Source organism: Argiope bruennichi, chromosome 7, assembly GCF_947563725.1.
Source record: "Argiope bruennichi chromosome 7, qqArgBrue1.1, whole genome shotgun sequence".
Lineage (NCBI taxonomy): Eukaryota > Metazoa > Arthropoda > Arachnida > Araneae > Araneidae > Argiope > Argiope bruennichi.
Genome location: NC_079157.1, coordinates 83697763 through 83925422, shown reverse-complemented (window position 1 = coordinate 83925422; position 227660 = coordinate 83697763). Strand labels below are relative to the sequence as shown.

General features: G+C 31.5%; 1 protein-coding gene and 14 non-coding genes across 16 annotated transcripts; 4 read left to right on the top strand and 11 right to left on the bottom strand.

The window, feature by feature from the left end:
* Positions 1-10126: 10126 nt before the first annotated feature.
* On the bottom strand, positions 10127-186293 carry LOC129975650 (cubilin-like). Of its 2 annotated transcripts, none has more exons than XM_056088750.1 (70): positions 186160-186293; positions 181021-181138; positions 179851-179880; positions 177065-177166; positions 175609-175677; positions 173382-173420; positions 168966-169067; positions 167637-167740; positions 165711-165840; positions 162320-162488; positions 160423-160554; positions 159441-159536; positions 157350-157480; positions 153899-154088; positions 150147-150259; positions 148419-148656; positions 147818-148002; positions 143573-143735; positions 140686-140876; positions 136985-137141; positions 135344-135525; positions 133647-133812; positions 128662-128875; positions 127629-127759; positions 125459-125645; positions 121935-122095; positions 117447-117628; positions 114568-114727; positions 112942-113123; positions 109163-109331; positions 106374-106558; positions 104025-104193; positions 100958-101139; positions 99474-99630; positions 98773-98886; positions 96747-96971; positions 94050-94182; positions 89043-89242; positions 86966-87153; positions 84307-84508; positions 83979-84185; positions 78995-79150; positions 76579-76775; positions 74295-74435; positions 71312-71514; positions 70704-70894; positions 69524-69742; positions 67227-67370; positions 65369-65556; positions 60984-61167; positions 59242-59442; positions 56792-56947; positions 54736-54857; positions 53452-53671; positions 51787-51971; positions 50168-50327; positions 49800-49949; positions 46005-46193; positions 41740-41866; positions 40450-40661; positions 38588-38793; positions 36264-36426; positions 35386-35597; positions 32163-32207; positions 30776-30920; positions 26287-26471; positions 24065-24224; positions 22543-22787; positions 13861-13972; positions 10127-10423 (listed from the first exon to the last, which is right to left on the bottom strand). In XM_056088750.1, exons 1-70 carry the CDS (start codon positions 186255-186257, stop codon positions 10338-10340), a joined length of 11157 nt encoding a protein of 3718 aa, XP_055944725.1. In that variant the 5' UTR covers positions 186258-186293; the 3' UTR covers positions 10127-10337. The 2 variants fall into 2 exon arrangements, with proteins under 2 accessions (XP_055944725.1, XP_055944726.1); XM_056088751.1 differs by having other exon boundaries at positions 56792-56932.
* On the top strand, positions 14996-15077 carry Trnas-cga (transfer RNA serine (anticodon CGA)). Its single transcript has one exon. It is a non-coding gene; the product is annotated as a tRNA-Ser (tRNA).
* Trnas-uga (transfer RNA serine (anticodon UGA)) lies at positions 15157-15238 on the top strand. Its single transcript has one exon. It is a non-coding gene; the product is annotated as a tRNA-Ser (tRNA).
* On the top strand, positions 15318-15399 carry Trnas-uga (transfer RNA serine (anticodon UGA)). The gene has a single exon. It is a non-coding gene; the product is annotated as a tRNA-Ser (tRNA).
* Positions 16658-16739, top strand: Trnas-uga (transfer RNA serine (anticodon UGA)). The gene has a single exon. It is a non-coding gene; the product is annotated as a tRNA-Ser (tRNA).
* Positions 19897-19978, bottom strand: Trnas-cga (transfer RNA serine (anticodon CGA)). Its single transcript has one exon. It is a non-coding gene; the product is annotated as a tRNA-Ser (tRNA).
* On the bottom strand, positions 20058-20139 carry Trnas-uga (transfer RNA serine (anticodon UGA)). Its single transcript has one exon. It is a non-coding gene; the product is annotated as a tRNA-Ser (tRNA).
* On the bottom strand, positions 20222-20303 carry Trnas-uga (transfer RNA serine (anticodon UGA)). The gene has a single exon. It is a non-coding gene; the product is annotated as a tRNA-Ser (tRNA).
* Positions 20383-20464, bottom strand: Trnas-cga (transfer RNA serine (anticodon CGA)). Its single transcript has one exon. It is a non-coding gene; the product is annotated as a tRNA-Ser (tRNA).
* Trnas-uga (transfer RNA serine (anticodon UGA)) lies at positions 20544-20625 on the bottom strand. The gene has a single exon. It is a non-coding gene; the product is annotated as a tRNA-Ser (tRNA).
* Positions 20705-20786, bottom strand: Trnas-cga (transfer RNA serine (anticodon CGA)). The gene has a single exon. It is a non-coding gene; the product is annotated as a tRNA-Ser (tRNA).
* Positions 20866-20947, bottom strand: Trnas-uga (transfer RNA serine (anticodon UGA)). Its single transcript has one exon. It is a non-coding gene; the product is annotated as a tRNA-Ser (tRNA).
* Positions 183535-183616, bottom strand: Trnas-cga (transfer RNA serine (anticodon CGA)). The gene has a single exon. It is a non-coding gene; the product is annotated as a tRNA-Ser (tRNA).
* A 15284-nt stretch (positions 186294-201577) lies between the features above and the next one.
* Positions 201578-201659, bottom strand: Trnas-cga (transfer RNA serine (anticodon CGA)). The gene has a single exon. It is a non-coding gene; the product is annotated as a tRNA-Ser (tRNA).
* Positions 201660-204740: 3081 nt separating this feature from the next.
* On the bottom strand, positions 204741-204822 carry Trnas-cga (transfer RNA serine (anticodon CGA)). Its single transcript has one exon. It is a non-coding gene; the product is annotated as a tRNA-Ser (tRNA).
* Positions 204823-227660: the final 22838 nt, after the last annotated feature.

The following is a 227660-nucleotide window of genomic DNA, read 5'->3' as shown; positions in this document are numbered from 1 at the left end:
CAGATATCTGATAAAAAATAATTTAGTACACTAACATAAGTTATTTTGTTTATACTCTTATAATTTTCTTTTTTTTATGTTTAATATACTTTATATTTCTTCATTTTAAGTGCAATACAATCATTTTGTCTCGAATGCTTTCTTTAATTTATTATAAAAAAGATCCCTCTTACAGAGAGCTCATAATTCATTAAATTAATAATTATTATAATTAAAATAAATTGATTAACTAATAATGTATAAAATATACACAAACGATACGAGAGGTCACCTCATTTACGAGAAGTTAATTAATATGCAATATACCGACAATTCATTCGCTTTTTAAATAAACGCTGTGTTAAAAATTATTAATTTATATAGTTATATTATCATTATATAGTTATTCACACATATATAATTCGTATAATTATGTCGTCATTACATCTGAAATTAATAGGTTTAAAACGTTATTTTTTTAATCGAATAATTTACAGAATTGATTAATTCTAATTGGTATCTTTCTTTTACTATATCTTAACTATATAGTTTTAAACGTATTAGTTAATACTCTTACTTTGAGATTATGCTATATTCTATTTATTGTATGGTGGACGGCCTGCTGTTCACCTATCATATATATTGAATTCCTTTATTTAATCAACCCTAATGTACTAAATCAGTTCATTTGTTGATATTGGAGGCTCTATCAGTTTTGATATCCTATATCCCTCCAAAACTAAGGGTGCTGGAAGGCCTAGGGAATCGAATATAAGAATCGTGAATTTAAAAAAAAAAAAAAAAAACTGTCAAATTGTGTACAGAGATTATGGCTTGAGATTCTGGCAAGATTTCTCCTCATAGAGAATGTAAGTAAAGTAATCCTTTCGAGTGGAAAGGGGAAAGTATAGACAGCATTTGAACACTAATAACATATTTAGGAGATACGATCCATAACATAAAATTTAAAAAAAAATGGCGAAATCGGAGGAAATGCGTGAGATTGGAATGCGAGGGACAGTTTTTTAATCATTCATTTATATGCAGAGATCTGTTTTATTTAAAATATATTTGGACCTGCTTGTACACATTTTAACTAAATAATGATTGTAAAACCCTCGCAAATGAGAAGATGAATTCAAGTGACAGTTTATTTGATCGAAACGGTTTCTGAAATAAAGTGCTTTGCTAGAGAGTATCACTGGTGTTTTTTTTTTTAATTTTAATTATTTTATAAGAAATAAGAATTTACTATCATTTACCAACCAAATTTACGCGGCTACTAAATTTTGGATGAAATCAACACAGGTTTGACTGTATGCCGGTCTGTGCTTTCAGAAAAATTTAAACGCAATGACTTAAATATATCAAATTTGGTACGTGATTTTTGCGACTTTAAACGTAATTTTATGTCAAATTTTTGTTTCAATCGGTTGCGAAAAACACATCTGAAAACTAAATTCGATTTTTGGATACTTTTGACTGCATGGACTGCCAAATAACTCGGCAATGATGGCACGAAAAATTCAGTAAAAATTCTAAGTCAAGCCAAATATTAATATTTCGTAATTATTGTACACCAAGGCCATGAAAGGTGGTAACTGGAATAACATCTTCATTTAAAAAAGTTACGCCAATGCCACGCGAGAAAGTTTTGGGGGGACCTCTCCTGCGGGTTTAGAACCAAACATGATTGGCGTATAGAAGTGGTAAGTAACACAGTAATAGTAAACACAATGTTGTTCTGTATCAAAAATCGGGGAAGAGAAAAGAAATACTTTGCCACGGGCGCGATTTATTTTTGTTACTTCATTGAAAATTGTATCACAAAGAAAAATGCTTAACATATGTTCTGCTTTATATATATTTTGTCATTTTTTTAGAATATGTAATCAGAATACACAACTATAACTTCCAATTTAATTATAATGTTACACATTCAACAAAATTATAATCTTATGATGTTGAATAAAATTATAGTTCTGAATGAAATTATAGCATTGAAGGAAATTATAGCATTGAATGAAATTATAGCATTATAACGATAGATTATTCTATTATAGAGATATGTAAAAATTAATATTCATTTCACTATAACAATATCTGGGCAAAATTGCAATTACTTCATCTAAATATCGATTACAAACAATTTTAAGTATAAAAAAAATTTTCTCAACATAATTTTTTTCCTAAACTACCATGAGAAATTTTCACTAAAATTCTACTTACTGATTAACGTATGGATCAACAGAATCTGAATCTGACGCAACGCTGCCTAAATAAATGAGAATAAGACACTGTATCCTGTACAACCACTTAGGCATGATTGTCCCATGTGGGCTACGGCAGAGCCCTGTTGATGCTATATCTCGCAGAATGAAACAGTATAGCTAACGCAGCTGCTTTTATTGAAGCGACGCCCCTGTGTCCGGCTTGCCACTCAGCAGAAAGTTCCGGCGGTGTGCGGTGACGCTAAATGACACTGTTTACCTTAAATGAAACCTTCGATTTCATTGCGAAACCCTGATGAATGAGAAGTTGTAAATGTATGGTCTTCATGGGAATGGATCCCTCTTCCCATCTTGTAGTTAATTTTTTTACCTTTCTCGATTACTTGTTTATGAAGTTTAAAAAGATTAAGAATAGTTCAAACTATTCAATTTCGAGAATATGAAAGTCTGAACTTCCTCCAAAAATGTTCAAATTATGGATATTTGAGTTATAATATGTGAACACAAAAACTAAACCAGCTAAAGGGTTCCCAAAACTTTCTCGCATACTCTCTAATAAACTTCTCATGCCAGAGAATTATTTACATGACATTGAGGCATAATAGATATATTAACTTTTGGCGTAAATTTAACATTTTTACTGAATCTATCGTGCTATCCTTGGCGAATTATTTGGCGATAAATCGCTTGCGTGCGTTAATATTATCCAAAAATCGAGTCTGTGTTTTAGACACATTTTTTTCAACCGAATAAAACAAAAGCTGCACTTGTAACAAAATCCCATACCGAATTTGATATATTAAAGTCATTGCGTTTCGAATTATTGCGTTTACATGTTTCTAAAATTACAGAACAGACAGTGAACCCATCATTGAAGTTGGTTCAAAATTTGACAAGTGTCTATACTATAGATGTTAAATCTGTGTTCCGAGTTTTATCCATCAAGCCTTCGTCGTTTTGTCATTATCGTGTCATCTTAAATTTCAACAATCAAGCAGACTTCTTCTGAGCAGAGTTTGCTCAAATTTATTGTAAAAACCAAAATCAAGCTCAAAGCGCTTTTGAGTTATCCTTGACACAAACAGAAGGACATTTTCAAAAAACGTGTTTTTGGAACTCGGGGAGATGTAAAACGCGGAGATTAGTCGAAATCTCTAGTTCGAATTTTTTGACTATACTTTTTCTATACTAAGTATACGAGAAAGTAGAAAAATGAACAGAATAAGTAAGAAGAATGAAAATTTTACGTATTGGTATTCATTCTAAAATATCGCATATATTGGGTTGGCAGCTAAGTAATTGCGGATTTTTTTTAGAAAATAAAAGACAATTTTTTCATGGAACTAAATAACTTTATTCTGTAATGTATTGCCTATTTTGATCAATGACCTTTTGCCATCTTTCAGGCAGCATCATAATCCCACGTTCATAAAACTTCTGGTTTTTATTAGCAAAAAACTGAATCAGGTACGATTTGACAACATCATCGTTAATGAAATTTTTACCATTCAAGGAGTTTCGTAAAGATCGAAACAAAAAGTAATCAGATGGTGCAAGGTCAGGACTATATGGTGGATGTGGCAAAACATCACAACCAAGCTCCAATAATTTTTGCCGAGTGACCAAAGATGTGTGTGGCCTTGCATTGCCATGATGGAATACAACGCCTTTTCGATTTGTCGATTCGGGCTGCTTTACTTCAACTGCATAGTTTAATTTCGTTAGTTGTTCAATGTAGACATCAGAATTGATCGTTCGGTTGGGTGGTAAGAGTTCAAAGTAGACAATTCCTTTGTAATCCCACCAAAATGATAACAAAACCTTCTTTTGATGAATATCAGCTTTTGATGTTGTTTGAGTTGGTTCACCTGGCCTGCTCCACGATCTTTTCCGCTTGATATTGTTGTAAACAACCCATTTTTCATCGCCAGTTATCAGTCGTTTTAAAAACGGATCATTTTCATTACGTTTCTTTAGCAAATCGCAGCTGTTAATGTGTTGCGTTAAATGCGTTTCTTTCAGTTCGTGAGGAACCCATGTATCGAGTTTTTGAACATAGCCAAGTTGTTTTAAGTGATTTTCAATGCATGTATGTGATACAAGAAGCTTCTCTGCAATCTCACGTGTTGTACTGTGACGATCCGAATCGATTATTGCTTTGATTCGGTCTTCATCAACTTCAACTGGACGACAAGAGCGTTTTTCATCTTTGAGTGAAAAATCACCAGAACGAAATTTGGCAAACCAATCTTGACACTGCCGTTCTTTTAAGGCTTCGTCACCATAAACAGCACATAACTTTTTATAAGCTTGCGATGCGTTTTTCCCTTTGCGGAAATAAAAAAGCAAAATATGACGAAAATGTTCCATTTGATTTTCCATTTTTCAACGAACGCCAAACGAAAACTACGCAACCGATGAAAAAACTTTTTTTACTGATTGACAGCTGAATTGCCAACTATCAAATAACAAAATGTGTTTTACATTTGTACTACGTCTGCAAACCTAAAAATTCAACTGAAGCCATTAATGAGTGAAATCCGAAATTACTTAGTTGCCAAAAGTTTGCAAGAATTCCGTCAGAAGGAAGTTCATCTGTCCATCTTGGTGTATATAAAAATAATACTTTAAAATCTCACCAAGCTATTAGATGATATTTGCAACATATTAGAATTGTAGGTTCGTTTCATATTTTAATCAATACCCATAAAAAAACCGATATACTATCCGTCCGCTCGTGTGTCATTGCTTGAGCTAAAAGACGTAAGCTAAGTGATCCATTTGAATGCGTCTTTACAGACAAAATATCGATTGGTCTCACATTTCAGCTTTATTCTTTTTTATTCATTAAAATATGAATCTAAACAAGCATAAATGACCAAATATACTCATAAATGTATGAATTTTAAGTTATATGAAAAATCTATTAATTGACAATAAAATTACAAAATTTACTTTTTAGATCCTGAAATTAATTAATTTTAGAATCTGCTGAATTTAATTACACTGACCTCTATGCAAATTACCTTCGATTGGATAGTAAGAAAATTTCTTGTTAACTTGATATATTTTTTATTTGGTAAATTTATTCATCTATCATGAAGTCAGTTGGCATTCAATATTGATTAAATAAAATTGTAAATATTTTTCATAATTTAAAATATTGTCACGTAGATACTATAGTATAGAACTGAATGACACATACAGAAGAAGTAGAGCTAAATCAATTTATTAACTATTCAGAACTCAGAACACAGTAACCGACGAATCTTCTGCTTTTATACAAGCAGAGAAAGTTCCAGAATACTCTTATGGAGACAGTAAGAAAAGTCCAGAACACTTGTCTGGTAAACTAAAGAAATGTCCAGTATCTTCTGGAACATGAAATAAAGGAAAACATAAAGTCAAGGAATTAAGTATTTACATATACTATTAATCGCATTGCCTCTAGCTGGATTCGAACCCAGGTCTCTTGATCATGAGACCAGTGCCATGGCCGACGGCCATGGAGATTCGACTGTCTCTTTTTCAATGCGACAATATTTAAAAATATATGACAATAAGTACTGGAACGTTTAATGAAAATGATACATATTATGAATGAATGAAATTCAATTTATTATTGCATTTTATGTATTCTGTATTGAGGTTAGAATTTTAACACATTCATCACTATGGATAAATTAGGCTGTTAAAACGTAGATGTACGAAATATGTGGACATTTTCTGAATATAAGAAAAACATTTTGCAAGCATCTATACAAGCATAATTTATTTAAATTGATATACAAGTCAAATTCTAGTGCATAGTGAACATTCCTAGTAGAGAAGATGTCTTGTTTCTTGTGATGAATGTGTTAAATTCTGAGTGAGAATTGAATGTTCTTACTTGTTTAGTTCCATTTTAAATGGGTACAATTTAGCATATTAAAATAATTTAAAATGAGAAATCATGAAAAGTGAAAGCAAGGAAAAAATGAGATTACTATTATCTCTTAGTTTCTCAGATGACATATGTATTGAAATAAATACATAAGGAAGCTTTCGCGATTCTTCAGAAGTTGGCTAGTTGCTGGTGTTAGGACCGATTCAATCAAAAATTTGATTTGACGCAGATCTGAAGGAGGCTAAAATCTATGGATGTTACACATCACACCAGCAGAAGAATTCTTTAAGTTTAAAAAAAATGCTTTGGTCGAGATACCGTCCATAATATCTCTTAACTTTATAAAGATCTGGTCAAATTAAGAACCTTCACAAAATGAGATATTAATCAAATTCAGCTTTTGTAAGGTGAATTGAATTTTATAAGAGATTAATAGTCACTATGTGTATTAGGCATACTAATGAGATATACTAATTCAATAACCCAATTTATAACTGAAGAGTGAACATTTTTTTTTTTTTTCATTTACCCTTGTCTTCTATACGTCCAAGTATCGTTTCGTAATAGATTATTTTTAAAGCTGAAAATTAACTTTCATTTTACAGAGTTTTAAGATTTATATTCTTGTATGACTTTGTACCATTTGACTTTAAATATTTCTCCATCTCTTTATATATATGCATGTAATACGATTATAAATATTAAAGTATCTTTGAAAAAAAAAATTTTATACCCTTCCATATTTTAATATAATCAAAACTATTCATATAATAGTAGTGTGTCAAAATATAGTTTAATATCTTTTTTTGCCGGCTAATTCTTTTATATAATACTAGCCGCCTTTGGCGACCAGCCGGTTCGCCAATCTTAATGTTCGTTAAAATTTTAATAATTAAATATTTTATGCAATTTCTACTTTAATAGCTTCTTCATCAAAATATTTTAAAACTTCAAATTTTGATAGTCATATAATTCACTCATAATATTATAAAGGCCTTCAGTCATAACGTAATATGTATGTCTCTCATTTTCTGTTAGCAGACGTAGAATTTATGTTTTAAATTAAAGTGGAAAGAATTAATCTGCAATTAATATAATAATATTTTTTACTGAAACAAAGCATTTTTTTATAATCTGATTACTGAAAATAGAGTCACTCAGCGTTTAAACTTTATGGGCACTAAAGAATATCTTTTTAAATTTATGTAATATCTCAAGAGTTGGTCAACAAAATTTTCTTAGATTCATTATGAGCAGATCGATTAATTAACAATGTTTAAATTTAAATGCATCAAACACTAAGAAAATAAAACGAATCGTTTAAAATAAACGGTTGAAAACAGGTTTTAAAAAACTACTTAAAAAACGATGTACTTAAAACTATAAGCATATACAAAAAATATATAACTAACATAAATACAATTTACTTACAAAAGCATGCAACTCACCCAAAAATAATTTAAATCATCCATTGATAACGTTGCCATGGCAACAATCAGAACAGAATGCGCATGCGTGAATTTTCTTCGCCGGTTACGTAACGCAAATACGTGATTTTTTTCTACGCCAGTTGGGGTAACGCTATGCGGATTAGAAATTTTTAATTTCCTTTATTCTGTTTTATTTTAATTCAAAAGAACTTCAGAATGAATCTGAAAGATTGATTCATTAACAATGTTTAATTTTAAATGCATCAAACATTAAGAAAATAAACAGAACCGATTGAAATAATCCACCGAAAAATTTTAACCCTAGCCTCATTACTGTTGGGAGAAAAAAAAACTGAAGCCTTATTCATTTGGCGGTGGGGAAAATGGAAGATCTTTTGGCGGGAAAGTTAGTTTTTAATTAATAATTAAAATTATAATTAAAAATTCAAAAAAAGGGACCCCAGCTGCACATTCCCGACCTCTAAGGTATACGTGTACCAAATTTGGTAGCTGTATGTCAAACGGTCTGGCCTGTAGAGCGCCAACACACACACACACACATTGAGCTTTATTATAAGTATAGATTTAACGCAAGACATCTTTATTATGTCTTATTTAATTTTAAATTTGCTGATTTGTTTCTTTTGTTTTTCATTTATTAGCATTGTTATTCCTCTAACCTAAATTTTAACAAAGTTCACAGTGAAATTTTATGTCGAGGAGGCATAAAATTGAAAGCAGTTTCCTTAAAATAACTTTTTTGATTATAAAGTATAGAGTCAATGTGCTCGTTACTGCAGCAATCAAAATAATAAGTTAAATGTTAAGATCAAAGTTAAAATTAACATTACCCGACCTTAATCAACAGATTCAAACCATACATCCTTTGTATCTAACATTTAAACGAACTGAAAGAAACTATCTTAAAATAGGGAAGCAACAAACCCGTTGCAACTTCTCTTCAGCCTCGATCGAAGAGCTTAAACTGCTCCTTATATTCCGTCTAATAAAAAATACTTGCACCAGGCGAGTTTAAATAGTAGCCAAATTTACATTGCAGTTGCTGCCAACCACAAATCACGAAACTTGCAAAAAGGTCGGGTTCGAATCGGTTTGTTTACTTGAGTTCATGGCGCGGAATTGGAAAAACACAAGGACACCATAAAAATTCGGATCCGAAATAAATTTCTGTGTGGATTTTTTTCCAAATGTCCAACAAGTATAAAATATTTTGAAGGGTATTTTTTACAAAATATCTGCATTTAATTTTAAATGAATTTTATTTAATCCAATAGATGATAAATTTTTTTGCATTGTCATCATTTCGTCAATATTTAGTAATTTCCACACATCAACTGTACTTATTTTATATCGATATTTACAAAAAAAAAAAAAAAAAAAAAAAAAATCCTTAACAAATATAAAGAGGATATATAAAAGCACATTAGCAAATTTCAGATGTTGATGTCTCAAAGTGTAAAGTTATTCCTTTATTCTATATGCAGCAATGAAGTGTTTTTGATACTTGAAGCTGCATAAAGTTGTTTTTTAATCATTATATGTTTGTAATTAGGTTATAGGTGTTCAGTGTATTGGTGTTCATTTATTTAAGAATTATTTTGTTTAATTGTTAAACATTATTTATCATTATTAACATGTACTGTTTTATTGTTTTACATGTGCGTCCTTCATTTGTTTTTTATGGTTATTTTGTAATACCTTGTTTATAGAACTAACATTTGTTATTGTTGTGTGTAATAAAAAATTCTTACCCAATTTTTCTCATAAATATTTATTATGTTATATGCTTTTCTTTTATACGGGTATTACTTTTGAATAAAATATATGAAAATACACAGTAGATTAAAAACTTTTTTTCTTTTCAATTTTGACACCATTATCAATATTTATTGCATTAGTTGATGTGATCCCATAAAATTAATGATGATATCGTGTCCGCGTTACTACGGAAAGGGGGTGCAGTAGCTTCTGAGGGTAAAGACCCCTGAGCACCCGAAGGCAGAAGTCTGACTTCTAGCTCATATGAAGATGAAACTCTCATTTTCGCTTGCACAACCCCTTTTTACAGGGGGCACATTCACACACCTCACAGATAGAACACAGAAGAACAAGCATGCCAGAACTGGGATTCGAACCCGGGACGCCCAGATCATGGGGAAGATGCGCTACCCCTATGCAAGGACGCCGGCCATAAAAATAATATATATAAAATAACACCATTTTTAGAAAAATGTATGAATTAACATTTCATATATATTTTTTATTCAGTTAAGTTGAAACTTTTTGTTCATTAGAATATTTCAGTATCAAAGTATTATGAAATTCACTTTCTTGAAAAGTTTGTGTATGTGACATATTCTATGTTGGTTTCCTTTTCGTCGTTCAAATGTCATAATCTGATTCACATTCGTTGCTAGATCCTTTATAAAATAGTCTCTTGCATTTCAAAAATGCTTATCCAATGGGAATTATATTTCTGTAATTTACAGAATACTTTCATGGAATGACAGAAACACAATAACGAGATAAAGTACAAATACCGAGTGAAATCTTTATTTAAAATTATTTACAGCTATTCAGATTAGCCTAGTACATAAATAAAAATGTACAGTATTGGATTTCGTAGACTAGAAAAATTAGCAACAAAATTCAGTTACTTTTTTTTTTAATGAAAGAAAAAAAAAATAATTGAATTTCATGACGAACAAAATTCTTCAAGGTGATTGGCCTTTATTAGAGTTCTTTATTGCATTTATATACTATAGCACTATATATACATTGAGAAGATCTTCAGTTTAAGTATATGATGGTATTCATGGGAGTTCTAGCCTCTTCTGTAGGATGCCTCTGAATCAAAGGCAATGAAGAATCTGGCACTGAAAAAAAAATATGTTATCTTTATAGTGTAGTCTTAGGACTTTCAAGATATTTGGGAATACTCTAGTGAGAAAATACCAAATAATAATTCGGCATTTTTTTTAAAAATGAGTGATATTTTGAGACAGTCGTTGTCATAAAATATGATAGAAGATTATAATGCTGCATTTAACAGAAATTGATTAATATATTTATTTTTTGTGTAACGGATTATTCAATTTTTGATAACCAGTTATATACAGGGGTTATGTTCATGATTATAGGAGTGCTTCATTTATCAAAGAAATTCAATCGTCTAAATACGGATAATTAGTTTTAAAGGATTTAATCCTTTAAAATCATTTATCAGTATTTAAATCACTGATCTTCGCCGATGATCTTACGATTGCCGGATATAGACGGCATCTATTTTTATTTAACAATGTGTATGAACATCAAATACATATGGCGTCCCATTCGATGAACAATGAATACGAGCGCCGTCTATAGCCAGTGTCAGCGCGATGCCGTTTTATCGCCGATCCCGAGGTATAGCTTCTTTTCTTTCTTTCTTTTCTTTTTTTTTTTTTTTTGCATATCTTACATACTTGATGGTGGTCGTCATAGTTTGTTTCGCACCAGTGTTTATTTTATTCTATACTAGCCGCATTTGGCGACTATCCGGTTAACTAATCTTAAGGTTCGTTAAAATTTTAATAATTAAATATTTTATGCAATTCGTACTTTAATAGCTTCTTCATCAAAATATTTTCAAACTTCAAATTTTGATAGTCACATGTTTAACGTGATAACAAATTGTCGTCGTAATTCGTAATTGAGAAATTGGAACTGTAGTGAATTATCAAACTTATCGTCAGGTAAGTTTTTATAAAGAGAAAATATAGATAATCCACAACGTTTTTTTTCTTGCATAGGAAATTTAGATGCGAATCGTCTATACACTAATAAAAGAGAATGTACGTCCATTGACTCGTTACAGGCCAGACCGTTTGCTCTGGAGCTACCAAATTTGATACATATTGTTACGAATCTGCGATGCGGCTTTCCAGCATAGTTGGTTCCATGGGAGGTCCCAGAGCTTGGCGACAAACTTGGCGACGAATTTGGCAACTTTGGCGCCAAAATAGATTATACACGAAACATCGAGAATTTTCCCGAACCGTCCAGTAGGAATAGAGATACGCCTCGAACGTTCCTGATTGTTTGAGAGGTTTCTAGCCCAGCCTCCTGAAACCTATAAAAGGAGTGGCTCGGAGCTGCCGAGTAGTCGTGACCCAGTAGTGGTGAATTAAGTAGTCGGAAGCGACAGAGAAGAGTGGTCGTGGACCAGTGGAGTCGTCGTAGTGGTGAACCAGTGGTGAATTGAGTCGCGAGTCAGTGAAGTGCGAGAATAGTCGGAAGCGAAAGAGTAGTCGTCATCGTGAAACCAGAGTCGTGGACCGACGGTGAATTGAGTCGTGACCCAGTAGTGGAAGAGTAGTCGGAAGCGACGGAGAAGAACTCGTCTTCCAGGGACTAGCGGAGCAGCGACGGAGTAGAGCTGCTGTGTATATTGTTGTATGCTGCACGTCTCGGCTGAAGATAATCGCCTTCTGTGCTGTATATAGTTGCCGTCTTTGTGCTGTCCTGTGTGTCTTCGTGTAAATAAACGTCGTTGTTTTTTTTCTACTGCCCGCCTGCTGATTGAGCGTTCTTCACACCATATAACTCCCACTATCTAAACGAACCCGGAAATTTCGTAACAATATTTACTTTGGAGTGCGAGAATCTACACCTAAGAGGATTTCTTCAAAATTTTAATTTAATGAATTTAAAAATTAATTCAGACTTCCTCGTTTTTGTACTAGAAATTTCGAAAATATTATAGAACAAAAATTATTTTTATTGAATTAATTGAAAAAAATGATACCAATGGTTACCAATACCAATTTTCAATGATACCAATTTAATTTTTGACAATTATTAAAACCATTCTTTTGCATAATTTTTAAATATATTTTTTAAGGCAATAAAATTTGAACTATTTTCAATGCTTTTTCTGATATTTAATACTATTGTAAAAAGAAGAAAGCTTATCTTCTATATCTTAGTTTCTACGTGGAATAGTGATGTGAAATGCCCGTATTGCGAAAATTAGAAGATAGATGAACAGGATAGCTACATTTGTAAGAGCACCGTGACGTAATGGGATTTGACTCCACTAAGAAAGTTCATTTACACATTAAATAGTTTAAGGCTCTTAAAATTAATAAGTTCTAATGTCTATAATAAATTGATATTTAAAAATACTTTTCAGAAGGAACCATGAACATCTGATAATTCATCAGAGATGGAAATGGAATTTAATGGAAAATAAATACAACCAATATTCGTATGAAAGTAGCTGATCACCAAACGCGGCCATTATTATAAGTAGAATGTGCATGCTTTATATAGAATCTCGAATATTTTTTCTTTATGTTACATAGAGGTAAATTATGAGAATATTAATTTTTGTAAAGAAAGAAGAAAGAACAAAGAACCACTTATTGACTGCTTGGGAACAGAAAGTTAAACTGGAAACCATTTTGAATTTTTCTTTGCTGATCTATTCATAAATACTATTCATAGATTCATAGATCTATTCATAGATACTATTCATAGATTCATAGATCTATTCATAGATACTATTCATAGATTCATAGATCTATTCATAGATACTATTCATAGATTCATAGATCTATTCATAGATACTATTCATAGATTCATAGATACTATTCATAGATTCATAGATACTATTCATAGATTCATAGATCTATTCATAGATACTATTCATAGATTCATAGATCTATTCATAGATACTATTCATAGATTCATATATCTATTCATAGATACTATTCATAGATTCATAGATCTATTCATAGATACTATTCATAGATTCATAGATCTATTCATAGATACTATTCATAGATTCATATATCTATTCATAGATACTATTCATAGATTCATAGATCTATTCATAGATACTATTCATAGATTCATAGATCTATTCATAGATACTATTCATAGATTCATAGATCTATTCATAGATTCATAGATACTATTCATAGATTCATAGATACTATTCATAGATACTTTCCATAGATTCATAGATCTATTCATAGATTCATAGATACTATTCATAGATTCATAGATCTATTCATAGATACTTTCCATAGATTCATAGATACTATTCATAGATTCATAGATCTATTCATAGATACTTTCCATAGATTCATAGATCTATTCATACATACATATAGTAAAATGTTTTTCATAAATCTATAATTATCTAGGAAATGTATGAGAGGTAAAGTAAAATTAAGATTTTGTGCTTTTATATAGATATTTTTATAGAATGTCATACATTGCCAGTTACACATGAACTTATATTATTTATTAAATGAAACAAACTTACGGAATGCATTTGTTTTAAATGTTAAGGAGAAGCCTGGTCCAGCATTGTTTGCGTTGGATTTGAATTTGATCGTCACTTCGTTGGCCCTGGAAATATGGATTCCTGGAATATCCTGAAAAAGAATATTTGATAATTAAATATTAATAATCGAAATCGTATTCAAGGAAAGAATAACAAAGAGGACATGATTCGAATAGATCGTGCCATTTTATTTTTAAGTTTTCAGATAACTGAAAACACTTGTGTATTTTTGTGTTAATTCTTAAGCTATCCGACTAGGTCAAAAAACATAAATTTGGATAAAAATTCGCGTTTAAAAAAATTTATTTATTTATTACTTCAATTTAAAAAAAATAGCCAAGTTTCTGTTTCCGATTATATTCTTATTTTGTCTTTACGTCAAATAGAAGTCAAACTACAGCAAACTATTGACATGTGAGTGATGCTTATTTATAAGCATTTGAAAACTTCAAATGCATTTTCTGAAGAAGTTATTATTATTTTTTTTCATAATTCTACGTACGAGTATCGTCATATCTCAAAAAATAATAAAGATCTCTTAATGAAATTTATAATTAATGCTTGTTATGTTATGCAGAATGTAATGAACTATAGATTTGATGCTCTAGAAGTGGATTTATGATTGTTTAATGCAAATATTGTTGATAAAAATTCCAAAATTTCATAAATATTTTCATGTAATACACACAAAAATTTTATTTTTTAATATAATTTTCACATATTAATTATTTACACTCTAAGATATGTTTCACATTATGATGACGAAAATTATTCAGTGACTTTGCAACTCCCTCAAGAAATTTATTCGAAAAATTCCACTTTTGAAAAGCTGTATATGACACTTTTATATAGTTGGGCACTTCTTGTTCTTTCAAATGATTTTTGAACTCATTTACTTCTGTTGTACACTCTCTTGTCTAAATTAATAAAGATATCCTGACAACTTTTAAGATAATGAACCAAACAGCAATAAAACATAACTTTTATCTTCTTTACTCACGTGATACTTTTGTTTACACACTTGGCTCTGTTTGTCTGCGTGAGTAGATAAACTTCATCAATGACTGTCAGAAAGGCAGAGATAATGAGATTTCGAGGAAGAAATATGAAATGAGCAGTCGTGGCCGAGTGGTTAAGGCGATGGACTCGAAATCCATTGGGATATTCCCGCGTAGGTTCGAATCCTACCGGCTGCGTTATTTTTAATTTCTCATGTCACATATAAAAAAACTACTGTAATCGTGATAATAATAAATATTAAGAAAGTGGCAACAAGCAGTCGTGGCCGAGTGGTTAAGGCGATGGACTTGAAATCCATTGGGGTTTCCCCGCGTAGGTTCGAATCCTACCGGCTGCGTTATTTTTAATTTCTCATGTCACATATAAAAAAACTACTGTAATCGTGATAATAATAAATATTAAGAAAGTGGCAACAAGCAGTCGTGGCCGAGTGGTTAAGGCGATGGACTTGAAATCCATTGGGGTTTTCCCGCGTAGGTTCGAATCCTACCGGCTGCGTTATTTTTACTTTCTCATGTCACATATAAAAAAATTACTGTAATCGTGATAATCTATACTTATATAAAGCTCAAAGTGTGTGTGTGTGTGTTGGCGCTCTACAGGCCAGGCCAATTGACTTACAGCTACCAAATTTGGTACACGTATACCTTAGAGGTCGGGAATGTGCAGCTGGGGTCCCTTTTTTTGAATTTTTAATTATAATTTTAATTATTAATTAAAAACTAACTTTCCCGCCAAAAGATCTTCCATTTTCCCCACCGCCAAATGAATAAGGCTTCAGTTTTTTTTTCTCAACAGAAATGAGGCTAGGGTTAACATTTTTCGGCCGATTATTTCAAACGATTCTGTTTATTTTCTTAATGTTTGATGCATTTAAAATAAACATTGTTAATTAATCGATCTTTCAGATTCATTCTGAAGTACTTTTGAATTAAAATAACACAGAATAAAGGAAATTAAAAATTTCTAATCTGCATTGCGTTACCCCAACTGGCGTAGAAAAATTCACGCATTTGCGTTACCGTAACTGGCGTTGAAAATTCACGTATGCGGATTGTGTTCTGATTGGTGAGAATATTATCAACGGATGATTCTTGATTTAAATTATTTTTAGGTTAGTTGCATGCTTTTGTACTTAAATCGTATTTATGTTAGTTATAAATTTTTTGTATATGCTTCTAGTTTTAAGTACATCGTTTTTTAAGTAGTTTTTTTAAACCTGTTTTCGACCGATTATTTTAAGCGATTCATTTTATTTTCTTAGTGTTTGATGCATTTAAAATTAAACATTGTTAATGAATCGATCTGTTCATGATGAATCTGAGAAAATTTTGTTGACAAATTCTTGAGATATTACATAAATTAAGAAAGATATTCTTTAGTGCCCATAAAGTGTAAACAATCAGTGACTCTGTTATCAGTAATCATATTACAAAAAAATGCTTTGTTTCAGTAAAAAAATATTATTATATTAATTGCAGATTAATTCTTTCTACTTTAATTTAAAGCAGAAATTCTACGGAAGCTAACAGAAAATTAGAGATACATATTACATTATGACTGAAGGCCTTTATAATATTATGAGTGAATTATATGACTATCAAAATTTGAAGTTTTAAAATATTTTGATGAAGAATCTATTAAAGTAGGAATTGCGTAAAATATTTAATTATTAAAATTTAAACGAACATTAAGATTGGCGCACCGGCTGGTCGCCAAAGGCGGCTAGTAATAAATATTAAGAAGGTGACAACAAGCAGTCGTGGCCGAGTGGTTAAGGCGATGGACTTGAAATCCATTGGGATATTCCCGCGTAGGTTCGAATCCTACCGGCTGCGTTTTTTTAAAAATCTCAATTAATTTGTTTGATTATTGGTTCCTATTTTTTAGTTTGTTATAATTATTTGTATTTGCTTGCATGGAATGAACAAAAATATACGTACCTTTGGGCGTTTACATACAAAGTTTTTCTGAAAGGTATTATTCAAAAATTAACCCTATGCACTAGAATTTCTTCTCTCAGTCACCATTCAAGACGGTGTATCATTTTGACATTTTATTTATTTATTCTTTAAAATTTCTATTGTTAAAAATACCTACAGAATGTTAAAAAGATGTAGATTCATTTTTCAGGGAACTTCAACGTAAAACAGTTGCATGCATTTATTTTTTGTGTGTAATAAACAGGTCCATGTATTAAGTGAATAATTATGCATCGATTGATCTTTCCGAGTGCAAAAGGTTAAAATCTCGGAAAAATCTTATTTTGAAAAATACCTTGTACTCTTATTTTATTTTGTCTTAATAAATGATGTAATTGTTTAAAACATTTTTTTTGACATATAACGCGAAGGAAATTTTAATTAACAAAAAGTTTGATCTGGATATTTTAACTAATCCCAATGTTTTAGATTGTCCAGGTCCAAAAATAAAATAGGATAAAAAACACATATTTTTGGAATTTTGCGTTTCTATTATTGAACGCAATAACTCAAAAACGGAGTAAGTTTTATGGATCGTTTGGTATGCGAACCTTACATTAAAACACAAATTTTCATCGAAATCTGTTTTCATCATAAATGTCTATGTGCCCATCTACTTGTATGCATATAGGGACCCCGATGGCCCGGTGGTAAGATCTCGGCATCGGTACCGAAAGGCTTCAACTTCGAGACCCGATTCCACAGAAAAAATATAGTATTAGCGGATCTGATGCATGCTGAATCTGTCATACGTCCTTCCTCTGGTGAGGTGTGAACGCTTGGAGAGGGGGGCACCAGATCAGGTGTCGCCCTCGTCATCTGACGGCGGTTCAAAATACCCCTAATGTTGCTTTAAAACGGTATGTTAATATAACTAAACCTGTGTACACATGGATGCGATAACTTTAAAATGCAAAGAGTCATAACAGAAGTTCTCAAGCTTTTAAAATATTGTATCACAAAATTAAGAATCAATAATATGCATACCATTACAAAAGCATTTTTTTTAATTAAAAAAATCTTAAAATGGACGTTATATTTATTTTAAACATTTAACGATAAAAATAAGATAGTTTTTTTTTTCATATCATTATTTAAGAATATCCTGAGTTAGATACATAAGATTTAGCGTATAGTTAAAATACTAAAATAGTCGACCTATATCTGATCTGTTTATTCTTGCGTTTGTGAACGTAATAATGGAAGAATACAAAGAGCAAGATATATGAAATTTGACACTTTCTTTTTTATCCTACTATTGTACACTTTCATTAAATTTTCCAAAGAGAAAGAGGTCCAAAATGTGTACTCGATTTTCTTTTCTTTAGAATGGAATTAAATTCTGAGTGCGCATTATCGTTTAACCCTATAACAGTTTTTTTTCAAATTATAATTAATTGATACTTTCCGTTTCGAAAAAATGAAGGTTTTACTGAATCAAATGAGTCCATAGAAGAGATGTGGATTATGTGTAATTTTCGTATCGAATTAGAATGTCTCATAAAGATTTCATTCTGTCTATAAGATTGAGAAACAATCATTCAATCTCCATAAGAACAAATAAGGGGTTCAGCATTCGGGAAAGCTACGAAGAAAATATTTCCAATTGTTTTCTTGATATTCATTATCATCATTATTTATTAATTTATGAATAAATAATGATGAAATGAAATTTTTGTTTTTTTAAAATCTGTTAACGTAGGAACAATTGCTTGATTTCCTCTAAATATAAACGAGAGGCCCTTGGCGGGTGGAGTGGCAGTACCTCAGGCTTGTAATAGGAAGATTTCAGGTTCGAGCCTCCATCGCGGCAGAAGCAAACATAGATGAAAATCCAAAGCACTTAATAAGAGTCATAGGAGATCGAGCACTCTCATATTAGAGTAGAATACAGTGCCAGATAAGACTAAGGAGGATAAAAGTCATTCGGCCAATCAATAATACTCTTCAAGTAAAATATTCAATACAGTGTCCTTCTCAGAATTATAACGGTCGTAAAGTTCGAACACGTTGAATTCATCGAGAATCCAGAAATTGTCACGATGATATGGTGGGAAATCTTAGTTACAATAAAGTAGTGATTCGGATTTCTCTAGGATTCAAAATTACAAGATCTATCTGAAAGCAGTTTTTTGTGTGAGCTCAAGAGGAAATGTAACTAAATTAAACTAAAAATTACAAATGGCATTATAATTCAATGACTTCAACATCTCCACAAAGGGGAGCCATTCCCCTCCAATTAGGACCTCATGTTCCTCCTCCGGGTCTACGAAACTGATAGAATATCACTACGTAATTTCGGCGCGGAATTAAGATACAGCTTTATATGGGATGGTTATTCCAAACGATGGAATTCCTTTCTTCCAGCTCCCCGTATAGTTTCTGAATCGGAAATTAAACCCAATCAGAATGGTATGCGTTTTCATGATCTCCTGGTGTATGGATTATCGAGTGGATCTCATATGATCTAGTTAAGTGTTCCTATCAAAGCCAATGAATTTGTAAGGCTGAGTTGTCGTACAGCCTTGTGCCATTTATAATTATACTTCTTGATGAAGAAAGACTTCAGTGGTATTTGGTGTGTGGCTCACGATAAAATCAATTTCGTGTCATACCTTTAGAGCTTAAAAGTAAGTTTCTCACATTCTGAAAAACTGCTTGTGTTCTAATAATAGTTACTCAGAGGGGCGCTAATTCTTGAATTGATTAAGTGACTAAGAAGAGCAACATAAACTAAATGGCTTAACATCAAGAAGAACGCCCCATTAAAGTGTAAGAAAATAGTTTAAATTTAAAATAACTATCAATATGAGAATGTAAAAGTCATAAATTTCTCATACCACACCATAGCGATATAGGGATATTTGTCTCGTTTTCGAGATCAGTTGTTCCAGGTTTAAAACCTGGATAAAAACAAGAAGTCTCATCCAATTGAGATGCCAAATAAATTCATTTGTCAGGAGTTTAAAAACAAAACATATGCTTTATAAATAGAACACAAATCGAATTAATTCGCAGCCGGTAGGATTCGAACCTACGCGGGAATATCCTAATGGATTTCGAGTCCATCGCCTTAACCACTCGGCCACGACTGCTCGTTGTCCCCTTGTTAATATTTATTATTATCACGATTACAGTAGTTTTTTTATATGTGACATGAGAAATTAAAAATAACGCAGCCGGTAGGATTCGAACCTACGCGGGAATATCCCAATGGATTTCAAGGCCATCGCCTTAACCACTCGGCCACGACTGCTCGTTGACATCTTCTTAATATTTATTATTATCACGATTACAGTAGTTTTTTTTTTATATGTGACATAAGAAATTTAAAATAACGCAGTCGGTAGGATTCGAACCTACGCGGGAATATCCCAAAGGATTTCAAGTCCATCGCCTTAACCACTAGGCCACGACTGCTCGTTGTCATCTTCTTAATATTTGTAATATCACGATTATAGTAGTTTTTTTTATATGTGACATGAGAAATTAAAAATAACGCAGCCGGTAGGATTCGAACCTACGCGGGAATATCCCAATGGATTTCGAGTCCATCGCCTTAACCACTCGGCCACGACTGCTCGTTGCCATCTTCTTAATATTTATAATATCACGATTATAGTAGTTTTTTTTATATGTGACATGAGAAATTAAAAATAACGCAGCCGGTAGGATTCGAACCTACGCGGGAATATCCCAAAGGATTTCAAGTCCATCGCCTTAACCACTAGGCCACGACTGCTCGTTGTCATCTTCTTAATATTTGTAATATCACGATTATAGTAGTTTTTTTTATATGTGACATGAGAAATTAAAAATAACGCAGCCGGTAGGATTCGAACCTACGCGGGAATATCCCAATGGATTTCGAGTCCATCGCCTTAACCACTCGGCCACGACTGCTCGTTGCCATCTTCTTAATATTTATAATATCACGATTATAGTAGTTTTTTTTATATGTGACATGAGAAATTAAAAATAACGCAGCCGGTAGGATTCGAACCTACGCGGGAATATCCCAATGGATTTCAAGTCCATCGCCTTAACCACTCGGCCACGACTGCTTCACAAAGAATGTGCGAAAACAATCCAAATTGTTTTTCTATCTCACAATGAGTAAGCAGAAACGTCTATCTGATTACGCAAATCAGCTGAGCAGATACGCTTAAACAAACGAAACAGTCAGGTGAATGAGGCAATAAAAAGCTCTATTAGATTTCTAGGATTGTTAATAGGCAAGCTATTTTTGAAGAATTAGATTTCGTTCATTTAAAATCAAAGAAATATAATAAACAAAATTTTGCCATTTGAAAAGCGCGTTTAATTTCTTATAATTAAATTTTAAATAAGAATTTTGGAGCACACTGTTTCAATTTAATTGTATTAATGTCTTATTGAGAAGTAATAAGAGGGCTATTTTGAAACAAATCTTTTAACTTTTGACCGTGGTCAGATAAACAAGATAATACTTGAATTAGTACCATTCTTTTAATTTACATGCTTCCAGTTTATTTGCATATCATTGAAGAATTTAATGGTCTTTACTTTGTACATGGACTAAGTTTTTAGTCTGCAACACTTTTGTCCTGAGAAAATACTAATGTACTCTGCGAACTATCGTCAGCTACTCAGAACAACACCCTTCTTTTTCTGATTTTTTCATTACAACAAGGTTAAGATGTCTGACAAGATGGAAGTTTTACCTGTCATACTTTTTTTAACTGAAATTTCAACGGGTCGGAAAATCATCTTTTTTTTCTCGCAAATCCCACAATTTCAACTGCTTAGAGAGTAGACCGCTTCTCTCACTCTATTGTTAATAATCTATTTGCTTTGCATTTCTGTCATCTTTCTGCAGTTTTTGGGTTAACAGAAAATGGTAACTCGAAGAAATCCGTGAATAAAGAAATCAAAGTACAGTTTACGAGATACACTTTCAAAACAATTGTTATATACAGTGCACTCCCGAGTATCCGGCCTAACGTGACAGAAGGACTGGCCGGATAACAAAAAAGCCCACCCTTTTGCCAATACCAGAAGACAAAGTTTTTACATCAAAACTCACTGTTATATTATGTGTTTCCTCACTTCTTATTGAGTACTAAGTCCTCCATTTATCTCAAGCCATGCGAAATGTGAACGCGGCCGCGGCCCGGTGAATTATAGAAGCAGTTGCCGGTAAGGTGTCGAGATAAAACAGATGGTTCTGTACTGGTGGTTTATATATGTTTATATACTCACTGAACGTTTCGAGAATTTATTAGAGGAAAAGTATGTTAAAGGATATAATCTGATCACATTTCAACATAAATTCTGTAATGTCCAACTTAAATGCAGGAGCCATAAATAAAACATTAACGTAAATCGTAGGCATAATTCTTAAGAAAATTAGTTCAAACTGATTTTATTTTTCACTGATAAAGGCTTACACTAATATCAAAAGGCAATCCTAAGATCAGAGTGAAAGCTTACAGTTTTTAGGCTTTAAAAAAGTCCTTAAGAGATGACTTAATAGACGACTTGTCTTTCTCCTTTAATTACGATAAAAGAAAAGTAGGCCGGATAGTACGGAAGCCGGATAGCCGCAAACCGGATACTCGGTGAATGTACTGTACAATTAAACTGTACTGTACAAAAATGGAACAGAAATATCACTTACCGCTCCGCAATATCTGACGACCCTGTCCGAAATCTGATCAGAACTTCCGTCGTACAGCTCGACATAGTTGGAGTCGCAGCCCCTCGAAGAGTTAAGATGCAGCGCCTTGAACTCTATTTTGACTGTGTGATAACCCGGGACGGTGACGTGCCACAAGCACTCGCTGTTTCTGTTGTATGTCTGGGGATACAGGGGGCTTGTGATGAGACCTTCTTCGGCATAGATGGTACCTCCACAACCCCTTCCTATATTAATAATAGATCAGTTAGTAATAATAAAATTACATTAGTTTTTAATAGTATTATACTGTGGAAGCATCAGAACAACATTTTGATAATTACTTTATCATATACATAGTATAAAGAAAGTATAGTAATCGTCAAAAAATTCGAATTCAAAATTTTGACGAATCTCCACGTTTCAAATTGCCCAGAGTTCGAAAAACGCATTTTTGAGAAACGCATTTTTTGTCTGCCTATTTGTGACAAAAAACACTTTGATCTAGATGGATGAAATGCGGTATACGATCATTATACCAAATGTAGATTTCTATCAAATTTTCAAAAAAGTGCGCTCGGAGGAAGTGTGTCTATCTGGCTGTTCGAATATAATTTAGCACGATAAATGTAAAACGAAGAGAGCTAGATAGACGAAAATTCTATATATAGAATTAGCATCTATAGTCTATCAAATTTTGAGCCAAATCCAACAAGGGATTGATTGTCTGTAGGTCTGTACTTTTAGAAACATGTAAAAGCGATAATTCAAAGACGCAGTGACACATTTGTCGTTGATTTTTTTTGACTAAAAGTGTAGTTTTATATCAAGGTTTTGTTTCAATCGCTGCGAAAAACGCTTCTGAAACACAAATTCGATTAAAAACCGCATACCAGTAATTAATCGCCAAAACATTCGCCAAGGATGACACGATAGACTCAGTGAAAATCAATAAATTCACGCCAAAAGATAATATTTCGTAATTATTGTACGCTAGTTTTAGATTTTAATTTTCCCTTTAAAATAGAGTTTCAGTCATGGAAAAACTCAAAAAGCAGAATATTTATTTGTCACAATTATCTGTCAAATGATCATACAATGCATTTGAAACTATATATTTTTGAGTTATTATTGCTTAATTAGGTTTTTAAACATTCATCTGCATGTAAACTGCAGAGCAATTGCTCTGAATAATTCACAAAAAGAAAAAATTCTTATTTAGTTTACTGTGAGAGTTCCACGGGAGGCACCTCGTAAATGAGGATGAGAAACTTCTGGCATGATAATTGTTTCTCGCCACCCCTGTGGGTACATGAAAAGGCCAGGACCTGGCTACTTCCTTAGGGAAGGATTGTACCGTAGCCGGTGACGGTCTTTAGGACTCAACCACAGTTCCCGGCAGTGTTGCTGCTGCGGAGGAGGTCATTTAAGTTTTCCCGCATGCCTTCTGGCTGGTCAGGATAGTCAGTTTGTGATTAGTTTACTAAGAAAATGATTGCTTTAGTTACGTGATCTTCATACATACCTTGATCGGTTGTCATGTAATTTATGTAATACAGTCCCACTGAGTGTTGCATGTTGATTTCCATGAATAAGGCATTTCCACTTGAGAACACAGGTGGCGGTGTATTGAATCCGCAATAAGTTCCAATCAAAGGAGCAGTGGCGTTGGCGCCGTTGTATACCTACAAAGCGATTTTGGCATACATTTTTACTAATATGTGTCCTTAAATGAATTGTGAATAATTGATTCATGAACTTAATTTTTTCAAATACAGGATTAGTTAACCAAATTTTAAAAATGGCTTTGGTTATGCATTGCTTTTTAAAATAATGAAAGCGATGAGTAAAATAATGAAGATAACTATTCATTGACAAAATTAATACTGATTAACTCATGAACAAAGAAATGTAGATTTTTACAGCGACTGAATTCATACGCTCTTGATACCACTAAAAATTTTAAATTATTGATTTCTAAATTAATTTATTTGTAATAACATTAATAACAGCTCTAAGAAATAAGATAGTGATATGGATAGGTACCACTGTTTTCTTGCAAAGTTAGTTTTAATACTTGGAACATATATTTACATATATTCTTAATGGATGCGGAAAGAAGGATTTAATAATGGTCCGATCTTGGCGATCATTTGGCGATGAAAATGAAGGTTTTGAAGATGCTGATCTGGTTATCCGAACCATATTACTAAATTAGGCAAATAGATTTCAAGGGTTGAAAGAAGTTTTTTTTTGTTTTGTTTAAATTAAAGGTGATTAATCTGAGCAAAAATGTTATAATATAACATATTTTGTGCCATTAAACAATAAGAAAGTTATATTAAACCAGGAATAAATAAAAAGAGTGCAATTGTTAGAAAAATATTTTAGATTCGTTTTCTTTTAAAATGTCTGCGGATTTAAGCCAAAGCTTTGGTCACTCATTACAATTATGAATAACATTTAGAGATGAATCATGGTTTGACATAGCCCTATTAAATGGTCTTTACCTCAACAAATTCATCTGCCAGCTATCACAAATAAACATGTGTGGCGCCATCTACCCACAGCAACCCAAAGTCGTCAGATTCACTCGACGCAGCAACACAAAGTCGTCAGACTCACTTGCGCAACAGCAACCACTCACCCACACACGTTCGCCATAACGCTTGGCGCAACTCAAATGGGTACAGGCACATTAGACTCAACAGCTTAAGCATCACTGCTCAACAGCTATATCGTTCGTCTCACCTCCGACTCACTGGCGGGAGAGTACTGTGGTGAAGAGCTTATAAGCCAGTTAACAGCTACAAAACAGAGGCAACTGCTTTTGTATTGGGGTCATGTTACTCAGCTGCGAACTGCAAGGTCCCAGGTTCTATCCTCGCTCATAACAATTCGCCACACATGCAAAACAAGTTTTGAAAACAACCATCGTTCAATGAAAGTATTATTATCACCATATTTTTGCAAATTTGTTATGCTGATCCTCTGTGCATTTAATCTCATACTAAAGAAGAGAGATTTACAGATATTTTTAATGGATGCCAGATGAATGACTCTGACATAAGCGAAACTGTGACGAACATTTGCCATCAGGTAATAAATTTAGAAAATTAAGCGATAAAAATCAAAGTTTTGAAAATACGAGAATCTATTTCTATTAGGAACCGAGATCCGAATATTCTTCAAGAAAATTCCATTCCCCGTTGAAGAGCCTATATAAATGCGGGAGGTTAAAGTGGTTAATCAAGTGAATTCTCTCTTTGCAGAGTGAGCTCCAATATTACTTTGAGCTGTTTTCTATTTAGTAATTCGCTGTCGGCATGCATTATTAGTGTCTGCTACTGTTATTCTCTGTGTATACTTCGACATTTTTGCTACTGCTTCGTTCGCTTCTTTTCTTGGTATCCAGATTACATTTTGTCATGGCCAGATCCTATAGAATTTCTTTGATAAGCCTAAAAACGCACCCAAATCGACGTTTTCAGCCATCTTCGGTTACGATATCATCAATATTATATAATACAGATCTCACTTCTGACACCAAATTTACTATAGGCATCGATTACATTTGAATTCATGGTTTCATTTTTGATAAAAAGAAAGCCACAGGTTCAAATCTCAGCTGAGCCTCCAATAACCTCCAATAAGCCTCCAATATTGATAAGGTTTGAGTATCTTACGGTAACGATGTATCTTTCCTATTTGACACAGCGTATATGTTGAAAATAAGAACATACTTACTTTTAAATTGCTTTGCGGACAACCGTTATTAGGATCGTATAGTTCCAAACGGTAGAAATAAGCAGATATAGTCTTTCCTTGTGATGTAAGGATGGTCACGTTGTATTTATCGGCGTTATTAAATCTGCCTGGAAAGGCATAGTTGGTGATGATGCCGCTGTCTGCTGTATACGTCCTGTTGGGACCTAGAATTTATTTGCTAAATGTTAAGTAATGGCACAAATGTAAAATTTTAGAATAGATATTATTAAATAAACAGTATCGTGCATATTAGCTATATTGGCAAGAATTATTGATGAAAAATTTTATAATTTTGTAATATTGATTTTTTTACAGATAAATACTGGGGAATATCTCTTTTCAATATTCCTTATAAAATTCATATATTGTTTAATAAAGGTAAAGGTTAAAGGTAATAAAGGTTGTTTAATAAAGGTAATTCTATGCCTCACATTAAAATCGTAGGCTTAGATAAAGGTTGTGAAATATCTGAGTGCTCAGATTTTATTTTCAAGGTTTTGCATATGATCATTTTTATATGCAATTTTTTGATATTAAAATCAAAATTTGACACTGAAGCACAATTTTAGAAACAAGATGACACAGGAAATTTCATTCATTTAAATCATTCTTACGCTTGCATGCATGCGAATGTACAGACAGACAGATGATCAATTCATTAATGAATGCGATTCAACATTTGACATCGATATTTTGGATGCTAAAACTGTATACGAAATTTCATCCGTCTAGCTTTTTACAACGGTAGCATCGCATTCCCTCGTACACAGGCAGGCAAACATCCTGTGAAGGGAATTCAAATTTCTATCAAATTTTGAAGGAACTAAATCATTCAAAATGTGATAGAAATCTACGAATTTGATTTAAAGCCAATATATCAATTCTGACTCAAAACGTTTTTGATTTACTATGCTTACAGATATAACTCAAAAGATTGTTTTTACTTTATCTTATTGGAGAAAATATTGTAATCGTCAAAAAATTCGAACTCGAGATTTATACGAATCTTTACATTTTAGTATCTCCCGGAGCTCGAAAAACACATTTTTGGAAAATTCTTGTCTGTCTGAGGCAAACACAGCTCAAAGACACTTTGAATAAGATGGATGAAATTCAGAATACAATCGTAACATTAAATTTGGCGATTTCTATCAAATTTTGTGCAAAGTCCTGTCAAAGGAAGTCTGTTGTCCGGTTGTTCGAATATAAGTTAACACGATTAGAAAACGAAGAGAGCTAGATAGATAAGATTCGGTACACAGATTTAACGTCTATAATCCAATCAAATCCAACGAGGGGTTGATTGTCTGTCAGTCTGTACTTTCAAAAACATGCAAATGAGATAACTCAAAAATAGAACGAATTTAATATATCAAATTTGGTTTGTAATTCTGTCACTACAAGATTAGCTTTGTATCAAATTTTTGTTTCAATCGCCTAGGATTCGTATTTCGAAACTATTGCACGCCAATTTTATGGAAGACGTTGTCTGAAATAATGTCTTTATTAGAGATTATGCGAGGAAGTTTTCGGGAGACCAATCCTGTTGGTTAGAGCGTCGTAATTTACGGTGATTTATATGGTTTTTATCGTCTATATTTCAACAAAAGATATTATTATCACGGAGAATGAATAAACGTGTAAAATCATCATCATCATAATTTCTTCACTTTCATCGAGTTTCATTTAATATCAATCTGATCTTGATTTCTCTTCCACGCAAAAACAAACAAACGTCCCTACGTCTTCCATTTTCTATTATAAGTATAAGCTTAAATTGAGATTTGAGTGTTTATAAAGCTTTCAATTAAAACTTATTACGACAGTGAGTGCATTATGGTACGAAGATAATTAAAATATGTATATAATAAAACATATTCTCCATTTTTCCTTTGTCTATCAGTTATTTATTTTTGGAATTTCTTTTGCATCATTTGGTTTTTTTAAGTTCTGAAAAGGATATCCTCGATTTTTGGTGCTCGCTGTTATGTGACTGAATTTTTGCTCTCTGGTATATGAAATATTAGCAGTACCCGCACAGCGTTGCCCGTGACATAACATTCAAAATTAAGTATAGCCGAAGCATTTTGACATTTAATGTGCTCCGGCCAAGGTTTGATTTCCTCCTTTTGGGCATAATGAGTTTTGAATCCCTGTTTAAAATCATAAGTAAACAAAGAAATATATCGCATATGGATACCACAGCTCTTGCTATTTGCGCATGCGTAGTTTGAGGTTTTCACACATGCGCGGATAAGTACAAAGCATCGATATTGATGTTTTACGCAATAAAACTGTTTTTTTTTTTAAATTTTGACATGATTTTAATATATTAAACCCTTTCCCAATAAATGCCTTACAAAATGGTACAAATATCTCCAATATCAGTTAAGTATTCCCCTTGTTTTTCTCTTTCAAACATAAAGACGCTTTCAGGAAACTTCATTTTATACTATGTATAGATATAAAAAGAGTATTAAAATTGATAATACATTGATTGCTGTCAGATTAATATTAAAAAGTTAGTTGACTTTTCATCAAAATATTCGACCGAAATATTTTCACATATCTCCAAATTTTACACCTTCTAAGCCTAAAAAACATATTGTTACTATATCATTTATGAAGTAGAGAGAAAGTATTGTAATTTTCAAAAAATCAAACTCGAGATTTTGATGAATCGACAAGTTTCAGACCTTCCTGACTTCGAAAAACACATTTTTGACATTATGTCTGTCCGTCTGAAAGCGTGATAACTCAAAAATGCTTTGACCTAGGTGGATTAAATTTATTACATGATTTTTGATACTGAATTTGTAAAGTTTCAGCGGACTCAATTCAGAAAAAGTAATTTGTCTGGAAAATCCAATATGAGTTAACATTATAATTATAAAACAAAGACACCTAATATTTGGCACAGAGATTTAACATCTAAAAAGTAGATACCTGCCAAATTCTGAACCAAATCCGTCTAAAGTTTGATCATTTGTTCATCTGTATTTTTGCAAGTAATGTAACTGCGAAACCTCAAAAATGGAATAACTTAAATATATAAGATTTGATAAGCGATTTTCTGACCACAATTGTAATTCTGTATCAAATTATGGCGCCAAATGGTTGGAAAAAATCCGTCAAAAACATAAATGCGATTTACGGTATTATTAATCGCATGCCAAGGATTAGACACACACAAATAAAAAACACATTACATAATCGATTCAGTAAGAATGCTAAATGCTCGCCAAATTTCTTAATTATTGTTTGCAATTCCTCATGAAGCATTCGTGGTTTTAAGAAAGGTCCGTAATTTTATGCTAGAAGGAGAGGGATAATATCTTTATTAGAGAGTATGAAAGAAAAGTTTGAGGTCACCGTTTCCGTTAGGCCACGGTGGCCTGGTGGTAAGGTCTCGGCTTGTGAACTGTAGGGCTTGAGATTCGAGACCCGATTCCACCAAAGAATCGTTGTGTAACGGGGTCTGTTGCACGTTAAATCCGTCATGCCAAACGTCCTCCCGTGGTGTAATGTGGAGAGGGGGCTGCCAGCTCAGGTGTCGTCCTCGTCATCTGACCACGGTTTAAAATCATGAGGTCCGTCCCAAAAAATAGCTCTAGTGTTGCTTTACAACGGGACGTTAATATAAGTAACCTAAACTAAACGGTTTCTGTTGGTTGGTATTATGTTTGTTTGTCTGTGGAAACGATAACTCAAAGACATCCTGGGCTAGACGGATGGAATTGGTGTAATTGCTGATTTGGTGAAATTGGTGTAAAGACGACATGTTCTTTACACTAAATTTGTAATTTTCTCTCATATTCGTTAATGAAATCAATTGAAAAGAAATTTGTTTGTCAGAGTGTCAATGACCGAGATGACCACAAAATGTAAAGAGCTTTATAAATAGAAGTGCATAATTTTATTATTTGATATGTCAATCCATGGAGAATCTTGAAATAAATTCCTTTGAGAGTTGGTCTGCACATTCGCATCCTGGTACACGTGATAATTCAAAAACAGATGTCTTGAGTGAGTGACATTTTGATAGTGAAATTGTTACTAAAATTGTAAATCCATATTCATTCAAAATGCATATTCGATTTTCTCATTGCAATTCGAAGCACAAAGCTCTCACGTGCGGAAATCTGAAAATAAAAATCTCGCACTCGAAGCGATCACAACCTCATCCAATGCCCACAGTTTTTATGCAAGGAAGAGGGGGAGGGGGATAAGACTTTAGAGAATGTAGGAGAAAGATTTTGGGAGACAACCGCTGCTGATTTTCCTCTTCAGCAAACAGGGATATTTATAAATATCTAATATCTATAAATAGGAATATTTATAGATATGTTAACCAGCCGGAATTTTTCTCGATAAAGTTAGAATGTTTTGAAAATTTTTGAAAAGGTAATATTTATTATTTTAGTCACATTAAAATTTACTCAAAAAGTCAAAATTCAAATACACTCACTTGCTTCTTTATACGTGATCGAAAATCCTCGAGCAGCATTGTTCACGGAATCACTGTGGAATGTAATAGACATTCCACTGGAGGCTATGATATCATGAACAGGTGTTACACCACACAGTCGGATAAGGTTGCTTGAAGATTTTGCCTAAATAAATAATAAAAGGTTTTATTACAGCTCGTCTTTTCATTTTTCTGTCTATCTATATCTATATATGTATATAAAGAAGAATATTTATTTATAAAATATTTAAAATGTGTATAAAGAAGAAAGAAAATATCTATATATGTGTATGAAGAAGAATATTTATTTATAAAATATTTAAAATGTGTATAAAGAAGAAAGAAAGAAAATATCTATATATGTGTATAAAGAAGAATATTTATTTATAAATTATTTAAAATGTGTATAAAGAAGAAAGAAAGAAAATATCTATATATGTGTATAAAGAAGAATATTTATTTATAAATTATTTAAAATGTGTATAAAGAAGAAAGAAAGAAAATATTTATATATGTGTATGAAGAAGAATATTTATTTATAAAATATTTTTAATAGATCAACAGTATTTGTCATATCTCGAAGGAACTTGGCACTCGTTCTTTACAAAACTAAAAGAAGGTCAGCATCCATTTTTCAAGGTCAAAAATGTAATTAAAAATTAATTCATAAATCCTTTAATTAATAATCAATTCGACAATTCAATTTAACAATTTTCGTGTTTTTCAGATTCCCTTTTTAATATTATTAACTACGAAAATAAATTTTATACTAAATCAAAGCATTCTTTGAATTATACCAATTTTATCTCCATATAATTATTTTCTTCAATTTAATTTTTTTTAAAATTTAATTTAATACTCAGGCTGTAACATTGTTTGTATTTTTATCATGACATAAGAATTAATATTCTTCTTTCGCCAGTAACAAATTGCTTTCAACTTGCAAACATTCTTAAAATTCTTTATTTTTTTGGACATTGATGGATTCTTTCGTTTTTATTTAGTGATATATACAGTTTTGAATTTGGCCAAGCAGTAATTTGTAATAGATTGATTCCATGATACTCATATTTTTCAGTCTAATAAAATAACTAGGTCAAATTTTAAATAAAAAATACTAGATAACATAAAAGCATTCCATATTATTGTATACAAGTCGGAAAAGAGAAAGCTATCGTTCAATTCACTGTGACGCCTCAACTGATTGACCGTTTAATGTGATTTGGTTTTCATCTTTTTCCTTTTAAAATGTAATATATGAATAAGGGTAAGAAGTTTAAATTTTCTACTTTATTATGCATTGATAAATGAATTAATAAAAATGGATTCAGAATAATAGGGAATTATTGTGAGGGAAATATTATAATCAATCAAAAATTTCACTTACAGCAGGAAAGTATCTTCTTTGATAACTTCTGAACGGCGAGTTTAACTGGAAAAAAATATTCATTAAATAGGAAATTGAAAAAAAAATAACATCAATATTATAAATTAGTATGCACTGTTTTAAAAACTTTATCATCTTTTTTTAAAACATTCTTACTATATATATGAGGGCTATGTCTTTTTTTTTCAAGCACCGATTGACTATAACAAAAACGAGTTGAGAACAAAATGATTTTAATATCAAAAAATATGTAAATGCATGACTACTTTACAAATAATTGCGGTGGATATTCAGGCATCCGTCATATCGATGGGAAAGGTTTCCTATTCCCTCTTTGAAAATACGAAGATGATGCGCGATGGACCTTAACTTTACATTAATCTCCTCATTAACATGGAGTTACTATTTAGCTATCTTAACCAGTTCATCAATTCATGGAAGAGATGAAAAATCACTCGGATCTAAGCCGCATTCTCTGTGACGGAAGGCAAAGGTACAAGACTATCACAGCAGAAGATTTTATTCGACGAGTTAATGAAGTCGTTCGAAAAAAAAGTAAGGATGCCGGAATTCAGGACAACGAATTTGATGACCAGGTTTTGAAAATTACAATGGTGGATTCTGAATGCTTATAGACTTTCTTGACTTTGTTTAAAAGAAAATTAAATGACTTTCCAGGTTAATTAGAAACTTCAAAACAACGTTAGAGCTCATCTTACATCATTAGGGGCAAAGTTCTTTGAAAAGAAAATTAAAATTTTGATCGACCGATATGACAAACGCTTGAATCTTCATCGTGATTATGTCGAAAAGTACTAATGTCGAAGAGTACACAAGTAAATAAGTTTTGGTAATAAACTCATTTTGTACCCTACATTTGTCTTTTTTTATTGTCCATTAGAGGTTGAAAAAAAAAAAAAACCGGCCCTTCTATTAACAGTATATAAACATACCCAATTATAGATAAAAGGAATTGTGGATTTTGTCGATTTTCACATGTCTTATTCAAAGCGTTTTTGAATTATTGCGTACAGAGACAATAGAGCCATGGATAGGTAGATATACTTTCAAAAATGTGCTCCCTTCTGGGAGCACCGTAGATATGAGGATGAAAAGCTTCCAGTATGATGGTTGATTCTTTCCTTACTTATAAGTATGTAATCGGAGTAGGAATGAGTTATTCCTGTCGATAAAGGTAGATACCTCATATGGAAAGAATTGTACCATAGCTGGCGAAGACCTTAGGACTCAACTGCAGCTCCCTACAATTGCTATCGTTGCTTCCAGACCATTTACTGAATTCCGTATGCATTGTAGATGTATTGTGAATGCTTTCAAAAACGTGTTTCTTGGATCCAGAGATTCAGACATAGATATTCATGAATTTTTAGAAGATTTCAATACTTTTTCTTTGCATACTTAATATACGAGAAAGTAAGAAACAAGAGATTACTTTGATAAAAAGAATGGAGGCGGAAGAAGAAAATTTTAAAACAATATAAAAGATCTCCAAGGTTAGATGAGCAAGTTAACTTTTTTTTTTTACTATCGTGATTTGCCTGTGTGCCAACAATTTTAAGATTTAAGTAAATGGAGTGGAGCGTTGATTGTTTATTGGTGGAAGACACCGATAAACAACAGAAAGGGACACAAATAATGTAATAAATGTAAATAATGCAATGTAGTGAAATAACATAATTCTTTTTTTCTTATTTTGAATTATAATTTTTCTAAAACTGTTTTCTATCGTTTTGAAGGATCATAAGAAAAGATAGATTTGATAATAACATTGTCAGAAAGCCCAATCTTTTCAGTTAAAGATATTTTAAATTTTTTTGGTCTTTTTCTTTTTAATTCTGTCTTTCAGGATTTGGACGTTGCGATTTTCCCCTTAGAGTTTGTATTTCTTGCAAATGAGGGCACTTTTGAAATTTTTGAAAGAAATTATGTCAAGGAAGCTTCGAAGTTCAACTTGAAAACCGTAATGTTTTAACTTCAGTAGTTTCTGCCCCCAAATGGACAATCATCTATCAAATTCAGCACGCTCAATCAGAAGACTATTAATTCAGGTAAGGGTTATTGTGTTATTTTAACTAAATTTATGTCATGTTTCGAAGCTTGCTAGAAATATTTTGAGAAATATCTTGTAATTTAGGGTCACGGTCAGAAAATGTTAAAAAACAATCTTATAAATTCCACGTTGACAGATTTAATAGCTTTCAAGTCTTTGTGAGCAAAGGAATCAGGTTGAAATTGCGACACTGACACTGTCTTCCTGTCTTCCACTGTCTGACACGAGGGCTGTCAAAAAAGTATTAGATCCTGAATTTTCCTGCGTACAATAATAATGCTAGAGAGGCACCATTGTACAAAGTGGAAGAAGACAACTTAATGCGCATGCTTGAGTTTTTTTTCCGATATCCGAGTGTGTCAGTCTCTGCCTGCTAGCCGCTGAGTACGATTTTAAGTGTTCGTCGGAATTTTTATTTCTCTAAAGATGACTGAACAAGTTGAGCTGAGAATACTGCATCAAATTTTGTCTAAAGCTCGGCGATTCTCAAAGAGGAACAATTCGTAAGATTCAGCAAGTGTTTGGAGATGATGCTATGAGAGTAACATAAGTGAAAGAGTAGTTTAAACGATTCAAAAATGTCCGCACATTGGTGATGACGATAACGAATATGTAATTGATGACAAAAAGTACTATCAACATGCTCTAGCCTACTGAGAAATGCATTTTGGCGCAAAAGACCAGACCTCTGCTCGACGAAAACTGGCAGTTGCATCATGACAATGCTTCAGATCATTAGTTACATTTCATCCAGACTTTCTTGGCGAAGTACAGAATTCCAGTAGTGCAACAAACACCCTATTCTCCAGATATGGCTTCTTGTGACTTGTTGTTTCCAAAATTGAAGATGCCGTTGAAAGGATCTCGTTTTGAGAGTAGAGAAGAGATAATGTAGAACCTGACAACGGAGCTGAACGCCATTCGAAAAGAAACCTTTCAGGAGTGTTTTCGCTAGTGGAAGGGTTGGTAGGCTAAGTGTGTGAATGTGCAAGGGGCCTAACTTGAAGGGAATTAGGGTCCTAATTTTGTCACATAAGTAATATATATTTTCCTGGCCAAAGGTCGGATACTTTTTAAACAACCCTTGTATTTCCCTGCAGATTATTTGTCATAAAAATGACTTTCATGATAATGAAAAACTTTAAAAATTACCTTCTGTATTTCAATGTAATCTCCTCCACATGGCATGTCCAGTTGATTGAGGGTCATCTGCACCATTTGTCTATTATGCCAGTTGGTCAAGTTTTGAGTTCCGATAATAGTCCACCTGCATCGGAGGTTTATGGGGTATGTATTGGGATAATTCGGCGAAGTTAATGTTTTAAGCTCTGATGTAAATACTAGCGATGAAGGTCCACAAGGAGCTAAGCAAAATGACAGAAAATTAATGATATAAAAAGTACAATATTTCAAGTACAGTCAAGCGTAAGCTAATGTATTTGATTTGCACTTGAAAATTCGCAAATCGTAACAAATTTGCCCGTAGGAATAATGCCAAATATATTAAATCGTTTTAGCCCCTTTCCAATTGATTGATTCGAGTAATTCGAATAATTTGAGTACACTTTATTGTGAAATGTAATCGTCTCCTCCTTGTTATCTTTTCTCTCATCCGTTTTTTACTAAATAAATGCATCTAGGCGCCTGCGCAAAAGCGTGAATGATTTTCTAATCTGAGAATGAACATTATTTTCCAGTTTTGAAATTCTTGGAATCTACACAAATGATTGTTACAACATTTCATCTATCAAGCTAAATGCAATCCATTTTTCAAGCGAAATTTTCTAATTATCATAGGTTTGTCGGATTACATATAAATATCTTTTTTAAATTTTTCTTAAAGTGGTAATTAGTATGCTTATGTTTTTATAAGCAACCCTTTAATTGTCTTGAGTAATGGGTACAACAAGGATAGAGAAGGCCTTTTTTTTATTTAAAGATAAGTTGACAACAAGATATTTTTCACTTCATTTCACATAACATTACCAAAAATGTATTTGTAAAAACATAAATAAAGAAATGATACTCACAGGCGACACTTTGGAACCGGAGTTTGAAACCTGCTTTATTGTTCTTCTCATCAGAGTGGAAAAGAATGTACAACCGATTTCCGGATGTTATTAGAGAACTCGGTATTCTAGATCCACAATAGCGCCCAATGACTGCACTCTCGGGGTTTGTGTCTTCTCGCAACTGAAAAGAATGGAATGAATAACAACCATCTTTGAATTTGGATAGTTAAAATGAATTTTAGAAAGGCTTTACAAAGTATGCAAAAAAAGATATTATAAACAAAATGCTTTCCACAACAGCATTATTATTTACTTTACATAACCCACGGCTTTCCACTGTAATTGATACTCTATTCCTGAGATGTGAGAAGATGAATTTTACTTTTTGACAGATACATGTAAACATATTTTACCAATTGGGAGGCCGAATAACGAATGGAAGAAACTTTTGGAATTTCAGCTTCGATTTATTTCATTCCGGTTGGCCTAATTCGTACAAAGAAAAAGATGTAAAATATATGTTCCGTCTACATCGCGATACAAGAGCAAAGGGAACCGAAATTTTTCCATTCAGTGATTTTACTTTGAGAATTTAATAGGAATTTCTTTGAGACGTGTCGATTTAGGAAAGGGAATCTTAGGTATCTTTAAAAGAATGTTGTAAGCATTTTTATCCTTTCACTTGGAGTGTGAGAAAATGCTGAAATCAGCAGCTTTATAGAGTGCGTGCTGAATTAATTAAATAAAAAAGTGGGATTAGATAAGGAAATAAGAGACCATTTTAGAATAAAGTTAACATGGGCTGAATTAAGACAGAAGTTAGGAACTTGAGATTTAAATTAGATTAAGAGATATCATTACATACGTATATATGACTGAAACCAATAATTTTGCTTTTCATATAATTGCTGATTGTGAAGGTTTATATTATTATTTCATAGCCCAATTCACTCACTGTAAAATTCCGTAAGATCATGCAGAGAATATAAATTTGTATTTATAATAAAATAATATCAATATGCATAAAGATAAATGCATATTTCTTATATAGTTTTTATCCGATCTCGATTGAAATTTACACACGTGATATTTAAGAGAAGAGAAAAATCACTATCATTTTTTTCAGAATCCAAACATGAATTAAAATATATTAATTGAAAACTAAGCAACTTCTAGATATTGTAATTACTAGTTAGTAAATTATTTTTATTCTTTCTTAAAACTCAAAAAAGTTACCTTTTTAACGATAATAATTTTATGTTCGTACAATTTCTTGTCTAATTTTAATAATTTAAAAAAAATTAATTTGATACACAATCTATAAAAATAGAATTTCTATTGCTGCGATGATATTCAGATTAATTTGATTGGTCTAACAACTGCTTTCTTTTGACATTAACTACGAAGTAGGATTTCTTTTTCCTTTTTTATTACGTAGTATATATTCTTTTAAATTCATAATTATTTTTAGAATTTAAATAATGAAATTCCATTAAATAAGGGAGAATCATTTAAATAATGAGATTCATAAAATAAAAAGAAGCTATCAGATCTTGTCCAACATCTGATTTTAGAGCCATTATAGTAAACCGATAATTTATAATAAACCTATTCTCTCAAATTCATATTTCTTTGGTCTTATTAAATCACAAGATTAAATTTTAAATGTATGAATTCTATATTAACTATTTAACAGATAAGAAAGCTAATTCTCTGGGTAAACAGGCAGTTTTCCAAAGAAGTCTAGTACATATTTTATATTATACAAATGTTTATAATTTTCAATTCATTTTTCAACAGTTTTACAAACCTTTCAGCAAGTATATGGAGGATAAATATTTTAGAAATTCAAGTTAATGTGCAGCAATTACAGAAAACTTGAATTAATTTACAAAATAACCGTTTCATATTCCTGGATGTAGTAATAATTACGATTATTAAAACTATAATGACTATTATTGACGGTTAGATAAATAGGATACCCAGAGAATCCTTTATTCCTCTTTAACTTCCGAGCAACGATAGCTATAGTCATAAAAATGGTGGGTAGCTATCAAAAAATGGTTATGCTCTATGCTATGGAACTTCTAACAGTCCCTTTTGCCTATAAGTTGCAGCATCAGTGTTCTGACCTTGAAAATGACATGAGATAGGGAATAAAGGTGTAGTTAAAAATTGCAAAGCATCATCTGTTTTTTACAAAAAGACTGCATCACCTCGTGAGCTGGACTTAGTGCTATGCACACAGATTTAAAAACAAAGATTTTTTTAGACATCTTCATTCACTTAAAAAATTAATTAGAAACGTTCACAGAACAAGGCTAAAACTGGCCGATACTTACTTCAACGAAGTCATAAACACAAGCGTCAGTCGTTGATGGCTCAAGATCAAACCTATCAAATGTAATTTGCAGAACCTGATCTTCGTCGCCTTGAATCAGCCAGCTGCAGTCCAAATTCGGTTCATAAAAGCCGTCTGAATCGGCATCTAGAGACTGAATTTCACCCGAAGTCGCATTCAAAGTTCCACCACAACCCTGATTGGCGCCTGAAATAAAATATGATTAAATGCTGAAGCAGCAAATGAACTTGAACTTGAATCTCTACAAACTGATATGTTCAAAATGTTTGAGCTCATATCTTGGGCCAAAAAGAAAGTGAGGTCAATAGATGGTAAAATATTATCAAAAAATCATGCATTTTTTTCTCTGAAAGATACAAAGCAAAGTAATAAAACTCTAGAAAGTAGAAATATATACTTATACATATTAGGAAGTTCCAAAAAGAGAAATGTTAATTTATTCGTTACCTGCTGTAGTTAATACACAGGTTTGGTATCATTAGGTGTTAATTAAACTCATTGTTTCCTTTGTTAAAAACACGCTCTTTAGATGGAAATAACCGACAAGTAATGGGGTATTCAGAAACTGGTTGTTTGTTACAAGACCAATTGCTTCTAATAATTTTTCGTAAAAAGTAATTACACCAATTCTTTTGAGTAAATTGCCTCAAAGGTGGTGACGAGATTATGATACCAATTTACGAGGCTAAAGTAATTTCTAAGAAATTTAGACAACTTTAATACGGAGTCTATAATTGTCAGAGATAACCGACACTGAGATAAAGTAATGAGGAAACGAAACATCATCTACTAGGAACTATGTCCACAGATCTTTCCTGCTCCCTCATCCAAATATCTACCCTATTAGCACAAAATGCCAAACATTGCTACGATATTTCCCTAACATTGACCGGCATTCAGAATATCGTATAAAATCGTGGGAATATCGTACAATATATTGTGCTAATTGGATAGAGTCAAATCCTATGACCGAAGTTTTGAAGTTATCCAAGGGGATTCGAATGTCTTCACCCCACATTTTCTAACAGTTGATTTGCACCATATTTGGGTTCAATTGATGAGTCAAGATTCAGGTTTCAAAGTTTACTTCCCAATTTCTCCAAAGAGAAACAGAATCGTAGTATTAAGCAGCAAATCGCATGATACTGGCTTCCATTCCAGGAGAAACACACTTATGTGTTTTTTGGAGATATCATCTATATGTAATAGAGAAGAGTTGCACATTTCTATGTGCAGGAAAGAAAAAATGGCAATTTTTTCCATGCATTGTAGAACCCCTCCACACAAATTCATGCCTTGTAGATTATTAAATATGAGTCGAATACATTCGTACGAGGGGCTATCACTTCAAATTTACTGATTCCTTTCCCATACAAAATCTAGAATTTGTTGCCTATTCCTGTTTTTCTTCTTTAAAATTCAATCTAATTATTATATATGTAGTGATCGACAGGAAAGTAGCTGCCATCACCGAGCCATAAGTGGATGGGAAAACATTTTTGTTACAACCTCTATAGCCTCGAAATAAAAAAAGATTAATGCTAGTTCATAATATCACATTGTAAATTATTGAATGAAGAATTAGCCAAACAGAAAAATAATCCATTGTTTAATGTATCTTGGTATTCAGGAATATTTTTCTGTCTATATTTTCAACGTGCTGAATTTTCGTTCATCTTTTAGTATTACCTAAAAGTCCAATATTTTTCTGTATGAAACATATTTTTTAAAAATATACCAGTTCTATGTTTACACTGATCGGCCGAAACTCCACTCTTAAGATTTAGATATGAAACATAATATACAATTGTTCATCAAAAAGTAATTATGCTGTTAACTTACCGTACGTTGTGTGATAGAAAGCAGTGAAGCCCTTTTCAGTTCTGGGTGAACTCATATGAAGCTTTAATGTGAGAAGGCTGCCCGTCGATTTTATGATGGTAGTGGAGTTACCACATATCTTTCCTATGAGAGGACCGGTGTCTAGCCCATCTCGTATTTCCAAATAGTCCTGCCAGCATTTGTAATTTAATTCTAAATCAAAGTGTGAAAACCTAGAAACGAGACATGGACTCATTATTGTTTTTCATGGAAAGTTTAAGAAATACACCAAAGAAAGTATATGAAAGTTATAGAGTCTTATTATAATGTTGGCAGTTTTTAAAGAAAGACAACGCAAATAATCATTTGCAAAGAATAATATTTGTAGGAGCACGATTATTTCATGTATTTTCTGACTTCCATGATTTCCATAAATTTTGAGTAACAAATTACTAGAAAAGATAGAATTAAACACAAAACAGCAACACATAAGCTAACCTTGATGAGTTAGAGCGTGGTTTGCCAACCCTAGCTGGCGAGCCACCGATCAGATCGAGGACGTTCTTAGTAAAAACCCACGTAAGAGTATTCTAATTAAGCGAATAACAATATAGAATAACACTATACCTACCAATATAATTTAAGTTTTTTTAAAAAAATGTGGCTCTCGAAAGGGATTTTAGTCATTCAACTGTTGATAATTGAACCTATTGACTAATGAGTTTACAGGTTACTAAAATAGGGGATATGTAGAGATTCAGAAATAAATATTGAATTACGTATGAAAACTCTTTATTTGAAAAGATTTTACACTTGGCAAGTACATGCTCACATACTTGAAAACAAGATTACCTGAATCGAATGAATTCCAGTACCGAATTCCGAACATTTGATGATGCTGTAGTGATTGTCAAATCATTCCACATTCAATCATGCGCCAATGCTTTCATTGTCATAAACGATTTCATACATTAGATTCATGTTCACTATCGCCGCAGCTATAAATTGTTTCGTGTTATTCATAAGAAATTGGAAATGACTAATGCTGAAATTCGTCTATTACAGCCTTTTTTTCCATTAGCTTTTCAATTTGGCGTTCCGCTTGTATGCCCCTATGTAAATGAGTTTGGCTCACATGCGTATCTCATGGGCTTGTTATTATTTTCTGATGTAGCCTTTAATATCAGACAAAAGAAGTATTTTGATAAGTAAGGTTAATGCAGATTTAGAAGCAGAATTTTCCAACTCATTGCCTTTAATATCCACGTTGTAAGGAATCCAAAAGAAACATTACACCAAATGAGGACTTACTTAAGAACAATAACTCTGTCTGATGGCGCAACTATCTGCCAAGTACAGTCCACTTCTTTCAAATATTCCGTCGAAGCCTTGGGCGTTGAGATGACTCCAGTGGGTTCGGTCAGAGTAGAACCACAATCTAAAATCAAAAATAAAACTGCTTTTGAAAAATAGATCAAAATACATGATTATTTATATAATATCAATCACGTGTAATAAAGTCATAAGAACTGTCTCACCAGTACTTTTTAATATATTAAAGATGCGAATTTTCCTTCCTCCTATACAAAAACTAGCGGGAGCAGTCCCCCAAAAAATTTTTCGCATATTCTCTAATAAATTTGTCACGCCAGAAAACGCTTTGCATGGCATTGGCCTTCAATAGTTACGAAACATTAACTTTTGGTGTGAATTTCGCCTTTTTAGTGAATCTATCGTGTGATCCTTGGCGATTTATTCCTGGCATGCTGATAATAATATCCCAAAATCGAATTTGTGTTTCAGACGCTTTTCTCTCAACTGATTGAAACAACAATTTGACGCATAACTACAATTGTAGTCACTAAATTTCATACATAATTTAAGAGATTTAATTCATTGCGTTTTGAATTATATTTCTGAAAGTACAGATCGATAGACAGTCAATCCATAGTTGGATATAGCTCAGTTTGACAAGTAAATTGTGAACTATAGATGTTAAATCTGCATATCGAGTCGTATCTATCTAGCTCTCTACGGGCTGCAGTGGCCGGGTGGTAAGGTCTGGGCTTCGGAACCGGAGGGTTTCAGGTTCGAGACCCGATTCCACCGAAGAACCGTCGTGTAAGGGGGTCTGTTGCACGGTAAATCCGTCATGACCAAACGTCCTCCCGCTGGTGTGGTGTGGCGTGGTGTGGAGAGGGGGTGCCATATCAGGTGTCATCCTCGTCATCTGACCATGGTTCAAAATTACGAGGTCCGTCCCAAAATAGTAGCCCTAGTGTTGCTTCAAACGGGATTTTAATATAACTAAACTAAACTAAACTATCTAGCTCTCTTCATTTTGTAGTTACCGTGTTAACTTAAGAAGATTATATAACAAATTTCAATGATGATGATGTCGTGTCCGCGTTACCACGGAAAGAGGGTGCAGTAGCTTCTGAGGGTAAAGACCTTTAAGCACCCGAGGGCAGAAGTCTGACTACTAGCTCATATGAAGATGAAACTCAAACATTCGCTTGCACAGCCTCTTTTTACAAGGGGGCACATTCACACACCTCACAGATAGAACACAGATGAAGAACAACCATGCCCGAACCGGAATTCGACCCCGGGACGCCCAGAACAAGGGGAAGATATCAAATTTCAATCTTCTAGCTTAAAGAAGTTTTAAATTATCTTTGTCCAGACAGACAGATATTTTGAAACAATGTCTTTTTCGAACTCAGGGTGGTCCAGAACTTAAAAATTCATCGAAATGACGAGTTCGTGTTTTTTTTTTTTTTTTTTTTTTTTTACGGTTACTATACTTTTTCTATACTACTTATATGAGAAAGTAATTATGAGCTTCGGGCAAGGACGTGAATACCATGCGCATTTAGAATTTTATTACGAAGTAATCGGAGACCCAGACAAGGAAAAGGACCGGAACACAATTTAAGACACACAATTCCCCTTCCGACCTTCGTACAGTGCCATAGTTCAACTCATGAGATTTTTCTGCTTCGTAGTGCATTGAAGAAAACGGAATATTCACTTTGGAAGCCTTGAAACAGGAAGTTGACTCAGAAGTATCATTTCAGGAATAAAATCGCATATCAAATTTCATTTATCTAAGCTGTTTCGTTTTTGAGTCATGTTTGCATGCTTACAAATGCGCAAATAAATAATCGGTGATTCTACCGACGTACTTGATTTAGGATTTGACACTGATTTATACATTAGACGCTAAAACTGTATACAACATTTTATTTTTCCAGCTCCTTACGGTTTAAAAATAACGTGTACATTTTTTTCTCGGACAAATAAATAAATTTCCTGCGGATGGATTTCATCCAAAAATGAAGAGCCATTTTCAAATTTTATGGAGAAAACACATATCAAATTTCACTTGTCTCATTCAAAATATTTTTCAGTTATGTTCACAGAAAAACAGAGCTTTTAATCAGGCTTACAGTGGTGGCCTAAAGTGTGGACAGCTTTTGAAAGTTTCATGTTTTTAAAGTTTGCGTGCTTGTGGAATATATTAATTTTCACTTAAATACAAATGTTTATATATTAAATTGAAGTTAATTTAATGTAGAATTTAATAACAAAAACAGTATTACAATATCTGTATTATAAAAAAAGTTACGCTCCTTTTAGTAGAACAAACAAACACAAATCGTTTTGAATAATGACGTGTTTTGTAATAAAAGCGTACTAGCCAATCACAAACACTGTTCTGAGGACCCATCAAATGTGTGTAACTATAGTTTAGGTTATTTGCATTGTAAAAGAGTTATTGTTGTGGAAATATTTTGCGAAATGATGCATACTAGTACAATTAAATAGAATATTGCTATTTTTGAATATTTTAAATCTTTTTTTAATTAAACTAATTTTAAACAATGTCACCAACAAGAAGAACTGATTGGACATCGACAAAAAGAAGCCTAATTGTCATATTGAGAGAAAATGGCCTCTCTTATGCTGAAATTGCTAGACAAGTTGGTGGCTAAGTGATTTGTTCTGGTGTACGAAAGGTGTTATCTGGTGTTATGGTGTATATCTGGTGTTATGAAAAAACGAAATCAGTGGAAAATAAGACCAAATCAGGCCGAAAAAAATGCACAAGTGCTACTGCCGATAGAAAAATTAAACGGCTCTACCTTCAAGATAGAAAAATTTCATCAGAAGCCATTAGATGTGAAATGAATGCAGCGTGTATTGCAGTAATTTCAAGAACAATAAGAAGAAGGTTATCAGGATTTGGACTACAAGCTAGAATTCCAAAGAATAAACCATATTTAAATCAAAAGCAAAGCGAAAAACGAGTTAAGTGGGCAAAAGAACACATTAAATGGTCAGACAATCAATGGAAGCAAGTAATCTGGAGCGATGAGACTAAAATATTGCTCTTTGGTAGTGATGGAAGAAAATAGGCAGATGGTAGAGTAGGTGAAGCGTTTCATCCTGATTGCATTGAAGCAACTATAAAAGCAACAACAAATGCCGTGATTTGGGCATGTATGTCTGCAGATGGTGTGGGCCAAATTCAAGTGATTGATGGCATCCTGAATGCCAAAAAATACAGCGAAACTGTCCTGGAACCAAAATTGATACCTCCCATCAGGGATTTCTTCCCCAACAAAGCACCATTTATTTTTCAGCAGGATTCAGCTCCATGCCACACAGCAAAAGTATGCAAAGCATGGTTTCAAAATAAAGGCATAGATGTATTACCATGGCCAGGAAACAGCGCTGATCTCAACCCAATTGAAAATTTGTGGCGACGTTTGAAAATTCTTGTACGAAAAAAACGTTGATCCAATAAAAGACAACTTATTGAATCTATAATTGATTCTTGGCTCCATGCGATTACGAAAGATGAACTCCAAACACTCGTTCACTCGATGAAAAGACGCTGTGAAAAACTGTCTTAAAAAATAAGGGTTATCCTAATAAGTATTGATTGTGTAAGTATCACTTTAAAAAAATGCAAATCTAAGATAGATATAACTAAAATGAGCGTAACTTTTTTTATAATACAGATATTGTAATACTGTTTTTGTTATTAAATTCTACATTAAATTAACTTCAATTTAATATATAAACATTTGTATTTAAATGAAAATTAATATATTCTACAAGCACGCAAAGTTGAAAAACATGAAACTTTCAAAAAATGTCCACACTTTTGGCCACCACTGTAATTACAAAAATGCATTTTTAGGACTCATGGAATCTGAAATGCGAAGATTCGCCAAATTCTGGAAGTCAAATTTATTGTCGATTTCAAAATATTCCTTTTCTATTCTACTTTGTAAGTGTGTAAATAAAAACAGTTACTAGATCTGAGTTTTTTGAAAAAGTTACTTACTGATGAATTCCAAATTTTACTTAATATTTTTATGCATAAAATATGATCACCCTTATATGACCTATGTAGATGAATCCTACTGAAGGAAAAACAATAATTACTTTTACTTTATTCAGTATCTACTACTTTCTTTTATCTTTATAAAATCCATGAATATTAGACTTTCTAGACCCTTGCTAGCATCTAAGTTTTCATCTGATAAATAAGATAAACTTACTTAGAGTTTCATAATGAGCCTTAAACCCGTGGGCAACGAAACTGTAATCCGTGGAGAATCTCATGGTGACAGGTCCAAGCAAAGTTCTTGGTGCAGGAGGTTCTACACCACAATAAGGACCTTGTTCCGTCGAGTTCGTTACATTGCTGTGATATATTTTGAGATAATCATAAACGCAGTCGCTATTACCTAGAAGATTTGATAAGTTTATAGTTACAATTACAACAATAGAAATTACATAATGTTAATATTGTTACAATATGTAGTTACAATATTGCTGTGGTATATTTTGAGATAATCGTAAACGCAGTCGCTAATACCTATAATAAGATTTGATAAGTTTATAGTTACAATTACAACAATAGAAATTACATAATGTTAATATTGTTACAATATGTAGTTACAATATTGCTGTGGTATATTTTGAGATAATCGTAAACGCAGTCGCTATTACCTACAATAAGATTTGATAAGTTTATAGTTGCAATTACTGCAACAGAAATTACATAATGTTGATATTGTTACAATATATGGTTACAATATTGCTGTGGTATATTTTGAGATAATCGTAAACGCAGTCGCTATTTCCTGTAATGAGATTTGATAAGTTTATAGTTGCAATTACTACAATAGAAATTACCTAATGTTAATAGTGTTACATCATGACTTGCATCATGTTACTTAATTACCATATTGTCTCGTAGACGTAATCAGCATTCAAATTTCTAATAAAATGTTTTATTTTAGTAAGGATGAAACGAGGTTTCCATAAAAATCATGAACGAAAAAAAAAAAAAAAAACAGAGATTGCACTGAAAATGATGTTTAAAGTGTAGATGTTTCATTTCCAGAGTTTCGCGGTATGAAATTTCTTTGCAAGAATGTTCACATCAGAATTTGGAATAGTGAATTTAATTTTTAAGTCTTAAAAATAATAAATTTATCTTTTAATTTCATTAATGAATGAGTTAATTTTTTTGTTAATAATTAATACTTGAAGTCAAAACTATTCCTGGGAAAGTTCAGTGCAATGTTGTTACTCGCGCTTTATAATTAAGAACAGATTTGTTGCTTAGAAACAATTTGAGGGAATTCTCAGGATATAATTAAATAATTTAAAAAAAGTTTAATCCATTAGAGTGGCAGCAGCTATAGTGACCCAACGAAATAATAGGATGGAAAGTTTTAATATAAAGTGTCTAACACAGTCATCAACTTGATCTTCAAGCTGGGTACAGTTAAATTATATGCTATTCTTTGAAATAGCCCTAGGTAAATCTGAAATATTTTTTTGTAGAATGCTCTGATGTTCTTTTGATGAAGTCCGGTAAAGTAAAATTTTGAGATCGTCATGCAAGACATTTTACCTTGCTCATCAGAGAGTGTTAACCAAACATACTAGTTGTCTATTTTCAAAAATTTGCAATTTTCTAAATATCAGTTGCTGGTGTAGAGTCTCTAATTAGAGAGTTTTGTACTAAGCTGGTCTTACAAGTTTATGTACTCAAGAAACCAAGCTGGTCCTACTCCAACGGGAAACTAAGCTGACGAGATTAATATTTGTAATAATAGCTTCGGTAAAGATGTCTTTAACATGGTGGTAAAAATAGTTTTTTTTTTTTTTTTTTTTTTTTTTGTTTTTGTTTACGAACAATCACATACTTGAAGTCATCTACCCAAGAAGTGGACTGAACTGAAAATTCGGATTCAGGTTAAGTTTAACCGAATTTATTTTCTGCTAAAAAGAAGTCACGAGTATTTCAATCGATTAATAATAATCTTCTAATTTATGAGTCAGAGCTGTCTGAAATGTAGTGTAGATTTTTTATGGCTGTTTTGGAGTTTTATACATTATGTGGGAATGACAGCATCATTTGCGAAAATTGCTAAATGACAATTGTTAGTTTTAGAAATGTAATTTACATAGATATTGGGCATTATAGTAGAAAGTGAATTGTCAATACAATTTAATCCCCAGTATAGAGTTTTTTATAAGGAAAACCATCAGCATTCTCAACATAAACTGTTGTACAATAGCCCATTGAATCTGACTGGTTGAAACATCATCTGATTGCAATGGAGTGAATGGCAGGAATATTTTCTGGTGTGTTTTACTCTACTCCCTGAATTTCACCTTTAATTTGACATTTGACCAATTATGCTATTTCTTAATTTCTGGCTTCCGAATGTATTGCTATATTTAATGTTGTGACGAATGTACAAGAAAACTAATTTAGCTATAAAACAAATTTATTAGCTTGAAGTAACTCTTAAAAAAATGGAATAAAAAACCTGTACAAAATGTGAAACTTTGCATTTAAACATTTTAGAAATATTCTAGCATGATTATCCAGAATTTTTTTTAAAAAAAAGACCTATTATTGTTTGGAACATAAATAAAGAGTGTTTTGGTTGCAAACACTAATTCCTGGAGTAAACTACAGTGGTCAAAATTCGAAACGCAGATAGACGGTTTATAGTTGTATTGAGACCCTCGGGGGGGGCACCTCGAAATGAGGATGAGATGCTTCCGGCATGGTGGTTGGATCTCGCCACCCTGGAGGGTACACTAATAGGTGGGGGATCTGGCTCCTCCCATCGATGACGGGACGTACTTCCTTCGGGGAGGGTTGTACCGTGGCCGGTGACGGCCCTTAGGACTCAACCACAGTTCCCGCCAATTGCTGTTGCGGCTGTCCGGTCATTCAGTTTTATGGTTTTAATCCGTGTGCCTTAGGGCGGGTCGGAGAGTTAGATGGTTGACTTATAGTTGTATTGAACAAACCACAGAAATTGCCAATAAGTTTATTTGTGCAGCCATATTGTTACAATACATTACCTTCAAGACATGTATATATAATTCAAACATTTTGTAATTTCACGAGTCTGTTACAAATGATGCTCTTAATTCTGCTCAGTTTTGCCTTTATTACATTTCATAAACAAAAAAAATAAATTATTTTAATAATTAAAAAAACTCACAAGTGGTCAGTGGTACAATATAGTACTGAACTTATTAAAAAAAACGTATGTAAGAAACCTATTTTTATTCATATAAAATGATACGACATTTATTTTTAATCAAATCTCAAGCTTTTATAAAAAAAATAACTAACAAAAATTCATACTTTTAAAAAGATTAATTTTTTAAAGATCTATTTAATATGCTACTATCTAATAAATGTGAAAAATCTTTATAATTTGGAAAAAAAAGAATATCTGCTTTCGGTATTTCTTTTTTAAAGCAGCAGATTTTTTTTAAAAATAGTTTTCTTTGCCTTTTTTAGTTTTGGAATATCAATTGATTTCAATTCACGCTATGCTAATTTTTCAGGAAAATCTTTGATTTAACTTTTGGTTATTCTTTATCTAATCCTATTCTTCGCTTAGCCTTAGACAATGGCATCTCTTTTCCAGAAGATACACTTGAGGATATCGATGGCATATTTTAACTGGCATATCATTGGAGCAGAATCTATATGGACGAAACTTCAATGCCTAAATCACATGAGGTCTGGATTAACCCTCGGACCATTTCTAATGTGCAGCTTGATCAAGATTTCAAGCCCACATCAGGGTTTTTTTTGACCCACCAAAAATTGATAACCCACCCATGAGTCGCGATTCTCAATTGAAAAACTCTGCAACAAATGCTTCTCTGTTATAAAGACCTCGTATTCAACAGAGTTCCATCACTTCGCGCATAGCTAATAAAAAATATCACTTATAAACCTAAATTTAATTTCTAATATTTCGCACATAAAAGCGAAAAACGAAACAAATATGAATACTCACTTTCAATGCTGAAGTAAGGGTCGAAGGACAAGGAAATGTATTGAAATGGTCTACCAATAGTGTAAGTGCAGTTGATGTTGTTGTCATAGGTATCTGGGTAATTTGGAGAGAATATTTCACCAGTTGGTTCGGTAAAGTTCCCACCACAAGCTGAAAAACAAAGAAATAAAATGATATCAATCACTCAGAAAGGAATTAAAAGAAACTTAACAAGTTCGTTGCCATTATTTACGGCTGTGATTCAGTCTAATTAGATGACCCCTTCTTTTGCTGTCTTTTAACTGTAGAAAAGAAGGAGTCATCGAATTAGGTAGTAGGTGCGAATCACGTATTAGCCAACTCTTAAAATGTCGTTCAACGTTTAATACCTGTAGAATAAGTAAGATGAAATCCATCTCCATTAATATTCTCGTTGGTGTGGAATGTGATTCTCACTTTATTCTTTTTGCTGATAAAAGGCTCTGGATTGACGGGTCCACATATTTTCAGAGCTTGTGTCCATGAATCATCTTCGTTATATTCCTCCACCTGATAATAATTCATACGATTAAAAACAACTTTTTTTTTATTCATTTATACTTAATTTCTTACAATCATTTGAGTAGGTAGAATTTTTGAAAACGAATTTCTTAAATGCAGTTCAAAAAACCCATTTTTGAACTAATCAAAATAATGGTATTTCTATTTCTACTATTAATAAAATAAAAATTACTATGTGTATGTATGTGTGTTTGTTTTGTTGCTCTACAAGGTAAGATCGTTTAATCTACTATCAAATCTGCACCTCGAAGCGATTTCTTTTAATTTTAATTAATTAAATATTAGGTTGAATCTCGGAGATTTCCTGCGATACCGTCTAAAAATATTATTGCACAAAAATAAAATTTATCTCGTTTCAAAACTTAAACAATTTCTTTTCATTGGATACCAAATTAATAGTCAAAAAATTATTCCTAAAATTTGGCAATTATTATTATTATTTTGCCTTATTTCCAACAATAGATTATATTGTTGCCATGAGATTCAAACCGATTAAGTGCTTAATCGTTTTTTATCTTTAGTAATACACGCCGGTTTAATTCCATAACGCTTCCACACGAACTTCCGCATTTAATGAAACGAGCGTGAAGTTACACATGACCATTAAATGAAACAATGGCAGGCGCATGAGTGCTCTGGATATCACTTCGAAGAAGTCCTCTTTTGTTTTTCTTAAAGTAGAATTGATTGAGTACCCCTGGCGTGTACTTTGTTCGTTAGGGTATGATTGCGAGATATGAAGATTAGAGAGATTTCAAAAAATTCTCAAAGGCATGTATCTGCTCTTTATCTATCAGTTCTCTTTTACATATAAACTCTTAAAGCATTAGATTGCCATTACTGTTTTTGAAGCGATAGGGAATATTTCTTATCAATGAGAGAAAACCCACGGGGGGCATCACGAAATGAGGAGGATATGCTTTCGGTATGGTGGTTGGATCTCGCCACCTTGGAGGGTACACAAAAGGGTGGGGGATCTTGCTCCTTCCATTGACTACGGGGCGTACTTCCTTCGGGAAGGGTTGTACCGTGGCCGGTGATGGTTCTTTGGACTCAATCACAGTTCCCGCCAGTGTTGCTGTTGAGGCGGTCCGGTCATTCAGTTTTCTTTATCCGTGTGCCTTCGGGCGGGTCGGAGAGTCAGTGATATCACTTATCAATGAGAGAAAAATTCATTTGTTGCAGTACTTTGAAGTACCTGATCTCGAATGATCTTAGGAATAAAAGGGGTAATGCGCACCATTTCTACTAGAATAATGACGATAAGTTTATAAATAGAAATTAGGACTCATAATCTTCTTCCTCTACTTCATGCCCTTAAGCATAAAAAAGCTTTAATCAGCTGGGCTGTTTACTTTTAATTCCCCCATAACGAAAAGATTAAAATGTTAGATTTTCATGTCTCCCATTACACACTTTAATACTTGATAATGAAATGGTTACTTACCATAAAATAATCTTTCGAACAAGTATTATCCATTTCTATGTCGAAGCGTCCTGTGAATTCGAGTTTCACGACATATCCAGGAACAAATTCGATTACCCATTTGCATTCAACGTTGTTATCGTACCGAGAGGGGTAATTGGGCGAAGATATGTTGCCTTTGGTCATGTGAATCAGGCCTCCACAACCTGCACAAATGTATATTCAAGTACTTTTATGAAACAAGAGAGATAGTATTAAATATGAAAAATGTATCTTCAAAACAATTCTCCTCGATTATTGAAAAGCAATTGTATTTCTTACATTAAACCACCATATATATTTTAAACTATAACTAAATTCCCTGGGATATATAAATGTAATACATAACTAGCCTCCTTCGGTGAACATCTTTTCATCAACTTTATAAATCGAATTAATTTAAACATGTCAATTGATTGAGATGAACTACATCTTCTCGTTATAAATGAAAATACTGTATTAAATTGAAGTTGAACAGTAAATACAAAGCACTTTGATGCAATTTTGACAGATTCATGGAAATCCAGACAGTTGCTGTCCTGAGGGTTGTACCAAGGTTTTATTTTACAATTTCCTTCAAAAATTTCAGCAGAAGCAAGCAATCATTGATGATATATATAGGAGTGAAAAACTCATTAATAAATTTTTTTTCGTGTTGTTTATAGGGCCGCGATAGTCTGTGGGGAGATCTCTTAACGGAGGATTCGAGGTTCGAGACCCGATTTCAACGAAGACGCTTCGTGTAAGCGGAATGGGTGCACGTTAAATCCGTCAGGGCCAAATGTCCCTCCGCTGGTGTAGTGAGGAAGTTTCGAGAGGGGGAGCCAGCTTAGGTGCTGTCCTCGTCATCTGATAGCGTTTCAAACTTACGAGGTCCATCCCAAAACAGCTTCAGTGTTACTTTAAAAACGGGACATTAATATAACTAAATTAATTCTATGGTCTTTTTAGTTATGACTGTCAAGATGTTTTTTTCCCGTAGGTTATGAAAAATGAGATAGAGTTTTAGAGGATTATGACGACATATCTGGAAGACCGCGAGCTTCCTTCGCTACATTCCTCCTTGTGCATATGCGCCTATCTAGCATGATGCGACGTCACACCAATTCATGCATATTCAGATCTTTCTCTTTGTCAAATATTGCAATGGTCGCTATGGTTGGAGGTCATTTAAGTTTTCTACTATTAAGAATCTCTGTATATCTGGTTTCTTTACCATAATATTGAAAAAGTATAACTGTATTATCAATTAGTAACAATACAATAGAACAAATAAACGCAAGTGGAACCACGTGTATTGTAGCTAGTTTCTGATAAATCAAAGCTTCTCCAAATAGACATTAAGGGACAAGTGCTTCTTCAAATAGCATATAGATATAATTGACATGACTGCTTCTTCAGGTAGACAATAAAATTTCTAATCAAGCCTTGAAAGGGTCACCATGGCTAGACATTATCAGTTTCACCACCATTAAGAATCTCTGTAAACCTCTTTTCCCTATCATAAATATCATGGCATAATGGTATTTACCTATTAGTAACAACTGTATAGAACTAACGAACACAAGTGAAACCACGTGTACTGAGACTAATTTCTGATAAATCAATGCTTCTCCAAATAGAATGTACAAAATTAATGGAAAATACCTCTTTGAACTTCGGTGGTATGCATCTTGACACCAGGGGCTGTTCCATAAGCATCTGTATGAAAAATGACTGTCAAATAAGGACCAGTTGAAGAAATGGGGACTGGTACATGTGTACCACAGAAGCGACCAACGACTGGAGCATGCAAGTATTGACCATTTCGTACCATCAGATAATCTTTGTCGCAATTTTCTTCCATTCGTAGATCTTCTATGGTGAGCTGTGAAAATCAAAATATAGAGTACGATTTTATAAATTTCGAAAGAAAAAAAATGTTTTCTTTGTATGTATATAACACATAAAATGAACTTTTGAATGGTAGAATATAATGATGGGAATTTTATTTGTAATGAGAATTTCTCTTTTTCAATTGTTGTAAATTTCTATTTATAAATACTCACTTGGGAATTTATATAATTATGAATTCCACTTTGAAAAAAGAACGGATTTTAATTACAGCAGTGTAATATGTCGGTATTTCAATAATCAAATGTCAGCTGGTTTATGTAGGTTTATTTAATTAATTAATTTTTTATTATTATTACAGTTGAAAATTAAATAGTTTTTTTACATTGTTTTAAATGCGGCCTGTTTATAAACATGTATTTACTTTTTTGAATTTTTTTTTTTTTTTTTTTTTTTTTTTGGCTTCCTGTATTTTATATTTTGTTTGTTCAATTTTCTGCTTTCGACACGTTTTATTTCCCTTAACGCCTGATGTTTTAAGGACGCTTTGTTTGGGTTTTGCGTCAATGTACTTTTATCTAATGCATTACATGTTTTGGTATTTTTTTTCCTTTGTTACTGTCAAAATTCTTGTAAAATATATTTATTCATCGCAAAGTTTTATTATTATTTGTAACTATTTGTTATATTTTGTTGTATTACTGCACTTTTTCTGTCTTTGTGCACTTCAAACACCGCAAATCCTTTTCTTTTATCAAATTTACAAGCAAAGAGCCCTCCATTTCATTTTCATGCTTTGCAAACGCAAAGGACCACTTGCAAAAATGACTTATTTCAGTTTTATTGGCCTACTTTTTATCTAAAAGGAGCATTAAAAACACAATATATATATATAAACCTTTTTGAACTACATCAAGATCATATTTTGGACTGTTTAAATTGACGTAAAAATACAGCTTGTAGTTTTCATGCATTATCAGTTTATGTTGCCACTCATTGCAGAAGAGGAATCATAATGAAAATGGAAGGAAAGAACGCACTCTCGCATGTACCCAAGTAGGTTTTTATGAATAAAAATAAATGGCCAATGTTACTTACTGTCACTGTCTCTCCAGGAGGCGCCTTAATCAGCCAGTGACATATTGCATTAGGTGGATAACCATTTGGATATCCTGGTGTTGAGAATTCACCATGGTTTCCATTTATAACTCCACCACAATCTGAAATAACAAATTTGGTGGATGTTGAAGGCTAATTTATGATATCAACAGCAAATCAAAATTTTTTTTATAAATTCATGATTATGCGATGATGGAATTATAAGATTTCAGTCAAACTAAAATGATTATATATAGGTTGATCGGTAAAGTCCATTTAAATCCTTTAAATTAGAAACGGCGTCTCATATATGCTGGGAAGTAATCGCATCTGTAGTAAAGTGACTATATTGAATTTAGCAAGACATGTTACAGCGTTACAGATAAATCTATGAAATTTTTTCTCTGATTTTACTGTGATATAGCGTACATTTTTCAAGTGGGCTTTAAGGCAGACATCCTTAATTTTTCAAACATTTTTTTAGTTTCCTTATTTTGCCACTGGGGGCACTGTAGGGGCCTGTCTCAATAAATTCAGCATAGTCACTTTACTATAGGTACACGTTATTTCTCTGGAAATATGAGATGCCGTTTCGAATTTCAAGGTCTTAGAAGGGCTTTACCTATCACCCTGTATATATTATAAACTTCAATCCTAGATGCTCTTAATATATACCAAACTTTACTTCTTGTATATTATCTTTGTATTTCTTGTATATAGCCTGTACTTCTACGAAGCTGCATAGGTAAAGATCCAGAATATATTTTTAGAAAAAGAATGAGTAAAGGAATATAAACTGGAATCAACTTGCAGGAGAAGTTTCTCCAAAGATTTCTCGAATACTACTTTAAATAAAAATGTACTCTTTCTCTTCCCACAGAAAACACTGAGAACCTCAGTCAAATCATGAATTTCGCGAAGGTTTGATTTTTATTTTTAATTGCCTATATATGAGAGTTTCATACTTCTTAATGTGATGAAGAAAACAGACTATGAGTTTTGGATGCCTTTTTATTAATCTATTAAAAGTAAAATTTGACAAAGAACTAGAATTATAGTAATGAGATTACATATAATATTTCATTTAAGTGGTTGTATTTTTGAATTGTCGAGTTTACATGCATGCAAAAGTACAAACTGACAGACGGTCAATAGTTTGACAAAGTTCGTTTAAAACTTTATAAGGATCTATATTTTAAATGAGAAAACTGTGCACCAAATTTCATTCATATAGATGTTTATGTTTTTGAGTTATATTTGTATGTACACTGATAGATAGTCAAGCTTCTTGTCGATAGAATTTGACAGAAATCTACAAATTTGGTTTTAAGACACCATATCAAATATAATCACTCTAGCTCAATGCATTGCTTTATTATCCAGTTCATACACAGAAAACACAATTCTAAAAATGTTTCTTCCGGAAAAAGTAAAAAGCATATCTCTTTTTAATGACCGATTGAATCAAAAGTTATTTATTGATCGGCAATAGAAGAATAAAGACTAAATTCCAAATTTCATTCATTCAGCTCGCTGCGGAATTATAATTTTCTCTGACACAACTACCTTCTAATATTTTTAGTCTAAAATATTTCATAGATTAAAGCTTTAATGTTAAGAGTCCTCAGCAATTTTTTTTGTTCTAACTTTTTGCTTTATCGAGATACCGTGTTTCACGTATAGACGAACTTATCTCCTCTTCTGAGTGGCTCTGTTCTAAAATTCGACAGCGATTTACGTTTTTATATAAAGACAACATGCCAAACTTGATAAGTGTGATTTCTTTAGTTATCCTCTTTAGATACACAAAAAGTCGTTACTATCAAAAACATTATGATCAGATGTGATAAAATAATAATAAGTTATATTAAGTGATGAAATAATAAAATGCAAAAGTATTGTATAGAGAATACACCTGCAAGCAAAAATCCAAGCCTCTCATATTCAAGAAGAGAGTGAAAAAAAAATCGCTTGCGAAATTTCTTCTTCATAAATATGAAAGTTTTCAAGTTATACATAAACGTGTGTTAAAATTGCGAAATTTATTTGTACTTACTGGTAACGTTATATGTTCCGTGAATTCCTCTGATAGGCTTTCCTAAACTTGTAACCATCCTTATCGTGAGAGCCAGGAATGGACTCGTTACGAGTACCTCCGTGGTGTAATTTCCACATACTCTACCCAGGTACATCCTTCCTGTTGGACCCAAAGCTAAAAATTATACATTATCAATCATGTAAATGTATGGTAATAAATATACAATATTGTGGCACCATGTACTCATTTTCACTTGGGAAATAAGGTGTAAATGTTAATGCAAGTTAAATAATTTACTGTAAGAATATCAAAAGTTTAATGTGTAAAAAAGTAGGCTTATAAGTCAAAATAAAATCCAATAAAGCAAGGACTATACTTATATAATAACAAAAATTGTATATATAGAATTCACTAAGCGTCACAGCGACCAATGTTCCGCTAATCCCAAAGTAAAATTGAAGAAAAGTTGACAACTTTAATAGTCAGGTAATTTGAGGGATACCATTTTCGGAATTTAACATGTATCTCTAAGAACGCGCTTTGTCGCGGATCTAAACCATACGTTTCAAGAAAATGTTCGGTGCTCCAAGTCGTCAAAAAATGTCACATAATGCTGCAACAATAATATAAAAATATTCACTATCCGATGTATGTAGGAAGATTACGATATATAATTAAAACCATTTTCACTTTATAAACTACAAAAATTAATTTGTAACTACTTTTATTTTAGATACAGTTATATACAATAAAATATATAAAGTGTTTCTAAGTGAAATCATAGTATATATAGGGTGGTTATAATTAAAGTTCCATTTTCAAATGGTCATAAAAGGAAAACTAGTGGACCAAATGTTATCAAACTTGATAATGGTTTAAACGAGGTCATGGGAATTTCTTTACTGCCAAAAAAAAAAAAAAAAACTCACGCCAGGGGGTGAAATGGCGCTGTATCAATATTTCTAAGCAAAATAGGACATGAAGACACAGGTTTAAAATGTGTTTAATCGTTTCTGAAACGGGCTACAAAGCATGTTCAATGTGTGTCATCTCAAAAGCACTGTTTATGGTGATAATCTAAACAATTTGGCGGAACTGAAAGATGCGATACACCGACATTTTCATAACATTCTTCCTGATATACTGAGAATGAAGTAATGCGATTTAACTTTCAGAAAATTTTGAAAGCAACATTGAACATGCTTGTAACGCGTTTCAGATACGATTAAACAAATTTTAAACCAATGTCTTCATTTCCTATTTTGCTTAACAATACTGCATACGGCCCCATTTCCCCCCTGGTGGTGAGTTTTTGAACTTTTTTTTTTTGGCGGAAAAGAAGTTTCCAAAATCGTCTTTAAACTATTACCAAGTTTGATAACTTTCGGTCCAGTAGCTTTCCTTTTATCACCAATTTAAAGTAGAACTTTAACTATAACCACGTTGCACTTTCAGGGAAATTGAGGAACACAGAAATAAGTCATTTTTACAATTTTTTAAAATTAAATTTAAAGAATATAAAAGAAAAATCGGGAAATACGACTACTACTGGAGACTGTTATGATGTGCCAAAATTTTGTTAATGGTGAATAAAATATGTAGTTTTTGTTGTTGTTGTTGTTGCTTCTCTGTCCGTATTAGTTGTCTTTTTTTCTTTATCTCTAATTTTTATACTGCAGGTATGAGAAAAACATTTATAGTTTTTAAATGCAATACCCCTAAAAATGATGCGCTGCCATTTGCAATTTTCTCAATTTTACACCTGTAACTGTAAGAGCTGAACCTTCCATTTATCTAAACATTTTTAGGTGCATGTCTTAAAATAAATGCTTCCAAAATTGCATTCCGTTTTCCATGAATTGTAATGATTGTCTAGGACACATATCTTCCAAGTCTTTTAATACTTACCTTGTTATTCAGCGATTATTGTCTTTTGTGTTTACGATTCCATATTGTATTGACAAAATGGGTTATTTCTGCAGGTCCTATTTGCATTTATAAAATTTGATTATTATAGAAATATAATGAATGAAAATTAATGAAATATAATATTTTAATGATTATTATAGAAACATTATTCATGTTATATGTGAATGTTTTTAAAATTAAATCACAATTCTGAAAAAAGAACAGAAACATTTTAGTGAGTTAATCATAATGACAGTTCAATAATTTGCAGAGGGTATCCTGGTTTACAAAGATAAGTTATTTTTAAACAGCAACGTTAAATACTGTTAGGAAAATTATCTTGTGGGTATTCGCAATATATACTTTAATAAATAAACACTGGATGGAAATGTGGATATATTCTAATAAAATCAATGGTCTCTAATGGTTAAAAGAGGTTTTCTTTACAAATTTTGGCTTGGTGATTCATGACGAGTTTGCTTGAATGGAGAGTGGCCTCTGGTGTCAGTTGCATAAGCAATTGCATGTAATCCATTTACAACAAAATAATGAACACTCACCTGTAAAATACATAACACCCTCTCTGCAGTAATTTGCCAAGACTCCTGGGATGTCTACAACATCGAAACGCATAACTAATGTCTGATTACCCGTTCCTTCATCAGGGATTCTCCATCTGCAGTCCACGTAGGAATCGTTTTGAACTGAGAAGCTTGGGGTTTCTATGACACCACTAGGCAGTTGCAGCAACCCACCACACACTATATAAATTTGAACATTAAATAGTATATATATATATATATATATATATATATATATATATATATATATATATATATATATATATATATATATATTTCAATTTTAAGTATCAATGGCAAAAAACACTTTAACCAAGGATGATGAACAAAAAGAAATTTATTAAAGATAGTTTTGTGCCAAATTGTAATTAAATACTAACCACTATCGGGAAACATGTATTGCTTATTATTGCGCAAGAATTAGTTTAATCATATCAATTAATTTTTACGAACTACATCTTGATACAACAAAAAAGGGCATTATTTTAAATTAAACTAGCATACTAAATATAGAACATTTTAATTGATAAGCTTAAAAAGTGGTAAATCAGACAAGTTGTTGTGGGTGTGGAACTCTGCCTAAGTTTTATTTTGCAATAACTCAAAATTAGAGATTGAAAATAATTGTTGATGTCATTTGGAGTCATAAGTTTTTATATGCAATGAAAATTGGCGAATTAGGAACATCAGTTGAAAAGTTATATCATAGTTTGCCTCCTCGGAAAACGTACAATAAGGTTGTATTTTTGAAATTTCTTTTAAAAATCGAAGGGTGTTGGAGGGCAAACGACCATTTATGGCATATTAAGAGCCATATAAAATTTTAAAAAATGACAAAATCCATGCAGTGACTGAAATTAAGGCTTGCTCTTTAGTTTTGCCAATTTATTTCAAATTTATAGATTTCAATTCATGACGATTTCCCAGATTCATTACAAAAAATATCTACTTTGTGAAATTTAAACAAGAAATGTAATTTCAATGATCTCATGATCATATACATCACCTCACTTATAGTGGATATCTATAATTCAAGAAGAATTGCTTTCTTACCAGTAATTATATGAAAACAATAATTCGCAGAATTGTCAAAATGTAATATTATGCCATATAAATCGCCCTTGACTGCCTAACAAATCTTGAAAACACTTTTCATCGTATTATGAAACTGACAGTGTGATATTGTGGAAACTCGGCTTAATAATTAATCAAACAGGGTCAGAAACTGATTAAAATTGAAAAGTTATTCTTCTGGAAGTAATATGGCTTAGCCTGGTTGTAGAGCGTTGGATTCGCGTCCCTTAGGTTGCGAGTTCGAACCCCGCTGGCCGAAGATTCCCTGCGTGATTGGTGGCTGAAGCGCGTATAAATCTGTCGTGGTCACAAAGTCCTCCATGTCGAGAGTAATACCACTGGGGGTACTGGATCAGGGGTGATCGTTCTTTTATTCAGATCTAAATTACGATCTGTAGATGAGTGAATGAAATCCGCCCCGTAAAAAGGGTTGTGACGTGTGCGTAGCTAAGTCGTTCTCTTGGGCCTAGATGGCGCTACTATAAAAAAACAAGAGACCCTCCTCCACCGGCTTAAAATCGCTGTCTTCGTAACAGCGGGTTGTCCATGGCAAGTGCCATAAGAAACAACAACAACACAAATAAAACAATCCACAATGATATGAAAATTCCCGTTCATGGGATAAAATAACTAAGAATTGCACTTACAGCTTTCTTCATCTGTTGTATATGTAAGAGAGAATCCTTGCCCGGGACTCAATCCTCGAGTGTGGAAGTTCATAATCAGTTGAGCACTCGACGAATCCATTGTAGCCGGGAGCGTATTGCCGCATATTTTCTCCTTATCCGCAGAGGTACTTTGAATTTGTCTCCAGTAGGTTGCATTGTACACCTAAATAGGACACAGCCATTAAATAATAGAACTTAACCTATTTTTATAGGTATTAAAGATACTGAGCTAAAATCTTTGTTTTGCTTTCTTATAATAATTTGTTTGCAAATAATTTTACTCTTCATTCCTCTTGTGCCATTCTATTTGTGTAACATGTTATTTTAACCTTTTACATATCTGTAATGTTGCTTCCCAGCACATTTAGTTCCATCCTAGGAAAGGCAGTTTTACGGACAGCTCTATTGGATGCAGATCGGATGTTGGATCAATGATAAACGGGCTTGGCGACTATTTGATGACTTGGAGAAGAATTTGACCACGAAATTGATGATACTAGAACTTCCAAGAATTTTGGCGATAGAACCAATAAGAGGCGAATTATGCGGGGTTGTTTGAGAATCTTCTGTGCCCTGCACCAGAAGCTATAAAAGGTAAGCAGACCTAGCCGGAGTGAGTCGTACAGTTAATCAGGGACGAATTAGTAGGAATAGTCCAGTGAAACGCAAGCGTTAAGTGGAGCTCAAGCAATTACTGGATTAACAATTGAGCCGTGTGCTGAGTCTTGGAGACAAATATTGAAGCAGCATGGAGTCGTGGGTTGAATAGCCAGTCATATAGTAGTCGCAAATGTTGAGTGGAGCTCAAGCGATTGCTAAATTGAGCTGCGTGCCGAATCCTTGTGTTTATTATAGAAGTAGCATCGAGTCGTGTATAGAGTAGCCAGTCGTGTAGTAGTGAGCCGGCAGTTGGATACAGCTAATGCAAGGAGACAGTGGAGAATTGTAGGCATTTAGAGAGATCTTAGTGAATAGTTACGTGGACTCTCGCTTCCCGCTGAATTCTCTCTGATCGCTTTGTGTGCTGTGTTTGTTGCTGTTTACTGCAGATTACTAATTGTGGGCTGCTGTTTATTTAAGTGTGTTGCTTATGTTCTTCTGTGTATTTGTCGTCTGTGCCTTCGTGTTGGTCAATGGTGTTATTTATTATTGAGACTTGTTGACTGTGTCTTTTGACACAGTCAACAAGTCTCAATAAACCCACATACCCATATACCCACTAGCAGCAAACCCGTTCGATTTTAGCGGAATTAATTTCCATAACAATGCATACATTTGTTGTCTAATAAAAATGAACTGATAATGTCTAATAAAAATAGGATAATGTCTAATAAAAATGAATGAAGCTGAGAATTTAAAATTCTGGACTTTGCTCTTTGCAACAATGATATCATCACGTTAATATAAGTGTGTGTATTGCATTTATATTATTATCTATACTTATAATAAAGCTCAATGTGTGTGTGTTGGCGCTCTACAGGCCAGACCATTCAACCTACAGCTACCAAATTTGGCACGTGTATACTTTGGGGGCCGAGAATGTGCACCTGGGGGTTATTTTTTCGAATTTTTCATTAGAATTTTATTTATTTAAAAATTAAGCGAAATTTTGGCGTGTTTCTGCTATAACTTCCGAAAATATTACAGCACAAAAAAGATTTTTACATGAAGTTAAAGATCAAAAATTTATCTTTTAATGATACCAATGTTTTAACCTTAATATTAAATTTCTATTTTTAATGAATTTTTAAATAAATATTTTAACTATATTTTTCAACAATTTTTTTCGTACAAAATAAAAATAAAATTTAAGCTGCGCGAGCACGTTTCGCATTCATGGGGAAAAAATTAGCTTTTTTCAAAGTGTTGCCATCACACTGATTAAAGCTCCAACTAAAAATAAATTAAATCTTTTTGGAAATGAAATCTGCAAAAATATAATTTTCGGCACGTGTCTTTAGGAAATGAAACAAGTATGAAATATTATTTTTTTCTAAAAAATAAATTCAAGAAAAATTATTTATGATCTTTTACACTCTCTATATTATTAATCCAATAAATCAATTTTATTTTAAGGCAAGTTTTGTTTAATATGGACAGGATATCCATTCAAATCAGGGCCACACAGCTAATTTGTAAACCTTTAGTAAGACACAGATCTGCTAAAATGGTCTAAATGGAAAATTATTATATTTTATGTAACTTGATTCAATAAATGCTCTAATAAATAACGAATTTTTGATTTTATATAAAGCTTCTGCTGTGGAAATCACGAATAACAAAATGTTCTTAAAACACTAATATTTCAAATAAAGATCAACTAAATCAATCACTTGACTAAATCAATCAATCAATTGACTGATTTATGAAAATTTGAATATCATTATTCAATAAAAAAAAAGGATAATTTTAGATTTTCCATCAATCGTTTCAAAGAAAATAAGCCAATCAGCACGCAGGTTTCTCAAGATTAATTGGCCTAAGATTATGAAAATGTTGAGTTTTTCTAAATTTTTAACATTCAAAACTTCTTAAATAAGTCTTAGTCGATCGTGGAAAATAGAAACATTCATTCATTTATTTAAAATTTGGTGTGTCCAGAATATTTCTCAGAATCCGATACCTTACTGCATTAAATTTAGACTTCATAATTTTTAAAATATATTTATAGGCCGGAACAAAATATTTTTATTGATTTCATTTCAATCCTTTTGAAAGCAAAACTAAAAACTGAATTTTATGCTGAATCTGAGAAATTTTTGTTGAATTATTGTTTGAGATATTACATAAATTATGAAAATTATTTTGTAGTTCACATGAGACTTAAATACCGAGCGATTCTGTTTGCAATACTCATATTCAATAATAATAATAATAAATAAATAAATAAATACATGAATAACAATAAAAATGATAGATAAAATAAAAAGCTTGGTTTCATTAAAAATGTCATATTATTTGCAATTTCAGCATTTCCGCTTTAATTTAAAGTTGAAGTTTTATCGGAAATGACAACAAATTAGCAAAATATATATAGGAAATTTAACGAAACGATCTAAACAACAGTATAAGTTTGGTATGACTAACAAAATTTAAAGATTAAAAATGTTTTGTTTGAGAATCTATTAAGAGACCAGTTACTTAAAATATTTAATTGGAAATTGTAGCGAGCGGTAATACTGGCGAACCGGCTGGTCGCCAAAGGCGGCTAGTTTTAAATATTTAAAAGTTCTATCGGATTAAACTATTAGACATTCAGAATTTTCTGAATTCGGATTGTGATTATCCTTGCTGTAATACGTTAAAACATAATATTTTTTTAAACTCATTTCTTTAGCTTGATTTGTTGCTTTGACGCTTGCTTTGTTTGTTATTTGATGGTTTACCATTTAGATTTCCTCTGTTCCAGGTATTGAATATACTTTCTTTTATGCATGGGATTTTTAGTGAAAAACAGGAAGCCGTTAAAACTTTGAATTAAGAACAAAATATTCAATTGAGTTTTACGAAGGGAAAAATTACGATGTTGAAATAAATTGCTGTTGTTGTTTCCTATGGCACTTGCCATGAACAAGCCCGCTGCCACGAAGACAGTGGTGGTAAGCCGGAGGGGGAGCGTCACTTATTTTTTTAGTAGCGCCAACTAGGGCCAAGAGTACGACTTTGCTACTCACGCATCACTCATTCGCTTGCACAAGCCCTTTTTACAGGAGGGCACATTCACACATCTCACAGATAGAACAACGGAAGAACAACCATGCCCGAACCGGGACTCAGGACGCCCAGATCACAGGGAAGACGCGTTACCCCTATGCCAAGACACCGGCAATAAATTGCTAATTAACTATGCAATGAAGGCATAGAATCATAAAAATTCCGTACCTCAATCAAATTTTGAATTGGTCTGGGAAAAAAGAAAAAAATATTTAAAATTATATTAGACAATCACTATTATTCTTAATCTGTTTGTCACCTTCATGCAAAAATAATAATTTAAAAAAATAAACATAGTTTTAATATTTTAATGAAAGAATACCCTAAAAATACTATCAATAAATCAAATGTCACCCCTCATCCTCAACTGCATTTCCAAACTTTGTTCTCCTCTTGTGAGAATAGGAGTCAAATTGACTCCACGTTCACGTTTTTTTCATCACAAAATTAATTTATAAAATAATTCTTTGGAAATCAGCTAAGGAATAGAATTCTGACAATTCAGAGTCAGAACTACAGCTGTACCAAATTTGGGATAATTTCTACCAATGCTTGTAATGAGGAGCTCCTAAACCAATTGATTATTTACAAAGCATATTTATTCTCAACGTTTCAGATATTTATAGTGTGTATTGCAATGTTTCTCCTACCTGTAGGTAACTAAGACAGATACCCGTAGTTTCGTCCCTGGGCAAGTTAAACTCCTGGAAAGTGAGTCTGACTCTTCTACCTTCTGGCGCTGAAATCCTCCACGTGCAGTCTCGAGCTGCAGCTAAAGCATTCGGATAATTCGGTGAAGTGATCACTCCCGTTTGGCCCTCGAGATAATCCCCGCAACCTGTAAAATAAATTCGTTTGCATGTTAGGGTGCACGTATTTTAAGTATTTTTCTGAAATATATCGAATCGAAAATATGTTTCTGATAAACAAGTGCACAAGTAAGGATTTAAGTTACGGGGTAACACAGATGCAGTAAAGAAAAATGTGAATATTTTTTCATTCGCATAAAAAGAGCAAAAAGTCTGGTTGATTGGAAACAACATCACGTTTAGAAACTATCTTAACAATAAGAAGATTATTGATGCTTTTGTGGATGCAGGAATGATGTAGGATCGAGCTACTCCTACTTAATGGCAATATGTACTTTTTGCAGTGAAGGTTGGACCAGGATCTGTGATAATCCAGAACTGAACCTTCGCATTTATCACCCTTGATGGCAACCATTCAAATGACTTCGAATGTTAAGCCATGGCCGTTTAACTATTTTTTCATTTAGCAGCGCTCTAGTGGATTAAAGATGAGACATGACTTATTGCTTATCTGGTTGTTATGCTTCTATCATCTGGTTGTGTTCTTAACCATTAACCAATCATTCACAAACTAGTACACTATGTAATTTTGGTGTTTCAGATTTTTCTCGAACCAAAAATGATAATTTAAATCACCTCGGATACCAAGATAAGGAGCATTAGCTTCTTTGTATTAATCTTCCTTTCATTTTGAACTAATATCACTTCCCGATTTTGTTTGTTTGATTTGGTTTACTGGCGAAAGAGTCATAACTGGCTATGCTACGCCAAGCATACGGTAAAATTAAAATAGATTATAAAGAAACACGATAATAAAAGCAAATGTAAATAGTTAAACCCCCATAGAATATAGCGTCTCAAATAATAAAAAGGATCTCAATGATTAAAAAAAGTGCAAAATAGTGATATAAAGCAGACGCATCTAACATAAAAGGAAAAACAAACAGAAGAAAGATGTACTAAATGCAAATTTTGGAACCAACAGCTTTTAAAAATTGTAAAATATTTGGGTGGTATTTATCTCCCACCAGTTATTGTAAAGACAATGACTTAATAAAGTGAAAACAATAGGAGTTAAAAGGTGGACATTGAATTAAAATATGATAACAATAAAATGAACTTGGCAGCTATTGAACGTTGGTGCATTTTAGCCAAATATGAGATGCCTGTGCGTGAAACGTGTATTCCCTATATGGAGACGATCACTTCCCGAAGGAAATATATCGGGCAGATTGCTTTCCTAAATAACTTCCCATCACTATTTTTTTATTATTCATTATTTTACTTCCAGAATTATTTAGGAAGGAAATCTGCTCCCTACGCAATGAATCTGATTCATGTATTTAATCTAGAGAAGTTACCTAAAAGTTGCAAGCAATTTTAGTAAATGGAAAATGCCATACTTAATGAATTTATTAAAAGTTAGTTATTGTAAAATTATTACAATAAATTATTTGACTAAATGGGATTATAATTCTCTCCTGGAAGCTTATAAAGCCGAAACTTAACTTATTGTACAAATATGTTTTTATATCCTTTTATTGCTGCAAAACCATTTATTTGCTATTTATATTTCTTAGCAGCGAAGAAAATAACAATATATATGATCCATGAGCAAAAATAAATAAAATCTAAAATAATAATGGGATAATGAATAAATTGAACTCAAAATTTAAAAAAAAAGTAATGTATATCGTACCATCCTCATAATTTCCTCTCATAGATAAAGAAAATCCCTTATCAGTTTGAGCTGAGTTGGTTTTGAATTTCACGTAAGCAGAAGATGCAGGAACACTGATTTGGATTGCGTTAAGAGCTCCGCAATAAACACCCAATATTTCACCTGTTTGGGAGAGAAAATAATGATGACGCATTAGCAAAATAGTAGTGCCTACTCTTGCAACAAGAAAAAAAAATTAATTCGTGCTTTAATGCACACTAGATATTTTGAAATTTCAAGATTTTTATATTGTAAAGAGCCTTTACTACGTCGCTAATATGATTTTAATATTTTAGTTGGTAAAAAAGATTTACAAGAGTTGAATGACAAAGCAATGATTGACAGTTTGGCGACTTCAGCAACAAAATTGAAAGTTCTGAAGTATGCAAAAATTATGATTCTATATCTCTCAGGAACCGAGATCTAGAGATTCTTCTGGAGAATTCTATGTTACATAGAGTCGAATTGGAAGGCTATATAATCTCGAGGAGCCCAAGAAATTAATTATATCTCTTTTCTTTCTTCTTTGAATGAATTAATAAGCTCTAGTTACCGCATTATTATCGTTTCACTACCATTTAATAGTGAATTTCTTTCAGCTTGCTTGAATAACTTCTGCTGTTATTTACATACATCTTGGGTATCATTGTTGTGCGTCCTTCAAGATTTCTTGAACATTTATGAAAAAAAGTTACTGTAATGATATACTGATTGATATATCTTCTTTACTCAGGATGAAATTATTTTCATATTCATTAATTATTAAATCATTAATTGAAAAATTAACCGTGCAATTAATTCTTATAAAATTTTTGTCACAACTTTTCCTATAATGCAACATTTATGAACATAATATGAAAGATTGATACTAAATATTTATACAAATATAAAAAAATTTAAATTTGCCACATATTATATACATAGCTAATTTTAATGTAAAATATTCTTTTATTTAAAATATTACAATTCACAAAATGTTTTTTGTCTTCTGCAATTTTATTGAGAGAATGCCTTGTAATATGTCACTGAAAGAAAATAAGAAAAATCTGCTGTGCTAAAGAATTTTGTTAACTGAGTTTCTTTAAAGATAAATAACTCCAAACTATTTGAAGAGTCACAGAAGGCGAATTTCTCTGATAAGATAACTGAATTAATAGTGAACTTAAAAACATAACAAGTTAAAAAAATGAGATTTAATATGTGATCTTGTTAATGAAATTTTGGTTTCAGTTTATAGAAGAAAAGTGATCCAAAATGCATATTGATTACGAAAGCAGAAAATATCCAAGCACAGTAATCTGAAATTTTATGATGTGAGAACATGATGTTGTTTTGGTTAGGGGGTTTTGAAGCTCGAAATCAGGTAGGCAATGAAAATTGAAGCTCGAAATTGCGTAGGTAATGCATAAAGCATAAATTGCTATTTTCGTCATCATCTTTTAATCGCATATATTTTTTACTTGCTTTTACCAGTATTGCATTATTATTATGTATGCTCATTTGAAAGATGCGTTTTTAAAAGGTTGAACTGCTTTTACCAGTATTGCTTTATTATTACATACGCTTCTTTGATAGCAGATGCGTTTTTAAAAGATTGACGTGGAACTATGACATCATAGTTGTTATTTCATCTCAAAATTGGGCGAGCTCCAAAACTTTGTTTGCCAGCTAGAAAAATTGAAAATGAAAGTTTAAAAAATTATCTTTATATATATATATATATATATATATATATATATATATATATATATATATATATATATATATATATATATATATATATATATATATATATATATATATATATATATATATATATATATATATATATATATATATAGAGAGAGAGAGAGAGAGAGAGAGAGAGAGAGAGAGAAAGGGAGGGATAGAGATCGATAGAGAAGTCTCGTGATTATTTCAGACAGTTTTAAACTGGTTAAGGACTTAATTAATTTGACAAAAAATGACTTAAAAATAATAATGTTCTCACATGATAACTTAAAATTTGCGATCGTAGATTTCATTTTTAATTCAATAATTTATTTTTTTTAAAAACTCATCTTAATCAATTTCCACAGTTTTCATCCGTTAAAGAAGAGAATTTTAGCTTTATTAGAGAATATATGAGAGAATCCCGCACTGATCACTCAGGTTGGATTCCTTTTTTAGAAATCTCTACCCGGATCTGCCACGTCACTGCACGTCTCATGTAGAAATCTTTTTTACTGTGCATTTCAAAAGATTAATACCAACAAAGTACTTGCTGGGAGAATTACCATTTTCATCAACATTCCTGATTTCCAGATAGTCCGTAGCCGTGCAGTTTTGACCCGTAGGTGGTCTCGGCGTCTGCAGGTCGGTGAGCGTCAGATAAATGTGATAGTGCGACTTCATCTTCAAGTACCACACACACTCCTGGCTATTGCCGTAGTTGTTTGGATAATTGGGGCTAGTAATGGTGGCTTGGAAAGTTGATATCGTGCCGCCACAAACAGCTGCAAAAAATAAAAAATGAACTTTATTATGTGATCAATTATTTTATAGTAGATTCATTAGTTGGAACTATATCTCATTTTGAGGCAGAGGTTGTTCGCCTCTGATATTTCACTGCCTTTTCAATGTGTTAGAGTTCTAAATTTTTAGGCAATGGTGGGCTCCTGAATGCAATATAAAAAAATTTCAAATATTTTTATAATGGAGTCAACTAAATATTATTTACATTGGAGAAGATGTTATGTTTTAGTAAATTGAGGAAAAAAATTAATTACTGGATTTTGTAATGCTTAGAAATAGGAAATGCGTACGATATTAACGATTAAAATTTTAAAAAGTGATAAATATAAAGGTGTTTAAATTTCCTATTTAATCAATGCGCAGGAAAGTAGGAAATAATTTTTCTGTCAAAAAATCCGAGAGTGGAAGCAAAACTCGGAAAATAAAGTAACAAAGCATTTAAAATCCAACTTGTAAATACATAATAAGAAAATAAATGGATCAAATAAAATTTTAAAAATATTTTATAAATATGATAAAAATTAAGCTTGATGAACAATATTTTTATCAATGCTCCACAATTCTACGATTTTTAATTGTACTTGCGTTTAATTAAAGAATTGTTTGTATTTATTGAAATTTTATCTCTTTCATTTCAAATTTAAATCTTACGGCAGCTTATAGCAAATTATATATACATATACGTGAATATAAAGAAAAATGAATCAAATATCGTAAGGCTCATATAACAGTAAAAGTTATTTGACTACCGAAATGAAGCTTAAAAATATTTTGCTGAGGAAGCGGTTAAGAGACCAAGATATATATATATATATAGTTTTTAATTGAACATTTTAAGGAATAATAGCCCTTCCGAAGCAGCTGGCCAATAATTTTTGGTCAGATGAAAGCTAATCAAATTAACTGCTCGACGAAGTTTATGCTTGCCATTTGAAAACTCACCAATTTGGACTCTGGCCTTAAATCCTGCTTGTGGATTCTCCACCGCGGTCACATATCGGGCATAAATGGCATTGCCCGTGCTCATCACGCTGGAGGGTTGGTCGTTGTGGCAGAACCGGTGGAGAGGTGGAGCCATGTCTGTGCCGCCGTCGTTGATCTGAAGATATTCAACTTCCCCGTCACCGTCGCACCTAACACGAATGAGTAAGAATCATATACGCCATCTTTCACTATCTATCTTTTATGAAATTCTAAAGAGTATATAATACTTAAACACACTGCTCGAAAACGTTATTTTCGAACGGCAGATGTTGCATGGTTGGTGTTTCTAAGATGCACAAAACATAGGCTAGATTTTTGGATGTAAGTATTAATTAAGACTGGTAGCAATTGAATAGACTATATTGTTACGAAATTCCTTTATCCGACTCATCCCGAACTTACTCGCATACTTTAAAAGGAAATAAATGTAGTCGTTTTAGAGTAACAGACGCAAATGTGGAAAAATGCGAAAGCCCTTTTACACTAATATAGCACAAAAACAATTTAAGTTAAAGAGAAAAACATGTAGAATCTTTTAAAAGTAACACAAATAACAAATTCCTTACTGTGGGCTCATATGGAATTCATTATCGAAATCCATCCTCATCCGGGTACCAGCAGGTGACGTAACAACCCATTCGCATTCCGTATCATGGACTGGAGGATTCGGATAGTTCGGTGATGTGATCTCTACGTTCGGCCTGTCTTCAGTCAAGAATAAATACCCACCACATCCCACCGAAAGCTCGGTGTAATGCATCTCAAAATCCTGAAAGTGTTTATTCAATAAATAAGTCAAAGAGAACACATAAGTAGAAAGTCAATAAACTATACCTCAGTTAATTGCTCTCCTCTATAAAGTTTTGAACTCTTTTGTACCAAAGACTTTCTAGCGAAAATGAGGGTTTTCAGAGGTGCCATGTAAGAGTAAGAGGGCAGGATGTCGCAAAGTGGATGGGATCGCCGACTTCTCCACAAAAGCAATACTCATCTTCTGATAAATGGAAACGGTGAAGAGAAGAAAGAAATGGACCATGTCCTGTGACAAATAGGATTTTTTTACGAGTCTAGGATAGTGACTCGTAAAAAAACTGTTTGATTACTTTACTGTTTACTTAACTTTACTGTTTTGATTATTTTATAAATAGAAAGGTCAATGTTTCCGTAGTCCCAAAGATTTTTGCCCTTTTCTTATAAATATTTATTGGTGTCTTTGGTATAAGAATCAGCTTCTGAAAAGATAGGTGACCATTTTTTAATATAAAAAAAGGGGAAAAAAGTGAATGTATTCTGAAGAAACATTTTCTATTAAATTAATGTATCTAACATATAAGCTGATATGCAGGTAAGTCAAATTTTAGCTCACAGCAAACATTCCTGGAAGATGAGATATCTTGCTGTTGGCGATAGATGCATTGCTGATCAATTTAATCAGATTTTGTACACAATTTTACTAAGAAAAAAATAGATTTAGTACCGGAGCAAAATCTCGAATTCATATTTAGTACCCTAAATATTTCTCCAAATTTATACATCCCTTATGTACATACAAATTTATGCCATATTTCCCGACCAACTATCACAAGATTTCTGCTGTTAATTTCAAGTTAAATTGCCTCGAATCATTTAGACGTTTTGCCGAATTCAATGAAGTAATAAATAATTTTTACCGAACCGACATGAAAGACTGCGAGTTTTACTGTTTAGGACAAGGCTTCTGAAAACTGTAGATCTTATCTCCAACTGGGGCTGCCTAGAGCATTACATTGAATCCCAAGAGAACTATAGTGCTTTTTACATTTTATATTTTCATGTCAACTTTTAGGAAATTTGCAGACTAGCTCAAGATTTCTGAAATTTTACATTTTAATTTGAAAGTGAGGCTGTTTGAGCAAATCCGGTAGTTCTTTTAAGCAACTTACTTTTTTTGATGAGTCAAATTTTATTATTAGTATCCTATAAATTTCTTTTTGTTGATATTTTCTTAAATCTGCCTTATTTCAGTTTTGTACTTCCAAAGAGCTTTTCGACAAACGACAGGCTAAGAAAATCTTTTTCTGTGTCTACAAGAAGTTGTAAGAGAAAAAGGCTGAATAAAACAAGAACATAACAAGCTTGGAAATATTTCTAATCATCTAAATTTGTCTAAAAATTCGAGAAGAATTCTAAGAAATGATCTGAAATTCTTTGAAACAACTCAGGGCGTTTATCTACGTACTTTCATGTTTTTATAATTATCTTATTACATTTCTACACATTAATTTTTCTTTTCATGTTTGTAATGATGGAAGTTTGTAATCAAATTAACACTAATTTCTTGAAGTATATTTTTGAAAATTTGTGCAAATATGACTTCCAAATAACAATACAATGTTTTAATATTTTCTGAATTTAATTATAGATCAATAGACAAATTTTAATAGAATTTTGACTCTGTATCAGTGGCCCTATTTGGCTCTGAGTTTAAAATAAATTAAAAATAAGATACCTCAACATTTACCATGAGGTTTTATGAAATATATTAAAGAAAAAAAAATGGAATGGTTTCAAAATAAAAATAAATTTAAAACCGCATCTTTATTATTGTACTAAAAAGTAGATGATTTTTTTTAATCAAAAAAGTAAAGACCAGAACTCAGTATGGAAAACAGCTTGAAATCACTTCTCTCAGGAAATATTCCACAATGCATATAAAAGAGAAAAACATTTCTGAACTTTAAGCAAGGCATTTTCAGAATAATAGGGTCACACTTGTTTCAAAGTAAAATTATGAACGTTAGGGTAAAGTTAAAAAGTCGTTTTATTAAGACTTTCCATCCGCTTTGTGTTTTTAAGATTTTTTTTTTCCCTTTTTCATTTTCAGTTTTAAATTTAAAAATTTTCAAAATATCTCCTTTGAAGGTAACATGGACAACGTTGGTAATTCAGCCACTTTTATATTTTTTTAAGTTTTACTTCATATAAACAGAAAAGGAACCGATGAAAAGGTCCCAATTTAGTAATTTTTATGAGCATAATTTATTCATTTCTATTTAGATTATTTGAATGCCTGTAAAAAGACCTATAATACCCTCCCCCTTTCAAATATCAGTTTCAAATTATCCTGATTGTAATCCACTTTAATCTTCTTCCCCTGACATACTGATTTGAATGCTAAGAAATATGATACGGCTACGCAAATAAATATTGAAAGAATATAATTGCATTTGAATTATTATAAATTTTGGCGTACAAGTATATAAAAAAGAAATTGGATTCTTTTCTCTGAAAAAAATACAACTCTTGAAAATATAGATTCAAAGCCTCTTATTTTTGTCTAAAGATTAGAATATCCGGTCTTATTATCGGGTTATTACAGTACACTTTTTAATCTAAAGAACAACATGAGTGGCTTAGTAAAGAAAAAAAAAGGAAGACAAGGAAGAAGAAAAAGGAAAGAAAAGATACGAAGAAATGCAACGTATTGAACATAGGAAGACAATATAAAGCAGAATAAATAAAACTGATATAAAAACAGAATAAATAAATAAAATAATCATGTGATCATACTGGAACGCCATTTGCTATGGTACTGATCACAACTTGCACGTGAAGTTCGTTAGAACTGGTCTCCAAATTTGCAGGAAGAGATGACCCACAGTATTTTCCATTACCCAGGTAAGGAGATGAACTCGAGCCACCATTCTTTATCTACATGGGAAGAAAATATGGATTTTAATTAAACAACTGTCATATTTAGTGTACTCAAATTAACGTACCCAATTATGAAATTCAAATCTAGAGATGATGATTCGATTTGTTTGATAAGGAAAGTTTTTATAAAAGGCTTATTTCCGCTGGACAAAAATTAATATCAGTTTTTACGTGAAATGTTAAAGAGCGTGAAATGTTCTGCTAAAATTATGATAGTTTCTGCTAAGGCGGGCTCGATTTATTTGATAAGGAAAGATTATAAATGACTCATTTCTGTCAAAGAAATATAAACACTACTTTTAGCTAAATGTTTCACATGTGTATAGACAGAATGCCAAATAGAAAGATTAATCGCCGATACTTCGCTGAAATAGAGGACGATTGTGGTTCCAAACAATTGTGGTTCCAAACATTAATTTACTTTTAGCTTGAGACATTTTTAAATAATTGGAAAAAATGTAGAAAAATCGAATTAAAACTTTGTGTACATATTTGAATGAATAAAAGGTTGTTGTTACAAAGTCTTTTTCCGATTGTAAAAATTATTATAATTTGCCATATAATTATTTCAATGTATTTTAAAAGACGTTTATAAAATTTTAATAAAACAATTATTTAAGAAAATTTCAATATTAACATTCTTGTTTAACAAGAAGTATATCAGAGTGGAATTCCATGTCCCGTCTACACTTCACACAGCATCTGTTATCCTAATTTCGAATATATTACTTTAATTGACGTTGCAAACTCTCTATCCTTTATCTAATCCCAAAACTGACAATGAACAATAATTGCCAATTTCTATTTGTGAAACTACGGAACACATTGAAATATTTCCTTGATTGGCGACATTTTGATAACCATCGAATATGAAATCACTATTTCTACATTAGTTGCGCTATCTGTAATAAATAAAACTGTAATAAATAAACTGTTATCTAATCCCAAAACTGAAAATGAACAATAATTGCCGATTTCTATTTGTGAAACTACGGAATGCATTGAAATATTTCCTTAATTGGCGACATTTTGATAACCATCGAATATGAAATCACTATTTCTACATTAGTTGCGCTATCTGTAATAAATAAAACTGTAATAAATAAACTGTTATCTAATCCCAAAACTGAAAATGAACAATAATTGCCGATTTCTATTTGTGAAACTACGGAATGCATTGAAATATTTCCTTAATTGGCGACATTTTGATAACCATCGAATATGAAATCACTATTTCTACATTAGTTGCGCTATCTGTAATAAATAAAACTAAAATAAAACTGTAATAAATAAACTGTAACTAAAATAAATTTAAGAGCCCGATTATTCTATGGTAAAAGGTGCATAATACTATATTCAATAATAATAATATTTTTAAATCAAAAAAGAATTTTATGACCATCTCATATATTCAGGAAAATTATTAAAAATATTTTATTCTATCATAAGTAATTAAGTAGTTAACTATTATTACATTAACTATATAGAATTGATCAGGTTTAAATATTTGCGGAGGAATCCCTTCCCTCTTACCCCACCAAAAAATTATTGAAGTTTCGTTGTAGAAAGAAACAAAGACATCGCAATCATATTTTAGTTTCTACTGTAGTAAAAATATTTTCTGCAGTCTGTGAGAAGACAATAAAAACCTAAAACTGAAGACACAGTCTAATAAAAATAGGAAAATTCTGATTTATTTACTTTCTCATTGCCTGAAATTCAACACGCGATGGTACCCAACAGAGTGAAACAGAATTGAGTATTGGGCCAGAAAGTGGAATATATGTTGATTATGACCTGGTAACCTACGTTTATTAAATCTGCATGGTCTCAACACTTTGACCCAAGGATTGCAGAGTAGTGACTAGTTCCAATTGATCAGTGCTTATGTAATGGATTTCTCCTAAGTCAGAAGGAGAAATCAGAATTTGATCATTTAGAACAAATTCTGATTCTGAACTGAATTCTGAACAATATCAGAATTTGTTAAGTTAGTTCGCATGCAAATCCGATTCCTTACAAAAGATTTTGTGCTCGATTTGAAATAAATTATGTTATTGACTCAGTCATTATTACCTCACATAAGCAAAACAATTTAGCTTTCTCCAAAATAAATACCATAAAAGATAATTCTACTTACCATAATGTAATTTGTGCTACAGATAGAATCTGAAGGTACGTTGAATCTGTCAAAGGATAATTGAATAGTACGTCGCGATCTCACAGTAATAACGTATTCACAATTGACAGAGGTAAAAAGACCCATCTCTGTGAATTCTGAATGAATGAATTCACTCTTCAGAACACCGGTAGGACCAACAAGGCGCGAACCACATTCTGTGAAAATAAAATGTTTTATTCATGAGAAATACAAGTAAAAGTAAATTGATATCCTAAAATTAAAACTAAAGAGAAATATTTAAAAAAAAATTAATTAAGGTGACGATCTGTAAAAGTAACGTTTAATTGAAGAAGTAATTCGCAAAAGTTGTTAATAATTCATTGAAACTAAATAATGGTTGAAAAAATAATTTAAAAAGACCGAGTTTGCAGGATAGATTCATTTTGATATTTCCAAAGGGTTTTTGAACGACCGATCTATGATGTAGAATGTTATATCTCTAAAAAAGAATAAAGCATAAATGTGTACGTATTTATATGTGCATTGGTGCAATACATGATATCCTTAGAATTAAAGCTGCCAAATTTGGCACAATTATATTTGGATGGCTGGAATTCTCCACTTTCTTGAGAATTAGCCATTTATTTTATGCAAATTAACGATTATTTCGAAATTATGATTAGAATTTTAACTATCAAAAAAGTAAGTAAGAAAATAACGTTTTATAGCAATAATTATCTGGAATATCAGTGCATAAAACTTTTCACATCGTATAAAATTAAAATCTTTCCTATTAATGACATTCCTTTAATTGAAGTGTAATTTTTTTCTGAAATTTGGTAATTTAAAATTTTTTGTGACATTAGATTTAGTTATTGCATTAAAATTTAAGTCATATTCATTTTTTTTTTCAAATTTTTAAATCACGGGAATTTTTTTCCAGTGTAGGAAGTTAATGTAAAAGAATTCTATTTAATATCGGCGTAGTTTTCTTGAGGAATAAGAAATTAAATCTACAGTGCTTTGAAAATTTAAAGAAAACCCAAAAGATCCAAACAACAATATATTTTTTCAGTGCTACTAAAATACCATGGGATTCGACTCCATGAGAAGGTTCATTTATACAATAAGGTGAACGAATGGAAGGATGTCTAAATTTCTCGGCTTTAATACCTATCGCAAATTCATGTTTATAATACTTTGTTGAAGGAATTGTGAACACCAAGTTATGCATATTAGATTTATAAATAATTATAATTAATAATTGAAATTAATTAATAAACAGCGAAACATCTGATCTCCAGACATAAATTAGTAACTAAGAAATGCTTTTTACTGTGGAAGTGAAGATATAATTAAATATATATTGGTTACCTCCATTTAGCATCAATTAGCAATGATACAAATAAATTGTTCAAGAGAAGTTAGATAACTTCTTTGATTTTTTTTTTGTCTACAACAAACCTTTAATCAAAATGGTTGCTGTTTCAATAATGGATTCTACTACTTTCTTATCAATACTTAATGTTGCTAGCTCTATTGCAGCACCAACTGAAACGTCCCCTACACTCTCTTTCTTTTCTACTTCATCATGGCCTAATATACTCTAAAGATAGACTATTTAGAATTAACCTGAATCAAAATGGCTACTGCTTTTACAAAGGCTTCATTTATATCTCTGCCAGTAGTACCAAGATTGTTCGCTCTATGCAGCAACAAATGAACAAGCTATTACTTATTATTTGATCTCTATTCCCTCTTAACCTACTCTACTATACAGATAAATTATTTAGAATCAGATATTAAATATTTTAATCAAAATGGCCGCTACTTCCTCAAGAGCTTCTTCTACATCTCGTCAAGTAGTATCAAGATTTTTCTCTCTATTGCAACGTCAAATGAACTAACTACTACTTATTTTTCCCCTCTATTCCATCTTGACCTAATCTATAATGCAGATAGACTGTGTAAAATCAAATATTAAACACCTTAATCAAAAATGGTCGCTGCTTTCATAACGGTTTCATCTATGTCTCTACCAGTGGTGATTCGAAGTGAGCAGTGGACTGTACTTTTGCTTAAACTTCTTTATTTACACTATATACACTCCCTTTGCGATGAGTAGTTCATATAATACATGGCTGATTGCGGTTGGCTTTGTTAAGCCTTACAAACTGAAGTTGTTTACAGCTTCTGTGGGGGCTGGGTAGCCGCTGCGGGTCAACGTTCTAATAAACCCCTGAAAGACTCGACCGGAAGGGCGGGTAAAGGGGTTGCCGTAATTTTTAGATTGCCAAGTTTGGCGTTAAGCGACATTCGCGTGAACAACCAGTAATAACAATGTTGTCAGCACTATCGCAACTCTTCTTCATCTTAAGCCAATTAATCTGTAAACAGACTATTTTGAATCAAGTGACGAATCAAAAACACTTACTTGACATTGCGACTGAATGGAAACCTTTGAAGCTCGCGTGATCATCCGTTTTGAAATTCAGCTTCATGAGATTCGTGGGGCTGACGATAGTCACGTTGTTCAGTCTTCCGCAAAGAATTGAATGTAAATGCCACATGTTCATGTTAGGATCATTCACTAAAACAGAATAATTCGTAATAAAAGTAAAGTAAGCCTTCGGTAGTAAAAAAAAAAAAAAACTTCTTCATAATGTGCATCTGCTGAAATGAATAGAAATATGCACCAGCATACAGAATTACAAAAAAAAAAAAAAAAAAAAAAATGACTAAGGCAGGTGACTACACTAAAAAGGAGATTTTTGCTAAATTTTGATTTTTTTTAAAAAATTTAGTATTCTTAATGTTTGAACCAAAATATTCTTATTTCATATTCTTAATGTTTGAAACGAAATATTCTTATTTCATATTCTTAATGTTTGAAACGAAATATTCTTATTTCATATTCTTAATGTTTGAAACGAAATATTCTTATTTCATATTCTTAATATTTGAAACGAAATATTCTTATTTCATATTCTTAATGTTTGAAACGAAATATTCTTATCTCATATTCTTAATGTTTGAAACGAATTATTCTTAATGCTTAAAACGAAATATTCTTAAACTAAATATTCTTATTCTTTGAAACGAAATAATTTTATTTCATATTCTTAATGTTTGAAACGAATTATTATTAATGTTTGAAACAAAATATTCTTATTGTTTGGAACGAAATATTCTTATTTAATATTCTCAATGTTTGTTACGAAAAATCTCAAATTAAAATCTGATGCATATTTTTTATCTAAATTAAGTATAATAATTTCTTAGAATGTTCTACAGTTTCTGAACTAGAGAATAAGTAATATATTAATTTAGAAATATTTTGTAGTTGTCTTAGTGCTTAATGGCATGTATCAACTTCGAATTTTGGAAAAAAACCTGCAACTTCATATGTAGCGTCTGTTTTAAGCAGCATCTTACAAATGAAACTAGATTGAATGATGGCATTTAAAAATAACATGATAAATAAAATCTTTAAAAAATACTCTAACATAAAATAGTGTCATTAATTGATTGTTCAAATTTTTGGCACAGAATTTATAATTAAAGTGACTCTTTTATAATTAAAGTGACTCTATTCATATTTACGTAGAACCCGTCTGATTGATGCACTGGATTGAATTTGGTTCATGCCATATAAAAAAAAGTTTAAATTTTAATAACTAGATTTTGCTTTTCATACAATATAGCAAGGCTGTTATGTAAATTAGAATCGCCAGTTGTGGTGGAATGAATATCACTATGATTCGTGCAGTGGAAGTAAGACGACACTAGGGATGACGAATATTTTCAGAGCGGTTATTACGTAACCAATATCAAAAAGTCACAAATACAAGTGATCAATACTTTTCAAAGAGGGGTGTGATTCAAATCCTTCATACGATCTTACTGATGATATTTCGATTACAAGTTTTGGATCACGATAGAAACTAACAATCGATACGATATCACTGAAATTTGCCGGAGCGGTGACGATACGATCTGTCCAATGGAAGCTCTCGAAAGAAATCTGTGATTGGATGAAAAGTGAACGGACCGGTTATTGGAATTATCGTATCGTATCATTGAATTGCATATCACTGAAATTTATCGCAGCGGTGATTTCACCGGAAAGTGCGAGGCTTCACTGGAAAGTGCGAAGTCACCGATATTCGTATTTGATGATGCACTATTCCATACAGATCATTTTTTATTGCTCGTGGCATGATTGACTTTGATTACATGTACTCTGTTTACTGCTGGCGCCATCTATTGGTAGAATATAGGACTAAAGTAAACATTTTAAAGAAATGACATATATTTTTAACTCATCTTTTCCAGAAAACTGTTCACTCTAACAAATAAATTAAATAAATAGCTTTGAGAAAAAAAATTTAAGAAGTAAGCTGAAACAGATAAATTAATTCAATCACACGTTAATTAAATTAGTAAATTAAGTATTAATTACAATTAATAAATTTTAGATTTAATATTAAGTAATAATTTTTAATTAATAATATGATTGAAATAACAGATATTTGGAACGCATATTTAAAAATAACAATAGCAATATTATTTGTTATTCAAAAAATCTTGGATTATGCATCTCTAGACGACACATGTTTTCGGGAACACTTTGTCACAAACGATGAAATTTCACACAAAACACGAAGACAAGACAAGATATTCACGAGCGCACACCTTAACAGAACCGCATCACATGTCCTTATTTTCAATCGCAATGAACTATGGGATGTGTATATTATCAGGTACCGCCATCTTTTATCCAAAAGAGAAGATAAAATAATACAACTGCTAAACAGTAAATTAAATGCCAGTAGATTTAAAAGTGCCAGTAGTCAGTGCCGTGAAATCATTCTTCACCATGTTTTCAGTAAAGAAAGATCAAGAATTACCGTTCACGTTGTTTTATCAGAATGACAGTAATAATTAGCTGTACTATGGGGATATCGATTCTTTAAAGATTGGCGAAAAGGACCTATGTCAAAAAATGGATTGCAAAGGATGGTCGCTAAATATGAGACTGAGTTGATGATACTGGTAGGAAAGGCGAACTTTTATGGAGATGGAATTGAAACGAAAGTGTGGTTGAAAGATCAAGTGATTCCCAATATCCTTCGACAAGTGCTCGAACGATGTCACGTGATTTGCATTTTCTTTAATCTATGGTGCGAAAAGTTCTGCTATCCATTTTAAACTGGCATCCTTTAATGCACATTTTCAAAATCCGTAGCAAAGCATTGATTGTGCTTACTGATGTCTGGCCAAATGAGGCAAAGACAGTTTATGGCCTTGGAACATTTTATTATCAGGTGAGGCGCATATTGTTCTACACAGAGCAGTAAATACTCAGAACTGTCGTATATGGCATCCGCATGTCCTAAAAATGAGCATGAACATCATCTCCAATGATGATTGATTAACGTATCAAGTGGTTTTATGGCCTATTTCTGTCTTTGCTCTTTTTTCTTTGATGTGAACATTCGTTAGGAGCCTTAAAGATGTTCCATTAAGGGTTCTCGTTCCTACGAACTTCTATGACAACGAATCATTCCTACTTTATAATAAAGTGAATGTTTAGTGTTTATGTCTTCATGTAAGATGATGTAACCCAAGCGAAGGATCTACTTCATGTCCACTTTGGAGATAATTAAGAATATTGGGACATTTTTTTGATTTCCTGGCCTCCTCTTTCTTCAGATTTGAATCCTGTGATTCTGGTTGTGTGAAGATTGTGTGTATGAAAAAATATACAGAAACCACTTGTATTGAAAGCAAAAATAATACGCCATGCTGCTGCAATACGATCTTCGTAAATGGAATGAACATCGAACAAATAATGTAATCAAATAAAGTTTTGCATTTCAAATTTATGTTTTTCATTTTTTATAAGTCCACAATTCTACTAGTGGCTGAAATTTGCACTATTAATTTTTATTAATAGTGCAAATTAATTTTAATTAATTTAAATTTTTCGTTTCTCCATGTTCACATAACATATATGCCAAGTTTCAACAAAATACGTCAACGAAATTTATATATAATTCTGAGTGGAATCACTTTAATTATTACTACCTTGTATTTACAAATAACAATACTATTGTATGAGAAAATTTACGAGATTTCTTTAATCTATACCAACACCATTTTCCACAGTGTGTTCCTATTACTTGAAAAATATCATGTACGGAAATGACCCTACCAAAGGAAAAATAAGAATTTAAGGACAATCTAACAATTTTCCATTGTTTTATTTGCTTGTAATCCCCTTCATTTCATTTAAATATTTATCCTCAATTTTATTTCATTAAGAAAAACTGTGCTGGTAATTTTAAAGAGGGTACTTAGTTATAGAATCAAAATCATATGAAGCCACGCCTGCAATGATCATCATTTAATTGATTCCAGCATCATTTTCTCGCGGATTTTTTTGTCTTACTGCAAATTACTGATTATCAAGTCACTTTTATTTTCCTTGACTGAAGTATATTATTTTTAACTATACATATTGAGATATTTACTTGCACTCGCGCTTCTGTGTTGGTATTGTGCTTGTCTGTGTTTGGCTTTTTGACCCTCGTAAAGTGTTTTAGTTTTACTCATATATGATTTTGAATTTTGTAATTCTGTATTCTCAACTGTTACTTTCTTGTGTTCTGTGTGTGTTTTTGGTCCATGTATTCCATAAATGGAGTCATCTCCGTAGTGTGCTTTTTGTAAATCAAATAAAGAAATAATTTTAATTTTAATTGTATATTGTTTATTTATGCTAATAATAAATAATAATGCGCATTTCTGTATTCCTGCTTTGCAAATCAGATTAGTAGGCTTAGGATTTTGAAATTTGATCTAAATAAAGCTTAGAAAATAGAAAGGTTCTACGATTTTTTTTTATTTTATGAATTAAATTGCAATTTTATGCAATTTTATTTTATGAATTAAATTTTAAATTTATATAAACTTTAACGTAAAGCAAATATAATCATGGACATCCTGAGAATTCATGGTAATCAATCAATTCATAAAATTCATTCATTTCAGATATTGGTAATCATTCATTCATTCATTTCAGATATTGGTAATCATTCAGCTCATGAAATTCATGGTCATCAATAATTCATTTAATGAAATTCGTAGTGATCAATCATTCATTTCAGTTATGATAATCATTCATGTAATTCATGGGAATCAATCATTCATTCAGTTATGGTAATCAATTATTCATTCATTTATAGTAATCATTCGATTCATGAAATTCATGGTAATCAATCCATTCATGAAATTCTTGGTAATCAATCGATTCATGGAATTCATGATAATCAATTATTCATTTCATTTATGGTAATTCATTCAGTTCATTATCGAGGGGAAGAGGAATGATGATAATTTTGCTGCAAACTTACTATAGAAAACCCGAAGGCTATCAAATTGGCAAGCGGGGGCCCAATCCTGCATCTCTAGGTCTGTAACATTCAGTTCTACGTGTTGGTAATATGGAGCGCGCAGGATATAGGTGCAGTCTATATCTTCAGGATAATTCGCAGGATAATTGGGTGAATTCACGGTAATGCTATCTGTTGTATTCAACTGCACCTCCTCCCAGCATGGTTCTGCAAGGGGAAAAAGTATGGAATAACACTAAATTTTTCACTCCACAAAATAAATCTGTATTATCATTATCGTTAACATGTTTGGATCGATACAAATTCGTTTCTACGTTATGATATTCACCTTCTGTTGTTTCAGGCAAATTCACAATGATTCCGGATTCGGTTGTGGCTGTCCATTTCAAATGGAATCTTCCTAAATGGTGATAGAAATAAGGCACGTATTTAATATAAATTACGTTTCCTGTGGATATGATGGGTTCCGGGACTTGGAAACCACAAAATGAACCTAATGATGGGGCTTGGTCATCCATGCCATCAAAAATCTGAAAAAATATTGTAACTAGATATTAATAAAGCTCATACATGGAAAAAGTTTGTTCATCATTAAAATCTTGATTGGATATATTAAATTCCCCTTTTTGTTCCATTGTACTTCATTTGTTCATTTCAAAGACATGATTTTATATAGAACACCCATTGTTTCTGTTAATATATTGTAAGTTAAAGCATTTTGCCACAAATGATAGAAGACTGTTGATGGAATAATATAAAAAGAAATAATCTAAAATTGAGCTTGTTGTAATGCATGGAAACTTTTGCTTTATAGTGCCTAGCTTATCACTGAGGGAATTTAGGAGAAGAGCATAACAGTTGTTCAGTATAGAAATTTGAAATAATAAGGAATATTTCATGCTATGAAAAGAAATAACATGACATTGAGCCAGTTGTAATGCAAAGGAATTTTTACTTTGTAATCACTACCTTGTCACTAAGGAAATTTCGGAGGAGAGCATTATCATAATTGTTCAAGTATAGAAATATGAAATAAAGGAAATAATACGAAAAGGAATAATTAAAAATATTTCATACTATGAAAAGAAATAATATGAAATTGAGCCGGTTGTAATGCAAAGGAATTTTTACTTTGTAGTCACTACCTTGTCACTAAGGAAATTTCGGAGGGGAGCATTATCATAATTGTTCAAGTATAGAAATATGAAATAAAGGAAATAATATGAAAAGAAATAATTAAAAATATTTCATACTATGAAAAGAAATAATATGAAATTGAGCCGGTTGTAATGCAAAGGAACTTTTACTTTGTAGTCACTGTCTTATCACTAAGGAAATTTCGGAGGGGAGCATTATCATAATTGTTCAAGTATAGAAATATGAAATCAAAAGGAATGATATGAAAAGAAATAAAATGAAATTGAACTAGTTGTAGTGCATGGGAACTTTTACTTAAGAATCATTTATAGTCATTATGATTAATAGAATTTGAGGGGACAGCATTATCACAATTGTTCAAATCTAATGACGTGACATCTTGATATATTCACATTCTAATGAATATACTGCTTTGATAATATCCATTTATTCAATATCAGTTATCTCGATAATTGAGCATTATCTTTTGATACTCGAATATAATAATGGTTTAGTTAAAAATACTATGGTTTAATAATATATTACGTTTGTAAAACGGACTAAAAAGTATAAACTCATTCTCCCTGTAAATAATTTTTGAAATTCATGATTCCAAATTTTCAGGAAAATTCGTATGCGATAAGAAAAGTTATTTCATCATTTTTAGTCCGTTTATAAACTTAGTACATTTAATTCTCTTTAAATTTAAATAATTATGTTCTGCTCTTTAGTCTTTTGTGTGAAATTTTGCAGACGATTTTAAATTGACTTTCCGACGAGCTACATTATAAAATTTGTATCGAACAGACTAGAATACGAATTAATATTTTCCATGTCATCCAGTTCTGAGCTATGTTTAAAGTTTTAAATCTTTAAGTCATTGGGAAGTTGTATATTAGTTGATTAATTTAAAATCGTTTGCAAGATTTGTACTAAAACAAACAGACAAGAAGAAGAGTTAATAAAAAATTTTAAAAATCTAAAAATATAATATTTTAGTTTCATACTGCATAATTTTAAATTCTTTAATAATGTAACAAATATAATCAAGTGTTTAATCGTTTTATTTTCTTCTATTGTTGAATGCCAAGGGGATTATGTTTAATTTCTTTGCAGTTAACATGAAAAAAAAAATAAAATTACTATATGCCAAATTTGATCCGGAAAATAATGACCTGGACAGTTAAATTTGTAATTAAATTTTATTCCATTAGAACAGTTTACATGTTTCATAGAGCAGATGTATGGTTATTAAACTGACATGACTATAATGCCAGACAGTTTGATGCTTAAATTTTTCAAAGAAACATTATTATCGAAATATTATATAAATTATGTGTGAGATAAATCTGAAGCAAACGCCACCGATATACCAGACGAGCTATCCATTTTCAGCTGTTCGCTAACGATGGCTATTAACATTAAATACATTGAAAATATAGCTGGCTAGAAGTTTGGACAGGAAGTAGAGGCAATAGTGTCGCTCTCGTCCTCTGACTGCGGCTTTCATTTACCAGGTTTATTATAAAATAATCATCGGGTTGCATATAAACAGCAAGAAAATAATTATTCTAATTAATTATATTTGTTCTCGTCACTATTACCCTTATAATAATTTGAATTATAAGTTTTTTCATCTAGCTCTGTAATGTCATAGTTTTAAACTAATCTCTTAAACCATTTAAAGCAACTACGCTGAAATGAATTCACAGTTATCAAATATATGTTTCTTAGTGCGCATTTTCTCTCATGTTTATTATTTCAAGTTATTTGCCATCACGCTTTTCTTTCTGACAATAATCTTGAGTACGAAAGTTAAAATTAAATATTTTTGTCGAATTAATTCCTACTTGAATCTGGGAGACGCAGTTTTCATCAGGCGAGATGGTTGTCAGAGCCAGTTCTGTGAATCGCACATTAATGTGCATGCCGAAAGGAACGTACACTGTCCATTTGTACTCTTCCTTACCATGGTGATAGTCTGGGTATCCAGGAGATGCAATCTCTCCTTCCGTACCGTTCAAAACAACCTCGCCCTCTGAAAGAATTAAAAAAAAAAATGTATACACTGACTACAGTTTCTAGAATTATTATGTTTACTAATATATACTATGGAAGTGAGAATGTTTAATTAATTAAAAAATAAAACAAAGGCATGGAGGTTTTTTTTTCGCTTTATTTTTCGACAAAATAGGATAAATATTACTTTTACATCTTCTTAAAATTTAAAAAAAAAGCGAAAGACAAATTATCTTTTCAATGACATCAATTTTGCTGTTGTACAATAACTGTTGTAACATCACATCAATTTTCCAACTGTAAGAGTAAAAATAAAATGTGCACACTAACTACATTCCTTAGAACTATCAAGCTTATTAATATATTCTTTGAAAATAAGAATTTTTAATTAAGTAATTAAAAAATAAAGCGAAATTCGCGCAGGGGGGGGGGAGTTCGACAAAATAGGTCAAAAATTATTTTTACATTTTCGTAAAATTAAAAAATATATATATTTCTTTCTTATGACATCAATTTTCTTGTTATATAGATTTTTTCCTACTTTCAAATGATCTCAAATATATTTTTCAGCATATTTTATAGAAATATGCTTCATCATTAAACTCCATTCTGTTGTTTGTTTGTTTCTTATGGCACTTGCCACCGACAAGCCCGCTGTTACGAAGACAACGATTTAAGCCTGAGGGGGACGTCTCTTATTTTTTATAGCAGCGCCAACTAGGGCCAAGAGTACGACTTTGCTACTCACGCATCACTCATTCGCTTGCACAACCCCTTTTTACAGGAGGGCACATTCACACATCTCACAGATAGAACAACAGAAAAACAACCATGCCCAAACCGGGACTCGAACCCGGGACGCCCAGATCACGGGGAAGACGCGCTACCCCTATGCCAGGACGCCGGCAAACTCCATTCTATTTCATTGTTGCTGCTAATATTTCATGCTGATTTTTTTTCTATTATTGAAGAAGATATTATAAATTGACTACTCCGACCAGCTCTGGGACACACGGAAAAAACACTGAATGACCTGATCGCCTTGACAGATACACTGGCGGGAACTATGGCTGAGACCTAAGAGCCATCACCGGCCACGGTACAAACGGTAGAACCCTCCTTTGCTTGGGAAGTATGTCCCGTGATCTACAGGAGGTAGCCAACTCCCATCGTTTCTGTACACACCAGGGTGACGGAAACCAACCACCATACTGAAAGCCTCTCATCCTCTTTTCTGAGGTGACCCCCCCCTCCCCGTAGGAATTTCTGACGACACTATAAAGATCAGGTTTTGTTTCATATATCGAAAATGTCTCGATATAAGGCATGCTTATCATGAAATTCTTGAAATTTTGTAGTGCACACAATTTTACATAGGCATAGGAATTAATCAATGGTACAATATTTGTACAGGGCAACAATTATTAAAAAAACTCTGATTATCTTTTCTATGTTCAGTTGTATAAATATAAAGACAGACAAAATAATGAAATACATAACACAACGAGAAGAACAGTTTAAGGTTTTCTAAATAGTATATTTTTATCAAAATTTGATATTTAAAAATATTCTGTTGAGGAAGTTACACATGTCAAGTTAAGAAAGTTACACAAAAAGTCATAGTTAAGGTCACGTTACACAAAAGTCAAGTTAATGTCAAGTTACACAAAAGTCAAGTTAAGGTCAAGTTACACAAAAGTCAAGTTAAGGTCAAGTTGCACAAACGTCAAGTTAAGGCCAAGTTGCACAAAAGTCAAGTTAAGGTCAAGTTACACAAAAGTCAAGTTAAGGTCAAGTTACACAAAAGTCAAGTTAAGGTCAAATTACAAAATTTGTATCAACCATCTGGTCAATCTACGTTTCGCCAAAGGCGGCTGGTTAATTAATAATTAAGTCATCCGTACTTACTCAATTCAAAGTGAGCCAGAAATCCCCTTTGTGTATCCACATCATCCGATCTGAATTTTATCCAAAGCTTAGGAGCATCTGTTAGGTTGCTGGGAAGGCTGTTGCCGCAGTATCTACCAATGAATCTTCCAGATTCACTGTTTTCTCGAATTTCTACATAGTCTTTATTGCAGTGCTCACTATCTTCCAAATTAAATGTCCTGTTAAAAGAGTGATCCGTTGTCGTAATTGCTAATGCACATGGTTCTACAAAATAATGAGGAAGAATAGCCTTCCTTCTCCAAGAGCTAATCTGATTCTGGCAATCTTTTTATATGAAAGGTCAAGAACTCTAAATATATAATAACTAGCTCACTGATTTATTTTTTTAAAGACTACGGGGATTCTCTCGCCAGCCAGGATGTTGTTCAATACTGTACGCGATGTTCGTCAGTTCCAGTTAGCAAGTTTTTAAACTCCACTGGCTATTCATTCAATGTCGGAAGCATAATCTTTCCATGAAGAAAACATATTTTCTGATCTGCCTACTTCCCATTCAAAACTCAAATTCCCACAATAAGAAAATTATTTGCTTGTACCTCTAATATCTAAATATTAAATCAATTTTCCCCATTTTGCAACGAACTTAGCAATTTCACAATTCAAAATTGCCAGATTCTCACGCTGTCTTTTTTCACATTTTTTCTTCATTTGATACTTCTGGACACCCCATTATTATTTTTAATAAAATGCAGGGTTAATACCTGTATTGCTTAGATATTCAAACCATGACTTATCAAGAGACTAAAATGTCCGTCACTCGAGAAAGGTAAACAAACCGGAAAGTTATTCGTTAATATTGCCACAAACGGTGTGTCTAAAAGTAGAATTAACAAATAAAATTGTTTTAAACTCAGTTGATGTTAATTAAAGCTTTTCTTTTTCTTTTTTTGCCCCATTTCGAAGTCAAATGCAATATAAATACTTACTACAACATAATAATAATTTTCATTAAATATTTCAAAAAATACTGGCAAAATAAACTTCAAATTTCATGGGTCAGGTGACTCGATATTTACCAAAAAAAAACGCAATGTTTCTATATAATAGATAGAAATCTCTCGCCTCAAATAATTATCACAGGAACAAATATCTAGTTTTGATCGGGGACTTCCCAGACATCAGCACAATCACTATATGGACTAGAAGTAGGGTTCAAGATAAACTTATTGCACTGGTGACTTGCAAAATGATCATTACTCCAAGTCTTCTTCACAGGTTCAATTTCTCAGATAACTCCCTTGTGCATCAAATGTAACGAAGACAACGCATTTCCCACATCCTTGTTAAAATGTTCAAAATGTACAATCTATAGAGAAGTGCTCTGAAAAAAAAACTCAATATCGGGCAGCCGAATATTTCTTTTGCCTTTCTTTTGTCTCAAGCTCCCGCAAGCAAACATCGTCTAAACATCTATATTCAAGATCACCTTGATATCCATTAACTGTAACTTTTTCCTCCTGTGGGATAACAGCCTTTGTCGCTATATCCCTCATTGTTTATATTCAAGTTCAAGATAGAAATCTCTTCTTTGTAATTTCTCTACGGAAGAAAAACCTTCAACTAAGTTTTTCAGTCAGATCACTGTCAGTTTTACTTCATTTGATTGATTATGAAGTTTAGATACGTAATCAACGATCACTCCTTTATTTAACCCATGTATTGAAAAAAAAAGTATTTCATTATACATTCTTTATGGGAAACTAATGAATGGGATATCTTACTGGTCCTCGCACTCTCTAGTACAGGTGGTGTCCTCTCCAGCATAAAATTGTGGACCTTGACAAAAAACCGTAGGAGCCACAATTACTCATATTTTTGTCCCACTCATGACAGCTCCGCGGTTTTCATTATGGTTAAGAACTTGTGTACTATATGATACTGACAAACAATAATTACGAAATGCTGATCGTTGACTTAAATCTAGCATTTTTACAGAATCTATTAAGTTATCTTTGGATATTAACCATTGGTATGAGATTAATATATAATTGACAAGAAAACTAATATTATTTTGGTCGATGGATCCTTATCCTTATGATTTCAACTACAATTGAAATCATAAGGATCAGATATCAAATTTTCCTTAATTAAGTCAATCTGTTTTTGAGTTATTGTTTTTGAGTAATCTGAAAGACGGTCAATAGATTTGGTTCACCATTTGAGAAGAATCTAGACTTTGGATGCTAAAACTGCAAATCAAATTCATTTATCTAAATAGTTACGTTTTTGAATTATCATGTTTATATGCATTGAAAGGCACAGACTGACAGACAATTGACCTTTAAACGGATTTAGTTTAAAAATGCTACGGATCCATTTTTTTCAAGGGCTAACTTGTGTACCGAATTTTATATATATAATTTTTTTATATTAATTTTAATTTTAAGATTTTTAAGTTTTATACTTAATTTTATATATGTGTTGACTTACAATCAGACAGCTTAAAATCCATATTTTAAATTCTATCCGCCTATTTTAAGTATTTTAATTATCATATTCACAGGCAGCCATCATTCCAAAAAAGGTGTCTTTCGAACGCGGAAAGGTCTAAAATATGGAGATTCGTCAAAATCTTGCGTTCGATTTGTTTTTGTTCTTACTTTTCTATAAATCTCAGCATGGTTCTTGAAGACAGCACATTTATTAGACATAGAAAACGAAAAGAAAAGAACACAGGTATTGATAATTACGCACACAGCATCATGTTATGCAAATCGCAGGAGGAGTGGCGCCGGAACGAAGCAGAAGCGTCATCACACAGATATTCCTACGCGTGAAAAATAGTTCGCTCGCTTCATCCCACAGTTTTGATGATCATTTTTCTTTCCCTTTATATATTCCATATATGAGAAAGTGAAAACACCTCTGGAGAAGTTTCCAAGTTAGGATTTTTCTAACCACCAATTTCTACACTTTTCATTGTATTAGAAAGATAATGATGTTTATAAATCATCACCTACCGCCTTTCGATTTCTATTTTCAGAAGTTATGACAAAAAACCTTGAGATAGCCTTCAAGACTCAACAACTGGAAACCATTCTGTCCGCATTATTTCTGTACCCATCCAGGTAGCGAGAATCAACAATCATCCTCAAATCTGAAGCCCCCCCCTCAGTGGAAGAGACAGGTCGTAAAATAAATAAATAAATAATATAAAGTAGAATAATGAACATAATTAGTTTTTTTTCTCTTGAAGATATACTTCTGGAAAGAATAGTATGCAATTAGAATTTTACATTCTAAAAGCAAGATATGCTTTTTTAAAATTCTGCATGCTTAAAGAATTTTTTTATTTTATCATTCCAATACACAACGCCTTGAAAGAGAGGTATTGCAATTGTTAAAAAACATCTACATCCAGATTTTAGTGAATATCTACATTTTTATGCTTCGTGTATCTGGAAAAAGGCCAGGTTTAAAATGATTGATTCTAAACATGATGATTGAAGAAAGCAGCATCCTAGAAGGATAAAAAATTTCCTTGCTGTCTTAACATCAGCATTCTAGAACTCTGATCTATTTTGGACAAAAACTGTGAATTAAAAATTCATCTGCTTATCCTTCAGTGTTCAATTGACCATAAAAATTACAAAGGCCATCAGACATGTAGATGGAATTTGCCATAAGATCTTTAAATCAGAATATAAAACAGTCAAATTTCAAATCAAGACTATCATCGAGTTGACAATTGGTCTGTCTAACCGTGAACGCGGTAGCTCAAAAGAGCAACAAACTAGAGAGAATAATTTCAATTTATAAAATTTTTTTGAAAATTATAAATCAGTGCCAAATTTTGCACTAATACGAGTCAAAAAGGAAACATACTCTTTGAAAATAGAAAATTCCATTCATAATACAAATTGAACACTTACACCAATCGCATATCCTAAGAGCAGAAAGTCCCCTTTTCAATATGAATATACTCCTTATAATAACTCTACTCCTTATATACTCCTTATTAGGGTAGCAAATATTATATACTCCTTATTAGGGTAGCAAATATTATATACTCCTTATTAGGGTAGCAAATATTATATACTCCTCATTAGGGTAGCAAATATTATATACTCCTCATTAGGGTAGCAAATATTATATACTCCTTATTGGGGTAGCAAATATTATATACTCCTTATTGGGGTAGCAAATATTATATACTCCTTATTAGGGTAGCAAATATTATATACTCCTTATTAGTGTAGCAAATATTATATACTCCTCATTAGGGTAGCAAATATTATATACTCCTCATTAGGGTAGCAAATATTATATACTCCTTATTAGGGTAGCAAATATTATATACTCCTTATTAGGGTAACAAATATTATATACTCCTTATTAGGGTAAATATACTCCTTATTAGGATAGCAAAATAGATAATTCTCTTCATAATATAAATTGAGCCTCCACACCAGTCCAACCTAACAAAATGGGTATAAAGCTTCTTTTCCACTATGCTTATTATTCTATGCACTTGTTTAATATTGTCGAAATATATAAAAATGTAATTCATAATAAAATTAAACACACCCACCACTCGCATACTCACCCACTCGGGTGGAAAGTCTCCACCTTATTATATGCATTGCTCGACAAGTTTATGAAGGAAGTGTGTATGTGTATGAAGAAGTGTATATAACAAGTATATGAATAAAATGTGTATGTGTATGAAGTGTATGTAACAAATCTATGAAGGAAGTCTGCATGAAGAAGTGTATGTAACAAGTGAACAAGTGTATGAAGAAGAGTGTGAAGTGCATGTAACAAGTGTATGAAGAAAGTGTATGCTGTAACAAGTGTATACAGAAATCGAGAAGAACACATTCCCTTTATTTCTTTTCCCACACCAAAAGCAGTTAAAAAAAGTGAAGAAGCTGAATACGTGCCGATTTGGAGAACAAAAAACAGAAATTATGAAATGCAATAAAAGGGAAGGAACAAAGATGTAAAAGAATGCATTTAACTCACTCAAATGCCAGATGTGCTCGGTTTCCAACAGCAGCTTCGACCGTCCAGACGCATTCAGTATCCATATCGTAGTTGTTTGGATAGCCAGGAGTGCCAAATGTTCCCTCCGGAGATTTAAAAGAACCTCCACAATCTGAAAATGTAATATATATGTAATGATATTTTAAACTCTTAATTTAAACCAAATTAATCTCCAAAGCTTTATCTTAATTTAGCCCATAGTAATTTCATTCTCTTATTTCCTTATGCAATTCCACTTTCTGTTTGATTAATTCAACTGAAGCTGTGTAAAAATTACTGCGCAATCGCTTCTACGTATCAAATGAAAGTGATCCCTTCGGTGCCCCTGTCAAAGGTCACCACGTGTATTGAATTCGCGAGTGGCCGGAAATCCCTTGTTATATAAGACTAGTGATCATTTGTTTCGTTCCTTCTTTACTTCTGCTTTTGTGCCGCACTGCGTCTTCTTGTTAATAATCATGCCTGCCTCCCGAGAGAGAATAAAACGAAATTAAAAATACAAAGTCTCTTCACTGCTTCGAACTGCATTCTGCTTCAACCAAAATAATTTTACATACATACAAAGAGTATTGTTTGTGTTTTAAATAACCTAGATTTTTTTTCTGATTTTTATGATATTTGGCAAACATGCTCTTTAACCTTTAAAAGGCCATTTTTTATAGTCATGGTACATTAAAATATTTTTAGAATTGAAATTAGCTTAAGAAAAGTGATTCATTTAGCTTATTAGATAAATTAAATTTAGTGACAAATCAAGACACACCATTTTGTGCGAGATAAGGAAATTAAACATTTAAGTTTCTGTCATATTGAAAAATTTGTCAAAACTTACTCTAAACTACATAACTTCATAAAAATATAGATGAATTTGGTGGGAAGTAAACTTCCCATGGCCCAAGAAAAGGTTAAGGCAAGAAGTAGTTATTGCCATCTTTTCAAAGTGCAAAAATCAAACAAAATTTTTTAAAAAAATTCTTTTTGTAATGCTGGAAGGTCCTTTTCATCTAAGTTAATATTTCATGAATATAATTTCAGGCAAAACTAAGGATTGGTAATCACTTTTTAGACCCTAACTTCTAAGATATTGCAGATATTGAAAAACTTTAAATACAAAAGTTGTTTGCTTTGATAAAAGGCGCCAATTTGGCTAATTTGATTTATTTTTCTGTCTTCGTATTAAGGAAGTTATAGCGAAATGAAAATTTCAACCTCCACCATTTCCACCCCTTTGAGCTAGAGGGTGCATTTCATCCGAGGTTTTTAAATTTCTAACAACATATTCCCAGACGATTAAAAGCCAAATGAAATTACTGCAGTTATCTTGTTCATACGATAACATGGAAAAATACGCATATTATATATTTCTATGTTATGTTATACGCATTTTATATATTTCTATGTTATGTTATACGCATTTTATATATTTCTATGTTATGTTATAAGCGTATTATACATTTCAATGTTATGTTATACGCATATTATATATTTCAATGTTATGTTATACGCATATTATATATTTCTTAAAATTGCGTCATGAGAACCTTTGCAATAGGTAGTCTTCCTGTTGGAATCTACCTAAAAAAATAAAGAAAAACAAGATGCTGGTGGTGCAATATCTTTCGAAAATATTATTTCATACAAATGATTTTGATTCACAAAAAGATTCTTTTTTTTATTATTGTAAAAATAAAAAATTACTTTAATGATACTAATTTTATTTCTATCCATTTTCCCCTTTGATTTGTACATTTTTTTAAATTATTTGATACACAATCTATAACAATGTTTTTGTTATGATGAAAGTCAAATTAATTTAATGGTTCCATCAAACCGTTCAGACTTATACTCTCACGAAAGTACTGATAAAAATGTGCCTTTTTAGTCATTTGGATTTTAAATTGCTTTTTTATTTCCTATTTCATGCTCTACAGGTCAGACCGCTTGATTTACAGCTATCAAACTAAGCACATAAATACCTTGTAGGATTGGAAATTCACCTTTTGGTATGATGTTTTTGAAATCATAATTAAAATTTTAATTAAATAAAATTTAACCGGAAATTTGGTGGTTTTCCATGATAACTTCGGAAAATATTGTCGCGTAAAAATAAATTTTACTTCATTTCAAAATTTTTAAAAAAAATTTCCTTTTAATGATACCATTTTTATAACTATGCAAATGTTTCCTGAATTCTTAAAAGTATTTTCTAGCTTAATTTCAAACAATAAATTACATAATTGCACAACCAGCAAGTTCGAACTGTTTTCATTGTTCTATCAAATATTTAATCACGTGATTTTTTTTAAAGATGAGAAGACTAGCACTTTTACATTTTTAATAGCGCCATGGTGTCATCGGAAATTTTCCATTTCATAAATTCAAATGCACAGTGAATAAAACATGGGTAAGAGAATTAAAATAACACAGTGCTAATGACATATAATTTGTGAGAATTACTGACATGGAGTTATATCTAAATGATTTAATTGAAATGAAATATAACCAATATTTTCAACTCATCAGCTGGTCGTAAAAGGCGACTAGTGTAATATATTCCGTGTTATATATTCTATCCAATATATTGTTCTTTTTTTCAAGGTTCCGCAAGTAAATTTTGCAAAACACTTTATATGCAGTAGGTTTCTAAAGTATATGAAATGAGATGAATGTACTCACGAGTCGAGGCTGGTCCGTACGTCGCTCTGAAGACGCCAGTAGTCAAAAACACGTGCATCATACTGCCCCTGGAGAGAATAGGAGGTGGTGTGCGGGTACCACAAATCTGTTGATTCAGTGGTGAATCAGGTTGGTCCCCGTCGTATATGAACAAACTTCCGAATTCACAATTCTGACCCATTTCAGGTATGTACAGGTGGGTTATTATCAAATTCACCCTCTCACCTGTAGGAAAAATTAATGCTTGTGTCAGTCATTCATAAATTATAATATCATTTAGACCTGTAACAATGAAACGTCTTTTCTCTGCATAAAATGACAAATCTCTAAGCGTATGTTTAGAGATCATCCAAGTATAAATTTTGACATTTATTTAATGACTTAGCTGATATTTTACTCATTAAATTATACCACTCAGGATTTATTTCTCTAATACATTTTGAAGATTATATATTATTACAAATATCTTTTTCATAAATACTTCTTTATAATATGCAGCAATTGTCATTTATGGGCCAAATTTCCCTACCGTTATGCTAAAAGTTCAAAAATGGGGGAAGCCTAACAATAGAAATATAATATTAAGCTTCCACAGTAATTTTTAAATATCTTTTATTGCATTTTATTTGTAATTTTAGTTAAACTTCTTCACGTGCATTCAGTCGTACATTTGTTGCTTCACACAACATAAAATGCAATGCGTTATGTCTTTTACAGTATTTTTCCTACTGATAAAATAAATTTTCTTCGATTTAGAAATTTGCTTTTGGATGATGATTCAACTGAACATCCTGTTATGCTTTTGATCATCGTTGTCTTGTTTATTTTTTCCTTCAACAGTAAAGAAATTTAATCTAATTTTAAATGCTGACATTCGTGTAGGTTTTTAACATAAAAAAGCAGAATATAAACTTAAATAATTTGATCCACAGAAGCTTACGACTTTTTTTTAGGTTCTTTTAAACCGATAGGATGGGAAAGAAACATATGGAAAATTTGTGTTGAAATGCCTTCTATAATGTGAACGAGGAAATTAAATACAGTACACTCACGATTATCCGCGGAATTGGGTGGCGCGGCCTCCGCGGATAACAAAAATCGCGGATAATCCGAAAAAAGCTAAAAACGGGTATAGCAAAAGAGAAAACAGTCATTCCAACTTTGAAAAATCGTTTTATGTACAATAAAACAAATAAACAGCTGGAAATGTTTAACTAACGCTTAATATTTTATTATATCACTCAAAACTAACCTAAAATGCATTTTGTTAATGAAAACAGAAAAGTGCTTTGTACTTGCGAGAGGCGCCAAGGATACACAGAAAAATTAATACATATGTACTGTTTTAATACTGTAATGTATTATGTAATTACAAAAACATAACTGTAAAACTACACCTTTTTGAAGAAATAAGTCATTTGTGCGGTAGGCGCGGATAACCCGCCCGCGGATAATCGGGAGTCTACTGTATCTGAAAGTAACATAGTTAGAATTTATTCCGATAATATTACAGAAAATCATCAGTGAGGTAGAAGAAGTTCAACATGCTAGGTAGTGGAAGATGACGCTTTATTCTGAAGCAAACAGAAAACAGTTTAAATAACAAAAAGAATGGCATTAAACAAATTCGCAACACGAACAGACAGATAAGCGCTAATTTTAAAACAGCAATAACACTCAAAGTACACAACTAAAGAAGATAATTTTCTGGAATTAATCTTTTGAGCATCTATTCAATTTTCGTTTGTGGCCTTTAATTTTTTCTAACAGACTATTGAATTTTCTGGAAGAGTCTATAGAACTCGGCTTCTAATAGAGATGCCACCAAAATTCTGCTTCTTTTTTTTAATAAAAATCTTCATTTTTGTAGAAAAAGTTGCTAAAGTCATTCCCAAATTATCATCAAGTATTTCATTGACCTATTATCTATATCCCTTAAAATATTGCCATTTTTTTTTAAGATGCAAACGGCTTTTGGAAATAATATTACAGATTCACAACAATTTGAATAAGATCAAAAACGTACCAGGATCAGCAGTATATATTATCCAACTACAATTTGGTGTACTGAGGTCACGATCTGGATAATGAGGGGACTGAATAACACCTCCATCGTCAGCAAGTAGTCTTCCTCCACAGCCTGCATAGAACACGAAACATTGATACTTGAAAAATAAAAATAAAATAAAATAAACAAGAAAAAAACATTTGCATACTTAACAGATATGTGAATAGAAAATAAAAATTCCTTCTGATTTAAAAAAAAAGATAGTTTCATGAATTTTATATTGGCAAGTTAAAAAATAATCGAGTTTCTGTCATAAAATCCATTAAGGATTATCACCCAGTTTTTTGGCCAAACACATTACATGGATCATTTTTTTCATGCCACTTGATCTAGCATATCTGACTAAGCCCATGAAATATGCATTCACAGAGTAGCCTAACTATAGCCTAACTAAAGTAGGAGTAGCGTGACTATTAAAATTTGAAGCTAAAAATATTTTACTGAGGAAACCATTAAAAGTAAATTGTGTACAAAAAATCCAATTCAAATTTTACATAACCAATACATTCGGCGTATCAGCTTATGGCCAAAAATGGTTAGTGTTAGATAACTGATTCTTCTATATTTAGAATGATACAAACTAGTCTCACTTCTTCACTTCGATCTCAAGAAAATGAATTGTTATGCTATGAGCATCAAAACAGAACATTGCGTCCTACCTGTTTTGTAGTGAGCTCTGAATCCGTTTCCTACATTATTGCCATCCGCAACCAGTCTTACCAGCATTTGGTGACCAGTGGACAAAATGCTATCCTCAGGTTTGGGTCCCCAGTGTTTCAGTAGAAGTGGCGCTGTAGAGCTGTTCCCATCATAAATCTATGAACAGACAGCATCAAATTTGAATACAAATTTCTTTCAATTACTTATCGCTACTAATAATAAAAATGAAAGTCCGTGTGTGTCAGAATGTGTTTTGGCGCCTTACAAAGTAGCTCATTTAATCTAGAGTTATCAAATTGGCAGATATATACTTAGGAGAATGAAAATATGCACCTCGAGAGAGAGTTTTTGAAATTTTAATTACAGCTTTAAGTAAATAAAATTTAGATGAAGTGTTCTCGTTTTTATTCGATAGCACTGAAAACATTACAGCACAAAAATATTTTTATATCAGTTCTAAATTCATTATCTAACTTCATCTATTAAAGATACGTTGAACATTTTTCAAGAATTGAAAATAATCTTCTACAAATTTACTTTTTCAACACTGATAAAAGTAGCGAGGTCTATAAAAAGAATCAACGGAGAAAAAAAACCCGACTATTTTTTATTCCTAGCTTAGTGCCAATTAAACAACTTTTTTAATAGTTTCATTTGCAGAAATCCAATGAATGCGCTAGAATTATATCACCTGCTTACAATGCATCAACAACTGACATCTCTTTCTTCCACTTTATTTTTTCCAACTTTTTCAATCCTGGGGGAGACGGGGGAGGGGCACCTCGTAATTGAGTATGCAAATCTTCTGGCACAGTGATTCGAAAAAATAAAGTACCTTGTTGGTACATGAAAAGATAAGGGTCTGGCTTCTCCATGGCTGGATTACGGGTGTACTTCCTTAGGGAAAGGATGCATCGTGGTCGGCGATGATCCTTAGGATTCAACCACAATTCCTGCCAGTGTTGCTGTTGCAGAGGTCCAGTCATTCAAGTTTTTCCATGGGCCTTCCGGCGGGTAGGACTAACCATTTTGTTTTGGCAATGGTTTCTAACTTTTCCACTATAAAGTTCAAAATGGCATTTTATCTGGGTCTAAGTATCATGTTGGAAAGTAAGTTTGTAAAACAAATATCATGCAGTGTTTGGAAGAGTATTTTTAACTCATGGAAATTGTTCAGGGCAAGTTTAATTTCGTGGATATTTTGAACTTTTACTTTAAGAATTGTTTCTTCTCGGGTTGGAGTTTTCTCTTCAAAGTTTGTGACGATGGAAGAAAACTGAGAGCAGAACGCTCTTCCTAGATCCTAAATTATTGCATTATAAATATCTTGTTAAATATTCATTAACAATTGCTTCAGTTTTGCGTTGTAAACTACATGCAAATTTAAATAGAGTTCTCAAAATCAATGAAAATATTGACATTCAATTGAAAAAAAAACATCAATGAATATATTTTATTGCAACAAAATTCATTGAAAACTCACTGCCACATATCCTTTTGTCCCATTGACTGATACCGGCATGCCGAAGCCATAGAAATCCAAGATAACTCGATGAGATTTATCCACCTCAATGAGCCAGTCACACTCATCATTGGCATTGTACGTTTCCGGAAAGTTGGGAGTCATAATTGTACCCTCTGGTGTTGTGTATAGACCACCGCAACCTAAAATAAAAGACAAATGGCTTAATAGAAGTTAATGAGTTAAGTTGGATTTGAATCATTCCAAAAATAATAAACAATCAATTTGCAGTAATATTATTTGTAACAGCCACTTTAATGGAATTTTTTAAAACTTTACTTAGAATTAATTTCAAATGATTCTTCAGCCACACGAATAATTTAATGATTTGTAACCAGGGTAATATTTTAATATTCAGATTTAAGTTAATATTGTCTTTTTCCTGATTAAGTTTAGTTTATTAACATTTGACTTTTCGTTTTGATGTAACTCAAGGGCTGTTTTGAGTCAGTAATCGTAATTTTGTATTATAGTCAGGTAACGAAGATGCATCTCAAACAAAAAACGTTCTCAAAAAATGAAATTTTTGAACTTAAACAATAGATTTACAGTATACCAAACCCATATTAACTACAGATTTTTACGGTGGAATTGAGTTTCGTATCTAGAACTCTCCGGTATTCCAAATAAAGATCTTATCTCCCAACACTTCCCATTGTTCAAGACGATAATATAGGTTTTTGTAATGGAATATCATACAAAATCCATTTCATGGGCCGTCGAACTTTTACATATCGAACTTGAAGATTTCTTTAGAAAATTCGATTTATAGAAATTTCGTTTAAAGTTTCTCAATTAATAAAGTTTTCGTTATAGTTTCCCAATTAAAGGTTTAAACACTTTTATCTGAAGTAACTAATACATTTACTCAGATATGAATCGCATAAAAATCTATGTCAGAAAAGACATCGACCTGCGGCATTGTATAGAAAGAGGTCAAGAAATGAAAGTACAACAGTGAAGTGAGTACTGTTTTGGGCAGTAATAATAACGTCTAGCAACATAAGCATGTCAAAAGAGATGTTTTAATTGTCCATAAACTTTCATGCTGCCATTACATCTTCAAAGTGTAGGAACTCTAACATTCTTTAAAATCACGGCGTGTTTGGAGCAAATCCATAGATCAAAGCTACTGCAATACCTGTAATGGGGTTATAAGTGCTGTCATCTAGTATGTTATGCAGATATAACTCTATATATTTCTATAAAAATAATTAAGGCGTAATATGTCTGGTGATTGAAAATACAAATGCGCTGGATCACAACTTCTTTCCACAGATGGTCAAATGCAGCATCCAGGTGTCATGAAATAAGTCCACATGATATCTGAAGCTATCTCTCTCAGGATAGAGTACAAAAATGTAACCCATTGCAAAGTTCCAAGTTCATTATATTTGAAACGAATTAGTCTCCCAAAAGTTATGGTAATTCTTTCTCCAAGAAAATCATCTAGTTTGCTTCAATCTGACGAAGAGACATCAGATACGGTCCGATGAGACGATTCCTCTTGTAGTAAATCCAAAAATTTACCATGTACCGTGCTATTTCATTTTACGCGAGCATTCTTCCCCAAATAAGTTGTTTATGAGCACCACGAATTCTTTTACCAGTGAAAAATGGTTCATTTAACACAAAACTGGTAAAGAGGGATCGGAAGAATTTCATTAGTCTTGAAGATTTGGAGACCCAGCGAGCTCATCAATTTTGGGAAAAGACGAAACATATTCTCGGCTATAAGCCGTGTTTACATAAAACGGAAACAGGGATGCAAATCTGACATAAGAGATCTTTCTACAACGAGTTGATGAGCTGGTTCGAAAGAAACGGAGGATGGGAAATCTTAATGAAATGAGCTCTCATATAAAAACACCCAAATTGTCAATTTGAAGGCGAATGGTTATTTAAAAAAAAAAGAAAAAGAAAACTCAAAAACCTTTCAGATTAATGAAGAATTTCAAAGAAAAGTTAAGACTGATCTCACATCAATAGAGGCAACATTCTTCTAAGAGGGGATGGAAAACTTTATCCACTAATATGGCAAATGCCTAAATCTTCCTGATGAATTTGTCGAAAATAACAATGCTTGTATGTAACGTTTGGAAATAAATTAATTTTGTTTTCTAATAGCTTTTTCTATGATCCGTCAAAACTTAAAAAAAAAAACACACACACACACAGCGAGAGTGATCGCCCTAAAACATTCTGGCATAATCCCTAATATACTTTTCATACCAGAGAAAGCCTTACATGGCACTGGGTTACAATACTTTCGAAATATTAACTTCTGGCGTGAATTTAGCATTTTTACTGTTTCGATCGTGTCATTATTGGCGAGTTATTTGGCGATTAATCCCTGGCATACAATTAATAGCATCAGAAAATCGAATTTGTGTTTTAGACGCGTTTCTCTCAACCGAAAAGCAAAAATATGACACAAAACTTCACTTGTAGTCACAAAATCCCTCACCAGATGTAATATTTAAATCATTGCGTTTTTAAGTTATCACGTTTACTTGTTTTTGAAAATAGAGACCGACAGACAGTCAACAGCTTTTTTGGATTTGGCTCAAAATATGATAGGTGTTCTACATTATTGGTGTTAAATCTGGTAGTCAGTAGTGTGGTAGTAAATATTCAGAATGTTATCTATCTAGCTTTCTTAGTTGTATAAGCACTGTATTAAATTATGTTCGTACAGGCGAACTTTCTCTAAATAAATCTTACTCAACATTTGATAGTATTTTGTGTAAAGACCGTATTCCAAATTTCAACCGTCTAGCTCAAAGCGTTTTTGATATATATTTGTCACAGATACACAGAGATTTTCTAAAAATGTATTTTTCGAACTCAGGTAGATCTAAAAAATGTGGAGACTCGTCAAAATCTCGAGTTATATATTATGTAAATATAAAATAAAAATCGGTTTTCTGTGTATATCTTCGCTATAGAATATTCCATAGTCACGAATGAATGAAATATTACCTGGTGGATGTAAAATAGCATTTGCCAAGTATTCAAACTGCTTTACCTCCAGCTGTCTTCTTGATTGTGGCCTTGAATCCCCTCCGACCTATCGAGGCGTCACTGGTGAATTCGACCACCATTTGATTCCCGTGGCTTGTTATGGTACGTGGTGCAGTGATTGTGCTGCAAATGTTAAGCAATTGTGGAGCATGCCTGTCTTCGCCACCGTAAACCTGCGGATAATGGAAGGAACTGCTTTAGAAGTACGAGAGGGGTTCTGAAATTGGATGGATTCATGTTCACATGATAAAATACATAAATTAGCCGTCCAATTAATTCAAATGTTGAATCTATTGAATGTGATGCAATTACTTATTGAAATGGTAGGAACACATGTTCGACATCTTTTAATTCTTTCTTTAAATTAAATTCTTTCGCTTTTTGTTCTACATATTCTTTTAGAATATTATTCTTTACACATCAAAAAGTTAATTAACTTATTAATATTTTATTTTTAAATATTTTTTCCATTTCTTTCATATTTTTACATTTGAATCATTCTCATTTCTTACCAATTTTAGAATTGACATTATTTAATTTTTTGCATTTGTAATATTCTTAACTAATTAATTAATTGATCTTTTAGATTGCTTTTACTTTTTGTTGTGACTTATGGCACTTTACAAGCCTACTGACAGTTATCGATCAGCGATTTAAACCTAGTGAGCGTCTCTTGTTTTTTCAGTAGCGCCAACTAAAGTCAAGATTACGACTTAGCTACTTCATGTGTCATATTCGCTTGCACCACCCTTTTTTACAGGGGGGCACATTCACACACCTCACAGATAGAACACAGAAGAACAACTATGGACGAACCGGGACGCCTAGATCACAGGAGAGAAGCACTACCCCTATGTCAGGACACCGGCTCTTTTAATTTTTAAAACAACATTTTTGAATGTGTTGGAAAAAAAACAACCTTGAAGCTTTAATGAATGTAATATAAGGCAATCTGAAGATTCATATTTCTTCTACTAGCAATGAATCAATAAGTGGTTGCGTGAAAATTGTGTCTCTCTTTTATAATACGAATGTCATAAGGTAAACAATAATTAAATTTTCTTAAAGTGATAATGTTTATTGATTATACTGTTAGTACAAGATATTGTGAAAAATCTCCACGGTGTTGCTCTATATTCTGAATGTTAGACAATATCGTGGAAATATCGTAGCAATGATAATGGTGCAATATCTTGCCCAAGACAGACCAAATAAGAGTGTAGTGACTTGTATCAATTCTATTTCCTCTGCAGTCGCTGCATTATGTTTGAGGCGGCTGGAGCGGAAATGCCATAGTTGTGACCTTTCTTTAAAAATTTGACGTTAGTTTTAAAATTACAGATTTCGAAGAAGGAGTCAAAGTAACTAGAAAACCAGTTTAAATTACTTAATTACTTTTACATGCATTTATAATTTTTTTATTTATTAAATTTATATTAATTAATTATCTATCATAACGAAATTGCAATATGAAGATATACCCTGTGTACTAATAGTCAAGTTGGTGTTCAATAAATTTCTGAAGTGTTTCGACCAATTTTTTTGCAAAAAGATTCTTTTGTCATTTGATTCAAATGCTGAATAATTTCCTTAACATCCATTTGAAATATCAGTGAAATCAACTTTGCTAATATATTTTTAAAAAATCTATCTGCAGTACGCAAGCAAATCCTGATCTTCATCTAACTCATGGAGCATAGATATAAATGGACTGACTTTTTTTTACTTTCCTTGTAGTTGGTTAATTTCAATTGGAGTCATTATATATCTTATTTACATTTTAGGATTAAGATACAATATTGATTTGAATCACAGAATTTCAATTTAAGAGGAAGAATTTCAATTTTCAATTTAATTCATTTTCATAGAATTCTGTTATCTAAATTAATAACCACTGTAACGCGGTCGTTTTGAAGTCATCTTTTTAGTCTTGGCGTTGGCCACCAAGATGATTTTTTTTTAATGCTGCAATAAATAGTAATCACTAGGAGCTAGATATGGACTGTAAAGTGGATAATTAAATCCAACTAAATAATGTGATGAAATCTTAGTTATGATAATGGATTGGAATAGTTATTAAGAAAAGCAATGCCATCGTGAAACCCCTTTTAAATGCCCTAACCCATCTTGTTACCATTCCTTCCTTTATATTGTTTTATCTATATATTTCACTGATTTGCCGATGAATTTTATCCTTTTTCGCATCTTTCGAATTTAGAAAACGAATGACAAAACGCATTTCATAGTAGGTGAATAAAAAGGCCGGTGAATCCTCATATCATCGAAATTTAGAACGACATTAATGCGTTGTCAACTAGATATTCACCAAAAAAATTATTTTCAAAACTGTTACCTTCAAGTAATCAAAATGGCAGCCTGGAACTCCTTCCATGTCCAGATCCATTATGGTGAGTTCAATTCGATTTCCTGGAGGATAGGAAACGTGCCAGTAGCAGGTCGTTTCCATAGGATAACCATTCGGATAGTTAGGCGAAGTAATCATGAAATTGTTTTTATTTTTTATGTCACCTCCACAACCTAAATAAATCACATAAGATCGATAAAATACTAAAAAAATAAACAAAAAAGGAAAAGCACATAGAAATTATATAAAAAAAGCAGAGATTCATTTGATCAGGGATCTTTGCATAATTTAGGTAGACATGTTTAATATTAATTTAAACTGTTTACAGAAATCTTTTTTGCACACTCTATACCACTTAATATCACACCACTCCTATCTAAACATAAAAACTGTGGACTTTGGGCAAGGAGGATTAGCCATCTTTGACACAGTTTTGGGCTTCAGAATTCGGCAAATGAGTGTTTTCTGTATTGTAGTACAGTGAATAAAACTGAATAGTATTAGGGTGTCCCATACGTTTCTTTCCTATTTCTAATATGAAATGAAAACACAGTATTTACTGTTTAAGATATTATTCATTTTGTTAAGTAAGAACCCCTTTTGCTATATTACCTTCTTCCATCTCCCAGGAAGCCTCATTAAGCCTTCTTTCCAAAATTGTTGTGTTTTGGACAAGAAATAATCCTCAAGCTGCGTATTTATTTCTTTGGTGGATTTAAAACGCTTATCACGAAGAGAATTTTTTAAGGGCAAAAAGAAGTAATAATCAGATGGAGCGAGATCCGGAGAGTATATAAGATGCGTAAAATATCTATTTAAACTGTATGAGGTGCTATCTTAAGACTAATGCAATATGTGGTTTCGCATTATCATGATGAAAAACAAAGCCTCGTCGTTTCATTAATTCTGGTCTTTTTTTTTTTTGTGCTATGGCAGCTTCTAATTCATCCAGTTGATGACAGTATTTCGAAGAATTTATTGTTTCACCTTGAGGAATGAGCTCGTAGAAAGTTACACCTTTCCAACCTACCAAATGGACAAAAGAATTTTTTTTTGGGGGGGGGGAGGGGCTGTGATCCCTGCTTGGGACTTTTAGAACATCCTAATAGTTCTCAGTTCAGGGAAGAGATGAAAAACATCTGATTCTATGCTATATTTTTCATGAAAGGTGTAAGGTTACCTTAACAGAAAGCCATGATTGAACAATCAGTGTAAAGGTGCAACTATAATACTAGAAAATGAGTTGACCGACCAGTATGCCAAAATTACAAATTTAGAGGATGAATGTTTAGACATTTCTGCTCCTTAAAATAAAATTCAAAGAACTTTTGAACTAATGAAGGACATCAAAACAAAAAGAAAAATGCAAAGGTTCATTCCTATCTCACCAGAGACAACGTTATTCGAAAAATTGGATTGAACATTGGAATTTCATTGACATATGCCTGAAACATTGGCAATAATGTTGTAAATTGCAATTGTATTTAAAGTTTAGCAGTAAATTCTTTTTTTCTTCGCTCTAAATTTGCCTTTTTTATGATTCGTAAAAGATTTTTAAAAAATCCAGCCATACTACTTTTTATTGAGTACTTGTACACAAGAAAGTAAAAATGTTAAAGTTTTAAAAAATATCTGCTAATTAAAAATCATGCATTAATTAAATAATTAAAAGAAAATTCTGTAATACTTTTTGCAACAAATAAAACAACTACACCGAAAATTTCTGCAAAAATTGAATTTTTAATTAATTGAATATAATTTTAAATTCAGATCTTGGGTCGCAGAAATGTTTTTGAGTCGATATTAAATAATATTTAGAATGCTCAGTAAAAAAACACAGCGTGAAATGTCTTTGTGCCTTAAAGGCTCTGAAGAATTCTAGCTCCTAATTTCTATAATTCTTAATATTTGATTACAGTATTGTAGTGACTAATGGTGGAATAATAGTTATTTCAAAATAATTGGAAATACAATTGAACATAATTTAGCAATAACTATAATCGTTTGGTGAATGAATGGACAGGAGGTGATCTAGGAAATCCGGAGTTATTCACAAACGGCTGCAGATGAAATTATGTCCATTGCAAAGAAAGACACCAGCCGTGTTTTTTACTGCAAAATCAGAAATTATAATTTTAAATTAATCAGATAACACCACAGTGATCAGAGCGATAAGTTATGTAAAATAAGACATTCGGTGGTGTGATAATATTCAAATTAATTAAAGTTTATACCATCAGATAAAACTACTATGATCGGAGCGATCAGTTATGTAAAATAAGACATTCGGCGGTGTAATAACAATCAATATGATATCATTGAAGCGTCGTTTAATTCAGGTATCTTTTTACTTTTTTTGCTATACTAAGTATTACAGCTTCGTTTCTCATATTCTGTCATATCATAAAAGCTGCTGTGGTGTAAAAATTTAGCTTAGTGTCTGATTTCTCCTGTCCTAAAGGGAAGACGATCCATTCAACATTTATTATCTGTAACTGATTTCAAGGTCTTATATTTTGTAATATACAGCTCTATCAACTGCCGTATCTCCAGGTAGTTCAAATAGTAAATTTCTCTTATCATAAGTTTTTGTTTATGGACAAAAAAAAAAAGGAAATCAGTTTTCTTTTTCTCCTTTGTGTATGGATATAATTTTTTTTAACTTCATTGGTTTGTGAATTATTCACTTTTAAACTTGTCCCATTTGAATCGTCATTGTCCTATATTAATTGATATAGTTAATTTTTACAGTTGAACTTTTTAATCCTTAATCTTACCTTTTATGGCCCATTCCAGTCTGAAACCTTCTCTCGTCACCGACTGGTCAGTCACCAGGCGCACAATGGCTGTGTTGGTCGTTGTCTGAATGGTGCCCGGGGGTCGATTGGTATCTCCGCAATATTTCCCCAACTGAGACTGATGCCCCTCTTTATCCATTTGGAGGACCTGTGGGCATCCAATAAAAGAACTTGATTCAAATGCAGGGATAATTGATATGCAAACTAATTTAATAGCAACTTGAGAAAATGAATGATTTAATAATTTTAAAGCGAATACAGTTGTTGAAATTCACTGGAATCACAGAATTTCAATGAATGATTGTTTGGTTTGTCCATTTGTATGGCACACGAACCAGATGTGGTTGTACTGCGCCAAATGTATATTTCAATGAAATACTCTGATTTGAATACCTTTTATATAAACTGTTAGCACAAAATGATCATCAATGCTCTAACGATATTTTCACGATATTGTACGAGTACAGGTGTACGAATATTGTACATAATATACAGCAACATCGTGGAGATATCGTACAATATCTTGTTTAAAATTATAACGGATTAAGGGGGTCCGGGACACATAAATCGTCAAATTTTCGAAATTTCTTTTTTTAGCTGAAAAAATCCTGCATGCTTTTCTGCTTAAAATAACATTCAAATCATGTTTCTATCTTAATTAGAACGAGAGATATCATAATTTTTGTTGACAACTGCTTTGAAATTCCAACTGTCAAAAAGGCGTTGCCATGGCATTTTTAACCATGTTGCGTTTTTTCATTATTTGTTGTGATCAAATTGATATAAGTCCAGATCATATAAAGATAGGGGTCTGAAATTTGAAACACATACTTTTCAAACTGTTTACTTTAATTCTGATTCAGCAAATTTTTTTAAAAAAAATTTACTTTTCAAGATATAAATTTTTTTAAAAAAAGTACCCAAAATTTTCATTCAAATTTTTTAAATTTTTTTAAAATTAATATTTTTTAAATTGCCGAATCAAAATGAAAGAATATATATTTGTGTTTGATTTAATAAAAAAATTTTGAAAATTGATCAAAAATATTTTGAGTTATATCGATTTAAAACAACGTCACTTTTTTTTAAAATTAAATTTTAAGTTTAAAAAAAATTTTGAAAACTTTTGTGTTGTGATTTTGCTTATTAATAAGATGGTTGATCAGTACAAAAAATTTCAAAATTTTAAATTAATTAATAAAAATATTTTCAAAATGTGTCCCTGACCCCCTTAAGGCATATCGCCTGAAGAATATCAATAAGGAATATCGCTCGCTATTATCGAGTTGGGAACTATAGATTTTCTTGGAGAAGCTAAATAAAAATATAAAAAGAAACGTCATTCGCCGTATCATAGTGCTAATTTTTTTTCACGCTGAAGCATTTTTCTGTATCTCTAAAATACGTTCATTGTACTGTAGATCCTAATTGTCAAATTGTTCATGAAATTTAACTAACAGAATCGTGCCGGACTTTCTTTCCATCTACACATTTTTCATCAGTTAAAATCACAGTGAATGAACATGGATGCTCGAAATGTTGAGAGTTGTCAACATCCATGAGTGCTATTAACAACATTTTCAAAATTCCACGAATAAACATTCATTGCAGTTTTGTTAAAATAAATTCTTTGCAGGGTTTCAATATCGAGAGGCCATGTTTAGTTCTACTCGACGGACAAGGTGTATGTTTAAAGAATGATTATTATTAATTATCTCCTCTGTCATATTTTAACCCATAATTTGATATTACATCTTGCAAATACTTGAAGTTAAAATGTATGCTTTAATTTTACAACTTCGCCTAACACCTTACAAAAAAGTTTTTATCTCCAAACGTGAACCTGCATTCATGCAATACTCTGTGATTTATATTTTGCTTCATATTGTATTACGAATGAATCGATTCTACCTTTTTGATATTTCCCGGTACATCGTAATTTCCAGAAATCTGCAGTAGACTTACAACTTTAGGATAGCGATCATATATCCACATCATCATCCACATACATCATTTATCATGCAAGTAATTATTTGGAATTCTCATATTTGCATATATTATATGCAAATATATTGTGTGCATATATTATGTGCATATATTATATGCAATATTATTGCCAACGTATATCCTCGAACTCTAAAACCAGAAAGTTGCCCACTAGTCAGGTAAGTAGGAAAGAAGTGCAGATCATGTTTTAATAATATTACTGACATAATATTATTAATAATATTATTACACAATGAAGGCAGATTGAATGTTTGTTTATTCAATGTTTATGTACGAGTTCATGTATTTATATACTAGCTAAATGTATTGTGTTTTTCTTCCTTCCTTTTACAAATATTCTTTGATAGAAAACTGTATTCTATGAACCTCAAATCATTTAAACATCTTTTAAAGACTACAGGGTGAAAATTTTAATAAAACTTTTAATAATAATAAAAATATGCATAAAAGAGAAATGTAAGTCTAATTTGTTTTCAAAACAAAAAACTTGTTAATTTTTTTTATTATTTATTTTATTGTGATCTCTCATATGGAAAATATATGTACAGATTTAAAATTAAAAAATAAAATAGGACGACGCAAAGTTATTAGCTGAAGAAGAGCCGTGAAATGAAACGTATTTAATAAGACGAAGGTCAACAAATTACTAGAATTGGATAATCTTTCTCAATGCCTATCATCCTCTTTGTGGGAGTGGGGGTGGCAATCATCTAAAAGTGATTGTCGAGTTTTGGAACTAGCAATTGCTGCTCCCCCCCCCCTCCACTCCACTTTTCCGTTATCTCCCATCCTAGATCATTCGGCGTAGATTGCCAAAGGGCGAAAATTCGAGATAGAATTCTTTTCTAGAGGTAAAATGATCGTCATGGACATAAATATATATATCGTCAGAGACATATAAAAAAAGTTGTAATCACTATAGGTAGACTGAAAATACAAATATATTCAAAATGAAGAAGCAGCTTTAGAGTAATTATTTTTCGTCAACGGCAACAGATAGAAAAGCATATAACACGTCACTTAACAGAACAAAGTTCTTTTTTATGTATGTGTTAAGAAAATATCGATAAAAATGGCTTTTTGTTTATTTACGAGCAAATGGTGATACTTCAAGAAAAATAACTTTATGTGATGTTGTACACAAAGAGTAAATCCATTATTTCATAGCAGCGTACATTTTGTTAGAAATTCGGCAAATATTTATCACAAACATATGTACAATTAGTACAAGAAATTCGTGGAAAAGGGTTGCATATGCAAATGGCAAAGCACTGGTAATCCTTGCAAGTCAGATGAAAATGTTGACTGTACATGAAATTCACTCAAGAGCAACTGTATGAAATCTACAAACAGAACGTGAAATTTCGCAACTAACGATATAGAGATATAGCTGAAAATCTTTGCCTGATACTCTTCAAGACCTGCATTATCTACGTCTTATTTACAGCAATAAGTTCAATAAATATTGACGGTTACTTCACTTGTGGTAAGAAGTAGGAATCCAATTCGCATAACATTGGACACATATGTCGCATAACAAAAAGAATTCTGCTCGGAAGCGAAGAACGAAACTGAGTTTTATTCTGTCCAGTGATGTCTCTGTCTTTTTATCTCTATTAACTTTCATTAGAAATAAATATTTTAAATTTATTCCTTTTTTCGAAGAACTCTAATGTTGAGCAGATAGTGATTACGTCTGTGAATAAGAGTATATTTATAGACTTACAGTTATATTCAAGTTTGATATTTACCTCAACATAGTCGGCGTCACATGTGTCTCCTCCTTCCAGGAACAGATGGGAGAACGCGATGGAGATGTTACTTCCCGGAGGTGCTTGGATCATCCAGGTGCAGTTGTGGTTGTGAGGATAAGTGTCCGGGAAGTTGGGGCTTTCGATCACGCCTCGCCTACTTGTCAAATTGTTGTTGCACACTGCACAAAATGATTAGAAATAAATAAAATAAACATTTAAATTTCCCCAATGAAGCTTTTCGTCGAATGAGAGACGATGGAATATAAAACTGAAACCATTGATATCGGTATAATGTTTAAACACTGAAATCCAAGCCATTTCATTTGTTTAAAATATTTCATCACATCATTTTCTTACCACCGTTGAAATCGAATGAAGGAAGATTTTGTTTATTGTTTTTACAGTTTATATGATGAATAAGAAAGTGAAGTCGCAATACCGAGGAAGAAATGAGGCAATATAGAAACCCCAGACTATTACGTGTTTAATGGCATTATGATGTCATAGGACTCGACTCCGTTATGAAGGTTCATTTACATATAAAACAGAGTAACTGTAAGACTATTAAAATAACACGATGCTAATTTCGTTCACAATTTGATCATTAAAAATATTTTATTGCGGAAACCTTATTCAATATACATAACATATTTTATAGATAAGAGATGTATACATAAGAGATTTAAATGAAATCAAACATTATTAAAATATATATTTGGCGAATCTGCTGGTCACCAAAGGCGGATTTTAGAGAGTATAATTATTCACTACTCTTATATGATAATCGTGCATTATTGCATCAATCATATAGCAATTATTGATTATTGAACCAGTAAGAATGGATCAACTACAACTGAGTTAAGTATTTCATTTTGAAACATCTCGTCAAAATTTAATTTAAACAAGAAATAAATTCTTGAGAATAAATTCGTAACCTAACAGCAAATAAATCAAGTAATAGACAAGTTATTCAAACGATGCTTCTTACATATCTGCATTTTTTATTACAATCAAACATGTGTATATTAGCAACACGAGGAAACCTCTATAATATATAATGCCCTATAATTATACAATCTTCATTATTATCCTAATTTAAGTATCTATCTTCATTAGCAAAACACTCAACTATACTATTACTGTATTTTCATGATATTGCCTGGCATTCAGACATCGAATAATATCATGGAGATATCATGCAACATGTTGTGCTAATAGATAAATAACAAAATACCTAATGATAAAACTGACCTAAATTTAGCTTCATTAGCAAAAGTTAGCTATTGTTAATACTTTTCAGAGTAAAATTCTGCAATTATAAAAGAACATATATATTTTCATTTTCCTTTAACTGCTTCTAAAGCTTTTATATGAGTAAGAATATTATTTACGTCATTCACGTGTGATGGCAACGTTTATAGTAACTTTCCGTTAATGATTTGTGTTTAGCTATAAAATACTAAATACACATGCGAAATTGCTTTAGCATTTAATACAGATTATAATGTCTCATTTCTTTATTTCTATTTTGTTCTATGCTGTATGATTATAATTGAAATGATGCGTTATTCTCTAAAATGAAATCGGTTGTAGTATTAAATAATAAGAAAGGAAGATACTGACGTGTTTGGTAGGCCAAATGAAATCCGCCTGCCACTTCGCTGAAGTCCGACCTAAAGCGTATGAGAAGTGAATTCCCAGAAGAAGTTATTGTACCCGGGCTTTGCTGGTTATTACAAATGCGCAGTACTTGTCTTGAGTTTTCGGTGGGTCCGTCAAACACCTTGAAACAAAAATACCAGTCAGATTCTTTTACAATTACTAAAAATAATGGAAATATGAAATATTCAGAACTGACTCTTTCACAATTGTCTTATATCTAAATATTGAAATTGAATCTTTTTTTTTATAAGTGCTATTTGTCGGGAGTTTTGTCACTAGTGATTATACTTCGAGGAAAACATGAATTTATTGTATTATTTCAAGAAAATAAATATTACTTACATATATATAATTAAGATTCAATGTTCATAAATCAGAATTTTCTACTGGAACTTCACTCCCCATCCCTTAAATTCCTCAAGTAATTGGTTCAAAGCAGCTACGCCGAATGGAAGTCATGGAAGTTGCTATTTTTGTAAAATAGATAAATCTTTTCTGATTCAGTTTTGAAAGAAAACGTGCGTACTTTCTTGATTTAATTAAGTCAGCATTGCTTAGCTGTCACTATTATACATTTTGATACCTAAATTTATTTATTTTTTATTTTTTTAGCAATTTTTTTATTATTATTATATTTAAAAGAATTATAAATAATGAAAATTCATTGAAGCTTTCTATTAAATTGCTCTAAAAACACATTCTACAGTAAAATTACTTTTATATTAAATTTTAAATCTACTTTTATATTGAATCCTTTCTATTCTGACGAAACTAGTGAGACAATAATACTGCAAAACAAGTAATTTTGATAGGCAAAATAGTTGAAATCAAATTAAGTATGCACAAAAACTAATGTTATTTTAATTTAATTACATTAAAATTGTTTAAGATTCACTATTAAGCATTCTGATATCTAAAATTAACCATTTTTTATTATCATTACATTTAAAACAAATGAAAATAATGAAAATTCATTGAAGCTTTCGATTAAATTTTTCTAAAAACATTTTTCTACAGTAAAATTACTTTTATATTAAATTTTAATTTTACTTTTATGTTAAACCCTTTCTCTTCTAATGAAAGTAATTGAATAATAATGCGGCAAATAAAGTAATTTTCAATATAAATTTGGCAATAAGAAATTTGTTTAAAAGCGAAATCATTAACAATTTGATCAGATACATCAAGGGTTTTAAACCATTTTAATTATACACTCAAGAGCCAAAACATTATGACCACCTGCCAATAACGAGTTGGCACACCTTTGGCGCGCAACACAGCTTCAACTTGCCTTGGCATGGATGCCACAAGTCCTTGGTAGATGGTCGGAGACAGATTGTACCAAATGTTTAAGCAACGGTCACGCAAATACGAGATATTGAGGTCTTTGAACTCTGAGCTGTCCCATGTCATTCCAAAGGTGTTCTATCGGATTGAGATCCGGTTAGTTAGGCGGCCAGGACATTAACTGGAATTCAGCATCATGTTCCTGGAACCACTCCAACACAATTTTAGTCTTGTGACACGGGGCGTTGTCCTGTTGGAAAATTCCATTTCCAGCTGGAAAAACAGAGGCCATGTAAGGGTACAACTGGTCCTCAATGATGTTCAGATACCCTGTAGCATTCATGGTATGCTCTACCACAACCACGGGTCCCAGAGACGCCCAATAGAACGTCCTCCAAAGCATAATACCGCCACCACCGGCCTGTGTATGACCTACTGTACATTGAGGGAGCAACTGTTCGCCTGGAAGACGGCGTATCCTGACACGGCCATCGGCGTGATGCATGACAAACCGTGATTCATCTGATCAGGCAACTCTCTCCCACTGATCCATGGACCAGTCGCGATGTTCTCGGGGCCAGCGCAGGCGCAGTGCCTTTGCTGACGCTTGGTCAGCAAAGGCACACGAGTGGGACGTTTGCTGCGTAGCCCCATATCTAACAGTGTCCGCTGAAAAGTGTGTTCCGATACTATTCTACTTGGCCCTGCATTGTATTTTGCTGTCAGCTGAGCCACTGTCTGGCTCCGGTTTTGCTTCACCATGCGAGACAGTCTCCGATGACCTTTTGCTTTGATAGCGTGTGGACGTCCAACACTATGTCGTCTACTGCAGCTTTCACCGTCATTCATCCACTTTGCATAAGTACTAACAACTGTAGATCACGCACAACCCACGAGTCGTGCAGTTTCGGAAATACTTGTTCCGAGCCTTCGAGCTATTACAATCTGCCCTCTATCAAAGTCGCTTAGCTCCGCAGCCTTTCCCTTCACACACAGAAGTAAGTGAAAGAATGATTCTTCAGACTCTCCAGCAGCAGTTAAATACCACTTCCACCTGATCACGTGCCTTCCACGTCATCCAGGCGAGTTCATTGCAAAATGTAGAGGTGGTCATAATGTTTTGGCTCTTGAGTGTACGTTTAGTTGAATACAATAATTTTCAATTTCATGTATGGATATGCAATTGAAAATTATTGTATTATTGTAAGTCTTCTAATATATGGATATTAGAACACGTTATGGTCCTCTAATATCCATATATTCGAGAACCATTACAGCACAATTTTTTATCAATCAGCACAATTATAGCACAATCCTTCAACAATCAGCACAATTAAAGCACAATCATTTAGCAATCAGCACAATTAAAACACAATCATTTAGCAATCAGCACAATTATAGCACAATCATTTAGCAGTCAGCACAATTATAGCACAATCCTTCAGCAATCAGCACGATTATAGCACAATCATTTAGCAGTCAGCACAATTATAGCACACTCCTTTGGAAATCAAGATTATAGCACAATATAAACTGAATTAATTCATCCTTACTTGAACATAATCATAACGACAGTCCCTGTGTTCTTCGATATCAATGTCGACGATTGAGAGAGATATGATAGAACCGGCGGACACTTGAATGAGCCACTCACAGTCAGCGTTATAGGGGTAGGGTTGAGGATAGTTGGGAGACACAATGGATCCTCGAGGAGCGGTTAATTTCCCGCCACAACCTGTTTAAAATGGATATTATTATTGAAAGAAAAAGTCCAGGACAAATAATATGATACTGTACATTATATAAGAAAGGACAGAGGGTCCACCGAATCTTTCTGGCTTACTTACGCCCCCCCCCTCTCCTACACAAAAATGTAAAAATGTAGACCATCGGTTGTGAACGTCATGTGTGCTCTGATTTATATTTTCGAATTTTTCTTTTTCGCAATATAGTAACGAAAACGAATATGCATTTTTAGAGTGAATGAAGCCAAACTTACAATTTTAGTAACAAGAACACAAATCAGATCTCATTTATGCAAATCGTTGAGAGAGTGGGAATTTTTTAGCAGGTTTGGTTTAAAATTAAATAAACATCTTCAATTTAGATACTAAAGCTGGATACCAAATTTTATCTATATGGTTTTTTTACTTCCTCGTATACGTAACATAAGGAAAATATAGTAATCGTCAAAAAATTCGAAGTCGAAATTTTGACGGATCTCTATTTTTCAGATTCTACTCCAATTTTCAGTATCTAAAGAAATCAGTGGGGAAGCCTCTCCGAAACTTTCTCGCATACTTTTGAATAAATGCACTTTAATATTATTAACTATATGCCATCGAGAATAATAGTTACGGAAGAAAGTATTTGCTTGCAATCGTTGTCAGTCTTTCGGCGATTCATCGGGGATGCTTATAACAGACAAATATCAGAAAACTCAATGTGTAGTGTGGGTGCATTTCATTGGGATCGATTGAAACCACAATTAAACGCGAAAGTGCAATTGCAGTCACGGAATCAGATGCAAATTTTATATATTTATGTTGCTGCATTTTCAGCTATCATGCTTACATACTTATGAGTTACAGAGTGACAACGGTCAGCCTTTGCACTAATTTGGTTCCATTTGACGCGTATGCTAAGCCTGTATATGAAAGTCTGTTCCATTTGACGCGTATGCTAAGTCTGTATATGAAAGTCTGTTCCATTTGACGCGTATGCTAAGCCTGTATATGAAAGTCTGTTCCATTTGATGCGTATGCTAAGTCTGTATATGAAAGTCTGTTCCATTTGACGCGTATGCTAAGCCTGTATATGAAAGTCTGTTCCATTTGACGCGTATGCTAAGCCTGTATATGAAAGTCTGTTCCATTTGACGCGTATGCTAAGTCTGTATATGAAAGTCTGTTCCATTTGACGCGTATGCTAAGCCTGTATATGAAAGTCTGTTCCATTTGACGCGTATGCTAAGCCTGCATATGAAAGTCTGTTCCATTTGACGCGTATGCTAAGCCTGTATATGAAAGTCTGTTCCATTTGATGCGTATGTTAAGTCTGTATATGAAAGACTGTTCCATTTGACGCGTATGCTAAGCCTGCATATGAAAGACTGTTCCATTTGACGCGTATGCTAAGCCTGCATATGAAAGCCTGTTTCATTTGACGCGTATGCTATACCTGTATATGAAAGTCTGTTCCATTTGACGCGTATGCTAAGCCTGTATATGAAAGACTGTTCCATTTGACTCGTATTCTAAGCCTGTATATGGAATTTTATTTATTTAGCACTGTATAATTCTTTGTTATCGAGTTCACTTATACTCATACAGTTTGACAGAAAGATTTCTTCTGAATAGATTTCGTTCAAAATTTGATAAAAATCTGCAAATTTCGTTTTAAGTCAATATACAAAATTTCATCCGATTAGCTCAAAATGTTTGAGTTTTCATATTCATTGGTAGAAATAATTCCAAAAGTGAGTTTTTCGGACTCATAAAGGTTTGAAACGAAGAGATTCGTCAAAATCTCAATTTAGAGATTTTTGACTATCACAATATTTTCTAATTGTAAATGAGAAAGTGAAAAAAGAAAATGCTGCATTTATTGAGTTTTGTTAGATAACTATAGATAGTTTAATTTAGATAACCATAGATAAATAAGCATGATGATACATGAAGCATGGGGATTAGATAACCACAGATAAGTAAGTATGATGAACAAAAGCCAATCCATGATCCAAACTATTGTGCTGAGTTTATTCATGTTTTAAACTTAATGCAAATTAGAAACATGGGAAAAAGCATAGCAATTATCAAATATTCTTTCGAACAGTTCAGTAATGGCAACCTTCTCCTGAGAGCGGTTTAAAATAAATCTATAATATCATTATGCATTGCAAAATTAATCGAATCGATCCTGAAGTAACTAACTAGCTAAATTATTACTAAAAAAATTATTTATAAAGATTTTGTATCAGCTGAAGACTTTGCATTCAGATAAGCACATATACTGTTTTACAAAACTACGTATCTTTTGGCAAATCTAATCTATCTCAGAAAGAATTGTCTTCAGATAAACATACAACTACTGGCTTCATTTCATATCTTATTTCTGGATTTATCGGTAATGGAAACAGGTAGGGATTGCAATACCGGTATTTTGAGCCATTTGTATAATTTTGTAATACCGGTATTCACAAGTTTAAATACCGGTTTTTCGGTATTTACTAGAAATTTTTAAAATTGTCACCACTATATGTTTAGGGATCGCGAACATAGCAATATAGTATACGTTTTTGTTTTTGTGTCTCCCTAACGGGCGAAATTAACTAATTAATTGCTTAAATCTAAATTAGCGAAACATGGATTATCCCTGAAAGAAGAAATTGTATCCATAATGACTGATAGAGCAACAGTTATGAAAAAAGTTGGGAAGTTGATTGGTGCAAATCAGCAATTGTGCTATGCTCATAGAATTCAGTTAGGAATAATAGATGTATTATATCAAAAAAATAAAGAACAGAAGAATCCAAATACTGTGGATATAGAAACTTCGGATTCCAACTTTGAAGAGAGTGAGAGTGAGAGTGATATTGACAATGAAGATAATGACAATGTAATTGTTGAAGAAGATATTGATAATGAGGATGAAATATTAACCCATCAAGAATTACTTCCTATAATTTATAAAGTTCAAAAAATTCTTAAGATATTTAAACGTTCCCCTATAAAAGATGACATATTGCTAAAATATTAGATTTTAAAACACATTGGAACCGTTTACTCCTAACAGCACACATCACTATCTGAAAATTATATATTACATTGAAAAATCGCACAGAAGAAAGGCATATCTAAATAGAAAATGTCTTATGGTATTTACATAATTATAATGATTTTAAAAATGAAAATGAAAAAGAAGAAAAGAAAATAACCAATTCATATCTGATTAAGTTTATAGTAAATTTTCTTAAAATATTTTGCCCACAAACCTATCCACATCCAGAAGAACTCGGTTCAGTTATCGAAGATTATGATGATACTAATGTCGATAGTGAAAAGGAATTGTCTCTTGAACAAAAATCAGAATTAGAGATAAATAAGAAAATTTCAACGAACCAAAAGATAATACAAAAATCAGCTATGTACAAAACCATCCGACGAGAAATCGATTTATTTGAAGATGAGAGATTTAGAGGTAAATACTTGGAAAAAGTATATCGAGAATTGCTAACAGTACCACCAACTAGCGTAGATGCCGAAAGAGCGTTTTCGACGACAGCTAGTAATTTTTGCACAAAATTACTTTTCAGGCTAAATGACAGTACAATCGATGCATTATGTTTTTTAAGATCGCATTTCAGAAATTTGTATTAGTACCACAGACTGAATAGTGATATTTACAAATTTTTGTGATTTAAATAAGTTGTTCCTTTACTTTTTTGATTCTTTATATACTGTTATAATTTATAAGTTACAAATTATTTTTTTGTGATATTTACCCTTTTTATAAAACTGGCAAATAAAGCAAAGAAACACCTGTGTTTACTTTCTTTTTCTAAAATTTCTAATACCGGTATTAAAACCGGTATCCCGGTATTGAGATCTAAAAAATACCGAATACCGGTATTGAAATTTGGTTCCGGTATTGCAATCCCTAGAAACAGGGAAGAACAATTAACATAGTTGATAGCCGAAAGAGATTGCATACGTTTAATTTAAACGACCTTAAAATCACCAACATACTAAGACATCGCCAGCTCTTAATTTAAACGGCTGTATCCAGATTTCTTACGAGTATCGAATTATCGAGTTTCAAATTCATAAGCTGAAATTAAATCATCCAAAATGTCCTATGATTAGAGAAAAAAAATTACACATGTTCCACAAGCACCACAATATTCTGTGGAGTCTGAACTAAATCACAAAATAGCGCTATCTTGAAACCGAAGAGTCATCTAAATCCATAACAAAAAATTAAAAATAAAGCAAATCGACTAAAAGGACAAATTTCATTTATGATTGACACACAAACATCACCTGTGGAAGTAGCATCGTAGAATATTTCGAAACCAGCCCCAGACTGGGAGTTATCAGTCTTGAATTCTAGTCGCAACACATTGCTGTGAGACTTGATTCCCTGCAGAATATTGGTTCCACAAAATTTCCCAATTAAAGGAGATGTTTCGTATTCTCCATTCCTAGAAGCAGAAAGAATATCAGATTATTTAAAAGATGGATCCTGAATTTATAAATCATAAAATAAAATGCATAAAAAGTAAGCATCCAACTATTCATATATTTATAAGTCTGAATGCGTTTTCACATGGGAGAACGCTTGCTGCAAATATTGAAGAGCAGACAAGTAAGAATTGTGGCACATCCCAATTTACTATTTCACTTGTCACCTTTGGCGACCAGCTTTGACGAAGGATTAATGGTCGTTAAAAAATTTTTCAATTAAATATAAGGGTTTCCCGAATGAAAAGTGGACACTTGCGATTGCGTCAGATTGACTACAGCTACAGCACCGCTACCGAACAGGGATATAAAAGGTGGTAAGAGGTGTGCATTGCATATGGCTTTACTATTAATTACTATTTCACTAGTCGCTTTTGGGGACCAGCTGGGACTCCGGGATTAATGGTAGCTAAAACTTTCAATTAAATATTTCTTGTAAATTGATTAATTTTTTCAGCAAAATATTTTTAAGTTCCAAATTTTGATAGGCCTATATTTCATACTCTTTCAGACGCCTTGCGCTTTTCTGTTCATTTTACTATGTATTTGCCTTAATTTTCTGTCAGCTCCTCTAAAATTTATTTTTAAAAAATGCATACACTCTGCTGTTTCTAGATTTTTTAAAAATGCAACCTCATTTCTAAACTAAAACATCGCGAAATTTATCAATTTTTTTCATGTTAAAAGTATATTTAAAATATAAATTTAAATCTTTTCAAATTCTTCTTAATATTAAGTAAATATATAGCGTGCTTTCCTGAAATCTGTGTTGGCAATAATAATTGTGGTAGTATTTTAAGTTCACAATTTTATAGTTTTAAATGGAAAACATACTTAAAATTTATTAAATACTGAAAAAAAATTATACGTCAAAAACTTAGTACTATTTAAATATAATCTTTTGAATTTTAACATGAGGTGAGGTGCAAATCAGTATTTAAAAGTAATATTTTCTTAAGTTATCACATAAAAAAGCCGCCAAAATTCCGCTGAATTTTTAATTAATTAAAATTCGAATAAGATTTTATTAAAAAAATAGTTCTGTGGTACTTATTCCCTTTCTCCAAAGAATATATGTGCTAATTTTGGTACTATTTAAATATAATATATGTGCTAATTTTGGTAATTCTAGTACGTAGAGTGCTACTACAATCACATTCGTCGTTGCTATCATATAAGTCAAGATTTAAAATATATAAAACTTCCAACATTTTTAAACTACATCTACTTTAAAAGAATTTTATAAGCATTTTTAGTTATATAAAAATGATTTTTAAACAAAAAAATTAACAAATAAGACTTTCATTATTTTTCATCATCATTCATTAGCTCGTTTCAAACGCATATGAAAAGTATGTTTCTTATACATTTTTAAAAAAAAGAATTTTATTTTCCTGTTTTTTTTATACTTCCTCAAGTGAAAAAATCAGTATGAAAAATGTTTCATTTTCTTAAAATAATTTCTTAGATCTTCACTGTAGTCTTCGAAATTTTTTTTTCTGTTAGCTACTTAATACCCGATTATTTCAATAGCTAATTTTTTTATTCATTTATTTGAAGTCTTTAAGGGTCTTTTTTTGTAGAAAGAGGCACACGAGAATTAATGGTAACAATATTCAAGAGAAAAGAATTTTTCCCATAGGACATTTATTTGAAATGGTTACGTTCTTTTACGGGTCATCAACAACCACTTTGGATGGATTGTAAAATGCAGTTATTTCGGTTATTTTAAAATCACTGATAGCACTTCCATCAATGTTATAATTGCTGTGTAATGTGGACTGAAAATTAATAAATACTTTTACTACTCTCAGGCGTATAAGAAAATATCGTTTTTTACTTTTTAACTTTTAACCAACTTAATTTGAAATAAAGATTTATACAGAGTTTTCATTTTCGTCCTAATAGTTTTAGTTCATTGACTTTTTTTTTCAAAATAGCTCCTATAAATTTTAGTTCTTTCCACAATAGTTTTTGTAAGAGCTGATAAACACTGACCATAATTACATTACATCTAGAATTTTATAACTTTTGGTTCACTTTCATGGATTTAATATTTCCTATAATGCAATTTGTGAGTCAGGCACCAGTATAAAACTCCCTTTTAGAAAAATTGAAAGTCTTTTGAATCCACTTTTTAATGTTATTGAAATAGTAAGGATCATTATCTTCCTATCATTAATAAGTTCACTCAATCTTACCAATAAAACTGACCCAAGTGCTCGTTATGGTCTCTTTAAACTGAAATTAAGGAATATTTTTTAAAACAAATTTTATCAGTTAAATGCAACTTTAAAAGCAGTTAAGGTGGGTTTGACTCGTATCAACATAAGGAAAATCAGCAATTAAAATTTTAGGTGGAATGGAGTATTAAACACTCCCTTGCGAGCCCTTGAAGGTTAGCAATTCATGATAAGTTTTATCTTGCCATGTTGTTCTATACTATATCAGTCCTGATTTGCTGTTTCGTCTTTTTATTTAACAGATTCGGCTAGCAAATTCTGAATTGTCAAATTATAATCAATAGTGTATACTATTAAGGGGAAAGTTTCTCTAATTTTTCCTTAATAATGTATTAGTTGTTATAGACAAAAATATTTTTTATCTTATTAGCTGTCTCTCCATTAATTCTACGTTTGTCATTGTTGTCGAGTTTCATGATCTAAGAATCTTCTTAGGGAAACTCTCTGAATTCCATGGTTTAAAAATCTTCGTAGAGAAACTTTCTGAATTCTATGGTTTAAAAATCTTCGTAGAGAAACTTTCTGAATTCCATGGTTTAATAAACTTCGTAGAGAAATTTCTGCATTCTATGGTTTTAAAACCTTTGTAGAGACCCTAGTAGAACACATATATTGTAGAATACTTTATGATATAAAGAAATATTTGCAATATTGTATAATATTGTCTAATATTGAATAATGTTATATAATATCGTGCAATATTGTGCTACAGACTGTGCTACCTGGTGAAACTCTCTGAATTCCATGGTTTAAAATTATATGTAGAGAAACTCTCTGAATTCTATGATTTAAAAATCTTCGAATTTCATGGTTTAAAAATTTTAGGGGGAATCTCTGGATTAAGAGTTTTAAAATAATATTTTAATGGTAACGGTATAATATTTATACTCTATCAAGGAAGGCGAATTCAAGTATCTTTGACGTCAATTTAGAACTCCTGTTTTTATCAAATGGAAATTAAATGTTAAGTGAGCGCACTTTAGTCTGTTCCACATAAATTGTATTCAATGTAGCTAATAATTCATAACTTCAAATATTGCTTGCCTTAAAAAAAAGAGTTGAAATTCCACCAAAACATACCTTATCTCCAAATAATCATAACGGCAGTTATTGTGTTCTTCTAAGTTAAACGTTGTAGCATTGAGAGTGATTTGCCTCTGAGCTTTGCCTTTCAAAATCCAGATGCAGTGGGCGTTGTGAGGATATCGTTCCGGGAAACCTGGGGACTTTATAACCCCAGATTCGCGGTAATAAGTGCCGCCACAGGCTGTAGGGGAAATAAACTAGAATTATTAATCAAGACCTTTCTAGAAAGAAAGAATGATATATAATAAATATATTTTGTGTGAATAATGGGAAATGTACTTATGGGAAAAAATGGTAAACCTTTGTACATCATTTGAACAAACAAGAAATTCTTAACTTCTGAAGGGCGACAATAACTGAGATTTTTTTTTATAGATAAATTTTTAGTAAATATGTGAAAACTCTCACAAGAACTTTTCTTTCAGATTTTCGATATTTGTAAATAAAAAAAAATAGAAAAGCAAAGAAAATCAGCCTATCTCCAAACTCCCACAACATAACCGTGGTAGAAAACTTTGACTATCTCCAAACTTGAAAATCAAATTTAAATGGCTTCAGAATGTCCTGTAAAAGCATCCTAATATGCCAACATAGGAATCAGATTTATCTCCAATCTTGCATGCATTTGGCAAATAGTATTAGAGTGCTGCATTATTATTGTAGAATGGCAAGATTTTTCAAAGCAGGGCGTCAACTTTCAATTAAGGTTTCTTTTATACTGGAGACAGAATTTATAGTATAAAATAATACTTGTTTATGCTACGAGTTATAGAAATCTGCTAACGAGGTTGCTCTCTTGGTGAGCGGAATTTATAGCACAAAATAATCTTAGCTAATGTTAGTTGTGATGTAAATTTGCTGACAAGTTGCTATTCTCTTGGGGCGCAGAATTTATAATATAAAATACTACTTGCTTATATTGCCACGTAGGTACTTTAGTATGGAACTCAATGACACAAACAAGAAGTAGAGCTAAACCAATTTATTAACTCAACTCTGAACTCAGTGACTGACGAATCTTCTGCTTTTATACTAGCAGGGAAAGTTCCAGAATACTTTTTTGGAGACAGTAAGAAAAGACCAGAACACTTGTCTGGTAAACTAAAGAAATGTCCAGAATCTTCTGGAACATGAAATAAGGGAAACATAAAATCAAGGAATTAAATATTTACACAAACATTGAATCGCATTGTCTCTAGCGGGATTCGAACTTACAATCTCTTAATTAAGAGACCATTGCTATGACCATTCGTCCATGTAGAGTCGACTGCCTCTTTTCAATGCGGCAATATTAGGTGTGATATAAATCTGCTTACATGGTTGCTATTCTCTTGGAGAGCAGAATTTATAATATAAAACAATACTAGCTTCTGTTATATGGGATATAGATCTGCTAAAAAGATTCTTTTCTCTTGGTTAGCTGAGCTTATGAGATTAAGTAATATCAAAATGCATTAAGTGCAATAAGAATTTGTCAATAAGGTTCCATCTCCTTGGAGAGGAGGATACGTCTAATTTCATAGTAGACGAAATCTCAACAATGACTTTTGCCTATAAATGCAATTTGTTGACTTAAAGTGAATTTAGCAGTTTAAAAGCATTACTTCAATTCTTGGTATCCCCAGAAATAAAACCCTTTTAACCCTCATTGTTTTCTAGTTGAGTGCATTTGTTTGTGAAATTTAGTGTCGATATGGTTCATCTGGTATGATCTCTCTTCATTCTTCTATTTTATTCTGAGTAACGCAATATAACTTTGATTTATGCATGTATTATATCGAAAGGAATGTTCCTTAATATAATAAAGAAAGTTATTCATTTCCTCACAAATGGAAAACAAATTAGCACATGAGAGTACATTTCACTTCAAATCAAATCTTAAACGTATTTTAATTTTTTAAAAAAATTATGGTCTACAAGGAACACGATGTATAATATTTAGAATTATTTAGTGTTCTTAGTATTTTTCGTGTCGAAACAAAAAATGTTTTTAACTGAACTATGAACTATTTACTTCCCCTTTCTCATGCTTAGCAGCAAGTATAAGTTAAGTTAGATTATCTTAATTTTACTACAGTATTATAAACTTTTGTATCGCTTGTCCATAGAGTTTTCTTGGCAGGGAGATTAATTCACTTTAAATCAATTTTAAATTTTCACTCACCTTCTTTTAAATCCAGAAATTCGTAAGAAGCGGTAAAGCCATCTCGGGCGACACTTGCGTCTGAAACAAATTGTACAAAAAGAGAACTATCCATGGATGTCAGAATGGGTGGCTTCCGATTTCCACAATACCTAAAGAACAGAAAACATGTATACATATTGTAAGAAATCTATAATATCACTTTTCTGCCATATTAGCCTAATTTTTTTAAAAAAGATATTTAAAGTATCTTAATAATGGAGGGAAAGGTTTTGCACTCCAGTTTTATAGATAAAATATGAAGACCATCTGATGACCAAAATGCAAAACTGGACCTATTTTTGACTTGTCTTTCTTTTACTTAGTTTATTGATAAAAATCTCCTTATAGCGGCCACCCTTTGGACTAACAAACCTTTAAATTTTGACTAGGGCTTTTTAAACTACCTTATTAATTTAATTATTAAATTTTACTATTATATATTAACAAAAAAAGAATCAATAAAATATTTCAAAATATAGAATTACAACCAAAAAGAATGGTGTCCTGAAACTTCCACACATTTTCTCCAATAAAGGTATTATTTCTCATATCTCGCATGAAATTTTAAACCCTATACAGAAATAGTGAGGACACACAACCCACTAGAATGTACTTCCTATGGAAAGGGTTGTACCGTGGCCGGTGATGGTCCGTAGAATTCAACCATAACTCCCGCCATTGTTGCTCTCGTGGTGGTCCGGTAATTCAGTTTTTTCCGTGTGCTTTAGTGGCGGGTCACAGTAGCCGTTTATTGTTTATAGTTAGCAAATGGTTGAGGAATATGAAATTGAAAATTCTTCATGGAACAGTAATCTGATATCTAATATTTCAAAGGTATAGAGAGAGGGGAAAAAAATAAAAATCAAAATTTTACAGAAGGAGTTTTTTTTCGATAGAATGGAAAGAATTTCCATCAAATCAGAATGTCACTAATGTAAGCATTTCTTCAATGATTACCATTTTAATCACAAATTAAAGATTAGTTTCAAGCATTACTCTCAATCACACTTACTTTCCGATTGCTGTTCCATCCATATCCTGAACAAGCACGTAATCGAACTGGCAATCCGCATCAGGTTCCAGGTGGAAAGAAGAAAATGTCAGACGAACGATGTGCCCAGGAGGAGCTTTCAGGTGCCATGAACAGGTGACAGAATGGGGGTAGCGATCGGGGTGCCTAGGAGTAGAGATCAACCCTCGAGGTTCTGTGAAAACACCTCCACAACCTATAAATATACAAGTCTATTAATTTTCTAAAATTAGAACTTTACAGGTATCAGGTCTCAAATGGCCTTAGTCCCACTTGAATTGGTTTAAGCCCCGTTCTGACGGGCCTTGGCCGTCTTGTGTCCTGCGCATTTTTCCATTCTTTCCCCTCACTTGAGGTTTCCCGAGGGTTTTGGTGTCTGTTCATTTTACTGAAAGTTTGCGGGAAAGCTTCCGATAGAGGACGTCCACAGGCGAGAGAGGTCCTTCAATGGATCAGATGGCAGATTTACTACTATTTCCGTAAAGGCAACTGGCCATGGGAACAGGGCTTTAAATATACTAAGCTCAGGTCAATAAAGAAATCTAAGAATGGGAAAGAATCGTTTCCAAGAAGATGAATTCACGACATAGTAGAACTAGTGAGGCGAGGGAATGCAGTCGATTGAAATTTGTCACTTATTAGCGTCAAATCCCACTGGGATATTATAAAAAGATCACGATAAAATGTAAATGCAACTCGCATTTTTTTATCAAAAAAAAGATTCACTCGCCTAAGGGAAGAAGAACCTGAAAAGAAGATCTGAGCAATTGGAAGTTCATTCTGTCTACAGTTATGCATCATAATATAGAAACATTTAATAAGAAAAGAATACTTAGGAATACATTACTATTTTCCCAACTTAACCTAATTCAAGAGACAGTTTGATCACATTATCATATACCAATGAATGTTCCGAAAACTTTTCAACAAGAAATAACCATAGGCATTCGATAACATGCATTAAAGATGCTAGATCTGACTGAAAGTAGAAACAAGCAAAAAAAAAATTCTTCCCCAAATGAAGCAATCTACACATCGGGAAGATTGTGAAAATTTAATATACTACTGATCAGACTTCTAAAAATTACTTGTTAACTAAAATTTACTTGATTGTTAAAAATTAATTGTTATTGTTAGACTATTAAAATAACATTGTAAAAATTAATTCAATTTGAAACATTACCCTACAACAAAACGTCTCTTGTCCTTGTGTATATTTTTTATAATAATGTAAAATCCACTTTAAGAATTTCTCTAATATTTCTTTGGTCTGAAGGAAATTCGAACTTAAATCAACCGGAAAAAGTCATTTATTCATTTATAAAATTAAATAGAATTCGTGATTAATGTTTTGAATTTAAAAACAACTTAGAAAAAGAATGAAATCGCAGAATCGAAAAATGTCAGTAAAAATAAAAATACTTGAGTTCTACATTTGATTGCTTAATACATGAAGCGAAATTTTCGCTATTTACTCAATGAACTGCAGCATCACTAATTCATATCGAAACCAAGATACTTCTCGTATTATTCCGAAAAAAAAAGACATTTCATGTAACTGATCAAGTCAGAATCACTATATATACTTCTAAATTGTCGTTTCCAAGTTTTTCTAAGGAATCGTCAATTGTTACCAAGTTCATATTGAAATGCGAATTGGAGAGCTCATTATTTGTATAAAAGCTTCTCTCATCAGCATTATAATGTCAATCCATGCTCTTGAAGCTACCCTCATCAGCATTATAATGTCAATCCATGCTGTTGAAGCTACCCTCAGCACCAATATAATATCAATTTATATTGGTGAATCTACTCTCATTGAATCTACTCTCATTGCTTCTAAAATATCAATTCATGCTCTTGAATCTACCCTCATTGCCTCTATAATGTTAATTCATGCTCTTGAATCAATTCATGTATAAGTTCTTGCCACCTCTAAAATGTCAATCGACGCTCCTATAACCAAATTGTGTTAGTCATCCTAATATCTTTCGGTCGTGCCGTAAGGTAGAAACAGGAGTTAGAGTGTCATTCGGTTTCCTTGTATTCATTGAAATAGTTCTTGTGGTTATCTTATTAAATATAAAAACTACTATGTGAAAGGAAATAATTAGAAAGATTGGTAGGCAGAAATAATGTAATATTATAAGCTTCAATCCTATAAAACGTGGAGTTTCTGTATCTAGTTTTTCATTTGTTGTTTTAATAATGTTATCGAGATGATGGTTGTCATAAATAGACTTTGTTTGTTGCTTTCAAGTGTGGCATTGTTTGAGCTATTCAGTACCGAAATACTCGGCATTATTCTTCACTTTATGTAAAACTAATAAATTCAAGTTATATGTGCCAGTTTATTACCGGATGAAATAGGAATTGAAGCCATAGCATCTCATGGGACATGCGCAGATTTTTTAAGTGACTATGTTGTCAATGAATTGAATACATTACGGTGTCGTTATGAAACTAATATTTACCTGCAAGGGAAGTAAGTTACCTTGAATTAGATATCTGCAATCAGATATGAATGACCTACACAAAATAAGTGTGACATTAAGCGAATAAATTGATTTTAAGCTATGATCTTCGAATGAAATGTGTTCCAGAGATAAAAGCAGAGAGTCTCAAAACGACAGAAGCACATAGAAAGCAACATGCAGCACATTGTAAGTTAGTTCAGTTACTCAGTTAGGAGCTAATGGCCTGCGCAATTACGTCTTTTTTTAACTGTGACGTCAATAAATTGTTTTTATTAAGACAGTTCAGCATAAACCAATATTCTCCAATAATAAAAGCAAGATTACTTTGAAGCAGAATTAACATATAAATAGAAGCACTATGTGATACAACCTAAGATATGAGATATAATTATTTTTAAATAACTGTGAAGTCAGTTGAATAAATTTCAATACAAAATTACAAATACCTATGTTTTCTAACAATAAAAACAACGACTTTCATTATGAGACGGGCTCACAAAATACAGCAAACAGCGTATTATAAGTCAGTGTGCATTTGGGAGTTGGATGAGATGCGCAGTTACACTTTTGGGTAACTGCGACGTCACAAGAAATGACTTTATTATTGTAATAAAGGAAGACAATGATAGCATATGTAATAAACCTTTTATGATAATACTTTCAATTTACTTTTTAAATCCTTAATTACATAATTAGAAAAATGAGCCTTTGAAAGTTTTTTTTAATTAATTAAGATGAATTCAAAAGAAGCCTGAAACGTTTATGTATTCCACGGTTTCTATTTCTGAATGCATTGCTATAGTTAACTTAATTTTAGATTATTATTTGAAAAAAATTTTGAACTATTGAATGTACCATTGATGTTCTGGTATCACTGGTAAGGAGTTAAAGTATAATTAATATTAGTGAATGTTATCATCAATCTTATTCATGTTGTTGATTCTTATGGCACTTGCCATGGACAAGCCCACTATTACGCAGACAGCGATTTTAAGCCGGTGGGGGAACGTCTCTAGTTTTATTATAGCAATACCATCTAGGGCCAAGAGAACGACTTAGCTACACACACGTCACAACCCTTTTTACGGGGTGGACTTCATTCATTCCTCCACAAATCGTAATTTAGACTTGAATCAGAGAACGATCACCCCTGATCCACTACCCCTAGTGGTATTAATCTCAACATGAAGGACTTTGTGACCACGACAGATTTATACGCGCGTCAGCCACCAAGCACGCGGGGAGTCTTCGGCGGGGTTCGAACTCGCAACCTAAGGGACGCGAGTCTAACGCTCTGCCAACCAGGATTATCCCGACCCATAATCTTATTTCTATTTTGGTTAAGTAAAGAAGTTGACTTTTGGCATCTTACCATTTATAAGCAATAAATGATGTAAATTTTTCCTGGATGAAGTCCTAAAATATTTAAGTAAAATTTTCACTAAACCACTTGTCTTTTGACTTTTAATAAATATGAATAAATGAAAGTCTCAAAGCTAAGCTTCGTCGAACTTCTGACACATTTCTTGAGCGCTGATTTTAAAGCAATTTCTGTTTTCATAAAACGATTGCCAGTTTAGAAAAAATAAAATAACTGGAAGCGGTCTTCCCAAAACTTTCTCGCATATTCTCTAATAAACCTGTCAAGCCAGAGAACGTAATACATGGCATTGGCGAGCAATGGTTATAAAATATTAACTTTTTCGTGAAGTTAACATTTTTACTGAATATATCATGTAACCCTTAGAGCATTATTTGGCGATTCATAGTACCCAATGCAATGGCACGCGTTCATCGTATCCAAAAATCGAATTTGTGATTTAGACACGTTTTTCCCAACCGATTGAAACAAAAAATTCACACAAAACTACACTAGTCACAAAATCCTATACTAGATTTGATATATTTGAGGCACTGCGTTTTTGAATTATTTACATGTTTCTAAGTATAGACCGATAGACAGTCAACTCGCAGTTCTATCTGACTCAAAATTTGATATATATTAACAATACTGATGCTAAATCTTCGTACCTAGTTTTATCTATTTAGCACTCTCCGTTTTGTATTTATGGGTTAATTTATATTCGAACAATCGGACAGACGGATTACCTCTGAACAGATTTTACTCAAAATTTAACAGAAATCTGCAAATTTTAACTATATACCAAATTTCAACCGTCTGTATCAAAGAGTTTTTGAGTTATCTATATCACAGATAGACAGACGGATACACGCACGGAAGGAAAAAAAATCCGTTCAGTTTTTCTAAAAATGTGTTTTTAGAACTCAAATAGGTTTAAAACGTGGTGATTTCAACGAAATCTTGAGTTCGAACTTTTTGACAATTGTTATACTTTTTCTGTACTACGTATATGGAAAAGCAAAAATGAAATAATTAGTTTCTCTTTTATAGATTGATCGTATAGGGAGAATCAGCACTGTGATTCAGATTAACTGAAGGATCGCAAAATCTGTCATTTCCTTACTTACCAATCGGAATTGCATTATACTCGGCATAAAACCCCCGATTCTGCACGCTGCCGTCGGTTTCAAATCTCATCCAAAGACTATTGTAGGTGGAAATTATGTTTTCTGGTTGTCTGTATCCACATATACGCCCAATCAATGGGCTGCTCTCAGAATCGCCATCTCTTACCTACATTAAAACAAAATGTATGTGTCTTAGTGCAGAAATACTTTAAATATCCTATCAAGGCACTAATCCCAAATTAATTTTTTTTGTTTTAGTAGATTAACGTCATGTTTTACAATTTCATGCAACGGTTCTAGTCCTAACTGATCCAACGCATCTAGTCAAGTCCATGATTCAAGGCTTATAAAGGTAGAATATAGACTGTTCTTTTGACTAGACACTAAGATATAGTTATGATCCAAGGCACTTAAAGTAGCATCTGAGGTGCAAGGCTGACTTAACTGCTAAATTTGGAGTTAAAATGCTGTAACATTCCCTGTTTCCGATAAGACATTGTGTTGTACTGAATAATTATGTCGTCGCTCTTACTTACTCAACTCCTCGATACAGCCAGATGGTGGATCTTTTCACCTGGGTGGTTTCGCATCTGTTAATTAGCAACTACAATGAAAGACCACATATGGAATTCCTCGCGCCAGAGGTATTGACAGTACCTTAAAAGAGAAAGGGGTGTCCGAACATCTGGATGCTAGATGTTTCTCTTTGTGAAAGGACCTTCCCACGACCCATTGGTGCCTCTGAGAGAGCATATGGCTGAACCCCGATTGGTCGAAGGAGAACTCAAATGATCAATGTAAATTAAGAGGCGGAGATTGTCGCCGAAATAAAGTGCGGAGATTTTTTTTTTTTTTTAGAGAGGAGAGAAGAAACGAATTGCAGGAACTGTTGGACTACGCCCACGTGTTCGGAGTCTGAGAAACTACCCCTGGAATGGTCGTGTTGATGAGATAAAGAACTGAGTTTCAAGAAAAACCTCCGATTTTGACTGTTGTATCTCCTCGCACAGGTGTAAATATCTATTTATTTAACCAAGATTAGAACAAGTTGTTCTTTGTATATATAGGGCTGTAAAATAAAGAATTGTCTGGAAATTCTGCTTCATTATTTGACATTTTAGTTTAATCCACATTTAAGGTTAGATCAGGGAAATACCAAGCCTTTTTTTCTCATTGAAATAAAGCAGATCTATTTAAATGAGAAATTCTTTATTAAAACGCTATTGGTTTCAAAATTTGAATAACGTTGGTTAAAAGTATAGCAGATGGGTAGATCACTTATCCCATTTTTTTTCAAGTCTTTTCTTTTAGGCATTCTAATTTTTAACTCATCGCAACCCTCGTGGGTGAAATCAATGTGTTTGCATAATTGCTTATACTTCATCGCTTCAATCAATTCAACCAAAGCTGCATAAGACTTTGAAATTCATCACTGTAAAACAGATGATATGCACAATTTTTTAAACAGTGCTGACTATCTTTTAAGATATACTATTCATATTTAAATTCAAATAATAATTCAAAATACGGATGTGAGATATGTGGTTGAATGATGAGAAGTTAAAATTCACAATAAAACAATTTAACTTTCTATTAACTCATGATATTTCCAAATGCTTCAAAGGTTTGAAAGGGCTTGTTTTCTATTTAAAAAACACTTTGAGACTCAGTATAAGTAGATTTTGATATAATGTTACCTCTAAGTAATCATATCGGCAGTCTAAATGTGCCTCGATATCCATGTAATGGAAGGAGACATTCACAAGGTTTCCCGGATCCAGACGAATATCATAAATGCACTGTGCATGTGCTGGATACGAATCTGGGTAATATGGACTGCTCAGAATGCCCGTAAGCTCTGAGTACACACCACCGCATACTGTAAGAAAAACGATATTAAATATGAATGAAATAAATTAATATTATTTTCATAACAAGTTATTTCTAATTTAATGTAAGTAGTTGTAAAAACTAAGCTATTTTCTGAGCATGAATAGTTGATGTTAGATTATGAAATCAAAAATGGTTTTAGAATAAATAATTTTTTAGAATTTAACTAGTCGCCATTGGTGACCAACTTATTCACCCGAATGATTGACTCTATAGGGTGCTTAAACTTAACATGAAATGTATTTTTTTAATTTCATTTTATAATTTGATAAGATTTAAAAAAACACATCTAATAGAATCAGTCTACTATGTGTGCAAATGAAGATTTTCCAGAAATTTCTATATTTCGAAAATACTAGGTATATTTGAACGGAGTGTAACAATGCAAGGAAGTGAAGTAAAATGTAACTGAGTTTTTGCTTTCATATCTAACTTTTGTTTTTCTTTATTTCCGTATTGTTTTCGTAGTTCAAATATAATTATTTTAATTGGAATATGGGAAATTTCATTTATTTCAATTTCACACCCTTCGACTAATTTTTAGGTTATTTTATATTGTTTTTGTATTTTATGATTACGTAAGTTTTATTCGTTTTATTTAATTAAAAATGGTTTAAAATAATAATCTGTACCCAATTGTAAATTGATTTTAATAATTAGCTTTTAAAAAGATTTTATACTAGCTTATTTAGTAAATACACTTGACTTTTCAAAGTATAAAGGACACGCTTGCTTTAAGATTAAGAGCAAACCCCGCCCTGACTAGGTATCCTATGTAAATCTAATAGTTATTATCGTAACAATAACATAAGAATTGAGGGTATATATCTTCCTAAGAAAGAAGAAGATAGTCCAGTCATTGAAATGAAGGTAACATAATTCCCAAATTAAGAATAAACCCTGCTCTGCTTAGGCATTCGATGTAAAGTTAATGATAGTCATCTTAGCAATAACATAAGAATTTAAGGTGTATATTCCCAAGACAGAAGATGATAGTCCAATCATTGGAATGGTAATAACATAATACCAAACTAAATATTGCTACTTGTCCAAGAGAAGTGACAGTACTTGAATACACAACTATCTAAAAACAGAACTAAAACAGAGTTTATTGTAACATCAAACAAAGATGTTTGCCAAAGAACCCAAAATTGTAATTCACTGATTGTGACATAAATACACTATATAAATCAGGTTAGCTACGAAATGTTATTGCTGGTTATTGTCTTACTAAAAAAGGATCTTTAAATACACACATTTACATTCAATAAAAATAATAATAAATGCCAGCAATTAGAAGTAGTTGATAATAAAATAAATTGTTACGAGGAAAATATTACCACTTTGTCATCGTTTGCAAAGATTGTTTAGAATGTTTTTTGACTGCTTAAAGATGATGCAAAAATCAATTCATCTGAATTTAACAAAGAAGAATTTATAATCCTTACTTGTTTTATATTCGGCTTTGAAACCGCTGTGCACAAGTGAGTTGTCAGTTCTAAACCTAATAAAAAGCTGATTGGTGTTAGAAAAGAGTTCTGGAGGTGGATTCCACCCGCAGTATCGCCCTAGCAAAGGCGCACTGTCCGAGTTTCCACTGTAAATCTGAAACAAATGAAAGAATGTTATACAATCTGATTTTAATATGGTAAAAAAAATTTCATACTATGAACTGAACACCTAGGGTTTTAAATATTATTAACCCATTTCGGAAACCAGATGTTTCGGCGGGAATGTTCATTGTGTTTGATTTAAATTGTTTCTTATGCATAACTTGATTTCATGATTCTCTTAAAAAAGCAGCTTGCTTAACCCCTTAACTGTTTTATTTTCTTTACTATCTAATAAGATGACATTTTCTATTTTGGGAATATTTTCTTATTTTGATTCAAACGGAAATCCACTGAATACTTGACTTATCTATGCATTCGAAGTAATTTTAATACTGAATTATAATCGTTATGAATGGTTTATTTTTTGATTACGACTATCAAAATTCGATAAATCGATGCACGTATGGCACTCGGGCAAAACAGTTAAGCGGTTAATGAAGCCGAGTTCAGATGTATAGTAAAATTAAGAACTTAGGCGTCCGAGTAATCTATTTAAAACTGCACTTTATTCCTTGCGATAATGCAGTTTCTTGATGTAAGCTGGACAGATTATAAACAGATATTTTTACTTTTATACCTTTAAACAAGCAGTAACAGTCTCCCCAAAAATTTCTCGCATACTCTCTAATAAAGACGTTATCCCCGAGAACGCCTTGCATTGTATTGGCGTACAATACGCTACGAAATATTAGTCTTTGGCATGAATTTACTATTTTTACAGAATCTATTGTATAATGTCATACTTAGGGAATCATACTTATGAAGCTTCTCTGCAATCTCACGTGTTGTACTGTGACGATCCGAATCGATTATTGCTTTTATTAGGTCGTCATCAACTTCAACTGGACGACCAGAGCGTTTTTCATCTTTGAGTGAAAAATCACCAGAACGAAATTTGGCAAACGAATTTTGACACTGCCGTTCTTTTAAGGCTTCGTCACCATAAACAGCACATAACTTTTTACGAGCTTGTGATGCGTTTTTCCCTTTGCGGAAATAAAAAAGCAAAATATGACGAAAATGTTCCTTTTGATTTTCCATTTTTCAACGAACGCCAAACGAAAACTACGCAACCGATCAAAAAACTTTTTTTACTGATTGACAGCTGAATTACCAACTATCAAATAACAAAATGTGTTTTACATTTGTATACCTAAAAATTCAACTGAAGCGATCTATGAGTGAAATCCGCAATTACTTAGTTGCCAACCCAATATAATGTCATACTTAGGGAGGGTTTTGGTGAATTATCCCTAGCATGCGGTTAATAGTATAAAAAAAAAATATATCAATTTTCCGTTTTAGAAGCGTTTTCCCAAACCGATTGAAACAAAACATTTTACATAAAATTAGATTTCTAATCACAAAATTCCATCCAAATTTGATATATACGTCAGTGTGTGCTTGAGTAACACATTTATATGTTTCTGTAAGTACAGACTTATAGACAGTCAAGACTTTGTTGGATTTGGCTCAATATTTGAAGGATCTCTATATTGGAGATGTCAAATCTATGTACCAAATTTTATTCATATTGTTCTCTTAGTTTTGTACTTATAGTGTTAACTTTTATTAGAATAGCTGAAAGTACAGACTTCCTCGGAACGGATTTTGCTCGAAATTCGATTAAAATCTACAAATTTGATATAAAGACCATATATCAAATTTAATACGTCTAACTAAAAGTACTTCTGAGTTATCTTTTTCAGACAGACAGACAGATAGACATTTTTCAAAAATGTGCTTTTCGAAATCAAAAAGGTCTAAAATGTGGAAATTCGTCAAAATCTCGATATCTAATTTTTTGATGATTATTGATGATTTTGATGATTATTTTTGATGATTTCTCTACTAGAAAGAAAAACTTGTACTAGTATATGAGAAATCAAAAATGAACGAAACTCAAGAGATTAAATATTTGATGAAGCAATGAAAATGCTTCAATTAAATGCTTTGCAGCAATGAAAATGCTTCGTTGTAGCAATTAAATCTATTATTGAATTTTGGATAAATATATTTTTTTTAAAAATTGCCAAAATTCTGGGAAAAATCACGTGGCAATTAAATTGGTTAATTAAAAATAAGTGTGCTAAGTTTTAAAATAAAGCTAAAAATTTCTGCCATGTAATGTCATTGGTAATATCAAGATTTCGCTTCATTTTCAATGAATTAAAATTCTAATTTAAAAATAGTAACATTGTTGCTGTGAGTTTGGCTTCACAACCGGATTTATCACCCAATGCTTGTTTGGGAAGTTTAAATTCTCGAGGTCCATCAAAACTTGGTTCTTGAGATATGTGAGAATTTCTAGAATGTTTCGCCTCGCCAGAATATAAAAGATGGACAGTTGTATTAAAATTTTAATATTAGAGATGTTAAGCTATATAACGCATGAAGCCAAGTCAGTTCTGCGACATTTCTGATTTCTCATATAATATAATGCATGCTGTATTGTGTTTTCAGTTATATAAGCAAACTTCTAATACGAGACATTTTGCTGCAAAATTTTCTGTCAATTGAATTACTTTAAATCAAAGAATTTGTGCCATCATATGGGCTTCCTTTAAGATTTTAAGACAGTACATAGTGGGACTATACAGGGAGATTCATTAAGAAGTATACAACTTCCAGATGCTATAAACAGTAACAGTTAAAGATACGATCCAACTTAGCAAATTGTAGGGTAGATTTACTCTTAAAGATTGTTAGAAGTAACATAGGTAGCAGCATGTGTGTCATGTGACTAGTCAGTCGGAATGGCGTCTGCAGTGGAGAAGTCTTTTTTGTGTTCTTCAATTTAGCAAAACGAATTGGGCAACTGTTTTGCAATGGTCTTTTCGATCGCAATTCGGAGAAGTTCCAATTAGAAAATCTATCCATCAATCAATGGCATGAAAAATTTAAAACTCTCGGCTGTTCGTGCAAAGGTATAAGTCCTGTACAACTGACTATATCGCAAGAAGTCGGCATTCAACAAAGCCTGGAAAAATCCAAGCAGAGGTGAAGATTTCTCAGTTTCCAGATATGCTCAGTCGTGAAGTGTAGATATCTCAGCCCACCGTCTGCAGAATTTTGAGAAAGAAGCTGAAAATGATTCCATACGAAGTGCATAAGTTGCAAAATCTGAATGATTGAATGACAAACAAAAGAGCTTTGAATTTTGTGCCTATATTCTGCTCCGTTTTGAAAACGATTATTTTGCCTATCACTTAGTTTTTATTGATCGAGAACCCTTTCATACCTATGGGAAAGTATACGAACACAATATTTCCTTTTGGGGAAGAGAGAATCGCAAATTCACAGTGCAGCACATGCGAGATTTCCTTAATATAAATTTGCTCTGTGCAGTGTCCAGGAAAAAAATGTACTGCTCCTTCTAAGAGGTATCACATACAACACCTTTGTTACAGGTGACATATAATAATAATAATAATGCATTGTTCTTAATTTATAGGGCATTGAACACTGTATATTTCTTTATGAATCATCCTGCATTTAGTAGCCATTCATATTAAGATTTTGACTGTCAAAAGTACCTCCAAGTAATCAAAAGAGCAATTGCTGTGAGGCTCCAAATTGAATTCCTGGAATGTGAGTTTTAGTCGGTTGTCAGGATGTATCCTAATCAGCCATTCACAGTTTAGATTATTTTCGTAAACATCCGGAAAATTCGGAGAACTGATTCTGCCAGTCGGGGTTGTTAGAAGTCCTCCACAACCTTGTACATCTGAAATGCAATTTTGAACTATTAATTATAGACTAAAGAGATAGAAAATTTAAAATTCTACAGAAATGGTATCGACAACATAATGTTTTTTTTCTTTTTTGTTAATTTAACAAAATTGTATAGAGTAACGAGTTAACAATCTTTCACATCTTAAGGCACCTTTTTCGATTTCTTTGTTTTTATAGAAAATCATTTGTTCTGTCTGTTAAACTATTGATTTGGAATGCATTTATCATTGATTTGGAATGCGCTTATCATCGGTATAGAATACACTTATCATTGGTATGGAATGTTCTTATCATTGATATAGAAGGCTCTTATCATTAGTATGGAATGCTCCTATCATTGGTATAGAATGCTCCTATCATTGGTATAGAATGCTCCTATCATTGATTTGGAATGCTCTTATCATTGATCGAATGCTGTTATCATTGTTTTGGAATGCTGTTATCATTGATTGGGAATGCTCTTATCATTGGTATGGAATGTTCTTATCATTGATATGGAATGCACTTATCATTGATTTGGAATGCTCTTACGTTGATTTGGAATGCTCTTACGTTGATTTGGAATGCATTTAATTTTATGAATTAAAATTTCAGCTTATTTTTGATAAGATTGAAGTATATCAATTTAATGGAAACGATGCACCTAATTATTGTACAAGTAAATTTTAAAAATTCCCCTACAACGAAGTAAAAGTGGATGCGATGACTCTAATTGGAGGCAAATGTACAAAGAAAGTAATTTTTTTCGTCTTAATTTTAACATTTACAAATGGACGCAGTTGAATTGTTTGATAGTAATTAGTTTGATTTTCAGTATAACAGCAAAAATATTGTTGCAGATTGTATATAAAAATAAATTTAAAACAAATTGTCAAAATTAGAGGAAAAATAGTACAGGAAAGAAATAACCGTTAATGACTAGAAAATATCTCATGTTATAAAAAAAATAATTTTTTAAGATTATTTTTACTAAAAAAATAAGCAATTAAACTTGTTTTATTTTTATATTTTAATCAACGTATAGGCGTTATATTTTAATCAACGTATGTGCATTATATTTTAATCAATGTATGTGTTTTATATATTAATCAACGTATGTGTTTTATATATTAATCAACGTATGTGTATTATATTTTAATCAACGTATGTCTATTATATTTTAATCAACGTGTCAACGTTAAAAAATAATTATTATTATTTAAAAGAATATGATTTTAGATTTTTAATTTTAAAAAGATTATCATCATTTTTATGGTGGTTTTAATTCAAGAAATTTTGATTCATAAAATTATTGAAGAAGTAAATGTTAATTAACCCTTCTTATTGGCGTCTCTTGATCATGGGAAGTAACTTTCTTCGATTCGCTATGTGAAGAATTTGCTATTGCGGAAAAAAATTATTCAAACATTTTAAATTTTATTCCATTTTGTAGATTTCTTAGCATATTTTTATTTCTTTAATTAATTAATTTGTTTATTTCCCTTGAAATGATTTAGTGGTTGAAAGTAAGGAATGGATGAATGAATAGGTTAGAAAAAGTAATCAATTCTTTCGTCTAGCCGGGCTCTTTTAATCACTTAAAAAAAAAAAAAAACTTCTAGACCAAGTCAAATTTTGAAAGTTTCTCTAGTTTCCTTAGAGAGAAAATCAATGTGGGGCACTTTCCTATGAAATGTAATTCGGAAGCAGAACTTTCTCTCAAAAATTTAAATAAGTCTTTTACCTCAAGTGATCGAAGATCGTTTGGACCTATCCTAATCCTTTTATTTTTCTTGACTATAATGAGTCCTTGTCAGATGGGTATAGATTAACCAAGTAGGATTAAGAAAACTTCCAAATTTTAACTTTACTTTTATTTCCTCCGATATTTAATAAGATTCTCTGTTTAATGGAATTTCATTATGGTATACATTTAATTATATATTCTTTAATTGTAATTTTACTAAGCGTTCTGTTTCGTGAAATTCTTACATGAGAGTTATTAATTTTTTAAACATAATGCCTGGTTTACATTCTGCCAGTTATAAGAGCGCATGCACAGAAAGGGACTGATTTATGCTTGCCACAATTTTAAAAGATAGATTCAGGCATTCCATGCTTGGCTATAAATTGTCGTTTTAGCGTCCTTGGAATTTTCTTTTTCACTGTGTATCGTAATAAAATGATGGATATTTACACAAACATGGTAAAATAAAAAGTCACCATACCTAAAATTGGCAAGCCATAAAAAAGAAATGGGAAATAAAATTTTAAAAAACACCACCTCGCATTAATTAATCGATGTTGAAATTTATCTATAAGTGACCAATTTTTTTTCAGGGGGGTAAAAAAACCCAAATTCTGCAAACGCATGCGCAGTAAGAAAAAAATACAATACTGCGGAATGATGTTGTCCCGTCGGGACAATTACTTCTCGTGGACCGAACAGCATTTTTCAGCCTTTCTACTCATGCGTTGCCTACTGGTAGTCTTATAACTGGCTGAATGTATACCCAGCATTAGTTAAGTTCTCAAATTGATGCCTATTTTGTTATTTTTAAATATTAATAAACTAAAAGAAACACACTTAAATGTTTACTACTATATACATTTAAATAAAAGTAACTTTCGTTCAGCTTTTAAATATTCAAAGAATTAAGTTAATTCCTTTTCACATGTTGAAAATACGCACAAAGCCGTATATCTTACTCGATTGAGATGAATACGTGATATGAAATCCACCATATTGTCCACTATTGTCTGAATGGAATACCACGAGAGCCGAGTGTCCAGAAGTAGTTAAAGGAGGTGGAGTTACAGAGGTACAATAGGTTCCTATGACAGGATCTGTATCTGAGGCTCCATCATAGACCTATACAGATAAAGGAAAATTTCCGGAGGTTCAATAATCTAATATATAAAAAGTAAATTTTGGTTGTTCGTACCGTATGCCCTGCCGAATCATCCGACCGATTGCAATGAAGGTTTGTCAACTTATTGCTTGCACTCAGGCGAAAGTTATATTTTAAAATAGACAATTGACAAAAGACAAACGTACATGTCATTCGGAGTTGATCGCACATATATCAGGTAAAATAAAATTATTATGATTGATGCTAATCAATATGAGTGAAATGAAATCAAAAATATTTTGTGAAGGCGCTAATTTTTTCTTCTAATTAATGAATAGTCATTTACACAGGATGTTGTCATTCAGCGTGCACAATATTTTGTCTGCGCAAACTGCACATATTATTCAGAGTTCATTATTATCGTTATTATTATCGTTGCCAATCAAGTTAAGTTATATATAATGGAAATTTTCTAGTGCAAACTGTAATTTTTCTATCTATTCAGAGAATCGACAAACTATAGTTCAGTTATACAAGCATATATCGTGTTAATGGCTTCGACTAAAATTATGTTCTTACCCGTTCATCACTTAATAGATCTACCAGAGCAGCACATAGAAATAAGCGAATTAGAGCTGCTCAAACGAATAAGGAACGACAAGCGAGTAATAAAGCAGAATTACGAATTGCAAATTCAAGTGCTTCGGAATCTCAAGATCAAGATGCGGCAAGAATCGAAAGACAACGTTAACCGATCACGGGCATCAGAATCAGAAGACCAACAAGCATCTAGAAGCCAGGCAACTATTCTTAACGGAAAGTCGATTGGAGAAGATGTGCTCATTCCACGCATTCCCATTATTCCCACCGACATGCCTTTTTAATTTCAAACGACTACATTTCCCCATTCTCGATGACCATCAACAAGGCGCAAGGTCAATCACTTCAAGCGTGCGGATTGAACTTACAAAATCCATGTTTTTCACATGGTCATTCGTATGCTCGAGGCTTACGAGTCGGACAGTCAAGAAATTTGTTTTTTACTGAAGACGGAAATATAAAAAAAATATTGTCTACCCTAAGACCCTTGAATAATAAAGTTAAAAAAATAGAATAAATTTTATTTGTACTTCTCCTTTATATATCATTAAGTTTCGATGAATGTATTCATTGTCCATAAGAAAATAAATATCGTTTTTCTCACATTTCTAATTAAACAAGACTATAAACAACTGTTTCAAATTTCAAACGACATTTCCAGAATGATTTCTTCTGCTGCTTCCATGCGCCTGGTTTCAGCTAGTCATATATAAAACGGTTTATAACAAAACGAGAGCAATGACAAAAAAAAATCGACTTATTTTTTTCATGAACTGCTCAATTCCTGTTTTACATGACTTCGGACAGTAGTTGCATGAATTATTTAAATTATCTTAGGGTGTCCAACAAAATTCTAAAACGGTTTTTTTAATTATTTATATGATGTTTTTTTATTAATATAAAGATAAAATGATGAATAAAGGCGAAATTATTTAAATATATATATGTAACTTTAGAAGAAAGGCATATTTCGATGTAAAGTTTAGCATTTTACACAAATTAGGATTGCTCTAAAAAAATTGTTAGAGTTCATTTTGCTTTGTAACATATCTTTGAGTGAAACTACTGTCTAAGAATTATATTCATAAATAACAATTTTGTGTTTAATATAAGGAATTATCTATGAAATTTTGGCATTTTTTTAATAATATTTACATTGAACAATAACAAATCTATTCCTAAAACATTCAACATCAAATTCATAATTCATTACATTTTAAATAACATAGCGAGCACTCATTATAAATTTCATTGAGATATATTGATTATTTCTTGAGATATGACGATATTTGTACAGTAGGATTATAAAAAAACTCGTTCTTCAGAAAATGTATTTTAAGTTTTCAAATGCTTATAAATAAGCATCACTTACATGTCGATAGTTTGCTATAACCTGGCTTCTAATTGATATAGAAAATAAATAAAGATATAACTGGAAGCAGAAATAGGCCTATTTTTTGAAACTGCAAGAAAATAAAAATGCACATTTTCATCCAAATTCATATTTTTAACCTAGTCAGATACTTTAATACAAATAAACGTCATTCTATGCCTAATCGAACCAAATTTTCCTAAATAATTATGACGAATCAGTCCAAATTTTGCACACCTATTATATAAGACAATAAAAAGAATAGTGACAAATTTTCAAAGTTCCAGAATTAATTAAATATTAATTAAAAATTAACAAAAAGTGTCTTTTGTTACACTTTGGTGCACTCTGCCATTATATTTTATATATATTATTTTAATACATTTTTGACAAATCTTCAGCGTTAACCATCGTAGTGTTTAATATCAAACTGCGGTAAACCACAACCCCAAAAGGTAGTGGTTTAACTATGCTTAAAAGAAAGTTTAATTCAATCGATCAAATCAAACGATGACAATATTTATAAACTTAACGTATCTCCAAAGGGCACTTCAAATATGGACATGGTATGTTTCCAGTATGGTGGTCTGTTCTTACCACCCTGGTGATTACAAAAATGGTGTGGCGTAGGTTGGCTATCCCAAACGATGACGGGATGTGCCTCCAAACAGTGAGGGGGTCTACTGTGTCGCTAATGGTCCCCTAGAACTCAACCATAGTTCCCGCCTTTAGTTTTAATTTACTTATATTAACGTCCCGTTTTAAAGCAGCACTAGGGCTAATTTAAGACAGATCGCGTAATTTTGAACTGCGGTCAGATGACGAAAACGACACTTGAGCTAGCACCACTCATCCCTCTCCAAAACTTCCAAACTCCTCCCTCTCCACCTCCAATCCGTCATGAAGTTGCTTGGCCCCGACGGATTTAATGTGCACCAGACCCACTTACACGACGGTTCTTCGGTGGAAACGGGTCTCGAACCTGAAGCCCTCGGGAAGTCAGAAAGTCGGGACCTTACCATCAGGCCACCGCGGCCCATTGTTCCACCTATGTTATCGCAGAGTTCCGGTTATTCAATAAACCCTCATGACTACTGGTGGGACTGGTGTAGTTATATTTCAATATTTGCGAACAAAATTTGCAGTACTGTTATGACAAATATTAATAAATTAGGGAGAAAATGAATTGCAGATCGTTAGTTATTCGAAATTAGCTGTTTGGTAAAATGGATTACCCGAAGGGAAGAAGAGTCGTATTGGTATCGTTATATAATCCTGCAAAACCATTGGTTGGTTAAAGTCTTTAAGAATATGAGTTGCCATTATGATTTTTGAGAAGGGGAAATAGAGAATTTCTTTACCTTTGAAACAGCGATTCAGGAGTTACAGTATTTTGCAATCCCAAAGCTCTGAGCCTTTAGTAATCAGACAATTAAAGGTTAAAAGCAGGTAGAAGAGATGGAAATAAGCATATTTTAGTATAAATATATCAAGTCTATTTAATGAAGTCTCAGCGTTCCATCCAAAAATTTCGTTATGAAGAAATTTCTATATAATAAAAAAAATTTAAAAACAATAATTGAAATTACTTATTAATTTTAATTCATATCCCCAAATTAAAAAAAAGTTTATGCCTCTGTTTTATATAAGTTTATCATAAAAAAATACAATTTTCATAAAAATTTACACATTTTAAGCATTGAAACACGTCATCTATAAAAAAGAATTTTGAAACAGTAAATTTCATATATGTAATGCTATTAACTCTTTTTCTCGATACATTTTTTTCACTAACCTTTTCATTGATCAGGGTGCATACATTATATTTTTAATAGTTTGCAATATATCAGGCTTTCCTAATGTCTTCATTAATGTGAAGAAACATAATTTATTTATATATTTAAACATAATTTAGGTATTATGTTTAAATATATAAATATGCTATAAAATTTGTTATTTTGTATAAATTTGCTATGATAAGATGCACAAATATGCCATAAAATGCAGCATTTTGCCTAAATATACGAGAAAAATTGAAGGAGGGATATTATTAACTTTGCTTTATTCTCAGATGATAAGGAAAAAATGTAATAAAAATATGATAAAGATATTATTCTCTTTTATGCTTACTTTAACGTAATCGTAAGAACAGTTCGAATGCACCTCCAGTTGTAACGTGGCGAAATGAAACTGTATTCGTTTTCCTACGGGTACTCTCACCAGCCAAGCGCATGTTCTGTCATTGGGATAAACTCCAGGATAACCAGGAGAATTGAAGGATCCATAATCTGAAATGTTGAGCTCACCGCCGCATTCTGTAAAGAAAATTCATTCTTTAAAAATCTATTTGAATCATCTAAGAAGAGTAAATTTAAAAGTGACAGACAATATTTATTATTTCAAATAATAAACTGTTGTCAGAAAATTTTATTCCAAAACATTTGTTTTTTAAAAATTCTTTATCGAAATCTTTCTAAAAATGTGTAAATAACATTTAAATAATCACAAATGTATTGACTTCTTAGTTTGTACAATTTCTAATTTCCATTTGCAGATTGGATTTGTCCTAACAATGCAAAATATATGAAAAAAAATAAAGTGTTATATGAGAGAAAAAAATTTAATATAATAAAAGTAATTCATATTCATTTAGGTAATTTTGATTGCTAAAGAATTTTTCACCTACATTGCGTCGAATATTTTGGTTGTCAGCAAACTGATTATTTATTACCTGGATTCTGTGCCGTCCAGTTGAGCTTGAATCCTGTGTGAGCAACTGTTTTGTCCGATTTGAACCAGAGATAGACTTGATTGTGGGTGCTGACAATGCTACGGCCGTGAAGATTCTCACCACAGAACCGATTCAGAATCATACGAGCAGAATTTGCACCGTCATTTATTTGCAGGAAATCATACTCGCAGTTGTGGCCGCCTTCCAAATCGAAGTAGTCGAAAGTGAGATTTACCACCTATACAACATAAACATTAAAAAATGAACATATTTTTTTCGTGTTCATAATTTTTAAAAATTCTTCCTGATCTAATTAAACTATCTTAATATTCGATATCTATTTTCATAAGTCTACTATTTTATAGGTATCGTTTCTTTTTATCATGTGAGAACATGATGTTGTTTTGGTTTGGAGATTTTGAAGTCACAAAATTCACGGGCAGAAAATTGGCGATTTATTGCTTTTGAGGCATCAATTTTTCGCGTTTAGTGTTATTAAGAAATAATGAATGTTGGCACATTTGGCGCCTTATCGCCAACAAAAAGTTGCAACATGGTGCGAATGCCCGCCATGTATCCGATTCTCCTGTCTAACCAATAAATACCAGGATTGTAAGAAGTTATTGCCCAAAGAAGCACAAAGAAGAAATTGAGAATGAATCCGAAACAGCGAGGTAAAGTATCAAAAGTTTATATTGTATACATTAATTTTCAATTTTTCTAGCTGGAAAAATTAATATTGGAGCTCGAACAATTTTATAAAAAGAAAAGAAAAAAAAAAAAAAGAAAAAAACATCGCTTTTTTAAAAGATGACGATTGCAGAATAAAATAGTCCCGTGATCATTCGAAACCAGTTTAAATCGGATTTTCGCAAAACATCTTGCTTTGAGATTAATTTTTAAAGCTCGAACTATTTTGAAATCGGGGGGGGGGGCATCGTTTTCTGAATATGGACGCATGTGCGATCTGATAGTCAATTGATTGTTTCAAACCTGTTTAAACTTGTTTTTCACAATATTCTGGCCTCGAAAAAATTTTTAGAACTCGATTGTTTTTTCAGATGGACAAAAACCATCGTTTTTCTAAATGTTGTGATTGCGAAATAGGAGTCATGTGAGAGCATGCTGTTTTTCTGCCGGATTGATACCATGTGACTTAAGAAAATAATGTTCCCACATGATATTTTGAAATGTGCGACAGCATATTTCAATTTTTTTTCATTGGAATTTAAACTGATTCTCTGAAATTAATAGCCCATTGTTTAAACAAGAAAAATCAATACTTTAACTTTCACTTCCTTTCCCCCTTATTCGGTCAGATATCCAAGATTAAACATAGTGCCTGTTTTGAATAACCAGCCATTATGTTTGTTCATGGAAATCGGACAGATTATAGTCAGTCGCATTTCAACACATTTATTGTTAGCAGGCTTAAAAAGATGTGTTAGATTCCTTGCAAAATTCCCAAATATGAATCTATAGAGTCACAAGGGAAACATACTAATTAGATATCTAATCGAATCGGATTTTCAACCCATAATTCTCTGGCTTCGAAACCGTAATCTTACTCTTATGCCACCGCAGTTCTAATTGAGAGGCTTTGCCTCTTATAATTATTTATGAGATTTTTCAAACTTACTTAATTGTATTTTCAATGATGTAGCATGTAAAAACTTTCATATTTAAATAGACATAAGTTATATAATATTATTATCAACATGCTCTGACCTTGGTGTTGCTGACAGTTATAACCCATTCGCAGCTCATCATGTGATCGTAAGTGATACCTGTTTCGGGGAACTGCAGAGTACCATTATCTTGGACGAATTCCCCTCCGCAACCTGAAAAAAAAAAACACCAGTGAATTTATCTATTAGTATCATTATAAATAACAATTCAGAATAAAAGTTTAATGATATATTATTTTAACAGCTTGTCATACGAATTCATTTAACCTCCTAATCAGATACTATTTGGTAAATGTATTGTTATTTCAACTTGTTATATTTAAATATTTCCAAATAAGTATTAATTTTCATTTTAAATATGCAGAAACTTGTAGTCTGTTGCATGTGTCAAGCTTGTCTGCCTGAAAAGGTAAAAAAAAGGGGGTTGCCAAGATAAAATGACAGTTTATTGGACAATTGTTAATTTTTATAGGATAAAGGCTTAAATGAAACATCTAATATTCATCTATAAACAGGGTTTTAGCAAATGAAAAGGAACATCCTCTGTTTAAATTTTAGCGAAACATCTAGTACCTACTCACAAAGGATGTTTTAGTAAAGAAAAAGGAATTCACCTGTTTCAATTTTAAACGAAATACTTAGTTCCCATTCATAAGAGAGAGAGAAAGAGAGAAATAAAATCATTGGAATATATAATATTTCATTTCAAACATATTTCCATTGTGTTATCAAGACTTATAGTAAAAGTCTTGACAATACAGTACAGTTACCTTTGGCAATAAGCTATTTTTGGCAGGAAAATTGGCTAAATTTAACTGCAAAATAATTACTATTATTCTATTATGCTTAATATTTACGATTTCTTCAACAAATTATTTTTGAGTATTATATTGTGGGAGATATAAAAATCGTGTTATTTTAATAGCTCTACTGTTTATCGTATACATAAACTGAATCTCAGGACAACACGAACTTATCATAAATGTAGTTATCTATGATTATATCTTCTTAGTTCGCCTTGTTTTCTCATGAATCACGAAGATAATACATATAATTTTTTTTCAAGATTATCGATTATTTCCGATAAATTGAAAATCAGCACAGCACTACTTACAAGTTCATTCTATTAAAACTATTCATTAGATTCTTCGAAGAACTGAGAAATTTGATGGAAGAACCATTATTGGAGATATATAGGTGTAGTAGCTCTAATCTAAAAAACTACTACATTCGTTGCAAAACAACAATTATTTATTCAACAACTGCATACAAAATAACGATGTCAAATTTGTTAAAATTCAGAAAAAAAAGTTTCAGATCAAATGCGGTTATAATAAAAGTGATACTGAATTTGGTTTTTCAATAAGGTTATTTAATTTTCGTTAACTGGGAATTCTTTTACTGGATATTGAATACGGTAATCCAAACATGACGTATAAATTAAAATAGTAATTAAAAGCAGTAACTTTGCTCTTTCCGCAAATGTTTCGCTTACCTGTTCTACATGTATATTATGAATCTTGGACAAGGCCGTTAATGTCACATATGCTTTATTTTTATGTGTGTGTCATATGTGGAAGTTTTATTATACAGGAATCAAAGACGAGGCATGGCGAAAGAGGGACAGCCCAAGTGGTTTGCCCCCCCCCTCCCCCGCCTTCTATACATCGTGTAAAATAGCAGGTACAGCGCATGAACTTTTTGTGATTTCTGTGTTATAAAGAAATCAGAATATGTATTTCGGGCGTCTTTTTTTTCAAATTGAAACAAAAATTTTACATATAATTACAATTGTTGTAATATGATCATATAACAAATTCTTTATTTAAGTCTTTGCGTTTTTGTGTTATCGGCATTACGTATACACGAATAAATAAATTGGCAGATGGTTATCTCATCAATGGATTAGGTCTAATAACTAATACACATTTACATTTTAGTCATAAAGTTATACACCAAACATCATTTAGAACATAGAAAGGTCTTTATAAGATCTTATAAAAATATTGGAAAATTCAAACAAACTGCATTCCTCTTTATGAGATATAGTTCTTCTATTACTACTTTGATGCTGTTTCTCACAATGACCTGATAACGCATTTTTATTAATCAACGTATTATTAACTTATTTTACTTATAACGCATTTTTTTTAATCAACGTATTATTACCTTATTTTACTTATAACGCAGTTTGATTAATCAACGTATTATTTTACTTATAATGTGTTTTGATTGGTTACGATTTTTAGGGGATTGAGATGCGCGAGGATAGAACGTGGGACCTTGTGGTTCGCAGTCCAGTAACATGACCAGGATACAAAAGCAATTGATCGTGCAAAGTAGTTGTTAACTGGCTTATAAGCTATTCACTACAGACTCTCCCTCCAGGGAGTCGGAGGTTAGACGAACGATATGGCAGTTATTGTATTAGCTGTTGATTCTAATGCGCCTGTACCCATTTGTGTAGCGCCAAGCGTTATGGCGAGCGTGTTTGGGTTGCTGCGTCAAGTCAGTCTGACGAATTTGGTTGCGGGTAGATGGTGCCAGAACAGCTGTACGAAGGTTGAAGGTTCATCGTACGAGGTCACCATTTTAGGGGATTGAGATGAGCGAGGATAGACCTTGTGGCCTTGAGAACTTGAGACCTTGTGGTTCGCAGTCCAGTAACATAACCAGGATACAAAAACAATTGCTCATGCAGCGTAGCTGTTAACTGGCCTATAAGCTATTCACTACAGATTAAAAGTACGCAAATGTGTATTTTCTGTGCTTTGGTAAAAATTATATGGTTTTTTTAGGAACTCTTATTTTGATTATGAGAAATTTTTCAATGCCAATTGAAATGGAATCCATAATTTCTATACACTTTGACAGGCAGACATATTTCCTTGCCTGAATTAAATTCAAAACTGGAAGTCTGGAACACAAAATTTTTTTTGTTTAAGATTACACATCAAATTCCATCCCTTTTATTCAATTGATTTTTATGTTGGCTTGCTCACAGGTAAACAGATGGATAAAACGGCACTGAGACAAACATAATCACAAGTAAAACTCGCTTTTAAAAGTCATTTAGATATAATATTGTCAAATAAACCACAATAGCTAGAAATCGCCGTGGCTCACACTGCAGACCATCTCATTTAAGATCGGTTGGTCCATGGTTCGAATCCCAGCCGTGATATTTTATCCAAAAACTGGAATTCTTTTATTTAAATTGTAATTTATTGTTTATTTAAGATCAGGAAGGTTCCAGATCTTTCTTACATATTCAAATTCAATTGTTCTCGAACATTCTATATACGTATAAAAGCTGAGCTCCATCAGTGACGGATAAGTTCTCAGTCTCGTGCAGTTGCGAGTTGCTTCCTTCTAATAAATCTAATTTTTTGCTTAAACTAAAGCAGCGTTCACACGAGGCCAACTATTGCGCGAAATGGAAGGTCACGCCTACCTGAAGATGATCACGTGACCACAATGGGGTAATGGCAAATAGTAGTCCCGATACGCCTACTTCAGGAAGGTCACGTGACCCACAATGGGTCAATGGCAAATAGCTGTCCCGATGAGATTACCATTTGCCATGGTCCTGTTGGGGTCACGTGACCTTCCTGAAGTAGGCGTGGCTTTTCATTGTGCGCAATAGTTGTGAACGCTGCTTAACGGCGTCATCTTCTTCCTGATAATATGTGAAAATTATCAAAATCTCAAGATCAAATATTTTTGATGAATTTAATCATTCAAATAAGAAAAAAAAATGAAAATTAATACAGGATATTATATCAATCTTACTGCTTGTTCTCTGGGCACAAGTGGGTCCTTCAAAACCGCTTTGGCAATTGCAGATGAATCCATTCGGAGTCCGGGAACAGACACCATCATTCTGGCACGGGTTAGTGGCACACATATCAATTTCTTCTTGGTCGCAAAGTGTTCCGGTAAAACCAAAGTTGCAGGTGCAACGAAAAGAACTGCCCACATCCTAAGAGAAAATAGAAAATAAATTTTTTTTTAAATTAAGCTTTGCAATTTTTTTTATTTAATCTCCTTCGTATAAATTTCATTTTTTAAGGATTGAATATTGTAAATATTGCTCCTATGTTCAGCTAAAAATTGGTCGTAGGGATGTGTATTCCTGATTGCAATCCAATAATTTTATAATTTTGAAACACAACTATAATTTAACAAATTAATATTAGGTAAATTTTAATTTTTTGTGGGAATTGCCATCTGTAACTGAATTTGAAAAATGAATGAATTTCAACATTCATAATATATAGGGCAATCAAATATAATATATATTAAAAGCAAAAGAAAAAGAATAGAAAGGAAAGAAGAAGAAAGGGAAAAAAGAAAAGAAAGAAAAAAAAACGTACATTTTTATTGACATATTAAAAAATAGAAAATAATTTAAACATGTTTATCATTATTTTAATTTTTAATTTTTTTACGACTAAATTATAATTTGATAGCAAGTATAATTTTTCTTTTACAGAATTGTTTTTTCAATTAAATTTAATTATTGGAGCAGAATTGTGTGACTTGCAGCATATTTGGATTTTTTTTTCTTTTATCTGAACAACAATACACGTTATATGTTTCGTGACTGCTTTGATTGATTCTTAATTTTCGCTGCCTTGTTATTATTTTTTTAAAAAAGAACACGGATGAAAAGTATTAGGGTGTCCTAAAAGTTTCTTTCTCATTGCCTTATCTGGCTGTGCTTGTGTAAATATGCAGGTTTATCTATTAATCGTCTATGTCAATGATTTCATTCGTACCAGAGCTCTACTACACCCCAAGAAAAGTTCTTTTGATCGTTTGGTGGGATTGGAAAGGCGTAATTTTCTACGAACTCATTCCTCAAGATGAAACAATAAATTTTTCGAAATACTGTCATCAACGGAATCAACTGAAAGCTGCCATAGCAAAAAATCGACCAGAATTAATAAACCGACGAGGCTTTGTTTTTCATCATGACAACGCGAGACCGCATATTGTATTAGTCGTAAGAGAGCAGTTCTTACAGCTTAAATGGGATGTTTTACCGCATCCTACACACTCTTCAAGTCTCACTCCATCTGATTAATACTTCTTTCTGCCCTTAAAAATTCTCTTTGCGATAAGCACTTTAAATACATCAGCGAAATAAAAGCACATCTCGAGGATTATTTCTTGTCCTAAACACAAAAATTTTGGAATGAAGTCATAATGAGGCTTCCTGAGATATGGAAGATGGTAATAGAGCAAAAGGGTTCTTATATAACAAAATAAATAATATCTTAAACAGTAAATATAGTGTATTCATTTCATATTAGAAATAGAAAAGAAATTTATGGGATTCCCTAATACAAATCATTTCAGTATTCTGAGACTGCCACTTTTCCACGATTCATTTTCTTTAAGGGGTGAGGCAAGGAAGAATGAATGTATTTCCGGAATTCACCTTTGACCTTATATTCCCCTATTTAGATATGCACAAAAGGAAATGAAAGATGACTTTCTCTGTACAAAGGCAGATAAATGTGGAGGCGAAGCTGTATTTTTAGAAGGCCGTTTCTGAGTTTACGTTTTTCTGGAATAAATTTCGTGCATTCAAATAACAAATGTTTAACATGCAGGATTGCACTAGCGTAGCACGAACACGAAATTGAAGCGTTTTAAATATGCTTTAAAGTTTCCATGCCCAGTCAGAAACTGGGTAGAATTGAAATTAGAATCAAAATAGTTAGCCTTTAAGCGTATCTGTATGGCAGGAATAAATTTCTTATTAAATTGTGTGTTAGTCGATGCTTGATATAAGGTATTCCATTCAGATATAACCTCTTCTTTCAAGACATTCTTTAAATAAGATTTCGGAATACTCATCAGAATGAAATCAACTAATTTTGTTGCTTTTTTGGCAAGCGAATCGGCGCATTCATTAGCATATGACCTCTAACAAAAGAAAAGAAAACTTGCACACCTCTGCCTCGAAAAAAACTCAGAAGGATTGCATTTTAACAATTACTTGGTTTAGGATATCGATGCTAAAAATGGGTCATTGGCCTTATTTTTAAATTATAGAAGCATGTAAATTATACATGCACATGAAGGAAATAGGAAAGAATGTTTTATATTTTGAAAATTAGCTTAAGAGCCAACAACAAATTTTTACTTTCATATTCACATTCCAAAATATACTCGATATATTTTGGGATACACTGTATATAAAATACATAGTATATGAATATACCGTGTGTATTTTGGAATATATTATATATAAATATACAAAATATCATATATTAGTTAATTCTATGTAATAATATATGATATTTTTCAATCTAACTAGTCCTTTAAACATGTATTATTACCTAGAGATAATTAATATATGATATTTTTCATTACAACTAATCCTTTAGACATATATTATTACATAGAATTAACTAATATATGATATTTTTCAATCTAACTAGTCCTTTAAACATGTATTATTAAATAGAGGTAACTAATATATGATAATTTTTCAATATAATTAGTCATATAATTAGTTCAATATAATTTAAGCATATTATTAACTAGTTATAACTAACAGATGCATAATTCTTGCAACTAATACAGCGCAATTATAATGAAAAGAATTTTATGGTTGAAGCAAAAACATATATTCAGAAAAATCCTAACAAAATGCAGGTTTGATTGCTTTTTTTTTCTCAATATAATTAGTCCTTTTAAACATATTATTACTTAGTTATAACTAACATATGCATAATTCTTGCAACTAATACAGCGCAATTATAATGAAAAGAATTTTATGGTTGAAGCAAAAACATATATTCAGAAAAATCCTAACAAAATGCAGGTTTGATTGCTTTTTTTTTCTCAATATAATTAGTCCTTTTAAACATATTATTACTTAGTTATAACTAACAGATGCATAATTCTTGCAACTAATACAGCGCAATTATAATGAAAAGAATTTTATGGTTGAAGTAAAAACATATATTCAGAAAAATCCTAACAAAATGCAGGTTTGATTGCTTTTTTTTTTTTTTTTTTTCGTTGTCAGGGTGACTTCTTTAATTATATTTTTAGAATTTTCATTTAGATTTTTAGATTAAAATATTTTAGAATTTTATAGTTTTCAGCCTTTTAAACTTACACAATTTATACATTTTCATAGTGAGTAAAATATCACCTATTTTATAATACCGAAAAATTTAGGACTTTCTTTTCAGCTCAATAAAAACACCACTTTACTTACATGACATGTTCCAGATACGCACGGATTACTGGCACAGTTCATTCCAAGTGACGCGGTGCATCCATTGGGCCCTTCCCCGTTCCCTATGTACCCTGCCGGACAGCGGCACTCTCTGTAGGTTCCGACTATAGCTGCAAAAAAGAAACAAATTCTATGCTTATTATTGCAATGCAACGGATTGTAGCATCCACAAAAATTTGTTTATCACTATACCAAAGCATTTGGTTCAGTTATATTAACATCCCGTTTTAAAGCAACTCTAAGGCTATTTTGGGATGGATCTCGTAATTTTGGACAGCGTTCAGATGACGAGGACGACACCTGATCTGGAATCCCCTCTCCAAACTTCCACACCACATCAGCCGAAGATTATTGAGCTCCGATGGATTTAACGCACACCAGACCCGGTTGCACGACGGTTCTTCGAGGGAATATGATCTCCAACTTGAAACCTTCATGTTCCCAAGCCAAAGCATTTGGGGAAATTGATATACTAAGCAACAAACCACTCCCTCTGAATGAATCAACACGAAGCACGATTTAGCATTTAGAAAATTTGAAATAAATAACAAAAAAATAATACATGAAATAAATACATTAATAATACATGAAAAGAATTAACTAAAATGTTCTTTCCCAGATTTTCACGTTCAATTAGCAAATCAAACCAGTGGGAGTGGTCTTCTCAAAACTCTCTCGCCGTATTTTCTTTTAAACTTGTCATGCCAGAGAACGTCTTACATGATATTGGGATACAATAGTTACAAAATATTAACTTTTGATATGCATTTAGCACTTTTATTAAATCTACCGTGTCATCACTGACGAGATATGCAAATTATTTTATTAGTTTTTCTTTCGTTTCTTTTTGAAACAAATTTATTTCATTTTTTGAATATCTTTTTCAGTTTACCATATTCTTTTTAGCTGCATTTAAAAATGTATCCTGTCTTCCCTATGACATACTCTACTTTCTATATAATATGCCTATTCCTGAATATATTCACCTATGTTGCTTATCTTTGTAGATAATTTACCGTTGTATGCAGGTTGCTATTTCAGATGAAACTTTGCAGAACGAAGCATTCAGTAAAGGCTTTTGAATCTCGTTGGAATTCAATAATTACAAACACATGTACTGATAATGAAAAAGCCCTGAAGGGCGGTAAAATTTTATTAACGGAATGCAAGTGGTCAGCTTTTTCTGAAGCTTTCAGAAAGGTGACTTCCGTAAAAATATTATAGAAGAATGTCAGATTTGAAAGTTTATTTAAGGAAAATATTTCTATTATTCTCAATGTTATTTTTTACTTTCTCGTATACGTAGCATGGAGAGAGTATAATAATCATCAAAAAATTCGAACTCGAGATTTTGTCGAATATCCTGATCTTCCTGAATTTGAAAAACACATTTTTGGAAAATATCTATGTGGCAAAGAAAAATGAAATTTGGTATACATCATTTGTGGATTTTTATCAAATTTTGAGCAAAATCTACTCAGAAAAAGTCTGTCTGTCCGGCTGTTCGAATGTATTGTAACACCATCACTACAAAATGAAGTGAGTTAAATGAATAAAATTCGATATACAGAATTAACATCTATAATCTAGACGCCTATCAAATTTGGAGCCATATTCAAGAAGGGGTTGTCCATCTGTCGGACTGTACTTTCAGAAGTATGCATATACGGTAATTCAGAAACATAATGACGTGAATATATCAAATTTGGTATGTGATTTATGAGACTACAAGAGTAGTTTTGTATCAAATTTTATTTTCAATCGATTGAGAAAAATGTGGCTAAAACAGACAATCTATTTTCAGATACTATTGACTGCTTGCCAGGGATGAATCACGAACTAATTCATTTAGGATGATACGATGGATTCAGCAAAAATACTAAATTCGCACCAAAAAATATTGCTTAACTATTGTACGCCAATGCTATGCAAAACTTTCTCTCGGATAACACCTTTAATAGAGTGTGTGCAAGAAAGTTGTAGGGAGACTATTCCCACCGATTACTTTTTAGCCATTTGAAGAAAATGGAACAGGAAACAAGTTTCAATGTACCACTGTATAGAGCTTACCAGTGTTTTCTACGCACGTTGCAAGAGGGTGGCAGCCTCCTCTGTTGACATTGCAGACTCCTATAAAAGAGCAGTGAGCTCCGTCTCCAACGTATCCTAAAAAAACAGAAACAAAATGAGACTTTATAGAATATCTATTTGAGGATGATCTGTTTAGGCTTAAAAAATAAAGTATCATTTATTTTATAATTTTCATATAAAAGTTCTTAATCTAACCCCAAAAAGGCTGCATTTCACCAGTTGACAAAGACTTTTAAATTCTCATATATCTGCAACATTTAAAGCAAAACTTGGTTTGACCGAATAATGTAATAGCATTAGCTAGCATAGAATTCTTGGATACCTGGAATTCCTGGAGTTTTCTTAATAATACGAGTAGTACCTTAAATATCTTTTAACACAATATTGTAATACTCTAGGAATTTAAACATATTAAAAGAAATGTGGAAAATATTTAAAGCCTTTTAACAACAGTTTGAAGATTCTTTGAACTTTTGTAGGCCGTTGTTTTCTTATGTTGGATAGTTAATAATCATAACAGCAACAGCCAGTCACAATAATCCCCTGTTTATACGGTTTAGTTCTGTGTTAATGGGTTGACTGGCTGTAATTAAAAACAGTATCTTTACTATCTGTACCACTATATGTAGCAGTAATGTAGAGTCGCAGGAAAAAGAATTATTTTCATCTAACCACGATGGAAATTGTCACTGATGGAAAAATAGAAAATTTAGGAGAGTCAAAAACTTTGAAATAGGCAAAAAGGATCTGAAATTGGAAATTTTATTCTTAATAAATTTAAATCTTTCTTTTTCTACCGAACCATATGGAAGAGACTACTGTAATCCGATACAAAAATGCAAAATAAATATATAGATGTCAAAAAATAGGTGACTAAGTTTTGAATTTTACTCATTGGTTCTATGTATTAGATTAATCTATCAAGACAGAAGGTAATTGTTAAGAGTGTAGCGTGTCATACCTGATGGACATGGCCCACATGTTCTGGATCCGATGGTATTAATGCACTGAACATACGGCTGAATAGAGCAACCACCATTATTCATCTCACATTCATTAATGTCGGAGCAAGTGTGCCCGCTTCCAGTGTATCCTTAAACAAGAAAAAAAAGATTATTTAAAACATTAAATGTATCTAATAAACTCAGTTGCCGTTCAATGGCGTCTTATCATTGTCATGTGTCGCAGACATTTGACCAACGTACAGATGCTTGTCATCCAACTCTGGCTGCCAGTTATCGTATGCTATACTGACACATGATTTCCTTTTTCGGCTTCAAGAGGCAAAATCAACCTTTAAATGCTGTTTTGAATATCCCTTCGAATAATTTTTGAATCAATTGAATATTTAGAATCTTCTCGTGTAATTTTACATTAAAGCTGACCTTAAAGAAGCATGCACTTAAATGTCAGGCGACTTATGTTTACCATGGGCTTAGAATCTCATTTGAATTGTCCCAACTGGGGAAATTCTTTTGAAAAACGAGTATAAATGTATTACAATCAGAAGTGCCGGCGTCTTGGCATAGGGGTAGCGCATCTTCCCCGTGATCTGGGCGTCTCGGGTTCGAGTCCCGGTTTGGGCATGGTTGTTCTTCATGTTCTATCTGTGAGATGTATGAATGTGCCCTCTTGTAAAAAGGGGTTGTGCAAGCGAATGAGTGATGCGTGAGTAGTCAAGCCGTACTCTTAGACCTAGATGAGTCTACGATTAAAACAAGAGGCGCTCTCCCCCTTAGGCTTAAATCGGCTGTCTTTGAACATCGGGCTTGTCCGTGGCAAGTGCCATAAGAAACAACAACATAGAAAATTAGTTATTACACAAATTTATAAATGGATCAAAATATTCAAACTTAAGACTAATCAGAGTGATAAAAATATTTGGTACATCTTCACTGTACCAGAAAATAATGAATCTTGAAGCAGAGATTCGGATGAAGGAAGTATTCGAAATTTAAATAAACAATTTTAATATTACTAATTTCAATTCTTATTCTTCTTTTTCATCAATAATCAATTTATATGTGGCCATAACATGTTTTAAATAAAATGAAAGAAAAGATGAGTTTTTTTACTAAATTTTAATCGATTGAATTGAAAAAGCATTTTTACAATATATGCATTTTGCATGAATTAAGCTTAAAATCATTTTGTTATCCTCTTTGAAAACTAGATATTCGGAAAGGTTTGAAGTCTCTAAACTTAAAGCTCTTTGGAAATTCCGTATATTTTTATATTTATTTATTTATTTATTTATTATTATTATTATTATTATTATTATTATTTTGGTGTTATAAACAATCCTCTGGTTTTTTCTAAAGTAGATTCTATGTATAAATTTCTGAGTTATAATAGAGAAAATTATAAAATTTTAGAAACTTTTCAAGATATTTTTAGTCAAAGAAATACCACATCAACAAATATGGTATGAAATGAGCTAATAAGCAGAATATTTTCAAACCAACTTGGAATTGTTATTACTTTTTCAGTTTAGAATTGCGTGATCTTTGCAAAAGAATTTCCAACATGAGTAGAAGATTTTATATTGCTTGATAATTCACTGAAAAATTATTGTTTTGCATGAAGATAGCGAAACATGCAGATAAAAAGCCCGCTCATTAAAAAGAAACTAAGACTTTCTTGTATATTATTGTTTCCTTCCTTCAACTAGATAAAAGTATTTATAAATTAATATTGGAACATAGTTTACTTCAAAAAGCTTAACAACTTTCACATGCAAACAATAGTGTCCAGTGCTTCAATTTATCAGAATTTTCCCGAATGTAATAAATAATTTCATAAAGAAACAAAGAATTTAATTTAGTAAAACCATCAAAACAAAATAAAAGATCAATTACCTGCTGGACATGGACCACAGTGGAATGAACCGGGGAGGTTGATGCAGACGACTGGTGGATTTGTAGAGCATCTTCTAACTGGACCGTTGCACTCGTCTATGTCTACCGTGCAAGCCGGACCGCTGCTGCCTGCTTGCCATCCGGCATCACAAATACAACGATATTTTGGCTGAAACAGAAGCAGAAACTATTTAGTAAGAAGAAATGAAGTTAAGAAAATAATATAAATTTTTATGCATTGGTCATAAAATGCACCATTTGGTTCATGATCATTTACTATTTCTTAAAGATTCCAGGATAAAATATTTCTAAGATTCCCTTCAGAAAGCCCTACAAATGAAATTGAATTACTGTATTTACAAGAATAATTACATGCTCTCTCTCTTAGAAAGTGTACTACAGAACAATATTGTCTTGACATCAAGAGTTTTTTGGTTCATAAAAAACACGATACACGTAAGAGTAGATATTTAGAATTATATAATGAATAGGAACGAATAATCTAAGGTAACTTCCATATAGCTGAATGTCTGATGAGACTCTGTGATTCCTGATTTCTTACAACGATTTCAATATAATACTTTACCAAAAATTTTACATTCCAATAAATACTATCGCTTTTTTATCCAATCTCGTCCCGTGTGGTTTTTGGCTATGGGACCATTTAAAGAAGCCTGGCTTATCGAGGAATATTGCAACTTTGGCTGACATAAAGGACCGTATAACATTGCATATGTGACAGATCACTGGTGATTAGCTGTGGTCAGCTGTTGAACACTTTGTTCATCGTCTTTACATGTTGCACAAAATAAACTATGTTTGTTTTGAAATTTGCAGCTTGTTTTATTTCGATGCCCACTAGTGGCATTTTATGAAATCCTTCAGTACATCCTTTTAATAGTTAATCTACGAATTTTAGAATCAATCAGCATTTTTGTTAGAGATACAGATTGCCGTGAATAGGTCAGTCATGGTCATTCAATAGGTAATTATATTTATTCATTCAGCAGAAGTAGCGTCATTAAATGTAAACGTTTACTTTGTTTCGTTGTTTTTGCATCCCTATTTCCGAACTAAAAAAATACTTTGCAAAGAATACTTTTGTTTAACTTATTTCTTTCTTTTAAATTACGTTTAACAAGAATTTGCCCGAGTACATTCACGTGAGTATGGAAAATTAATTCAAATTTATTCATTATATGTGATTTAGTAAATTCGACGAATTCATTTGATGTTGTGTCTTGATATTTACTATTGTGCAGTATGATTTCCATATGCTAACTGAGAGCACACATACCAACTGCCGGCGTCCTGGCATAGGGGTAGCACGTCTGCCTTGTGATCTGGGCGTCCTAAGTTCGAGTCCCGGTTTGGGCAGGGTTGTTCTTCCTCTGTTTTATCTGTGAGATGTGTGAATGTGCCCCCCTTTAAATAGGGGTTGTGGAAGCGAATGTGATGCGTGAGTAGCTAAGACATTCTCTTGGCCCTAGTTGGCGCTACTGAAACAAGAGATGCGCCCTTGGCTTAAAATCGCTGACTTAGTCAGCGAGCTTGTCCATAGTAAGTGCCATTATAAACAACAACACATGCCATCTACCAATGAGTTAACCACTCATATTCTATGAACGACTTTTTCTACATATTTAAAATAGAGTGGGAGATAGGAATGTGCATCCCAAACCCATATCTATAGTTTGATACATCCATAAATGCATCTTTTCTCATTTATATAACAATAACTAAACTAATTTTTTCAAACAATCATTAGCTACACCTTAGCGTACCAGAGGGATTCACCTGTTTCATGAAACAAAGTATAATCACCAATGAGATTTTATCAATTCTAAAACTTAATATTTTCTGACCCACTAGTTTTGAATTCAGCCAGAGTGTTTTAGTTCTTGTTATTGTCAACAAATGGCAAAAATTCTTCTATCAAAGGAAGGAAATAGTGATTCTTATTAAATAGGAAGGAATAGTGATTCTTATTCAGGTTTCTTGCACTCTTTTTGCTTTTTGAGTTAAGAAAAATTTGATTATTCAAAACAAAATTCATTCTACGCCTGTAATATGAATTTAGTTACCAAATAAATAATAATTTCATTCAAAAGTAGGGAGCATTAAAAATGATTATGTTCAAATACTTGCTTTTTTAAAGTGTTTGCAGGAGATACCCAAGATATGTCTAATACAAGATTAAGAAGACAACCGGAAACTATTTATAATTTGTATAAAATACTTTTTGGGAGCAATTTTTCACACCATGCCACACAATAGATGGTTTTTATAGGTATACTATTTTTAGCCTTCCTAAAATCAAACTTTGCATAATATTTGTCGAATTCTCATCTCTTGCTCAGTTGCTCAGTGAAACCTAATAATCTCAACTATTATTATCACTGGGAGGCATATGTTTAATCCTCTAAATTCTTTCAACTATATAATATGATTTTGTTTAAGCATGAATAATAGAACCCACGTAATACATTTTGATGAAATAATATTACATATACATTTTGATAATACATTTTGATGAAATAGAATGTAATATCTATGAGAATATTTGGTTAAAATAAATATAAGTTAGCTTAAAAAAAGGGTTTTTAATATGAATGCATTCATGCATATTACCACGTACATGAGTGTTCTTACAGAGTGTCCTGAAATAGGCTGACGAGCTTTAAAAATGCATAACAGGAAAAATACTAAAGTTAAAAAATATAGTTGCAGCAAATTCATGCGACAGGGCAAAAGTTTTTTCTCTCACAATTTTTGGTTTTAGTTCAAAAAGTTGCCGATAGATGGCGCTTTAAACAATAAACATGTAAATAAAGAAATAATTGAAAATCACATCACAATTTTTCGAAATCTTTTAATAAATGAAAATCAGAGTACAATAGTTTTGAAAGGTCTACTATCAGCCGCAATCACATGTTGCAATCAGAGGACGAAATCGGCATTCATTTTTTGAAAAGTGACCAATGGAATGGCTGCACATGCGTCACTGATTATTTCATCAAGTTCCTCACGTTTTTGGGTATTTTTCTGGCATATTGCATCCTTCAAGTGATCCCAGAGGAAAAAGTAGAAACAGTATGCTTCTGATGCTACGTATTTTGATGATTTGCACGTGGGAAAAACAGTGAAAGCGACTTGCAGCGCTACCTATCCACAGTTTTTTTTAACTAAAATCAAAAACTGTGGAAGGAAAAACTTATGGCTGTCGCAAGAATTTATTGCAAGAATTTTTTTTTTTTTAACTTAACCGTTTTTGCGTTATGCATTTTTTTTTTTAAATCGTCAGCCTATTTTAGAGAACCCTGTACATTTTACACTAACGAAAGAGAATTGTTGAATAAAAGCGACTGGATCATGACAAAGTATAACCTACCTGCCCAGGAAGAGCTCTCTTTTCATCGACACACGTGCCATGCCCGCACAGCTCTTGGTGGGAGGCGGTGCTGCAGTCATCGTGTTGCTGAGTGCAATGGATGCCAAACCAGTTCGCAGGGCAGTTGCAGCTGAAAAACATGCGAATGAGACATTTTATTAAAAGGAGAAAAAAATATTTTTCGCTTATATTTTATATAAAGAAAAAAAAATAGTTGAATTGCTCCTCTCTTGATACTCTCGTATATGGATAAAATAGAGCACATTTTGTTCATCTTCATAATATAGTGAAAAGAAACGAATACGCATTTCAAATCTCATAAAATGCATCTTTTTACCACATACAAATATTAATTTATCTAGCCTGTTCCGTCCTTGTGTTATTTTTTAAACTGATCCGGAAAGTCAGATCACCCTACAATAAATCCTTTGACAGGTTTTGATGACTTTTGATAAATGCCAACAAGATTCAAACTTCATTTGCATGTAAAAGTATAAAATGAGTAAAGTTTTATAATATACTAAACGTTACTAATAATCCTCTAAATAATTCAAGAATGCGTATATGTAGATTGCTAGAATGTTTGTACTGGTCTGCTCAGCTTTTCTTCGGCATTTTTTTTTAATATTTTCAATTTTGATACTTATAACATTTACCAGTTTTATTCCATAATTTTTAGAATGGAAGCATTTGTGTCAAATTACGTTTATCTAGGTTGTAGAGTTCGCGAGCATATGGCTGGGTAAATAGACAGAATTTTCATTGGTGGATTTCATTTAAAATTTTTACAGATCTTCAATTTAGGAATTGTTAATTCATAAAACTTATTCATATAGCTCTATTCTTTTTTTGAGTTACTGAATTCCCATCTAGAGAAATTCACAGAAAATGTTTTTTTTTATGCGAAGGGGGTTCTAAAATGTAGAGATTTATCGCAATTTCGCTATAGAATTTTTCCAGAGCACTGTATATTTTATTTATCGTATTTCGTATACAAAAATTGAGATTTCTATCAGTATCCTTTGGTTCTGGCCCTATCAGTCAACGGCTGCTAACACTATACTTTTTATTCAGATTGGACCAGTCATTGTTGACTGGGAATACACAATTTAAAAATAATTTACTTTCATTAAAACGTCTAAAATAATTTGGTAATCATAAAGAAATGTACCTAAATATTATTTGTTGACTCCCAAAAAATTTAGAAGGCATTTGTTAAATTGCACTAGAGCATGAACCATAAACAGATGATTGAAGAAAAAGCATTTCTGAGCGAATGCAAGACATAGATTGCAAGAAATATACCAGAAGAATTACATACAGTCTTATCGCAACTTTGTACATATTTTGAGCAATCAACGCTTCGATGAAATCATATACCATGCTCAAAACGAATAAGACGTTAAATGAGACTTAGTCAAACGCGTTAAGGAGACTAAGCCTATCTGCCTGCAGAATTTAGAGTTTATTTAGGAATAAACCAAATTTGAATTTGTCATTATTTTTTTATTTTTTAAATGAATTTGGATTCTTAATTTTTTGGACGAAAATCGGTAATAGATATTAGAATTTTAATCAAAATTAACAGGTTGAATTTAACCTCTCTCTCTCTCTTCATATTCTTATATTGTAAAGATGTAATTAAAGAAATGTTAATCTCATTTTCATTGCTATAAATGTTTCAGTGTTTAACTTTAGTGTAAGTCACCTATTATGTCTTTAACCGTTATGCTTCAGTTCCAAGAGGAAGATCAACGACTCTGAGTTTAGAAGCTTCTCCAAACCCCCTTTCCCCAGCATCATCTTTTTTTTTTTTTTTTGAACAGATGATGTAATATTCCTGTGCCAGTTAACGTGAAAAAAGTCCAAAAAGTATTCATAAGGTAGCAAAACTTCAGCGAATAGCTATAATTCTGCTCAACTTACGTATAACCTCCCTGGGTGTTGATACAAGTGGCACCATTTTGGCATCCCAGGCTTGTTCCAGCGTATCGAGCACATTCGTTTATATCGCTTTCGCACGTCGGACCCTATCAAATAAATACAAATTTTTTACACAAATATTTAACTGATAAGTAAACAAATAAATTATTGGGGTTTTTTTATATTAATCGTTGAAAGACAAATTGTTGGTTGTCAAATTCACCTTTGCCCAATGGAGCAAATTTGAATTTCACGAACGTGAGCATATACAGAGGGAATTTGATTAAAGATCACAATCCATTTGAAGATGTGATTAAATATCACAATCCATTTGAAGATGTGATTAAATATCACAATCCATTTGAAGATGTGATTAAAGATCACAATCCATTTGAAGATGTGATTAAAGATCACAATCCATTTGAAGATGATGTTGTTTTTTTTACTAATGCTCGATTTACCCTAGAAGTTTTAGAGTGAATTCTTTTAAATTTATTCCAGTGCTCAATATAATTTCATAAGGTAAATTTATGTCCGCTTATTTATGCACATAAAATAATACTTACTTTTTTTAATTTACTGGCGGAAAATAGTTCTTGATTCTTCCCTTTTGTTATTTCATAACACTACCCGATTATTTTAACAAAATGTTTAAAACAGCTCCCACGAGTTATCAAAGAAAAGAAATTTTATGAAAGAAAAAAAATGCTTACAATTGTAAAATTATAATTCCTGATATGTTTACACTTCTTACTTAAGATAATATTTTTAATTTTGACTTTTGTTGTTATTTATACTTTTGAAAATTTTATCGCTTTTTTTTTTTTTTTTGCTATCCTTTCAAGCCTCTGTTTAGCTTGTTTAATAATTCTGCAATGCTGCCAATAAATGTTAATCAAATACAATTTGACAATTCCAATTCAAAACGAAATTTCCAGTGCATTTCTTTTTGATGAACAGCATAAAAATCTATCGTGAAATTATTTGTTTTCCAATTTATTCGCAATATGAACTGGTGGCTAATTATTAATCCATTGTAATGAATTGCAAGTTCACACATATTTCAGTTATTATTAATTTATAAATGCAAATTTGGCATTCAAAATAATTACAATAAAATTTCTGAGTATTTAAAATTTTGTGGAACATTCCATTGTTTCCATATTACTTTATTGATTGATATATTAACTATATATAGATATAGTTTGCTATTATTTAAAATCTTACAAACGATTTTAAATATATCGAATATTTATTCGATCTTTTAAAATCAACATCTTATTTGTAGTTAAATTTTCAAATTTCAAATTTATTTCTGCCAAAATGACTTACCTCCCAGTTTGGAGGACAATTACAAATGAATCCATTATAAGTGTCAATACATGTCCCGCCATTCTTGCATGGATTGCTGTTGCATTCGTTCTCTGTCAGTAACTACCAAAAATAAAATGACAATCATGAGTATCAATATTTCAATATGGAATTACTGAATATTCACACATCTAAAGAAAAAAATTCTGAATAATACTTTCTAAAATTATTATTTCATTCATCATAACTATTGAAAAAAATAGAGATTTTAATAATAATCTGAAGTTGGAATTAGTTATAAACAACTGAAGGGAATTTACAGAAAATTATGCACTGCGTTATTATCATAGATCATGTAATACTATTTTTTAAACTCTATTTAGATCTATAGCAGTAGCGACTTTCACCACTTCCATTCTTGGGACCTTTATGAATCCAGATTTTACCAAGGAGGCCAGTGTAAAACTGCAACAAGTAATCTTTGAAAAACAGTCTGTAATGGATGAGACGCATTGTAGGTGACATACACATTTATTGAGAGAATTTATATGATTACACTGTGTTTTTCAAAAATTGGACCTTATCGAAAAATGAGACATATATTGTATCTTAAAAAAGTCATGCTTATTCCTTAATTAAGTCTGACAAAATGAACATAAGGGTTAACCCTTATGTTCATTTTGAATAATATACCATACATACAATTTTATAAAAATATACTACCACTATAAAATGATTTTTATAAAGTTGTATGTATGGTATACTATACAAAATGAGATATACTATACAAAATGTATAGCTACCTATATACATTTTTTTTTCTTCAAAAAAGCAATCTTGCCACGATAAGGGATAAAATCAACAACTAAATGGTTGCTATAGTAACTGTCAAATAACCAACCAAACTGCAGATACAACACATGTACAATAGATAAAATAACAGGTTTGATTATGGCTAAATATAACTTTCACAAGTCAGCAGATGTATGGGAAGTAATATTTTTTCTTAAGATAAGATGAGTGCAAAGAAGGACCATACTGTCGTATTCAAAAAAAGGTATTATTAAAGGCTACCTGGGCTGTTACACAGTACACACAGCCTCTACAAGAAAAATGCTGGTTTTTTGGTTGATTCGGAGATGGTCACTGGAATAGATAGCTTCAATCAACAAATGTGAAAAAGAAATGCTAAAACGAACAACTCTGGATTAGCTCATGAACCATCATTTCCGAATAGTTTCGGAACTAATATTCAAGCATTTGCCAAAAGAATTCAATGGCTCAGAACAATGGATGCATGGCTTCCTTCAGTTATAAGCAATTTTTTCATGAAAATATAAGACAATCCCTGAAAATAAGCCCAAATGCATCTTTAAGAACAAAAATTCATACAAGATTAGACCTTATTTTTGAAGAAACTAAATAAAAATGATTTGGATGGATGAACTGATTAATAGCTACAGATTTTCTGTGATCCTGGAATTAAATTAGATGCATCTATCTTTAACTTTAGCTACATTTTTTTGTGTATACTTTGAAAGTATGGCATCATCAGTCTAAATCATAGATTCGCACATATAAGAAGTAGCAAATAAAGTTCGCACGTTGACTGCCTCAATGAATTTCTTACAATGTAATTTATATGGGACCGCCGGTAACCGCTGAATCCCACTGTAGTCAGAGTTTTAAAATTATTTGAGCTTTGAACTTAAGAGCTCATATTCTTTTTTTCTGGCACCGAAGTTAATTTTGTAAGCTAAATTTTATTTTTAATGAATTGTTATAGTACACAATCAGATTATCTTTTTCTGCTGCAATATATTCATATGGAACATGATATTAAACGTATTTATCTATATTTTTTTAATATCATTTTGGAAATATAACACAACCCGACTGATAATCAGTAATAAGTTAATTGATAGTTAATGCCATCCATGTCAGAAGAACTCATGAAATTAGAACGCAACCTATGACACTGATTCAATAATCAAAATTATGAAAATCTTATTATATTCCTATAGGAAGCTGAAACTCTAAAACACCATGGCGCATATTTTGGTAAACCACTGGCTAATAGAAAAATCTGTATGAACAGCTTTCTTTTAAACCTTTAAATATAGAATTTTACTAGCCGCCTTTGGCGACCAGTCGGTTCGCCAATCTTAATGTTCGTTTAAATTTTAATAATTAAATATTTTACGCAATTCCTACTTTAATAGATTCTTTATCAAAATATTTTAAAACTTCAAATTTTGATAGTCATATAATTCACTCATAATATTATAAAGGTCTTCAGTCATCACTCATAATAATATAAAGGCCTTCAGTCATAACGTAATATGTATCTCTCTCATTTTCTGTTAGCTCTCGTAGAATTTATGCTTTAAATTAAAGTGGAAAGAATTAATCTGCAATTAATATAATAATATTTTTTTGCTGAAACAAAGCATTTTTTTATAATATGATTACTGATAACAGAGTCACTGAGCGTTTAAACTTTATGGGCACTAAAGAATATCTTTCTTAATTTATGTAATATCTCAAGAATTTGTCAACAAAATATTCTCAGATTCATCACGACCAGAAACATTAATTAACAATGTTTCATTTTAAATGCATCAAACATTAAGAAAATAAATAGAATCGTTTCAAATAATCAGCCGAAAAATCGTAAGCCTAGCCTCATGACTGTTGGGGGAAAAACTGAAGCCGTACTTATTTGGCGGCGTTCCACCCCTACACCGTGCACGAAGCACATCGTTGGTGGTACTTATTTGGCGGTGGGGAAAATGAAAAGATTTTTTTTGGCGGTAAAGTTAGTTTTTAATTAATAATTAAAATTCTAATTAAAAATTCAAAAAAGGGCTATCCTATCTTTTAAGTTAGATCAAATTGCACACGGTGTGCAAATTTGATTAAAATCGGTTAAGTAGTTTAGGAGTCCATCGCGGACAAACAACGTGACACGTAATTTATATATATTAAGATTAGAAGAATGCCATTTAATTATTTATTAAATTAAACTATCTGCTAGTTTTAAGTTAATTAGAATTCCGGCATTATGATATAAAACACATTGTTTCCCGAATTATTTGGTACAGGCTATAATGAGCTGGTTTGTGACAAATATTGATATCGTCATGATATCGATAAAAGCGATCAGGTCCAAAGAAAAAGAAAAGCCAGCATTAAAGTTGTTTCAGCTACTTATTTCTATATAAAAGTTGAGTATAACTGTATTGCACTTGTGATATATATATTGCATACTGATAATGTAATTTAAATACAAGTTTTTTTCTGTTACACTGATTAAATTTAAAAACTTTTCACATGGTCACTTTTAGCAGTACATCAATGTTATTTATAACTTAGGAAATATTTTGGACTAGAAAGTAATGGTTAACCCGTAACTGGAGACATGAGTTTCCTTATTTCCTTACGCGGCCAGAGACATGAAGTCAAAATGGCACCATTGTTATTTTTCTTTTTTATCTTTTGTAAACAGCATTGGAATTTATTTTGGAAATACGATACGTATTGGAAATCACGCAGTTACCAAAAATAATAATATTAAAAATATTAAATGCTGTAATACTTAATGTTATAAGAAAAAATCTAAACAATCTTTTAATGAGTATTTACTTCTTTTAGATATTATGGAATGACACTAGTGTTAATAGCTGATAAAATTTAACAAACAAAGAGGGAAAATACAATATTTTAAAATATTATTTTAAGAATACTTCTTTATTCTTTTTTGCATTATTTAAATTAAAAGCAGTTTCAGAGACTTGGAGTCAATAACAACAAAAACTTTGAAAAAGAATAACTCGGTTATTCGAACGTGTTCATACTTTTTGCCAACATACTGCTGAAAGAACGATTTGAAGATACTGAGTAGGTGATTGTATTCAAGGACAAAACATCACGTGATAGTAAGAACTAATGAACAAAGTCTAGTCATTTTGACTCCCTTCTCCAGTTACGGGTTAATTGAGTAATTTTACCAAACTATTATATCATTGATTGTAGTAAAACTTATAACATATTATATAGAACAAAATTAATAAAAACAAGTTTTAAAGTATACTGTTGTAAGAGTTGCATTTTTTTATAATTATTTAATAATTTTAGGCCTTAATTTGAAATTTTTTAATTAAAAATATTACGGAATCAAGAAAATATTTTATGAGACTGTATAAGAAGTGGCATTAGCTGTAAAAACCAAAATTTAATGCAATTAATTGATTAACTGATAATTAACTTCTGATAAATTAAAATGCATTTTGCTGTTACAAACACACGTAAGTAAAGAGAATTCATTTTTTTTCCTATCAGGATATGAATAAAAAACCGATTACATAATTCCATCTTTACAAATATGAAATAAGCTTTTAAAAGCTGCATAAGTAGAAAAATATCATCTTTCATTACCTGGGTTAAAGTATTAACTTTATCTTGAAGTTGATTAACCTGAAAGAAAAGAACATGATTTAAAATATTTCAGAAGAATATAAAATTTTGATTGGGAAACGAAATTTAGGAAAAAAATTGTGTTGATTCATAGCAAACATATAATAGTTAAAGTATTACAAAAAAGTACACAATTTTCAATGAGAAAAAATTGGAATTTAAATCGTCGAAAGTGAAAAATCAAGTTGAATATCAATGTTGAGGAATCATTCATAAAAGGATCCTGTCAGAATGGAAGAAATAATGGAGTAAAACTTTTTTGCGTCCAGGTCCAACTTTCCAAGAAATCTTGTCATAGTCCCAAAACAGGAGCATGGTTTTGGAACCATGGAGGAACCTTTTTGTTTGGAATCTTTTTGTCTGCCATTTTCTGCGAAAATAAAGCAAGCTCAAATGGAAAATACACGAACATTTGACACGGTTAAAAAAAGTTTCGAGAAATCCGCTGTATCCGCTGCAAAATATTAAATGATTTTTAAACCATCAAATGGCAACCTCTTTTTCAATGTTGGATTTTACCACAATAAAGCAAAAGGTAAAGAATTATATTTAAAAAACTTTACAGCTGAAAAATGGGTAAATTTATATTTTTTATTTTCATAATTTTTAAAAAATTATATTTTGTGAGCTAATAGGTCTGTTCTTTCAATTCTTACCATCCAAATTTTATTTTGAATCTTAAACTATTAAATCTCAATGAAAAGGGACCTATCAATTTCGGAACATTTTTTTCTTCCGAATACATAACCCTACTGAAAAATATCTAAATACGAATATACTATTATCAAGCCATCTAAATAAAAATATAACTACGTAATTAATCTCGTTCCGTAATCAATTTTATTGATTTATTACTTTTAAAATTTATAGTTTCACTAAAGTCTTTTGGAGGTAAGCTTTTCGCATGCTGCATTAACAGTGTTTCTAATCTGCAATAAAGCTTTCTTTTTCTTGTTAGTTCTTAAAATAGGACAAGCAAATAGAGAGAGAGATCTGCAAATATTTGTAATAGCTGCTGACTAGACCGCAGATGATTTGGTGAGAGAATTGTCAGCTACTTGACAATATAATGACGAATTCGTTGACAAAACTGAGAGTTCTAGGAAAATACAAGAATTATGTCCATATCACTTATGAAATGATAACCAATGGCTTTTCTATCTTATTCCAAATGACTTCAAACGTAGTTTAGAAGCTATAAAAAAGGAATCGCTCTCACAATGACTAATTCTTTCTCTGGAGTATTGCTCACACTGCGAGTTCTCTATTTGTTTTACGTTTATGGTTGTTATTGCTTTTTATTTAGCAATTTGGTATCTACTTGTATTTTAATGTGTGCAAGTGATATTCTTTGTGTACAATGTGGCTGTGATTTTGTTACTTGAGCGCTGCGTTTTTCTGGTTATTTTGTAGAATAAAACTTCTATTTTATTTAGGTATGGAGGTTCTTTCACCATGTATACACCGGGTGATATCCTCAATAGTAGCATTAATTTTATCATATTAATCAAATATGATTTTAAATGGAACTTTTAGAGCATTTCGATTGGCTAGCTATGAATTTGAAGGATCGAAATTAACTGACGAATAAAAGAATAAAAATTGCAATATTGGCACAGTTGATGAGGATGGAGGATATTTCGAAGTTTTATTTTGCGATACCTTTAAAAGAATAAAGAGTTATAGTGTGGGAAAAATGGACATCGATAATGTATTTTCGTGTAAATTTTTTCAAATAAAATTAGATTTAAATTTCAGTGAAAAAATTAAAATTTTATTTGAGAAATTCAAAAAAAGATTTTTTAAATAAAACATAGAAATAAATGTAAACGATACAAGAGAAACACATAATCTATAAACTTAAAACTTTACAAAAAGTGTTTTTAGTAACTTTTGGGACTTTCAGGATCTTTTTACATTGACATTAAAAATTTTAAACTTTAAAAGATCAAAATTTATAAGACATTTTATTTAAAATTTTAAACCTAAAAAGAATTTGAAAACTGTAATAAATGTTCATCTTTCTTGAATGTTAAAGAACGGGATTAGAAAGGAAGAAAATCCTTGCATAACAGAAAGGGACATATCAGTACAGAAAGAGAGCTTAACGAATTCAAAACCTTATTACAATACTATACTTGAAAAATTAATTTAAATTTAAAAGCTGGAATAAAAAACACTTGCATACTTTTGAGCTAATTCTTCTTACAGCTCTGTTAGATATTCTGTCTTGCCCTGTTCCAACGAACCGGTTTACCTGCAAATGAAATAAAGAAATTTTCATATTGATGAATGAAATTCCTGAATTTTAAAAGAGTGTAAAAATAGTTTTTATTCCATAATATGCAGCCTTATTATTAAAATAAATTGTTGAACTTTCAATTAACTCTTAAGTCATTTCAGAAAAAATCTTACTAGAAAAACTTCTTTCCGTTCTACCAAAAAAGTAACACCTTACCCCATCTGTTAGCTCTTTGTGCAACATTATAATAAAAAATAGTGGCTTTTCCCGTTTGGTAGTTTTGGTTCAGAATTGCACTAAAAATTAGAACTTTGATTCATTTGACACCTCCAGGATTGACATTACATTAAGTAATCGCATCTAGATCCATTTGGTAACTCTAGGTCCAACATTACATTAACAAGTAGCAATTTACCAAATTTGGTAACTTTCAGGTGTTACATTAAGGAGTAACATCTAGATCTATTTGGTAGACTCAAAGTCTATAATTACATTAAGTACTAATATCTAAATCCATTTGTTAACTCTAGCTCCAGCATTACATTAAGAAGTAGCATCTACGTCCATTTGGTAATTCTAGGTTTAGCATTACATTAAGAAGTAGCATCTACGTCCATTTGGTAATTCTAGGTTTAGCATTACATTAAGAAGTAGCATCTACGTCCATTTGGTAATTCTAGGTTTAGCATTACATTAAAATGTAGCACCTAGACCCATTTAGTAGTTCTAGATCCAACATGAAAGAAGTAACACCTAGACCGATTTGATATTTGTAGATCCAACATGACAGAAGTAGCACCTTGACCCATTTGGTAGTCTATGCGTTAGGCACAATGTAGCTCTTTTTTCATACGATATTTGAACCACGAAATGTAGAGAGAACCAATCAAATTAAAAACTTTTTTTTCTGCTTTAATTCCCTTAACTATTACTTTGATGAAGCTGTTATCTCTTCTTTTAACCCTTAAAGTATTAGACTAATAATTAAGCATTTACACCAAACTAATGGTAGAAAAGTCGTTTTATTAAATTGCAGAGATATGATATATATTTCCTGATAATCCGTAACCAATAAGTGTCATAAAAAGAGCGTTTCTTTCACATTTCCGACCCCAAAAAAAGATATGATTTCTTTCTTGAAAGCAGACATTTTAAAATTCTGTATTAATGTAACCATTTAATTAAGATTATCTCAAACAAATTCTAGAGATGTCTTAAGTATATATTTCACCAATCTCTAATCTCTGGAATAGAAGCAAAAAAAATCACTATGTTATTATCATTATTTCCCTCTTCTATTCTTGATGAAAGATACATGTATCATGAACATTTTATTTCAGTTCTACAAACAGCTGCCTCAATGAAATTCAAAATGGCGAATTCTTATAGAGCTGATACTTACCTTAGCCGCAAGGGTTGTGATGTTTTCTTCCATCTGATTCAACTGATCCGACAGTTCAGTTACTCTGTTTGACAGACTGCTCAATCTCGACATAAGACGACTCTAAACAATAAATTTTAAAAAATCATATATTTAATTTTTTTTAAATTTTAGAACTGCTACTTATTTTTCAAAAGATAAATTATATTTAATACATGAGAAAAAAGGTAAATCTGAATTTCATCAACCCTTAAACTAAAAAAATGTGATTATTATATTTTTGTATCCTTTTACTTTTCAAATGTATTAATTCTTACTTTTTCTACTTTGATATAGTGAGTGAAACCAGGAGAAGTGGTATCCTCAAAGCGTTTTCGCATATTCTCTAATAAAGGTGTTATTCTCTTTCCGATCCTAGTATAAAATTGTGGATCACGGGAATGAGCGTAAAAGCCGGGAGTGCTCAGATTTTTATTTTCATATATGAAAGATGTGTGCTTCGTAATATGGTGAGCAAAGTCGGTATTTGTGTACTAATTAAATGTCATTAGCGAACAAAGTTAGGAAAGATTAATTTTTGGCGTTTATCCAACTTGTTATCGTTGCCGATTAATCGTCGTTGGCATGCGATTAACACACAAATTTTTTAATTAAAAAATATCAAATAATTCGGAATTCATATTTCAAAATTTTATCTACTAATTAAAATCAATTGAAATAATAGTCACATTTCTGAGATATGTAACTGATTACTAGGCAATTTTAACATTGTTAATACATATTTAATTATTAAATTCAAAAATATTAAAATGAAAAATTATACATCTATACTTATAATAAAGCTCAATGTGTGTGTGTGTGTGTGTGTGTGTGTGTGTGTGTGTGTGTGTGTGTGTGTTGGCACTCTACAGGTCAGACCATTCAACCTACAGCTACCAAATTTGGCACGTGTATACCTTGGAGGCCGGGAATGTGCATCTGGAGGTTATTTTTTCGAATTTTTAATTCGAATTTTATTTATTTAAAAATTAAGCGAAATTTTGGCGTGCTTCTGCAATAACTTCCGAAAATATTACCGCACAAAAAGATTTTTACATGAAGTTAAAGATCAAAAATTTATCTTTTAAATGATACAAATGTTTTAATCTTAAAATTAAATTTCTATTTTTAATGAATTTTTAAATAAATATTTTAACTATATTTTTCAACAATTTTTTTCGTACAAAATAAAAATAAAATTTAAGCTGCACGAGCACGTTTCGCATTCATGGGAAAAAATTAGCTTTTTTCAAAGTGTTGCCATCACATTGATTAAAGCTCCAACCAAAAATAAATTAAATCTTTTTGGAAATGAAATCTGCAAAAATATAATTTTCAGCAAGTATCTGTAGGAAATGAAACAAATATGAAATATTATTTTTTTTAAAAATAAATTCAAGAAAAATTATTTTATGATCTTTTATACTCTCTATATTATTATTCCAATAAATCAGTTTTATTTTAAGGCAAGTTTTGTTTAATATGAACAGGATATCCATTCAAATCAGGGCCACACAGCTAATTTGTAAACCTTTAGTAAGGCACAGATCTGCTAAAATGGTCTAAATGGAAAATGATTATATTTTATGTAACTTGATTCAATAAATGCTCTAATAAATAACGAATTTTTGATTTTATATAAAGCTTCTGGTGTGGAAATCACGAACAACAAAATTTTCTTGAAACACTAATATTTTAAATAAAAAGAGTTAATTTCCAATCAACTAAATCAATCACTTAAACTGACTGATTTATGAAAATTTATATATCACTATTCAATAAAAAAGAGGATAATTTTAGATTTTTCATCTATCGTTTCAAAGAAAATACGCCAATCAGCGCGCAGGTTTCTCAAGATTAATTGACCTAAGATTATGAAAATGTTGAGTTTTTCTAAATTTTTAACATTCAAAACTTCATAAATCAGTCTTAGTTGATCGTGGAAAATAGAAACATTCATTCATTTATTTAAAATTTGGTGTGTCCAGAATATTTCTCAGAATATGATACCTTACTGCATTAAATTTAGACTTCATAATTTTTGAAATATATTTATAGGCCAGAACAAAATATTATTGATTTCATTTCAATCCTTTTGAAAGCAAAACTAAAATTCTGAATTTTATGCTGAATCTGAGAAATTTTTGTTGAATTATTGTTTGAGATATTACATAAATTATGAAAAATATTTTGTAGTTCACATCAGACTTAAATACCGAGCGATTCTGTTTGCAATACTCATATTCGATAATAATAATAATAATAAATAAATAACAATAAAAATGATAAAAAAAATAAAACGCTTGGTTTTATTAAAAAAATATCTTTATATTAATTGCAATTTCCTCATTTCCACTTTAAGTTAAAGTTGAAGTTTTACTGGAAATGACAACAAATTAGGAAAATATATATAGTAAATTGAACGAAACGATCTAAACAACAGTATAAGTTTGGTATGACTATCAAAATTTGAAGATCAAAAATGTTTTTTTTGAGAATCTATTAAGAGACCAGTTACTTAAAATGTTTAATTGAAAATTGTAGCTAGCGGTAATACTGGCGAACCGGCTGGTCGCCAAAGGTGGCTAGTTTATAAATAAAATGATAAACGAAATATCAAAAGATACATTTAAACATTTTTAATATTAACATTGCTCAGAATAATACTTAAAAAAATAACTTTTATGAATTAAGTAAAACCACTCCCTCTAATTTTATATTCACATTTTTTAACTTAAATAAATAAGAAAAAGAAAGAAAACACTTACCGCCATAGATATGGATCCAGAGCCCCTTGCCTAAAAAATAACAATAAAATATATAAAACCAAAATTTTTTTTATTCTTTTATTTTGGAATAAATTGTTATATATTTGAGGATAACTGGATATTTGTAAAAAAAAATCGTTTCTCTACACCGTATATTTAAAGCAAAGATAATACCAAAGAGCATACCAAACAGCTGCTTTTATGAAGTGCCACTACATTATACACACTTTATTTTTGATGCCATTTTTTCTTCTACATTGTCTGAAACTTTACCAATTAAATTAAATTTCGGCGTCAATTTTTAAATTAGAAAATAGCTAGAAATATTCCTTAAAAGATAAGTTCATTTCGTAAAAACTTTGTATACTTCTCACCTCAGCATGTGATGATTTCACTAAAACTACTTTTTCTAATAAATTAACAATTCAAAAAAAGAATTTCCCGTATTGTCTATTTATTACTTAAATCAAATGTGTTTCGTTTCTATAATAGCATGTTCGATCAATACATTTCATTTTACTTTGAGATTGATTGCACAGTTTCATATACCGAAGCTCAGTTAAGATTACTCAGTTGCATATAACCAAAAATATCTAATTTAGGCAATAACAGTATGTACAGTTTCGTGCAAAAGCTGATGGTGAAATCGTTCCTCTAGGAAACTTACAGATTACCCCTGCTGCCTGGAGGCATTGAGTTTTGACGACACTCAAGATAACAGAGATGATTGAAGCTGTCTACAGTTCAACTACCTTTGCTGCTTACCAGGGTTCAATTTGTTCAATACTCAAGCTAAACGAGCTTTCAATAAAAAGCAACTCCTCATTCCCAGTTCTTTCTATCTAGAGGTGACTAGTTATGTTTTGCATGTGTCTCCAATGCACATGCTTCACATGAGTGTTCAAAAGGATGATGTGACAATTTTGAACAAAAGATGTCACACTGAAGTTGGGATTACATGTGAAACATCTTGTATTTCTATGTGTTAACGTTAAAAAATGCTTAAAAATTAAAAGCAGTAAGGAGTCTTATCTTAATGGGATATTTTTTGATTTTGCGTAGTTAACATAACGCTTAAAGATAGCACCATAACGTTTAAAAATATCAGATATGGATATCTAAACGTCCATCAAACGAGAATGAATTATTTGTTTCATGGGGAATACTTACACTTGACAAATCGACCTCGTTGAGTTTGACTTGACCTTGCCCACTTGTTGCAAATTTAACTTCTTTATTGAACGCTCCTTGAATAACCAGAGCTCCATCTCGCACGATAATGCGTGGTCTGTAAAGAAAGGATTCCTTTTTAATGAATGTCCTCAATGGTAAAATTATAAAAATATATTTACAGAACTCTTAGTAAAATGATTAGTCAATAAAGAGAGAATAAATTAGTCAAAGGGAAAATCAATTTGTTCTATGTGGATCGATTCAAACCAGTTTAACGTTTGATGTTGCTGTAAAAAAATTAAAAAATCTCTGATTTCCAAAAATGATGTAATATTTTCATTTCTTAACCATAGATTTTTTTTTCTGTTAATGAAATATAAAAAGATAAAAGCGATACAATCATCAGCAAATTTTATTGTAGAAAATTGATGAATTCCTATATTTTCGGGTTCCATGAGTTAGGAAAAGAAATAATGGGGATTATTTTAGTCTGTGAACACTATTACCCAAACGCGCAACGACCCTGACAAGTGAAATTTAGCACCCGGTCTTTACATCACATTCCTATCCATTGTGAGCTGATACGTGTCTGTGAACAGCTTGTATGTCTGCCAGTCCTTGCACGTCACGTGATTAATTTTTACAAATTGTTTTATCCTTGGAATGGTATTTTTATATCACATTTAGGCAAAACATATCAAAGGGTAAATTTTCCATCCGTATATATGCGATTACTGTAACTCACAAACCTAACCAGGTAGATAAGTAAGCTTCCTCTTTGGAACTCAGTATAGATTTGTGTCTAATTCTGAGTAAAACTTTAAAAGATAAACTGTCTGTGTGTTAAATGTCTGTATATTTGTAAGAGGCCAAACAAGCTAAGTAAGAGAAATTTGGTGTCTGGTCATACCACTGAAACTAAACACAGAAACAACACAGTACTTAAGATAAAGTTTCAAATGCATACTTAATACTCTTCGTTATACAACGAGTAGAGAGCATGCAAAGAAGTCATGAGAGGTGAGTAAAGAAGACACTAGGATATAAGTGGGAAAAGAGAAAATAACACATAATTTGTACTAAAAATGTCTATATTGAATGCCCTGGTGAATAAAGAATGCATAAAAAGTCTTTCTTTTGTCGATTATATCATGCTTTCCTTCTTTTAGAAACTTTCTAATACACAGCATTCTTTAGTTAATTTTTTAAAATATAATTAATTTAATGGGTAATATTCCTTTAATTATATCAAATGTCTTTTATAATCTTATGATCATTCAGTTTAACTGCGCCCCAATCGGAGACGTATGGAAGAAACGATATACCGAATAATTCGAAGTACAAGAAGCATTTTCAAACTTGGTCAACACTGTAAGCAGGAAGATGACTTATTGAAGACATATGCATATTTGCATATTATAAAAATCAAATTTAAGTTAATAAAAGAGAAAATGCCACAAAATATTTTACGACTACAATTCATTTTGAAGATGTTCTCCAAATCTTTTGTCTGTGTCTCCTTTTATCAATATGTCTAGCGTCTATTTTATTCCTTTGCAGCCAAAAAAATAATAGGATGCATTGTTCCATATGTATGAGTGGAAGAATATATTTTTGTGCTTAAAATGCTAAATTATGTAGTTATCGATTTATTTTTTATCCTAAAAAATTAACCAGTGAGGTTTTGATATAATTTTATTTTTATAAAAATCATTATCTTACAGGTAAAAATGACTCAATATTCAGAATGACGGTCAAATTTTATAGAGTTAAATCTTGGTTATTACAAACTCCTGCCGTTTAATCCTTGCCTCATTTCAGATATCACAATATTTTATTACGTGCTTAGTTTTTTTTATTGCTTTATTGTAATTATTCCGAAAATCTTTATAATAAAAGCTTTCAGCACTGTTCAGAAAATATTTAGTTCAATTACAGTAATCCAATAGAATTTTTTCAGATAAAAAAATATGTAACAACAATTTTATTGCTATAAGTCGTTGGCTTGGCCATACAAAACTGTATTGTATTTAGATCGAATAAGTGGAGGAAAAAAAGAGTGAAAGTTGAAATATCGTCCCATTTTTTTATAAAAGGTAATTAATCTGAGAGAAAACCTTTAAGATATTAATTGGAAAGTTGTGTGTATTGTAGAAACCTATAAAATGAATTGGCGAACCTTTAGATGGTTTTATTAGGTCAGGAGTAAATTATAAAAAAGCTGAATATAATGAAATTTTTCTCTCTTTAATTTAAAAACCTCTGCACGAAGAAATACCTGTACATAAGCGTTACTTTTAATCAAAATTTTTATACATGAAGGAACAACTGTTTAAAATTTCAGATCGGTTTATCCATTATTTCCTGCAAAATCAAACTTCACGGAGAAATTCCTGTAAGCACTTTTCAGTCTATCCAAATTCACCATCTGTACTATTGAAGTCTAATTGCTTATAGGTAAGAAATTCAAGATACTCGCGTCTCAAGGTATTTATTAAGAAAATAACGAAACGCAGCCGGTAGGATTCGAACCTACGCGGGGAAACCCCAATGGATTTCGAGTCCATCGCCTTAACCACTCGGCCACGACTGCTCTTTCGGTTCTTCCTTAATAATAGAGCATTTTCATTATATTTCTCATAAGAATCATGCACCACACGCAGGTGTCAAGTATATAGTAAGTCAATAGAAACCACATTTCTTAAAATATTTCCTCCATATATGAAAACGGCTGATTCAAAAGTTTCCTTTGAATTAGAAATATGAGAAAAACGATTTGCTACTCTGCTTGTTATCAAAAAAAAAATCTTTTCAATTTTGATGAATTTTTTGAGAAGTGGAATTAATTTCTTTCATTTTTCTGGAACTTGAGAGAAAACGCAGAATCTTCATATATGGGAAAAGAAGTGAAATTTGACGGAATTATTAAAAATCTTTAATAGAAATAAAATAATTGAAAATGAGACTTTAATAGCAAAATAAAATTAAGAATGCAATTTTTTTTAAATTAAAGATTTGGAGATCAGAAATGAAAAACATTATGAGATAAAAATATTCAAATAGGCAATTTCAATAGTATTCATGACGTAATTTTTAATAAATATTTTAAAAAATTATTTTGATATTTATTGTGACGTAATTTCTACATTGTTACATATTAGAATATTATGCTTTTACGATTTTTGATTTCCATATATTTAATAAAAAAGACTATTTTCTACTTTTTACTATGATAATAAAAGTTGCTCTTTTACTCTCATTATGTTCTATGTTTTTAATATTTAATATACTTCATAATTCATCATTATAATTATAAAGTAATCATCTTGTCACCAATGCTTTATCTAATTTATTATTAAATAGAATTTTCTTATATAGAGTTAATAGTTTATTAAACTAATCACTTAATTATTATTAATATGTAATTACAACCGATAACCTAAGATATGCTGAAGCAATCTAAGAGATCGCATGGTTCTAAGAAAGGATAATTATTATGCAATATAATGACACACCATTCGCTCTTTAATTAATTAAATACTGCATGAATAATTAATTCGTATAGTTATATCATACTCAGTCAAATCATTATTACATCTAAAATAAATTAGATACAAGTCGCTATTTTTTAAATCAAATGATTATTTTGTTAGAAGCGATTAATAGTTATAGGACAATAATTTAAATAGAGTATTATTTATCACATTTTGAAAGTTATTAAGATTTGAGTATTTGGGAAAGAAAAAAAATTAAAAAGTTAATCATAGCTTTTCTTATAAATTTTCCGATAACTCGCATCCATTTAAACCTAATTTTTTAAACCCATATAAGCATTACCGTTATACATGAATGTTTACAAAATATCAAGATTACAAAAGCACTGAATTTAGATTAATTCGATGTTCCATCTGAAAGCTTTCAATAGAAAGAAAAAATAGGACTATTTATATTTATTTTATTGCATTTGCTGCCACTTGATTCCCAAATGATATTCACATTTACAATGTAAATAAACGGTCTTTTCTTTACTATATCTTAATAATATAATGCAAGTCTATTTGAATAGTAAATAAGCATTACAATCGTGAGTCAAATGGCGTCAGCAAGCTGATGTAAGAATAAATTCAGTTACATTTTTAATGCATGTGTACTCAGAAGCTTTTGGCTTGTTCATCGCATCAGAAAATTTTCGATTTTTATTCTATAAGTAAAAGTAATAGTTAAACATACCTTGTCTATTTCCTGGTGCATGATGTCGACCGAATCTTCTCCTAACGTACTAATCATATTATTCTAATAAATCAACCTTGGGAAATCTTATGACAAAAAAAGAAAGTGCTATTTAAAATTATATTTGCACAAAAAACGTGGAGGAATTTTATTGGTTAGCTGTGCCTGAAGCGGAGAAAATTCATTGGCAAAATCAGCCCATTTGTTGAAGCCAAAGGCTCTGTCAAAGTTTTGATATGTAATATAATTTCAAAAACTAAGGTTGATGAGAGCCAGGATGAACGTATTATTTCGCCATGAACTATAATATGAATACACATATAAGAATTCTGAATTAAAAAGTGGCGAAATGAATACAGAAGTTGTAATTGGAGATTCTGGCAAGATTTTTTCCCATTGAGAATTACAGTGACCTAATCTTTTGGAGTTCTGTATAGAAAATGGAGAATGAGGGTAACAGTTAACCATTAACAGTATATTTAGGAGATATGATCTTTAATATAAAATAAACTATAATCACAAAATAATCTGTAAGTCATTTGTTACGCGTTCTATAAAATTATGATGTTTATTAATAAAATTATTATGTTTAATAAAATTATGATGATGTTAGCTTATGATGTTGAATTAAATTCTATTGTTACAATGTTGAATTAAATTCTATTGTTACAATGTTGAATCAAATTATAGAATCATGATACTGAATTAAATAATATTATAACGATATAATATTATAACATTTATTCTATTCTAGAAATACTTAAAAATAGCAATTCATTTCATTGAAAAAATATCTGGACCAATTGTAAATACTTATCTAAATTAGATTATAAACCATTTCAATCGTAAAAAAGTTTTTCAATACATTTTTCCTCACTATCTACGATGGACTGGAATTCTACTTACTGATTAACATATGGATCTGCTGGATCTGAATCCGACGCAACGATGCCTAAAAAAATGAAAACGAGACATTGTATCCTGTACAACCACTTGTTAGGCATGGTTATCCCTTATGGGCTACGGCAGAGCCCTGTTGATACCACAACTCGCAGAATGAAACAGTATAGCCAGCGCAGCTGCTTTTATTGAAGCGACGCCCCCGTGCCAGGCTTGCCTCCCGGTAGAAAGTTCCGACGGTGTCCGGTGACGCTAAATGGCACTGTTTAGCACCTTAAATGAAAACCTTCGATTTGATTACGAAACGCTGATGAATGAGAAGTTGCAAATGTATGTTCTTCGTGGGAATGGATCACACTTCCCATCTTGTAGTTCCTTTTTTTTTTTACCTTTCTCGATTACTTGATTATGAAGTTTAAAAAGATTAAGAATAATTCAAACTATTCAATTTCAAGAATATGAAAGTCTGAACTTCTTCCAGTTTAAAACTAAAAAATTTCAAATTATGGAATTATTATAATATTATATTATTATATATAATTATATATTATATATAATTATATATTATATATAATTATATATTATATATAATTATATATTATATATAATTATATATTATATATAATTATATATTATATATGTCAACACAATAACTAAATCAGCGGGAGCATCATAAACATCTCATGCCAGAAAATTCTTTACATGGCATTGGCGTACAATAGATTATTTTTTGGTGCGAATTTAGCATTTTTACTGAATCTATCAAGCTATCCTTGGCGAATCATTTGGCGATTAATCCCTTGCATGCGTTAATATTATCCAAAAATCGAGTTCGTGTTTTAGATACGTTTTATCAACCGTTAAAACAAAATTGCACTTGTAACAAAATCCCCATACTGAATTTGATATATTAAAGTCATTACGGTTTCGAATTATCGCGTTTACATGTTTCTGAAACTACAGACCGACAGACAGTAAACCCATAATTAAAGTTGGCTCAAAATTGAAGTTGGTTCAAAACTTGACCAGTGTCTACACTATAATTGTTAAATCTGTGTTCCGAATTTTATCCATCAAGCCTTCTTCGTTTTGTCCTTATTGTGTCACCTTATATTTCAACGGACAATAATACAGACGGACGTCTTCTGAACAGAGTTTACTCACATCTAATTACTAAAATCATAAACCAAAACCTAGCTCAAAGCGTTTTTGAGTGATCCTTGCGACAGACAGAGAGACGTTTTCTAAAAATGAATTCTTAGAACTCTGGGAGATGTAAAACTTGAAGATTCTTCAAAACTCGAGTACGAATTTTTATTACTATACAATTAAAATGTACAGAATTATTGATTAAATTGTATAGAATAAATAATTAGAATTAAAATTTTATGTATGGTTTTCAGTCTAAAATTGCAGATAAATATCAAAAGTTTGGAAGAATTCCACCAGAAGAAAGTTTGTCCATTTTTGGTTATATAAAAATGATACCTCAAAGGCTCACCAAGCCATTAGATGATATTTATTACATAATACCAGAATTGTAGATTCGTATAATATGTTGAACCAAACCCATCAAACAATTAATATACTATACGTCCATTCATGTGTAATTACTTAAGCTAAAAGACATAAGCTATATGATGCATTTTAAAGCTTCTTTACAGACAAAATAACGATTTGTCTGAATTTAAGATGAATTCATTCTATTCATTAAAATATGAATCTAAACAAATATAAATGGCCAAATATATTCATAAATGTATGAATTTTAAGTTATATGATATATTTATTAATTGATCTGTTCATGATGAATCTGAGAAAATTTTGCTGAAAACTTCTTGAGATATTATATAAATTAAGAAAAATATTCTTTAATGCCCATAATGTTTAAATACTCAGCGACTCTGTTTTCAGTATTCATATTTAAAAAATGCTTCGTTTTAAAAACATATTATTATATTTATTGCAGTTTAATCATTTCCACTTTAATTAAAAGCATAAATTCTACGGGAGCTAACAGAAAATTAGAGAGATATATATAACATTATGGCTGAAGGCCCTTATAATATTATGAGTAAATTATATGACTATTAAAATTTGAAGTTTTAAATATTAAAATGAAGAAGCAATTAAAATGGGAGTTCTATAAAATATTTAATTATTAAAATTTTAACTTGTATTAAGATTGGCGAACCGGCTGGTCGCCAAAGGCGGCTAGTTGATAATAAAATTATAAAATTATTAACTTTTAGATATTTAAAAATAAATAATTTCAGGACCTATTGATTTTAATTAGGCCTACCTCTATGAAAACAATTTCCAATTTGATAGTATTATCCAAAAAAAAAATGAGTCCCTTTTTTTGCGGACGAGTATCAGGAAAGTTAAAACAAATAAAATTCAGAAATGGATCAATCGATATTGTATATTCTAGAAAATGGTTCGCCATTGTGCGTTTTCACGATAAATCGCATAAAAACGAAAATGTTCTTACTCTCATTTGGATTAGATACTTGAAAATGGCAACTATTTATTTCTTGAGTAAAAGACATCTTCTATACTTATAATAAAGCTGAGTCTCTCTCTCTCTCTCTCTCTCTCTCTCTCTCTCTGTGTGTGTGTGTGTGTGTGTGTGTGTTGTTGTGTGTGTGTGTGTGTGTGTGTGTTGTTGTGTGTGTGTGTGTGTGTTGTTGTGTGTGTGTGTGTGTTGGCGCTCTACAGGCCATACCATTTGACTTACAACTACCAAATTTGGTCCATGTATTCTTTGGAGGTCGATTTGGAACGATTTGTTCGAATTTTTAATTAAAAATTAAGGAAATTTTAGACATTTATTTGCGATAATTTCCAAAATTATAATCACGCAAAAAGGATTTTTACATAAAGTGCAAAAAAATATTTTTTTAATGATCCCATTGTTTTAACCTATAAATTAGATTTTTTTAATGATTTTTTTTTAAAAATACTTTAACCATATTTTTTAATGCTTTATATCGGACAAAATAAAATAAAATTTAACCTGCACGAGTATGTTACGCGCGCATGGGGAAAAATTAGCTTTCATCATCGAGTTGCCACCGCATTGACAAAAGCTCAAATTAAAAATTAAGTTAAATATTACTTCAAACCTAGAAAAGTGTCAATTTCAGCACATGTCTATATGAAATGAAATAAATAAGAAATATATTTTCTAAAAAATAAATTCAGAGCAAAGTTTTTTGTGATCTTTTACAATATCTACGTTACTAATCTTAAATATGAACAAATAATAATGGAGCATTTTAATTAGTATTTTTCTATCCAAAACAAAGTTATCGTGAAACTGATATTATAACGGTTAACCCATTTACTGAGGGATATGTCAGCTGCACTGACAAGTTGAAAATGAATCCGGTTTTGAATCCTTTCATAACAACAGTTGCCAAATATCTAAACCAGTAAGTACTTTACAGAACCCAAAGCATGTATTTAAATCAAGGGAAAAATCTCCTTAATTTTTGAAAACTTATTGCCATATACTAATATCGTGAATGAATGAGATGCTCAGAAATATGTTGTAGACCATGAAATAGGATGGGAAAATATACCTATGTATGTTCGTCTTAATGAGCTTAAATTTGGCTAATTTATTTTATTTTTCTATCTTCAGTACTAAGGAAGTTATAGTGAAATGAAAATCTCGACCCTACACCATTTCCACCTCCTTTGAGCTAAAGGTGCCATCTTTGAACTCATCCGAGATTTTTATATTTCTTACAAAGTATTTTAACCCGGTTAAAATCTAAACAATATTACTCTAGTTACCTTAAACAATATTACTCTAGTGTTCAGAAGATAACATAAGCAAAGCGCTATACACACATATATAACTTTTGAACGAAAGGTGGTTTTGAGTTCTAGAGACCGTGATCGGTCAAGAACTGCAGAAATTTTCCTCCATAGAGAACCATTGCAATAGAAAGTCTTCCTATAGGAATCTACCTAAAATGCTTTAAGGCGGACGGATAAAACTTGTAATATGGATTTTATACCGAATTTTTTTTTAAATTATCCCCTTTTAACCGAATTCTAAGGAAGTCGATCTATTCGCTGTCAAAATAAAAGTTAATACATTAAATGCCAAATGTAAAGAACTGGATGGGGAAAAAAATCTGATCAGGAGGATTATCATCTAAAATATAATCTGCATAAAATTTGAAACCAAATCCATCAAGGGCTGTCTGTCTGGACTTGCGTATGCATCTAAGAACGATTATTCAAAGTAAAAACTCTTTAGGTCAATAGAATTAGGATCTCAGTGTTAATAAATAGAGAGCAGATTGTTATAAAATGTTTAGCCAAATTGTATACTGTGTATCAGTCAATACTTTCATTCATGTAAATGTAATATTACATAGCATTCATGTAAATGCAATTATTTAAATGCAATTTGGTATGTGACCTTGTTGTTTCTAATGGCACCTGTCATAGACAAGCCAACTGACTTTAGAAATCAATGATTTTAAACCAAGGGTGCGTCTCTTGTTTTTCAGTAACTCCATCTAGGGCCAAGCGTATAACTTTTAGCTACATACACGTCACAACCCTTTTTACGGAACGGACTTCATTCATGCGTTTCATTCACTCATCCATAAATCGTAATTTAAACCTGAATCAGAGAAATATCACCCCTGATCCAGTACCCCCACTGGTATTACTCTCGATATGGAGGACTTTGTGACCACGACAGATTTATACGTGCGCCAGCCGCCGCACACATGGGGAGTCTTCGGCGAGTGGCGTTCGAACACTCAACCCAAGAAACCCGAATCCAACACCATACCAACCAGGCTATCCCGACCCACAAAGACGTATTTTAGTTTATTGGCAAGGTAATACTTAAAGATCTTGTGTTAATTAGAAAATAAAAATAGAATATCGAAATAATTTCAGATATTTTTATTTACCCAGGAACGAGTGTGGGACACGAAGTTTTATAACGATATGATAAAACAAGTTTTATCACTTTTAAGAAGACGAATTTATTACTAATAATATCACAATGAAATAGGTAGAAAAAAGTTTTAAATTTAAACCAACGAGTGTGGTCTCCACAAAACTTTCTCACGTACTCTCACATACTCTCCCAGTGAACACATTACATGGCATTGACGTATATAATATTTACAAAGTATTAACCTTTGGCGTGAATTTAGCATTTGCACTAAATGTGTTGTGTGATTCTTGGCGAGATTTTGGCGATAAATCCCTGGCATTTGGTCAAAAATATCCAAAATTCGAATTTGGGATAAAAACGCGCTCTTTCCAACCGATTGAAAGAAAAATTTGATATAAAACTGCACTTAAAATCGCAATATCACATACCAAATTTGATACATTCCATTCATTCCGTTTTTCAGTAATCGGATTTACGTGTTTCTGAAAGTTCAGACCAACAGACGGTCAACATCTTGTTGGATTTCGTTCAAAATTTGGTAGGTGTATATTCTAAAAATGTTAAATATAGGCACCGAATTTTATTTGTCTAATTCTCTTCATTTTATAGTTGTTGTGCTACCTCATATTCGAGTAACCGTACAGATATACTTCCTCTGAACAGATTTCATTCAAAATTTGATAGAAATTTATAAATTTGGTTTCAAGCCTGTATAATAAATTTCATCCTCTAGCTCAGAGTAATTTTGAGTTTATCTTTGTCACAGACGAATATTTTTCAAAAATGTGTTTTTCGAACTCAGAGAAGACTAAAACATGGATATTAGTCCAAATGTCGAGTACGAATGTTTTGACGATTATTTAACTTTAACTATATTTCGTATAGGAGAAAGTAAAAATTAAAAAAAAAAAACAACAGTCGATTAAAAAAAACAGTCGACAGTTTTACAACTTTTAAAGTCCCATGCGGGAGAAATCGATACTATAATTTTTATTATTATTTTTTTTCTTTTTATCTTTTATACTTTGCTATAACTTTTCCTCAGTATAGCGACGTAAAAATTTATTTTTTTCTTCGACCAATCCTAATGAACCATATTTGATTTTAATTTTAACAGATGCATAAAGTACTCCATATTATACTCGATTAGAAAAACTTTCATGAAAAACTAAGGAACTTTACACTTTCTCATATACTTTATACCTTACAGTATGCGAAATATAAGGGAATTGTTATAATTTACCTTACAGTATGCGAAATATAAGGGAATTGTTATAATTTACCTTACAGTATGCGAAATATAAGGGAATTGTTATAATTTACCTTACAGTATGCGAAATATAAGGGAATTGTTATAATTTACCTTACAGTATGCGAAATATAAGGGAATTGTTATAATTTACCTTACAGTATGCGAAATATAAGGGAATTGTTATAATTTACCTTACAGTATGCGAAATATAAGGGAATTGTTATAATTTACCTTACAGTATGCGAAATATAAGGGAATTGTTATAATTTACCTTACAGTATGCGAAATATAAGGGAATTGTTATAATTTACCTTACAGTATGCGAAATATAAGGGAATTGTTATAATTTACCTTACAGTATGCGAAATATAAGGGAATTGTTATAATTTACCTTACAGTATGCGAAATATAAGGGAATTGTTATAATTTACCTTACAGTATGCGAAATATAAGGGAATTGTTATAATTTACCTTACAGTATGCGAAATATAAGGGAATTGTTATAATTTACCTTACAGTATGCGAAATATAAGGGGATTGTTATAATTTACCTTACAGTATGCGAAATATAAGGGAATTGTTATAATTTACCTTACAGTATGCGAAATATAAGGGAATTGTTATAATTTACCTTACAGTATGCGAAATATAAGGGAATTGTTATAATTTACCTTACAGTATGCGAAATATAAGGGAATTGTTATAATTTACCTTACAGTATGCGAAATATAAGGGAATTGTTATAATTTACCTTACAGTATGCGAAATATAAGGGAATTGTTATAATTTACCTTACAGTATGCGAAATATAAGGGAATTGTTATAATTTACCTTACAGTATGCGAAATATAAGGGAATTGTTATAATTTACCTTACAGTATGCGAAATATAAGGGAATTGTTATAATTTACCTTACAGTATGCGAAATATAAGGGAATTGTTATAATTTACCTTACAGTATGCGAAATATAAGGGAATTGTTATAATTTACCTTACAGTATGCGAAATATAAGGGAATTGTTATAATTTACCTTACAGTATGCGAAATATAAGGGAATTGTTATAATTTACCTTACAGTATGCGAAATATAAGGGAATTGTTATAATTTACCTTACAGTATGCGAAATATAAGGGAATTGTTATAATTTACCTTACAGTATGCGAAATATAAGGGAATTGTTATAATTTACCTTACAGTATGCGAAATATAAGGGAATTGTTATAATTTACCTTACAGTATGCGAAATATAAGGGAATTGTTATAATTTACCTTACAGTATGCGAAATATAAGGGAATTGTTATAATTTACCTTACAGTATGCGAAATATAAGGGAATTGTTATAATTTACCTTACAGTATGCGAAATATAAGGGAATTGTTATAATTTACCTTACAGTATGCGAAATATAAGGGAATTATTATAATCGTCAAAAAAATTCAAACTCGTGATTTTGACAAATTTTCATATTTCTGACCTTTCTAAATCCGAAAAACACATTTTTGCCATCCTGTCTTTTGTGTTTTCTATAACTACGATAATTCAAAAACGTTTTAAGCTAAACAGATGAAATTTGGTATATGTATTAAGGACCAAATTTGCCGATTTATTTCAAATTTTTAACGAAATCTGTTTTGAGAAAACCTGGTTATTCACTTACAAATGAACGCGGTAATTCCTAAACGTAAAGAGCTAGGTAGTTAAAATTTGATACATGGTTTTAGCATTTAAAATATCAAATTTTAAACTAAATCTGTTCAAGGGTTGTCCCTTATGTCGGTCTCTAATTTCCCATGTATGTCAAAGCAATGACTTAATATATGAAATATGGCATGTTATCTTCTGTCTTCACCTGCATTTTTGTTTCAAATTTTGGGGTCAAAGGAGTCCAAAATGCATATTCACCAGACTGATTCAGTAAAAATGCTAGATTCACAAAAACTGTCTCCATTTCCTAACTATAGTTCACCAATGCCTAGCAAGATATATGCGACCTCACCTTAGGTCCCCAAATTTGTGCGGAGGAAGGAGGATAAGATTTATTGGAGGGTACGCAAGAAAATATTTTGAATAAAACTCCCGCTGGTTTTTTTATTAGATTATCTATTATTACTTTGGTGCAATAGGTAATTTTTAAGTGAATAAGTTTGAATACACTTAGTTTTTTTTTTAAATTGAAGTTGACGGGTTCTGTATTCTAATGGCATTTTAACTTTCTCGCATACGTAGTATAGAGAAAGCATACTAATCGTTAAAGAATTTGGCGAATTTCTACGCTTTATATCTCTCCGAGTTCAAAAACACATTTTTGGAAAAAGTTCGTATGTCTGTCTGTAACAAAGAAAATTCAAAAACACTTTGAGCTAGATAGTTGAAAAATTTGGAATATGGTATTTCCACCAAATATGTAGATTTCTTTTAAATGTTGAGTAAAATCTGTTCAGAGGAAGTCCGTCTGTCTAATTATTTGAATATAAGTTCACTCGATAATTACAGAATGAAGAGAGCTATATAGATAAGATTCGGTAAACAGATTTAACATCTATAATGTAGACACCTATAAGTTTGAGCCAAATCCAAGAACGGGTTGATTGTCTGTTCGTCCGTAATTTCGGAAATATGTAAATGCGATAACTCAAAAACGTAATCATTTAAACATGATATTTGGCATGGAATTTTGTGACTACAAGAGGAGTTTTGTGTCAAATCTTTGTTTCAATGTTTGTTGAGTAAAGCGTGTCTAAAAGCACAAATTCGATTTTTATAGCTTGTAACGGCCAAATAACTCGCCAAGGATAACTCGATATATTCAGTAAAAATGTTAAATTTACACCAAAAGTTAGTAATTCGTAACTATTGTACGCCAATGCTACGTAAGGCGCTCTCTGGCATGACAAGTGTATTAGAAAGAGTGCGAGAAAGTTTTTGGAAGACCATTCCAACTGGTTAATCTATCTAATTTATCATAAACTCATTTCGATGGAAATTTCAGAAGGAATTTAATAAAAAATTATGTTATAATTAATAGGATTCGTGCGATTTTTATATGACATGGACGGTTACCTTCTTCATTTGACTGTGATGACATGAATCCATTTTATTTCCTAGTTGATTCAAATGCGAGAGATTATAAACGAAGACAGGAAAATTCAGCGAAGCTTATATGTTAATTTAATATTTCACTGGGAGATTTAGAAATTTTTTTAAAAAACTGACAGATATGATGTTAAAAAGTTCATAAAAAATACAGTCAAACCTGCTTTTATGTGGTAGATAGAAACTGAATAAAGGAAATCGCACAAAAAAAAAAGAATCCAGAACTTTATAAATATTTATAACAAATAATTTTTTACAACATATTAAAGGAAAAAAATTATGAAGGGGGAATTTTCATTTATTTTAAATGAAAAGGGCCGCATAAAAGTAGACTCAATTAGAAAATCTGTCGAAGATTTACAAAATGATGACAAAGTGCTTTCCAAATAAAATAATTAATTAAACTACACATGGAAACATTTTTATTTTCTCTTATGAAGTAAGTATAGTAATTGTTAAGAAATTCGAAGCTCAGATCTTGACGGATCTTTACGTTTCAAACCTTTTTAAGTTCAAAAAAACACAATTTTGGAAAATGTCCGCCTGTCTGTCTGTGACAAAGAATGCTTTCAGCTTTCACTCAAAAATGCTTTCAGCTAGATGATTCAAATTTGGTATACAGTCTTTATACCGCATTTACAGATTTCTATCAAATTTTGTGTAAAATCTGTTCAGAAGAAGCATGTCTTTCCGGCTGTTCAAATATAAGTTAATATAGCTACAAAATAACCCTAAATTCGGTACATAGAATAAACATCAATAGTGAACACACCTGTCAAAGTTTGAGCCAAATGCCACGACGAATTGACTGTCTGTCGGTCTGTACTTTCAGAAACAAATAAACACGATAATTCAGAAAACATAATGGCTTAAATATAGCTAATTTGGTATGGGATTTTATGTCATTTTTTATGTCAATTTTTTTGATCAATTTTCTTATGTTTTTATGTCAATTTTTTGTTTCAATCGGTTGTGGACACAAATTTGATTTTTGGACACTATTAAAACATGACAGGATTAATCGCCAAATACTCGCCAATGATGATGCGATAAATTCAGTAAAAATGCTAAATTTACGCCAAAAATTAATATTTCTTAACTATTTGAGTATTCGAGAAATTTTGGGGAGACACTCTCACTGGTTTTTAATTTAATTATTTATTTTAAAATGAATAAATTCTCAAAATGCCATAACTCAATAATAATAATACCCGTAATCCAAAACGCGTATCTTCTTTGCGATGAATTGATTCAAAATCACTTTCATCACTTGAAGATATAAGAATTGATTTATTTTTGGAATATATTGCTTTATTTTAAGATTAATTGACGTGTTATATGCATACCATGTACACCATACACATTATATTAGTGTACATATGTACATTGACAGAAAACATTACAATTGTATTATAATGTCAACACAGTTGAATTTCATATATCGCATGAAAAAAGACCACACAAAAATAGGTTTTGACTATATTTTAATATTAAATAATAATTATGTTTATTTAAAGTTCAAAATAATAATTATTTAATATTATTTGCTAATTATTCCAGACACGTCATATATTTCACCAGAAAAGAAATTCTGCCATTCGTTCAACGTTTTCTTCATTACTTAGAGTATGAAAGGTAGATGTACGGATGACGTACCAGCTTATGACGGATACGTCGAAAACGCCTTCGAGGGGGAGAAACACGTACAAACAAGCGATCGAATGACAACCCAGGATTCTTGGATTCTTCTAGGGAGCAAACGAACGGTGGTGAGATACGAAGTTTTAATATTCGATACGTTCATGAAACGAATCTGGAATAAAAGAATGCATGTTAATAATTAACTGTCTATCGATGAACAAGTCATTTAATACGAACGCACTGCGATTGCATTTTAGTATGAAATAATAAAAATAAACAATGTTTAAAAAATATTCTTTTAAGCAGTGCTAAAATACAGGATTTTTTAAATCAAAAATCTGGTTGTCCAAAAAAAATAGTATAGAAATCTTGACATTATTACACCAAGTAAACAGGAATTTCAATCATATTCATAATATATTTTTATCTTTAGTAATAATAAAGTAGAATGTGTGTGTGTGTGTGTGTGTGTGTGTGTGTGTGTGTGTGTGTGTGTGTGTGTGTGTGTGTGTGTGTGAGCGCGCGCGCGCGAGCGTTAGCATTCTACACGGTTGACCGTTTGATTTAGAACTACCAAATTCGACTCTATATATTTGCCTTTCAAAGAAATATTCATATATAATTTGGAGGATTGGCAGTAGATTTGGAGGAAATATTCATGTGTATTTAGAGGGGGGGGTGGAATATTCAATGAATTAAAAATTAAAAGAGATTTTGGAATTTTTATTCACCAACTTCCGAAAATATTATTGTATCAACTGATATTTACACTACTTTAAAATTTGTCTTTAATCATTTTGACTTAATGGTGCCATAAATTTCTCTGAAATATTGACAATTTTTGTTTAAAATTTGTATAGTTTCCAACAAAAGATTCCGCTGTTGCAATTCCCTTCACTTATATTAATGTCACATTTTAAAGCAACACTAGGCATATTTTGGGACGGACCAAGTTATTTTGAACAGTGGTCAGATGACGAGGGCGACATTTGAATGTGCCGACAGATTTAACATGCATCAAACAAGCTCACGTGACGGTTCTTCGGTGGAATCGGGTCTTGAGCCTGGACCCCTACAATTCTTAAGCCGAGGCCTTACCATCAGGCCACTATTGCAATGAAATACAAATAGTGTTGCATCAAATACATATTCCTATGATTTTCTTTAAAATCTAAGAAAAAAAATATTCTGATAATTATTTGCTCACTTTACATGAACTATCAGAAAGAGAAATTACATTACCGAAAAAGACAAACATTTAAAATTGATTGCTCAGACGTTTAAATTTCTAATGGCTTTATGATGTCATGGGATTATATTTCATTGAGAAGGTTCATGTTCAGAATAAATGGAATAAGTGTAAGGTTATTAAAATGACGCGACTTTCATGACTGCTACAATTTGATATTAAAAATATTTTGATAACAGAATCATGAAATTAAGTCATGCAAAGAGATATAGTTGCAATTAAATTCAACCAATTGTCTTATCGAATCCGCTACTCATCAAAAGCAGCTAGTTTTAAACAAATGATAAAAAATTCTTTCTTTCGCTATTCACTGTTGAATAATTACTTCGTGAAACTGCCTATAGCATCACACATATTTAGGATCTCCTGTTGAGCTCTTGATTTTTTATAATAAATTTTTTTAGAATAGACTAGTGAATATAATAAAAAATAAAAATATTGTTTATGCTCTACTTTTTAAACTTGAATGTATTTCATTATTATGAAATTTTGCCAATAATTTCATGAGTTAGTTTATATTAATTTTGTTTAAGTTCTTTTTGAAATATCATAAAATATTCTGAGATGAATTTAACATTTTAAACCATTGTCAGAAGACGAGGATGGTAACTGAGATAAAATTTCTCCTTTTTGTTTCTTTACTACCCTTTACGACTTTTTATATGTGAATTCAACGATATTACGACTTTATGTATATAAATTCCAACAAAATTTACCAAAACGACTTCCAAGACCCCACATGTTCTAGCTTTCTTACATATGGATAAAGTTATCCTATTTTCTTGACAATGATAAAGACATTGTGAATTCTTAATATCCTACGAAACATTACGTAAACCAAGCTGTTACGAAAAGCAATGAAAGAATATAGTGAAACCAATAAAGCATTTACTAAAAACCCTTCACAGAAAAGAACATCATTAATTTTATTTTAACGAAGTTTTTCTGACTTCATTTATCATCATTTTACGACGTCTGGTTTGTCGAAGTTCCGGTAAAATCTGAATGTATAAAACTACAGCATGTATAAAACTTTCTAACTTCCTGCATGTTAATGGCGATATAGTTGAATATCATAAGCAGCATTTCATAATCCGAAGTGTTATTAAAAATAATGAGGTCAATATAGTAAGTGATGAAAATGATAATGAAGAATTTATTAAACATCTTTCAGATGAAGGAATATTTGTAGCATTTGAAATATCAATAATATTCAGGAGTTCAGTTCAGTTATATTAATGCACCGTTTTAAAGCAACACTGGGGCTATTTTGAGAGGGACCTCGTAATTTTGAACCGCATTCAGATGACGAGGACGACACCCGAGCTGGCATCCAGTCTCTTAATTTCCGTACCACACTAATGTAAGGAGTTTGGCTTAGCGGATTTAACGCGCACCTTAACACTTAACACCACACTTCCCTTTTTAGAGCTCACGTGGCCCATTTCCGATTTGGTATAGATGTAGGTGGACTTTATTTAAAAAAAACTTATGCAGCAATCAATTTGAAAGAAACAAACTAATGACAAAATACGAATACATATAACAACAAGAAATTATAAAAATTAGAAAGAAAAATATCTGGAGTACAATAAAACTGCATGAATGAACATGATAATGTACAGTGAAAATACAAAGGAATTATAAAAATTAGTTACTTGAAGGGGTTAAAGGATAAGTTATGAATAAAATGCGAGGTGTATTAAATGATGCCCTAAAAATTGATAGGGTTAATCTAATTGATCCATGATCAATTGGGAATCTAATCATGTTTATGATTAATTTTTTGGAAAATGAATTATTAAGGACTCTTTTGCACTAAAGACTTTCTAGCAAAGATGAGGGTTTTCGGAGGTGCCATGAAAGAGTAAAAAAGCAGGATGTCGCGAAGTGGATCGCCGACTTTTCAACAGGAGCAATAGTCATTTTCTGATAAATGGAAACGGCGAAGAAAAGAAGGGAATGAACCATGTCCTGTGACAAACAGGATCATGGATCCTGTGATCCATGGATCCAGGACAGTGGTTCCACTTTTACCGTTTTGATGACTTTATAAATAGAAAGGCCAGTATTTCCACAATCCCAGAGATTTTACCATTTTCTTATAAATATTTTCTGAAGGCGCTGTTTAAGAATTTAACGCTTACCAGATCCGCTTATATGACGGTTCTTTGATGAAATCGAGTCTCGAAACTCAAACTCTGCGGTTCCGAAGCTGAGACTTTACCACCGGGCCACCGCGGCCCTATAATATTAAAAAGGATTACAGTTTCAAGAAATTGTTTCGAATAATTTGTTTTTATCGTCAAAAAGATGAGAAATTTTATTTTGAAAAGCAAGGATTACAGGCTATTTAAGATATTAGATATTTAATATAAATTAAATAATTAGATATTTAATATAAATTAAATAATTAGGTATTTAATATATATTTATACAGACAGTTTAAAATATGTGTTAAAGTTATCTTTTGTTACTGTAAGTTATCTAAATAAATAACTTACAGACTGATTATATTACTTAAATGTGTTCAATATTTTTACACATTCCTTGCTTTTATATTTTAATTTACCAATTTGTATTCAACCAATTTTTTTTTTTTTTTTTTTGTAATAAATAGTTCGACTTATTTAAACAGACTACATTTAAACGCCCTTTGGAATTTGATCTATCTCACTTTAATTTGTTAATGAGCAAAAAGGAAAAATTTCGTATTAAGTATTCAAAACGGCTATTTTACTTACCATGTGAATAAACAGGCGTGAAGGTTCGGAGGGCTTGTTATTGACTCAGGAGTCACTCTTGTCTCAGTCTATATTTAAATATTAATGACTTTTCTCATGAGACCTCTTTTTCCTTCGAAACTGAGCTTCAGTCCGAGAAAAAGAAATTAAACAATTGCATATACTAATTATCGTCCTTATAACAGAAAAATATAAATAAATATGTGTAAATAAATTATATAAATTTGAAAATTCTAAATTTTTACTAATTTTTCTTTTAATTTTCTGATAGAATTAAGAGGTTTTTGTGATGCCTTATATAAATAAGAGAAAATTTCTATCAACATTCAATCTTTTATTCGATAGAAAATGAAGTTTGAATTTTTTAAAAACATGCTTCGAAAATAATCAACTTTGTCAACTAATTAATAATAATACACATTGATATTTCACTCTTAATCTGAATGTTTATGTTTTAATTTCTGAATTATTTTTACTGCGATTATTTAATAACAAAACAAAGACAACGCAGCCGGTAGGATTCGAACCTACGCGGGGAGACCCCAATGGATTTCGAGTCCATCGCCTTAACCACTCGGCCACGACTGCTTGCTCGATAATCTGAATAATAAAAATGAATATTCAAATCGACTACCTTACTTTCCAGGTGAATAAATATCTCAGATTTATAACTGTCACGTGAGAGGAGAACTAACTTAAAAACATTGAAGGGTAAACTTATCTAAATTCTTCCTGTTTATTATTTGAAAATTATAAAAATCTTGTAACTGTGCCTTTGTTCTTTCTTTTTTTTTCCACCTCTCTAAAACAAATTCTATGTATTATCCATGTAATCCATCCATATGAGTATCAAAAGGGGTAATAACAGATCTTTTACTCCACGTGGAAAGACTGCAAAACAATTGTATTTAGTTCAGATTATTTAACAATAATATTCAGATTATGAAACAATAATATTTAAAATATTGGGGAACTAAAAGCTAAGATTCAACTTTTTAAAAATAATTCTTTAATTATTTTTATCTGGTAAATTTAATGTGTCTAAAGTGTGATTTTGATGGAAAAGTAATATATTTTACATGAAGAATTATTAAATTATCAAAGGTTCATTTTTAAAAAAATATGAAAACAATTAAGCGTTTTTAATTGTTTCATGGCAATTTCTGAAATCAGAAGTAGTTATATTAATATTCCGTTTAAAGAAACTCGTAGGCTGTTGCAGCATAAATCTCATAATTTTGAACCGTGGTTAGAGATGACGACAATCCGACCTCCGGATTCCAAACTTTCGCCCCATACCAACAAGAGAACTATCAAGCCCTGACTCTAATTTAATATTAAATAGGTCCAAATACTCGGACTTATCTTTGATAGAATTCGATACCGAATCTGGTCACACAGTCTAGCTTCTCAAACAAGATAGCGAGCTCTTTGTCGGTAAATGCGACTTCGTTGTCATGAGTTTGAAACTCGATTCTGCTAAAGACCTAACTATATAGCTAAACCTGATATGCGTTAATTTCATTAGGATAAACTGTCAAATCACTGGTGAGGCACGGAAGTTTGGAAGAAGGCGTTCAAGGACATTTCGTCATCTGATCGCGATTCAGAAAGGTCAAACTCGTCTCTAAACAGGTATAGATTAAATACACGAAGTTAATAAAAATATGAAGGTCAAAATAAATTTATGTTTTGCTGAAGAGGCTCTAAGACTCAATTAAGTCAGAAAAATATTCTTAGAATTATACCCAATGCCTATGCGGACAAAATAAACCAAAACAAGTTAGATTAATGGCGTATTGTATACGGATTTCCTACTAAAATTGTAGATCTGCATCCAAATATTAGACAAAAGCAATCATCTTTTGATAAGTATTTTTTCTTTTTTCACTATATTGTGAAACCAACGAACCTCATTTTCTTAGGAATGTAGTATTTTACATAATGAAATAATCTGGAAAATTCTATTTATAGTTTAAAAAATTGCAAATTGCAATGTTCAACTACTTCTGATGGTGTCACACAATAGGGCCAAAAAAAATGTTGCATACTACTGTGAAAAATATGGTTCTTTTTCTGATAACTGTATTTCTAAATAAAATGTATTACATAGAACATTTTCAAGATTTTTTTTCTTTGCATTACTTTATCTTATATAATATACAATTTTATCAGCAGTAAAATCATCTTAAAGGAATTTATTTATTTCGTAATAAAATAGATTCAATTCATTTCCTTTTTCTGAGCTGATGATATATTTTTCTAAATATGCGTTTACGAGTTATTGATTTTTAAATTTGCTCTAGACGTTTAAATCATCCTGCACAATTTATTTTTCTTTGTTTCTATATCAGTTGCGCAGTAACCGGGGAAAGTAAAGGAGTATAGATATTCGTGGCGGCAGTCATGGAAATAAAACATTTACTAAGCCTATAATGAAAATTGTGGGCGAAATAATCAAATAATGCCCCCCGGGGGGTACTTACTTTCTCTACGTCAGTGCACTACTTATTAAAAGTAATAACTATAAATAGATTGAATGCACGTGTTATTATGGCAAGAATTAGAACTAGATAGGAAAAAAATTGCAAAAAGAATCGAAAAATAGTTCAGTGATCGAATTGTCATTATAATAATGCATTTACTTTTTCATCATATTAATTCAACAAATACTTTTTTTTAAGCATTAAAAAAATGAATTTCGGAAAAAAATTTCTAAATTATTTCCATTAAACTGGAAATAATTTAGTAGAAAATTGTGGATAACCGTTGCAAAGAGACTGAGGTTAACCGTCTGAGAAAGAGATGATTTTAAACCCTTTTTAACATTTTTTTCTAGATAATTGTCGAGTCCATTAGGTAACGTAATTCTTAAACACTTTGAATTTTAGCCTAGATTTATAAATAGAGAATTTTTGTGGATCTACAGGCATGCGTCGGGAATCTTTTCAAAGTTTTATTTTCAAATATAAGATAATAAATGTTAAGATAAAACATTTTTTTCTTGCTGAATTAATTGGAGGCTTATCAATTTTACATTTCTTCATTACGTAGCATTTTCATAAACCACTTTAATAAACCAAACCGAATGACAATCACAGTTGCATTAACCTTTTCTAGGGCCGTGAGAAGTATGCTTCCCACCAAATTTATCAATCTTTGCATGAAATTATGTAGGTTGGCAAAGTTCTGACACATTTTTTTAGTAAGTCAGAAACTTAGATGCTTCAGTTCTTTATCTCGGACAAAATGATGTATCTTGATTTGTTACTTAATTATTAATTAACCAAATTAATTAATTAATCAAATTAAATTTATCTAATAAGCTAAATGAATCCCTTTTCTTATTCTAAATTCAAGCTTAAAAATATTTTAACATAATATGACTAGAAAAAAATGGCCTTTAAAGGGTAAAAAACAGTTTTCTAAGAAAACTCTTTTAATGATTTTTTTAATTGAACTATGCGAAAGAATGAATCATTGTTTATTTTTTCCCAAGGTTTTGATCTTAAAAAAAATAATTCACCAATTCACGAAGTACAAATCTTCATTGGCAGAATTTTCTTGAACGACATCATTTTCTAACATCACATTCAAATCAGTATAACACCACTAGAATTATTATTTGCCGCATCAACATATCTTTTATAACAGCGAAGAAAAATGAACCGCAGCCGGTAGGATTCGAACCTACGCGGGGAAACCCCAATGGATTTCGAGTCCATCGCCTTAACCACTCGGCCACGACTGCTCGTCCTCATACGTAAGATAAATAACTCAATATCATTGTTTCCGAGAATGATTAGGCAAAAAAGATTTTACCCAATTGCACGAGTCAGCTGCATAAACACGTGAATAAATAAAACAAACGAATGAGGAAGATGACGCAAAACTTCAGTCGGTTATTAATAGGTTTGTTAATTGAGAGTGCATACAACATAACTATGCGATCTTCATTGCATTTTATTTTATTAAAATTAATAAGCGAAAATAAATAAATGCATTGGTAATAAAATAATGAAAATAAATAAACGTTGAGCATATTATTTTTCTCTGATTACGAATCGTTGATACGAAATAACAGTAAAAGATAATATTATAAAGCTTTCACAGTGCATTGATTTGCTCTGAAATACTTTTTTTTTTCATCGCCGTTCATAAATGTAGGCAGAGAATCAAAAGTTAATGAATTGCCGTCGATATGGGAAAAAATGTTATATTATGTTCAATTCCATGAAACCAAATTGATAATTTATATACAATGAGAATTTAAGAGCAGTTCAGATTTCAATCTGTCAAATGTGAAGACCACAAACCAAGTAATATGAAATATTTAAAGATATTTGTATTAATTAGTGATATTTCAAAAATTGATAAATATTAAACAATCATCCTGAACTGGCCTGAGCCAACTGGCGAATCTTAGAAACTAGATCGTCGCCAAGAATAAGATGGGTATTCTGATAAGTAACTAAATGACTATCCATAGCTCGAGCATGAGATCCCATGCATACGTTCCATTATCAGCGATAATTTTCATCATCACAGGTTCAGTCTCAGGGGAAGTGAGAACCGGCTTACTAAGTGAATCTACTTCCCAACCAGTTACTCTTTGTGTCTCTCCGAAGGATTAAAGTGGCATACTTAAAAATATCTCTATCCTACAAAAGTGCCTATTACCTTGAATTACTGATTCATTAACAATAAAATTGTGTACTATGATCAAAGAAAATAGCCTAAGCACAGACTCTATCTAAAGAGATAACTTCCATCTCTGAGAGGTGGATCAGTTATCCAGGCATCACTATTACTGCTGTCCCATACAAAGCCAGAACCGGCCTATTGAATCGGTCCGCAATTCATCCTCACCTCTGAGCCTCCTCTGACTAGATTCGAAGAAATAAGCATACGGGGAGCAATAAAAGTGTTGGCTCGTCCATGTCAAAGTGTTGCAATCAGGTGCTTTTCCAAGGATTTGCAACTGATATTTTCAATAGAACAGGTGATAAAGACGATTCCAAGATTCCTTAAATTGTTATTCGTCTGGGAAACAGTGATATAGTATGTGACTTTAAAGACAAAAAGAGATACCTTTTATATGCTCCAAACTAGAAAAGGGAGATGCATTGAAATATACTAATTAACTCATCAATATATATTCATTTAATTATTAACAATGCACTAAAATAAACTCGACTAGATATAGTCAAATATTTTAACCAAAGTTAGTTGCCATTGCATTCTTGTAGCTGTAATTGTCTCCCCAAAATTTTCTCGCATACTCTCTAATAAACTTGTCATTCCAGAGAACATCTTCCATGGCATTGGCGTACATTAGTTACAAAATATTAACATTCAGCGGGAATTCAGTATTTTTACTGAATCTATCGTATCATCTTTGGTGAGTAATTTGGCGATTAATCCCTGGTATGCGTTAATAATATCCGAAAATCCAATTTATACTTTAGACACGCTTTGTTTCAAACGATTGAAACAAAGATGCGGCACAAAACTGCAGTTATAGTCACAAAATCCTATACCTAATTTGATATATTTAAATGATTGTGTTTTTGATTTATATCGTTTGCGTGTTTTTGAAAATATTAATTTACAGAGATCAACCCCTAGTTGGATTTGGATTAAAATGGGATAGGTGGCTACATTATATATATGTTTAATCTGCGCACTGCATCTTATCTATCTTACTCTCTCGGTTTTGTACTTTTATTCGATTAGCCAAACAGACGAATTTCGTCTGAACAGCTTTTTTTTTCTCAAAATGTCATAGAAATCCGTAAATTTGGTGTAAAGACTGTAGCGGATTGGGAAGAGCGAGGATAGAACCTGGGACCTTGTGGTTCGCAGTCCAGTAACATAACCACAATACAAAAGCAATTGCTCGGGTAGCGTAGTTGTTAACTGGGTTATATGCTATTCACTACAGATTCTCCCTCCAGTGAGTCGAACGATATGGCTGTTGAGTGGTGATGTATTAGCTGTTGATTCTAATGCACCTGTATCCAGTTGAGAAGCGCCAGGCGTTATGGCGAGCGTGTGGAAGTGGTTGCTGATGCTGTTGCTGCGTCAAGCGAGTCTGACGACTTTGGTTGCGGGTAGATGGCACCACAACAGCTTGTACAAAGATTGAAGGTTCATCGTCCGAGGTCACCTATGGGGCGAATTGGTATAAGCGAGAATAGAATCTGGGGCCTTGAGGTTCGCAGTCCAGTAACATAACCACAATACAAAAGCAACTGCTCGGGTAGCGTAGTTCTTAACTGGCTTATATGCTAGTTACTACAAGATCATATACCACATTTCAACAGTCTGGATCAAAGCTTTTTTGAGTTATCTTTGTCACAGACAGACATTTTCCAAAAATGTGTTTTTTGAACTCAGGGAGATCTAAAACGTGTGGATTCGTCAAAATCTCGAGCCCGAATTTTTTGAAGATTATGATACTTTCTTTACATTACGTGTACGAGAAAGTCAAAAAACAGCCAACTTCAGGAGCAAACGTAGATATCTGTATGTTACGATGAACCAATAATCTTTCTTTACTACCATCTAATCCATCCAATCCATTAAAGAATTTAATTAAATTACTTTTTACAATTGGAAGTATTATCACTGCCAATAAGTCATTCAGATAATATTAATCTTTTTCGCAATTCTTACCTAATTATGTTACTCCAATTAAAATCGCCTGCTTACGAATTCAGGACAGAAAATAAAACTAAAAACATCTGCTCGAGCTTTTTCAATCTTTTGTTTATTTCACACTTTTTTCATTTTAATATTATCTTATCTTTCTAATGGAATTCTTCTGATTTGTTGTTCTTTTCGTGGATTTCTGTGATTATTCGATAAGTCTGTGAGTGTTCAATAATCTGATGTCTGATGATTGAGATAATCATAAATATTATGATCACAGATATTATGAGGGATATTGCATTTGTGAATTTAATGTCTACATTTCGAAATGTGTATGGCACCGACAGAGCAACGTTTGCATCACTGTAAAAGCTCCGCTTTTTTTTTTTTTTTTTAAATGAAAATCTTTCCCTGCTCCAATGAAGAATTAGTTGAATCGTGTTAGGAAATTTCGGCATTAAGGTTCTAAATTCCAAATTATTTTGTTTCCCGTACTTTATTGAAAAATGATGCAATGCATTTTGGACCTGCTTTTGTGCGTCATTGGTATGAATAAATCACTTCACGTGACATTAAACATTTAACTATTTAATCGGTATCGTATCTGACATTTATTTAACCTGGCAACTGTAGCTAATATACAAATTTTAGAATTAAGACATGAAATAAATACGTGTCGTTGTGTTTGTAAGATGTTTTGGTTCGGTATTGGTCTCAGGTCCTATAATGACCGTTTCTGTATTTATAAGTTTTCCCCGCCATATCTGTAAATAGTTCATCATGTGCTCAATTCTATATCCTCATAATAAATTGTATTTAAATTAATCTTTTCCTTTTGTCGGACCCAATCCTTGGAGACTTTTTATTTGTCATCATTTCCACTGAAATACTCTAATATCAAACGGCTGAATTCCCAGCCGTTTTATAAAATATCATTGGAACAAATCGAATAAGTGTATTTATTCTGTAAAATTTCTTCTTAAAAAAACTGTCAGTCTCCAATAGTGAAGAAATAACTAAGTCGCTGCTAGCAAACCCTAAGTGTATTGACTCGGAACTCTACTTTCATTTTGGAATCAGTATATTTTTGCACAACACAAGACCGAGAATTTCGTGAGGCTACTTATATAATGATGATAGAAACTTATCAGAGTATTTAAAGATAAAGTAGACTAAAATTGATCAAATGATCCGTACAGCAAAGAGATAAAATAACGTGACGTAAAAATTCTTTCCTTAAAGCAAAACACAACATATTCTACTTAAATCAAAATCTGGATGGTCAGATTCCAAGCTGGAATAATGCCGGGTTTACACTTGGTCAGTTATAAGAAGACAAGTACGCAGCGCATGCGCAGAAAGGGACTGATTTATGTTTGCCACAATTTCATAAGATAGATTCAGGCATCCTATGCTTGGCTATAAATTGTCATTTTGGCGTCTCTGAATTTTTCTTTTTCACTGCGTATCATGTGCAAAAAATGTCGGAATTAATCTATAATAAGTGATCAATTTGTTAATGCCAAAAAACCCACCAAATTCTACAAAAGCGTGCGCAGTAAGAAAAAATATAATACAGCGGCTTGTAGTTGCCCCGTTGGGACAATTACTTGCCATCGACCGAACAGCATTTTTCAGCCTTTCTGCGCATGTGCTGCATACTTGCCATCTTACCACAGGCCGAGTGTAAACCCGGCATAAAATGCAAGCATACTATAAAATGAAAACAAACAGGAAGTATAAAACTTAATAAGAGTGACAACACTTAGGATATTTTTTTGAAGTTAAAATTTCTGCCAATGCTAAAGGTCATTATTTCAGAATTCAAAAGAAATTCTACAATTGCGACCCATAAAGGCTCAAAAAGAAATATTCTTAGATACAACAATTGTGATCAATATATCACATACTTTTAATAAAAATGCTGGGCAACTGTAACTGTTTCACAGTATTGATGGTCAGCTATCTTGATTGGTGACTTCATAATGTTGGCATCCTTGGCGAAATAAGGGGCACACTTAACTAGGATTTTACCGATGTGTGTAAGAAAAACATCTTATTCACTGACACTTTTGCTATGTTATATGAAATTTTAAATTTTTTTAAAACTTTTTACTCTCTTCTTCCACGGGAGTCAACGTATTTTCATATATTTAGTTACCTTTGATGAAACTTTGTAATTGGAAGTATACGTTTAAAGGCATGAATTAAGGAAATAAAAGCTTGTTCCACTATTTTAGGAAATCTTTTAAGTATTTATATATGTTCCATATCTCCTCTAAACAACTTGGCTGAAATCAAATTGAGCATTTATTTTATTTAAGACAAGACAAAGAATATTATTAACTTTCAAAAGTTCAAAAGTTAATTGAGTATTCTATTGATTAAAATTTAACCGACATTTTTCAATTTTTTTAAAACCTTTTTATAGCAAATTATTCCAAAAAGATATATTTTAGTACCTAAAAATTCAAAATTTTACCTTTTCTACTATGTCAATTTCGTTCCAATGTAATTTAATTTTAATTCTTTAAATAATTTTTCCAAATGCAGCAAAAAATTGAAAAATTGGAGCTATTCCATATGTAGTTTTTAATATTTCTGTTTACTTTTTTAAACATTTGTTGACGTCATTTTTATTGGTTTTAAAAGACAATTTGTGCCACATTTGAATAGTATTTTTCATTGTTGAAGAACAAGAATGCAAAGATTTGTTGCCAGAACATATTAGCAGAATTCTGGAAGAAGACTAAAAAAGAAAACTTAAAAACAGACAATAAAACAATTTTTATTAGGAACAATTTTTGATTTAATTTATTGATATCAAGTTCACGCGTCTTCTAAACTTCGTGATATTATAATTTCAATTTTTTATTAACTGCAAACTTTTTTTATTCTTCAACAATGGTAGAAAATCGTGCGACTAAATATTTGATGAAAATTATTTGAATTTCAGGATAGGAATGTAATCTGTTGTTGGAAATTAAGCAAATATGTATAATTACCAAAATTCAGAGGAAAGTTGCACGACTATTAAACTGGTTTCATCCAAAATATTTTTGTTTTAATTTTGAAATCAATTTTTTCTGATGTAATATTTTGGAAGTTATCACAGAAAAATACCAAACATTTTCTTAATTTTTAACTAATAAAATTTTGAAAAAAAATCGCTGAAAATGCATATTTCCTCTTACCAATTATGTGCCCATTTTCGTAGCTGTCGATGGAATGTTCTGATCTGTAGATCGCCAAACACACAAATACGCACACACACACATATCTTTATTATTAGTATAAACAGTATTAAGTGACTAAATTGTTATGCTATAACGTTTCAAGACGAAGGCTCAAATATTTAGTTTTTTTATTTATACTGGTCAAAGATAATTAATATATTATCAGTTCTAGTTAATAAAATCTATATATAGGGATTGCAATACCGGTATTTTGATCCATTTGTACAATTTTGTAATATTGGTATGCACAAGTTTAAATACTGTTTTTTCGGTATTTACTAGAAATTTTTAAAATTTCACTACTATATGTTCAGGCATCGCCAACATAGCAAAATAGTATACGTTTTTGTTTTTATGTCTCCCTAAGGGGTGAAATTAATTAGACTGTGAATACAAAGTTGCATCGTACAATCAAGAGAAGTGATAAAATGCTGTTTGACAACGGAGTGTAAAATGCGTTAGGATAGGTTTAATTCGGCAAAATAGGGATGAGAGGAAAGATGAAAGGAGGAGATGTTTGAGATGAAAGGGAAAGGAAAGATGAAAGGAGGAGATGTCGGAGAGATTCTAATTTATTAACAGCTAATGCAACAATAAATTCCATGTTGCAGTCACTGAAAGAGCAGCATACATCACTATCTGAAGAATTATATATTACATTGAAAAATCGCACAGAAAAAAGGCATACCGAAATAGAAAATGTCTTACGGTATTTAATAATTATAATGATTTTAAAAATGAAAATGAAAAAGAAGAAAAAAAATAACCAATTGAAATCTGATGAAGTTTAGAGTAAATTTTCTTAAAATTTTTTACCCACAAACCTATCCACATTCAGAAGAATTCGGTTCAATTATCGAAGTGATGATGACACTAATGTCGATAGTGAAAAGGAATTGTCTCTTGAACAAAAATCAGAATAAGCGATAAATAAAAAAATTTCAACAAACCAAAATACAATATAGAAATCACTATATCCAAAACCATCCGACGAGAAATCGATTTATTTGAAGATGATGGATTTAGAGGTAAGTACTTGGAAAAAGTATATCGCGCATTGCTAACAGTACACCAACTAGCGTAGATGCCGAAAGAGCGTTTTCGACACCTGGTAATTTTTGCACAAAATTACATTCCAGGCTTAATGACAGTACAACTGATGCATTATGCTTTTTAAGATCACATTTCAAAAATTTATAATAGTACCACAGATTGAATAGTGATATTTCCACTTTTTTGTGATTTAAATAAATAAGATGTTCCTTTACTTGTTTTGTGATTCTTTATATACTGTTATCATTTATAAGTTACAAATTATTTTTTGTGATATTTACACTCTCTAATAAAACTGGCAAATAAAACAAAGAAACACCTGTTTTTTCTTTCTTTTTCTAAAATTTCTACTACCGGTATTAAAACCGGTATCCCGGTATTAAGATCTAAAAAATACCGAATACCGATATTGCAATCCCTAAACATATAAAGATATGCTTCAGATGATCTCATTTTTACTCGGAATATTGGATTTTCCTAGTTGTTAAACTATTTATATGAAATTCATTTATTTAAGATTTCATCTTGTTTATTCAGATAATAGAATCGATCTACTGCACCAACTAATTAAAATGTATGCATACTTTGAAAAAATGGAGGTAAAAATACTAGTTCAGAATTAATGTTCAAATAAAGCAATTATATATTTTAGTTTGCATGATAACGAAAACCTTTTATTTTCATTATAATAATAACAACTCTATAAAACCAAATAAAAACAATAAATAAAAACACAATTAAATTTTAAAAATCAATTAAAATTAGCAAAAAACTAATAAATTGGTATTATTAACTGCTTGACCTATGAATTTATTTAACTTCTTAATTAGATGACACACCGTATTTAGGACTTTTATTATAGTAATTTCTATGATGATATGCATTGTATTTGAAATATTGAATTGTTACCAAGCGATTATTTTTGCAATTTAAATTACTTAACATTTTCACTTAATTGCAGATTTAAAACTAAAAAATTTAATTTCGATGCACGTGTCATTGTCATTGTACGATGCACATTCATTGTATGCGAAGGGGTTAAAAAAACAATTCTTTTGATTTTCAAGACAACTTTAAAATTTTTTTTTTTTTTTTTTTTTTTTTTTTTTTTTTTTTTTTTTTTTTTTTTAATATTTTCGGGCAAATACCGCTGAAAAGCATCAGAAACCTGCTTAATTTTTAATTAACTTATTTCAGTTTCAATTTTGGACTTCAAGAAGAATTAACCCCTTAATTGGGCATTTTTCTTTATAATCTAATTAGATGGTGTTTTGTGTTTTGGAAAAGCATCATATACACGTTCGAGAGCCCTTGAATTACTAGAGACGTATGTGGATTGAATTTAATTTTTGTACTGAATTATAATGGATGGGGAATGAAATTGAACAATAGTTGAAAAATACTGCTATTTAAAGAATGAAGAATTCACTTGCACGATAATTAAAAGCTTTTTTTTTTTTTTGTAATCATCGTGTGATTTTTTTTACGATATCAAAAATTAGAATAACTTTTTAAACAAAATATTAGTTTTTTTTCCCAGGATATTTGGGGGTAATATTAGTCTTGAATTCCAAATCGTAAAATGAAAGTTTCGAACGTTAGAAGTGACTTTTCATAACTTCAAAACAAGAAATATTCTCATTTTGGAATTGAATAAAAAAAAAAAAATTTATTCGGTGTTGTGAAGAGAACTGAGAAGTTCGTTATGAATAGAATTTCAAGTTAAAACAGAGAATGCTATCCAAATTTAAAAAGTGTGTTAAAAATAATTACATAACACTAATTATAAAATCCAGTTTCATTCCTAATATCATCACATTCAATTAATTTCATTCCTAATATCACCTCTAATTTCATTTTTAATATCGCCTTTGATTAATTTCATTCTTAATATAATCCTTAATTTTTTGTTACATTATTATCTGTATCAGTCTTTTAATGATAAACTACGGTGATTAAAAAATACTCAAAATAATGTCATAATTTGAAAAGGTATCTATTTATTGTTCAAAATGCTATTTTTAGAATCGCATCAAAGTCTCTAAAGTAACTCGAGAAGAGACGTGGTGAAACCCTAAATGATGTTTTAAATTTCTTGACGGGAACCAAATGATGTAGGAATTTATTCAATATTTTATTTTGATCAGACCAAGCACTAATTCTGTGATCTTATCTATATCTTGATCAATAATCGAAGTGGATGGTGTACCAGATCGCCGATCATCTATGTCGGATTCTCTACCACCTTTTACACCAATAAAATAGTATTGTTTTTAGTTAATATTTATCCTTAAAAACTTTTTGTAACATTTGAAATGTTTTTATAGTAGAAATTTTACTGCGAAAACATACTTTAAGCCATGTGTTTTTCTCTATAACATTCGCCATTTGAGTAAATATCAACACATTTAAAATTCATATCTCATTAAAAACAAATTTATCTTCAGACGATAAAATAAAATTGGTTCTTGTCTGCTGTGAATTGTTTACGGAAATTGTAAGAATGCTTCATAAGTTTTGCAGACGATAATATTAAAAAGGTATTCTTAATTAAACATTCCGGATAATTTTTTATCATAATATTATTTGTTTCAAATAAGTTTAAGAAAAACAATAAGCATATATTCAACAAACCTAGAATTCTAGCTATATTAGAATCACAGTCAACTTCACAAACCAAAGAATCAATTAAAAATACATTTTCGAAGATTTAAAGTCAATAAATGGCTTCAAATTCATAATTTGAGAATTTTGCAGAAAACTTATAATTAAAATTGATGTCTTTCATTCAGAGTATATGATGAATTCAAATATTAAATAACTAAAGAATTTAGTCCATCTTTCTACTTATCAAGAATGGGAAGCACTGCTTTAAAAACCACAGAGCAGTTCACTGTACTCTAAAAACCGCAGAGCGGTGCAATCAGACATAAAACAAACTTGGAACATATTTAAATAATAGAATTTATAAAAATAAAAAAGCATTTAATAAAAGAACTTTTACAAATATAATAAACTTAAGAACTCGTATTTAAATATTCAAAAACATCATAATACAGTTGAATTCAAGTTTGTAAGATTTAGAAGAATTGTAAGAATTAAGTATGCAAAAAAATATTAGAAAATTTTTTTTAATATAATTTTAAATAAAAATACAGGAAATAATTTAAAAATGGCTACTTGTCTTATAAAAGATATCCAAGGCATCAGAATAATGAGGTAACATTGTAAAATATTACCTGGGAAACATTCATTTCTTACAAATGAAGTAATTTGTCTAAAATCTCCGGGATTTCATCTTTCAGTCTAGTTCCATCATATTCATAATTCAACAGTATTTCTCCAACGATTTTTCAAAACAAATCTTGTGAATAATAATAAATGATTTTGGCATCTTTTAACAAAACTTGATGAAAACTCTTGCCTCAATCTCAAGATGATATTTGCAATAGCTCAAGTCTGCTGCGTATACTTTTAATGATGGTTGCAGTGAATTTCCAAGTTTCAACAGGCAGTAGAATCAGCCATTTAACACACTCGAGATGTGAAGTTAATACAATGTATCTGGCGAAAACGAAATGTTGAGGGTATATTTGTATGATTTATGAGTTTCTAAGATGCATTCAGTCGGAAACTGGATATCGCATTCTGTACAGATATGTGACGTTTCAGAATGTGGGTTGAACTTGGGACCAAACAATTGCTCTTGATCTGAAAACTTCTTAAATCAAATATCGCACATCACTATTTCAACTCTTTTAAAAGCTTCAATTTAGTTCGCCCTTTTATCTTCATTGTCTTTATCATGTGTACTGAGATTAGAAGTCTCTTTGTTTACACAAGAAACATTTTGAATCTAATCGTTCTCAATGGGTTCTTCATTTTTGTTCTTGAGTGGAAACGAAATAAGGATGCTTTCCGTCTTCATGGATCAGCAAGAACCACCACCTTGTCCACTTCCGGGGACATATCAAAATTTGCAGCCTCACTTCTTTCTGAGCCCGTTTCTCTCTTGCTACCGTCAGAAAACAGAAACAGCGACTTCAACGTAAAAACGTAGTTTTCAGTATCTTCATCAGAGTTATCACTATCGTCTTTGGTATGTGGAAAGAAACTTTTGAATCGCCCCTTGTCGAAAACTAAGAAAAGTTATCAGCCTTTCCCTCACCACATACTGCTTACTCGATGCGTCCCCCACTCCTCTTTAGATTACATTCGGCAATTGTGCACTGAATGTATTTTTTGCAGTTTCTCTTGGCTATGTAAATATTACTTTTAATTTTATTATATAAAAACAATTCTCATGTGCTGCCCTCTCTTCGATGTATACATGTTAAATCTTGAAGCAACGTTCCTACGAGGACAACTATTGTGCGCAATAGAAGGCCACGCCTACCTCAAGAAGATCACGTGACACAATGGGACAATTGCAAATAATTGTTCCAATGAGACAATCATTTGCCATAATCCTATTATGGTCACGTGATCTTGAGTTAGGCATGGCCTTTCACCGTGCACCATAGTTGGCCACGTGTGAATGCTGCTTTATTCTTTAAATATATATGCTTATCATGTGAATTCATTTCAGATGATAAAGCAAGCCGAGCATTTTTGAAGTTGCAATCGATTAAAATATTTGACCGCGTGCTTGGTGGCTGACGCGCGTTAAATTTGTCGTGGTCACAAAGTCCTCCATGTCGAGAGTAATACCACTGGGGTACTGGATCAGGGGTGATCGTTCTCTGATTCAAGTCTAAATTACGATCTGTGAGTAAATGATATGTGTGAATGAAGTCCGCCCCGTAAAAAGGGTTGTGACGTGTGTGTAGCTAAGTCGTTCTCTTGGCCCTAGATGGCGCTACTATAGAAACAAGAGGCGCTCCCCCTCAGGCTAAAATCGGCTGTCTTCGAACAGCGGGCTTGTCCATGGCAAGTGCCATAAGAAACAACAACAACAAAATATTTGAGAAGTTTTTAAATTTTACTTATCACATTCAGAAGACTATTGCAACATTCATTCTTTGCATACTTTGTCTTGAATTTGATCCTAAAATCGTTAAATTGCTTTAAATAATTTTTGTTAATTTTATTTCTAAAAGAATGATTTTTTTTTGTCCGAGATATTTGTTCAATAAATTAATTGGAAAAAACTCAAACGAACCAAAAAATTCCAACAGGTATTGTCCATATGGAGCGAAGGAAATAACAGGTTATATTAATTAAATTAAGTTATATAAGCTTTAAAATAACACTAGGGCTATATTGAGATGGACCTCGTAATTTTGAACCTCGGTCAGATGAGGAGGACGACACCTGAACTGACGCCTCCCTCTACAAGCTTTAGCAACACACCAGTGAGAGAACAGTTGGACCCCTACCGATTTAACGTGCGCCAGACCCGCTTACATGACAGTTCTTCTGAGTAATAGGGTCTCGAACCTGGAAACCACTGATCCCGAAACGGGACCTTACCACCAGGCCACCAAGGCCCTGTTATATTAATTCAAAGGTATTATAAAAGTTTCTTAATAGGAAGTATGCAATCGAAAACTCTTGTATCTCAATTGCTTCTTCCAAGTCCCATCTTTATCATTTGAATCAACATGTACGGATTAAGAAGTAAATTTCCAAGATTGCCCTAAAGTAACTAAATTCTGTACAGAAAAAAGACCCATAGACAATCTATAAAAATATTTTTTTTAACTTAAGTGTATGAAAATTATAAACTATAGTGACTCATCTGCTTTCGAAAAATATAACAAAAAATTTCAATTATCTTAAAAGAATATAATTAGGCCTTTATTAAACTATCATCAGGTTAATGAAAAAAAACATTTCTGTGATTGCATTAGAAGAATTGAATGTTTTCTTGAACCAATGGAAGTGGTCTCACCGAAGTTTTTGTGTTTATAATTCTTGAATAAATTTACTTGCGTATTATTAACCGTGTGCCACTGACAAAAAAATTACTACGAAACAGACTGTTAGAATGCAATTTTTGTCGATTTGGAGAAAAATGATTAATGGCTAAGATGGTTAATGTACAAGTATCAGAAATTCAAATGTGTATTTTGGAAGCTTTTTCTTAATTGATTGAAACCACAGATTGGCAAAGAACTGCAACCGTAATCACAAAACCATATATCATAAAAAAGTCTTCATTAAGTCTCGATTAAACATATTAAATCTCTCCGTTTTTGAATTATCTCACTCACATGTTTGTAAAAGTATAGACCAACACAGAGTCAATCCCTGGTTGGATGTGGCTCCAAATTTCTATCGTATCTACGCTTTAGACGTTAAATCTATAAATCAAATTTTATCTTTCTAGCTCTCTTCGTTTTGCAGTTATCGTGTTCATTTTTATTCGGACAGACGGGTAGACAGACTTCCTCTAATTGTATTTTATTTTAATAGAAATCCAAAATTTTAAAATTAAGTCCATATACCGTATTTTATCCCAGTAACTCCAAGTTTTATTGAATTCTCGAGATTGCAGACGGAAATAATTCGAACAATATAGTTTTCGAACACAAGAAACTCTGAAACATGAATGTTTATAAAAATTTCGAGGTCGATATTTTAGGGGGGGAGGGATTAGAATATTTTTTTTTTGTACTTTATATATGATAAATTAAAAGGATATCGGTACAATCAATGATGGTTACCTCGAGAAAGATACGAAGATTAACAAGATTCTGTGATCAATCTGCTTTCATCGGAATCTTACTTTATTATTTCTTGATTTAGATTACATTAAGGGGAAACGATTTCATGCAATCGCACTGGAACATCTGAATTTCTTTACTGAAAATTATCCAGGGATCCATGAAGGAACTTTTTGAAGGATGGCAAAACTAACAAATTTTATGATCCATCGACTTTAATCGGCATTATTATCTCACTGTTTCTTTAACTTTTTATTTACTGGATTATGTTGCCATCAATTTTTCAACTTCATTTTTGCACTAATAGTTAATTTTCTTGCAGAATAATCCCAGAGAACCCAAGAAAAATATTTTAATTAATAGAAATATCTTAATTAATTTAATTATTAATTAAATATTTTTAATTCCTACTTTTAGCTTATATTAACTTCTTGCTATTTGGGTTACATTATCCGTGTTCTTTAGAATACCATCAGCAAAAATTGTCATATTACGAAGATATAAGCCAGATTTAAATGGTATTTTTAAGTACCTTCAGTAAATAAAGGGTTAAACAGAGAGTCCTTGAAGGGGAGGTAATTTCATGAAGTCACATTAGCAATCAAATTCTTGACAGAAGTAACTGAAGTGATCTCCACAAAACTTTAAACACTCCCCAATAAATATCTTACCCTTCCCCACATAAAAGTTATTTCCGCATAAAAATTGAGTAAATCTGTGAACGGTACAAGTACTGAGATCTTTATTTTTAAAGTCCCGCTCACGAGCATTTTGTACTTAGTAATATAATACAGAAAATTGGATATATATTTTGAACGCTTTCTTCTCAGCTGGCAGAAACTAAAATTCGATACAGAACAACAGTTTTATTAACAAAATCGAATACCAAATTTCATTAATCTGAATCGTATTAGTTTGAACTATTGCATTCTTTTGTTAGTGCAGATCTACTGGCAGTGCACTGTGACTTTAAATTTCATATAAACCTTCATTAGCAATATTGTAATTGCTAAATCTATACATCAAATTTCATCCATCTAGCTTTTTTAGGGCCGGTATAGTCTGGTTGGTAGGGCGTTGGATTCGCGTCCCTTGGGTTGCAAGTTCGAACTCCTCCGGCCGAAGACTCCCCGTGTGTGTGGAGGCTGACGCTCGTATGAATATGTCGTGGCCACGAAGTCCTCCATGTCGGCAGTAATATCACTGGGGGTGCTGGATCAAGGGTGATCGTTCTCTGATTCAGTTCTAAATTACGATGAAGTGAATGAAATGCATGAATGAAGTCCGCCCGTAAAAGGGGTTGTGATGTGTATGTAGCTAAGTCGTTCGCCGGGCCCTAGATGGCGCTACTGAAAAAACACGAGACGTTTCCTTGGCTTAATTCACAATTGACTTCTTAAAAGTCAGTGAGCTTGTCTAGGACAAGTGCCATTAAAAACAACAACAGCTTTTTTTTTTTACATTCATTGCGTACAAATGAACTGTAACAGAACAGACACGCATCCTGTGGAAATGTTTCGCTCAAAATTAATACAAATCTATAAATTCACTGTTAAAATAGCATGCGAAATTTTATTGATCTAGCTCGAAACGCCTAAGAGTTGTTCTATTCATAGATATACATTATTCCTAAAATGTGTTTTTTGGAATCACGAAGACCTGAGGTGTAGAAATTCGACAAAATATCAAGGTTGAATCTTTTGGTGGTCACATGATTTTCTTTTTATAAATGTCGTATTTCAAGAAGTAGAAAGTAAGGAATTTTCTGAATCAGACATTTCAAATTCATTATTTGGACAGTTGTATTAAATTTTTTGGTTTGAACATTTAATGATCATCGATTATTTTAAGTCATTTTCCAAATGTTTCTCTTATTTAATTGATATTTTTGTATTACAGCTAATGAATTTTTTTTTAAATACAATTGTCGCTTTTTTTTTCAAATGTCGTTCTTGTTATTTCATCATGGTTCAAACTTTCAAGTTATGGCTCAAAGTAACACTCGTATAACTTCAAACCAAGAAATCAACGATTGTGAAATAAACTGCACTTTTATATATTTTTTTAATATTTTTGTTATTAAAAAAAAAAGAACGTCTCACACAGAAAGTGATTAGTAAAAAAAATATTTACAAATGACTTTGATAGATGGCACCACAGATTTATGATTCGAGAATTGCAGACAAAACCTTTTTACTTTACCCACAATCAAACTGAAATAAATAAGATCAGTGGAGGAAGATTTAAAAAGAAAAAAAGTTTTTAAAATTTACAATTTATTTGGGTAATTAAATGTGAAAAATAAATTTTGTATAAAAAAATGCTAGAAATTTAATCTAAAATTGCGAAAATGTGAGCAATTACACTCGATGTAAATTACTGCGTGAATTTTAATCACACCCATTTTATTTCTTATTTTATATTAGCTGCCTTTGGAGATCAGCTGTTCGACAGGATTAATTCCCATTAAATTCTTCAATTAAATATATTATGTAACTTTTCTTAAAGGTTCTGCTAGAAAATAATTCTGAGCTTCAACTTTTGATAAATATATAACTCGTACTATTTTATAAGTCTTATGCAGTTATGTTCTTTTATTTTAATATTTTCACCGTATTCTGTCATCTCTCTTAAAATTTAAATTTTAATTTGAAGAAAAAATAATTAAGTTTCCATAATACAAAAATGTTATTGCTGAAACCAAATATTTTTTATTTTAATATGGGTACAGAAAATGGAATCTTTCAACATTGAAGTCTTTAATATAACAGAATAATTTTTATAATTTATGCAATATTTCAATGGATTATTCAATAAAAGTTCCTCTGATGATTCATGAAAGTTTATTTTCAAAATGATTTAAATCATGTGAATAATAAAATTTTATTTTATTTCTTAAAAAATTATAAAATCTAATTTTATACAATCCTTTAGACCTGAAGAATAATATTCAGTAATCTATTCTTGCTACTCTAACTTCTAAATTAAAAAGGATCCCAGTCTTCTGAAGCCAAATTTACTGCAATTGTGAAATTTCGAATATTACTATTTTAGGACAGTCAACAATTTCATTATTTTAGATCAATCAGCCTTGTTTTAACTCCCAGCGCTGATTGTCTTAGCGTCTTCGAAACGGTCAATGGAGTAATATAAAACTGTACATTTTTAAAAATAGCCATATTAAAATTTTATATCTTTTTTAGTTTTAATAGAAAAAAAAGAACTTTTTAAAAATTTAATATGATAGTGTCTAAAGAATACTTTAATAAATATATAATAATATATCATAGAACCAAAGATCAGTATAAAAATTTTAAACTATGTAATTCATCAGAGGATTTATGAATTCAAACAGCATCTTGTAAAATATATTTACTTCATTTAGACAATTTTCCTTATTAAATGTCTGTTACTAATGATTTTCAAATTAGCTAGAGGTCTCCGATTAGAGTGGATATCCTGTGTATATTAAACAATGTTTGCTTTAAATATCGCAGAATTATTGAATTAATAACATATTGAAATAAGAAACTCAATTTATACGTTAAAAATTAATATATTGAGAAAATAATATTTGAATTTTAAAATGATGTAAAAATTATTTTCGTGCTTTAATATTTTCGGGTGTTATTTCGAAAAACATACGTCACAGTTTAGATACAATTTTTTAATAAATTAAATTTCTAATTGAAACTTCAAACACATTGTTCCGAGCTGCACATTCTCACCCACCAAAATATATTTGTGCCAAATTTGGTAGCACCAGGTCAAACAGTTTAGCATGTAGAGCACTGGCATACACACGCATTAATCTTTATTATAAGCAAAGATGAATAACTAGTATTTTTTTGTTGTTGTTGGTATTCTAGGAAATAAAATATCCTTAGCGTTTCACGCATGCGCAGTTTCATTTTAACTTTCATATTCTGTATTATGAAATAGTTTTCAAAAAATTTTAGAATGATTATTTTTAAAAAGTGAATTTTTAAATCTTCTTTCTTATTTTTAAGATTTTCTATTTTCAGTTATTTAATATATTTAATATGTCATCCTTATGGAATCTTTTTTAGCACTATTTTCTAACTCACTACTAGATGGCGCCTCTCATATGACATTGAAATTTAAATAAATTGTTCGATTAACTGGTGATTAATTTTTGAAAGTGCTAAAATAGTATATCATCACCAGAATCACGTAATTGTACAGAATTTAAGAACCCTAATACGTCAAGAAAAGAGAAGAAAATGATCATAAAATTCCATCCTTACAAATATGACACAAATCGATTAAGATCGGCTAAAAAAAAAGCAATCAAATTAAATAAAAGCGAGTAAGAAATGCGACGAGTTCCTTTTTATTTTTTATTTTACTTTTCTATTAATAACCATAGGAAAGCACCAGCTGTAAATATCTGATTTCAGTTTTGATGGCTGATATTTTATAGATAAAGTTTTAAGTATATACAAATGAACTACAGTTTCATAACAGCTGCTTTGAATTCTGTACAAGGTTCTTAAAACATTCAGTAATTCTTTCAAGAGAGGATACATTGGAATAAATTCTTTATTATTATCCTATAGTCATTAGCAGAATGATAGCAGTAAATTTGCAGGAAGCTTTTAAAAGGAAGTCATTTTCGAAAATTGTAGATTCTCAGGATAGTACTTAAAGCGATATTTTATTTAGACGAAAAAGAAAAAAAAAACTAGAAGATATGCATCATAAAGTATTCAGACATCCAGCGTGTCGTTCAACTTTCATTATATAAATATAAAGTTAAGAAAAATAGCTTTACTGCTTTTGAAACTTTTCACGTAGAATATGTAAATCTAAAAAATATTAAAAATGATTTTTTTTTATCTATTATTGTTCTTCCATTCATAGAAAATTATTTTTAAAAATTAACAACAGACACCGGAAAATAGATTATACATATTTTTAAATATATAAGACAATTTTATTATTTCATTCAAAGATTTTTATGGATTTCACGATATGTTTTTGTCAGATTATCAATGCAAACGATATCAAAAAATAAATTTAATTTTTATAAAAATATTTTTTTTAACATTTCAATCATTGTCTTTTTTAACTTCACATCTAAGAATCGGCTATTTATGAACTATTTAGGGCATTTTTTTTTTTTAGAAACGTTTATTGAGACCTAGGAGAAAAAAGTTTAAAATGTTTGTTTCGAAACAAGAACAATGGCTGAGTTCTCTCCTAGACTTCAACACATACTTACGCAAAGCGGAATATTCTATGCTTATCTTTGTAGCAGAATCAAGAATGCATTTTGGACCTTTTCTCACAGACAGAAAAGATTCCAAATTCTCTATATCTACTAATAATAAGAAAAATAAATGTGTTTGTGTCTGTATATGTGCATGTTTCGGAACTTTGAGGTCAGATCGTTTGACTTCGAACTACAAAACTTTGCAGATAGTATATACTTTTTTGGATAGATATATGAACCTCTGAACAAATTTTATTGAATTAAAAATTAAGTAAAATTTAGGCTTTTCTACATAATAACTTCTAAAAATATTACAACAAAAGTGATTGATGACAAAAATGATTTCTATACTATATAAAAATTCAAAATGTTATCTTTTCAATAACACCAATTTTCGCTACATATTTGTTTTCTATTTTTATTTAACTTTTGAAAAATATTATAAGTGTATTTAACAACGATATATTTCATAGTTGAAACGAACGCCAATTGTTTCCATTTGAAAAACAATTTGATCAAATAATATACAAAATTCTGCCTTTTCTCAATTGCTGTGGAATCAAGATATAAAATTCGATTTATATTTTCGCATTAAGAAAATTTCAATACAAAAGTACGCTTATGATATTTTTCTTTTCTTTTTGTATTTGCAACTAACTCATTTCTTACTTAAGAAACGATGATAATTTTTAAGAGCATCCATTTATAAACAGTACTGCTCTTTCCTGTGATACATTTAAGTATATAAAAGTATGGACACAAAATATATGCAGAATGTATGGCACAATGAACAGAGCAGTAAAAAATTTCTAAAATATTATGAATTACACTTTTATCAAAATTTAAACTTTAAAGATATTTTCCTGAGGAAACCATTAATGTCAAATTTAATTTTATATTTTGTTTGAAACGTTTAGTTACCAATAATAATTTATCTCAAAGGCGTCTGATTTAAAACAGATTTGTAGCTTAATGACAGGACTTTCTTTATATGTTTTCTAACCTTATTTCTTGTGTTCTTTCCTTTTATATTTCGATTGATTGCATCTATATTCTGAGATCTATAAATTTCTATGTACATGTAAGATCTTTAAGAAACCAGTGTACTTTTCCAAATGTGTATTTTAATTTAACTATATGAAAAGTTCTCTTTGTACAAATTTTATGAAACTTTTACCATGATTTCTGGGGAACTTGACATTCATATGACTCCAAGCGTTTATAAATCGATTTGCTCTCCACTTTTATCTACTTGACCTTTTTCTCTTTTTTATTGATTTTATTATTTTTTAAGGATTGACTGCACATTATTTTTAACTATGCATAATGTGATATTTATGTGTACTCATGCTATTATACTTGATTGAGTTTTATTTTTGATCCTAGCTAGTTGCTTGTATTTTTATTTATATATACTATAGAATTTTGTAATTCTTTATTCTTTGCTGTTCCTTTTTTATGTGTGTTTTAATTTACTTTGTAGCTAGTGTTCCTTGTGTGTTTTTGACACAAGAAACTCCGTAAAAGGAGTCAATGTCTGTTGTGTGCTTACTTCAAATATATAAATAAAGATGAGATACAGAAATTCTTTTATCATTTCTTGCGTTATTGAGATATCGTATTTGCATATGCAAAAAAAAGACAGACCAACAGATAATTAATTTTTAAATTTTTGCTTCAAAACTTGATTCAAATCTGCAACTGTTGATAAAAATCGTAAGATAAATTTTATCTGTTTCGTTTCGTTTCGTTGTTAAATTATCTTGCCAAACATACAAATGAACAATAGAAAGACAGATTTGTTTCTGTAATACCTGATGTCGTATATTCTCCAAATCCAGAATTTTGATAACCATTTCATCATAACCAATTCTGAATATAATTTATTCGATTTCAAGAGTGTCTAAAATGTGGAGATTCATCAAAAACCAGAGGATTTGTTATCGCTGATATTTTTTAACGATTACAACAATTTCGTGTTATACTTAATATAAAAGAAAATAAAACAGCGATCTTTTGAAACTTTCTCGTATACTTTCCAATAAATTTTCTATCTCCTCTTGCCGCACAAAATTGTAAATCTTGGGTAAAGCCATCAATATATTGCATGGCATTGATGAATGATAGTTACGAAATATGAACTATTACTGTGAATACAGCATTTTTACCGAATCTATCGTGAGAATATGAATTTTGGACACTTTTGTTCGCACGATTGAAGCCATATTTGGACATGCAGCTACAGTTAAAATCACAAGATCACATACCGACAGACATGACAGACACATATGACAGAAATCATTGCATTTAAGAATTATTGTGTTTATATGAATGCAAAAGTACAGACTGACAGACTATCAACCGTTAGACAGATTTGTTTCAAAATTTGATAAGAATCTATATTTTAGATAATAAACCTATGCACCAAATTTTATCTCCCCAGCTCTTTGCACTTTGCAGTCATCGAGTTCACTTGTACGTGAACTGCTAGACAGGCAGATTTTTTCGAGAATGGATTGTATTCAAAATTTGAAAGAAATCTGCATTTTTAGTCGTAAGTTCATATATCAAATTATGTTAAGGCGTTTTCTTTTAATTATCGTGTTCACAAATTCAAATAGACTGATTGGCTGATGTACAGACAGGTAGAACGCTAAAAATTTGTTTTTCCAAAATTACAGAATTTTACAGAAATTTTCGAAATTCTGAAACGTGGAGATTCGTCAAAATCTTGAATTCGAATTTTTTGACGATTAGAATATACTTTTTCTTTACTTCATATACGAGAAAGTAAAAAGAAAGTAAGAAATAAAAATTTGCTATCAGAGTTATAGAGTTAAGAAATCGAAACTGATATTCTTCATATCTCTTCTCTCAGTTTCTTTTTTCTCCTCTTCTAAACTGAATTTCTTTTTTTTTAAACAATAATTGCACAACTTCCTAACTAAAATGCGTTATTTAACTAGACGGCTTTGGAAATCATTTGGGTAGCCAGGAATACTGTTTGTTCTCAGTTTGAATTAAATCTCTTATTATAACATAATCATAATTCTCTCAATAGACTATTTTTAAATATGAAATTGTATGAGGCATTAAAACCGCGTTCTTTTGATAGCTTTACGCTTGTTTTATTTATTATATAAATTAACTTTTCTAATAGAATCGCGCTTTATAACATCATAGTGCTATTAAAAATGTAACTGCAAGATTCTTTTATCTGCTAATTTTCGCAACTATCTTCCATTTCCTATTTCTACAGATAATGATAATATTTCTTCTTTCGCTTTCAACAATTAAAAATTCCTCTATTAAATATTTCTTGAAACAATGAAAGCGATTTGAATGTGTATGTGCATGCGTGCGTGTGCGCATGTGTATACATGTGTCTGTGCGTGCGTCATTCTGTGTAAACATAATTTTGCAGGTGTGTGGCCGAAAAAAAAAGGAACCTTTGAAATTTAATATAATTCATTTTATTGGGGAGACATATCATATAAAATGAAGAAGCGAAGATAAATGATGTCTTTTTACATTGCGATATAAAAGCAAAAGGAGACAAATTTTTTCCTTCGATTACTTTACTATGAGATTTGAATAAGGATTTTTTTGACACATGCAGACTTAGGGAAGGGAAATTTGGGTATCTTTAAAAAAATGTGGTAAGCATTAAGGTTTTTTTTTTTATTTTATCCATTCTCTCAAATCGTGAGAACCTTCTGAAAATAGCAGTTTTATAGAGCGT

Excerpts from the sequence above, each read along its gene's own strand:
- LOC129975650 (XM_056088750.1), bottom strand. The coding sequence starts at position 186,257 with ATGCCTAACAAGTGGTTGTACAGGATACAATGTCTCGTTTTCATTTTT. Across the intron at positions 98,887-99,473 it reads CAGAGCTCACTACAAAACAG|GCTGTGGAGGAAGACTACTT; the intron begins GTAGGACGCAAT and ends TGTTCTATGCAG. Across the intron at positions 94,183-96,746 it reads GTACGGACCAGCCTCGACTC|ATTGTGGAGGTTCTTTTAAA; the intron begins GTGAGTACATTC and ends TTACATTTTCAG.